The sequence below is a fragment of the Tachysurus fulvidraco genome, chromosome 26 (assembly GCF_022655615.1).
Source record: "Tachysurus fulvidraco isolate hzauxx_2018 chromosome 26, HZAU_PFXX_2.0, whole genome shotgun sequence".
NCBI lineage: Eukaryota > Metazoa > Chordata > Actinopteri > Siluriformes > Bagridae > Tachysurus > Tachysurus fulvidraco.
Window position 1 is genome coordinate 9,328,592 of NC_062543.1, and position 288,358 is coordinate 9,616,949.

The window sequence follows — 288,358 nt, forward strand, 5'->3', positions numbered from 1 at the left end:
CATGTGTATGTTGTGCAAATTTTTGATTTCGCTTGTTTTTGGGGCGGGGCTACACGTGACGTCACGTGGCGTCACCATAATATCGGTGGGGCAGTTCCCCTCATTGTGCTGAGTGTTTTAATATGTCACATGTCCATGTTGTGCAAATTTTTAATTTTCACGTGACCTCATGTGACCAGAATACCTATGGGGCAGTTCCCCTCATTGTGCTGAGTGTTTTGATATGTCACATGTCCATGTTGTGCAAATTTTTAATTTTCACGTGACCTCATGTGACCATAATACCCGTGGGGCAGTTCCCCTCATTGTGCTGAGTATTTTGATATGTCACATCTCCATGTTGTGCAGATTTTTAATTTTCACATGACCTCACGTGACATCAAGTGACGTCACGTGACGTGACCATAATACCCGTGGGGCAGTTCCCCTCATTGTGCTGAGTGTTTTCATTTGTCACATGTCTATGTTCTGCAATTTTTTTTAGTTTTCTTGTTTTGAGAGCGGGGCTACACGTGATGTCACGTGACGTGACCAGAATACCCGTGGGGCAGTTCCCCTCAATGTGCTGAGTGTTTTGATATGTCACATGTCCATGTTGTGCAAATTTTTGATTTCGCTTGTTTTGGGGACGGGCCTAAACGTGACGTCACGTGACGTGAACAGAATACCCGTGGGGCAGTTCCCCTCATTGTGCTGAGTGTTTTGATATGTCACATGTCCATGTTGTGCAAATTTTTGATTTCGCTGGTTTGGGGCGGGCCTAAACGTGACGTCACGTGACGTGAACAGAATACCTGTGGGGCAGTTCCCATCATTGTGCTGAGTGTTTTGATATGTCACATGTCCATGTTGTGCAAATCTTTGATTTCGCTTGTTTTGGGGGAGGCTACACGTGACGTCACGTGGCGTGACAGAATACCTGTGGGGCAGTTCCCCTCATTGTGCTGAGTGTTTTGATATGTCACATGTCCATGTTGTGCAAATTTGAAATTTTCACGTGACCTCACGTGACGTCACGTGAGGTCACATGACGTGACCAGAATACCTGTGGGGCAGTTCCCCTCATTGTGCTGAGTGTTTTGATATGTCACATGTCCATGTTGTGCAAATTTTTGATTTCGCTTGTTTTGGGGGCGGGGCTACACGTGACGTCACGTGACGTGACCAGAATACCCGTGGGGCAGTTCCCCTCATTGTGCTGAGTGTTTTGATATGTCACATGTCCATGTTGTGCAAATTTGAAATTTTCACGTGACCTCACGTGACCTCACGTGAGGTCACATGACGTGACCAGAATACCTGTGGGGCAGTTCCCCTCATTGGGCTGAGTGTTTTGATATGTCACATGTCCATGTTGTGCAAATATTTAATTTTCATGTGTCGTCACGTGTCGTCACGTGTCGTCACGTGACCTCACGTGACGTGACCAGAATACCCGTGGGGCAGTTCCCCTCAATGTGCTGAGTGTTTTGATATGTCACTTGTCCATGTTGTGCAATTTTTTGATTTCGCTTGTTTTGGGGGCGGGCCTAAACGTGACGTCACGTGACGTGAACAGAATACCTGTGGGGCAGTTCCCCTCATTGTGCTGAGTGTTTTGATATGTCACATGTCAATGTCGAGCAAATTTTTGATTTTGATTGTTTTGGGGGCGGGGCTACACGTGACGCCACGTGACCTGACCAGAATACCCGTGGGGCAGTTTCCCTCATTGTGCTGAGTGTTTTGATATGTCACATGTCTATGTTGTGCAAATTTTTAATTTTGCTTGTTTTGGTGGCGGGGCTAAACGTGACGTCACGTGACGTGGCCAGAATATCGTGGGGCAGTTCCGATCAATGTGCTGAGTGTTTTGATATGTCACATGTCCTTGTTGTGCAAATTTTTAATTTCGCTTGTTTTGGGGCGGGGCTACACGTGACTTCACGTGCCGTGACCAGAATACCCGTGGGGAAGTTCACCTCAATGTGCTGAGTGTTTTGATATGTCACATGTCCATGTTGTGCAAATTTTTGATTTCGCATGTTTTGAGGGTGAGGCTATACGTGACGTCACGTGACGTGACCAGAATACTGATGGGGCAGTTCCCCTCATTGGTCTGAGTGTTTTGATATGTCACATTTCATATGTCACATGTTGTGCAAATTTTTGATTTCGCTTGTTTTGAGGGCGGGGCTACACGTGACGTCATGTGGTGTCGAGTGACGTCACCAGAATACCCCGTGGGCAAAAAGTGACTACTGAGGGTTTGGACATTTCATGTCAATACTGCAGTCATTATGGGATTCTACTTATTATACTGCATAGAACAGTACATGCAATTCTTAATGTCTGATGTACTGTGTGTTTGAGAGCTTAGAGGACTTTTCGGAATTCTCAATTCAAGTATATGGGTTGTTCGATCGTCGACCATGGGAAAACAGAAAATTCTGTCGGAACTCCGAAATAAAAACTTGTTCCGGAGTAAGGTCCTAAAGAACCTGTCCGAGTTCGGTGTAAATCGCTTGAAAACTTGCCAAGTTATAAACCTCAAAAGTTTATAATGGAAGTATACGGGAAAAAAGGCCACTTTGAGTTTCCGAACCGGGAATGCCGGAATTCCGATCGCTTAGAAAAATAGAAGCAACAAACTTCAGACCAGGGTCTACGACATATCCGAATTTGGTGCATGTGGCTCGAAAGCCCTAGGCCGCATTTAAAAAATAAAAAAAATGTGTCTAATAATAATAATAATAATAATAATAATAATAATAATAATAATAATAATAATAATAATAATAAGCTAATAACGGAAATCAGAATGTTCGCTTCTACAAAGCCAACATAATAATAATAAAAAAGAATAATAATAATAATAATAATAATAATAATAATAATAATAATAATAATAATAATAATAATAATAATAATAAGCTTATAACAGAAATCAGAATGTTGGCTTCTACAAAGCCAACATAATAATAATAACTAGATTTGTAAAGTTCGTCGCGACAAACTTTGATGTTGGCTTTGACGGTGCAAGTATTCACAAAGGCCGGTGCATTTTGGAGACGAGTGTACAGAAAGATTGTGAAAGCTACTGGACCACTAGGGTGCCGATACTTTTGGAGGAGAGCGGACATGAGCATGTGTATGTGAATACCCGTGGGGCAGTTCCCTTCATTGTGCTGAGTGTTTTGATATGTCACATGTCCATGTTGTGCAAATTGTTAATTTTCACGTGATGTGACCAGAATACCCGTGGGGCAGTTCCCCTCATTGTGCTGAGTGTTTTGATATGTCACATGTCCATGTTGTGCAAATTTTTAATTTTCACGTGACCTCACGTGACGTGACCAGAATACCCGTGGGGCAGTTCCCCTCAATGTGCTGAGTGTTTTGATATGTCACATGTCCATGTTGTGCAAATTTTTGATTTCGCTTGTTTTGGGGGCGGGGCTACACGTGACATCACGTGACGTGACCAGAATACCCGTGGGGCAGTTTTCCCCCAACAGCATGGAGATGAGATTTGTGTGTTTTTGTTTTGTTTTGTTTTTTGATGGCAAGCATCTGAGCGCAGTTGGAAAGTGGTGTCAAAATAAGCATGGCTTGTTTTAAAGTGTCTTCTGAAGTTATATTCTTTACACATTGACATGCACTCATTGCAGAGTAAACATATGGCCTAACGCAGATGGATGCAAAGAAATACTTCTGTCTATTCACTGTTTTAATGACAGTTTTCTGCATCAACTTTTCTTTTCTTCAAAGAAGAAAGAGACAATTTTTGTATCGCCTAATGTTACATGAATCCTGTTCTATGCTGCAACTGTGGCTCATGCTCAATGGAACACGTGTGTCAGTTCATAACTTTAAGGTTCATTGTCTGACTGAACTAAATTCATTCTGGATATGGTTTTTTTTTTTCACTCTAGGCTACTTGAATGGCCGGAACAAATTACCTTGCAGGCATGCAAGGTTACCAATTAAAAAGCCTGGGTCTATGTGAATGTTAATTTCTTACAATCAGCAGTTTATCAAAATAAGCAAACTCTTTAAGAAAACTAAAACACATTTGGGCCCTGGGGGATTATACATCATCGCCAGAGCAAGAGATAGTAAAAAAAAATTTAGCATATCTGAGAGTGGAATATTAGGAACAAGCACTTCAAGTGATTTAAAACTGAATCATGTTCTATAAGTAATAATTAGAAAAACACTAAAAAATGGTTGTAACAGATCCAAAATGGTGCTATTCACATGTTTAGCCTGATTTTCAAAGCAAAACATGGACACCAGAGATAGCGCTCTGAGATAATGAATGTGCTTTCCTCTCTGGCAATCTATTAGCAGTACTCATGCCATTAGCGCTGTTTGCTGCAGTTTCAAAGCGAGCATAGAAGGTGTTTAGCTCATCTGCCAGAGAAGTGTCCGCATTCACACTTCTGGAGGATGATGTTCTGAAATGTGTTATAGTTTTATATTGCCCCTTCCACAGGCTCCTACAACCACAATGCTGGAACTGTGAGTCTACTTTTCTCCCATAGCACCACTTTGATTCTTTCACCACTCTGTTCATGCTGTTGGATGCAGCTTCATATTTGTCAACATAAAATCCATGAATGGTTTTATCCACCCATGTTTCTGATTGGGAAACATTCTGATGGAGGTTTTGTGGACTGTCTTATCCACTAATTTCCCAATAAATCCCATAACTGCTACCATAAAGATGTTGAAGTCATCAGAGCTATGCCTGAACATGTCCAATCTGCATCATCCAGAGCATTCTGCAGAGCAGGCACCAAATTAATCTGTTCATCACCTGACTTCCTTCGCTCTGAACTGGAGCTTCCTGCCTTTGTTTATATATAGGCATGAGGAAGTGTAGGAGGACTTGGTGGAAATGTTGGACATGATTGTGCGTGTAGCTGACATTAAACTGAGTGTCACTGTGGACCAGTGTCCTCTCACCTCTAATGGGGCAGGTGAAGTGTTGGTAATAATTTGGCACTACACATTTGAGGTTGGCACTGTTAAAGTCACCTGCACACAATGAGCACAGAATGATGGTTTTGTTTTTTAAGGGGTGAAAGCCTGAAGGATCTCCCATAAAGCAATGTCTACTGTAGGTCCACCTGAGGTGGGTTAAAAATGGCACTGACTATGACCAAGATAAATGCCTGAGGAAGGTATAAAGGGCAACAATTGATGGTCATAAGCTCCAGGTTGCATGAGCTAGAGTGTGAAAGAGGTACAATGATCAACTGTGGTTTACCATCAGACACACTCCACCATCCTTTCATTTCCCTAACTCCATTGTTCTGTCCACGCAGTAAACCAAGAACTCAGCAAGTTGCATGCCATCACCCAGTGCTGCTTGGTTCAGCCATGTCTCAGTGAAGCAGAGGAGACTTTATCCTGGCCCTGAGCCTGTTCTTTTCCATGATGCCAGTTCTTTTCCCACACACCTTTTTCTTCAAGTCGCATCCATTGTTGCTCCTCAGTATTAATTTGTGGAACGTTTTATTTGTAAATTAACATGTCAGATGTTTGCAGAAGCAGCTACCTACAGAACAGTGCCAGACCTGGAGAAATACACAGCCACTGAATTCTCCTACTTTAACTTCTGTGTAGAAAATGTAACATTGGAGAAGCCAATAAAGAGGTATGCAAATCAGAAACAGTGGATAAATAAAGAGGAAAAAACCTTCTACAAGCATGAAATGATTTTACTTTGGTGACCTTGCAGTATAGAATGTCGCCAGACATAACCTCAAGTCATTAAAAATCTTCACACTAGATTTGCTAAACCTGCGCAATTTTGCGTAAAATCCCTGGACCTCACACCTACCAGCACACCTACAGCTCCATTGTTCTCCTCCTTTTGTTGTGCAAACGCCCCCATCACCTGTGAGGCCTGGCTCATTTGCATTTGTTCACTCAGAGTAGGTCAGATCCAAGGCAGGCCAAACCCCTGTCTGTCTGTGACGTGCTAAGGTTTGTCATTGTCATTAGTACATATCATATTTATATAACCCTTGTGCACACCTGGGGTCTATTTGACTCATCTGGAAAGTTTAATGTGTCATAACTTGGGTTTCCTTCCACATATTTGCCAAATTTACCAGGATTGTTCCAAATTATGAACTTTGCAAGTAAAATTAATCTTGTCCTCCCGGGTCAATTTGACCCGGCCACATTTAGTGGGGCAATAGGTCACACTTTTGCCCCTTTCAGCACAATGAACATACATACAGACACAAAAATGCACACATAAAATGTCCACTAACACACGCACTCAAAACACACACTCACACGCACTCAAAACACACACTCACACACCGAAGAACACACACACACACACACACACACACACACACACACACACACACACACACACACACACACAAATTGGACATTGCATATCATTAGGCCTCCAGAAAAAAAAAAGTTACACATTTGTAAATATTTCACACTTTTGAAATGCCTTTGCCAAGCAGAGGGCAAAATATGATCTACCGAAACACACACACACACACACACACAGATGTTGTGTTTTCATATTCAAATCATATTTGTTTTCTCTCTTTTATTCATGAATTTAGTTGCTTCAGTCAGCTTTGACCTGGGGATGTTTGACATACACCAGCCAGTGGTTATCCAAAATAATATTTAATAATTTCTGCTTATTTTACTTAAAATCATGGCATAATATCATGAGGTTTATTGTTTATAAATTAAATATAATAAAAAGCATAAGAGGTGTAAAGGAAGTGTTATTTTATTTTTAGAATTTTTAATTTATAAGCATTCGACCTGGAAAAACAGGTTTTATTATTTACTGACATTATAAATGGTCAAAATGGTTTCAAAACAATCTCCTGGCTTTCAAAGAGACAATGCCAAGAGATAGATTCATTTCAATTATGCAACACCTTCTAACAGACAAATTTGCTGCGGCCTCCGACATCTGGACATGCTTCAACAAGAACTGTGCTGAGAGTTTCACTCCAGGAAAACACATGACCATAGATAAACAGCTGTTCCCTACCATGGTTTGTTGTCCATTCACTCGCAAGCAAGCCAAACAAATTTGGGATCAAGTTCTGGATTGCCATGGATTTGGAGACCAAATATGTCTGCAATGCATCTCCTTACTTGGGAAACTGCACTGGGAAACTGCACTCCAATGTCCTCCTCTACCCACACAGTGCCGTCTTTTGTCGTCTGGCTCAGACAGGGCTTCCCAGTACCACGGTGCATGTTCTGTGGAGGCATGTTGGGTTCTTGTTCCGTCTCAAAATTCACTTTTGGTGTTATAATTCATTGATGGCCAATGAAAATGAAATTACATCATTTTATTCTGTATGTATAAGAACATGTCAAAAGCCATGGACCACAACTTCACTCAGCTTATGACATTTGTCTACAAACATACATTGGAGACTGAAGTGTTAGCAAGTTTTCATTTTATTCATGTACTTTTCATTCTTTCCCAAGTAAGGGATGTCTCATACACACTCTTACTGTTCCAAACACACTCCTCATGTCTCATACACACTCCTCTGCTAGGCAAAGGCATATCAAAAGTGTATCAAAAGGCATAATGAGATGCAATGTCCAATTTGTGTGTGTGTGTGTGTGTGTGTGTGTGTGTGTGTGTGTGTGTGTGTGTGTGTGTGTGTGTGTGTGTGTGTGTCTGTGGTGTGTGAGTGTGTGTTTTGGGTATGTGTGTTAGTGGACATTTTATGTGTGCATTTTTGTGTCTGTATGTATGTTCATTGCACTGAAAAGGGCAAAAGTGTGACCTATTGCCCCACTAAATTTGGCCGGGTCAAATTGACCCGAGAGGACAAGATTAATTTGACTTGCAAAGTTCATAATATGGAACAATCCTGTTAAATTTCAGGCAAATATGTGGAAGGAAACCCAAGTTATGACACATTAAACTTTCCAGATGAGTCAAATAGACCCCAGGTCTGCACAAGGGTTATATAAATATGATATGTACTATGACAATGACAAACCTTAGCACACAATTTTTTTTATATAAATTAAACAGACTATTTTGTATAGATAGGCCGTGAAGGTTTCTGTCACAGACAGAGGTTTGGCCTGCCTTGGATCTGAGCTACTCTGAGTGAACAAATGCAAATGAGCCAGGCCTCACAGGTGATGGGGGGCGTTTGCACAACAAAAGCAGGGCTGAAGAACTGTGAAAATCTCAACGGGGGGAATCACACCTCTGGACCTGCACCAGAAAATTAAAAATTCAGTAAACCTAGTGTTCAACGTATCTGACACCAGATATGGTAAGGAATCAGGGCTCTAAAGATTAATAACTTCTTTGCCTTGTTTCAGAACAGAGACAATGGGACAGCAACTACAATCACTGTCACAAAGAAAGTCAGTTTCTGACACTGAGCATATATAACAACACACAATGCAAAGAGAAAATCCACAAAAGACTCGTGGTGTTCCCGGTGTTTCCACTCATGGTTTGTGCTAAACAACTTTCTGGAGTCTTCACTTATATCTTCAAACTGTCTTTGTCTCTGGTATCTGCCACCCAAGTGCCTAAAATCCACCATCATTGTGCCAGTGCCAAAAAAACAAACATTACTTCTCTGAACAACTATTGACCAATGACCCTCACTCCAATACTAAGTGTTCTGAGAGGCTTGTCCTCTCCCACATCAAATTCTCCACAGTGGGCTCTTGACCCATATCGGGATACTAGATTTCTTGACAGTTTCCCCAAGTAGTGAACCTGGCCCTTTAGTGAGGTGTGTGCTTAGTCCCATTCTGTACTCTGTCTGCACCTATGTCTGTGCTCCTGCCTCTGACAACAATATCATGGTGAAGGTTGTGGATGACACAACTATAGCAGTGCTGATCAGGAACAACGATGAATCAGCCTACATAGTGGAGGTATGAAAATGTGTTTGAGAACAACCTGTTTCTGAACACTGGAAAGAACAAGGAGCTCATCATCAAGTTTAGGAGATCCCAGAATGGACTTAGGTGTGCATATTACCTGGACCAAAACAGCACTGCACAAGTGAAAATCACAACAGCAATTATTTTTCTTGAGTACACTGAAAAAGAGAGCAACACAGGAACTACTGATAACTTTTTCTGCATTCCTATTGTAGCAGAGTGAGTGAGATTAATTGCTTGTTGGGTCACGTGATAAGTGAATAATTTATATAAAGGCAGGTTTCGGGTTACCTGGCTATGCGTCATTTTTGGCACCGCCCTCTCGTGGGACCCCATTCATGGTTTTCTCCAGGTACTGTATGCGTGTTTAACAGCGTGGTAACCTGTCCGACAAACTTTATATGCGTGCCTACTCATGTGCTTTGTTTAACACCATAGGACAATATTGTTCCACTGATGTTGGCGTGGGCTGTCTGCTATCTCGGGTACGTGCGTATTGTTGTTTTATACGAACTGGTGTACTGAAATTTACGTGTGGCACAATTTCAGTGTGGGTTGGCGTCCAGTTTGTGAACAAGAAGATTTAATCTAGTGACGATGATTGCGTTTAGTGAGAGTTACAACTGCTATTCGCTGGTACGTATTATTTCGATGCCTGTTTGCGGCGGTTTATTTATTTATTTATTTATTTTTAATAACATACTGTTATATGCTCGGCAGGTTGATCTGGTTGTCCGACCACTTTCTGAGGGATGAGAGGGTTAAGTCCATGGGTATGACTGCGCTGCTGTTTTGCCTCTGAGAATACCGTTGTGGGTCGCTCTGACGCCAACTCCGCACAACGGGGCTTCACTGTGTACCGGTATTTCAGTCGGCAGCTCTGTTTTACGTGAACTCTTCCCTCTGCTGAGTCGTTTAACGGTGAGTCACTTAGTCAATGTCTTTTTATTTATTTATTTATTTATTTATTTATTTATTTGATGTTACTTGTCTTGGTACTCCTCTCTGTGTATTTTGTTTGTTTTCTTTGATTTACGTGATTTAATATCACCGTTAGTTCTCCCTTGGTCCTGTTAGAATTGAAGTATGCACTATTCAATCTGCACGTACTAAAATCTGTATTAGTGATTGTAAATCTAGTAAATCTGCACATACCAAAATCTGTATCAATGATTGTAAGTCTAGTAAATCTGCATGTACTAACTATCGTTAATCGACACCATCTCATACTGTCAATAAGTAGGTCTTTTGCCCCCTTTGAATCTGGGCTATTTGGTTTGGTTTGGTTTGTTTTTGTTTAATTTATATTGAGTATTTAAATTGAGAGGAATTACTGTTTCAGTTTTGGAATGTTGATTTGTTTGTGGGTTTACTTTTGATATACTTGTTTGGTGGGTCGTCTTTGAGGGCGAGGAGATAATTGCTGTACCTATTGAGGGGGGCTTTTACACTGTGCTGTTTGATTAGTGTCTTCCATACAAGTGTTGTGTGTGTGTGTGTGTGTGTGAGTGGTTTGGCTTGACACTGTTTGTAGCTGGGTCATGTTATCTCCTCTTGCTCTTGAGAGGCCTGGTCATTTAAAGTATGTTGTGTTCTGTGTGTTTGATTTTGTGTTATAAGTGACTGAAGATTTTTATTTTTTTATTTTTTGAGAATCTTAATTCAGCTAAACTGTAAAAAAAAGGTTTATTGTGCTATTCTCATGCCCTCGTCTCTTGCTCATTATTAGGTAATGAACCTGTGTCCTTTTGGGACTGTTCCCCTCATAAATTCAGGGTTGGCGTAGTCAAATGTTGTGCCCTTAGGGGCTTTTTGGGCGTTTTATAAATCTTTTAATATAGAATTGTTACACTCTTTCCCCTACTGCTCTGCTACACTATGCTGTATCTAAATTGCATGGCAGCGGACAGGAGAGCATTCAACATTTTATTTCTGGTGTTCAAAGGATCATCGGTACTTATCTCCCAGCACTGGAGGACATGTATAGAAACACAGTGTCTCAGAAAAACATCCAGCATCTTCAAGGATTTTACCCTCCCAGGCCACCGTCTTGTGACAATGAGTCAATGGATCCTTGAGTAGAATCCATATGTGGAGGCTTATTAATGAGTTAAAAAGCACTGGCAGACAATCCAAAAACAGTAGCAATCTCATGGTAACAAAAACAGGCAGAAATCATAGTGGTCACTCTGCGCTCTTCTGAAATTAACAACTATCTCTTTAGACAGGTGGTGGTTGTTTCTACACCAGGTAGTGTAGCTTTTGCACGTCTTCTCTGTATGCTGACTCGTTTTTGCTGATAATCTGGATAATGGAGTAAATGGATGCCCTATTGTGCATGATTGTGATGTTATAGACAGTCAGATCAGCCTGCATGTACTTTGAGAGTGAGCAATCAGACTAGTCCAAAAGACAGAAACCAGCAACGTTATGCTTCGCCTCTGAAAGCAAATCTGGGGAGACTCCTGTGCTCAAGCAACATGCCTACATGTATATGAAAATATGCATCCTTCAGGATTATCGTCACAAACCAGTCTTTAGACCTAATCTTTGACCTAATGAATGTTGAAATCTCAAACTTGTATATTTCAGTGTATAATTCAGACCATGCAGGTCCAAAATTGGTCAGAGCTTTTTGGGAGGGGAATATGCTCTATAGTCACTTTCTCAGAGAAGTACCTAATGCAGTAATGAAGTTTGGTCTGTGCAGATTGGCAGTTGGCAGCATACCTTGAAAGAATGAGAACATGAGATGAACTGGATTCTGTAGACTTTCATTTGTATGTATAGTAGTGTATATATACATACAATTGAGGTCATAAGATTGCATTCCCCTTGCTGACTGAAATTTCTACTGAAAAATGTTAGTTTTAAAAGAAATATGAGGGCTCTCATAAATTGCAGTTGGTTTTATTAACTTTTGAAGTGAATAAACTATTTCACAAGTTATTCACAAGACAAAATAACTGAAGTAACAAAATCAGTTTACATACAATTGATTCTTAATACTGTTACTTGTGAGATCAACAACTCCTATTACAATTTGGCATAGTCCCAATTACAATTTTGTATTAGTGATGTATGTAATTGTAATGTCAAATTTTCAACAGGATGAACAGTGTAATTTGTTATCTTGTTTAAATATCTTTTTTTATTTATTTAGTATTGTCCTTCAGAACACAAAATTTACATCAAACCTCCTATTCAAAAATTTAAATACTACCATATTGCCTTCTTAAGCATCAGTAAATGTGCACCTTTTGTGATAGTTGTGTGCAAGCCCCTCAAATTGTCTTCTGTGTGGAAATATGGATCTCAATCACAGCCTCTGCTGGGAAGCGGTCAAAAAATACAGAAGATTCTGGAAAAGCAAAATGTATGCAGGATCTGATGGATTTTTCTAAAGAATTGTGGGCAGTTTAACCGTTTTAATAGTTTATTTAAGGCAAACTAACATAAAAAAACAAACTTAAATTGATACGATCCTTATTTTTTAAAATATTATTTTGTAGATTCAGTAAGTGGTTATGTAAATTTAGGATATCAACATTAAATACAAGCATAGGACAGGTGACATGAATTATATTCTCTGATTATCATGTTACAGTGGCAATTGTTGAGGGTTAGGCTGTATTAGACAGTATGTGAACAGATAGTTCTCGACACTGATGTGTTGGAAGCAGAACATTTTTGGGAAGCAACTTTGGCAGTAAAGGGCATGAACTACTAGGTGAGAGTATATCCAAAACACCTGGGGGCTCATTTATAAAACTGTGCATAGGATCCCTACTAAAAGTTTACATGCGCCCAAAAGGCAAAAATGGCGTACGCGAAAAAATATTCCGATTTATAAAACCGTGTGTACGCACACCTGTAATCAATGTTCCCGCAGATGTGCATACGTGAACCAGCCTCATATCCTGCCCTGTACATGCCCATTACACGCTCCACAACTGTGCGGGCACGAGAGTGGACCTCGTTATGAGTTTCCTCTGGGCTCTGAGGGTTTAAAAATGGGGTGGGGTGAGATGTCGCCTGCAGGTTATAATCATATTAAAAGCAACATTGTTATAATTATATTAAAGACAAAATTTACAGTTTCTACTTTTTTAATATTGTTAAACTCACCAAGAAGCCAGCCATCACGTACTGCGCCTGCATTTAGACTGTTCCCTACACTGCTATGTGTCAAGATAAAGGAATCATGTGTTGAACCAGGCCAGCGTGCCACAATGTTTGTGAGGGTCATGTTGGAGTCTTGTTGGAGTGCCACATGCTTTCTATTAATATAAGCAAATTCATTTTCAGATGGTGCCCTTATAGCAACATGAGTGCAGTCAATTGTGTGTTACATTTGCGAAACCAGACATTGCTGCAAATTGCATTTTAATTTCGGCCTGTTCTCGCACAGTGTAGGGGAACCTGATGTATCGACTACCCATATTAAGTATATCATTCAAAACGACAGATATTATGGCACTCAGGGATGGCTGTGATATACCAGACCTATAGGTGAGATGATGGATTCCAATAGAATTATTTCATATACAAAAAGGTCATAGAGACAAAGTTGAGGATTACTAATAGTTTTTTTAATATAAATAATTTACCTGTCTGCCAATTCCCACTGGAAACAGCCGGTTGCCAAGAACCCCAGAGTGGTGAGGACTTGTATTTGGACTGGGATGGCATGGTTCTGGCATGTTGCCCCCTCTAATCCTGGACCCAATTCAGCACATAGATCCAAGAGCACAGCTCTAGGGAATCTAAATCGGCTTATTAGCCAGTCATCATCATGGTCCCTGAAAACTCGTTCTCTCTTTATTCTGCCATGGCACAATCCTCCAGCAGTGCCATCATGAAGCATTACATACCCGGGTCACCGGAGGATTTATGTTTCTAGCTATTAGACTGATCGTTAACACCTTGATAAAATCACAGAATTAATTTGTGGGCAAAAATTTAAGACGAAAATGTTATAGTGAACACATGCTTCTTCATGACGGTTTTGTAATGAACACCGTAATAGTTAGGACCGATAATGAGTAGTGATTGTGCTTCATGACTGTATTTGCAGACTTTGACATTTTAAGATATTTCATTTTTACACTGTTCTGCAGTTCGCTAATAAAAGGGTATTTCATGCTATTCTGTATCACATGTAGTCGCGCCATCTCCTCCTGTGCTCCCGTTGTGGACAATGTGACTATAAGGCAGAGCTGAGTATTATTTTATTTTTTTTAATACATTTTGAATTATGTTTGGATTTTACTAGATGTATATAGCCTAAAACAATAGTCACAAATAACACTGTTGTATTTAATCTTCATGATAATGTAGATATAACGTACGGGGTGAAAATTAAATGTCATTAATTCTTATAATCTTTCTTCCCACAAGAAGAAATTATATTTATATTTATATTTATATATTTGTATTTATATTTATATTATATTTTCTATAATCTAACTTCAGTTCACGACCTCACCATCTGTCACCAATTCCCTTTGCTCCAGAATGTGCGCACACACGGCTCAAAGTTTGCGTAAAGGTGCGCACATTTTCCCGTCAAGTTTGTTTTTTATAGATCACGACCTTTGCATGGGAACTGGCGTACGTATGTTTCCAGGTCCGTTTTTGTGTGTACGCACGCCAGTTTATTTTTTCTTGGACGAACGAGCAACAGGGTGATTCATACCCAAAGCTCATTGCAGAAGCAAAGGCCTTCATGGGATTATGGTGTGATTCCACAGAAGAGCTAATTTAACACAAATTGCTTAAAAATGTTTACAGTGGTACACAAGTCAACCCAGCTTGCTTCTTAGATAGGTTGGTGCCCCCGTGCAGACCTGTCAATGGGTATGTGAGCATCAACCATGGAATATTGGAAGAAGCTAGCCTTGACTGATGAATCATATGAAACATGACATCATTTGGAAGGCCAGGTGCATGGGTACCGCTTATCTGGGGATGAGATGGAATTAGGAGGTGCTATGGGAAGAAGGTAGGCTGGCAGTCATAGCCTGTTCTGTGATGTGCTGGGTCCTAGCTTTCATTTGGATGAAGTTTTGACATGTACCACCTATCTGAGCATTGTCACATTACAACTGGACCATTTTAAGGCACCCAAATCTCTTAATTTCAGTGGTCTCTTTCGGTAGAATAACAAGCCCTTAATATATTCTGATATTCTGATGTTTGGTGTCATATACTTTACATATATGTTTGCCACATTTGCTTGCTCGGCTGTGTATTTTTATTCAATTTCGATTTATCTTGAGTTTATACTTTAACTCCTTACTTTTTGATATCTTTATTTATTTGTTTTCCCAGTGCCCGCGGCTAGCTGGTTAGCATCACTAGCCTGTTATGTGGCTAAAGGTAAGGCTCGCACTCACTGCTTACCTGGTGCTCGTGTTCTTGATGTCGCTGCACAGGTACCTAGGGTCCTGAGCAGAAAAACCTTAGCTGTGGTTCTTCATGCCGGCTTGAACAACAGCAGCCTGAGGCAGTCGGAGATCCTGAAGAGGGACTTCAACACCCTGGTGGGGACGGTTCGCAGGACAGCACCCATGGTGAGGATCGCTTTAACGCTTTAAATCCAAATTTCAATAGCCATTGTCGGAACTCAGAGCCGGTCTCCAAGTCGACACATCACAGGGTGATCTCCACACTTAGACTTTTTGGTTACTAAAGACTGTTTTAGTTAAATTTAACTGTTAACTCTATAATTACTGCAAAAATACTGAGAAAACTCCTCAGACCTGGATGAGAATGAGCAAACTTCTTTATTATGGTCAATCAGACAACAAATTATAATTTGCCAAATTCAAAGTAACAAATTGCCAAATTCAAAGTATCAAATTGCCAAATTCAAAGTAACAAATTGCCAAATTAAAAGTAACAAATTGCCAAATTCAAAGTAACAAATGAAAACCCCCAAAAAGAGCATGTCATGCAAAATCAATCAAGAAAAACAAGAACTCTCGCGACATCCTTGCGAAAATAAAAACCACCCACCTTGACCCGCGGACACGGGCACGCGCCCGCACGCGCCCCTACGCACACACACACCTTCGCCCCCAAAGAACCAAAAAAACCTCAGATATCTTCTCAATATATACCCTGGCGCTCCTAGGAGCCCAGGTGCCATATCACCTTATTTACCGGAATCATCTCCTATGTTTTCTAAATACACTGACCCAATTTCCCCTTATTTCCCATTACCTTTCACCCATATGCCCATTTATGGATTTTCCTCCCCTTATTTTTAATGACCTCAGACTAAACACCTGGGCCTTCTTCAGTCTGCACAACAAGTTTATGAGCACCACATGCCCATTTATGGATTTTCCTCCCTTTAGTTCTCAGGGCCTAGGTCTGTGGACCACTGTTTTTTTCATTCTACATAACATGTTATTGCTCTGGACCAAGGTCTGAGAACCATGGTGTTCTTCATTTTCCATAACAATTTATGAGCTAAGGTCTGGGAACAATGGTCTTTTCCCTTCTACATAACAAGTTGTTATTACAAATGTGCTCAGACTGACTAGGCCTGACAGCCCCAAATCTGGTTGCAATAAACATCTTTGGCCTACAACATCACCTACATGTCTTATGACAGCAATTGTAATATTTTGCAAGGCCTAATACTTTACTTTGGTTATAGTATTGTAAGGAATAATATTTTAATTATTTCTACTAAGATTTTTTTCCAACACCATCCTCAACACATTGACACAAATGCACACATAGCTCATCCGATAGAAATTGTGTCTGTTCCCCGAGTAGTGAGATCAAAATGTAGATGCGTGAGAACTTAAAATAATCTTACTGTAATTAGACCAGAAAAATGACAAAGAAACAAACAAACAGTTCCTAAAGTTTGGGCTTCTGAACATTAGATCACTTGCACCCAAAGCACTTATTGTAAAAGAAATAATCTCAGAAAATTGCCTTACCGCACTCTGCCTTACCAAAACTTGTATTAAACCAAATGACTACATCGGCCTAAATGAGTTTCCACCATCAGGATACATCTATAAGCATGAGCCTCATCAGACTGGTCATGGAAGTGGTGTCGCCACTATCTTTAGTAATTTCCTTACTGTTACCCAGAGAGCACAGTATAGATTTAATTCTTTTGAAGTGCTTGTCCTTAATGTTACACTACCGCACATGCACATGAAAAAATCCCTGATGTCTCTTGCTCTAGCGACCATGTACAGACCCCCAGGGCCCTACACCGATTTTCTTAGAGAATTCGGCGATTTTCTTTCAGACCTATTGGTTAACTTTGATAAAGCATTAATTGTAGGAGATTTTAACATTCATGTTGATGACACAAACGATGCGTTAAGACTCACGTTTATGGACTTACTAAACTCATTTGGGGTTAAACAAAACATCACTAGAGCAACTCATCGTCTTAACCATACACTAGATTTAATAATATCACAGAGAATAGATGTCACTGATATAGATATCCTACCTCAAAGTGATGACATCACAGACCGTTACCTCGTACTGTGCACACTACCTGTAGAACAGACTAACTGTGTCTCACCACTTTATCGACTCAGTAGAACTATTATTCCGACCACTAACGACAGATTCACAAATAACCTGCCTGACCTGTCTGGACTTCTAACTGTACCCTTAAACACAAACGATCTAGATGTAATGACTAACGGCATAGGCACTATATTCACTAGCACATTAGACACTGTTGCCCCAATCCGATTACAGATGGTTAGAGATAAAAATGCTTGCACCGTGGTATAATAGTCATACTCACACCCTCAAGAGAGAAACCCATAACCTCGAGCGAAAGTGGAGAAAAACTATTATATATTATATATTTTATAATTGCGTATAAGGAAAGTATGTCCAGCTATAGACAGGCTCTAAAAGCTGCCAGGGCGGAGCACCGGAGCAAACTTATATAAATAGAAAATAACCAGAACAATCCCAGGTTTTTATTTAGCACAGTGGCTAGATTAACAAAAAACAGAAATCTGAACAAACTATTCCATCCCAGTTCAGTAGTGAGGATTTTATGAGATTCTTCACTGATAAAATCAAAAGTATCAGGAATAAATTAGGCGACGCTCAATATATGAGAGCAACTAGTGACCCAGCCTCACACAACTACAGCACTTTACAAGTACAGGACAGGAAGAGTTAGATAAACTGATAAATCAACAACTTGTTCACTAGACCACATTCCAACTAAATTACTGAAAGAAGTGTTGCATAAAGCTCTTCTTTATATTATTAACTCCTCGTTATCTTTAGGTTACGTCCCTAAGTCTTTCAAGTTGGCAGTTATTAGGCCACTCATCAAAAAACCTCTTAGATCCTAATGAACTATCAAATTACAGACCTATCTCACACCTTCTGTTTATGTCTAAAATGCTTGAAAAGGTTGTGTCTGTTCAACTGAGCTCCTTCTTACAGGAGAACAATATCCTCGAAGAGGTTCAATCAGGTTTCAGGCCCCATCATAGCACAGAAACTGCACTTGTGAAAGTCACAAACGACTTGTTCTTAGCCTCGGACAAAGACTGCATGTCACTATTAGTTCTACTTGTCCTTAGTGCTGCATTCGACACTATAGATCACAACATTCTCCTAGATCGCTTACAAAATTACACAGGTATTCATGGACAGGCTTTAAGTTGGTTTCTCCTACCTATCTGATCGATACCATTTTGTAGAATTAAATAGTGAATCCTCCAGTTTATTACCAGTTAATTATGGGGTCTCTCAAGGATCAGTTCTAGGACCTCTGCTTTTCTCAATATACATGCTTCCATTAGGGAACATTATTAGAAGACAAGGGATTAGTTTCCATTGTTATGCTGATGAGACACAGTTATATATCTATCAAAACCAGATGAAATAGCCAAAGTGTCCAAATTAACTCAATGCCTTAGAGAGATAAAAGACTGGATGATCTGCAATTTTCTGTTGTTAAAATCTGATGACAGAAATACTTATAGGTCCAAAAACCAGTACACAGAAACTCTCACAACTTAACTTCCATTTAGAGGGATGTACTGTAACTACTAGCTCAACAGTGAAAGACCTGGGTGTTATATTAGACAGCAACCTATCTTTTGAAAATTATATCGCCGATACTACAAAAACAGCCTTCTTCCACCTTAGAAATATTGCCAAGCTGAGAAAGATCCTGTCTGTCTCTGATGCCGGGAAGCTAGTTCATGCATTCATGACCTCTAGACTGGACTATTGTAATGCGTTACTAGGTGGTTGTACCTCAGTCTTCAATAAATAGGCTATAGTTAGTCCAAAATGCAGCTGCCAGAGTTCTCACTAGGACAAGAAAGTATGATCATATAACCCCAATTTTATCATCTCTACACTGGCTACCTGTTAAGTTTAGAATTGACTACAAACTGCTGATACTTACATACAAGGCTCTTAATGGTTTAGTTCCCATGTATCTAACTAGTCTTCTAACACGTTACAGTCCTTCTCGCTCTCTCAGATCACAAAACTCAGGACTCCTGGTAGTTCCCAGAATATCTAAGTCCACTAAAGGTGGTAGAGCGTTCTTATTTAGCTCCCAAACTCTGGAATAGTCTTCCTGATAGTGATCGAGGCTCAGACACACATTACAGTGCAAATGCAGATTAAAAACTCATCTCTTTAGTCAGGCGTACACATAATACATAATATTGTGCACCATTACATTAGACTTGCACATTTTTATGAACAGCAGATATGTTAATCCCTCTACACTGCTTCTCTCTTTCTACCCATCCCGAGGCATCCAGACATTGTACCAGCTCCGATCATCTTCCGTGCGATGAAGATTTTGGACCTCCACTGAGATGAGGCCGACTCTGAGAATCCTGAGTCATCTACAGATCTACCAGCTCCAGTCTGGTTCCTCTCAAGGTTTCTTCCTTTACCCATTTAAGGGAGTTTATCCTTGCCACTGCTGCCTGAGCCACCTCAGACTTGCTCATTGGGGATAAATACTATCTTGAATTTTTTATGATATTAATTATTTATATTATTCCTTATGTTTACCTTCTGTTCTGTGTTTATGTTCTGTAAAGCCACTTTGAGACAATATCCATTGTAAAAAGCGCTATACAAATAAACTTGAATTGAACTGAGTGTGAAAAACTGCTGTAAACAAAGAATGATTTCAGAAATATAAATAATGAGTTTTATTTCTGTTAATTTACAAAATGGAAAGTGAGCAAACAAAAGAAATCTAAATGAAATCAATATTTGGTTTTATTTTTGCCTTCAAACCAGCATGAAGTGATGGCGTGGCTCACACAGAGTCCTGATCTCAACATCGAGTGTGTCTGGGATTACATGAAGAGAAAGAAGGATGTGAGAAAGCCTACATCCACAGATCATCTGTGGTTGTAGTTAGCCGAGTGCCTTCAAAAACTGTGTGCAAATGTATTTGCTGCTGTTTTGAAGGCAAAGGGTGGTCACACCAAATATTGATTTGATTTAGATTTCTCTTTTTATTATGTTGGCTTTGTAGAAGCCAACATAATGAACGTAGACACCTATTGTTATTGTCGGTTTTCTTATTATTATTAGGGGTCAAGCCCCGAAGGGGCGTAGACACCTATTGTTATTGTCGGTTTTCTTCTTCTTCTTCTTATTATTATTATTATTATTATTCTTCCTCTTCTTCCATTGAAGTCAATGGCAGCCCATAGAATCGTATGTAGGAAAGTTATATAATTTGGCACACATGTAGAGGCCAGTCTTAGAAGTTACTCTAGCAACTTTGGTGTGTTTAGCTCAGACCCTTTAGCGCCACCAACTGTCCAAAATCCAATTATGTTCATGTTCATAACTGCTGACTGGTAAGGCCTAGAGACACAGTTCGTGCATATTGTGGATCCTTTGCTCATGCCGATGCGAATGCACCATATGACATCATTTCCGTACCTTTCCGCCATTTTGAATTTTCCGTAAAACCTAATTTTTCAAACTCCTCCTAAACCGTTTGTCCGATTTGCATGTTCTTTGGTATCTAGCATCTAGAGACACCCGAGACAAAAAGTTATCAAAGGTTTTTTGATAGACCAATGCCTTCTCGTATAGCGTGGCAACATACATGGTGGCGAGCACGCCAAAACAGACGTGAAGCCGTATCTTCACAAAACTTATGCGTGTCGACACGAAACCTGGTAAATGTCATTATAGTCATGACCTGAGGGTGCATGCAACGTTTCGTGACAGCGCCACCTAGTGGCCACGAGATTTTAAAAACAGCTATTTTCGCTTATAACTACTGCACACTTTAGTCTAAAATCATGAAGGGAGTGTTGTTAAACTACTTGAGGCATGCTGAGACAAACGATACCAAACGGTTTTCGGATGGCCATTTTGTGTGGTGGCGAGCACGCCAAAAGAGACGTGAGGCTGTATCTTCGCAAAACTTATGCTTGTCGACACAAAACTTGGTATATGTCATTATAGTCATGACCTGAGACTGCATGCAATGTTTTGTAACAGCGCCACCTAGTGGCAATAAGATTTTAAAAACAATGCCATATCGCTACAAAACTTGGTATGGTTCATCAGCGACATGTTCTGAGCGCATGTGATCAGCTTGACCCCGGTATTGCTGCTTGCAGCTATATTTATTATTATTATTAGTAGTAGTAGTAGTAGTAGTAGTAGTAGTAGTAGTAGTCAAGCCCCGAAGGGGCGTAGACACCTATTGTTATTGTCAGTTTTCTTCTTCTTCTTATTATTATTATTAGGGGTCAAGCCCCGACGGGGCGTAGACACCTATTGTTGTTGTCGTTTTTTTATTATTATTATTATTATTATTATTATTATTATTATTATTATTAGGGGTCAAGCCCCGAAGGGGCGTAGACACCTATTGTTATTGTCGGTTTTCTTATTAGGGGTAAAGCCCCGAAGGGGCGTAGACTCCTATTGTTATTGTCGGTTTTCTTCTTCTTCTTCTTCTTCTTATTATTATTATTATTATTATTATTATTATTATTATTCCTCTTCTTCCATTGAAGTCAATGGCAGCCTATAGAACCGTATGTAGGAAAGTTATGTAATTTGGCACACATGTAGAGGCCAGTCTTAGAAGTTATTCTAACAACTTTGGTGTGTCTAGCTCAAACCCTTTAGCGCCACCAACAGTCCAAAATCCAATTATGTTCATGTTCATAACTGCTGACTGATAAGGCCTAGAGACACAGTTCTTGCATATTTTGGATCCTTTCCTCATGGCGATTCGAATGCACCATATGACATCATTTCTGTCATGAATACCTTTCCGCCATTTTGAATTTTCCGTAATACGTACATTTTCGAACTCCTCCTAGACCGTTTGTCCGATTTGCATGTCCTTTGGTATCTATCATCTAGAGACACCCTAGACAAAAAGTTATCAAAAGCTTTTTGATAGACCAATGCCTTCTCGTATACGGTGGCAACATACATGGTGGCGAGCACGCCAAAACAGACGTGAGGCTGTATCTTCGCAAAACTTATGCTTGTCAACACAAAACTTGGTATATGTCATTATAGTCATGACCTGAGGGTGTATGCAAAGTTTCGTGACAGCGCCACCTAGTGGCCACGAGATTTTAAAAACAGCTATTTTTGCTAATAACTACTGCAAACGTGAGTCTAAAATTATGAAGGGGGTGTTTTTAGACTCCTTGAGGCATGCCGACTCAAACGATACCAAACAGTTTTCGGACAGTGTTAGAAATTTTTGGAGAGCCACCCTCCAAGTGGACATGTGCCAGGGGTGCATTACAGCCAAATTAATAGTCCATAATAGATAATAGTCAATAATAGTCTTTCACACTTAATACTAAAATAATTATACTTAACACTAATTTTATAATACTTAATTATTAATACTTAATACTTATTAATTTATTAATACTTAATACTAATTAATTAATCACACTTTAAACTTTATACTTAATACTATTTGTATTTGAATAATAAGAAAACTTTCCAGACCTGGATGAGAATGAGCAAAACTCTTTATTGGTGCTGATCAGCCACTGCTTCCATTGAGCTCAAGGAGGAAAAACTTCTAAGTCGAAAGTATCAAAGAAAAACCCAAACAGTGCATCCCCATGCCACCCAAAAAGTTCCCCCACAAAAAAGCAAGCAAGCAGGAGCAAGAGCGCTGCCTCCAAAGGAATCTCCTCAATATATACCCTGGCACCTCTAGATGCGTAGATGTGGCCCCCCCTGCCTCATTTCCCCGAAAAACAAGTCTGCCTTTTTACCGAAAATTAAGTCTGGCCTGTTGTTGTTGTTCCCGCCGACTTTCTGAACTTCTGCATTACTAAAAATATGCTGCGTTGACAAAACTATTGTCTAGGATGAGCCCCCAAGAACATCTTGTCCTGCTCCCTGTCACGTATCACCCGTATCACAAGACGAAAGGCACGTCTTGAGGACCAATCTCACCAATCTCCCAATCAATCACCAATTCTCCAGCTGCAATGGGTGAGTTTTCCCCTATCTGTTTTTATGTATGACGATTTGATATATGATTCTTCTTGATTATACGCCTTTATATAAAATATGTAGTTAAGATGATTACCTGTATTGTGAACCTATACTATATGATTACCTGTGTTAGTACTATGATTATCTGTATTGTACGCCTAAACTATGTATGGTTATCATGACAAGCACCTATAACCTATTAATCACACTACACTAAATTAATCACGTCTCTACATATAACATAAAGATATAAAATGATCAGATCAGTGATGATACTCAATCCCTCAATCACCTACCATCACCTATGATATAGGAGTTCTGATTTAGGATATGATTATGACATATATGACGTTTTATGATCATATTTTAGGATATGATTTTCTTGATTACAGTAACAACAGGTTCCAAATCAACTGGATTATAATATATTAGCGGTATTCGACTTACAACTAGATTTTTTTATCTGGTTAGTAGAAGTACTGCATTATTACATAAGCTAAGCTTTTGCATTTTGTAATGTTGTTTTGCATATATTTGGAGATCTGTTTATGCTGACTCCTTAAATTTGCTAGACTTATGATCTCAGTCTGTCTTGTTTGTCCAGACTGGGCCTGCACATACATAGTATTTTAAGCCTAAGTTCCTCTGTTCTCGCCTAAAGGACAGGTTCCTTTTTTTCTTGTTTTTCTCGAATTGTCAGAGTTCTGAGTACTGAGCTTTATAACTTCAATAAACCACCTTATTTCTGTTAACACTTGTCTCAAGGCATCTAACACTATATATATACATATATTATATTATAATCATATAACTCATATATCTCAACACTATTACAATATCTGGCCTACCCCCATATGTCCTACAACATCAATTGTAATAGTTCATATAATAAGAGCACATATCAAGATTTTTTCCAACAACGGCCATTTTGTGTGGTGGCGAGCACGCCAAAACAGACGTGAGGCTGTATCTTCGCAAAACTTATGCGTGTTGACATGAAACTTGGTGTATGTCATTATAGTCATGACCTGAGGGTGCATGCAACGTTTCCTGACAACGCCACCTAGTGGTCACAATATTTTAAAAACAGCTATTTACGATTATAACTACTGCAAACTTTAGTCTAAAATCATGAAGGAGGTGGTGTTAGACTACTTGAGGCTTGCTGAGTCAAACAATACCAAACGTTTTTCGGACAGCCATTTTGTGTGGTGGCGAGCACACCAAAACAGACGTGAGGCTGTATCTTTGCAAAACTTATGCGTGTAGACACGAAACTTTGTATATGTCATTATAGTCATGACCTGGGGGTGCATGCAACGTTTCGTGAAAGCGCCACCTATTGGACACGAGATTTTTAAAACAGCTATTTTCGCTTATAACTACTGCAAGCGTTAGTCTAAAATCATGAAGGATGTGTTGTTAGACTCCTTGAAGCATGCTGAGTCAAACGATACCAAACCGTGACAACATACATGGCGGCGAGCACACCAAAACAGACGTGAGGCTGTATGTTCGCAAAACTTATGCGTGTCGACACGAAACTTGGTATATGCCATTATAGTCATGACCTGAGGGTGCATGCAACGTTTTGTGACAGCGCCACCTAATGGCAACGAGATTTTAAAAACAATGCCATATCGCTATGAAACTTGGTACTTTTCGAACTCCTCCTAGACCGTTTGTCCAATTTGCATGTCCTTTGGTATCTAGCATCTAGAGACACCCGAGACAAAAAGTTATCAAAAGTTTTTTGATAGACCAATGCCTTCTCGTATACCATGGCAGCATACATGGTGGTGAGCACGCCAAAATGGACGTTAGACTGTATCTTTGCAAAACTTATGCGTGTCGACACGAAACTTGCTACATGTCATTATAGTCATGACCTGAGTGTGCATGCAAAGGTTCGTGACAGCGCCACCTAGTGGCCACGAGATTTTAAAAATAGCTATTTTTGCTTATAACTACTGCAAACTTTAGTCTAAAATCATGAATGGAGTGTTGTTAGACTCCATGAGGCATGCCGAGTCAAACGATACCAAACCGTGGCAACATACATGGTGGCGAGCACGCCAAAAGGGACGTGACACTGTATCTTCGCAAAACTTATGCATGTCGACACGACACTTGGTATATGTCAGTATAGTCATGACCTGAGGGTGCATGCAACGTTTCGTGACAACGCCACCTAGTGGTCACAAGATTTTAAAACAAAAAAAACAGCTATTTTCGCTTATAACTACTGCAAACTTTAGTCTAAAATCATGAAGGAGGTGTCGTTAGACTCCTTGAGGCATGTTGAGTTAAACGATACCAAACCGTCGCAACTTACATGGCGGCGAGCACGCCAAAACAGACGTGAGGCTGTATGTTCGCAAAACTTATGCGTGTCGACATGAAACTTGGTATATGTCATTATAGTCATGACCTGAGGGTGCACGCAATGTTTTGTGACAGTGCCACCTAGTGGCGACGAGATTTTAAAAACAATGCCATATCGCTACGAAACTTGGTATGGTTCATCAGCGACATGTTCTGAGTGCATGTGATCAGCTTGACCCCAGAATGGCAGCTTGCAGCTATATTTAGGGGTCAAGTCCCGAAGGGGCGTAGACACCTATTGTTATTGTCGGTTTTCTTATTATTATTATTATTATTATTATTATTATTATTATTATTATTATTATTATTATTCCTCTTCTTCCATTGAAGTCAATGGCAGCCCATAGAACCGTATGCAGGAAAGTTATGTAATTTGGCACACATGTAGAGGCCAGTCTTAGAAGTTACTATAGCAACATTGGTGTGTCTAGCTCAAACCCTTTAGCGCCACCAACAGTCCAAACATCCATTTATGTTCATGTTCATAACTGCTGACTCGTAAGGCGTAGAGACACAGTTCTTGCATATTTTGGATCGTTTGCAAATGCCGAATCGAATGCACCACATGACATCATTTCTGTCATGAATACCTTTCCGCCATTTTGAATTTTCCGTAATACCTACTTTGTCAAACTCCTCCTAGACCGTTTGTCCGATTTGCATGTCCTTTGGTATCTAGCATCTAGAGACACCCTAGACAAAAAGTTATCAAAAGCTTTTTGATAGACCAATGCCTTCTCATATACGGTGGCAACATACATGTTGGCGAGCACGCCAAAACAGACGTGAGGCTGTATCTTCGCAAAACTTATGCTTGTCAACACAAAACTTGGTATATGTCATTATAGTCATGACCTGAGGGTGTATGCAAAGTTTCGTGACAGCGCCACCTAGTGGCCACGAGATTTTAAAAACAGCTATTTTTGCTAATAACTACTGCAAACGTGAGTCTAAAGTGGCCTTTATAAAGACTTCCATTATAAACTTTTGAGGTTTGTAATTCGGCAAGTTTTCGAGCGATTTACACCGAACTCAGACAGGTTCTTTAGGACCTTACTTCGGACCAAATTTTTATTTCGGAGTTCCGACGGAATTTTCGGTTTTCCTGTAGTCGATGGTCGAACATCCCATAAACTTGAATGGGGAATTCCGAAAAGTCCTCTAAGCTCTCACACACAATACATCCAACATTAAGAATTGCATGTACTGTTCTATGCAGTATAATAAGTAGAATCCCATAATGACTGCAGTATTGACATGAAATGTCCAAACCCTCAGTAGCCACTTTTTGCCAAAAGCATTCTGGTGATGTCACTCGACACCACATGACGTCACGTGTAGCCCCCCCCAAAACAAGCGAAATCAAAAATTTGCACAACATGGACATGTGACATATCAAAACACTCATCACAATGAGGGGAACTGCCACACGGGTATTCTGGTCACGTCACATGACGTCACGTGATGTCACATGAAAATAAAAAATTTGCACAACAGGGACACTCAAAACACTCAGCACAATAAGTGCTCATGTCCGCTCACCTCCGAAAGTATTGTCACCCTAGCGGTTCAGTAGCTTTCACAATCTTTCTGTCCACTCGCCTCCAAAATGCACTGGCCTTTGCAAATTCTTGCACCGTCAAAGCCAACATCAAAGTTTGTCGTGACGAACTTTACAAATCTAGTTGAATTTTGTTCATTTATGAAAATAAATGTTTAACACTTCCATTTTAGAAAGCATTCTTTGTTTACAGCATTTTTTCACACACGCCTAAAACGTTTGCATAGTACTGTATACAGTGTGTGTGTGTATGTGTGTGTGTGTGTGTATATATATATATATATATATATATATAAACTTCAATTTTTTTTTATTTCAACATGACTCAGCAAAAAATGTAACAAAATCAGATTTTAATACTCTTAAATAGCATTCTGAAAAACAAAAAGCTTGCATGGTTTGGTATGACATTTTTCTTGTCCTTAATAAATCCCAAATAAGTACAATCTTGCAAAAAATAAAACAACCAAAGGAACCGATTGAAACATGCTCTGTAATGTAAGAGTATTCTTGCATTTTTTTTCTTTTTAAAATCATCCTGACCCACGACAGTAGGAACTGCTACAAAAGAAAAAAACAAGCCCATACTATCCAAGCAATCCTTCAGCTTAGCCTCTACAAACAAGGCATCAATGGCCCATTTCCACCCAACTACCATGATGTATATGCACATTAACAATAATAAAGGGTTGTTAAATAGTTATCACAAACATTATGACCACATACTGTATGTCTCAGTTTTGGCAGGAACATTCCCTAAATATAACTACCCCACTTAAATATTCAGATGTAGGTTTTTCCACTTAGGGCCTGTGCTTTAGTTAGTCCCTATCCAAATTTTCTTAACTTAATGTTTCTCCTACACTAAGTGCTACAAAGTCTCTGACTTATATCTCTGGCTGGATCATGTAATGCACCATTGAATAATTGCACACAAATAAATGTAATTTAAATGAAGGTCAAGCTGATAAAAACCATGTAGACATGGAAGTAACAGACATAACCTTCATCGGGTTCCCAGTGCAATACTCTCTAAACTATTTACTTTGGTGATGTAAAGATATACTTTACAAGTACAGGTAGGCGTGTAAGTGCTGTCTGCAACAGTGGGTTCAACAAACTTGGCAGTGACAGGATCAATTAAAAGTTTTTTCCTCTACATATTGGTCTGTTTGGCAGTGATTTGTGAATATAATATGACTGAAATCAATTTAGAGATACTATAGAGACCCCAAAAGTTTTGAAACTGTAAACTGTTTTTTTTTCTTCTATACACTGAAGTCATTTGGGTTTGAGATTAAAAGCTAAATAAGGTGACATATAAGACTTCTAAATATTTCCTGTTTAATCTATGTGTTAAACAGATCAGAATATTGCACCTTTGTTTGAAGCCACATTATTTTTACGTGACTAAAAATACTGGTACTTGTAACTTACACGCATTCCTTGTTTCCCTGGTGTATTGTGATAAATTGATTGTTTACAAAATTAATATCTCAGAATGTCAAGTCTTGGTTTGGGCCCTGGGTTTTGCTTGTGAAGACTGCATTTGTTGTTAAAAACGATGTGTACCCAAGAAGAAGATCAGAGATCTGTCTATAGGAGAAAAGCAAGACATCAATTTGTGATGTTCTGAAAAAGAAATAAGCCAATGGTGTACTAACAAACAGGTCATCCTGTACAACCAAAGGGATATAACAGCAGCTGATGACAGAAATATTGAGACAATAGTGAGGAAATTAAAAAAACAATTGACAGTATCATGGCCAACAGCCTAAACGTGGCAGGGGTGAGAGTATCACAGCAGTAAGAATCGGATGGCCAGATTATGGAATTTAGCTTTTACTGCTATGGAAAGGCCAAAGCATGAAGAAAGAACACTTTTTTAAAAAGTTTTTTTAACTAGATATAAATATCAGTAAATGAAAGCCAAAAAACAGATCTGTCATATCATTTTCCTCTTTTTATGTCAAACCCAAATGTCTCTAGTGTATACAGAATGTGTTTATAGTGTAGATTCCAGAAATTCTGCCTAACTATGCTGCCAGAAAAGGCTTGCTCTGCTCAAACACAACTACTGCATCACATAAAGCACATGAAACATCAAGGGAAGTCTTGTATGTAAATGCTACATATATTATCATGGTCAAATTACTTAATTATATACAAGAGAGCATAATATTGGGGACTTGCGTTCCCTTAGGTAAAAATATGCTAGTCTATTTTGGTAACATGGCAGGTAAAACTTGTAGCTCCATCACTCAAACGGTGATCTCACATTACTAAAGAATTTGTAAACATATGGTCTATTCAGTAAAAGGAATGACAATCATCACACTCCATTCCAAGTCAGCATTGATGTGCCATGCAATATTATTTCAGACATGTCCCAACAAATGTCAACACATTGTCAGATTTCACTTTAGTAAAGTGCACTGCTTTCATCACCAGAACTGGTTTATACTTGTCAGATGGACAGGTAGATTCAAATACTCAACTACTGCTCCATTCATGAACAGTGCATACATTTTTAAATATGAAGCAGCTAACGTTTTTCACCCACATATTAAGTTCAACACATAAGTCAAATAGACAGATACACCTCTTCATCACAATTTCCTTATATACAATCAGGTACATATTTGTTAATAGACAATACTATTCATTTGAGCTGTTGGCCACATTATACTGGAGTTAAATAATAAACTACTGTATATTATTACTAAATAAATTTAATTATGGACTCAAAACACATATTTTCAGCTTTAATTTGATGAGATTCAAATCTAATGGGTGACAAGTATAGGCATTACAACATTATTTGTTATTTAAAATCCCCTCACATGAGTTGGTCAGATCATAATCACCCTCCAGTAAGTAGCGGTATCTGTGTAAAAGTAGAAACATTAAAAAGAAGTCTTCATCAAAGTAAAAACATAGAACCCTCTATTTTCATTTTTAAGATACCAGAATGATGCAAACCAATAGTAAGCCCCTAAAGATGAATATGGGACAATAGATCAAAAAAATTGTGCTTTTACTTCCTGATATTTACATTGTAAAACAAAGTAGAATAGAACATGGCATCTTTTTTTGGCAGATCATCCATTTTTTGTTAGCAACAGTACAGATAAAGCAAATGAAATAACATTTAATGTTTGGTAAAATATCACTTGCTTGTATTAGCTACATTAAGTTGGCAACCCACTGACATCACCATCAACTGCTGCATCTTTCTATGCTTATATTGAAATCTCTTTCAGTTATTTGTTTTTACTTTTTTCCTTCAGTTTCCTCTTTAGGAGGTTAAATGTATCCTTAAAATTTGGTGATTGACTTACCATGGTTTCCCCTCACAAAATCCATTGTTGTGCCTGGCAGTACGATTTGGGACACTGCTGCAGGATAAATTTCCTTCCAATTAGATGAATTTCTCTAGAAATTGTCAGGCAGAATGTAGCCGTAAATATATTCTGTTGCTAAATTTGTGAGCCTGTTAAAGAAGCAGTCATGCAAGCCCAAACTATGGCACTACCTCCACTGGGCTTGATTGAGGTTTTTTATATGTGTGTGTATATATATATATATATATATATATATATATATATATATATATATATATATATATATATATATCTATATCATGAGATCATCCTTACATTCTCCACACTTTGTTTGGCCTTTACATCCTTTTGATAGAGGTTAATCTTGGAGGTGGTGGTGTTGGTGGTTTTTTTTTTGTTTTGTTTTTTTTTTTTGTGTGTGTGTGTGTGTGTGTGTGTGTGTGTGTGTGTGTTTGGCCACACACTTACTAACAGCTATTTATTTGTCCACCTCACAGGTTTTGGAATCAGGGTGTAGGTAAAGGCTATATGGACCACACAATACTAAGACATGCAAAATTGTTAAATGTGAATTAGTTAAAATGCTACTATCAGAAAAAAAGGCATTTGGTTTTAAACCAGCTTCTGAAGGCCAGCTTTGATTTCACAGAACACATGACACCATATCACAAAGATTGTGAGCAAAATATATCAATAAACAAGTCAAGTTGATCAAAAGACATCTGAACATCAAAGGCAACAAATGGATGTGTGACCTGTGCTATTGACATAACGCATGACAATTACCATAGACAAAACAGGATATTATGGCTGTCAGTATATGATTGAGATACTCAGATAAACTACATCTTTATGGGATTTACTGGGAACTAGCAGGTATCAATAGTTTTATAACTTTGTCCAACTCCAGTGTTACATTAGCTAGTTACAATAGCATCTGTTTTGTATGTTTAATTTTTATTTTTTTTCTGTGTTAAATAATGCTTTGTTGTATTTAAAAAATGAAGCAGTTTTTAAAACATTCACTGGCAGTTTTGTTAGCAAATCTAAACATTGAGATACATATAATGTATTGTGAAAATAGCTTTGAATATTTCAGTTTAATATTTTAGTCCGGTGTCATTCAGTATTTCTTGATTGAGCTTAAGTGCTATATATTTCACTTCCTCTGCTCTCCCTTTCTAAAACTAACAGCTGCCTTTTAGGATTTTATGTCTCTGTAGCTATACAATAAGATGCAGGTATAAAACAATTCTCCAATCTTGTACTTTTGGAGCTATCTGACATGTAACTCTTGTCTTGTTTGAAAGTGGGGAAAAAAATGCTATCTGACCACAAAGATGAGACACTTCTTAAATTGTTAAAAACTATCTAATCTAAATCCATAAAGGTTAAGTTCAACTTCATTTTGGAGAAACTACAGACCCAATATGTATGTGCCCATATGAGTATGTAAGTCAGGCACAGTGCTAGAGTGCCACAATGCAGTCAGTAGTTATCCAGCATGCCATCAAAAAATAGGTTTTGCACATCCAGCATAGCTGCTAGTTCCATTATTTGCTTCTGCAGTAGGCTGCTCTCCACCATCTCCTGTTTGGGCAGCTGTGGGTACGATTCTGGAAAACTCTGTGCTTCCTGTTTTACAGAGAAAAGACAACCAAATTAAAACCAAGATTCACATTTTCATTATTTAGGTCACTCAAAACATCTTTGAAAAACAATTTTACTTAGATTTAACCTAGCGATGACTTACGGCTTAGCTAAGCATGGAGTAGGTCACATGGAGCTTCACTCCTACAGAGTTTGTTTCTCCATTATTTTTGGGCACGATTTGCTCACTTTTGGTAGCTTATAAGTTTTTCTAAACCTGTTTTGAACAAGAATTATTTTGATTTTCGGTGACTACAATGCAACCCAAGGTCAATAAAAGCGCAAACGCCTCTCAGCCTCACCTGCGGCCTGTTGCCAACGCTGCATCCCGCCTCGTGGTGAAACCTCGCCCTCGCTAGAGGCCACGTGGGCCGATGCCAGTGTCACTGCCCTCAGGACCGAACTTCTCTGCACCCTTCGTAAAGAAATTCCAGCAATATTTAAAGCTGAACTTCACGCAGCATTAGAAACCTCTCCTCGATTAAATCTGAGCTGCTAGCACTGAAAAATCTTTCCTCCAATATTGCCGCTATGCAGCAAAACTATACCGGACTCAAAGACACGCTGTAACAATGTCCGTATTGTCGGTGTGCTGAAGGAAACTCCAAATAATTTATCCACAGAGTATGTGTCAAAACTCTTGATGGAGGCATTCACACTTGAGAAGGAACCGCTTGTGGATCGTGCTCACCGGACCCTGGCTCCTAACCCAAGCCAGGTGAACGTCCGTGCACGATAGTGGCAAGGCTCCACTATTATACAGACTGTGCGAATATCCTCAAGAAAGCCAGGGAGCTACAGCAGATTAAACTACACAACATGACCATCTACATCTTCCCAGACTACACCGCTAAAACAGCACGAGCCCTCGCAGCTTTTAATGAGGTTCGACGCCAGCTATGGGATATCGAAGGAGTCCAGTTCGGCATCCTCCATCCAGCCAAGTTACGCATCACATACAAGGGAGTGCAGCGTGACTTCACTTCACCAGCTGAAGCTAAGGCGTTTATTAGCAAAATATTGTTCTGTGAAGTTCATTTCACTTTCATTTTTTGTTCACATCTATGTCTGTTTCATTTTGTCTGTGTGTCAGCATGTGTGCGTGCGCTTTTTTCCCTTTTCTTTTTATGGGGGTGGGAGGAATGACCTGTTTATGTGTAGCCTACTTCCAAACTAAAGTCTGTTAGCTATGGCCAGCACTCAAGGTCAAAAGTGTTGTGATTTGACTGGTATTCGATTTTTGAGTTGCAAGGTGAAAGGCTTGAATAGCCCCACTAATCGGTCCAAAATATTTACACACTTAAAGCGCCTGAAGAGTGATATAATATTTCTGCAGGAGACCCATTTGCGGGACAGGGACCATGTTAATCCATGGGTGGGAAACGTGTTTTACTCAACGTTTAATTCTAGAGCCAGAGGGGTAGCTATTCTGATCAATAAAAGAGTTCAGTTTACTCCTTCAAAGATACAGTAGTAGCTGACAAGAATGGGAGATACCTAATAGTTGTTGGCACTCTTTGTAATAACCCTGTATTTTTGGTCACTGTATATGCTCAGAATTTTTATAATCCGGGTTTTACAGACAAGTTGTGGAGTATCCTCCCTTTCCTAGATACCCATCTTTTAAAACTGACTGGTGATCTGAATTGTGTTATTGACCCTGCCTTAGATCGTTCAAACCCTCGAACCCTGACCCAGTCTTCTATGTCCAAATCCATGTAGGATTTTATGAGTAAGAATGGGTTTGTAGACCCTTGGACATTTTGTAACCCTAGTGCCAGGACATATTCCTTTTACCCTCAGGTGCACCAGTCTTTTTCATGTATTGATTATTTTTTTATTGACAATTCCCTAATCCATAAAGTCGCAATGTCTGATTATCATGCAATTGTTATTTCTTACCATTCACCACTTAGTGTTAATATTAAATTTGTGGGGCAGCCGCATTTTTCCTCACCCTGGAGGTTCAATTCTTTGTTGTTGTCGTACAAGGCATTTATTGTTTTTACTTTGTCTGCAATAGATGAATATATAGTCTTTAATAGGAGTGATGCGGTCTCATCTTCATTGTTGTGGGAATCTCTTAAAGCATATGTGTGGACAAATTATTTCATATTCTGTCCATTCCAATAAAGACCGCAAAGCTAAGCTTCAGGATCTGACTACAAACATTTATGATTTAGACAAGCAAATGGCTGCCAATCCAACCCCCAGCTTTCAAAAGAACGACTTAAGCTACAGACTGAATTTGACTTGCTTTCAACAACTGAAGTTGAGCGTCTCCTGTTGCGTTCCCGCGCAATTTATTATGAGCATGGTGATAAATCTAGTAGGCTTTTGGCCCACCAGTTAAAGCACCAGGCTGCTTCCCGTTTGATACCTCAAATTAAAGACAAGTATGGCAAAATGGTTTCTGAGCCTAAGGAAATAAATAATGTATTTAAAACTTTTTATTCATCTCTGTATAAGTCTGAATCTGTAGCTGATACATCTGATTTGGCTTCTTTTCTCAAAGATTTGGCAGTGCCTACCATTGAGCCCACCATGGCTGAACAAATACTGTAGATGCACCCCTAAAATTAGAAGAGGTTATGCATGCTATTAAAGCTATGCATAATAGTAAGGCACCAGGCACAGACGGGTTCCCTGTTGAATTTTTCAAGAAATGTATAGACCGTTTAGCTCCACTTCTTCTTTTAGTATACAATGAATCTTTAGAACATGGCTCTTTGCCTCCCACTTTTTCTCAGGCGGTTATCACGCCTCTCTTAAAGAACGATAAGGATCCTACATCTTGTGCCTCATATAGACCTATATCCCTTCTCAGTGTGGATGTAAAAATCTTGGCCAAGGTATTAGTGAGACGCCTTGAAAAAATTCTTCCTTCTATTATTTCAGAGGAACAGAATGGCTTCATTAAAGGACAGTAGTTATTTTTTAACGTTCGCACACTTTTGAATGTCATTCTGTCTAATCACTCTTTAACTAGTCCAGAAGTAGTCATCTCGCTTGATGCAGAGAAAGCTTTCAATCAGGTGGAGTGGGTCTATCTTTTTGCCGTCCTAAATAAGTTTAGCTTTGGGGACTGATTTATTTCATGGATTCGATTGTTGTACAATTCCCCTCAGGCTAAATGAGATTTCTTCTGACTATTTTACTTTGTCACGTGGCACTAGACAGGGCTGCCCCCTCTCTCCCTTACTTTTTGCTTTGGCCATTGAACCCTTTTCGTTAGCTTTGCAATCACTCACTTCATTTCATGGAGTATCCCCCTGTAATATTGGTCTAAAATTGTCACTGTATGCAGATGATCTCCTTCTATACAGTATGTTTCTGATCCTTTGGCAAGTGTTCCACCAATTTTATCTTTGTTGAAGAGATTTAGCTCTTTTGCAGGTTATAAAGTGAACTTACTTAAAAGTGAATGCTATAATACTAATTCTCTGGCTCTTACTCTGAAACAGTCTGACATTCCTTTCAAGTTCAGTCCTTCGGGTTTCAAATATTTAGAAGCCAACGTGACCCGGACTCTGCCTTCCTTATATTCGGCTAATTTCTCCCCATTGCTTAGCCAGATCAAGTCGGATTTTCAAAGGTGGGGTTCCCTCACTTTGTCTATAATTAGTATTAACGCCATTAAAATGAACATTTTGCCTCGGCTACTTTTTCTGTTTCAGTGTATCTCTGTATTTTTGCCCAAAATTTTGTCTGGCTTTACCTAATTTTTTGTTGTATTATTGGTCGGCTCACATTCACAAATTGACTTACTGGCTTCAATCACAAGAACTGCTATGGTGTAGGCTTGAGGACCAGTCCTGTATCTCCTCTTCCTTAAATGCTTTACTGACATCTTCCCTCCCAATTAACCCATCTTTTTTCACAAAGAATCCTGTGGTTCAGTCCAGCATTAAAATCTGGTCACAATTCAGGGATAATTACAAGTTGGCACTGTGCTTCGTCTCTCTTCCCTTCCCATCCTTCAGTGCCTAATATTCAACTTTGGGAAGAGCTTCTGTCTCTTAAGCCCAACAAGACATCTATTATATAAATAATATATAAACAGTTAATGGATTTAAACACCTATTCAACAGCTAAAATTCAGAGGTCTTGGGAACAGGAGCTAGGAATAACTTTTTCAGATCAGCGATGGGAAAAGGCATTATCATGTATTCGCTCCAGCACATCCTGTGCTCGTTTAATGGTCTCATTTATCCAAAATTTATCCACAGATAACCAATCAATGTGAGCGGTGTCATGGTACCCCATGTAATCTTGGTCACATGTTTTTCTCCTGCCTTGGACTTCACAATTCTGGAGCCAATATTCCTCAATTCTCTCCAAAGTTCTTAGAATTCAGGTTCATATGGAACCCTTCTTAGCTGTATTTGGACTCCCGGTTAACTCTGTGTTAACTGACCCTGCTCAGGCTGATATATTGACATTTACTTAACTTGTGGCTAGACGGTGCATTTAATTCTCTGGAAAGCCTCTAAAGCACCTTCAGTCTCTGTGTGGCTCCAGAATGTGATGTCATTGCTTAAGCAGTAATCCATGGTAATTCTGAAAAATTTCACCATAAATGGGGTTCTTTCATGGATTATTTTAAATCGCTACAAACTCTACCATGTGATTGATTCTGCCTCCCCCCTTTGTACCTTTTTTTAAAATTCTATCTATCTATCTATCTATCTATCTATCTATCTATCTATCTATCTATCTATCTATCTATCTATCTATCTATCTATCTATCTATCTATCTATCTATCTATCCATCTATCTATCTATCTATCTATCTATCTACCTATCTATCTATTGCGTGTGTTTTCTGTGTCCTGTATATGTGTCCTTTTTTTCCCCTCTGTTTTATTGTGTTTTAAAATAACAAAAATTTAAGGGGAATACCTGTAAACTGTTTGTACATGACTTTTGTGACTTCCTCAATAAAGAGATTGGGGAAAAAAAAAAAAGATTTAACCTAGCTGCACCGAATGATCGCAAGTCATAATTCAGAGTACAAAATCAATCCTAAATCTTTTAAACAAGCAGATATCAAACCCCTTTTTAAAAACCTGACCTCATCTGTCCAACTTTAGGCCAATATCCAACCACCACATTACTGTATTTACAAGATCCTAGAAAAGATTGTAATGCAGCAGTTATGCTCATGCCTACATAGGAATAACTTCATGAAATTTATCAGTCAGGATTTAGGCCTCATCATAGCATAGCTTAAAGCGGTAGATGACCTCCTACTGGTTCTGATCAGTGTTGGCTCTCCTTGATGGTGCTGCTTAATTTAGTGGAGCTTTTGACACCACTGTTCAAATTGTACTTGATAGGTTAGAAAGCAATGTTGGAGCTAAGAGAACAGCATTCTCAGGTCTTAATTTAATTGATTATTATCAGTTTAAATGATTTTTTTTTAAGCTTACAAAGTTTGGTATTCTGCAAGGTTCTGTTTTTGTCCTGCTTATTTCACTCCTTATGCATGCTACCTCTGGGTAAAAAAAATAAGTATGCTATGCTGTTGAGATTCACCATTTTAATAAAGTTGAGAAATGTGTAAATTAGACGCCTTAATTCAATTGATTGTTATCAGTTTAAATGATTTCTCTAAGCTTACAAAGTTTGCTCTCTCTCTCTCTCTCTCTCTCTCTCTTTCTCTCTCTCTCTCTCCCTCTCTCTGTCTCTGTCTCTGTCTCTCATAATTTGAACATGTAGATGGCTGTGGAACATTATGTTAAACATTTGATAACATCAAAATACAATAATTCTAAAACTATTAGCAATTCAGAAATTTAGCTACTGATCATATTACTAATTTACTCAGAAGCTCCTCGTTACACAACTGCATTTTTGACTATATAATTAACACTAATAGAAAGGAAATTATTCATAAACACATTATAAAGTGTCACCCAAATGAGAATGGAGTTTGTATTCTCTCAGGTTTTCTTTCTACCATTGTCTTAGCATTTTTTCTTGCCATCATTGCTTATGGCATGCTGTTAAGGATTAAGGATAAATATAAATTCAATTATTACAATTTATATTCTGAAATTCTATGTTCCTTTAAACATGCTTTGCAACAATGTAAAAATCCTTTTAGTTCTGTAAGTTATAGGGATGCTAGTCTTAGTCATAACATACACACACTGCCATCACAGATGGTCTTACTCAGACCCCATTTTTCCTGCTTCCAACACAACAATGTTGAGAATTGATTGTTCACTTGCTGCCTAATAATTCTCTTTAGCTATTCTGGTGGCACAAAATGGACCTACTAAAGGGGCTTTATAGTTAAGGTTAATCAGATTATGTATGCATATACAATTTATATTACATACATTTGGATGGACCTGAAGTAACATAGCCGCACTTGTCACTTATCACTGTCAGCTAATTTCACAACTCATGGAAGCTAATTTCACAACTCATGAAGTACACATTGTCTCACTTTATAAATAAAACAGTTGCCAAAACAGAGTAATTTGGTTTGATTCATTAGATACAGTATTTGGTTTAGTCTGGTATCTGGTGTATTTTTTTTTTTATTCATTACACACAGAAATACAGCTAAGGAAATTGTCTTTGACAAGTGCATGCAGAACCAAAATCACTAAAACCAGACTAAATAAATTATTAGATAATTAAATAACAATTTCAAAAATGTTTGCATATTAGGCAGCATTTATTTTTTGTGGTCCAAATATACCGAAAACATAGCATTTCTATGATTTTACAGCACAAGATTAAATGAAACAAAAGAACACCTTGTAGCTACAGATAAATGCTGAACACAGCCCATAAACATGCTATTTTTGTTCACTTTCTTTGAGTAAGGCCACATCGTTTAAATGCTTTCAGTTGTTTATTCTTACTTGCTGACTCTGTTTTTAATCTAGGCAAATGAATCTAACTAGTATATGAAAAAGCAGAAAGTGTGTTCACATGTATATCCAATCTGGAGTGCTGTCTTACCCGGAAAAGCTTGTGTAGTCGGAGAGTGGCACAGCAGAAAACAAACCTAATCATCAGTAGCCTCAAAAACTCATCACCGTAGAACTGCAAAAAAGCCTGATCTGGGATGAAAACAAAATAAGACATTAATTCATGCCCCCATTCTTGCATTTATCCACTTGCTTAAAGAACTTGTTCTAGGTTCTATTCCAGGTTAATACATAAAATTTGATAAGAAAATAGCAAGGTTAATGGTCTGTGGTTACCAATGGTTCGGGAGCTGGTGAGCATCTGACCGATGTCGTGAGAAACTTTGCGCACAAACTCTTGTGCCTTGTCCCATAAACCCTGCCGCATACTGGTCAGCCCACACACAGACAGAAAGCCCATTAAGGGATTGTAGAGAAAAAGAGTGAAGAGACTCCCATGCTGAGACTGGTCTACAATGAAAACAAGAACAATAGGTGCACAAGTTTCTTTTTAATTCTGTAAAAACCACAATGTCAAGATAATAATGAAGATTAAGTCCTCATCCTTATAGATACAGTCAGATAAAAAAATCTAATTTACACTATTTGAAATATATCCCAAATGACATCAATCATGTTTTATGTTTCCTTTGAATTGAATCATATAACTTACAAGTAATGTCTCAAAATCCAAATCCTTTAGCTATGGTCTAAAATGCAGACAAGAACATTAGCTGCATAAGTAGCTCTTATAAGTAGCAAGAAGAATCTGTTTTTACAAATTTAAGTTTACAGCACAACTACAGGGTCTTCGTTATTTCTGTCGCTAATGCCATCTTTACACTGCTTACTCACAAACCATTTGGTGGGTGAGTTTCATATATTTCATATTCCTTTAAATAATGGATATACTAATGCTCAATGCTCATATTCAAAGTTTGTGATATATTTGTAGAATCAAGCACTGATTTTCAGGATCACAGTTTTTGAGATCTTTATCCCAGGCCTTCTAGGCACTGTTGTATTTATATAGAGACAATTAAATATACCAGAAATAATTTCACAGCAATAAGGGTATTACTTAAGTATTACTAATGTTTAAGTAATACTGATACTATTACTAAAACTTTATTTAATTAATTGTACTTTTACAATTTTTATTTGTAAATAAAATATAGAATTTATTGTTTTATTTTCTCATATTATATGAGCTATTTAGTGTTGATTTAGTCACATAGAACAGAATCCCATTTAAGTCAGTTTCAGTTTAGTTTGTAATAGTGATGCTGTGATTTTTGTGGCTGGTGGGGCACTGACACTTTCATAGTTATATTTACAAGTATATGAATTCATTAGAGTAGCTTAAATTCACTATTCAAATGGCAGATTGCACACTGACTAATGGCTATTTATTACTTCCTGTTTTGAGTGGGAGTACAGATTTTTTTTCCATTTTTAAAATAAGCAGATTGCTGCAGCGCATTTAACTTTAGATATTTTAGCTGGCATATCTGTGGAGAAGAGCAACAGTAGAACAAGAATAAACCCATGGGCTCATGCACAACCCTTTAGTGAGGCAGAGATACTAGTTTTCTTGTGCTTTTTCAGAGCAGTTTTATGTGAGATCAGAGTCATGGATAAATGTAAGATTTTGTTTCTTTCTTTTTTTTTATTTCACTTGCCTTTCTTGACCACATGTCATATATTAGTTATATATACAGTTATATTATATATTATATCTGTATAATTAATAGTGTAATTAATTAAGAACATCAGCAAGTCTGTGAGACTACTGAAGAAACTGATTTTGAGGCATTAGTGAAACATATGGCACCAGGCATACCTTGGCTGATTACATACATGTGGGGAAATTAGATTTTAGATCTTTCACTTAAGCAGTTCTTAATGTTTATTTCAAATAAAAATTTCAAAATACATTGCTTGTTTAATATATGAAGCATACACACTATTAAAGAACAACAGAACACATGATAAATAATAATAACAAAAGCAGCAGAACCTTGCATGTTCTTTGGATACACGGTAGGGGAAAGTAGGCACACCAAAGGCTGGCCAAACAGATTACAGAAATTCTACAAACAGAGACAAAGAAAGATGACATATTAAAACCTGTTTAATAATATTAATAAATATTTTTAAAACATTTTTACATTTTTAAATGGCCACATGAAGGCCCTCTTCTGCAGCTGTTTGTATAAATATCCATAAATATAACAGTTAAAATAAAATATAACCTCCATAATCCCTAAAAATTTTTTTGAAATTATACTATTATACTAAAAATATGTAGAACATCTGTTTAAATGAACTATGTAAGCGATTGCCCTTGTGTGTGTATTAATAAAATTAAATTTACCTTGTAGGCCATGCTGTTGGATGAGTCCACAATAATAAACAAGGGCTTCCTGGTAAAGGGGTACAGGTCTCCAGGATGAAGGCTAATGTTTGTGTATATATATGTATATGAAAACAATAGCATTACGGCATAAAAAATGTTAAACATTATTGCTGTTTCCCAGCAAAAATATGTGCTAAGGATTTCATGTTGTGTAACCAGTGATTAAGTGATATACTGTTTACCAGTGCATCTCTTTCTGCGCCTGGTTTCTCTTTTGCACTGCCTCGCCATTTACTACATCACGATTTGTGTTGGTTAAAACTCCTCCAAAGTCATAGGGTCCTGAGAAGATCACAAAGAGTGCAGATATTAATACATACTTTCAGCCTAAATCTTATTCCTGTGGCTCATGAGACCTTAATTTCAGAGCAACATTTTGAGAGTTTTTTGTGTCACAAAAAGGGATTCGTCTCTGAAGAGTTTAAGACTCTGACCTCATTAATAGGCTAGAACAGCAAAATACTTCATAACATTGTCTAGTGAGGGAGGTATGGTGTGTTTGTGGTGTGGCTGACTGGCTAGCTAGACAGAGCAACTTGATGACAGTTAACACATTAAAGGCACGGTGCACAAGGTTTCAAAGATGCTTCAGAAAACTGAGTCGGGCCGACTAACAAAACAAACATGTAGCCAATTAGCAGAAAGGGGTGTGTCTTCTCAATATGCGGCGGAGAGTGTTCAGTGCACATGCGCTGACATTAACCTCCATGAGCTTTCTGCATCACTGGGTTACAGAGAAACATTACTCCATTTACTTTGTATCTTACTATTTACTTAGAATGTGTGAAACAGTGAAATTATTCCACAAGCAATAATTAAAATAAAGGGCTATTTAGAGACAGCAACAAACACAGCATAGGGGAAAAAAAGTTGAGTGAACATGCCTTCATATTCCACGCGTCCAGTGGGAAAGACCCCAGTAGCTGACAGATATACCAGGAGAACACTATTGGCAGGGAGCTCCTGTTAAATAAATAAACAATTACCACATTAGTGTCAGGACTCAGCCCGGACTTTTGGCCATGTGCATTTGTTCCGTGTCACGTGTCTGCCCCGCCTTTGGGGAGGGGAAAATGTCTAATATAAAATTTTAGACATTATTATTCAATGTATTTAAACACTAGCTCAGTTAAGTATTTCAAATTCAAATAATAAAAAAGAAATTTAGCAAAAGTTAGCACTTCCAACTGTTTCACAGTTGGTATAAGGTTCTTTGCTGTATTTGGTTTATGATAAACATGCTCATGTTATAGTGTCCAAAAAATTCAATTTTAGACTCATTTGTCTAATTCACATTATTCCAGATGTCTTTGCCTTTATCTGTTTATCTCTGATTGTAAATTCATGCACTCTGAAATCAACTGTAGCAAGAGCTTGCTTTAGATCTTGTGATGATATTTTATGGATTTTGGAGATTCTTTAAGCACCTTGCAATCTGCTCTTGGGGTAAATATGCATGGACTGCCTGACCTAGCCATATTGGCAGTTGATTTAAATGTTCTCCACATGCAAATGATTTTCTGGGCAGTGGAATGGCTGATTACAAATTCTTTTGAGATCTTTTTATATCCCTTACCAGACTCATAAGCATCAACAATCTGCTTTCTGAAGGCCTCAGAGAGCTCTTTGGATCTCACCATGGTGATAATTGACTTCAATAATTAAGAGCGGGCCAAACTAAATATCCGTGGTTTAATTAAGGCAAGCCTTCTTCAAAATGCTCTGTAACAATGTTCTAATAATTCACACCTTATGTGATACACCTAGGTAATTTTATCAATTTTAAGTACAAATAAATATGGCGGTGTCCTTACTTTCCCCCCCACAAGAAATTAGATATATTTTCTATTACATTTTACAGATTATTTAATTCATTGGTTTTATTTGTTTAGTTATCTTACTTCAATCTTCCTATATTGTTAAAATGAAGATACAATGCCCATTTGTTTTACCATTAAAAAAAAAAAAACACAGGCTTTCATGGGGTGCATGGGGTGATTTTTTCACATGACTGTAAATATGGTTGAAATGACAATAAAAGCTTCTTGATATGAGGAGAGGAAGGACTGTATTGTGTTCAAAGATATTGCATATTACTTAGGTCAGTATGAGTGTACTGCCACACCACATTACTACTTACCAACTTATCACATTTACCAACATACATACAGGAAATAATTAATCTATTATAATGACAACTCCCTGAAACAGTGATCAGTGAAATATTACATGGTCAAATTGTAATGATTTAAATTGCCCAATGTTTCCATGGCAATAAGCTGTGCTCTCTGGGTGGGAAGGATTTTATATTCTTAAATAAAATAGCAGCTGTATAAAATGGGTGGGTTTTTGGGGCGCATGTTAAAAAGCTGGTTTGGAAGTATTCAGATCAATTTCTAACGTTAACTGTGTTACAAATTTTATTTAAATGTGATTAAACTGACTGGTTGTCACAGCCTACACAAGATTTTATAATAAAAAAACCTTTCATTTATGTAAAAATTTCATTTCATTTCATTTCATTTGAACCCTTTATTCAATACTCAGGACTAACTTTGGCAGCAATTATAGCCTTGAATTTTTTTTCTTAGAAAGACCGTTGAAGCTTTACTCCCATTTCATACTCTCAAATTCAATCACACTGAATGGAGAACACCTGTAAACTGTCTCTCCAAAAATGTTCTATTCTGTTTAAGTCCAGAGTTTGACTGGGTCACTTAAGTACCCAAACCAACCCCAGACTTAAACACAATAATTCTGAGATATGTCCTAAAGTAAGTGAGCTTTAGAATAAAGAAAAAGTATGATCATGGTGACTTCAACTGTGGCATGATTGTTAGAGCTGGTTTGAGTATATCACAATGTGCTGATCTAAAATTTTCATGCATAACACTTTGCACATTAAACAGTCTGTGAGAGGAAAGTTTGCAGGCTAAAAAAATTAAAATGACTGGTTTGGGCTGACAAGAAGTTTGTAGTAACTCAAACATCATTTATAATCTTAGTCAGCAGAAACACATCTCACACAGTGCAAAGCACATCGGAACTTCAGGTGGATGGGTTACAACAGCAGAAAACAACATGAAGCTTCACTTATCACAGTCCATATTTAAACAAAGATTAGCGGTGGCATGATTAAAGTGGTGACCTATATTAGGTGATAAACAAAAAACTAATAAGGACAGCCTTTCATGTGTAAATAATACACTAGGAGACTTAAAAGGTAAAACAAGATTGCAGAGATCTACAAAGATCTACAAAGTTCCTAAGAATTAATGACTTAGATACTGGTCTGACAAGCATTCTGAAATGTAGGGCATTTCTCCCCCCTCCCTCTCATTCTCTCAGATGTATGCCTTACTATATAAATCCAGTCAACTAAATTTACCCCTATTTCACTTCAGTCAAGTTCTTGAGACATCTTATTAAAATCACAGAAACACTTTTAGCACAATGTAGAGTGCTTTTGCTTTGTTTGTGCTTCATAATTGTGGAATAGTATGTGTTGATTCATTAATTAATGACAAAGACAATTAACTGTATTGTAAAACACAAAATTTGCAAAAGCTACTGAAATTAGATTTGTAAACATTTGATTGGGATGTGTATGTATGCAGCCACTATAAGAGGCAACAACAAACAAATGTGTGCTGACCTTAAAAGAGGCTGAAAGGAAGGTGTATAATTGGCTGAATGTGGGTTTATATAGAAGATATTTGTGGGGGTTCTCCCGCTTTGCTGGCTTTTCGTTGGGCTCCTGGAAAAAGAGAGAGATGAAACCCTAAGAGAGTGAGAGAGGGTGAAATTTATGAAAGGGAGAGGAAAAAGAGACGAAAAAGAACACTCAACGGTGAGAGAGATGGGGAGAGTGCAAGAGTCTTCTCTTACAAGTGTCCCGGGTTTGGTGGTTTGGGTGGCAAGATTCACTGGTTCTCGTTCGAGGGCCTGGAGCATGCGAAACATGTCGATGGTCAACTCGCTGAACTTCACCTGAGCAAAGAGATTTTTAAGTTCATGTTGCCTGTGTTTATAAACTAAATTGCTTGTGTTTAAGCTGCTGAATGCAAGATTTAGAATTCAGTTTCAGTTATGATTTTGCAATTTGTGGAAGCCTTATTTAATCTTACAGCTGTATATGATAGATATTCATAGAAAAATAAAGGTTGCACAATGTGCACTATGTAGTAATGAAATATTTAAAAACACACACACAATAAAATTAAAATAACAACTACTACACTTAAAACTATAAAACCAAAATCCAAATATTTTTTATTGTAACCATATGTCATCAGCACCATAAAGATGAATTTAACTACTGTCCCTCAACAGTAGCTGATACAAATTTAACGTGACATTTTTCTCTGATAAGACAGACACGTGAGGCCAGCTTGCTAGCGAGTTAACATTAAGTACACATTTTCATAACAATAGCTTGTATAGTTATATAGCGCATAGGTCAGCATTAGCAGGTAAAAAATAAAAATACTTGAAAATGTCCTTTGGCATAAAAATATGAAGTACTGTGACTGACCGTAGACAAGAGTTATATCATGGTCATGTCTTTCCCACACAGGTTTTCTTAACAGAGAAATAATAATAACAATAAAGGCATGATCACAACAAATAGCAGCAATAATTCACATTACTTTTGATAGTTTACTAATTTATAAGCAATTGCTTGTAATTCAGATCAGAAGTCTCACACAAAAAGAGGAAGAACACACCATTAGTTATTTCCATGTGAATAAGGTGGATCACCACATTTTATTAAGAACATTTCTAACTAATTACTGTATAAATCACTGCAGCTGCTTCATAGAATTATAGGGCTTTGGACTATTCCTTGAACAGACTTCCACAACAGAAAAATTATTGTTCTTAATTTTCATTAAATAAGTTTCAAACTTAAGGAAGGCTCACATTTGGGTGTGATGGTCAGGCTTCCACATACTTTTGCCAATACAGTGTATAAGTGTAACCACTAATACAATAGAAAATTTTTCACAGATTGCTTGAACATCTTTTAATGTTTAAGATGTTTCAGTCCCTATAGTGTACCTGGCTGTTGCAGTTGCCGACAATGAGGGCATCAGCCAATGTCAGTTGCCCAACCACCATGCCTGGCTCAAGCTGGGGAACACCCCCTTCCTGCAATCGACTAGACTTGACCACCACTGCATTGTCGTCATTCAGAATTAGGACTGGATCTGCCTTAAGAACCAGGAAAAACCTCATTAGCCAAGAAGACAATAAAAAAAAACTTTATAACAAAAACATCAATAAAATGCTCCAAATAATAAACCTAATATCTTTCAATCAGAAAATCATAGTAACTGAATTTATTATATATTTTCCCCATACTAGGCCAAGATTTACAATTTCCATTTACAGTCTTAGGAAAAAGAAATTATACCCTCCTTTAATTCCCTGTTTTTATTTATCAGCAGCTAAATAGTAAATGTGTGGGCCTCACCAACAAACAAATAAACTTGGTTGACTACAAAAAGCAACAGATATCAAAATGTAGTAATCTTTCCAAAAAGGAAAAAAAAAACCAGGTTGGAAAAAAGACATTTCTACTTCCACATCCACTAAGAGAATAACTAGTTACCAGGTGTTACTAATAAAATACAAATTGAATGGCTGGTTCTATAAAAGCAGGACCTTTAGCAGTTTGGTGTTATGGGGCACTAAGGTGTATCAAAAGAGCATATCAGCAATGTCCTCAGATAAGCAATTGCTACTGCTTATCAATCTGGACAGATTATAAGGCCATCTCCAAATAATTTGAAATGCAAAATTCTACTATGAGAGGGACAGTTTATGACTAGAGAGACTTAAAGGCAGTTGCCAAGTAAAAAAATGGCAAGAAGTATTTGATTTGCAAAACTGCATCTGATCAAGTCACGTAAGTTATGGAACAACATCATTAAGACTGAAAAAACCAAGGTGCCTATGTTGTTGAGCTTGTTTTTTTAGCCATAGGTCCTAGAAATATTACATTTATTACTGAAACCTAAGCTTGGATAACATTGAGGCATACAACAAAACAATGATACAGTACCAAGCAATGATGTCTGAAATCCTACTTTTGAACTGTTTTTTATAGTGATCTGGTTGAACCAGTTTGTCAGGTCGAGTCTAATCATTTGAAAAATCTGCTGCCAGTCCAAACCACTTTGCCTGGCCCACAGTGACCACTACCACACTCCATACACATCTTACTATATCTAAATGTAGACACTGAATGGATTTGTTTTCAATAAAAAAAGACTTCCTTGATAGAACCCTTTCCCATTCTGATCGTAAAGCCTTACCTCCACAAAAGCAGCAACCTCCTGCAGTACCAAGTTCCACTCTAACTGGTCCTCTGTGTTGAAGCGCTGTGTGTAGTCTTCAATCTCTTCAGAAAGCTCCTGCACAAACATTGAGCACTGTCTCATCTTTTGAGCTCTACCAACACTATTGCAGATAATATGAGAAAAACAAGATGCAGATGATTAACTTAAATCCCCAACAACTTGGATTGAAACTGCACTGTACTGAAGCTGCTAGAGAAAATGGCAAAAATGTCTATACATTTAAATGAGTATTTCTGAAAAGGCACACTGTTTGGAAATTACCTTGACCAAAACTTTTACCAGATCCATTTTGTTGAGGAGCAAACACACTACAATGAAGCGGGCATAATACCTCAACTTCTTCACCACCAACTCGGGCCTATGAGGAAAAGCAAGCAATGAGGTAAAGAGAAGTTTGGAAAGTTGGTCAGGGGAAAGGGATTAAGGAAAAGTATGATAGAAATATATGGGAGACAGTGGAAGGAAATGGGAAAAGCGGTTCAGAAGAGAGAATACAAAGAGACCAGAGAGACAGAGATGAGAGAATGAGAGAAGGGAAAGATGACAGCAAAAAGAATCACAAGGATAAACAAAGGGATCAATAAATAAGAAAGTCAAAAGTGTACACCCAGTTTTCTTATACTTTTTTAGAAACAGTACTTTTTTATTAGGTGATGGAACTATTAGGAGATGGCTTAAGAATAAAGCTGGGGAACAGCTTTATTCTTAAAGCTGTCATTTTGACTATATATTACAGCCAGCATTTCTTGGTTCCCAAGAAGAATGGGCTATGATTTTGGACCTGCATGCTCTGAATTGTACACTGAAACATACAAGTTTGAAATGTTAACATTCAAGGTGTTTGGGTCACAGATCAGATTGTAGGACTGGTTTGTGGTGATTTTGCTTATTCTTACAAAGTGCATGGAGGCTGCTCTAGCATCGTTGCACCCAAGGGCATCCATCTACTCAATTACCCAGACGACTGGCTCATCTGGACATGAAAGCAGGGCACTGAGATGCCATGCTTTCCCTCATGAGGTCCTTAGACTTTAGGCTCAACCAAGGAAGTGGGTGCTTTCCACCTCTCTGAGAACCAACTTTTTGGGGATTGTTTGGGATTCAGTCATGATGTGAGCACATCTTTCTCCCATTTAGGGAGATTCCATCCTTTCTGCCATATGGGAAATCTGGCTAGACCAATGCTCGGCTCATGTAAATAGCAGCCAAAGCTATTCCAATGGGTCTTCTACACATGAGACCGTTTCAACTGACCGGATCAGAAGCATGGGTGCCTCCAGTTCCCAGGTCTTACACAAACTGCATGTTTTGCTGTAGCCATTGGACGGTCAACCTTGCCTTGTGCGTTGGATCATTAACATGTTGGAACATCCAAGTGAATCCTATACACAGCTTTTGTGCTGTAGAATGCAAATTTTCTGCCAGTATTTTCTGATAACATGCATTCATCTTGCCATAAATTTTTTCTAACTTTCCTGTTCCACTGGAGCTCACATAGCCCCGAAACATAAGAGATCCATCACTATGCCTTACAGTGGGTATGGTGTATTTTTACCATACCTTGTTGACTTCTCTCCAAACATAGTTTTTTTGGTTGTGAAAGTTGAAAGTTGAAACCTTAAAACAATACCACTTATTTCCAGAATAGCCCACATTTCTCTCAAAGTTGTTTGTAGCTTTTTCTTTGAGTCCCAAACAGTTCTTTTGGCAGTAGTGAGTGAAATCTTTCTTGGTCTACCTGATCGTAGCTTAGTATCAACAGAATCTCTTATTTTCCACTTCTTTATCAGAGTTTGAGCAGTACTGACATATTTTCAAGGGTTGATATATCTTTTCATACCCTTTCCTGCTTTATAAAGTTCAACTGCCTTATTAGTCCATTGGCAGTTCTTTGGTCTTCCCCATGGTGCAGTATCCAGCCAGTGCATCACCTCATGAGCAGAGAAACTTACTGAGAATTTATGCACAGACACCAATTCCAATTAGAGTCACAAGTGTGGAAACCTCCCTTTAATTTAAACCTCTGTTTGTCAACCTGTGTGTTTACAATGTGGCCAAACATTCAAACTTTTGATCAAGTCAAACTAAAGGTGATTTTAGTTATCATTAAAAATTCATTTTTAAAAAGGAGCCAAACAATGTGATTGTGATAATTAAGTACTTCATATGACCACTTTACTTAAATAAGAATATTTTAATGAATATAATTATTTTGACATATCATTAATATCCTTAAAAATCAGTCATATTTTCCAAATAAATGGCAATGTTCAGTAATTTATTTCAGGGTATAACAACTGTACATACAGTCATTTGAAAAAAATTATTACACCTCATGAAAGCCTGTTTTTTTTTTTAAATAAACATAAGCATTTGATATTCATTTGAACAATATTAGAAGATACAAGTGATATAAATAAACAAATAAAACCAAAGAAAACATTTTTTTAAATATCTAAATTTTAATTACAATAGTGCCAACGCCACCTCATTTAAAGCACAAAATAACTGGTTTTCACCCTGAGAGTTGTGTTAATAATTCAGCACCACGAACAGCGCCACTGAGTGCGGCTGCATGGCAGGACAGAGAAAAGCGTGCCAAACCCGGAGGAGCCAATCAGGAGTGGCCTCTAACTCCTCACGCTCCGAGAGTAGGCAAGCTAAAGAAGCCTGGCTAAACCCAGGTAAGGGTTATAACAGTGAATTTTGAACTAATGGGGGTTTTTCCCTCTGTCCCCGTTTCACCAGATTCTCCTGAATGACTGCAGCCAGATCCCTCTCCATCTGCCAGCCAAGCGCCGCTCCTGGTTTGACTGCTAACTAATCACCTTCCCTCATCCACGGGCACGGATCATGGCCCACTGACCCTTAAGCTTCTCTGCTCTCTGCACTGCTGCCTTCACTTGTGACCTCTAATAAATGAGCTGTAAATTTTCCATCTGCTTCCTGCCTTGTTCTTGTGTCCCACCTTGCAGCACGAGACATTACAGTAATTTAAAAAATCCCCCATATTTATTTGAACTTAAAATTAATAAAATTACCTACAGGTTTATCACATCAGGTGCAAATTATTAGATCATTGTTAGAGAGCATTTTGAAGAAGGCTTCCTTATTTAAAACTCAGATATTTAGTTTAGTTTGCTCTTAATTTTTGATGTGAGAGGTATCAGCATGGTGAGATCCAAACAACTCCCTGATGCCTTCAGATATATATACAGTATATATAAAGATCTAAAAAGGATTTATTCAGCTGGCTGAAAAATAATAAACAGAGAATTCTGGAATGGCAAAGCCAATTCCCGGATCTAAATCCTATTGAGACCCTGTGGGTTACTTGAAATGGACTGTGCATGGAAGAAACACGTGGTGCTATTTACGTGTTTAATGCTACTTTCCATATACTTTTCATACCAGAGACAGCAGTGTTCGTGTATACAACCACCAGATGCTGTTAAAGAACAGTACTACAAACCTGCACGATAATGTTCCTGAGAGACTTTGTGACCTCGGCTTGCTACAGAGACCAGGCCTCTTGTTTTTGGCATCGCCTGATGCCGGTGACCCAGAGAGGAGACGCCAGAAACAGCCCTCGAGGAAGTGGGTCTCTGTGCAAAGCTAAGAACAAACCCAACCAGCCAGCTCCCCCGTCCATTCTACTTTCTAACGTTTGCTCTCTGGACAATAAACTGGACTACATCTGACTTGAGAAACAACATGGCACAAGACTGCTACATCGTTTTCACCGAGATGTAGCTCAGCGGTCCAGATGCCATGATTCAGCTACATGGGTGCCAAAATAAATGCAGATTTGTGTGACAAGGCTCACATTGGTAGCATGTGTGTACATCAACACAACATACTGCTCAATGTTAGTGGAGTTTATGATGGTTAGATGAATTGCATTTAATTTACAATGGGAATTCACCATGGTTTTCATTGTCAGAGTGTACATTCCACCTATCTCTAATGCTAAATAGGCACTATGTGAGCTCTATGGATTTTAATAATGCAAATATCAAATCAGTGCTGCCTAAATTCCGTCAGATATGTGGACTTTGCAATGCTGTTTACACAAACATCCATGGCATGTATCATGCAGAGCCCCAGCCCAGTCCCATCTCGGCTACTCGGTCCACATCTCTGTTATGCAAATTTCAGCATACAGGCTACTTGTCAGACCCTCTAAACCGGTTTTGAAGCAGGCAAAATCTTGGCCAGCAGGAGCAACCTCTGCTCTTCAGGACTGTTTTGAATGCACTGAGTGGAACATGTTCATTGAAGCTGCAGCCAATGACGAGTCCATCAACTTGGAGGAGCACATGACAGCAGAGACACCCAGCCCATGTGGCAGGGCATCCAGGTGATTATGAACTACAGGACAAATTCACCCTACACTCAGTTTGAGGCACAGAGCAAGACCATCCCTCCCCCAACAATCAGGACTGGATCCTGGACTTCCTGACTAGAAGACCTTGGTTAGTACGGATTGGGAACAGCATCTGCAGCACCACCACACTGGGGCCCCTCAGGGCTGTGTGCTCAGTCCATTGCTGTTCACTTTGCTGATTCACAACTGTGTAGCAATGCACAGCTCAAACCACATCAAGCTCACAGATGACATGACCGTGGTGGGTCTCAACAGTAAGAACAATGAGTCAGCCTACAGAGAGGAGGTGAAACAGCTAACTGCCTGGTGTAGAGCCCACAACCTGTATCTGAACGTTAAAAAAAACTAAAGAAATATTTGTTGATTTCAGGAGATCACCGAGCAACCACTCTCTGCTGGATCTTCTCTGGAAATTCTTTTGTGTTCATCTGGTGGAGAACTTCTGGTTACTTAACACAATCTCCCTCAGTAAGAAAGCCCAGCAGAGCTTCCTATGAAGCCTGAGGAAAGTCCATCTCCCTCCCCACCCTGACCACGTTCTATAAAGGGACCATTGAGAGCATTCTGAGCAGCTGTACCACTATCTGGTTTAGGAGCTGACCATGAAGTTGACAGTGAGGACAGCTGAGATGATCATTGGAGTATCTCTTCTTTCCTCATGGACATAATACACACTGCATCCAATAAACCAACAGCATTGTCCATGACCCCACACACCCCTCGCACATACTCTTCACCCCAGCATTCGGGCTCTCACAACCAGACTGTGAAATAGTTTTTTGTTTATGTAAACTACACTGGACTGTACAAATCAATCACTCACTGTTTTTGCACACCACGTTTCTATACCTCATCTAACTACTGCTACTACATCAGTTTGTATATGTTTACAATTGCTCTATTTGGACAATGTACTATTTTGTATTGTCTGTTTGCACTGTCTTTTATCTCACACTGTTGAACTAGGTTGCACAAGTTGCACTTTATGTGGCTAAGCCTTAGCTCCATGTTGTTTTATGTAGCTTCATGTCATTTTATGTAGCACCATGGTCCTGGAGAAACATTGTTTCATTTCAATGCGTTCTGTGTCAGTTATATATGGTTGAAATGACAATAACGATTGTTGACTTTATGCTGTCATGTTCTTTTAGCAGAGAAGGGGCTTCTTCCTTTCCATGAAAGCCATTAGTTTTTTATGTTACTATGTGGTCATGAACATATACATTTAATGCACTTAAAGAGGCTTGCAGGTCACATTATGTGGATCTTGGGTATATATATTACATTAAACTGTCTTCTAGAAAAACTGCCTCCAATTGTAAACAATCCTTCTCACTCTTCTCATGGTTAATTTTAAATTCTTTGAAAATATCATTCTATTTATTCCAAGATTTATGAGTAACAACAGTTCCTTCTCTGAAATCATAGCAGATGTCCTTTCTTCTTGGCATTATTCTCAATTTATAGAGAAATTAATCTAAATCAGAGGGCCATCATCATGCTGCAAGACAATGAACCAAACCACCAACAAAACAAAGAACTACATTAGGGGAAAAAGAGGAAAAACTAATTAAACGGCAATCACCAAATCCAACTGAGCATGCATTTCAGCTCCTTAAGAATATACTGAAGGGCCCTAGAAAGAATTGCCCTAAAATGAAAAAAAAAAGGAATTTGCAGTACAAGTCTGGAAAAGCATCCCAAAAACGGTGGTAGTTTGGTATTATCAGAGGGTTATCGGCTTGGGTCATACAAGCAAGGGATATGCAACCAACATTAAGTGTTAAGTTTTGCTCACCTAAAACTTTGGTGGTCTGCCACCAAAGATGTTCTAATTTGTTGATACTCTATATCTTTTTTATATCAAACCTTTCTGTTCAAACACTTACAGAGTATAGAATTTGGTTTAACATAGACACACAAACACATGCAAAATTATTAATACTATACTAGAATAATTTTGTAGTTCCAAAAATTCAAATACATAGGGCAGGCTTGTTTGTCAAAGGCTTAGCTTCTGCTAGCTTCATATACTGTATTTGTTATGCATACCAATAAGGTATAAGGATATAGTGTCTTTTAGTGCAAGTAAAATATCTCTCACGATATGGATTGTTAAAGGACTGGCTCATCCTTGTAATGTGTCTGTCTGTGTTTTCCCCTTGTTTCTGTCTGCCGTCTCTCCCTGGTTATTAATTGTTTTGCTCCGCCCACTCATTGCTCACCATGGACACTAATCACATTCCATCTCTTCCCCAGGTGTCTTGTCTTTGTCTCTAATCGTCTCTGCTTTGTTATTGGCTCCTGTCCACTATATCTACTCGGTCTGTTCACTTCCCGGTTGTTGGTCGTTGTGTTTGTGTTTGTGCTTGTATTTGGTCTGTGTCGTTCTCTGTTCCTGTTCAGTGTCCCGATCTGTTTTGCCTGCCTACTGTTTGTTTGTGTTTTGTTTATTAAATCCTTAAACTGCACTTGGATCCTCAATCGCCTTTGTCTCACCGTGTCACATCGTGACAGAACGACCAACCACATGGATCCAGCAGAAATCCTGTTTTGTCTACGTCAGGAGGACGCCCCAGTTGAGGAATACACGGAGGTATTCTTGGACCTGTGCAACGAGGTCAACTTTGGGGAGAAGGCTCTCAAGGACATTTTTAAGTACGGACTAAAGGACATCCTGCGGTATCTAATGCCGTCTACTCGAGAGATAAAAACATTCTCAGAGTTCGTCAACTTGGCGTTGCTCCTGGACGGGTCCACGCTGAGCGTGAGCAGTGTAGAGACGGAAGCCGGCCGTAAGTATTTTGGGGGGGGGGGGCAGCAAGCATCGGGGTCCGTGGGCCACAGAGTGGAATCAGCCACGGACGCCCGAATGCTCCACAGTGCCTCCGCCCAGACCAGTCCCGTGCACACCCGTGATTGAGCCAGTTCCCATGGCTACCGTACCGACGAGCTCGGCTGAGGTCCGTGCTGACCGGCTGGTCTCCAAACTGGCGGATACCCCGATGAGGTCCGCTCGGGCGGCCGGCATCCCTAAGCCGCCAGCTGGACCAGCCGGGTCGCCGGAACCAGCCGGGTCGCCGGAACCGACCGGGTCGATGGAACCTGCCGAACCGACCGGGTCGACGGAACCGACCGGGTCGACGGAACCTGCCGAACCGACCGGGTCGACGGAACCGACCGGGTCGACGGAACCTGCCGAACCGACCAGGTCGACGGAACCTGCCGAACCGACCGGGTCGAAGGAACCTGCCGAACCGACCGGGTCGACGGAACCTGCCGAACCGACCGGGTCGACGGAACCGACCGGGTCGACGGAACCGACCGGGTCGACGGAACCTGCGGAACCAACCGGGTCGATGGAACCTGCCGAACCGACCGGGTCGACGGAACCGACCGGGTCGACGGAACCGACCGGGTCGATGGAACCTGCCGAACCGACAGAGTCGACGGAACCGCCCGGGTCGATGGAACCTGCCGGGTCGACGGAACCTGCCGAACCGACCGGGTCGACGGAACCGACCGGGTCGACGGAACCTGCGGAACCAACCGGGTCGATGGAACCTGCCGAACCGACAGAGTCGACGGAACCGACCGGGTCGATGGAACCTGCCGGGTCGACGGAACCTGCCGAACCGACCGGGTCGACGGAACCGACCGGGACGAAGGAACCGGCCGAGCTGACGGAACCAGCCGACTCAGCCGGGTCGACCGAAATGACTGAGTCAGAGAACGCGGTCGACATCATGACACCCAAACTACCTGAACTCTCTGCCTGGCCTGAACCTATGCATGTTTCTGTTTTCCTGTGTTTTGCTTCGCTGGACTTGCCAGCCCTTCTACCTCCTGTCCCTGTTCATAGGCCCAAAGCACCACCCTGGCTGCCAACTCCGTTCTGGTCTCTGGCTCCGCCTCCAGCACCACCCTGGTCTCCGGTCCTGCTCTGGTCTCTGGCTCCGCCTCCAGCACCACCCTGGTCTCCGGTCCTGCTCTGGTCTCTGGCTCCGCCTCCAGCACCACCCTGGTCTCCGGTCCTGCTCTGGTCTCTGGCTCCGCCTCCAGCACCACCCTGGTCTCCGGTCCTGCTCTGGTCTCTGGCTCCACCTCCAGCACCACCCTGGTCTCCGGTCCTGCTCTGGTCTCTGGCTCTGCCTCCGGCACCACCCTGGCCTCCTGCTTTGTCGGCTCCGCCCTGGCCTCCTGCTCTGCCGGCGCCGCCCTGGCCTCCGGCTCGGCTGGCGCCACCCCGGCCTCCTGCTCAGCGGGCGCCACCACTACACGAACCCGACCCGCCCTCCCACCCTGGTTGCGCCTTCGCTCCACCCGCCTGAACTGGGTTTTGTGGACTTGGGAGCGTCTGGAAGCCGCTCGTAGGGGGGGGGCTCTGTAATGTGTCTGTCTGTGTTTTCCCCTTGTTTCTGTCTGCCGTCTCTCCCTGGTATTAATTGTTTTGCTCCGCCCACTCATTGCTCACCATGGACACTAATCACATTCCATCTCTTCCCCAGGTGTATTGTCTTTGTCTCTAATCGTCTCTGCTTTGTTATTGGCTCCTGTCCACTATATCTACTCGGTCTGTTCACTTCCCGGTTGTTGGTCGTTGTGTTTGTGTTTGTATTTGGTCTGTGTCGTTCTCTGTTCCTGTTCAGTGTCCCGATCTGTTTTGCCTGCCTACTGTTTGTTTGTGTTTTGTTTATTAAATCCTTAAACTGCACTTGGATCCTCAATCGCCTTTGTCTCACCGTGTCACATCGTGACAATCCTACACCTAAAAAACCTAAAAAAAAAAGTTATGTTTAATCTTAGATATACAATTAGAATGTAGCAAAATGATTATGGCTTACATTCATAATAAGTAATTAATACTAAAAAGTACTGATATTTAAATTGTAATTGTAATGCTTTTTTCCTTCAGAATTTAATATATACAAGTAATTATTTATATTGTTTTTGGATGGAATTTTAATTTGTTAATGTATTTAGTAGTCAATCAAGTATTAGGTACACAAAAGTTAAACTTTATGTGAGGACGAATAGGCTTACAACTTTTTCAGTGGTGCATGATATATATTCCTTGAACATTCTTATTATTTAAACCATTTATTCCCCCACCCCAAATTCATTCCAGATCATGCTATGATCTGGGGCCAGTTTGATCAAATAAACAAATGTATTTAAGTAGATAGTGGTTTTATTTAATCTCTTCCAGATTCTACATTCATTTTATGTTGAACAAATCTGTCTTTATTTTCTTGAGTTCTTTCAGAAAAGGAAGCTTTTTGAAGGTTTAAGGAAAGGGTTTGAGGGTGCACATATATACACTGATGCTAATTTTATTGTATTTTTTTTACAAAGCATTAGGTCAATTTGTAAATGATAAAAGGTATAAATTACAAGCTCTTCCCTTGATCTGCTACTCTTCCCTTAATACTGCCCATTCCAGCCAAGAAGGGTATTTAGTACCATCTTCAAAGTTCAAACAAATAGTCACTCTTTAGTCACTTGTCCATCTCAGGGAATGCTCTGAAAATGAACCGTATTATGATTTTTTTTTTTGTCATATGTCCAAAGGCCTTCATTTGAAATTCCATTAAATTTGACAGAGAGGGATTTTTTGTAGTGGTCAAATCATCCAGAATGAAATGTGTGTTGTGTGTTAGAGACAGAAAGGAGGTGCATAAACTCAGTTGTGTTTATTTGGGCATATCCAAAAATCTTAACCATATTTTTAGTACTGGTCAAAAAAGGTAAGTAGCATGAAGAAATCATAATCAATAATGAATAAATAAAAAACAGTCATGGGTCAGGAAGTAACACAGAAAAAATGAGAAACAGTTAAACAAGGAAACAATGGTTCAGACAGAGACATAAAATGCATGATAAGACCAGATACTTTTAATTCAAAACACAATGCATGTGGCCAGGCACAAACATGTGATGTAAACAAAACCTAAAATATAAAAGCTCTGTTTGTGCTCAGGGCTACGACACATGCTTAGAGCTACAGCCCACACCATAGCTCTTCTTTACTATAGTGTTGAATATGCTGTTGTCTCCACTTCTGCTCCTTCAATGGCTATTTATATAAAACTAAACTATTTTTCACAATGTTTAAATAAAATCTTTTTTTTTCAACTCCAGAATGGGCAAATCAATAATCACATTCACTCCTAGTGATTTGAGCTACAGCATTATATATGATCACAGCATCAAGGCAATAGTGCTCACAACTAGCAGAGAAATTGTTTATAGAACAACACCCCTGTTATGTAAAATCATGCAATATATTTTTCCATGCTTAATATAATATAGCTTCTATGAAGTAAAAATGTTTTAGGAAACAGATGGAAGGAAAATAGTTAACAGTAAACAACTTAATTGCACTTTATTCCTTCATTTCCTTAACAAATTTATAACATTTAACATTTTCCCCACTTGCTTATGACAGGCTTTATGATGTTCCATTATACATCTACTGTTTTGGAAACTCATTTGGACCCCTCTCCTGAATGATTTCAACAATGAGATCCTTTAATGCTTAATAGGCTTGTTGCAACCCACATCTTCAGCAGAAAAACTGCTGATCATTATTTGAGATTAATACAAATGGATTGCTATATAATGTTAAAGGTGAGCAAAATGCCTTCTTGATAAAAGGTCAGAATAGCCAGGCTTGTTTAAGCGGACACGAAGGTTATGGTAAATAAACACTATACAGCTATGGTGAGAAATAAAAGAATTCCATAATGCACAACATGCCAATACTTGACTATGTTACAAGAGCAGAACAGGAGTCTGAGGCTACAGTGGACAGAGTCACCAAAAGTGGTGTTCATAATAAAGTGGACAATAGATAATTTTTTTTATTTTAATAGAAAATTTGCAAGAATATGTGTGTGCATGAACATGAACCTCGAAGGAGGTATATATATATATATATATTATATATATATATATATTGAATGTATTCCATTTTAGTCATAATTGTTCTTTTAACAAGTCCATTCTCACCTGTCTTCCTTGTTGACCTGGTAGTAATATGATCGCTGGCGGATGGCTGAGTAGAAGGAGAATGCTTCATTTAAGTAGCTGGTTTCTGAGGTACGGAGACTGAATGAGGAGAGCATGACAAATACACTCATTAGAGCAATCCGAGATCCTACAGTGAACAAACCAAAGCTTTTAGGAAGCCAGCCTTACTAGTAATGGTAGTAGAGCTGGCCGATTTTGGAGGCCACCTCACCAATCTGCCACCTCTTGAGCCCGTATCGATTGTCCAGCACCTGTCTGTTCTCCCCATTTATCACAGAACACACACCACATACCCTCTGAGAGCACATATTTTTATTTATCTTTTATTGAGAGTGCATCTTTGCTAATATAACAATAAGTGTGTCAATGAAAGAATCTGACTATCAAATAGAACTATTCTGTATAACTTTTTCTATATGAAGCCAATATGGAAAGAACTTTTTTGCAAAGCAGAACCTATGTGCGATGTGGTTCCTAGTTTGTTAATTTGCTGCTAGTTTGCTTTTTGCCAAAGACAAATATGTTATCATGAGTGTAATGTCTGGGTTTAATGATCTACACTCTGTGCAATCAGTTAGCACATGCTCCAAAACTTGGGTAAAGACACAGATGTTCAAGCTGCTTTTGTCAATTATTGAAAATCAGAAAATATTTGTTGCACATCATCAGTGTATTATTTTATTCTGTATAATTATTATTTGTAATTAATGGATGACCTGTGCTGTTGCTGAAACTTCCAAAGTTTGGTGTAGACATCAAAGGTACGGCCAAAATAGGACTGCCACTGCTTGTGTCCATACTGAGGGAGATCTCTACAAAAAAATAAATTAATTAATTAAAAAAAATATGAGAATGACTGTCTACCACATATATTTACAGTTAAATTGATAAATTTATTAATATAGCATTAAAAAAATTACCACATTTGCACACCTTTTACCGCAATGTTTGCACAGAACTTGCTTGCATCTGCACTACCTGTGCCTTATAGACAATGCTACTACATAAGTTTTCAACTTACATGGGTCAACATTTTAAACTATACAGACTTGAGAACAATGTCTTTTGCTTACAGATTAACTGCTGAGAATTAGTTTGAGTGGGTGGGTGATTGGTTTACTCTGTGATAATCTTGTTATTCTGTATGTTTCTACCGAATGCTCGAATGTCCCTCTGTATCATTAAAGTCTTGTAACGATGGTGCCACTGAGTTGTATTCGAAATGTACTTGTTTATTTTAAGTTTGGGCACCAGGCAGGGTTAGACACCTGTCAATTTTAATAAATTCCAGATAGCTCTGTAAAAGCTACCGGTCACAAAACTCAGGAAACTTTACTCACGTTCTACCTGGAATTTTAATTTTTCAAACAGAACATCCATCAAAATAGACCATACATAAATTTACAATTTTCAATATTCATCCACAACCAAACATTCAAAAAGAGGAAGGAAAAACAACAACAAACAAAACAAAAAGAAAACATTAAATTAAAGGGTCTAATGGATTGAATTGTTCCTGTGTTTATATAAACCATAAAAATGGTCCATGAATTAATTTTCCCTCTTTCATTTATTTTTTGATTTTTTGATTTTGGGAGCCAGTTTTTGGAAACACCTTCTCTGTTTCACCAGGTTTAAAGAAAACAAGGAAATAATTCAATGTTTTTTTTTGCATACCATTAGTTCTTAATATCGTGTATTACCCCTTTAGCATCAATGACCATGATTCTCTGCATTTAACCCATCCAAAGTACACACACACAGCATGAACACACACACATTGTTAACACACACCCAGAGCAGTGGGCAGCTGCGGCGCCCGGGGAGCAGTTGGGGGTTTTCGGTGCCTTACTCAAGGGCACCTCAGTCGTGAGCGGCCCGAGACTCGAACTCACAACCTTAGGGTTAGGAGTCAGACTCTCTAACCATTAGGCCAAGACATCCCCGGATATAAAAAGAATGCAGTCTTTTGTAATAATTGTGTATGAGGTCCTTAATTCTCTCAGATGGTATAGCCGCCGATTCTTCTTGGAAAAATGCCTAAAGTTCCAGTACATTGTTTGGTAGTCTTGCACAAACTGCACCTTTGACATCTCCCCAAAGTGGCTCAATGATATTGAGGTCAGGAGACTGTGATGGCCACTTCAGAACCTTCACCATTTTTTTTGCTGTAGCCATTGGAGGTCCAATCTTGCCTTGTGCTTTGGATCATTGTCATGTTGGACCATTCAAAAGCATCCTATGCGCAACTTTTGAGCTGTAGAATGCAAATTGTCTGCCAGTGTTTTCTGATAACATGCATTCATCTTGCCATCAATTTTTACTAAAATCCCTGTGCCACTGGAGCTCACACAGCCAAAACATAAGAGATCCACCACCTTGCATTACAGTGAAGATGGTGTACTTTTCACTATAGGCCTTGTTTACTACTCTCCAAACATAGCGTTTATGGCTGTGACTATAAAGTTAAATTTTGGTCTTATCACTCCAAATGACTCTGCTCCAGAAGCTATGAAGCTTGTCTAGGTGCTGTCTGGTGTACTGTAGCAGCCACCTTTTTGTGCCATGGCCATAGAAATTACTTTCTCTTGGCAACTCGACCATGCGGGTCATTTGTGTTCAAGTACCTCCTTATTGTCTCCTTGAAACAACACCACCACTTTTTTCCAGAGCAGTGTGTATTTCTCTCAAAGTTGTTTATGGGTTTTTAATTTGCATCCTGAACAATACTTCTGTAAGCAGTGGGGGAAATATTTCTTGTTCTACCTGACCGTGTCGAGTTTCAATCAGAACCTCTTATTTTCAACATCTTTATCAGAGTTTGAACAGTACTGACTGGCATTTTTCAAGTGTTGAGATATCTCTTCATACACTTTTGCTGCTTTAGGTTCAACTACATTATTATGCACTTCCATTGGCAGTTCTTTTGTCTTCCCCATGGTGCAGCATTCAGCCAAGTCAGTGCATCACTTCATGAGCTGGGAATCTCACTGACTATTTATGCACGGACACTAATTACAATGACAATGAGTCACAGGTGTGGATACTTTCATAGCCATTCTGTGCATCAGCCTGTGTGTTTATAATGTGGCCAAACATTCATGGATATGTAAACTATTGATCAGGGTTGTTTAGTTGATTTCAGTCATACGTAATTAGGTTCTAAAAAGGAGTCAAACAATGTGATAATTAATGATTTCACATAACCACTATCTGTGAATAAAAAAAAATATTTTGCACTTTCAGTCATATTTTCCAAATAAATGGCAAATAAAATTCCAAATAAATGGCATTGCTTAACAATTTCTTTCAGGGTATGCAATCTTTTGAGCACAATACATTATTACATTACATTATTCACTGTCCCCTTGCTCTTCTGCATCTACTGTACTTGCTCACTCTCACTCGGTCACTACATTTGGCATTATTGTCCTCCTCTCTTTTAAATTCTTTCTCCCTGATCCGATCTTAATTTATCCATTCTCTTTTCTTTTTCTTTTTCTTTACCTCTTTCTAAGTTGAACTCAAAGTTGGTTTTACAACACACATTGGTGGTAGATGCAGGCACACACATCAAGGTCATATGAGGGAGAACTCACTGGTCCCTTTTAAACAATCCATGCTTATATGCTTACATCCACACACATCTCTTTTTTTTTTTTATTCAAAAAAAAAGTTTCAGAACATGGTTACCATGTATACTATACATATAAATGCTCAGTTAAAAAATAGATTTTAGGCAAGACAGCATGGATGTCTAATGTTGGCTTCATTCATTACTCTCTATATGCCTTCTCTCAACAGTGCAATATAAAAGTAGTACAAACATGTGCCTGCTGGGGTAAAGGGGAGTATCATTTCATTTCAATTAATTTTTTTACTTAACCATCCAACCAACCATAAGTCTATAGTTAAAGTGCAATTCTAAACAGTATAGTCAATTTAGATTTGTTATTAAAGGAGAAAAAGCAATAGCAATCTGTTTTATTCAACTATAGAGGCAATTGAGTGAATTTACATTTGTGGTAAATTGTTGTTGTTTTTTTTTTTTTTTTGAGAGTGATAGTAACAGTAATGTATAATAATGAACAGTTGTTTTTTTTAATTGCATGCAAATATTGCATTTTCTATTAGTTTGGCAATTATTCACAAATAATTTTATGTGAATCTGTTAATGAATCTTAATGCTAGAAAGAGCTGGTTTTACTAGTTATATTAAATTAACATTAAAAAAATTAATGATCTTGAAATTGCCGTGCCCAGTAATGATTAAAAACACTTGGGATTGAATGCAAATCAGCTTAATGTGACTTGTCCAGTATGATCGCCTTTAAGCCACTGTTGTACAAAGAAAGTCTTTAAGCTATATGTAAACCAATGCAACCTGAAGTTTATTTAGTTTAGTTTGCAAGACTGATGAGATTTAGTGCTGTTTATTTTGCAGGCCAAAGTGTTCCCATATGCCATCATGCTCACAAACAGATTTGGTACCTGGTCATACTCGTTGAATCAGTGTTTTTCTAATTTCAAAGGAAGCAAAAAGGACAATCCCAGAATCTAACCGACTGCATTTTAATTGAAATTTTAGATATAGATGGCATTTAAAAACCAGCTACATACTTGTTTATATCAGTTATGGACTTTCAAGTGATCACAACCAAATCGGAGTAGTGTAATGCAATTAACAATTACACCTACATTTACAATTACCAGTACAATTAAATACAACAAACAAGTGCAGTTCAATAAACCTTAAATTTGTGGACTATAAAGTACTGTGCAAAAAAACGCTGTTAATGGCTTCAAAAATAAGAAAATTAGATGTTTCTTACAGAAAAATACTATGAAGAGCATTAAATAATAAACAAAAAGTGAACATTTGGTATGGCAAACTTTTGCTTTTAACCTTCCTATTTTCCCTGGGTCTATTTGACCCGGCTGGAAGGATTTAATGCGTCATAACTTGGGTTTTTTTTCACAGATTTGACTGAAATTTACCAGGATTGTTCCAAATTATAAACTTTGCAAGTAAAATTAATTTTGTATATTTTTGTTAAACTGTGTGTTCAGACCACTATATACTATGCGTTTTGGATCCACTTGGGTCATTTTGACCCGGCCACATTTAGTGGGGCAATAGGTCACACTTTTACACTTTTCAGCACAATGAACATACATACAGACACAAAAATGCGCACATAAAATGTTCACTAACACACGCACCCAAAACACACACTCTCACAGGCAAATTGGGCATTGCATTTCATTAGGCCTCCAGAAAAAGAGAAAAAAAAGCCAAACATTTGTAAATATTTCACACTTTTGATATGCCCTTGCCTAGCAGAGGGCAAAATATGATCTACCGAAATGATGCTACACACACACACACACACACACACACACACACACACACACACACACACACACACACACAAGCATTGCAATTCATTAGGCCTCCAGAAAAAACAAAAGCTACTCATTTGTATATATTTCATACTTATATGCATTTGTCCAGCTGGGGGCAAAATCTACCAACAAGCTTCACACACACACACACACACACACACACACACAAACACACAAACACGTTCATATTTCTATAAAGAAGTTCAAAAATAAAATACATGTGTTTTGCAAATCATATCCTCTCTCTTATTTATAAATGTAGTTGCATCAGTCAGCTTTGGCCTGGAGATTTGCTGAGTAATGTTTGACATTTATCAGTCAGTGGTTATCCAAAATAATATTTAATAATTTCTGCTTATTTTACTCAAAACATGGCATAATATCATAAGGTTTATCATTCATAAATTAAGTACAATAAAAAAACATAAGGAGGTAAACAAAGTTTTATTCACATGAAATTATGGCATGTTTTTGAGTGTGTGTGGGGGGGGTGGCCTGTTATTGGTTGATCAGATGACATCAGGTGGGCAAAATAGATATTACATGTGTAAAATAGATATTACACACAGAATGGTGATAATTGTAGATTTATTTATTTATAAGCATTCAAGTCAATTTGGCCTGGAAAAAAACAGGTTTTGTTATTTGCTGACATTACAAATGGTCAAAATAGTTTCAAAACAATCTGCCTGTAATTCTGCAACAACTTTTGTGCCTCTATAGTGAAAATAATTCAAAATTTCGTTGTTTTTAACTAAACAATGAGGCATTTTTGTATATAAATAAGGTTTATTATATCAAATATAATTTTATTTTTTTGCAAAATATATGTTAATATGTTGCAAACAAGTTAAACTAAAAAGGTGAAAAAAAAATCGCTATCATATATACTTAGGTTTGGTCTCAGTTAAATTTATGAAGATTGTATGGAAATTAGCTAGCATAGGTCCTTTTCTTTTAGACCAACTGAGACAATTTTTTGGCTTAGGACCACTAGCTAATGTACCATTGAGATGTGAGCATTTTTAGCTTTTAACCAGAGGTCTGCGAAGATTTGTTGCATAGCCTCAGAGCAAGTTTCAGCCTCACTTTCTTTTTGCTGTTTTTTGCTGGCCCATTACCGGCAAACTGTTGGAGTAAACCATTAGATGGTCATGAAATGTATTGTTAACGTGATTAAATTTGATGACAATGGTACAAAGATATGTTGGCACACTTGGCCCATATTTGGTCAGAAGGTTACTCCAGTGAGCCACAATTCACATTTTTTTACAAGCAGATCTATGGGACGCCACAGACACCCTAGCCAGAAGAAGAAGGGGTAGAATTGCCAGCACACTTCACTGCTTGGCCACCAAATTCAATGAATCAATGATGTGTGCTAACTAGACTGTGGTGCAGGCATTCATTCAGCAGGTAATTCATCTTTTTATAAAGCCTAACTTCAGTCTCTGTTAGCTGTTCAACTTTAAGCCAATATCAAACCTCCCCAAGGTCCGAGAAAAAGTTGAAGCACAGCTGTCATGCTCATAACTACAAAAAAATAACATTTATAAAATCTACCAAGATTTAGCTCTTATCATTGAGAAAGCCCTGATTAAAGTGGAAATGGTACTACTGGCCTCTAATGAGAGTTGTCATTTTAGTTGCCTACTTCATTCCAAAAATAGCAAAAGCACGTAATATACTATTTCACGGATCTTTCCCTCCTACATTTTTCTCAACATTACAACCCCATCCCCCCCCCCCCCCCGAGACTTTTAAGTCTCACATAATTAACTACTAATTTACTTTTCTCCTTCTGTCAGCAATACAACTCTATATGTTAGGTTAATCGTATAGCACCTTTCTATCGTACATTTTATTGTACAGTGTCACAGGATGCAGGTGCAGACAAAGGTTGTTGCTGCCATTGCATAATAGCAGGGTGGCATACCCTTTTCAACATTATCTAGAGCTGTGCTGAAGTATGCATTAGTACAGGAGCCCTTTCTTTCGGATATGTACAAATGGAATGGTTTGCTGTAATCTGGACTTATCAGCATTGGCCATGGTGGTTTTCAATAAGTCAAACATGGCCTGTCCCTCTGCAGTCTAGGTTAATGGAGCATTTATTTGTCTGGTCTGCATTTATTTATTTTTTTAAGTTCTCCTTTTTTATGTCATATCTCTACGTGGTTGTACTTTAAGCATGAAATCACATATCCACGCTCTACTTAATCTTGCCATGCCCAGAAATGACAGCATCTGGTGCACAGTTTGAGGTTGCATTGCTTTACGGATAGCCTAGATATTTTCCACGTTGTCCCCTCCAGAACTTGTTCCAGGTTTTCTACTTTCCTCTGGCAAAACTGCAATTTCTCTTTGCTCAACTTGTGCCCATTTAATGCCAGCTAAACATTGCATGTTTGTCTACAGATCCATAGGTTTTCGACGTATATAAGTCGTCGGCATGTAATTTGTAAGTTCTCCAAGTTGCTCACCAACACTTGACTGGAAATTAATGGGCTGTCATATGCCCCTTTTCCACCAAGGCAGTTTGAGTGCTGGTTTGGAGCCTTTTTTTTTAAAAGTCTTTTTCGACACACAAAGCAGCGGCTCTAAACCAGGAAAAGTGGCTCTTAAATAGCACCAAATTATTGCTGCTTTAGACTTAAGAGCCGCTTGCATCATGGGCTGTGGGCAGGGCTGGGGGTGGGTTACTGTTAGTACCTTTGATAATGTACCTTATGTATACCAATGTTTACTACAATTTTACTTTACGCAATTATCAATTATCAGCACACATGATAGTAGGTAGCTACATGCAAAGGCAAATTTTTTTCTGTGTTAATGATAAAATAATGTTATGTACTTTCTCGATTGCAACCTCCATTTATACAAATTACATCGAGCTGCAGGTACATGTTGGATGCCAATGTAGGTTCGCAAAGCCATGAGCATTAACTGTAAAGCAACATCTGCCATTTTTGATGATGTGTTTGTATTTTCCTCTGCTGGGCTAAAGTTACTAGGAAAGATGACACGTATACAGTGACGTAAGACTTGGCTCTGTGATGGCTCTCTAGTCCATGGAAAGGCAAACCGGTTCTTAAAAGGCTCGCCAGTGGAACCAACTTTGAACCAGCACCAGCACTAGCTCTGAACCAGTACTCGGTTCTTTCTGGTGGAAAGGGGGCAATAGTACCTCTGTGGCAAGCTAGTGTAGTTATACTGTTGTCCTCCAAAGTTGAATGCAAACAGTGGTTGGGAATCTGGATGCAGTGGTATACTGAAAAACACTGAGCGCAGATCTACCCACTGTGTACCACTTTGTTCCCTCTGGGACATTGGAGAACATTGTGTGCTTGTCAAGGACCACCAGAATTTCTGCCACACTACCTGATTGACTGGTAATAAATCATAGACCAAACACCATGTATCTAAGTTAGGCTTTCTGACTGGAATGTTTAGAGTGTTGCACTGGCTTCTGGGTGGAATCAAGACTCCCGATACCACCTACTGCCTGTTGTGATCATGGGTATTGTCTCTGATATGGCAACTGAATATCTGGCTTCATCTACATCTTCACTAGCCTTGCTGATTTTACTGGTCCTACATAATATTTGTCCACAGCTGTTCTGAGACCTTCGCTAATGCTTCCTCTATCTCTAGTTCTGTAAGCTCCTGCTCTTCTTCCCCTGTGACATTTGAACCTCTAGTCCTATCCTCACCTTTTGTCTGTTGACTCATTAGCATGCGGGTTGGTATCATCCGTTCTACTGTCACCTGGTTTATTTAAGATATTTCCCATCTTCTGATATTTTTATGTTTGAATTTCCTACTGCTGTCCACCCTCTTACCGGATTTTCTTCTTTACATTTGGCCCTACATCTTTTGTTGCAAAATCTCATCCTGATCACCAAAGTTACATGAGGAGCAGTATTATACACCTGGTACCAATTTTATTTTATATATTTATTACTTTACTGGCAATGGAGCCTTCTTTTCCTATGCTGCTAAACATTGCCCCATTCAAGGTACAGACACCATTCCTGAACGATACATTCAGGAATGTTGCCTGTACCTTGAATCTGATTACTACCACTGGTTCCTGTGCTGTGTGAAGTGAAGTAGCGCACTGCACCAACTCCCCCTCAGGCTTTTCTGGGCTCCCTCCAGGTGGTATAGGGGCTTAGCAGCCTGGTCCCATCAACTGTCCTGCACAATTTCCTTGTCCCTGTGGGCTTTGTGCAGGGGATACTGGTCCCCCTGGCCCTCCAATACAGTAAGTCCTCTTGAGCATTGTATTGTAGGTGTGGTCAGTCACACCTCACGTGTCCGGAATCACTAGAGTTCCAACAGCCTCTTTCACATACTCCTGTAATACAAGGGTTCCTTAGTGTGGGAGCTCTCTGGAATCCTCCTCTGCCTTGGCCACCACCTTGTCCACATCCATGCTGTTGCAAGGGTATTGAGGTCTGGTGAGATATCTCCCCATTCCTGGTGGGCTCTAGAACAGCACTGGAGCTTGAGAATGTGGTGGCATCATTGGTTTGCGGATTCATCATTGGTGCTGCTTCCTGTGTCCCTGTCTGCGTCACTATCACCACTGCTTATTTGGCAGCATTTTCCTGCTCCTGGCTGGGCGGCTGGGAGGAACAACTTCCAGGCCATGACTTGTCAATGACAAACACCTTGTTAGAATAGACATTTTCTCCTACCTGTACTGTAATTGCCACCAGATCACTTTGGGCCAGAGTTCAGTGATCAGATTTGTGATTGTATCATTAGACATGATATAATATGTTTTGGTAAACTGTTCTGAAATCACGGAAAGTACTTCATTAACACTGTGAGTATGCCCTCCCAATAGACCAACCTCCAATTAGAAAATAAAAGCTGAAACATCTTGTGGTTTGGCTGAGGTTACTCTGGAATTTTGAAACATTCATAGTGGCAAGTCTACAGGGGTGGAAGAGAGTCAGGAATAGACAAAGTTGGTTTTGTGTTATTAAGCCAAGCTTCAATGTAGCATGTGATATCTGAAGCAGCACTTCGGAATGGGCGAACTGAAATGCTGGTCCTTATTTTTAATAGACCTGAACGGAATGTGTTCCAGTTATAGTCAAAACTAGAATGCAAGAAAAACAGTGCAGGTTCTGCCCAGAACATGGAACATTTTACATTTGATTCTGACCAGATCATGTTCTTCACTCTGGCACACCTTGTTGTGGTCTCCTGGGACCATATTAAATTCACTCATGGAAGTTAGAGAATGTGCTTTAACATTTGTCACAAGGGGTACTGTAGGAGTATAGATCACCTGGCTAGATTCTGTATGAGTGCACTGAAAGGTGTATTGACACTCTTGGAGTTAAGCCAAAATCTTTTAGGTGTATGTTGGATGATTGTGAAAATGAGACAATGATTTATACGGCTGGCAATAGTATAACCCCAGTTATATGTTGTCTTAAGGTTATAGAAAATCAACATGCTAGAGAATTTCATGTAGTCAAACCAAGCCATTAAATAGCACATTTGGCTTTTTTTGATGAATGTGAAATTGATCTTCTGTTTTGTCACAGGTTATCGTGTTTTTTATGCATTTCTGTATAAATGTTTCAAATTTTTGAAACCTGCACATATGGTTTAATTTTGTGTTTTAAAGTCTTTCCAGTTGTAGACAGGTTAAAGAATTTTCAGATTTCTGAAAGATATATATTATGCATTAAATATGTTTCTTTAATATTTAAAGGTCACAATTATTTGGGACAAATATTTAATGACTGAATGACAAAAAAAGTAAAGTTCTATGTACCAAATTAGGTCAATTCACACTTTTTCAGGACAATGACATGAGGCATGAGAAACAAATTTCTTACCAGTGCAACCTACTGATCAAAAGGTTACAATTTCTACCCCTCCTCCAATATTCTTCACCTGATCTGGCTCACATCATATTGACACCTGTCTAAACATCAAAGAAGCAAAATACTACACTACATATTACAGCAGTATGCCACCCTGCTCACCATCATGAATCCCTATGCCTAAAGTAATCATGTGACATTACATGCACACTAACACCAAATGTATCAATCTATTTAAAAACTTAAATAGATCAAATTATCTATGCTTCAACAAATACATGCACATATGTTGCTTCCCCTACTGACCACTATGTGCAGGTGCATGTTGGTGTCTTTTGCACAAGTCGCTCAGGGTTTATTTTTCCTTTAGGATTTTTGGAATGTTCATTCAGAAAGACAAAATTACTTACACAAGATAAAGAAAGTACCCCGTCATACAGACCTCAGGCCATTGAAGAGCTGCTTTGACTTGTCCAGAAGATAGCAGAAGTCTGTCACAGTTTTCCTCTCACCAAGTGGGATGTCATCATCAGCTCCCATCCCAGTCATGACAGCTGTGATATTAAAGTAGAAAAACTCACTTTCAGGGCAGACTGTCATCAAAGCATCAACACTGGCTGTCAGAGAAGGCAAGCATGTGAGTCATTGGAGACGACAGAGGTGTTGTCAAAGCAGCAAAAAAAAAAAAAAAGAAACTAAACACTGCACAAGACATTTGGTTGTGGCCTTAATGCGTCTAATGTCCAGATGCTTAGACCTGGAAGTGATATATAATGTGCAAGCAGATAGTGTGTGTCTGCATGTGAATGATCTACATTTGGCTGACTGATACAAGCAATACAAACAGCCTTCCACAGACATAATGGCATCAGTGGAAATCATGGTGACATGATAAGATATTTTTAAATGTTTTGATTTTATTTACAGTTCATCTGTAAAGCAACCTTTCTCTCTGATGACTGATGTCCAAAATAGTTTTAATCTTCAACTTGCATAATATTGAGATATCCCTTCAGTTTAGCTACTGTAGCAATAAAATTTTGTCTCCAGTGTTGACAAAACAATTTAACATGTAAATGGCAAACGCAGTGTCTTCTAGGTTACTAAACCTTGTCTAGCTAACTAGCTAAAAAGGTGAGCTGAATAATGTGGACGGGCTTACAAAATACAGGGTGCAGTAAAAGAAGAGCATTTCTTTGGACAAACCTTACATGCTCATGAGTCCACAGTTGCCATGGCTACTGGCTACCGAAAGTGGATCATCTACGCTGTCTGTTAAAATAGGCAGAGCTTACCCACCCTGCTGCATATTAGTTGTTCAAAAAATGTAAATTTCCTCTGACATACCCTATACATGAAAAAGTTTATGGATTAATTTCTACATCTACACAGACCACAAGTTGCTTTTATTAGTAGTAAAATTATTTTCTTTTGAAAATGAAGTTATCGAGATGTTGATAAATGTAAAACGCAGAGAAAAATAAATATGTGAAGCTGGAGGAAGGCGGTTTCTCAGACATTATCAGTGCTGTTAAGATATGCACAGTTTAGTAATGTTAAGTATTTACACAGTAAGAAATAATATGTCAACTTGATTAACAAAGTGTCAGTTATTATTCAGTCCAGCAGATATATTCCATTCCAGAAAATACCGTACTGAAAATCACAGATGAGCAGGGTATAAGTAGACTTTGATGTCTTTCCAGAACTTGCAACAGTCAAAGAAGTTTGTTTTTTCATGTGTTCTGATGAAGGTAATCGAAACTTGTTTTGTTTGTTATGCTGATATATTTTGATTGATTTTTTTGTTGTGTTGGAGGGTTTATGGGCATAGAGTGTTTGGAGGACTGGGATGTCTCAATGCTGTCGCCCTACCACCCTCCCTACCACCCTCACAAATACCTCAGGTTTGTTGACTGTGGAGTGGTTGGCTTTATGTCCCTCGTGTCTGTCACTTTCTGGCTGTCCCTACCTGCACTTGGCACACAACGTACATGTCTAAAACCATTATGATTACAATCAATGAAATGTCTCTGGAGAGCTATACATGTCACTCCCGAGAGCCCAGTGTTCTGAGTTCCTAATCTGATCGCTTCTTCTTCTGGACCTGCTTCATTTACGGCATTTGGCAGGTACACTTCAGACAGCCAATATCCAGAGTGACATACAAAAGTGCTTTTAACTCTCCCTCAATTAATAGATTAATACTTGTTCACTAGGTTTTTACACATTTTTTAAACACATAAAACAATCAGGGTAAAAAGTGCTAGCTTAAGCTTTTCAGGAGCAGCTAGGTCAGCTAGCTTAACCCATTGTTTGAAGACATCCAGTAACTCAGCTTTTTGGACATCTAGTAGAAATTATTTCCACCACCTCAGTCCCAAAACAGAAAAGAGTCTTGCTGTATACCTACCTCTTACTCTGAGAGATCGTGGGACCAGTCGATCAGTGCTAGTAGCTCTGAGGGAATGAGGTGCAGTGCGAGGAGTGACAAGAGCTATGAGGTAAGAGGGAGCTGCTCCATTTATAGGCAAGCATCAGTGTTTTAATCTGAAAAGTGCAGCTACAGGAAGCCAGTGGAGGGAGAGCAGCATTGGGGTGGTATGAGAGAACTTAGATTGAAAACTTATCATGCAGCTGCATTTTGGATCATTTGCAGAAAATGAATTGCATTTATAGGTAGACCTGCCAGCAGTGGCAGCAGTACTAGCAGTGCCAGCAGTATGTTGTAGTCAGCAGTTGATGAAGAAGTACCCAAGCACCCTGTGTGAATAAAAATGGCCGAATCCTTCTGATATTCTCCAAAAGAAACTGACATGAGTGTCACATTAGCACCATGCATGGAAAAAAAAAGTCAGTTGATTCTCCATGGTTACCCCAAGGTTGTAAGCCGTGTAGAAAGGGGAGATCAGATCGTTGTGTAGGGACACTGTAAAATAGTAATAAGTGTTTAGACTTTGGTTCTTTGATCTTTTATGTGTGAAAGCATAATCATTCACAATGTATGACAAAAACTTGATATTGTAACCATCCAAATAAAGCCTGGTAGATATTTAGGAACATTTCTGACATTTAGAGCAATAAAGGCTTTCAGAAATGGCGTGTAAAGACCGCAAAAGTCCAAAACCCCCAGAGCGGTACAGAGTGGAGCTGAATGGAGGGCCCACATTGCCACTTGGTTTCACAGATGACCAGTGATCAGGAGATGCATGTATGGAGGCCATGTCTCTTCTTGACCATATCTCTGATCCTGCCATAGTCTTCCAGAAGATGAGAGTAACATTTCATTATCATCAGCAGATACTCCATGACTGACAGCAATCAGTGGATATTCTCGAAGTGTTTCCTCTTTTCGTGGATGCTAAAAAAATACTTGACTTACAATAAATGATGTAAAAGTACTTTGGATTTTTAAATTTTGTACGACTTCAATGCTGCTTTCGGGCTACTGGGAAAATTTAACTATTGTCTGTTTACACACCTAAACAGTCATTAGTGGAATGGTATTTAATTAAATCGTTGTATTTCTTGTAAAATACAGTTCCAAATATTTCTTAACACTGTCTGCAGATTGGTATAGCAATTTTGATTTAATCAGTATGCAAATTCTTTAGATTCAGAAGAGTGCATACATGAAGTTTGCTGCCTTTTACCCCCATGTGAATTATTTGTTAAAGCTGGTATCAATATGCACAAGATGTTAAAAATACTGAATGAATGAAATTCTGAAAGCCATAGTAAAGGATCTGAAAATATTAGAAGACTACTGGAGCTGCTGTTCCATTTGTTGAAGTTCCTGTATATGGCCCTCTTGCATAATTGTTTTTAGAATTTTTAGAACAAATTATTTCTGTAGATTTTACTCAAATGAATTTTCATCTCAGTCAAAGTGCTCAAAGGATGGCCTATGTTGGACTTTAAAATCAACAGTTCTGAATGACCATTATCAATATAATAGATCACTCAACATTACCCTCTCCATTTAGCATTAAATAACTCAATATATATATACTCAATATATTGCAACATTTCAGTATTGCAGAATATTTACTGTTGACATCTTGCAGGACATGTTCAAAGAGGTAGGTCAATATGAGATGAAATTGCTATTTCAATATTTAAACACTTGATTTTTAAAGAAAGGATGTTAATCAGGAAATATGCTTTTATTTATTGTTATTTAGAAAAGAAAAATGAGCCAATAAATATTAACCTTGATTGTGGAGGGCATGGAAAATGGTTAAGTGCATCGCAATCACTGTGTCTGATTACCTTTGATATTTGTTGCCCTGGTACCAGAAGATACTTTGCACTGACACTTGTCACTCACTGAATGGATGGCTGTGGATTTAAAGCACCTTACTATTGAATATCATCAACTCCTTTAAAAAATGTTTGACTGTATTCCTTGCAAGAAAACACCATTTGCCCAAAGGTTTAGCTGCTTTTACAACACGTTAAACGGGTAAATGTTTGTTGTTACACTTTAAGTAAAGAGTAGGAAGCATCCATGCAGCATACTTTTGTCAATAGGTTGTATTTTCTTTAAAAAAAAAAAAAAAAAAAAGCAAGAAATTGATCAGTATGGTGGGTTTTTTTTGGTAAATAATTTCAACTGAAATTATTTTTGTTTTGTTTTTTTAACACTATGAAATAGTTATTATTTATATAAGCTCTAGTTAATGGTGTCTGTGGAGACTTTGTGAATGTATAAGACAGGAACACTCAGCAAGTTGACCCTTTGTAGGACACCTTGTTCACAGGTCTAAGAAACATAACTAGACAGTGGAGATGATGGAAAAGAGAGAAGAACGCTGGAAAGGAAAGGTATCAGTGGTCAGAGAATAAACCCCCATAGATTCATAAAACAGTACAGAGATAGAGGAATACACTGAGCATTAGTTTGTAATGTAATGGGTCCCAGCAGCCATTGCACTATGTATTGCTAATCCATCATTTAATCTACGCATCACTATAAATTTATGTTATCGGCAGTGGACATAATACTGCAATTTTAGCTACCTTATCTGTGGACAATACTATATAAAGTACTATTTCACTGTATAGAACTTCAACAAAATGTATTCTTCCTGTTACATATGGATTTGAATTAAAGCAATCAAGGTGTGACTAAAGTCAAGCTTTGATTCAATTACAGCTATTTTCTTTTGCCCCTCCATTTTCCCAGGTTTAAAAGAAATTGGCAGATTGACTGGTAAGCAATTTCATGGCCATGTGTGGACATTTCCTCATTATTTCATAAAAATTTAAGGAGATAAAAAAAGATCTGCAGTTTGAATTCCATGTGTTGAATTTGAATTTGGTAGCTGTTCATAGGAACTTGCAATATATAGTCCAAAAGTTTATTTAGCTGCAAGTGAAGAAAGTAATTAATAGGCTATAATAATAATAATAATAATAATAATAATAATAATAATAATAATAATAATAATAATAATAACCAAAATGAACAATCTGGTTAATTCTTAAAAATAACTGAATGCACTGGCAAGCTTAACAATACTATAAGGCCCAGAAAACCATGTAAGACAACTAAAGAGGATTTATGCTCAACTCTTTCCTTAATGAAGAAAAACAGACACTTTACAACATCTAGCCAAGTCAAGAACACCCCTCGGAGGTATAGATATGATTATCTAAGTCTACAATAAAAAAAACTCAAGAAAAGAAAGGGGAAGATTACACATTGACAAAAAACATCTAAAGAAGCCAGTTCTACAAGAAGGTTTTTAGGAGAGATGAAACCAAGGGCAGGTCACTTGTGTCAACATTTATTGTTGACAGCTGATAAAAGTAGCAGGCTGATTTATGATGTGTATAGAGCTATACTGCTTGCTCAAATGAAATTCAAATTCTGCAAAACTGATGGAACTTCAGAGTAGAGATGAATAATGAGAAAAAACATACTGCTAAAGCAACCCAAGAGCGTCTTACTTACTGAATACAAAATCTTACAACCAAGACCAAAAAGCAAGCATTAAATATAATATTTACAGTTAGAATTATGTTATTTTAATGTATATTTGTCCATTTACTTTTGAGACTATGAAAATTGTAAAACTATAAAAGAAGCACTGCAATTTCAAAACATTTTGCAATATTTGTTAAATCCCTTGAATAAAAGCCTCAAAGTCTACATTTCAATCTCATGTTTAATTGCTTCACTGTAAATCTCTTTTAGTGGTCTACATTGTTGTAAAAACTGTGTGATTGTCCAAATACTTATAGACCAGACAGCATCTATGCTATTCACAAATCTTTGCACTTTGACTTGATTTTAGTTTTTACTTTTACTTGATTTTAGTGCATTCAATAGGTCAAACGTTCACTGCCACTTCTAGCCCTCAGAATCTCTCGGCAGACCCATTTGTCTTGTTTGCAAAACCACATCTTGTGTAGTATTCTTGCTGAATAAAGTTTTCCCATGATGAATCATATGAGCTATTCAGTACTAAAAGTCTCCTGAGTTCACCTTGTAACTGAGCACCATAGCCTGCCAGGTGAAAGGTGGAGACATCCTGGATGGCCTGCTCCTTGGTGAAGACCATGCTGGAAACCATCATCCAAGTATGGTCGTAAACCTATACCTTAAGCCACCTTCACACTGCACACGACAAACGGACACGACTGTCGCATTTTGCCCCTAGTGGCAGTCGCATGGAATGTGCAATATGATCGTGTAGGGAGAGAAGCTAATTCTCGTGACACCCGAAAATAACCATGAAAATCTTCTCGCCAAGACTTTTTCTCCGAGTCAGGTAGTGTTTTATCCACACTGATTTGCAATATTTTATTTTGCGTCTCCAGTAAAGGAGAGCAAAAGCAAGAGCCTGTATTCTCCCTCCATTTATCATGGTGAATGAAGGAATTAATTAATGAAGGAGTAAATACAAACAATCAATGCAACAATAAATCCAGAAAGACCGCGAATAATTTTTGAGGAAACATTGACACAACATTAAAAATAATACAATATTAATATTAATAATTTATTACTTTTTTCAATAACAATGTATTTAAATCAAAAAGATTGTTTTTGATACAGTTTAAATAAAAGTTAATATTAATACTTATCACCTCATGCACACGAACCTGATTGGACAACATTGGAATACATCACATCCGGTCGGCATATCGGATGTGGTGTAGTCGCACAAGTTAAATTTTTTTAACGGATCCAACGCTCAAAACGGATCCGAAAATTACGGATCTGCAGATGGTCGGCACCTCACGCAGCAACCTTGCGACTCTCCATAGGAAATGAATGACTTATAGTTTATCGGCGGTTGTTTATCGTGTGCAGTGTGAAGGCAGCTTTAGAGTTTTTGTCATTGATAAGCAACCTGTGAGCAATAAAAGCAGGAGAAGGACAAAAAGAAGACATCTTTACTTCTGGGATCATGAATCCTTTGTTTTGGCCCAATCACAACTGGAAAAAAACAGATCCTAACTCTCTTTCCAATTATTCCAAAGACCTCACTAAGATATTGGAATCCATATTCAGTTGTTTGGTTTTGTGTGCCTGAACAAGGTAATTCAATGGGGTCCAACCTCACTTTAGGCAACATCCATAAATTAAATTGGTCTCATGGTCAAGATATGTCTTGCCACCTTTCCTCCATATCTAACTTCCAGGAGACTTTGAGTCTTGCATATTACAATTTATTTTTATGGAAACTTACTGTGGATAGTGGGGTCTGTATCACTGCTAGGATTGCTATTCTGAGAGCAACATACTCAGCAATGCAGAAAAAAAAGTAGACAAAGGAGCATATTTATACATAAAATTTTGCATGAATTAAGCTAAATATTACTGAGATATGCTAATTATTTGATAGCCAATTGTCCAGTGTGTCTCTAAACAACAACCGATGCAGCTAAGAATTCAGTTATTTCACGAGTCATTTGTTCTCAGATACAACTGTGAAACTTGCTTGCTGTGAAACTTGCTTGCTTTACAACATTACATTAGATATGTCCGACCATAACAGTGGCTCATACATCAGAATTAGCAACTAACAAAATGCAAAAAAATCTTGTACCTGCAAAAAGTGAAGGATTTCTATTTTGTATACTTTTCCTTGCATTAGTCAAAATACTAGGAAATGTTCATACAAGTACAGAGTTATTGCAGATAATGGATAGTTTCTATTAATGAAATACAGGCACGAGTTACCTTGTCATGTCTTTTTCACAACAACAACAACAACAACAATAATAATGTCTATTTCTTTCTATTTTCTTTCTTCCTATTTATATCTATCTTTGACTTTCACAATGTTAAATGTCACTGAACGCTAAGCATACACATCAATAGCTTCACATACAAAACACAGATTTTAGATAGGATGTTTAGGTTCCTATAAACCACAGGTGTTGAAGTCTATTGTGCTTAAACCAAACATCCATAGACTCCCATCTCTTTTACTGTTGGTGCTTGCACACACGCACGCAAACACACGCGCACGCACACAAGCGCACTGCAAGCACACTGCCGCACTGCCTATGCATTGTAAAGTTTGTAAATATCTGACTTCAGAATTCAGACTATACAGCTGTTTTAGCACATACTATGGCCTAAAACGTAACCAACCTGTAGGGACAGCAACAGAAATCAGAAGTGTAGTATGTTTTTGTTCATCAAACACTTGTACTTCATTTCCTGCGTACATCGATCATGTGTACATCAATCCATGGCCTAGATCAAGTCTGAAAAATATTTTTTGTCCAGAAGATTTTTTTAAAAATAGACTGATGCATGAAGACTGGCATATTCTAATGATATAATAAGCTGTATTCTTATTATTCTAAAGATCCTAAGAGGACATGGTGGTGGAGAAAATTTAGATGGAAGAAAAATTTCCATTTTTAGGCTTTTGCGTTCAATCACAAAACTTTGTGTTCAAAGATATTGCGTTCTCTCCTAATTTTTTTTTTGTTTGTTTGTTTGTTTTCTCTTCTCCTGAGGATATTTTGTGCTCACTGGCAAAACTTTTGCATTGTGTCATGGTTTAGTTTGTACAAATTGTACTTGCTATAATGCTGTTAAGCCAATCCCTTTTGTTGGAAGCATGTTAAATGTTTTAAACTGCTTTTAGATGCTTAGCTTTAATAGTGGCAGAAAACAGAAAGCAAGAATCAAATTTTCTTTAACACAATTATTTTAAATAAATAAGTAACAAAGCAAACTTGCAATTCAGAGCATTTATGAGTATACAGACTAAATGTTTTTTTTACATTTCAAATTTTTAGGAATGGCAAAATCTATCAAGTTTAAAGAGCTGCTATATTAAAGCCAAATAACATTAATTAAAAGCAAAATTAAAAATAAAAGAAAAAACTATTATTATCATTATTAGTAGTAGTAGTATTAGTATTAGTATTATTATATAACTTTAGTCTATACACAATAGAGATATAAGGCTTTCACAAAAGAGTGGAGGATATTATTACAGCAAAAGACTAATTCTTAGATAGAATGTTCAACATGCACAGAGATACTCACATACCTTTAGCCATATACATATGGTGTACATATTGATGTGTAATGTTTAACTGACTTTAATAACTGACTTTAAGATGATAACTCTATATTTAACCAATCAGAATGGATGACGTCACTCACTCAATAACGGTGTACACAAAGTCTCTATATATATAAAGCTAAATGCCGTGCTGTATACAGTACGTAAGTATACAGTAGGTGCATTATCTGTCTGATCAGTTCCTGCGTAAAGTATAAATTACACTCCAAGAAGCACAACAGTTTCAGTTAGCATCTACTGTTATTTCAGTGCAGTGACCTTAATTAAGCCTCATTTAAAAAAGGTTAAACACGTTTCGACTCTTAATCATATCAGTATTAAAAAAAAAGAAAAGAAACAGTACAACATGTATACCCAAACTGTATATGACAAAGACGTCAAAATACACACGCTACCAATATGTAACCTATTCAATTAACCGACCCCAAACCGCTTCATAATAAAATATCAATTTAACAAAATGCCACAGCAGTTAATTACTAACCAAACTGACGTCATAGTTCGCCTACATTTATAATAGAATCCATGACCATGGTTATTAATAGTGTTACATTCAATGCCTTGTGTCTTTTTTTTTTACTACATATAGTAGAATAGTAGACTGTCTCGACTCAGTCGATTCCTGAGACTGTTTATTGTCATCAATCACAATTCATTTTCTCAAAACATCCGTCAAGTCACATGTAAGTTGAATTTACAGTCTAATCTAATAGTCAAGCAACCGTTTTAACATATAGCTCAAAATGGTACTTAGGGTACCATTTGACCTGGTACAAACCAACACACACTGAAATACATGAATGAGAATTAAATTCAAATCAAATTCACTTACCTCTATACTTTTTTATTTTTAATTCGCCTGCAACGCTATTTACAGTGGATCTGTGCAAGACGGAAAATGCAAGTTTATTTGAAGAAATGTGTAAATTAAGAATAAAGACATGGATGGGGGATTAAGGCGCTATTTGAGTCAGTAATTTAGGTAGAACGTTATCAAATCGTTGTCTTCGCGTCGTGTTATATTAGTAGGCTATTCAAGCAATACATAAATGAAATAAAAAGGAACGTATGAATACATTCCCGTTAATCGGCTCTGACAAACGCTTTAAAAAAAAAAAAAGCTCGGACAATTGAACGCGACGCTGCAGATAGCGCTAGATAACTAAACACAACGTGGGCAAACTGCATAAAGCGTAAAATGGGAATGGATGTGAGGACGATAAGCACGAATTAAACACGAGAAAACCCCCGTTTAAACATGCAGACAGAGAGATAACCGTGAACGTTACATCACCTATGTATAGTATCGCCTTCTTCGAACCCTCAATGGGGGGAAAACGTTGTTGAAGCAGCAAAACAGCGGTGTAAAACGTTACAAACACCGATGTTTACTCCTTCAGAAAGCGTCATTTAATTAACAGCCACCTAATTTAGCTTTTTTTTCTATTTATTTTTTTAATCAAATGTAGAATTACGTTTTTATTCCGTCATTGTATTTGTCACTACCATTCTGTCGGTGACTTCTGTACAATTTCCATTGAAAAACACCTCACACTAACTTGCTGCTCACCGACCTCGATGACGTCGGAAAAAGCTAAGCATTTAATTGGCTTTCCGTGTTGTCAACCAGACCGCACTATTTATTTGCAGAAATGCAATTTCAGTTTCAAGTACCGCCACCTTATGACTACTTTAGGTCACTTTATTGACAGGCACCACGACGCACGTCCTTCTAAGGAAATAAGGTAAGAACACACGCATGTACAAGCCATTTAAATTAATAAAGGGGTTTATTTTTTTCAATATTTTATTGGTATGTGGGTCACCATCTCTACAATAATAAAATACAACAAATCTGAAAGAAAAATTAATTTCTCAATACAATTTTTTAAATGTACAAAATCACAGACTCTTCTGTTTAATCACCTTGAACCTTACATCTTCAACACAACAGAGCCAGGGTAAATTATTTGAGCACAGGAAATATTCTAAAGCCTACACTCTTGGTCTGATTAAGTGGTTTACATTGTTTACCACATAGGATTAATTTCATGTATCGATAAATAAAAAAAATAAAAAGCACCCATAAAAGCACTGATCTCCATCCACCAAGCTAGCACTTCTCATGAAAAGGGCTAGAAACCTTCTCGGGGTTCTTTATTATCTAAAGTCAGGGGAAGGTGAGGGTATGCATATTTTGTATTGTAAAAAAAAATGTATGTGTGTTTAAAAAAAAAAAAAAGGAAGAAAGAAAAAAAAAAGAAAAGAAAAAAATAAGAATAGAGCGGTTGACCAAGCCAAGAAAGAGGACACAGTGGGCATCTCAGAGGAAGTAGGGCGTTGTGGTCCTGGGTGGAATGACTCGCTCTGCATCAGGCACAGCACGAAATAGTTTGGGCTCCCGTGTATTCACATCTTTGAACACCATAATTGAGGCAATGTTGCCACAGCGGTAGCAGTAGTTAGGGGCTGACCACACTGTCACAAGCTTCTCGTCAAACATAAACTTGTAGCCCTCGTGAACCAGCTGATGTGCACGGCAAATCAGTTTCAGGTTATTAATATGGACAAACTGCAAAAAAGGAAGGAAAAGAAACATAGATATTATACACAAATGAATTTTACATTGCTTGTTTGGCACATTTAATATCCATAAAAATACACCAATTGGTATAGGTTTTACTGTCTAATGTGGTGAAAACTGTGGTAAAAAAAAATGTATTGTTCCTCGATTATTGTTCTTCAGTTCGAAATAGACCTGTTTTGCTGACTTGGAAAAAAAAAAAATCAAGCAAAAAATTACATAGCTCAAATAGGATAATCAACTAATAATATTAAATTAGGTGTGTTAATTTTGATATACATACTAAATAAAATATTAAATAACAGCCCTACACTTTTATTATTGAATAACCCATGTAAATAAATAAAATAACTTATTTAAACAAACAAACAAACTAATTAATTAATTAATTAATTAATTAATTAAAATAAATGCACATTCCACATTCACACAGTTGAATTTTTTTAAAACAGGTCTAGCTAAACCTTTAGCAGCACAAACAAGTGCAGCTGTCAAGTTCGTTCGAACCACTTCAGGATGGGGTCTGGGACGCATTTCAGATGCAACTGGACAGGTGTAAATGAATGTGGTTGTTCAAGCCACATACATCTCCGCTATACTCCTCCCAAACGGAAGTGCTTCACTCGCAAGTGATCTTTCACCCAGGTGTCTCGTTCGGTCTTAAAATGCACTGCTGTCGCCAGCGAAAATGCAGCTAACAGTAAATGTTTTTGTAGCATAACCGTCGTAACAATTTTTTTTCGTAACAAATTTCAAATTCTGAAAACCGCATACACCAAAGCGTGTTCCATTTCAATTACCCCAGAAATTAGGTAAAATATATTTGCATTTTGGGCGGGAGTAGAAAGATCGGATTGATATCCGATTCGCCAAGACGCATTTATGTGGCCTAATGTAAATGGAACAGTCTTAACAAATCAGATAGCTATCGTATCAGAGAAAACACATGAAGTGACCAGGTGTAAAAAGGCCCTGAGTCACCTGGTCAGAAGCCACCCTGGATCCAACACAAGGTTTTAGTTACCTAGTACCTAGTTGCCTGTATGCATCGGTATGCAATCTGACATCAACGATGATCATCACTCATGGAATTTATGAAGGTTAAGCGTCAGCCATATTGAGTCTACATTCATAAGAATCTTAGCATGAGAGTTCTGCACATACTGCAACATGTTCAGACCCTGAACTGGAAATCCAGGGGTTCAATGTGTTTCCAGGGTCAGTGTGCATGTAAATCTTCTGTCACCTGAGCATACTGTCAAATGCAGGCAGGTTATAAACAAAATAAAATAAACAAAAGCAGGCCAAGGAATAAAATTTAGGAAAGGCCATGAGGGACCATAGTAACAAAACAATTAAAATCTGTCTAACACAACAGAGGTTAAGGTCGGATCGTCAAGTACTCTCCTGTAGAAATAGAGGGAAAAAATGCGCACACAATCTGCCATGCCAAAAGAAAAGAAATGGTTCCACACTAAAATTTCAATGGACAGCCATTTACTTTGTTTGCAGCACACATCTACTGGGCCTCGTTTAGATACGTTTACAGTATCTCTCAAGATTTATGGGTGTCCAAGTGTATATTTACATCTCGCCAAGATCTTGTATTGATGGTGGGAGCATCGGACTGCTACGTAAAGTGTTCTGGAGAAGATTTTACGTAGCAGTCCGGTGCTCCCACCATCATTCTGTGATGGCCAATCCATTATGAGAAATGGTTCTCATGCTGTCTGAAACACTCACAATTTGAGCCAGATGAATCCTGGCACTGTTATCTTAATATATATGTTTATGGCAACAGGGAAGAAAAAAAGAATCTATCGATGGAAAAATCAGGTAATTCAGTATATTCAGGTAGTCAGCTGACCTAATTCTTTCGGGCACATGACCAACTGGGTCAACTTCAAATCGTAACACTGACCCCACAGGCTTGTATTGTAGGCACTAGGCATAATTGGTGCATAAGGGTAAGAAGAGAGACAGAAGAAGTGATGCACCCATTACACTTTGGTAAATATGGACTCTTCAGACCACATGAGTATTTTCCATTGCTCCAGAGTCCATCACTCCCTAGTAAACTGAAGGCTACTATAATAATTATAGAATTAGTAGAATATAATCAAATAATTTGACCCTTCTGAAACAGAGCAAAACCTTTTTCGACGTCCACAGTATATTCCTTTCTTATGCATACAAAGCCTGAATGTATGTACACATACAGGAAAAGGAAACAGCTCAGCTATAAGACTACAAGACCAGAAAAGTTTTACCACCACCTTATATAGGAGTTGTAGACTGCACAATGAATGTTTCTGGTGTGAAAGAGTACACATTTTACTAGATACATTTAAAAATTATTTTCATTTTTTAAATTTCAAAACTCCAAGATTTATAATTAAAGTCAAAATTAGATGTGTGGTGTGTAAAATGAATAAAGTAGAACTGGACTATTATAAACCTACCTACTATTATTTAACACACACACACACACACACACACACACACACACACCCCCCCCAAATAAAAATAATAATAATTTTAAGTTCATATTGTTACCTCATTCGTGACCTTGGCACCAAAGAGCCAGCCGGCACCCCTTGGGCTGATAGCCCATGTGTCAACATCCTCTGGATCAGACCAAACAAGGTCACAAAATGCCCCCTTGTGGGGAATTTCCTGGTTCCGTTCAATGGTGCGAATCTGGTCCAGAGTTTTGATGTCAGGTGAAAGGCCACCATGCACGCAAAGGATCTGCTCATCTATCAACTGAGAAATTAAGCAGATAATCAGTACAATTCAGTGATAATATATACTGTGAAATTTCTGCCTATCCTTTACTGTATCAGTTCATATAGGAGTGATGGCATCTTAACTCACTTCAAAAGGCCATTTGTATCTGTATAGCATTAATATGCACACTGAAAATTATTTCTTCTGGGGCTCATTTTACATATTAACCAACAAGAGAATTGAGGAAAAGAAAGGCTTGGTGAGCTGAGCGATAGTAAACAAATCTGCAAAAGATGGTCAAACTACAGCATTATGAACATATCGGTGCTGACTGATTCACAAGAGCAAATATAAATTATAATCTTTGTAATTACAGCTTATTTATCAGCCAAAATAATTCTTTAGTAGACAACCAACATCAGGTGACAAATATAAAACATATTTCAGTATATAGTAATCAATAAGTTCAGCAGTTGGAGATCATTCCAACTTTCTTCTTTAGACATTCAGATATCAATTTGCTGGTGTGCTTGGGATCAGTGTCCCACTGCATCAACTAATTTTGACCCAGGGTACGCTGCCATAGAGATGGCTTCAAATTTATAGTTCATTGCTGCCTCAGTAACTGCAAGTATACAATTTTACAAATCCAAGTTGTCCTGCCATATCCTTTTTGGAGGGTCACCCATATTTGTTCTGCCTTTTCTGATTGTGCCTTTCAGGAACATTAAACATTTCATATGTTCACAGAGGCCTGTAAGTCATATGATGTTAAGCTTGGGTTTCTATTTATATATTTGAGCATTAAACAGTCTGACATTGGACTGAATTTGCTGAGATACCCAATCCAGCAAAGACTGGCAAATGTCTTCAGGGTTCTCTATTTGTAAACAACCCTTCTCCCTGTAGAATGGTGAATTTCAAATTCTTCAGAGATGGACTTATAATCCTTTATAATTCCTAGATTGATGGGCCCCAACAATTGATTCTCTGGAATCAGGGCTGATGTACTTTCTTCTTGGTGTGATACAGACACACCACAAGTCATCCAAAAAGCGTACCTGAACCATTTGCACCACATAAGCAATAACTGAAATTTGTGTCTAGCAAAATAGAAAATTTTGCAGTATGCACTGGCATGAACTCTTACTTTGTAGGAGACTCCATATATACACAATCCCTTAGAAAAGGATTAGTATTGACAGTCTTTTGCTGTACAGTGAAAATAATTGGGTTTGAGTTTAAAAGATAAATATGAGACAGTAAATCAGAATTTCAGCTTTCATTTCCTGATATTTATCTAGAGGTATTAAACAACTTAGAATATTTTGTTTAAATCCACGGGGTTCACTAATCTTTGGGAAAAACCATGATGGTAGTAGCAGAATCAATTCAGAAATATACAAAAACAAGGTCTGCCTATTTACACTGAGGAGAACTTCATCATGCAGCAAGACAATGAACCCAAAGGAGACTGCCAACACAAGGAACTACAATGAAATATTAATCATTTGATGACAACGTGAAACCAATCAAGCAAATCAGACGTTTGTGAGTTTGTGGAGGAATAAATGAGAAATTTTATTTAACTGAAAATACTGAATTAATGCATAAGAACCGAATACCTTCTGTAAAACATGGTGGTGGTAGTATCATGCTTTGGACCTGTATTGCTGCATCTGGGCCAGGACAGCTTGCCATCATTGATGAAACAATAATTTCAGAATTACAGTATACCAGTGAATTCTATAGGAAAATGGCAGGACATACCCAGAGAAAATGGGACATAAATCAAGACAACAATCACAAGTACTCAAGTCTGTCTACCAAAGAATGATTAAAGAGAAATAGAGATAATGTTTTAGAATGGCCAAGTCAATGTCCTGATCTAAAAGAAAAATTGTGGAAGGACCTGAAGCAAGCAGTTTATGTATGGAGACCAAGCAAAATCCCAGTGCTCTTCTGTACTGAGGAATGAGAGAAAATTCTTCCAAGCCGTTGCGCAGGACTGCTCAAAAGTTACCGGAAACTTCACTTGCAGTTATTGCTGCACAATGGCTCACAATAGCTATTGAAAGCAAAGGTTTGCATACTATTGTAATTCACAGATATGTAATGCTGGATCATTTTTCTTTATAATTAAATGAAGTGTACTTCTTTTGACTCTAACTTTGTTTGCATTCAATTTGTTTTTAGTCATATTCATGCAGACATCTAGGCATTTCTAAAAGGTTCACAAACTTTCAAGCAACACTGTATATATGCAATATATACAGTGTCTATAACTGCAATATGCATATTTAACATGTACAGTGTTTTGAACACTTTAGACTCTTAAAAATTTTGGACTATAGATTTGTAGATTCCAAACGCTTTAGATATGGTTTTGTAACATTTTTTACATTCACAAACATATGACTGATATATCCCTGTTCTTTAATTTCAAGGTCAAATTAGAGTCCATCTGTTATCTGAGAGTGCCCCGTTTTATTTAAATACTAATCCCAGAGTTTCACATACTTGTGTCACTCTCAGAAGTATAATACTGGGACATTTTCCTGAATACAAAAATACAAGTATAACACATATGTCTGATTGGGTTCACTTCGTCTGATTTTAAGACTTTTTGATCATATTTATGCATAAATATTAAAAATTCTAAAGGGTTCACAAACTATATTTAATTACGATATAATATGTGCCACTTTCATTATTACTGTGCCGTGAATTATCAACTGGTAAAATAAAAACATGATGGAAGCATGCCCTAATTTTACCTGTACTCCCACAAACCAGACTTCATCTTAATACATTGTCTGATACTTTGAGTCACTAAACATGGCCTACTTTTACATAAAGGGGTGGCTGACAAAAAAATGACCAGGCTTGTCAGCCTACAGCAAGTGAACATATGTTTAGAATAATGAGCTGCACCTAGATTTATGTAGTTACAAGCACATATAAGATATAAAAGAAATAGCCAGTTATAATAGCCAGTTCATAATAACAGAAAAAAAAGTTAGCATTGTACTTACAGCAGCAACAGTCAGCATGTCAAACACTTTTGTGCAGTATCGCCATGCATTGGCATTCCCATACTTAGTTTGGCACTCATCTGAGGGGGGGATTTAAATATAGAGAAATGAATGAATATAAAATTACACAGTGTGCTATTTATAATGATATTTTTCTGGCTTTTATACTCACCATAAAAGCCGTACACTTGTGTAATCTGCCTACTTTCATGATTCCCACGCAACAGTGTGATGCGATCTGGCCACTTCGCCTTAAGTGCTAGCAAGTACGTGAAAGTTTCTAAACTGTAATATCCTCTGTCCACAAAGTCACCCTGTGTAAGGAAAGACCCATAATATATCCACAAATCCAAATATGTTATAATCAATGCATGTATGTATACACACACAGTACTGTGCACATTTAAGGCAGGTGTGGAAAAAAAGCTGTAAAGTAAGAATGCTTTCAAAAATAGAGGACTAACCCTTACTAACAATTAACAAAATATAAATAAATGAACAAGAGTAAAATACAAATCAAATCAATATTTGGTGTGACCACCCTTGAAATCCTTCTGTCTCTTTATGTAATCCTAGACAGACTTAATGTTGATCAGTCATCTATGGGGGCAAAACAACCATTTCCATAACTCCTTGTTCTTCTCTACATTGAGGATCTGCCTTTATTTCTCAGCATTGAGGACACCATTAATATTGACCAAATGTCCAACTCCATTTGCAGATATGCAGCCCCAAACTTGCAAGGAACCTCCACCATGCTTCACTGTTGCCTGCAGACAATCATTATACTGCTCTCTAGCCTTTTGGCAAACAACCTGCCTCCTGCTACAAACTTTGCCTCGTCAGTTCAGAGCACCTACAGTTGCTTAGCCTTGTTTCAATATTGGAGGATCGGCTTTTTGGGTTCAATTCTTCCATGAAGTCCACTTCTGAGCAGACCAGCTTGACCAGCCTGCTTTAAAATCTTTGTCTCAGAGAGAACTTGGGGATGCAGTTTAACTACCTTAAGTCTTGTTGCTGTGCTCAGTCTTGCCATTGTATATGACACTGTGTGTCAAAGATGCTGGTTTGAAGCCAACAGGTCGTCACACCAAATACTGATTTAAAAAAAAAACAAAGTAGGCCTAAAATAAGCCTTACGCAAAACACCTCCAAAGATTTTGTTTTAAAAAAACATTAATTTGGACTATTCTCAAATGGCCCAGACAGATAGGGGAAATCATAAAGTTCACACAAATTAGCCATATGTGAAAACACCCTTAGAAGAGTCAATTGGTGGCCAAGCATCAGTACAAATCAAAACTTGTTATTAACTAAAAGCTTGATCATTTTCATATTGCTGTTTTAGTGTTTGCATTTGTTAGTAAAAAAAAAAAATCATCACAATTTTAAAAAATGTATTCTGGAAAATACAGTAACTCAATACAATTGAGTTGTAATAGCAATACATATGCAGTAGTGACTACTAAAATCATACATGCTACTATTTTCTAATCATACCATGAAAATGTAGTTCGTTTCTGGCACTTGTCCTCCAGTTCTGAAAAGTTCACACAAGTCATAAAACTAAGGGGTAGAGAGAAGAGAGAGCACACAATAAGTTTTCTTAAAATCACAAACAGATAGGCATAACAAAAATTCTCAAATATAATATTTAATTTGGTTACCTGTCCATGGATGTCACCACAAACAGTGACTGGACTGGATACTGGTTGTACATTTGATTCCTCAAGCAGCAGGTCACATACATAATCACACAATCTCTGTAAAGGCAAATAAACATTATGAGTAATTTAGAAACGTACTAAATAAACTGATGGCAAAACCTGGTGTTATGGTGTACATTACACTTGACAATAATGTAAAGTATGGTTGCTTGAAAGGTTACTTGCAAAAATTTATTTAATTCACTTATCTTCACTCATCTAACCACATTTCTAATACATTCAAGACTTTTAACACACAAATTGTGAAAAAAGTGATCATTAAATATCTTAGAGACACTTTACTATTAAAACACTTCAGGTTTTGGGCAAAAGAGGGGGCTTGCAAGCTAAGCTAAAAGCTAATTCCTATAAACCAGCTATACCAAGCTTCAGCAAAACTCAGTTAGTTAACAAAACAAATAAACTACTTGCAACTGCAGATTACTTCATACTGCTTAAATTATTGTGTGATAGAGTCTTGGCTGAAAATGAGCTTGCAGGCTGTGCCATCTTCAGAGCAGATAGGACTGTTCACTCCGATCAGAGCAGAGGAAGGGGACGTTGTATTTACATAATGGGTGGTGTATAAACACCAGATAATGACACTCACTGCTCCCTGGATATCAAATACCTGATTTTACAGTGTAGACCTTTCTACTTGGCCAGGGAGTTTACAATGGTTGTTATAACGGCTGTTTATCTACCACCACAAAACAAACCGTAAGTTAGCCATAGAGATGCTACATCATGCTATTAGTCAACATCTGTTGGCACAACCAGACAGTATTGTTATCTGGAGACCTGTAGGCCTATAAAAAAAGCACTAATAAGCCTATGAAAATAAGGCCAAACACAGGCACAAACAGCGCAGAAGAACAGATCACCAGCGACAACTCCAGAATGTGGCAAGGAATGAAGACAGTGACTAGTTAGAGACACTACAGAGCCACAAACCCCCACAGACTGCATACTAGCAGAGACCTTGAACCATTTCTTTTCTCACTTTAACCATTGAGCATTAACCACTGAATGGTAAGGTCAGCATCAATCCTGCACTACCAGAGAAAGACAAACCCCAACAGCATCATCAACATCAGGTCAGAAAGCAAGGAAAATGCTTTCTGGTCCAGGTGGAGTCGCTAGAAAAATCCTGGAGGCCTGCATAGATCAGTTAACAGAGATATTTTCCACTATTTTAACCTCTCGCTACTAGAGTATTTAATCCACAATCAAGTCAGCCATCTTTATCCTAGTCTCAGATAAATGCACAGTGAATTGCCTTAATGACTATTGCCAAGCTGCTCTTACCCCATTATCAACAAATGTTTCGAGAGACTCATCAGCTCACATTAAATCTGTCATCCCTGCTGACCTCAACCAACCTCAGCTTGCAAAACGAGCAAACAGATCAGCTCAGCTTTTAATACTTATCCCACACAAACTTGTTCAAAAACAACTGAATTGATAATTATCAAAACAATGATCACATTTGCTTGTATTTCAGGAGATCTAAGAATGCTGAGCACACTGCATACACAGGGATGAGGTAGAGAGGGTAAAGAGCTTTAAGTTTCTTGGTGTGCAAATCTCAGCTGACCTCACCTGAACGTCACAAATCTCCTATCATGTGGGGAAGGCAAAACAGAGACTACTTCCTCACTTGTTGCCTGACTTCTATCAGTCATCAAGTGAGCCTCCTGACCTCCTGCACCACCTTGTGGTTCACCAGCTGCACAAAGAACAGGAAGGACCTGCAGTGCAGCAAGTAGAGAGGGTAGAAAAGCTGGTCCTACCCCCACTCCACCCCCCTGAGATATCTGCACCAGCTAACTCCAGAGAAGCAGCTGTATTTGAAATAAAATTTGTATTATATAAAAGAGGGTGCTGCTATGTAAAAATGTGTCCTATGAACTATTCATATTAGATACATGTTTTCATCTTTAAAATAAAAGATCCCGAGATACATTTTCAGTAATTTTCGGCCTGGTAAAAAAACAGGTTTTCTGCTGGTAATATTATGCACATTTTTTACATTAAGGGAAATGTTTGGTAGTTAACTAGCTATATTTGTTTTAGACTTTAGAAATGACACCTTTATCAGTTTCATCTTGACATGCATATTGATACCAGATTGGTGGGATTCAGAATTGCATAAACTGTTGACATTTTATATTGCAAACATAAAAAAAGACAACGATGAAAAACAGTGAGTGAAGAACAGTTCAGTGGGTAGAAATGTCTTGTGAGGAAAAGTAAGAGTAAAATGGCCAGATTGAGCAAGATATGATAGCATGTTCAAAATTCTACACAATACTATATAAATACTAAACAAAACGCTTAAAGATTGGTGTATAAGCCATTACTGAATATGGTAGAAGTGTAATTGTATATGGAGTTGTGGTAGCCTAGTGGTTAAGGTGTTGGGCTCGGAAGGTTGCGAGTTCGATTCCTATGTCCACCAAGCTGCCACTGCTGGGCCCTTAACCCTTAATTGCTCAGTTGTATAAAATGAGAAACTGTAAGTTGCGCTGGATAAGGGCATCTGCTAAATGCTGTAAATATAAATGTAGGGACAGTAAAATAATTTTGTTAGCCCAGGTTGATGATAACCACTACAAGTCCATGCACAGTTAACCCAAGGAAGGCTGCTGCACCAGAAAATATTACTGGAAGAGTGCTCAGGGGATGTGCACACCAGCTAGCAAATGTCTTCACTGACATCAACACTTCCCTGAGCAGTGCCATCGTTCATGCCTCAACCACTACCATCATCCTTATTCTTCACTGTCCCGCACCAATGACTATAACACATAGTCCATAGGCTTCTCACACATACCACAGAGCTCACTCAGGCCAGGTCAGGAGCAGCATCTCAAAGCATCACCGCACTGACCACCAACACTGCTGTTCACCCTGCTGACCCACAACTGTGCAGCAAAGCACAGATCAAACCACAGTATCAGGATCCTGATGACACAACCACGGTGGGTCTCATAAGCAAGAACAAAGAAAGTCAGCATACAGAGTAGAGGTGCTAAAGCAAACAACCTTTTGTATAGCCAACAAGCTGTCTCTAATCATTGGCAAAATAAAATAGATGGCCGTTCTCTGCTGTACATCGACTGATCATCCATGGAGATCATGGAAAGCAACAAATTTGCTGGTGTGCACCTGAAAAAGTGGTAATGAAAAACAAAGTTGCTTATAGTTATATTTTGGATCATCTATGAAAATTTTTTGCCTTATTGAAAACACAAAGAAATAAGCAGGCAGAAAGAAACATTTATACTTATAAAGCTTCATTTCAGGCAAAGCTGTAAAACAGCATCAACCACCAAAGATGCCACCACAACATAGGGACGTCAAATCAAATAGCAGTTCTTTCCCTTTTATGAAGTGACATCAATTCAACATAGCCATAAACACTTTTATACTTTTAAATTATAATATAAAATAAAAAAGTATATTAATAGACATGGTACTTGGTTACATATAACATTGACCATACTAATAAAAAACTACTTCAAATTGCAGATAACTGCTGCGAAAATCGTGACAGTCTGATAAAAACTGATTTATCCTTTATCCTTGACATTAATTTATACTGACATTTAGATGAAGGTTATTGAACAGATCTTTTCTACCAGTAACATTTGCCATTTCCCAGTTCACCCATGGTGTAATTCAGCAATATTATCTGCTCTGGACGCCACATTCATTTGGGCAACAATGGCTCGGTAGTCGGATCAACTGGAATAAGACCAGCTCCAAAGTTATACAAGACACCAAGGTGGTGTTCATGTAAACGTAAACACGACATCCTGTTTTGTGCATATTAAAAAAAATACTTCAACACGTTTTTAGGGGGTTTGATTATCTGAGCGTCAGGGATGCTGTTTATGAGGAAGGTGAAAAGAAGGCTAGCTAAAAATGTAAACAGCTCAAAAATGGCTTACATGTATCTTAAACAATGGTAAAGCTACCTGAGGTGATCCAATCTAATCAAACATTTAAACTAGCCATCTAGTACTAAATTACTAGTACCATTACTAGCTAAATGCTTACTGGCTAACGTGAACTAGCTAATTAAAAAAATAGCTATATCAAAGTTAAATTAAGTTCATTTTTCAGACGCTCAACCGAATCGTCAAGATGGAATAATTTGTAAGCAACACCAGTCATTTAACAAACACATTAGAGTACAAAATTGATATTTTTGTTTTCTTCCCAACCATATTCTGAGAAGTTCCACCTCCTACTTTGGATTGGCTACAAGTGTTTTATCCCTGCGTTACGATTGGCTACTCACGAACAACATCCAATAAGATAACGAGTTCACTATATATCCAGTGTTAGAGGCGGTGTTATACGAGAATACGAGTGGGGGAAAAAATAATGCTACGAGAATAACATTCCTACCCTAGCATTTTGTTAGCTCCAGCAGCTAATAATTCTAGCTAATACTTCTAGCTTTACCAACGATCAAATGATGGTTATTTTTAATGGCTGTACGGTTAATATCATTAAACGCTCGACATATGCGAAGACTGAACTAACCTTAAGGTCGTTCTCTGGTAGATATTTACATTGTCTTGCAATTTCAACATACTTGTCCAGGTCCAACGGCGCCATTTTAAGAACAACAACTCATTCTACAGTGAAAAGGAAGTACAAATACGTCACAGCTCTTGAGTCTTATCTGATGCCCTATTGGGTATAAAGTATATTTGAGAGGACTTAAAAGGGATTATTTCATACACTATGTCTTGCACATAAAGCTATACGATTTAATGACAGTTTTTGTAATTAGTTTTATTTTTGCAATTTTTAGAATTTTTGCGAAATAGCTGTAAGAAATACAAAGATTCATTCAAAATATATTCATTCATTCATTCATCTTCAGTAACCATATATTCGAAGTAACTAGTTCTACAATCTATCAGTTACGATTCATGGCCAGGATACCAAATGTGGTATAAAAAACTAAACGAAAATTGTTTCTCTAAAATAATCCGACAACAATCACCACATTGACCCGACTAGCCCAATCTAGCTTGTATAGAAGGAAGACCGAATTAGTCACACTGGATGATGCTGGGTAAAAGCAGAGTTTATTGTAGATCAGTGCTGATCACACCTGACATCTATGCTTTCAAAAAATTATGCTCAAAGTGTCCTTGGTGCTTATCTCTCTGGATTTTTCCATTACCTGTTCCTGGTACGCAGCTTTATTTTAAACTGTTTTTCCTAGCTTAGTTTTAACTTTTAGTGCATTTAAAATATGTATCTTAACCTGAGCTCATTAGGTGCTTCCTACACCTCATTATCGACTCCAATCCTACGAGTTTTATTGAAGAACAGTTTAACTGTTAGCGAGAGGCTATGGGAGATTATGAGACATATGTGGCTGATGCTGCTGCACAAACTCACTGCTATTGAGCCTTCTGGTATGGTTGATGTTGCTACTCAAACCTACTCCAAAGGTCTCATTGCTGAGCCTACCAGTATGACTGACACTGCTACTCAAACCTTCTCAAAGTATCAGAGCAAGTGTCCGAATACCTTTAAGATAGTCCATTTTCTGTGTTAAACCTCACACAATTAGGCCAATGACACCTTCTAGCTGTGGACACACCAAGCTGCAAAAGCTGCCAGGTGGCACATGGCATTATGGAGCTTCTACTTCTACCAGTCATTAACACTCTTAATTAATTGTGTTTTATGATTTGAATTTTGACTTTCTTGTCCAATAAACAATTTGGTTATGAATTAAATTTAATACACATCAACGTATGGTGTCTGATTCAAACCCATGTTGTCTTCTTATTTGTTACATATAAGTTATTACAGCTGCAGTTATTACAAATAACTGCAGCTGACTCCATGTTTGGGCTTAGTCATATACACACGCATACACACACACAATTAAATAGTCATTCTCATTTAATGCACACCTTTCTTTTTTTTGTACTTCTTTTATATAATTGTCAACCAGTGGTTGACAACGCCTGAATATTTGTACTTTGTAACTACACTATTATTTTGTGGTATTGTTTTGTATTTCTTTTACTACTTTTTGTTATAGAACCCCCACATACAATACAGAATGTAAAACTCTATACAATTTTACTCCCCAGTGCTTTCAAAAGTCAGTGTTAATAGTTTATTTTTTATCAATCTATCTTCTAGGTACAGCTGCAAAACGTTTTTGAAGGAACTTGACAGAAGGTTGTTCCAAACATCTTGAAGAACATACCACAGATCTTCAGTCTATGTAGGCTGCCTCAAATCCTTCTGTCTCTTCATGTAAATCTAGAGAGACCCTATGATGTTGATATCAGGGCTCAATAGGCACCAAACCATAACTTCCAGGACTCCTTATTCTTCTCTTTGCTGAAGATAGTTCTTGATAATATCATATGTATGTTTGGGGTCTGTGTCCTTCTTCAGAATAAATTTGGGGACAATCAGACACCTGTATTCAAGTGTTATACCATGGTAGGTTGTCACCTGTGCAATAAGTCCATTCATGAAATTTCCTCAGTACTGTGGTATTATAGCAAAGTGGAAGCAATTGGGAACAACAACAACTTAGCCACAAAGTGGTAGGGCACATAAAATCACAGAGCAGGGTCTTTGGAGTGACAAATGAAGCTTGGCAATCCAATGGGTGAGTCTGGGATTGGCAGTTGCCAGGAGAATGGTACTGGCCTGACTGCATTGTTCCAAGTATGGTGGAGGAGAGATTATGGTGTGGGGATGTTTTTCAGGGGTTGCACATGGCCCCTTTGTTCCAGTGAAAGGAGAGTGAAACTCTTAAAGCTTTAGCATACAAAGACATTTTGGACAATTTATCTACACCTTCACCTACGTCTACACCTAGCTACGGACCTTTAAAATATTTTTTTTACAATTCCGTACATTTCATGTTAACATAGTTCCTTGTAAATTAGGGAATCCACTTTATTTCCTTTATATTCTTTTTTCATTTGAAAAAAGGCTGTGTCTTATGCTATATATCTCATCGAAATATGCAATGAAATATCTCAATTGTCTAGGTTAACTGGGTGTGTTAAAGATGTAAAATATTGGATAAATCATTTTCTATTATTAAATTCCATTAAGACAGAGATATTACTAATCGGTCCAAAAATATGATCCAAGATGGCGCTGGTGGGGTTGGCTGCCATTATGACTGCTCCACGATTTGTTTGTTTTTGTTTTCGGCAGTTGGATGACATCATCATCCACTTGGATGACATCATCCATATAACAGAAATACTGTTATTTCTATTGGTCTACAATCCATTCAGTTACTGCAGTTTTTAAACCTGGACTCAAACTGTCCTAGCAAAATTATAAGAGCAGGAACAGGCTGAGGGCACATGCACAACGTGCTCCCCTAGCTAGCATTCTGTTAGCCAATTGTCCACGTCTCTGGAGAACAAGCTTGATGACTTCAAGGCCAGGGCAACCTCCTCTGCTTCACTGAGACATGGCTGAACCCAGCAGTACCGGACCATGCCATTCATCCAGCCAAGCGCTTCTTGGTTTAATGCATGGACAGAACACTGGAGTTATGGAAGTCAAGTGGTGAAGTGTGTTATATGGAAATCAATACCTGACGTGACAGCAAAAAACTTGTATCGTTTTCAAGCTCCTGCTCACCCAACCTGAAGCTCTTGACCATCAAATGACCCCATTTCTACCTTAATCAGGAATTTAGCTCAGTCATAGTTTATATCCATTGTTTATATTCCACCTCAAGCAGACACAGACACTGCTTTATGGGAGATACATGAGGCCCTCACTCCATATCAAACACAGCATCATGAGGCTGTGCTCATTTTGTCAGATGACTAACAGTTCCAACCTCAAACAAGCAGTGCCATATATTTACCAGCACATCACCTGCCCCACCAGAGACACTCAGTTTAATGTGGTTATAAGAGCCTGTGGAAGGGGCTAAGAGCCTGTGGCAGTGGCTAAGAGCTACGATGGTTCTAAGAGCCTGTGGCAGGGACCAAGAGCTACAACAGAATACAAGAGACCATCCTCCAGATTGGTGAATGGCTGCCTCTCTGGGTGGCAAGCAAAACGCTTTCTACACTCTCCTAGAAGCTGCAGCTAACAGCACTGAAAGCATTAACAGTGCTAATAGCGGTACAAGCAGCATGCATGCGAAGAGTCCTGGAACGGAAAACACCTTCATGAGGAAGGCATTCAGAAGAGTGAATAACGGGAATTCAGCAGGAGCAGACGACTTCCTGGTACGGGTCCAGAGAGCCTGCACTGACCAGCTAGCACCGGTGTTCACTGTGATTTTCAACCTTTCCCTAGAACAGCCCACAATCAACATTGTGCTTTAAACAGTCCACCATGGTTCATTTCCTGAAAAACAATAGCCTGTCTATCACCCAGTAGCCCTAACCTTCATATTAATAAAGTGCTTCAAAAGACTGGTCTGAGACTTTTTCACTTCTACAGTACCTGGCACATTAGGCCCACCACAGTTTACGTATTATCCCAACTGTACTGCTGAGGATGCATTTGCACACCATTACACACCCCTTAGTCACCTGGACAGCAGGAAGGGGAAATATGTTAAAATATCCTGCTAAAAAAACAGCATTGCTGGCCCAGCATATGGTATGTTTCGCATGCTGGGACCAGCTTGGGATGGTGGTATGCTGGTCCAGCATTAGGTGCTGGTTGCAGGTGTGCTGGCTGACCAGCCTGGAATGCTGGTGTGCTGGCCGACCATCTTGGAATGGTGGTATGCTGGTCCAGCATTAGGTGCTGGTTGCTGGTGTGCTTGCCGACCAGCCTGGGATGCTGGTGTGCTGGTCAACATATGTTGTCTTTATTGGATGCTAGTATAATCCCAGCAAGACCACAACAAAACCCATTTGTTGCATCACATTTCTTAGTGCATATTCATAGTTAAATAAAGACCAAGACAATTCACTTTTTAATAAAGAAAAACATTCTGGATACTCTTATCATTTACATGGCTTTCTTACATATATATATATATATATATATATATATATATATATATATATATATATATATATATATATGTATATATATATGTATATATATTTACACACACACACACACACACACATATGGTATATATATATAAGTGTGTATGTGTGTGTGTGTGTGTGTGTGTGTGTGTGTGTGTATAAATATATATATATATATATATATATATATATATATATATATATATATATATATATATATATATATATATATATATATAAGAAAAATGTCAATAATGTCCTGCCGAAAATAAATATATATAAAAGGTATGTTTTATATATATACCGTATTTTCCGCACTATAAAGCGCATCGGATTATAAGGCGCAGTCTCAATTACGGGGTCTATTTCTGTACTTAACCCATGCATAAGGCGCACCATGTTATAAAGCGCATGCTAAAACATACGGTCTACAAAAAAAGGTAACAGAAGCAAAACAGTTTTCATTAGCGGACGGCAAACCAACTTAAGGTGCATTTACCGCCACCTACTGGACTGGAGTGTAAAGCGCATAATGGTTAGGAAGAAAAAAATGTTTTGCAACATACCGGTAGTACACCTACCGGGGGCGTGGTGGAGGTAAGCGTACGTACTGTACGTATTACGTAATGTTCTCTGATTGGTTTATCGCTGCCAGCGTACGTAGTGTATGTATTACGTCCCTGTGTCAGCGGGAAATGGTCCGACAGTCAATCAAATGGAGCGCTTACCAAAGTCGCACAACAACATTTTTTGCACGGCCTCCACACTGGCAAACTGTGTGCTTTTATGTTAGAAATAAGGCAGCAAAATCTGAGGGAGCGCCTAAATACGTTATTGACATTTTTCTTATTTTAGTTTTTATTTTATAAATGTAAACAACTAAAATATAATTCTAGAATGTATTGGGTTATATTCTTTTATTCATTGTTGTTTATTTTGAGCTGAAATGTCTAACATGCACTCCTGAACAAAATCTTAAGACCAGGGGAAACATTCCAAGTATTTGCATTTCACACTGGTGGATCATAACCAGCTTGTAAGAACTGCTTCAAAACGTCAAAAGAAGAAAAAGGAGCAAGAGACAAAAAACAGAGATTGCCAGTTTATTGAAAACTGAATTTAAACTCAAACAGGTTGATCAACAGCATAGCAAAAGTTTAAAAAATGCCCCCCAAAAAAACCCAAAACAGAACTAAAAGTGGCCCCACCGTTCTTGATAAGTTCAAACACTCGTTGTTCCATGTGAAACTGGCTCCACAAAGGTCATCCTCAGTCTGGAACTGATGTACGTTTTTGTAAACTTCCCTTGCCATCCATCCCCAAACATTCTTAAGGGGATTTTCAATTTCAAACTTGATTTGAATTGAATTGATTTAGGTCAGGGGCAGACTCAGGATGGTCCAGAATTGCAATGCTATTGTCCTGGAAGAAGTCCTTCTTCAGGTGGGGGTTGTGAATTGCAGTGTTGTCCTGTTGAAAGACCCAGTCATTACCACACAAATGAGGGCCCACAGTCAAGAGGGATGTCCACATAGATTGCTGCCATTTTACACCGCTGTACAACCTGAAGCTCCATTTTCCCATTCAAGGAAAAAGTACCCCAGATCATGATGGAGCCTCCTCTCCTGTGCCAGGTAGGAAACATCTCCAGAGGGATCTCTTTGTAACGCCAGTATCGTTGGAAGCCATCAGGAACATCACGGTTAAATTTTTTTCCGGGAATAAAACCCGTGTTTGGTGCTCCCTTGCAAATTCTAAACAGGCAAAATTCTAAACAGTTTGTAGTGTGGGAGGAGAAGTGGCTTTTGAAGAGGTTTTTTGTTCTTTAAGTCCTTCTCTTGCAGATGCCGTCTTATGGTTATTGGGCTGCAGGTCAGCATTAGTAATAGCCTTAATTTGGGTCGAGGATCGGCCTGTTGAAATTGTTTTGGGTCTATCACTTCATTTTTTTGTCCCATAACTCTCAGGATCATTTAAGGAATTTAAAATGACTGTCTTACTGTGTCCAACCTTGGCAGCAATGGCAAGTTGTGAGAGCCCTTGCTTCTGCAACTCGACAATCCTACCACATTAAAAAACAAATTTTTGCTTTTATTATCAGGAAATCATGACTGTGTGAAGGACAATTAAATTAAAGCCATATTTTTGCACAGATTTTAACTTTTTAAGGCCATGGTCTTAAACTTTTGATCAGCTGATGACCACCCTGTTTGAGTTTAAATGCAGTTTTCAATAAATTGACAACTCTATATTTTTTGTTTCTTGTTCACGTTTCTTCTTTTGGCATTTTGAAGTGCGAAGTGTGAATGCTTCTATTATTTTCCCTGGTCTTAAGATTTTGTTCAGGAGTGTATTTTAAAAAGTTTAAACTTGCCATAGATATGGTGCAAAGGAATAAAGCTATGTTTATATTTAAACCTTAAGGAACTCAAAACACTGTTTTTTTAATAAATGCTTTTCTAGACAACAGTGTAGCACTGCAGAGAATGAATATTTCATGCGTGTTGAAGGACTACATATCTAATATCATACAACATTAGATTTAAAAGCGCATGGCAGCATTTTAAAATATTTTCTAGTCACAGTGCATTCCAATCAATTGGTGTTTTTCCAGATGCCCTAAGTAAGATGTTAGTCTTTGAGAAGTGTCTGCATCCAAAAAAGCCCATGTGAGCAGAGTATGGTGATGGATGGCTTGTCTCAAGAACGTGGTGATCTGACTGTAAATAAGAGAAATTAGCTACAGTTAACAATTAACAGTTAAAACAATCTGAGTTTTATCATTTTTAACAAGACAAATTAGAAGATAATAATTTGCTGTGTTAATAGTGTTTATATTGTTTTAATATGTAGTCAGTCCTGAAATCTGATAGTACATTATAACTGTTTTTTTGTAAATGATAGAACTTTTAATTACTGAGCAAAATAATAAAAATAAACAAATAATTGTGCATTTCAACTTTTCTATTGTCTGAATCTTGAAAAAAGATGAGCAGTGGCTCATTTCCGCAAAGCATGTGGTGGTTTCTGTAATATATGCTGTAGCTCATTTCCTGCAAGTGAGACATGGTAAAACCCTGAATATACACACAGCACCTTATTAATATCAGCCACACTTAATTTTCCTCATTATTTTTAAGTTGTTGGTGTCTTCTCATTTTGTATAGAATTTTATTAGTGTTTGGCAGCCAAGACAAGTCTGCTTCTTCAGTCTGCATTTCCTATACATTTGTGAAACATTTGCACAATATTAATGGTGCACCAGAAAATTTACTTAACTATGTGTGATTCTTAGTTTGAGTAACTTTCCCACATATAAATATGAACTTAAATATTTGATTCAAGAGGAGTTTTAGTGAACATGAATTGTAGAAGTCATTGACACGATTTTAAAATTATAGTTATGTAAACTTACCCAATTAATGAATTTGCCTTTCCTCTGAGCATATGATCCCCACAGTAGGAAGACCAGGCCTTTTAAATTCCTACTTAGGCTCTGAACCACTGCATCAGTGAACTCCTCCCATCCCTGGCCTTGGTGGGATGCTGGCTCTCTGCTTCTCACAGTCAGAACAGAGTTCAGAAGCAGAACACCTGACAGTGGGAGAAAAATCAAGCTTTTAATCTTTTAAATGGAGGTTTAGGAAGGACTTTGAGGTTTTCAGTTTATCACTTAAAAACAGCACATTTGAATTCTTCTGAATTAATGAATTAAGAAAATCAGAACAAGAGAATGAAAAGTACAAGCTATATAATGCTTCAATTAAATAAATTAATAATTACTTATTATTTTTACTCTCATTGGTAGACTTAAATAAAAAAAATAATTATTCAAAAATGTCATTAACCTTGTTTAGCCCATCCTGTCAGGTCCCCATGGCCAGGGTGTTGAAAGTCCTTGATATCTATTGCAAGCTCGGTGAATATATTTTCCAAGCTGAAACATATAACTAGTAATCAGTGAATGCAGATTTGAGCAGTATCAAATAATCAACAATAAAAATCATATTGCTTCCATGACTGAAAGAATGTGCTCCAAATCAGTATACCTCCAAAATATTATGTATGTGTGTGTGTGTGTGTGTGTGTGTGTGTGCGTCTGTGTGTGCGCATCTGTGTGTGTATGTATGTATGTATGTATGTATGTATATATATATATATATATATATATATATATATATATATATATATATATATATATATATACACATATATATACATACACACCTTGGAGGTGGTGGCGAAGGCCTCAGTACACTGAAGCACAGACCATGAGCTTGACTTTGTCTCGGATATGGATCTTGGCCAAGGATAACCACTTTCACCTGAATACCAATGCAAAAGAATTTAACGGACTGATGAACTCATTTGAAACTTTTTTTATGCAGTTTATTTGCTATTAATTAAAAAACTTACAGCCTCAAATGCACACACATTTGTCCAAAAGAAGACATTCTCTTTACTTGGATAAACAGTGAAATGTTTCCTCTCGTCAGCAACAAAAGACATCAGCTGAGAAGAAGACGCTACATATAAGAACTTTGTCACTTTGACTCATAACAGTACAATGGGTCATGGCTTTAAATGTGAAGTGCCTGTGAGTCATTTACCTTAGTGAAGTAAGGTTTGGTGAATTCAGTCCGAATGTGGTTGTGCCAGCTCTCTCCAATGGGCATGGGATCATTGCGAGCAGCAAGTCTTCTTAAAGCTTCATGTCTCTTCTGCTCTATTTGCTTCAGCTGCTCAACAGTAAGTGGTGGGCCACTCCTATGAATTTTTTCTTTTGCTAGAGTGTTAATTAAAAAAAAAAGATCAAATATTTCAAAGATAGTAATGCCAATGTACAATGTTAAATCACCATACTGTGCAATGGCCAATACAACTTTACTTAAAATATGTCTATATTTATTTTCATACCTTGTGACATTATTTCCAAATGGAGTGTTATATACGCTGCTAAACATATGTCTGCAGTCTGAACAAGGCATGCAAATGTAAATGCTCTGCAAGTCACAGAAACAAAAGTGAAACTTCAGGCCAACCCTGAAATAGCATTGAGGCTTAAACCATAGCTGCATCTGCCAAATTCTTACCTGCTTTCTGTATATTAAAAAGTGGCATACAAATTATCAGATTTAATGTAAAAGAATTAGCCTGCTAGAGTTACTTTCCAACCTGAACATATTAGACTGTGTGCTTTCTATGTAGATATTCTGGCTGTTAATTCAGTTTCCACACTTTTTATGAAATTCTGCAGTTATGTTTCAAAAGAACACTCTCTAATCAGCATCTACAGCACTTCATGTGAGGGCTTTATGTGGTGTATTATTCATATTAAAAAATGTTCATCAGAATAACAATTTTATGGACCATTGTCTAGAAGACCATTTTTGTGCTTATTAAAAGATATTATATTTTATTTACTTTTCTATTTTCCACGAGAAACCACAAAACCTTTGAAGTGTTGCAGCTTCCTGTTTATGAAGCCCAAAGTGCATTGTGTAAACTGTAATATACAATGCACTTTCCAACAGTAATGTACTGTTTTCCAATAAAGCAGAAAACAATGTACTCTGAGAAATATTTTGCACTGCTGTTAATTTAATGACAATTTTCAACAGTAGTTTTCTGTATTTATTTAATATGTTTATTTTCTGTATTTTGCAATGCATTGTGGTCTAGTACTATTTGCTAAACTTTTAAATAACAGTACAATTCAGTATTTTTTTTAAACTGGTGTGTATCAGAGCAAAGTTGCTCAAAGTTCATTACTGTTCTATTGAAGTAATTTGTTTCGTGTTATTATCTTAAACATAACTTTTAGAATCACCAATATTAAGGATCATTTTCAGTCAAGTATGCATGAACTTGCAACATCATTTCTCATTAATAAAGCTTGTTTTCTGAAGAGGATGCATAAGGAAGTCCTTCGTCTTCAACAGTAACCCTAACCATAACCCTAACCCGACGATAATTGCACAGTAATTTAAACCTTTTTTCTTTATTTTCTTGACAGTATTTTATTCATAAAAGGTTGTATTACCAGAAGCAATGCATGAAATTCATACTTAGCAAGCTGTCCAGCTTGTGAACATGTGTTTAGATCTTACTTCAGTGCTGACGTGACTAACTCGACCGTTTATATTTTCATGGATTTTACTGACACCAAACATCATTACATTGTTTTAGATTGTCTTTTGAACGTTAGTGTTAATTGTTTCATGTTAAGTGTTAACCATTATTATTAGCTACACCTGCTAAAATCAGAGATAATTTCAGGTTTAACCGTGGCTTATGTTTCAAATGTGAGTGAGCAGATAGTTTCAGTGTATAAAATATATACATAACAACACTTTACTCTGATTTAATTTGCTTTGTTTATGATTTGAAGTTTAGATGCAAAGATTTGTACAGGTGGTATAAAAAACTGCTAATCATGTTCTTTCAGAAACATTTAACCTAATATTAATACATGTTTGATAATGCATGTTTAGTGTTAATCTAATATAATAGATTAGACCATTTTGTGTAAATGTAAGACACTTTTTTCCTCTAAATTTCCCACAAAAATGTTCCCCTCAGGTCTGCAGTGTTGTAATGTAACGAAGTACAAGTACTTCGTTACCGTACTTAAGAAGAAATTACACATATCTGTACTTTACTTCGCTGTTTAAATGTACGTCAACTTTCACTTTTACTCCACAACATTTCCTAGATAAAATGTATACTTTTACTCGCTATATTTCCACTAAGCATTTTCGTCACTCATTACTACAAAATAAAATCAGCAGAAATGTCCTCCGCACGTAGCTCCGCACGCTCTATTTCAACGTAATGTTGCCAAAAGGAGGCGGAAGCACAACTGAAACCGCCATGGAAGTACCTACTGGAGGACCTCCCATTATCATAGACCAGGGGTGGCCAACCAGTCAGAGACCAAGAGCCACATTTTTAGAGTATTACGGCAAAGAGCCACATCATACACATGGGCACACATGATCATCACCTTTTTGCAACTGCCATTTTGAGAGCAAACAAATTGTTTACTCAAATGATCTTGCTCCTACTGTGAAACTTCGAGGTATTTTCATCCCACTCACATGCGCGTTTGACTAAAATACCGTATTCAACTCAAGCGAAACGAACATTCATATTAAAAAGACACAAATACAAACTTCGATATGAATGTAAGAGCCGCATGAAACCGGGCAAAAAGCTGCATGCGGGTCGGGAGCCGCGGGTTGGCCGTCCCTGTCGTAGACGACCATCCCGATTATAGTGGTGAACAGGGTGAAGAAGATAATGTATACACCGATGGCCATATTTGCAAGAAATGTTTCTGTACATTGGAATGAAAGATTCTTCCTACCGGATGAAGTGCCTCTTATACCTACCAAAAATCACTGAAATTTTACTTTTTACTTCAAATACTTAAGTACATTACTCTCACTCACTCATTTTCTACCTCTTATCGGAACTACCTCGGGTCACGGGGAGCCTGTGCCATCGGGCATTAAGGCAGGATACACCCTGGACAGAGTGCCAACCCATCGCAGGACACACACACACTCTCATTCACTCACGCAATCACACACTACGGACAATTTTCCAGAAATGGCAATCAACCTACCATGCATGTCTTTGGACGGGGGAGGAAACCGGAGTACCCGGAGGAAACCCCCGAGGCACGGAGAGAACATGCAAACTCCGCACACACGCCTTGTGTGTCTTGGGAGGCGGGAATCGAACACCGACCCAGGAGGTGTGAGGCAAACGTGCTAGCCACCGTGCCCCCCCTTTAGTACATTAAATATCAGAAAATGACTTTTGATACTTAAGTACAGTATATATCAGATACTTTAATACTTTTACTTGAGTAATATTCTAAAAGGTGACTTTCACTTCTACCAAAGTTTTTTTCTAGTACGATACTTGTACTTTTTACTCAAGTATTGCTTTCTAGTAATTTATACAACACTGCAGGTCTGTACCGCTAACTGTTCTACAGTTTTAGCATATGAGTTTTAAGGCACATGAAAGTCATTTAAGGTACATATTGCAGTTTCAGCATTTAAGAGTCACATTTACAGACATGAAAAATCCTTCGTTAGCCCAGGGAATGTCATGACAATTGTCATGACATTTGACTGAATTAACATGTTATGTTGATTTCTGTGGTGAAATGTGCATTCCATGTGCAGGCACTGCTGATGAAGTCCTACATGCAAGAGGGGACCAGGTGACAGTTATAGATGTTCATGATTTCAGCCAGTCCTCCCTCCAGAAGAAAATGATGAAACTGTGGAGCAGAGCCACCAAAAACTGGTGGAAATTTACAGTCAGGAGTGTGCAGCTGGAGCTGAAAGAGCTGAATATACTGTGTTTTATGTTTATAGTAATAAACTGTATGAGTATTTTAAAATTACGTATGTGCTGCCAGTAATCTACTGTAAACTGTAATATAGAAATATAATGTGTTTTATGTTTATGATAATAAACTGTAAAAAGTGTCATCACCAGAGCAACAGTGACTGCTTCCCTGAATTTTATTAGGAGGTTAAAACGCTATATCTGTCATTCATGCCATTAGTTTTCCCTATCTGTGTGGACCACAATGCTGACATCTCCTGGTACAAATTGTTACAGGAATGCCTATTATAGAGCTGTTGCTGTCTCTCCTGCGCCTGGAGAAAATGTTTAGCATTTGATTAGTGGCCCAGTGTCTAAAGTATAGCTTGCTTTACTGGGCATGGGACCATCATCACAGATTTATTTATTGATATCAATCATGCTACAGGGCTTCCACAAATTTAACAATTCAAATGGAGGAAATGCTGTTGAAGTCTCGTGAACCTCGCCGACTGCAAATATTCATTTGCTTCCAACTGTTTATCCAATTCTGCCTATCATAACAAACAAATCATGTTCTTAAACATTCAAATAAAATAAGTGGAAAAAGTGCAATAAAATTCCACTAACCTAGCAGTTTTTAGATGATAAATACTGAAATGCATTACTTGAATCCCTAGTAATTCATACAGTGATGTATGTGAAATAAATGATGTTCCTTGGTCAGATAGGATCTCTTTTTTGATCCAAACTCAGGGTATTATGTAAAACCGAAAGCCTCTACTTCTCACTTTGCTGAAAAGCTCAATTGCACTGCCTCAGGATATTGCATTGAATAGAAGAACTAAGACAAAGAGATATGCCTGTGCTCACCATTGTAATGACCCAAAAAGATCCATGCCAATTCTTTCTAAGAGGGAGTAGGCAAAATTTACATTTGAGGCAGCCAACAGTTTAATTTAAATGTCTGAAATTTACCCATTTATGATTCAGACACTCCTTAATCGTTCTGTACTTCTAACCTCTCGCACTATGACCTTGCAGCTGCTGTACAGAATGGACAGTTCCTCCTTCTACTTGGCTGTTTCTGTCAACAAGAATAATGTTTGACAGCTCAATTTACTGTTGGATAAACTCTACTTAGTTAGAGACAGGGAGAGGGGATAAAGAAACAGTGACCAACACATGAGAAAATGGAGCAGGAAGACAGAAACACCACACAATGTTCACAGTTATAACTGATCACTTAACTTTACCCCAGAAAAGAATAGGGTTCTAGCACTCCTTTTTAGAGGGTGTGTACAGACTACCTCTAGGAGCACTTGCACATGTCTCACACTGTGAATGAAGCATTTGGAACTACGCTGCTCGGGCAACCTGTGTAGTTGCTTTGCCTTCTTTGTTGTAACCACTTCCGGGGGAAAGTGTATTTTGACAATACAAGAAAAACTTAATATTTTATTGCAATGAAAAACAAAAAGCCTCAAGGATCACTGACATCAGATATAGTAATAATATGACGATCATTGATTGTAGCCTTTACCTCACAGAAAGCTGTCTGTAGTCCTTCTGTAGGAAATTTTAAATAACAATTAATATAAACTAAAGTAGACACAAAAAAGAAGAAAATCATTGAAAAAAAAAAGCTATGAGCCTCTCAGACTGACAGCAAAAAGCGAGTTTTGAGGAGGTACCAGAAGCTAAGGAATAGAGAGGACACATTAGACAAAGTAATATAAATCAGAATAAACATTAATTATGGTAGATGCATGTAAGAAACTATAACATCCTTTACAAGTACAGTGCACTGTTGTAGAGTAGGGTATAGTATGATAAGCATATATATATATATATATATATATATATATATATATATATATATATATATATATATATATATATATATACAGTCATGAATACCATTATCACAAGAAGGGGGAAAAAAAAACAATGACAAAACAGTGACTAAAATGGTGAAATGCTTGAGAATGTGCAGATCATCCTGTTCACCAGAGAACGTACAAAATCAAAACATATAGCAAAACAAATAACAGACCATTGATCAAAATGTGACTAGAGATGCCTTTTTAGACCTGGTCACTTCATGTGTTTTCTCTGATTTGTTAAAACTGTTCCATTTACATTAGGCTACATAAATGTGTCTTCTTTAATGCTTTAATCTCTCATGTCTATAGTTTTAATACCATATATTTAAGACAATTTTTAGGGTTGTTTGTTATTGTGTTTGTGGGTTTTTTTTCTTCATTTGTAATATTTTTTTGTACATATTTCGGAACTATTTAGTAACTTTATATATATAAAAAGGGTTAACATGTTTATTTTTACATTCTCTCTTTTTGCATTTGTAATATTATTTTGACCCCTTAACAGAACTTGTACCAATTAAGTAAGTTTAGATTTGATAAATAGGGGCAATTCTTTTAAAATAATTATTTACATCAACTAAAACAAACTTGTTACTTGAGTGAAGCATGAACTGTAAGAATTGGGTTTATTCTTGTAATGTTTTGTTAAAAATGGACAGTTCTTTTAAAATAACTATTTACATCAACTAGAACAAACCTGTTACTTGAGTGAAGCATGAACTGTAAGAATTGGGTTTTGTTAAAGAAGTGGCAGTTCTTTTAAACCAACTATTTACATCAACTAGAACAAACCTGTCACTTGATTGAAGCATGAACTGTAAGAATTGGGTTTTGTTAAAAAATTAGCAGTTCTTTTAAACCAACTATTTACATCAACTAGAACAAACCTGTCACTTGAGTGAAGCATGAACTGTAAGAATTGGGTTTTGTTAAAAAATGGGCAGTTCTTTTATACCAACTATTTACATCAACTAGAACAAATTTGTTACAAACTAAAAATGTTAACAAAAACAAAAGCATGCATCGCGATCTACAGAATATTCAAGCCACGGCCGTGACTTATACCAAGCGGCCGAAAAACATCTCTCTCTCCCTCCAAAAAGATTTCAGGTGCATGATTTCAGAACCGGCTGGTAAGGATTGCTGCATCTTTGAGTGGGTGTTTTTGTGCTTTTGACACCATCGGAAGCTGCAGATGAACTTGACTCATCCATTTCTTCGACCTCATTGATGCCACAAACATGGTATCCTCATCCTTCAGAGTAAAATGTTCTTCCAGTTTTTGAAGGATGGGTAAGATCTGTCCACAGGCGGCATTCTTTTCACATGACTTCCCTATTGCGATTTCGTGGATGTATAAAGGATTCTCATGATCATCTTTCAGACGGTCCAGGTTGTCCTTGTACAATGCTTTTTGCAGTCGTGAGTCCAAGGCTGCTGCTTGGATTGCTGGAAACTGCTCCATAAATCTCTCTATCATTAGATATAGAGAGTTACACCTGGTTTTGACATCCAGGATGAATGAGTGTTGTGGAAGGCCTGCAACAACAACAAAAAACAACACACATTTATTTAGCACACACTTGAATATTGAATTATATTGTTTAGATGTGTGAATTTCAAAATAACACTTATAATAATAGTTGCAACTTACCAAGGAGCTGTTGCTTTTCTGTCAAAACTGTTTCAGACATGGAGGATCTCTTGAACCACACGACCACTGCTCTGATTCGGGCTGCCCATTAATCAATGGTTGTATGTATGTGCAAAACATCCTGTTTTTAGGATCTGTAGCTTCCTGATAGCAATATCCATATTGCTAGCATTATCAACAGTCACAGATACAATCTTGCTCGGATCTATCCCAAACTCTTCCAGGATGTCTGAGATCTCCTCGGCCACTACTTCACCAGTTTGTGATTTGTACATTGCCCTGGTGTGGAGGACCTTCTGTTTTACATGGCCCTGGCTTGTGCAGTGCACTGTAACTGTGAGATAGTGATCTTGCCGGAGGCTGGTCCACCCATCTGATGTGATGGCCAGCTTTGGCACATCTTTCAGCTCACTGATCACATTGGCCTTTTCAACACCATACCAGGAAGGAATTAATGTGTCACTGAGATAACTTCTGGAAGAAGGGGTATATTTAGGGTTGAGTGCCCTGCACAATACTCTACAGTAAAAACAATTATAATTTTTTATTTTATCATTATTAAATTGTGTTGTTGTTTATTGTATTGTGGCATGATGAAGCCAAAATACAACCCTTTTTATAATGCATCTATATCCTAAAAATTAATATAACTATATACTGTGTAATGTATATTGACAGACTGTTACCTAAAACCAGCCTTTCACTATGAACTTGGTCAAGGCTAAGTGGCAGTCATTCACCCTCTCCTCAGGCATCCTCCCACCAGGGTGAAGGGGCTTTGGGCTTGTCTTAGACCAGAGGTATTAGGAGGATTTGGTTGGTTCATAGTAGCTGCAGCTTTTAAATAAATAAATAAATAAATAAATAAATAAATAAATAAATAAATAAATAAATAAATAAATTAAATGACGTGAACAACGTTGATTCAAAAATGATTTTAGCATACCTAGATCTGGCAACCACCAGAGAAGAGCTAGTCAGGCAGTCGAAAACTTTGCATTTCTGTCTGCACGTAATGCACTTTTGAAAGATGCTTTGACAGATTGCTTGTGTTTCCGCACTTACATGCAAAAATCTTGTTGCATTTATGACAACGAGCGTTGTCTGCATGGTCATGGTATATTCTGGCAAACGGTTTCCCTATTGCGATTTCGCAATCGGCAGAGCAAATGTAGCACACGCCGTTTACCAATTCGCAAAGCACAACATTCCTTCCGTTTACCCAGCGCGAGATCATAGGAAGGAATTAAAAGTAAGAGGCGGGGCAACATTTACCAAATTTCAAACTTAAAGTACATGCAAACAGATACTAATAGACAGGTTTCAGTCAAATATTTATGAATTTAGGAATCAAAATAATAAAAGATTAAACTAAAAAATAAAAGATAAAAAAAAAGATAAAAAAAGATAAAAAATAAAAGATAAAACTACGCCAAGTTGTCAGAGGAAATGTAACTTAACCGAGTTTTGGAGAAAAAAACAGAAAACAATTAACCATTATTTTTTTTTTTTTTCTTTTTTTATTGAACCTTTATTTAACCAGGTTGAACTCACTGAGATTAAAATTTACAGGAGTGACCTGGGCAAGATGAGAAGTAGCACAAGTAATTCAATAACAGACTTAAACAATACAAACAAACTTTTTATAAGTTATATAGTTATTACGAGATCTATCCTTGAAAGGTTATACTATGCTTCTCAGTCTTTAATTGTGAATTGTGTCAATTTAAAAAAAAAAAAACTATTTGGAACATAGTACATACTAATCCAGTTAAGTATAAAGAATTCGACAAATAAGACAGTGGCAACAACCCCACCAAAGCATAACCTCCATTTTGTAATAAAATTATATATTATTTTATGTAATAAAAGTCCATTAATATGGATTTTAACCCAGTTGTTTCTAAACGGGTGGTCATCATGTCTCCTGCAGAGTTGCCAGATGACAAAGAGTGCAAGCACACTTTTGACTTTTTATGAACTATGCCTATAGAATTTATTGAATGTAATCATCAGAGAAAAAGACTACCAACCAACATTCATTCATTCATTCATTCATTCATTCATTTTCTACCGCTTATCTGAACTTCACGGGTCACGGGGAGCCTGTGCCTATCTCAGGCGTCATTGGGCATCAAGGCAGGATACACCCTGGACGGAGTGCCAACCCATCACAGGGCACACACACTCTCATTCTCTCTCTCTCTCTCTCTCTCTCTCTCTCTCTCTCTCTCTCTCTCTCTCTCTCTCTCTCTCTCTCTCTCACACACACACACACACACACACACACACACACACACACACACACACACACACACACACACACACACACACTACGGACAATCTTCCAGAGATGCCAATCATGATTAACTTCAATTTTGCATTATTGTCAAATCTGTAATTGTTTTCTGCAACAAAACATTGTATAGATAAATATTGTGCAATGCTGATAATATTGCTTTTATTTTATTATCTTGTGTGTGAAAAATCGGTTTGGTCATCAGTTTATTTAATATGAAAAATAACTTAACACAAAAAGGTCGCAAGGTGCAGTTTCATAACGAACTTTGCAAAGGAGACTTTGCACTCAACCAAGTCCGTTGCAACCAAGGTTGAATTATACAAACTTAACCAGTAGGCGTTGTTTTTAGCAAAAAAAAAACCTTTGCATACCCAGCTCTGATAAACGATCTGATATTTACATATCCTTGTGTCCAGACATGTTATAATGTTTTCATATAAAATCATGGTTCCGACTGAGCAGTTAAAAGTGCTTAAAAATTCAAATTGCACGGTTATTACGTTTGACCAACCATATGCGGTTTAACAGACTATCAGAGCCATTGAGAGAAATACTAATACGAAACTTAGAGGCTGACATTTTTTCGGGATTCCCGCGGGTCACGGGAATCCCACGGGAATCCTGTGGGATGGGAAACAAAATCACTATTAATCACGTGACTGGAACGGGACAGGAAAAAAATGTCAGCGGGAGTGGGCGGGACCGGGAATACACAAATATACCTTTTGATATAAATAAAAATATAATCTGTTGCTGCTTAAATGAATGACGTGCTCCACACAAAACTATAAGAGAAGGCGTCTTCCCCATACACTCTCTAGAAGCCGCGAGAATTAAAAATGGAGTCGTAAAAAAAAAAAAAAAACACGGGAGTGGGAGGGAATAGGAGTCATTCTTCTGTTATTGGGACGGGATGGGATTTTACCCAGTCTTTTTTTTTTCGGGATTGGGATGGGACGGGGATTTTTTTCTGGGAGTGGGACGAGAGAGGTTTGAAAATCCACTCCCGTGTCCCCCTCTATACGAAACGTAATTAATTATTATTCAGCATCAATTTACTTGTTTTTGTGATACCATTTTCTCACAAATGGATTTATCTAACACAAACATAGAAACATAATAAATTAAATGAGTAAATTAAAGGGCACAAAAATAAATTTAATTTCCTCTGACAGGTGTAGTAGCCTATCTTTTATTATTTTGATTCCTACGTTTATGATGCTCACTTTGATGAGAATATTAACCATAGAAGAGGATGCATGTTTATAAAATAGTTAACCAATCAATATAAAATATATAACGAATACATAAAATAAACCATAAATATTTGACTGAAACCTGTCTATTAGTATCTGTTTGCATGTACTTTAAGTTTGAAATTTGGTAAATGTTGCCCCGCCTCTTACTTTTAATTCCTTCCTATGACCTCGCGTTGGGTAAACGGAAGGAATGTTGTGCTTTGCGAATTACCCATCGCGAGTTGGTAAACGGCGTGTGCTACATTTGCTCTGCCGATTGCGAAATCGCAATAGGGAAACCGTTTGCCAGAATATACCCTGACCACGTACGTTTCCAGCCCCGTTTTGTGCGTACGCACGGTTTATAAATGAGACCCCTGGTCTTTTTACGATCGGATAGATATCGGATCACAGAAAACGCATGAAGTGACCAGGTGTAAAAACCACCTAATCTTTCTTGACGGCTCCTACATCACAGCCCAATTTTTTGTCAATCTTATAAAAATGTATCTTTTGGAGCAATGTATTAAATGACCCAATATCCTTTAAGGCTCAAATGCATAGTCAATACACCAAGCCAAATTTGTCCGGTGTGAAAAGTTCCCAAAAAAGTTAAAGTTAATTTCTTTCACAGAGCTTGAAAAGTAACTGGTGGAGAAAAAGGTTGTTCTTTTTAGTATGTTGGACTTTTGTCTATCTAGGACGAGGCAAACAAATTCTTATTCTCATATCCTTAATTGGCGTGTACTCTTATTTATATTTTGCCGCTTGTCTCCATCTAGAATAGAAATCTTTTTTTAGAAACAGTCCAGATGGAAAAATTGGTTTACCTTGGCACACTATATCTACCACGGCATACCTACGCAAAAAGTTAATCCAATTTCCCAATATTTTTGATAAATCAGTAACAGGTGGTTTAGACAATATTTGCCAATGAACTAAGTTGTATAATCAAATTAAATGTGCAATTCCTATCTGCCCCATGAAAGTCATCTTTTGATCTCAAAAGAATATTTCTGTAGTGAATAGCAAAACAAAAGAAAGGTCTTTGACAAGCCAATACTTTGAGAGGGAACTGTATATAGCTGGTCCCTCTACATAATCTCTTGAAGTTAATGAGAATTCAAAAAATATAATCAGTGGCATACTATTAGAGGAATACTCTATTAATTAGAATTCTCAGCACACCCACTGCACATGTATGTGCTTTGAGTTGTAAGTGAACTGCTAAAACATCTGCAGGCAATGCTCATCACCCTATGTCATGAGGAAGGCAAAAGATTTTATAGGATGCTGAAATAAACATGATGTTAACATGAAATGGAAGTAATCTAAACGAATATACTGCTAGCTACTATGGAGTTGTTTTCCCTGTTACGAAAAATAAAAAGTGTGTGTAACGATCGGGAGTCAGTAATCAGTAATCATGATCTCCTGCAGGCAGCTGAATCAGACCCAGATGCAGGATCAAGTAAAGAATGGCTTTAGTTACCAAAAGTAAACTACAATGAGACTTACATCAAACACAGGACAAATACACGAGTAACAAAACACAGCAAAAATACAGGAACCAGGACACACAGACAACCATACCATGCAAACACAAAACAATGACTGACAAAGACAGATACAAAACTGCTGTAATATATAGGGCAAAACATTTGGGTAAATAAGGAACAGGTACCATGACAGGAAGGCAGAACAAAATGAATGGCAAACCACAACATGTATGGGGAATAACAATGTAAGAATGTAAAATCTGGCTCTGAAAAAATATGCCTGCCAGTACCCTCTGGTGGTTTGTCAAGGAACTGTCCCAGGGACTCCTATCTGTGTGTAAACTGCTGGACAGCTTTGTTTACATTGTGTTTACAAAAGTGTCACTTCTTAAATAATTCTTGCTTTAACCAAACTATGCTTTGAAGCATTTAATTTAGAATTCCTGACTACCATTTCAATAGGAACATCTTGCACATCCAGGATACTGTTCCTCCTTAACTCTTCATATCTCTGTTGGCGGTCTGCTATGGCTGTGCAGGCAGCTATGACCTCATCACAATCAAAGTCCCCATAATCTTGTTGCAGCTCGGGAGGATCATCAATAAGTTTTCGGGCCTGATCATCTTGTGTGGCTTTCTGCTGCATAGCATGTTTCTTTTCACGTAGATGTAGCGCCCATCTCAAATCTTCCTCCCACAGGCGACGCTCTAATGGGTGTAGGTGCAGTGCTATCTGGAAGGAACGTACAGCCTGAAACAGACACAGAAATGGCTGACAGGTGTCTGAATACAAAGTAGATAATAGAAAGACACTTGTTAAGCTAAAGGTAACCTTGTCCATCAAATATTTGCAAGACAAACAACTAGTGGTTTCAGGTTACAGTGGTTAAAGCTGCTCCACTCCACTCTGTTCAGTTAACAGTACATGTACTTCTTTTGAGTCTACTTTTGGGTTGTTCTGGGGCCCATATATGGTTCTATTTTGGTTCTAGTTAATATTTGTGTGGACTTTGGGTTATTGCATTTACTGTAACAGAAATTGTCTTGTGCACTTACAAGGTCTACCTCACCAAGGTTTATCTGGGCATGCCCTAAAGTCTGCCATGCCTCCCACCACACTGGTTGAAGTTTCACTGCCATTTCTGCTGCCTGCACTGCAGCGAAGTCCTCTTGCAGTATGGTTAGCACCTAGAGGATCACAGCACAAATAAGTTATGTCTTACAAATCCTTTATGTTAAGTTTATGGTTTGAGAAAGTTGAGTTCTGCAGTTTGAAATCAGATTCTTACTGTTAAGCCTCAGAAAGTAAGAGGTGTAGAATTTACCCAAGTCTTTAGGTCTGTCAGACCTATTTCATTCATGCTGGAGCCACTAGTGTACCTGTGAGTGGTGGTATGTATGTAAAATTGAGTATCACCAGCATAGCAACTGAAACTGTAGGGTGTGTCACCTGATGATATATGCAAATGTATAAAGACATGGTGGGTATGTTCGTACTGTGTTGTGAACTGAGCTATGCAACACACAGCAGCTGGCTGCACTTCGTGTTGCGCTGGATTTGCTTAGGAATCTGTCTTTGTTTTGACTTGTCTCCATGCTTATCGTGTTATTGGTTTACATCTCCTTATTGCCTGCAGCTGTTTTGAGTTTGCCCTTTGATTGAAACAGATGTCTTACCCATGTTTATTGAAAGCATTCAGTTCTCATGGTCATGGACTGTAAATCTGAATTTTGACCATGCCTGATTTTTTTTCCTCTGTCTGCCTCGGACATCCAGAGAAAGCCAAGGAACCTGTTAACAGAGGCAAGTGTAAGGCTCTGAGGCAAGTGTAAGGCTAAGGCTTGAGTGACCAGGTGAAGTTCTCTGCTAGATGAACAAGGAATTTGGTGCTCTTGACGATCTTGGATCAATGTTCAGCGGAGAGTGGTCGCTCTGTGCTCTTCTGAAGTCAAACATCTCTTTAGTTTTATCAACATTCGAAGACAGGTTGTTGGCTCTACACCAGGCAGTTAGCTGTTGCACTCCCTCTCTGTATGCTGACTCATCGTTCTTGCTGATGAGACCCACAAAGGTCATGACATTATTGAACTTAATTCGAGCAGAACATTGCTACACAGTCAGCAAGTGTCTTTAATGTCCAGGTGGGTGAGGGGTAAATGAAGGGTCATGGCTGTGGATTGCCTGGGCATTTGCACACTTTCTTTTTCTGATGGCTCAGGACATTTTGGCCCTTGCTGTTCTTAGGACTGCCCTGTCTCCTGCTCTGAAGGCTAAGTCACGGCTTCTGGTTGGAGCATGTGGTGATGGTCTTGTCATCAATGCACTTGCTGACGTAGTTGGTCACTGTTGCCGTGTACTCCTCCAGGTTGACAGAATCGCCGTTGGTTGCAGCCTCCCTGAAGATGTTGTATTCACTGCCTTCACAGTCCTAAAGAGCAGAGGTGTCTCCTGCTCTCCTACACATCATGCTGAGATCCAAAGAAATTCAGGAACAAATGAAAAAGAAAGTAATTGAGATTTATCTTATTTATTTAGATTGAGATTTCAATTTTTTCATGAATAAATAGGATAAGAAAAAAAATCACAAACTGGTTCTTTGTATTTATTTTAAATTTAACATTTATTGTCAATATTGGGCTTGTGGATCATGTGGGTACTAGGGTACTCTTTGCTGTGTGTGAATGACCATGCCGTCCAGCCACCACCGAAGACCAATTTTGACCCAGGAAAAACCCTGCAATTGTGTCTTGCCTGCAGTCATGCATGGTGGTGGGAGTGTCATGGTCTATGGCTGACAGCACTGGGGAGCTACAGTTCACTGACGGAACCATGAATGCCAACATGTACTGTGACATACTGAAGTAGAGCATGATCCCCTCCCTTAGGAGACTGGGCCACAGGGCAGTATTCCAACATAACAACCGCAAACAGACCTCAATGATGATCACTGCCTTGCTAAAGAAGCTGAGGGTAAAGATAATAGATTGGCCAAGCATGTATTCAGACCTAAACCCTATTAAGCATCTGTGAGGCAAACTCAAATGGAAGGTGGAAGAGTGCAAGGTCTTGAACATCCACCGGCTCCGTGATGTCATCATGGAGGAGTGGAAGTGGACTCCAGTGGCAACCTGTGATGCTCTGGTGAGCTCAATGCCAAGAGGGTTAAGGCAGTGCTGGAAAATAATGGTGGCCACACAAAATATTGACACTTTGGACACAATTTGGAGATTTGTACTCAGTTTTGTGGACAGCGGTTTAGACATTAATGGTTGTGTGTTGAGTTATATTAAGGGGACAGCAAACTTTACATTGTAGCAAAGTGTAATTTCTTCAGTGTTGTCACATGAAAAGATATAATAAAATATTTACAAAAATGTGAGGGGTGTACACACTTCTGTGAGATACTGTATATGGCATAATTTTAATTGCTTTCTAACTAGTGTGGGAAGTATGTTCATGTCAGACAGACAAAGCCAAAGTAAGAGGCACACCAAAAGTGATCAGATGCAGCAATCAGTCCATAGGTCTGGAGCTATGGCACAACAGACAAGAAGAGAAAAATAAAGAAAACTCTTTGAATGAGAAGGTGTGTCCAAACCTTTGGTCTGTACTGCATATTAATTTTATTTACATTTTACAACCATTACATTTTACTATGTAACCTCATACCGTCCCAAGTTCATCTGGTTGGTAACTATATGCTTGGCTTCCTTGTTTCTCTGCCTTGTTATTTAGAAAGTATGGCATTGGCTTACAGTAGCTTTCATTTTTTTTTTTTTTTTGGATCTGATGTAGTTGGCGTTCATAATAATAACAGAAAAAAACACTTGCCATAGTTTTGTCCTTTGTGGCAGTAGCCAGTTTTGGTTTAACAAGTTTTACATTTTGCTGCCAATTATAAAAAGTAATCAGTGTTTTAAGAGGCTACATCCCATTAATCTGATCTGATGTGTGTTGGTCTGCCTGACCCCTCTTTGTTTAGAAAAATTTTAAGTTACTCTGCCTTATTTGGGAAAGATGGCCTACAGTAGATGGCCTACTTAAGTTCTCATTTTCTAAAATAAACACTTGGTGGTTCTTCAAGATCTTGACTGTAGCCTATTTCTACAGTTTTTTTTCCTCAATACAGTTAATTTAGAGTTAATTTCATTTCTAAAAATGGTGCAAACTCTGCCAGATTATAGATAAAAGATTCCCATTCCCCTGCCATTCTGTTATCGGCAGTGATCAGCAATCGGCAGATCATGATATTGGTGATTGGTAATCGACCCCAAAAATGCTGATCGGAGCATCTCTAATTACATGCATGCGTTAGGAACTCACACATACCTGTGATTTCATCTCATAAATTACAGCTTCTTCTGGAGTCAACTGAATGGCCTCATCCCATTTCCTCACCGCTTCCCAGTGTCTGAAGGAAACCACATGACATATTGACCAGACAAATGATAAGAGCTCTAAACTAGAATATGTGTAGAAATCAAGACAATTGTCAATGATTGCGTGTGCACAAAGGGTAAATACCTCACAGATAACGGTGTTGTGTACTGTAAAAACACAGATGTGTTTATATTGTTTGAATAACAATGTATTGTTAACACTGCTTATTTAACCAGTTAAAAGGTATCTACCTTCTTCTTTCTTGACCAATTAGATGAGCTTTGCTTTAATTAATAAGGAAAGCTCTGAGGCCTTTTTCACAGATGGAGAGGTCAAATTCCACCTGAGGTGCTGTGCGGTTTCATGCACTGTATATGCAAAGTATATTCAGTGTGTTTAGGAGATGCTGATTATTCTTACTGAATTACAATCAATGACAAGGACCCAGGAAAAAACGTATACCATTATAAATCATTATGACAAACAGTTTGTCCAGTGGTAAACATCCATCTAGTTGCTGGATATTTAGTCTTTCTTCCTCTGTCATTAGTAATAGTTTAACCTGTGACAAGTGTTTATTAGCTCTCTGTCAGAGAAAATTGCACCATTCGATGTGATCAAGAGTGTAGTTTCAAGGGGAAAGTGTGGTTGCCATATGATGATGATGTGAATGACAGTCTTGTATCAGCAAAGCCAGATGAGAGGCACCAGAAAAACTGGATTGAAAAATGTGCTTCCTCCTACATAATTCTGACAAGAACTTGTACTACAAGCACATGCAGCTATAAGTAATCTTTCTGATTACATAAAAATGGCTATTCAGATTTACTGTTTCATTATACATGGCAAATGATCTTGGTGTGATTACTAACTCCAGTCTTTCATTTGAAAATCAAACAGATATGATATCATGGATGGCCTTCTTTCATCACAAAAATATTGCAAAGATATCTAATGTCACTACACAGTACAAAAAAGTTCAGCCAAAGTTTAGAGATAGCTTTTTTCTATACACCATGCTGTTGGCTGTGGCACCTCCTCTATGTATGCTGACTCACTGTTCTTGCTGAGGAGACCCACCATGGTCGTGTCAACAGGGAACTTGATTATGTGGTTTGAGCTGTGCATTGCTGTACAGTCATTAGTCAGCAGAGTTAACAGCAGTGTTAGTGCTCAGTGTGGTGGGGTTTGAGGTGCTGCTCCTGACCTCGACTGACGGAGGTCTTCTAGTCTGGAATTCCAGAATCCAGTTGCAGACATGAGCCTTCAGGCCCTGCAAGCACAGTTTTGAAAGTAAAAAATACTAAACTGAAGACTATGTAACATTTCTAATATGAGTATTTTTCTTTTTGCCCAGGTGGGCATCTTGATATGCCTCATGAAGACAGGTATGAGTGTGACAGGCAGATGGTCACAACGGTGCTTATGCCTTGATGATGTCACTGCTTCCAATTAACAGACCTTTTCCCAATAAGGATTGCACCACAATTAAGAATATTTCTACAAATACTAAGATTTTATACATTTTGTGAATTCTAGCACAAACCTCATTTGAATTTAATATAAATGGGTTGGTAATATTCCCAACAGACTCCACCATGAGTAAAAAGTGTACTCAAAAGGCATATAGAAGTAAGAATGAGGCATAGGCTCATAGTTATTCAGTGCTATAGTCCAGCATTCAGTTCAATTATAGCTAAGACATTACATTGACTTTTCTAAAGTCCACATTAAAATGGACCGACCTCTTGACAACCAAAAGAATCAGGCTGCTCCAATCACTTTTAGAAGTTTCATTTACTCGCATGTTAAACATAGGCTCAAGTGTCAAATCTGTCAATCTTGGGCCTGATAAATTCTCCTCTGTTAGGTGACCTCAGGTGTGGGTTTTTGCACACAGGTACAGAAGACACGGAATCGAACACAAAAATCACACTAATGTTTGAGGGGTTTCTTGCATGCAAGTCTGTTTCAAATCACCCCACAGGCTCTCAAATAGGATTTAAATCTGGGCTTTGACTTAGCATTTACAGACTGTTTTTGTGCCAAAGCACAGATGTGTCGGCATTTATCTCTTTGTTCTTCGGCAAACTTCAGTCTTGCCCTTGTGTTTTTCGTAGGGAGCAAACTTTTCCTCCTTGCATATCTTCCATGGTTATTAAAGTTGTGTAGTCTCTTTCTGATTGTAGATACTGTACATGCACTTTGACATCAACTGTAGCAACAGCTTGCTTGCGGTGATGATATTTTGGGGTTTTTAGAGACTTCTTTAAGCATCTTCCTTAATGCTCTTGGGGAGAATTTGCTTGGATGGCCTGATTTGGCTATTTTGTTTGTTCTCCATTTTCAATTTTTTTCAGACAGTAGAATGGATGATTACAAAATCTTTTGAGATCTTGTTAAATCTCTTACCAGACTCATAAGCATCAACAAGCTTTTTTCTGAAGGCCTCAGAGAGCTCTTCAGACCTCATCATGGTGATACCTCTCTTCAACAATTTTAATTGTTAACTAATGCAGTTCTAACTAGATTTGTAAAGTTTGTAAACTTTGATGTTGGCTTTGACGGTGCAAGTATTCACAAAGGCCGGTGCATCTTGGAGGCGAGTGGACAGAAAGATTGTGAAAGCTACTGGACCGCTAGGGTGCAAATACTTTTGGAGGCGAGCGGACATGAGCATGTGACGTGATCCAAATACCCTTGAGGTAGTTCCCCTCATTGTGCTGAGTGTTTTGATATGTCACATGTCCATGTTGTGCAAATTTTTTGATTTAGCTTGTTTTGGAGGCAGGGCTACACGTGGTGTCGAGTGACTTCACCAGAATACCCGGTGGGGTGACAATACTTTTGGCAAAAAGTGGCTACTGAGGGTTTGGACATTTCATGTCAATACTGCAGTCATTATGGGATTCTGCTTATTATTATACTGCACAGAACAGTACATGCAATTCTTAATGTTGGATGTACTGCATGTGGGAGAGCTTGGAGGACTTTTCGGAATTCCCCATTTAAGTCTATGGGATGTTCGATCATCGACTACCGGAAAACCGAAAATTCAGTCGGAACTCCGAAATAAAAAGTTCGTCCAGAGTAAGGTCCTAAAGAACCTGTCCGAGTTCGGTGGAAATCGCTCGAAAACTTGCCGAGTTATAAACCTCAAAAGTTTATAATGGAAGTCTAAGGGGAAAAAGGCCAATTTGAGCTTCCATACCGGGAATGCCGGAATTCCGATCGCTTAGAAAAATAGAAGCTACAAACTTCAGACCAGGATCTACGACATATCCGAATTTGGTGCATGTGGCTCGGAAGCCGTAGGCCGCATTTTTTTAAATAAATTTTTGGCTAAGAATAATAATAACAACTAGAACAGTACATTTCCTGAAGAAAATGTGAATGGTGATTGGCAACGTGGCAACCTCCCCTCATCGTGCTGAGTGTTTTGATATATGACATGTCCATGTTGTGCAAACTTTTTGATTACGTTTATTTTGGGGGCGGGGCTACACGTGACATCGTGAATACCCGGTGGGGTGTGAATACTTTTGGACAAAAGTGACTACTAAGTGTTTTGACATTTCATGTCAAAACTGCAGTCATTATGGAATTCTACTTATTATTATACTACATAGAACAGTTTTTTGGGGGCGGGGCTACACATGATGCCAGGTGAATACCCGGTGGGGTGCCAATACTTTTGGACAAAAGTGTATTGACTGGGTGCCAATACTTGTGGAATCATTGGATTGATAGTGTGGAGTTGATAGTTACATGTATTGACAGTCTCCTTTACATCTAGAGAGAACAAAAGAATTTTAAGAATTCCCCATTAAAGTCTATGGGAAAAAAAAAACCCTTTTGAGCTTCCGTACCGGGAATTCTGGAATTCCGATCGCTTATAAAAGTCATAGCACACCTGTCCTCAATGAGCCGGTCGATTTGACACCTCATCCATGGGTCTAGGACAAAAGCTGTGGGACAAGTTCTGCGCCGAAAAAGTGTCTGGAAGAAGAATAATAACTAGAACGGTACATTTCCTAAAAAAATGTGAATGTGCTTGCACGTGGCAAGTTATATACCCAAACTTTATTATATTAAAGTCATTCTTATCATTCTTTGTGATATACATAATTATGTAATGTGAGGAGACAAAGAAAAAATGAGCTTAATTTGAATTAATGGGTGGCTCTTAAAAGAGCCGTTGCTGCTCTTAAAAGGACATTAAACTGAAATAAAAAATTATAAAAACTACACTGATAGTTGAAAACAACAAAAAGTTATACAAATGGCAGAAACAACAACATGTCAACTAATGAACCTTTATTATAAAGTGTTAGAAAAAATACTGTCCAAGAGTGGATTCGAACCGCGAAACTCTTGCATGCTAAACAAATCGCTATCCCCTACTCCATTCAGGAAGACAAGAAAGCCTTTGCGGTTTTATGTATTAATTCATTAATGTGAAGAATGGCGAGTCTAACAGTACCCAAGCTTTATCATATTAAAGTCATTCTTATCATTCTTTGTGATATGTGTCATATGTTTAAAAAATAATTATGTAATGTGAGGAGAAAAAGAAAAAATGCGCTTAATTTGAATTAATGGGTGGCTCTTAAAAGAGCCGTTGCTGTTCTTAAAAAGACATTAGTTTAAAGTGAAATAAAAAATGATAAAAACTACACTGATAGTTGAAAACAACAAAAAGTTATACAAATGGCAGAAACAATAACATATCTAACCATGTTGTGCAAATTTTTAATTTTCCTTGTTTTTGGGGCGGGGCTACATGTGACATCACGTGACGTGACCAGAATACCTGTGGGGCAGTTCCCCTCAATGTGCTGAGTGTTTTGATATGTCACATGTCCATGTTGTGCAAATTTTTGATTTCGCTTGTTTTGGGGGCGGGGCTACACGTGACCTCACGTGACGTGACCAGAATACCCGTGGGGCAGTCCCCCTCATTGTGCTGAGTGTTTTGATATGTCACATGTCCATGTTGTGCAAATTTTTAATTTAGCTTGTTTTTGGGGCGGGGCTACATGTGACATCACGTGACGTCACGTGACATGACCATAATACCCGTGGGGCAGTTCCCCTCATTGTGCTGAGTATTTTGATATGTCACATGTCCATGTTGTGCAAATTTTTGATTTCACTGGTTTTAGGGGTGGGGCTATACGTGACGTGACTATAATACCCATCGGGCAGTTTCCCTCATTGTGCTGAGTGTTTTGATATGTCACATGTCCATGTTGTGCAAGTTTTTGATTTTGCGTGTTTTGGGGGCGGGGCTACACGTGACGTCACGTGACGTGACCAAAATATCCGTGGAGCAGTTCCCCTCAATGTGCTGAGTGTTTTGATATGTCACATGTCCATGTTGTGCAAATTTTTGATTTCGCTGGTTTTGGGGGCGGGGCTACACGTGACATCACGTGGTGTCGAGTGACGTCACCAGAATACCCGGTGGGGTGCCAATACTTTTGGCAAAACGTGGCTACTGAGGGTTTGGACATTTCATGTCAATACTGCAGTCATTATGGGATTCTACTTATTATACTGCATAGAACAACAATACATGCAATTCTTAATGTTGGATGTATATTGTGTGTGTGAGAGCTTAGAGGACTTTTCGGAATTCCCTATTCAAGTCTATGGGATGTTCGATCGTCGACTACGGGAAAACCGAAAATTCCGTTGGAACTCCGGAATAAAAATTTGGTCCGGAGTAAGGTCCTAAAGAACCTGTCCGAGTTCGGTGTAAATCGCTCAAAAACTTGCCGAATTTCAAACCTCAGAAGTTTATAATGGAAGTCTATGGGAAAAAAGGCCACTTTGAGCTTCCGTACCAGGAATGCCGGAATTCCGATTGCTTAGAAAAATAGAAGCAACAAACTTCAGACCAGGGTCTACAACATATCCGAATTAGGTGCATGTGGCTCGAACGCCCTGGGCCGCATTTTTTTTAAATAAATTTTTGTCTAAGAATAATAATAATAATAATAATAATAAGCTTATAACGGAAATCAGAATGTGGGCTTCTACAAAGCCAACATAATAATAATAATAATAATAATAATAATACGCTTATAACGGAAAACAGAATGCCAACATAATTTACATAATTTTAAAGCCAACATAATTTACAACCGATGTGATTTTACATTTTACAAATTATAAGTTTTTCCGTTCTTTGGCTTTATTTGTTTAGTTCTATAAATTGAATCTTCCTATATTGTTAAAATGAAGATACAATGCCCATGTGTAACTATTTAAAAAAAAAAGCACAGGCTTTCATGGGGTCCCCTAATCAGCAATTAGAATGCTTTCCTCCCCTTCAAAAGTAAACTAATTTCAATACCTTCAAATCATCAAAACCTAAAATCATCATCCCTCCTCTGTTGTTGACCAAGTTTACTAATGACATGACAGTAGTGGGCCTCAACAGAAACCACAATGAAACACCATACAGAGCGGATTTGGGACAACTGGGAAACTGGTGTCACAAAAACAATTTGTCCCCTCTATCCAGGACATCATCCACACACACACACACACACTGCATACACAAAGACTCTACTATTGTCAATGATCCCTCGCACCCCTCACACAAACTTTTTGAGCCTCTTCCATCGAGCAGGAGATTCTGCAGCATCAGGATCCGCACTACAAAGTTCTGCAATGAGACTCGAATCCACAACCTTAGGGTTAGGTGTAATAGAGTTATGTTTTACTTTACATTTAGATTACTATTAAAAATATATTAAAGAAATTAACAGCCAAATAAGGAAGAAACAAATAAAATAATTTTAGATTCAGTTAATCAACACTATTAAAAAGGATCTATTAAGTTGGGAATTGCTGCCACTTTCATTGTTTGGCAGGATTGAGACAATTAGAATGAATATTTTACCTAGACTGCTCTTCTTATTTCAGTCCCTCCTGATATGGATTCCTGAATCAACATTTAAAAATCCAGAGAAATATATATCAAAGTTCATTTGGCAGAACAGACTACACAGATTAAAATATAAAAACATTAACTTTAGAAAAAAGATAAAGGAGGGCACATCTCTATCATTTAAGATATTATTATTGAGCTGCTTAAATCACACATCAACAGTAGAATGCATTAACAATGCTGTTGAAACGGGATAGCCTAGCCTTTATGACACACCAATATCAAAAAAATAGGAAAATTTGGGTTAATCACACTCAGAGTTTGGACAAAAAAGCTGAGAGGACTGGAAACTATATCAAGAGCCACGTCCAATAACAGATTACACTAAGTTGAGGCTACTTTTAAAAGATGGACAGAGAAGGGTTATTATAATAACTGATCTGTAATTTTAAAAAAAGTACATTGCACTCATTCTCTGATCTTAAAGAAAACTGTTACCATCAAGTGATTTTAAATAATTTAAAGATACTTTCAAATAAGAAACTATATTACAAATCATAAAAAAGAATATAATTAAGGAAGCCCCAACTAATGTGGAAAAATACTTCACTGATATAAAGAAACAATATGTGGTGAAGTAAAACCCCAAAACAAATCAGAGGTATCACAAAAACAGAAGTATCACTTTGAGAGCAGAGATGCAAACCACTTGATGCAAACCATCAGCAATAAAAAATAAATTATAATTCAGGTCAAAATTCAGAATAGAATGTCAGATTAGAAGTTTCACAAAAATACAGAAATGAGCCTCAAAAGTATTGGAATCGAGATGAACTTTTACTAAACTAATGAAAAGGCCAAAATGTGAGCTGAATCTGTTCATAATCCAAATAATGACGAGCACAGTGACTGTAATATTATTAATTGGCGTGCATAGCTGCATAGTGTGCTCAATAAACTTGACAAAGTAATTTGCGATATTAGCAGCAGAATGAATTCAGAAGTCTACAAAAGACGCGTTATCTGCCAATTTACAGAGAAATGCATCCAATCTAACTAAGAGCAACCTCATCATGCAGCCAGACAGTGGCTCAAGACACAACAAACGATTTTATCAGTGGGAAAGATGTAGAGGGTTTTTAGACTGGCTAAATCATTCACCAGACTTTTACCTAATTGAGAATACATTTAGGCCCCGAGGAAGAAACTGGAGGTATATACCCTTTGAAAGAATCACAAAAAAGAGAGAGGTGAACACAGAGCTGTATGTGTGTGTATAAAGTGTGGACGTTTAAAAGCAAACATATAAAAATAAAGGTAGAGGTGACCTGAAAGCTTGTATCCAGTCTTCTTTTCCCCAAAAACACACAACACTATCTGTTCCTATATACTTGCTTGACAATAAAATTGGGTGGTCTTCCACCAAAGGTGCCATGTTCTAACACATCTATATGGTTATCAAATATATTCAATTCATAGCAAAAACAATTACTTATTGCTTCTTGCTAAAAGTAGTGTAAAGATTTTTATTCAATAGGATTTTCAGGATGTATGGATATATATTAAATATTTTTTTACAGGTATTAACCTGTAAATATATATATATATATCCTGAAAAATGGTGGAAATTTCATTTTATATTAGGTTAACCAAATATTTTATATTAGGTTAGGGTTAGGGTTAGGGTTAGGGCTAACCCTAGGGTTTCTTCTTCTTCTTTCGACCAATTTGATATTGCTTTTTTTTTGCATCCCAACACTAACATATCTAAACCAAATATTTTATATTAGGTTAACCAAACTTTTGTTAATTAACACAACACAAGCTGTTGTACATACCTGCTTTGCTCAGCCAAGAGTGTTCCCTCATCCTTTAGTCTCTTACTTTTCGCTGCACAGTCTTCCAGCAGTACCTCACGTCTGCGCTTGATTGCATGTAGCCAATCAACTTCTTCCAGCTCCTTGTGATCTTCCACCTTTCTTGATTCAGACTCAAACTGCTGCATTGCTGCCTTAGAAACCTTATCCCCCACTTTCCTATTCCAGCTAAATGAAGCCATCCTTTTCAAGCCTGTATTTCAATCTTACAAAGAACAAAGACAACAGCTTATATGAAAAAGATGACAAAAACCAGTCATGTCAACAGATCAAGTGTTTTGGACAGAAAGGTCAAAGTCGAAACATTCAGCAGGTTGCAACAGTTATTCTGAACAATGATTCTAATACAGCTCAACACAATTTTTCATCTCATAACCAAGGAAGCAAAGCACCACAAATAAAAGCACAATGCACAGCATTCAAGAAAGCTCCTCTCTGTGTGCCATGCTTACTTATAATTCCCTTCTGTGTTGCAAACACACAACTATACATTGAGACAAACATAAATGAAGCATTACATTATGTTTTTAACATTTTAGCATTATTGTATAAGTAACATTATTTATTTATAAGCACATTGTGTCAATAATTTCACATGACCAATTTGATATTGCTTTTTTTTGCATCCCAACACTAACATATCTAAATTTATCCAACACGTTCAATATATGACAAAGAGGAACTAGGGGAACTAATGAAATTCCACATAAATATCCATGCACAAGACACCATATCATCATACACCTATTAGCATTGTTTGAGGAACATGACAATAACTTGTACACAAACTCCTGTGTATGATGGGAAATCACGTCATACCTATGGAGCCCCCACTGGAGAAGACATTAGGTAGTATTACTTTAGCTTGTTTTTTTTTTTTTTTTTTTGGTTACCTGAACCGCGTCCTTTTCCTGGTTTGTGTCGATTCGATTTATTCAATTATTATTCTAAAGTTTAAAATACTCCAGTTTGCTCATATATCATTTCTTGTGGTAAATAACTACATTCGTTAAAAAAAAAAATCCGCACGACGAAGACGGCTAGTATTCAGCTAGTATCTGACTCTACTCGGCTAACCTGCTTCTGACCAGGCTAAATCGAAGCAGTAGCAGCAGTAGCAGCTTCAGTTGCTTCTTCTTCTTCTTCTTCTTCTTCTTCTTCTTTCGAGTTTATGGCGGTTGGCAACTCAGCTTAAAGGTGCATTACCGCCACCTATTAGACTGGAGTGTGGGCACTAGAATGACATCAAAGGCTAGAGGGAGGGGAAAAATAAATAAAAACTTAAATTCTTTCACTTAACCCAGTATTTTTTAAAAACAAAATTACTAAATTGTGTATTCTCATAGACCAGAGGTATTCAACTAAACTTTAAAGAGGTCCAGTAAGAGAAAATGTCTTGAAGCAAATGTCCGGAATGTCTAGTTAGTGTGATATATACTGTATATTTAAGTAGCCTAGTAGTTGTATCAACATCTGCAAGCAAGCAATACCTGACTGTCAATTCAAATAAATTCAGTACAATTCAAAAACCTTTTGACAATATTTATTGTCACGTATCATAGAACTGAACATATGTATGATTGTAGATATGTATAATGTTCTCTCATTAAATAAATTAAAGTAGGGCTACATTTTAAAATAAGAGAAAATAAATAAAATGTGAAAATTGTGTATGTTTAAATAAAGTGCTTAACTTTCCCTTTTATATCTCAGTGAGCTGAGCTCTAGCTTGGCTTGGCAGTATTTTAAACCTGGGCTTGAATGGAATCAGGACCTCTCTCATACACATCTGGAGGTGCTCAATAGTGAGCCTGGAACAGTATTTAGTTTGGATTATGTTCATTGTAGAGAAAGCTGCCTCGCAGTTATGTAGAGCCAAACATGGTCAGGATGTATAGGGCTACTTTCCTCAGACCTGGGAAAGCTGTCTCAGGGACGCCGTCTTCAGATTTGAGTGGATATGTTTGTTGAAAACCTTTATGTTTTGTCTCATAATGGCGTTTCACATTGCCACTTTTAATAAGTGCCACGGTTTCTGAACATATGAGACACACTGGTTTAGTGTTAAGTGTGAACAGAAATGAGTCTGTCCGTTCTAGATTCAATGTTTTCGCTGTCCACTTTTCTTTTTTTGGAGAGCGCCATTTGTTCTTTATTCTCCCTTTCTCCGTCTCACTCGTCTGGTTCTCTCCCTTTGTTTTCTACATGTATCGCTATCTTTCTGTCATGTGTAACTTTACTCTAATTCTCTCTCATCTGTCTTGCAGTGTTGTTATTTTTAGGAATGCACAGACTTGATTGGCTGAATGGTTTCACGTGAGATGGCTTAACTCGTATGCAATTGGTCTGTGCGTTTCCACTACCACTACCGTAAAGATTGCAAAAGCTGCTCCAATTAAAATAGAAGCGCCCCGTCAAGTTTTATATCATAACCTTTTGTTTTGGCCGTAGGTCTGGGTCCGTATTGGACAGCTTCTGTGTCCGGACCCGGACCGCGGTCCGCAAGCGCCCGCGGCAAGCGCCCCTCATTCTCTGTTGGCAGTCGTTAACAACCATGCTACAGTCACATCGGGCAAGTTAATTCCACCCTCCCCAAAAATGGCCAAACGAAAGATGGATAATAGGAGCTTTCAAGACAGGAAGGAGGCAGATTATCTGTTCACGAATATAAAGAACAGACCTGTTTGTCTTGTGTGCTAACGTGTCTGTAACGAAAGAACATAAGAAGACACTATGAAACGAAACATTATGAGAACTATAAGGACCTGGACGTAAAGCAGAAGCTCCAGAAGGCGGGGGAGATGAAAAAAAGTCTGGTTTCCCGGCAGATTATGTTCATGAAAGCAATATCAAAAAGTGACGCTGCTGTAAAGCTTTATTGTGGCAGCAGAGACAGCAAAATCTGCCCGGCCCTTTAATGAGGGAGAGTTTGTCAAAACGTGTATGGTCAAAGTTTGCGACTTGAACACGACTGGTGTTCTGCACTTATTTAAAATTTAATTTCTTATGTGTTAGTAATATCAGGCTCTGGTTATTCCAAATCCTGTGTTTAAGCAAAACTAAAGTTTGCTTCCATATAAAAAAAGGTTGAACATTACATATCAGTTGCAGTTATTTTTTTCAATAAATATTCAGTTTGGCCCGTGACTTTTATCTCTGTTTTATATTTTGGCCCACTGTGAATTTGAGTTTGACACCCCGATGATCTCTTCTTCTCGTCGACCTTTAACACTCCAGCCCAGTAGGTGGCGGGAATGCACCCAACACTGGCCATCCAACCGCCATAAAACATGAAGGCAAAGAACAAGAAACCGGAAGCGAAAGGATCTGATATGGTTGTGGCGTAACGTTGAATAACAGAAGATTTAACACATACATTGTGTCAAGTTGTGATTTACTCGCTTTTTTTCCCGCGTGATTGTCTTCATGGCCAATATATTCAGGCAACGAATTGGTATTGCATGAAGGTAAAGTTGCTCTTTCTGAGCAGTTAAATAACATTGGGATACTTTGCCAAAGCCTTCCTGACTATCCAATGCTAGTGTAATAGATAACCTATACGACCCTATAAGGATGTTATTTTACTGTCATAGACAGAAGTGCTAGTCAGAGGGGGAAAACCTATAATCTATCCAGCTATCCTTTTTGCTATTCTCGTTAGATTCGTTATCAGTATTAAGTCTGAAATAAATATAGTTTTCATTACAGCAAGACAAGTGTAGCGTCACACCGCATACTGACGAATATTAATTTTTCTGGAGGTACCAACATTGTCTCCCACAGGATGTCAGACATCGCTAACCAGAAGATCCTAAGAGGTAGAGAGGAAAAAAAAGTTTGTCAGTAGCTCATTGCCAGCAGTGAAAATACTAAAACGTAATTGCTAAACTGATCTTTATACTGCAATCCTCACAATGTTTGGAATTATAAGCAGCAAATGGTATTCAGAGTGGTATGAAAGTAGGTGTCTTAATGTATTTTAATACATTAAATGCCATTGGCATGATGCCCTTGTAATTTGTCTTATGTGTCATGTGATCTGCTATCACCTTAAATGTACTTAAATTTACTAATAACTGTCATTTCCTCAGGCAACCACAAATGCTCGACTGCTGAGGGGAAACAACAAACGATAACTTCTGAAGAAACATCAGACCTGTTTTGAATGCCAAAATTTGATGGAACGTAAATTAAAGGAAGTGGAGTGTTGGATGATTTATGAAAGCTGTAGCAGGAGTTGCCAATAAGAATGGCTTTTCTTGACAATCCCACCATCATACTGGCCCACATCCGACAGTCCCATGTGACTAGTGATGACTCAGGAATGTGTGAGATGGTGCTGATTGACCAAGATGTTGACTTAGAAAAGTGTTATGTAGGTGCCATTTCTGCTGGTAATGGATTGAAAGGTTTGTTGGGAGATTCCATTGTTAGTGGAGATGTGCAGCCTTGTGACCTCTCTCAGTCCATGGACATCACTTCCAGTTGGGACTTTGGCATCCGTCGGCGCTCCAACACAGGTAGGTAACTTTGAATCTTCCGTAATTGTGGGTTTTAAATCTTGTTTATTAATGGGGAAGTGTCTTGCTCTTTCTTAGCCTCACTTTATTATTAGTCGCTTTTATTTTCCATTGCTTCTTTCATATTATTTCTTCTGTTATAAATAGTTAGATAGATATATAGGTACTGTATTAATAGCCACTGGGAAATTGGTTTGCATGAGCAGCTGGAAATAGATACAATAGAAAGGATAAAAACGTAGAAATACAGTGGATACAGGTAGATACAAAAATTTACTCTACAAATCTTTGCAAAATATACACAAATATATTTATTTACAAATACACAATGTACTAATATGTAAACTGATGCAGATTATGTAGGAGTTGTCCTTTAGGTTGTAATAAAAGGAATCTGTTTTACTAAAAAGGTCAAAAGTGCCTCTGCACATGAGGGATGCATTACACAGTCATACGGCAGTGGGCACAAAAGACCTCCTGTAGCGTTCACCTTTGTATCAATCTCCAGCTTAAATTGCTCCTCAATCCAACAAGCATGTTGTTTAGAGGGTGAGTGGTGTTATTCATGATGACCAGTAATTTGGACATCACTCTCTTCTCAGCAATCACCTCCAGGGGGACCAGATTAATCTCCAGTGACAGAACTTGCTTTTTTGCTGAGTTTATTTAGCAGGTTACAGGGTTTTTCCTGGTCAAAATTGGTCTTCGGTGGTGGCTGACCAACATGGTCATCCACACACAGCAAAGAGTACCCTAGTACCCACATGATCCACAAGCCCAATATTGACAATAAATGTTAAATTTACAATAAATACAAAGAAACAGTTTTTGATCATTTTTCACTAATAAATAGGATAAGAAAAAATCATTGTCATGCTAGATAGTAAAAGAAAGCGATTACAACTTATTTTACGTGTAAACATCATCGATACCAAAGTATATTTGAAATGTCAAAGGTATCACAATTTATCTATTTACAAATATCACAGCCTGCAGATGAACATTTAACTTGTCTCTTTTTATTAACACTGTAGAACCTTTTTACAAGATCTCTTTAGTCGATTTCATAGTGTTAAAAGGTGTAATAGTGTAATTTTTTACCATATAAAATGTAATAAAATTAGCAGCTAGCTGGCAACAGCTTGCTTTGTGCTTAGTTTCATCTCACTCCAGTCTAACTTTAAACTAAATGATTTTATAGGTAATTTACTACACATTGTCATAGGCTTATACATACTGTGGATTATTAAGGCTAAAGGTTACTAAACACTCTTGCTAAATGGGGTAAGCACACTTACTTTCTCATTTCAGATATGTATGTTCTTCTAAGAAGTAATGATTTGTTATACACTGATTCAGACACTGACGGGCAGACCAATTGCTTTAACCATTCATTATAATGAATCGGCTCAAAGGAGTCATTAGGTCGCGAATCAGACTTTAGCGGACGTGTTGTTTGGGAATCCTGGCTGTTAGGACATCGCGAAAGATTTGTCAACACACACACACACACACACACAAAACAATTCATAACTGGGTAGATTTATTTATTTATTTATTTTTTGCGTTTATTCAGAGCTATGTCACCTGCATGTGCGGAATGCTTGTCACAAGTTGTAAGAGAAGATAAGGCAACTTTTTTTTTTGACTGCAATTCACACCCAGCGGCAATTCAGTTGATTTACTTTGGGATCAGTTGATTTTGATGTGAGGGAGAAAGACAGAACTGAAGATGGAGAGGGGGTTGGCTGTACTCGTTCTCTCCGTCATTTCATCAGTAGCCTGCTTCACTCACAAAACCCAATTACAGATCAAATACGGCTTTGGCGGGACAAAAAAATCGTTTTGGCGGCTGGCAAAAAATTTTCAATGTAGGAAAACCCTGGGTTAGCATCACATGTTTTTGCACTCACACCACAGCATAGAAAAGGCAGCTGGCCACCACAGACTTATAGAACATGTTAATCATTTAATTGCCTAAGTCGTCTTCGCAAAAAGTGCAGTCGACTTTGGCCCTTCTTTTACATTGCCTCTGTTTTTAGTCCAGTTGAGTTTTTTGTTACTGTAGACAACCGGGTATTTGTATGAGTCCACAATCTCCACATCGCAGCCACTTAACCATACAAACAGGGGTGAGTTGTTCCATTTTCCTTTTAAAGTCAATAACTAGTTCCTTTGTTTTTATAAGATTGAGCTGTAGGTGATTAACCTTACACCACTCCACAAAGGTGCTGATGTGTGATCTGTACTCCATCCCCTGCTCCCCACCAAGTCAAGTCAAGTCACCTTTATTGTCACATCACCATGGCACATGTGCCTTGGTGAATGAAATTCTTGGGAGCGAGCTCCAGAAATTGCAGAACCATTTATATACAGTAGTAGAAACATAAATAGAACAGTTTACAGACAGGTTTAAAAAAATGTGCAAAATGCTCAGTACCATTGAAATGTGCAAATGTGGAAAATGTGGAAAGGATGCAATGTGCTCATACATAGTCAGTACACACAGTGTACTACTAGACATATATATGACCATACATATATGTATGTATAAGTATAAATATAAATAATATATATAAAGTATTATATACATGTAATATTATGTAACATGTTAAGGTGCAACGGACTGTACAGATACAGAAATGTCCTGTGGTACCGATAGCTTATTGTCAGATAGATTGTTATTTTAAATTAAATGCAGTGTGTGTGTATAGTCCCATGTGTATGATGCAGTACGAATACAGTGTGTGTGTGTGCATGTGTGTATAGTCCGGTGTTGAACTGTTGAATATGCTGTGTGCTGTGTTAGCTATGGCTGTTAATTAGTCTGATGGCCTGAGGGAAAAAGCTATCCCTCAGTCGACTAGTGTGGGATCGGATGCTGCGTAGACGTCTTCCCGAGGGGAGCAGAGAGAGCAGTCTGTGGGATGGGTGGCTGGAGTCATTAATGATCTTCCGAGCTTTCCTTATGCACCGCCTGTTGTAGATGTCCTGGAGGGAGGGAAGCTCACCTCCAACGATGTGGTAAGCCTTTCCAGAGGCTTACGGTTGCCAACGGTGCTGTTTCCAAACCATGCGGTGATGCAGCCCGTCAGGATGCTCTCTATAGTGCAGGTGTAGAATGTTCTGAGGATGCTGGGGCTCATTCCAAACTTCCTCAGCCGTCTCAGGAAGAAGAGGCGTTGGTGTGCCTTCTTCAGCACTGTGTCGGTGTGTGTGGACCAGGTGAGATCCTTACTGATGTTAACACCCAGAAACTTGAAGCTGCTCACACGCTCCGCAGGTGTCTTGGCAATGGAGATGGGTCTGTGTTCTCTGCTCTGTCTCCTGAAATCAACCACCAGCTCCTTGGTCTTGTCGATGTTTAGTGAGAGGTGGTTCTTCTGACACCATTTGGTCAGGGTGCTCACCTCTTCTCTGTAGCCCGTCTCATCATTGTCGATGATCAGGCCTATCACCGTTGTATCATCAGCAAATTTGACGATGACGTTGGAGCTGTGTGTAGCTGTACAGTCGTGTGTATACAGGGAATACAGGAGTGGGCTGAGGACACAGCCCTGAGGAGCACCGGTGTTGAGGATCAGCGGGGATGAAGTATTGCTGCCCATTCTCACCACCTGACTTCTGCCTGTCAGGAAGTCCAGAATCCAGTTGCACAGAGATCTGTTTAGTCCCAGAGTCTGGAGCTTCGCTACAAGTGTGGCAGGCACTATTGTGTTAAATGCTGAGCTGTAGTCCACAAACAGCATTCTCACATAGGTGTTCCTATTTTCCAGGTGGGAGAGAGCAGTGTGTAGGGTGAAAGCAATAGCATCGTCTGTGGAACGGTTGCTGCAGTATGCAAACTGTAGCGGATCAAGTGAGGCAGGCAGCACAGAGCAGATGTATTCTCTGATGAGTCTCTCAAAGCACTTACTGAAGATGGGTGTGAGAGCAGCTGGCCTCCAGTCATTTAGGCATGTGATTTTATTTTTTTTTCACCAATACACCTAACAACAGCAGAGTCATCAGAGAATTTTTGCAAATACCAATGCTTAATTTATATTTGTCTGATAATTGTATGTTGTCATTTTTTCTCTCAAAAGATGCAAGTGTTCATGCCAATGGCTTATTATAGTATAGCAAAGCACTGACACTGTGGTTGTGTGATCCTATCACTCAACATTAGCATTAAATGAAATCAGCATATTATAATGTAACAAAATAAAACATGTTAAATTATAAATTTTTGATAAATTTTAAGTTTGCATTCTAGGTAGTTAGGTGGCTTTCTCTAGCACTAAATTGGATAGAATGTGTGTTTGAGTATCACTAGACAGTTGTGTTTTCATCAAATTGTTGAATATACTTCTTCTGTTCTACTGTTTTTTGTTTTTAAATTAATTAATAATTTTTTTCTCAATAGTACTGAAATTCTTTATGCTGTTACTATTGGTTGCAACCACCTTTCAATGCACTGTACACACAACTTCTCTACAATTCAAATATGCAATCTCCATCTGGTAGGAATCAATGAGACAAATCATTTCTGGCACTTTGAGGGTTTGTCTCTTTTTATAATACTGAGAATTTGCGGGCTGTTTATTGAAGTTTAAAAGCATAGTTGGAAAATTCTGAAGGAAATGGCATTTAGTTATCATAGATATAGATATTTTTCATCATAGGCAATTTTTCATTATAGATATAGAATATAAAAACCATTCTAAACTCATCATTATATACCATTTTACAGATTAGTAGTTTTAGTGGTTAAAAAGGAGAATTGTGATTAGTGGAGAACAAATTGACCTAAGTTTAATTGGCTGAGCAATTAAACACAACACATATTTGGGGGATATGTCTTTTTGTATAATTTTTTATGATTTTTCATATAAAAAACAGTACAGTGAAGTTATTTACTGTTTTTATAGTATTCGCTTTTCGGGACACACCCGATATCTTGTACATTAGGCAGAATGACTGAGTCAGCAATAAACTTATTTGCTGCAATTTAAAGGAATGAAGACCTGGTTAACACGTTTAACAGTGCGTGTACGGCCCAAAGTGGTGCCGTAAACCACACTAGTGTTGGACTACAGATGAAGAAATGTATTCGCTATTTCACCGAGGAAGGTGAAGGAAGGTTTCCACTATTTACATATCTAACAGACACGGATCAAGATCACTAATTTGGATCTCTTTTTGTTTCCACTACACTACTGTCTGCCTATTTATGCTAGGTAGGTGGGTTAATATGGGTTTGTAATAGCAGATTTGGTTGTAAATTGTAATTTTATTGTTAAACTTTCAAATTACACTAGGTCACCTCACTGTATCCCAAAGACAGATATTTGCAGGTTTAAAGAAATTTAACAAAGTCACCAGTCTTGCATAACTTTTCCAATACTTCAGGCATATTGTGTCTTACACCTGTCAATTCAGCAGCAATATCTGTCTTTTGGATACAGTGAGATCACCTAGTGTAATTTGAAAGTTTATAACAATAAAATTATTTGCTATTACAAACCCATAGTTTCCCCACAGATCTTGATCCATGTCTGTTAGACATGTAAATAGGGGAAACCTTCCTTCACCTTCCTCGGTGAAATAGCAAATACATTTCTTCATCCGTAGTCCGACACTAGTGTGGTTTACAGCACCACTTTGGGCCGTACACGCACTGTTAAACGTGTTAAACATGTTAACCATCTCTTCATTTCTTAAAATTGCAGCAAATGAGTTTATCGCTGACTCCGTCATTCTGCCTAAAGTACAAGATATCGGGACTTAAGTGAAGTTGGCCACATATTCACAGATTGGAGTTTCCCGAGGGTGTTACTACACAAATAACACCTCTTAGTAATGTAGAGAGGCAGCTACAACCCAATTTTCCTCAAAATCAGCTTTCCTCCGTTGTAGACAAAATACATAAACAGATTCCAAGGGACCGTCAGCAAACTCGAAAATCAAATACTAAAAAAACAGTCAAATACTTCACTGTAATACACTGTACTGTCACCAAATTCAGCTCACACATCACTGATGTCCTGATAGTTATAATACACTTATTTGGGGGAAATGTCTTTTTGTTTAATTTTTATGATTTTTCATATAACAAGACATTTCTCCCAATTAAGTGTTGTTGTATAACTATCAGGACATCATTGATGTGTGAGATGAATTTGGTGACAGTACAATGCATTACAGTGAAGTTGTTGACTGTTTTTTATATTCGCTTTTCGGGTTTTGCACTTTGCAGATGGTCCCTTGGAATCTGGAATCTGTCGCACATAGAGACTTATGCATTTTGTCCAACGTGGAAGAAAGCTGATATTGAGGAAAATTGGGTTGTAGCTGCGTTGTAGCTGCCTCTCTACATTAATACGATAAAAAAGAGGTGTTATTTGTGTAATAACAGCGTTTAGCTCAGGAGTTATTGACTCTGGAAAATCAAATCTGTGAATATGCGGCCAACTTTACTTAAGTCGCAAAACATAACATAGAGTATAATGTTTGTTGATGCGTATAACAGGAATTCTCTGCATCCATGATCACTTTCCAACGGCCCCCTTCTTATCATACTGGATACAGTTTGTAAATGTTTCTATTGCCTCTTTTCCACCGGAAAGAACCGGGTGCTGGTTCAGAGCTAGCGCTAGTGCTGGTTCAAAGTTGGTTCCACTGGCGAACCTTCTAAGAACCACTTTGCCTTTCCACCAGTTAGAGAGCCATCACGGAGGTTGTAATCGATAAAGTACATAACATTATTTTATCATTAACACAGAAAAAAATTTTGCCTTAGCATGTAGCTACCTACTATCATGTGTGCTGATAATGTATTATATCGCGGTAAAGTAAAAGTGTATTAAACATTACTATACTTAAGGTACATTATCAAATGCGCTAACAGTAGCCCCGCCCACAGCTCCTGATGCAAGCGGTTCTTAAGTCTAGACCAGCAACGTTTTGGTGCTACTTAAGAACCACTTTTCCTGGTTCAGAGCCGGTGCTTTGGTGGTTGAAACAGAAAGAACTGGTTCTAAATTAGGCTCTGGCTCCGAACCAGCACTGGAACTGCCTAGGTGGAAAGGGGCATAAGGTTGTTTTTTGGCGGTGTGTTTGTGCTGCCGCAGGGTGTAACATCTCTCCCATTCGACAGCATGCCTCTGTTTAAGGTGCCGCAGTAAATTAGTCGTACTGCTACCTAAACACACTTTACAGCGGGGTGTTGTGTGTTCTGCGTCTGACGCCGCAGAACCGAACCAATTCCATATGACAGATGACACTGTGCCTTTCTTGGGAACGAGTTCTTCCCTCGCGGGGGGAGGGCTAAGCCCATTCGAAACTATGGGAGCCCAGAGGGGAGCGTCAGTGGATGTTAAAGGAAAAAAAACGATTTTCATTCAAACAAATCGATGTAAACTACACATTCGTGTTAATCGATAAAATCGATTTATCGCCATGATAAATAATTATATAGTGAAAATAATTCAAAAATGTGTTTTTTAACTAAAAAATTTGCCATTTTTGTATATTAATGAAGTTTATTATACCAAATATTACAAAATTTTTTGCAAAATATATGTTAATATGTTGGAAACAAGTTTGACAAAAAAGGTGAAAAAAAGGCTATCATATATACTTAATTTTTTATAAGCAGTCAAAACAGGTCAAGTTGACTCGGCGTTCCTAATTTGTATAGGAATGCAGACGAGGTTACGACGAGGGTTAATAAGCATCTCTCAGTTGCACTATTATATATTATTATATTAACTGTTTTAGAAATGACATTATTTATATCTATATTATTGACTGTCCAGTTTCACCCAAAGGAGGATTCCTCTCAAGGTTTCTTCATCATATCATCTCAGGGAGTTTTTCCTTGCCGCTGTTGCCTCCGGCTTGCTCATTAGGGACAGATGTATAGAATTTAAAATTAATATTTTTTAAATTAATTTTAAAATTTAAATGTATGTATTCATTTATTTATTTTTCTTTATTCTTTATTCTTATTATTGAAAGATGTATTTATTTCTTTTTCCCATTGTGTTTCTATACTTTTGTAAAGCTGCTTTGAGACAAATAAAAATGTAATTGTTGATATGAGGAGCATGCATCTTTTGCAGATGTCTTCTAAATCCAGAATAACTTGAGAATTTTAAACAACATCCTGTCTGTTAACATTTTAGTCTCAAATCTTTCCCAGGACACATTTTATGAATTAGTTTTAGGTGCCTGAACAAAAGTAAAGCTGAACCAAAGGATGGAACACAGAGAAAACGTGAGCATTTTAGAGAATTAAGCTATTTACAGCCTTGCTCGCAACTCTTTGAACTCTCTTTGTAGTTCTCTCTTTGGATATTTTTCTGTTATGCCTATGTCAGTATTGTACACAGTTGTGTATAAAAAATGTATACAGGCTGGACAGAGCATTATATTTCACACTAAACACAAAGTGAGACTTGAACAGCAGTGTCAGACTTCTTTCAAGGCAGATTTCAAATGTTTTTTTTCTGAAAAGAAGTCTCCCTGGGGACTTTGTCTTTAAAACAGGGGTTCCATTTTCCAGGAGCTAGGAAGCAGCATCTGTGCCAAACATCATTGTGAAATCTTGCAAAATCTAAAAAAAGAAAGTTCACCTTACCTCACTTATTTTAAGTCAGGTATTTTTCAAATTCATGTTTATTACCTACCCCATTGATTTTTGTGGGTCATGGAGCATCTGGTGACTCACATCTTCTGAAAAAGAATGGCAGGGTCAGTGGTGTGGTGAAGAAGAGACGCTTCCATACATTCATTGCTGGTCATCTGTGAAACCAAATGTCTTGGCACTGTAGGCCCTCCTTTCAGCTACAGTCTATTCTGGGACATAGTGTTCAGCTCGAGACAATTGTTTCATTCCATCAACAAACTACTTTAATGTAATAACTCTTTGACTGGTTTTGCCTCAACTCACCTTTGTAATAAGTTTCTTGAATTCTTTAGCTCCAAGATTGATTACATTCGTGAATGTAATACATTCGTGAATGTATTATTTCTTCTCTTCCTATGTCTGTTTCTCCTTCATCTGCTTCAATATTTTCTTTTATCCATCTCTCTAACTTCTCCACAATGGACTTGAATTCCCTTTGCAATGAGGTTTCAAAACTGAAAGCTGCCACTTCAATTGTTGAACCTGTACCAACCAGGTTGTTTTAATCATGTTTTATCACCTTGTATTAAGCAAATCTCAATAAATAAGATAATCTCAATAATTTCCGCCCCATATCCGTTTCTTTCCAAAATTTTAGAGCAAATTGTTGCTAATCAATTGAAATCTAACTACAAACAAGCTTTTTGAGCCCCTTCAATCTGGATTCCGTAAACTCCACAGCACTGAAACAGGTCACTAATGATTTGCTAATAGCTTCTGATTCTGGCTGTATTTCTATCTTGATTCTTCTTGATCTCAGTGCTGCATTTGACACTGTTGATCACTCAATTTTACTTACTCGGTTAGAGTCTGTGTTTGGGGTCTCTGGGACCGCACTGACCTGGTTTGAGTCTTATCTTTCAGATCGAAAGCAGTTCATTACTATGGGTGGTTTCAGGTCTGATATTGATGATGTGAAATCTGGTGTTCCTCAAGAATCAATCTTGGGACCCTTACTATTTAGCATTTACAATTATCCATTGGGTCAACTTTTAAGATCACTTGGTCTGAACTTTCACTTTTATGCAGATGACACTCGGGTTTATGTACATTCAAAACCTGATGTTAAGGTGGCTGTGTCTTCTCTCTCTCAATGTATCTCTGAGATAAAAAAAAATGGATGTCTGGAAATTTCTTGTGTCTGAACAGTGACAAGACAGAGGTAATACTCATTGGTTCACCCTACCAATTATGTAAGGCTGGGTCTTTATCTTTAAGTATGGATGGCTCTACACTAGAATTTCAAACAAAACAAAAACATTTAGGGGTGATATTTGATGCAAATTTAACATTTGTTCCCCATGTTCAGAACACTGTTAAGACATCATTCTTTCATTTAAAAAACATTGCCAAATTGCGTCCTATGCTGTCACTCCCGGTGGCTGAAAAGCTGATTAATATCTTTGTGTTTTCCTGCATTGATTATTGTAATGCTTTGCTGGTCGACTGAGCTTTTAGCCCCATACACACCAGTGCGTGCTCTCCACTCTTCGGAATCCGGCCTTTTAATCATCCCACATACCCGTTTTAAATTTATGGGTGATGGGGCATTTTCTTCTATAGCTCCAAGACTCTGGAATTCCTTGCCTGTTCGGATTAGGCAAGCAGAATCCCTTAGTGTTTTTAAATCCTCCTTTAAAGCTTATTTCTTTAGGGTAGCTTTTACTTGAATTTAATTTTCTTACTTGTTTTGTAACATGTTTTTAGTTTTGTGTGTTTTTATATCTTACTTATTTTTAACTTATTATTTGTATTACTGCATGTTTCCTTTTTGTATTCTGTGAAGCGCTTTGAGATCCACTTTTAAAGGAGCTATATAAAATAAAGTTGTTGTTTATTATTATTATTATCTCCAATCTGTTCTGGGACATTAGTGTTTGTTTTGGAGCGATGTTGGAGTCTTCACATGACACTCAAGGAAGAATTTGTTGATCTGTATATCATAAAAATCTTCCTTAAGAAAAATAAAAGAAATTAAATAAAATTTACAAGTCTTTGTTGGAATGCAGACCACAGACAATATTGAGATTTTGTTATATATATATTGAATATGCTTCTCATACACACAACACCAAAGTACTGAATTGTAACCACATTCATTACTTCACACTACAGTTACAGTGCAAACTCGCATATCCTTACCCTTCCTTTTCATGCTTTTCAAGCCAAGATCATTTAAACGAAACAGATTTGGTTCAACGAAACAGATCTGCATGTTGTTGCCACCCATCTTTAAATAATCTTCCTTCTGTCTGTGCTTTTCTTTAGTACAACAGCTATTAGTCTGTGGCACTAATACATAGAGATAAAAGTACTAGTTAAAATTCTTAGAACATGTTGTGCTAAAGTAAAAAGGAAAATGTGCTAAACAACAATTACGGATTCACCACTTTTAAGTTCATTTCAAGCACTCTATGCTCACTAGTCCACGATTACCATAGCTACTAGCTATTGAATTGCATCATCTACAGTGCCTCGCAAAAACATACCCACTGAACCTTTCCACATTTTGACATGTTACAACCACTAAGAAAAATTTATTTTATTAGGACTGTATGAAATAGACTGAAAGAAAGTGGCACATATTTGTGAAGTAAAATGAAAATTATAAATGGTTTCCAAATTATTTTTACAAATAAATATCTGAAAAGTGTGGTGTGCATTTGTATTCGGCCCCCTTCACTCTGACACCCCTAACTAAAATCTAATGAAACCAACTGCCTTCAGAAGTCACCTAATTATTAAATAGAGTGCACCTGTGTGTAATTTAATCTCAGTATAAATACAGCTGTTCTGTGAAGCCCTCAGAAGTGTGTTAGAGAACATTAGTGAACAAACAGCATCATGAAGACCAAAGAACACACCAGACAGGACAGGGATAAGGTTCTGGAGAAGTTTAAAGCAGGGTTAGGTTATAAATTAATATCCCAAGCCTTGAACATCTCACGGAGCACTGTACAATCCATTGTCTGGAAATGGAAAGAGTATGGCACAACTGCAAGCCTACCAAGACATGACCGTCTACGTAAACTGACAGGCTTTGCAAGGAGATCATTAATCAGAAAAGCAGCCAAGAGGCCCATGATAACTCTGGAGGAGCTGCAGAGATTCACAGCTCAGGTGGGAGAATCTGTTTACAGGACAACTATTAGTCGTGCACTCCACAAATCTGGTCTTTATGGAAGAGTGTCAAAAAGAAAGACATTGTTGAAAGAGAGCCATAAGAAATCCCATTTGCAGTTTGCGACAAGCCATGTGGGGACACAGCGAGCATGTGGAAGAAGGTGCTCTGGTCAGATGAGACCAAAATTGAACTTTTTGCCAAAATTCAAAATGTTGTGTGGTGGAAACCTAACACTGCACATCACCCTGAACACACCAGGGTTGTGGGGATGCTTTTCTTCAGCAGGGACAGGGAAGCTGGTCAGAGTTGATAGGAAGATGGATGGAGCCAAATACAGGGCAATCTTAGATGAAAACCTGTTAGAGTCTGCAAAAGACTTGAGTCTGGGGCGGAGGTTTGCCTTCCAGCAAGACAATGACCCTAAACATACAGCCAGAGCTACAATGGAGTGGTTTAGATCAAAGCATATTCATGTGTTAGAATGGCCCAGTCAAAGTCCAGACCTAAATCCACTTGAGAATCTGTGGCAGACTTGAAAATCGCTGTTCACAGACGCTCGTCATCCAATCTGACTGAGCTTGAGCTATTTTGCAAAGAAGAATGGGCAAAAATTTCACTCTCTAGATGTGCAAAGCTGGTAGAGACATACCCCAAAAGACTTGCAGCTGTAATTGCAGCGAACGGTGGTTCTACAAAGTATTGAGTCAGTGGGGCTGAATACAAATGCACACCACACTTTTCAGATATTTATTTGTAAAAAAAAATTTGGGCACCGTTTATCATTTTCCTTCCACTTCACAATTATGTGCCACTTTGTGTTGGTCTATCACTCAAAATTCTAATAAAATACATTTTTGTTTGTGGTCGTAACGTGTCAAAATGTAAAAAAAGTTCAGTGGGTATGAATACTTTTGCAAGGCACTGTATGCTGCCTGTCTTCTTATTGCAGCGTATTAGCTGTTTGAAATAACGTTTCTTCTGCCACAAACAGTACATGTGAAAATGGGCTACACTGTACATTAAATAACAGTCTACAAAAAAAACATGCATTTTCTGTGCCTCACACTGTATTTTGTTAGCCTGTCCACACTATTCAGCTCACCTATTTAACTAGTCAGCTAGACAATGTATAGCAATCTAGATGACAATGCGCCCACCTTTGTACTTGATAAAACATTTTTACACTGGAGTTAACGTTGCATTGCTGTCTAAACTGATGTGATATCTCAATATCATGCTGTAAAATGTACTTATGACAGTTAAATATTACCTCATTTCTTCAGTGTAGCCCAGGTGTCTTGTTAGTTACCATCCTTGCCATGAGTCTAACATTTAATCTAATGTTAAAGTAAGAAAGAGAATAATTTCAGCTACTGTGGTGCTACAAAAATAATAGATTTAATGTTGACGATAATTAATATAATAATAATACATTTTATTTAAAGGTGCCTTTCTAAACACTCAAGGTCACCGTACAAAAAACAACAAAGACAAACAGAATGGAATAGCTACATAGCGATACAAATTGTACCAGCAGTACAAATTATGATGTAGAATAAGCTAAAAACAGTTTTAAGCTGAGATTTAAATAATGAAAGAGAATCAATATTAAGGAGTTCAGATGGAAGTGAGTTCCAGAGCTGAGGTGCAGAGTAACTGAAAGCTCTATTTCCCATAGTTAAAAGATGGACAGAGGGGACAATGAAATGAGTGTAAGTAGATCTAAGAGTGCGATTTGGTTTTGGAGTATGAAGAAGATCAAGAAGATATGAAGGTGCAAGATTGTGGATAGCTTTAAATGTTAGAAGAAGAATTTTATACTTAATACGAAAATAATGGGAAGCCAGTGTAGCTGTTCCAGAACAGGTGTAATATGATTGATAGAGGTAGTACGAGTGATAATGCGGGCAGAAGAATTTTGAACGAGTTGCAGCTTATGAAGGTTTATGTGAGGAAGCTCAATAAGAAGGGAATTACAATAGTCAAGCCGGGCGGTTACTAGACTGTGAACAACAGTGGTGGTCGATTGAGTCGTGAGAAAGGAATGAAGCCTATTGATATTCCAATGGTGAAAGTATGCAGCCCGAGTAACATTATTTACATGAGAGATAAAAGAAATTGTACCGTCAAAGATGACACCAAGACTCTTAACCTGAGATAAGGGAGCTATGAGAGATCCATCAATGGAAATTTGAAAATTTGTTAAGCACAGATTTTGTACCTATAATGAGAAATTCTGTTTTATTACTTTGTAGTTTAAGAAAGTAAGACCATGATTTTATGTCAATGAGACAATCAGTAACAGCAGATGGAGGGAGTTTGGAATGTGATTTTGTGGAAAGGTAGAGCTGGGTGTCATCAGCATAGCAACGAAACTTAACCTGATGCTTATGAAAAATATGTCCAAGGGGTAAAATGTAAGTAATAAATAACAGAGCCCTGTGGTACACCAGAGGTAATGGAAACTGACGAAGAGGTGAATGATTTTAGCTGAACAAACTGTGCAGAGAGATATGAATGAAGCCATTTCAAAGGTGTGTTGGTGATGCCAATAATGGAAAGCCTGTCTAAAAGAATATCGTGGGAAATTGTATCAAAAGCTGCACTCAGATCAAGGAGTAGGAGGATGGATAGTAAACCAGAATCAGCTGCTATAAGCAAATCATTTGTAATTTTTAATCGAGTCATTTCAGTGCTATGAAATGGGCGAAAACCAGATTGGAATTGTTCATATACAGTATTTTCCGCACCATAAGGTGCACCGGATTATAAGGCTCAGTCTCAATTACGGGTTCTATTTCTGTACTTAACCCATACATAAGGCGCGTATTATAACGCACATGCTAAAACATACAGTCTACAAAAAAGGTATCAGAAGCAAAACAGTGAGTTTAGTTGAACTTTATCATAGATTCATTGATGTTGAATTATTTCGCAGCTGCTCTATGCCCATTTACAACCGTGTAACTGATAGACTGTAGTTTGTGCCTCGTAAGCATCTGATTTTTATTGGCGGATGGCAAACCAACTTAAGGTGCATTTACCGCCACCTACTGGACTGGAGTGTGGAGCGCATAATGGTTAGGAAGAAACAAATGTTTTGCAACATACCGGTAGTACACCTACCGGGGGCGTGGTGGAGGTAAGCGTACATACTGTACGTATTACGTAATGTTCTCTGATTGGTTTATCGCTGCCAGCGTACGTAGTGTATGTATTACGTCCCTGTGTCAGCGGTAAATGGTCCGACAGTCAATCAAGCGGAGTGCTTACCAAAGTCGCACAACAACATTTTTACAGATTTTTGGAACTCGGTGCACACACAAGGCGCACCGGATTATTAGGCGCACGGCCGATTTTTGAGAAAATGTAAGGTAACTAATTTAAATGTAACTGTAAATGTGTTACTGAAAATCCTTTAGAAAGTGCTCAAAGATGGATAGAATTACCAAGTTACTGCTACGAAGACAATGTTATAGACAAGTAATAAACAACAAAAAAGAAAGGCAAATAAATACCAGTTGGACATTCCACCAGCCTGACCAACACAGCCTGTTTTTGGCAGCTGGTTAAACAAAGTTTGATTCTGTATTTTAGGAAAGATTTGTTGAAAACTGACCAAATTGAAGTGGGAGTATATTGGATGTTCATGTGGCAGTGCATCATGCCCACTTCTTCAGTAACTGATTTAATTAATTGTAGTATCAATAATTTGTTTATATTTTGGCACAAATTTGTAGCTAGAAAATATTGACACATGTTAATCAGAATAATTGCTAAGGGAGTGGGATTATAAAATAAAAATGATTTCTTTTAATATCTGCAAAATCCAGTCTGAAGCTTTTTTAAAAAAAAAAAAAAAATTCTAACTATTCTCTTTGACGGGCTTTAAGCATTGTGTTGCCATGAGGCAGTGGCAAAAAGGTGATGATCCCAGGTAATACTTGTCCAGTGTGAGAAGTGCATGGGCAAAGCATTCCGTCTTGCCCTGCTAAAACATTCTTAAATTCCAGAGCACATTATATATCTAAACCATCTCTTAATCTTTAATATCCATGTTATGTAAAGATTTTGTCCATGTTTTTCTCTACTGGCTTGGCTCTGGTGTTGGGTTGGTTGATTGGTGGAAAGTGTTTTATGTTGTTGGTTTGGGTTTTTTAATTGGAGAAACATCTGAGCAGTTTGTCTACAGGAAAGGAAGAGCATTTCATGGGGCCAAAGCTTACTGGTAAGCAGTGATTGAAGGAGTAGTTGTAATATTATTCTCAGTGCTTTAGATTAATTTTGTGTGTAGTCAGAATATGCCAATATTCATACACACATTGACATCATTACCTGATAATTGCTATGGTTTGTCTTATTGCACAGTTAACATTTAAATTCAGTTATTATAATCATTGAGTATGTAATGTTTGAAATTGCTAAAGTCACAAATTCTCTTAATTGCTATTTATTTGTATAGCACAACGGCTGGAAAGGCTAAGAAAGGAACGACAGAACCAGATCAAGTGTAAAAACATTCCATGGAAGGAGAGGACATCGTCTCAGTCAGGTAATTTTCCTCATATTTGTAGGGTTATTTTGTTTCATTACTTTTATAATTTGGATTTTCTGTTGATTATGTTTGCTTTCATTTCTTTAGCAGAAGACTTGAGCTTCCTTTTTGAAAAGAAGGACTTTAAAGACAGGCCTCGAAGCACAGGGACCAAATCCACCCTCTCTCTGCGCCTAGAGCAGTGTCCTCAACAGCTCAACAACCCCTTTAATGAGTACTCCAAATTTGATGGCAAGGTCTGAACGTTTAATTTGGCTTTTTTTCTACAAAGTTTTTTTTAATTTTAATTTTTATTATTTGTATTTCTGTAAAACCAGGAAGGTCAAGTAAAGTTGATGAAAGGGTACAACGAGTACAGTATTTTCCGCACTATAAAGTGCACTGAATTATAAGGCGCAGTCTCAATTACGGGGTCTTAACCCATACATAAGGCGCACCGTATTATAAGGCGCATGCTAAAACATACGGTCCACAAAAAAAGGTAACAGAAGCAAAACAGTGAGTTTAGTTGAACTTTATTCTACTATTTAACAATACACACACTATTTTTCAATCAGTCTTCTCCCACAAATCCATCAAAGTCCTTATCTACTGTGTTTTCTTAACTTGGCGCAGTACATTTTATTGCTTTCTCCATTTCCGAACCATAGATTCATTGATGTTGAATTCTTTCGCAGCTCTATTCCCATTTACAAACTGATGGTCTGTAGTTTGAATTGTGCTCTCGTAAGCATCTGATTTTTATTGGCGGATGGCAAACTAACTTAAGGTGCATTTACCGCCACCTACTGGACTGGAGTGTGGAGCACATAATGGTTAGGAAGAAACAAATGTTGTTTTGCAACATACCGGTAGTATACCTACCGGAGGCGTGGCGGAGGTAAGTGTATGTACTGTACGTATTACGTAATGTTCTCTGATTGGTTTATCGCTGCCAGCGTACTTAGTGTATGTTTTACGTCCCTGTGTCAGCGGGAAATGGTTCGACAGTCAATCAAGCGGAGCGCTTACCATAGTCGCACAACAACATTTTTACAGATTTTTGGAACTCGGTGCACACAAAAGGTGCACCGGATTATTAGGCGCATGGCCGATTTTTGAGAAAATGTAAGGTAACTGATTTAAATGTAACTGTAAAGTTGTTACTGAAAAACTGTTTTGCAACATACCGGTAGTATACCTACCGGAGGCGTGGCGGAGGTAAACGTACGTACTGTACATATTACGTAATGTTCTCTGATTGGTTTATCGTTGCCAGCGTACTTAGTGTATGTATTACGTCCCTGTGTCAGCGGGAAATGGTCAGACAGTCAATCAAGCGGAGTGCTTACCAAAGTCGCACAACATTTTTACAGATTTTTGGAACTCTGTGCACACACAAGGCGCATGGCCGATTTTTGAGAAAATGTAAGGTAACTAATTTAAATGTAACTGTAAACGAAACTGTAACTTAGGTGCACCTTATAGTGCGGAAAATACTGTATATATAAACGGGTCTTTGTTTGGAATATCGTAGTACAATGTTATGCAACTAATTTGCTGATGCTTTTCTTGTTTTGTCAATGTGACACTTCATGTGTATCAATATTGATTTGATTTTCATATCCAAAACCCTGGAATTCTTTGTCTGGCATTACATAAATTCTGACTACAGAATTATCTGTAATAAAAGAAAGTAGTGATGCCAATAATCATGATCGGCCGATATTGGCTAAAAATAGCTTGATCGGCGAACCCCAAAAGCGCAGATCAAAAAAGCCGATCACGTGACGTAAATTACTCGCGTGACTTTTTCACGCGTGCATGCACGGCAACAGCATAAACAAAAGCAGAGCGGAGCTTACCAGTGGCAACATGAGTTCTCCCGTGTGGAAGTTTTTAAAAGTGTCTGATATAGACGTAAAGTTAGCCATTTGCAATGTATGTCGTGATGAAATCCCTCAAGGTGGAAGCAAGCAACGGTATTTTAATACCACTAACATGATTAGGCATCTTAGAACACGTCATACAAATGAATATGCCGAGTATAAGAAGCTAAACCAGCCGAAGCCAACAACATCCCCATCCCTTAACCAGCCGACTGTGAGTGATGCATTTAAACGACGTGAACCATACAGCAGGGATAGTACATGTTAAGGTGGAAAAACATCATGTTAAGAATTATGGAATTCATTTGCCTCGACAAACAACCTCTATCCGTTGTGGAGGATAAAGGGTTCCGTCGCCTGCTAAGCTGCCTTGATCCACGATACGACCCCCCAGGCAGGAAATACCTAACTGATGTGTGTCTCCCCACGCTGTACCAAACAGTGAACACAAACATTGACAGGCTTCTGAAGGATAGTGTATATATTAGCTTCACCAAAAAAATATTTAAAAATTTATAAATTTAGTAAATATGTTACAAATTTTATTTACATTTTACAAGTAGCCTGGGCCTATGTAACCTCATACCATCCCAAGTTCATCTGGTTGGTAACTATATGCTTGGCTTCCTTGTTTCTCTGCCTTGTTATTTAGAAAGGATGGCATTGGTTTACAGTAGCTTTCATTATTTTATTTTTTGGATCTGATGTAGTTGGTTCCTCAACTACATCAGACATTCATAATAATAATAACAGAAAAAAACACTTGCCATAGTTTTGTCCTTTGTGGCAGTAGCCAGTTTTTGTGTAACAAGTTTTACATTTTGCTGCCAATTATAAAAAGTAATCAGTGTATTAAGAGGCTACATCCCATTAAGCTAATCCGATGTGTGTTGGTCTGCCTGACCCCTCTTTGTTTAGAATAATTTTAAGTTACTCTGCCTTATTTGGGAAAGATGGCCTACAATAGATGGCCTAGAGCAGCCTTAAGTTCTCATTTTCTAAAAATAAACACTTGATGGTTCTTCAAGATCTTGACTGTAGCCTATTTCTACAGTTTTTTCCTCAATGCAGTTAATTTAGAGTTAATTTCATGGTGCAAACTCTGCTAGTTTATAGATAAAAGATTCCCATTCCCCTGCCATTCTGTGATCGGCAGCGATCGGCAGATCGTGATCTTGGTGATCGGTAATCGGTGATCGGCCCCAAAAATGCTGATCGGAGCATCTCTAGAGGAAAGGAAATAAATATGCAGAAAGGAATCATAACTCTAAATAAATTGCACTTGTACAGCTCCATTTCTGAATTTAGCACTGCATAGATTTTAAATAAATTTAAGTTTAAATTCTCGCTAATATTCAATAAAATTTCTGTACACAATTATTATTTATTTATTTATTTTGCTTATCAGGAGAAGCAAATACGTTGCATCCGGGAAAATATTAACAGCACTTCACTTTTTCATTTAAATCCATTTTTTAAAATGGATTAAATTCATTATTTCCATCAAAATTCTACAAACAATACCCCATAATTATAACATGAAAGTTTGTTTGAAGTCTTTGCAAATATTTTTATATAAAAAAAACCTGCACGTATTTTCAGCCTTTGCCATGACACTCAAAATTGAGCTCAGGTGCATTCTGTTTCCACTGTTCAACTTGAGATCTTTCTACAACTTGATTGGAGTCCACTGATGGTAAATTCAGTTGATTAGACATGATTTGGAAAGACACACCTATCTATATAAAGTCCCACAGTCAACAGTGCATAGCAGAAGCCAAGCCATGAAGTCCAAGGAATTGTCTGTAGACCTTCAAGACGGGATGTAGACACCTGTGATGCTAATTAGTGGAAGATGGTGCTGGTGTGTGTGGCAGGCCGTCTCTTCTCTCTAGCCGTAATCATGTTTGTGTTGTTTTTACTAACTACTTTTAACAATGTAGACTCTCTTCTGGTGTATGATCGGCAGACACTTCTGAACATTAGAGCGAATATGGAAAATATGTTAATTTATAATTCTGGTGACTCGAAAACCTCACCTCACCTGCACGATTTACCTGCATATCTCTGCCGAACGCCGCTTCCTGCTCGGAAGAAAAAGCGACATAGACGGAGGGGGAAACATGGGAGCCTGCTAGTAAAAATTAAATCCTGGCTGGCAGTTTCCCGCAATCCCCGTAGAATGTTAGCGGAGTACTATGTTTCCATGCGCTCTTTGGATCCTGTTTACACCTGGCTGGTACCGGTGGTCGATGCCAACGAGGAGTCCGGGGTTCCCCGGTCAGTGTCTCCCCGCTTGCGGAGAGGTGGAGTAAACTCATCGTGCTTACAGGTGTTGGGTCGTGAGACCAAATAAACTAGCTCCAGCCAGGATTGCTCTGGTAAATGCCAGATCTCTGATAAACAAAACGTTTATCTTAAAGGACTTTTATACCTCAAACAACTTGGATCTACTGTGCATGACTGAAACCTGGATGAGTGAGGGTGAGTTAAGCCCGTTCTTAGAGGTTTTACCGTTAAACTGTGGCTTTCTCAACTGTCCACGACTTACATGACGGGGTGGAGGAGTTGCTATTATTTTTAAGGAAAAAATTAAACTGCCGGCGTGTGATGTGCAACACGTACACAAGCTTTGAGCTGATTGCGTTTGAACTGAATCAACCTGACCCTGTGATTTATCGTCCTCCCAAATACCATATAGACTTTATAAACCACTTTTCCAATCTTCTGGCAGAAATCATGCTGAAGTATGACAGAGTTTTACTCGTTGGAGTTTTGAACATCCATATTTGTTGCCAAACCGTTGGTAAAAGACTTCCTAAATCCCAGTGAATCTTTAATTTAATGCAGTTTGTGTCCAGCGCTACACATGAGCACGGACACACATTAGATCTGGTCTTATCATGTGATCTACCTGTTAATAATATTAATGTTTGTGATGTTACTTTTTCTGACCACATGCCTGTGTTATTTGAGATTTCTTGTTTCTGTAGTCCTGCGTTACAATGGTTTAAATCTTATCTGGGTGAAAGAACTTTCTTTGTACGTCTTGGGGAATTTGTGTCTTCTTCTGCATCTCTTGTATGTGGAGTCCCTCAGGGTTCCATTCTTGGACAGATTTTATTTTCTTTATATATATTACCTTTAGTGTCCATTTTTAGGAAACATGGCATTTCATTTCACTGTTATGCAGGTGACTTGCAACTCTATCTGCCTTTGAAACGGAAGGATGCAAACTCTGTGACACCTTTGCTGAGATGTCTTGAAGATATTAAAGCCTGGATGGCCTCCAACTTCTTAAAGTTTATGAAGATAAAACTGAAATCATTTTTTGACCTGGTGGTACCATTAATACTTGTGATGTAGATCTGGGTGACTTAAAGTCATTTGTGAAGCCTGTTGTTAAAAACCTGGGGGTTTTAATGGACGGTGACTTTAAACTAGAAAAACAGATTAATTTGGTAGTTAAATCGTGTTTTTTTCGGTTAAGGCAACTATCTAAAGTCAAGTCATTTGTATCTTTTACTGATTTTGAGAGGGTCATCCATGCTTTTATATCATCCCGCCTATTGTAATATTGTAGTCTCTATGTAGGCATTGGTGAGGCATCTCTAACACGCTTGCAAAGGGTACAAAACACAGCTGCACGTTTATTAACTAGGATACCCAAACGAGAACACATTACACCTATATTGGCTTCCCTTCATTGGTTGCCCGTTCATTTTAGAATTGATTTCAAGATTTTACTTTTAGTTTTTAAATCATTAAATAATATTGGTTCTAAGTATCTTTCAGAGCTATTAAAGCCATATGCTCCATCCAGAGCTTATAGGTCTGCTGGGCAACTGCTTTTAGTCTCCCCCAATACAAGATTAAAGAGCAGAGGTGACCGTGCCTTTGCAGTAGCGGCCCCCAAACTCTGGAATAATTTGCCTTTGTACATAAGTCAGGCTCCTTCACTTGCTGTTTTTAAATCACATTTAAAAACATATTTGTATGGTGCAGAATACAACGCAGTATGAGAGTTACCTGTTAGGAGTTCTTTTTAGTGTGTGTTACTAATTATTATTGTATTTATTGCATTTTTATTACTTTTATTTAGTTTTTATTTTATTATTATTATTATTATTATTATTATTATTATTATTTTATGCTTTTTAGTTCTATTGTTTATTTTATATTGTTTGTACAGCACACCTGCTGTTTTAAAAAGGTGCTCTATAAATAAACTTTGATTTGATTTGATTGTATTGAGGATCAGACATAGGGCAGCATTGAAGGTCCCAGTGAGCACAGTGGCCTCCATCATCTGTAAATGGAAGGAGTTTAGAACCACCAGATCTCTTCTTAGAGTGGGCTGCCCGGCAACTCAAAACTGAGCGATCGGGGTGACCAAACCTTCCAGAAGATCAACCATCTCTGCAGCACTCCAGCAATCAAGCCTGCATGGTAGAGGGGCCAGACGGAAGCCACTCTTCAGTAAAAGGCACATGATGGCCCGTCTGAAGTTTGATAAAAAGGCACCTGAAGGACTTCTAGACCATAAAAAAAACATTTTGGCCTGAATATCAAGTGTCATGTATGGAGGAAACCATGCACTGCTCAACGCCTGGCCAATACCATTCCTACAGTGAAGCATAGTGATGGCAGCATAGACTAGTCAGGATTGAGGGAAAGATGAATGCAATGTACTGTAAAAAGACATCCTTGATGAAAACCTGCTCCAGAGCTCTATGGACCTCAGATTGGGGCAAAGGTTCATCTTCCAACAGGACAATGACCCTAAGCACACAGCCATAATAAAAGAAGAAGTAGCTACGGGATAACTCTGAATGTCCTTAAGTTGCCCAGATTTGAAGCCGAGGGAACATCTCTGCAGAGATCTGAAAATGGCTGTACACCAATGCTCCCCATCCAACCTGATGGAGCTTGAGAGTTGGTTTAAAGCAGAATGGGATATACTGCCCAAAAAATAGGTGTACCAAGCTTGCAGAGACATACTCAAAAAAAACTTGAGGCTGTTATTGTTGCTATAGGTGCTTCAACAAAGTATTGAGCATAGGCTGTGAAAAATTTTCTTTATTTGTAATAAATTTGCAAAGATTTTAAAGAAACTTCTTTTGCATTGTCATTATGGGGTGGTGTTTGTAGAACTTTGAGGAAAATAATGAATTTAATCAAGTTTGGAATAAATCTGAATGTGGAAAAAGTGAAGCAGTGTGAATACCTTCTGAATGCACTGTATTAACTTTGAGGATTTTTTTGGTCCTTTTTTCTGCATAGGGCCATGTGGGTACAACCGCAACTAAAAAAATAGACGTCTACCTCTCAATGCAGTCTACCCAGGAGAAGTTGCATCCTATGATGGTGGTGACAATGGCCAATGCGAGAGTCCATGATCTTATTGGCCTTATTTGCTGGCAATACACTAGTGAGGGCCGTGAACCAAAACTAAAGTAAGTATGTGATGAAGATAAAACAATACAGAAATAGTAATGTAATAACTTTATTTAGTTTGTTTTTTATATTATTTTGAATGATTTATTTTAAGATTATTTTAGTAATCAGAATCTATATATGTATAATCTGGCATAATTAGTTGGCCTGTTTTGCTTTAGTGTATTTTAAACCACCCTTGACTCAAGCTTAGAAATACCTCTGTTTATTGCTATGTTTTGTTATTGTTCATGCTTCATAAATGAGCATTGAGCATATGAGCAAAGGAAGGCTAAACAGAATTTGTTCTTTTAAATCATAAAATAAGACACGAACACATGTTATATTTACATTGTAGTTTGTTGAAAATTGTTTATTATCCAACACTTTGCATAGTATTTGTGTATTACTGGGTGCAATTGAGGAGCTCTGAAAAGATTAAGTGTGGGTGTGCATTTGCAAGAAAAAGGTCTTAGTCTTTCTTGGTGATGAGAGAGGTGATGAGCGGTCATACCATAACTACTGTATTGTAGTAGGATCCATGTGAATCTATTAACAAAAAACAGCTATAATAGTGTTAATACTATTTTGGTTAGTGTTGATTTCTCATCACAAAATTGCTGCAGATTTGTCAGCAGTACATTCATGTTGCCAGTCTCTCGTTCTACCACATCTCAAAGGAGCAATATTGAATTTTAATTTGATGAATGGAAAGGCCACTGAAGTACACTGAACTTTCTGTGATGGAAATGGAGCCAGTTTTAGATTACTTGTGATTAGTGACATGGTCTAGTAACCTAAATAAAAATATTAAATTTCAGAATAGCACATTTTCCACCAGAAAGAACTGGGTGCTGGTTCAGAGCTAGTGCTGGTGCTGGTTCAAAGTTGGTTCCACTGGCGAGCCTTCTAGGAACCGGTTTGCCTTTCCATGGGCTAGAGAGCCATCACAGAGCTAAGCCTTATGTCACTGTACACAACGTTATACAGCAACATTAGTGCAGCAGTGGCAAACACAACATCAACTATGGCGGATGTTACTTTACTGTTAATCCTCATGGCTTTGCGAACGTACATTGGCCTCCAAACATGGCAAATCCTTATTTAAAATGATTTTAAAATGGCGCTAACGATGTTCTCTTTTGTCTTGTTGGTCACCCTGACGCAAGCAGTTCTTAAGTCTAGACCAGCAATGTTTTGGTGCTCCTTGAGAACCACTTTTCCTGGTTCAGAGCCAGTGCTTTGGGTGTCGAAAAAGAAATAACTCATTTTAAATTAGGGTCTGGCTCCGAACCAGCACTCAAATTGCCTTAGTGGAAAAGGGGCACTATTTAGATTTATTTATAGTGAGCAACCCAGTGGTGACAGTCACAAAGGAAAACTCCCTAAGATGAAATTCAAATGAAAATGTGACAAAAACCAGACTCAAAAGGGACCAACCTCATCTGAGTGAGACTGGCTAGTGTGATTGTGAATAATTTACTTTCTTTACCTGTACACTATATATTCAGGTGCAGTGTGTAACGAGGAGCTTTTGAGTAACCAATAAGAATGGTCTTGTGCACAATTTCCAAATTCATTATAGTTCAAATATGAATTATTTTCTGTTGAAGTTATCAAATTTCTAATGATGGAGATTTGAATTTAAAACTGATCTTGGTTTGTTACTATGTAGTGGTGAAAAAAATATTATCAGACTGTTCATGTGGCAGACTGCAGCAGTGAATGGATAAGAAGATGGCACACTTCAATTAGAATTAGGGCAACAGATTGAATTGGGTAGGTCTGGAAAGTAGAAGCAGTCAGGAATACTGGAATCTCAGAACACTTGAGTTTATTCTAGGAAAGATAGAGAGACAACAGATTTACACCAAAGAGCTTTAGAAAGTAAGAAGTAAAGTGACGTCTGATGTCTGAGATATTGAGTGTGGGCTTTCGCTGGCTGGTTATACCCCTTGCTGTCTTGAATTTAGTTGCTACATGACAGACTGAAGCATTTATATTGGAAGTGATGAAGGATGGCAAGGTGTTCTAAGTAAAGAGAAAGGTGAGTAAAGAGAACGTTGTGTAAAACAGTATGTAAACAGTTTGATATGGGTGGTGCTGTGTACATGGGTGTACTGTATATTGGAAGATTGTGTATTTAGTGTAGTTCAGTGCAATCCATACAGTTGATTTTGCGTGTGCGTGTATTGTGCTTGGTACAGTTCAGTTCAGTTATTGAGGAGTCTGATGGCTTGTGGAAAGAAACTGATACACAGTCTGGTCGTGAAGGCCTGAATGCTTCGTACCTTTTTCCAGATGGCAGGAGGGTGAAGAGTGTGTGTGAGGGGTGTATGGTGTCAGCTACAATGCTGTTGGCTTTGCGGATGCAGCATGTGGTGTAAATCTCCGTGATATAGGGAAGAGAGACTCCAATGACCTTCTCAGATGTCCTAACTATCTGATGCTGGGTCTTCCATTCAAAATAGTACAATTCCCAAACCAGACATTGATGCAGCTACGTAACACACACTAACACAAAATATGGTAGGCATGGCCATGAGTCTATATTGTCACAGCACTACTTACTGGTTAAAAATGACAATAAAATGCTGTTTTTTTTAGAGAGAGAAAATGGGCTTTTCCCTAGCCATCCTTACAGGGATGTTTTTGAAAGCATAAACAAGATGTACAATAATATTTGACTAATTCTTTTCTTGAAACTACATAAAATTGCCTTTTGAAACTTCTAGCATCACCAACTTGAATTTGTAATAATTTGAATAATATGTGAAAACTTTTTTTTCTGAACTAGATTTTTTTTTTTTCTTTACAAAATTACTCATAAAAAAGGGGATCCTTAATAATAATCAGAAACCTTGTTGAGATTTATAATTAATATGCTAGCCAAGTGTTAATTAAATCTAAATAAGCAGAGCTGTTATTCTCGGATAGTGTAATTTATGATTGATTGCTATGTTTATTTACACCAAAATTTAAATTAGGTCTGCTGCATGAATTTGCTAATCCATAATTATTTTCAGTTATTACTGAATTACTTAATTAACCTTTCTGTCTTCAGCACAAAATTCCACAGGGGACTCTCATGAGTGCTTGACATTATTATCCAACCATAGCAGTATTCTTTTGCTATCCAACCATAGCAGTATTCAGTTGTGGCTACTGTAGGGCTTGATAAATTAACCGGATTGCTTCTGTTCTTTGTTAGCTCTCTGTTAGCATATTGAGATACTAATCATAGCTAGCCTACTTTGGTAGATGAATTGCTGAAAAGAGACCTTTAAGGAAACGTTTCTTTGCAGATTCCTTGTTTTGTCTACTGAGAAAATTCATTCAACTTTCAGATTCTCACCTCAAGCAATCTTCAATTTTGATATTTAGATATTAGTGCAGGGAAACCAATGCCCAGTTGCTAGAATTAGACTTGACTCTAACTCTAATAGACCCAACAGTAATTCCTTCCTGCTGAAGTCTTTAAATGATTACTGATGAAAACCTGACCACAAAACTACTTAAATATAAAAATGCAATTTTTTTTCAATAAGAAATTTTTGATAATAACCATGATGATGATGATGATGATGATGATGATGATGATGATGATGATTATTATTATTATTATTATTATTATTATTATTATTATTATTATTATTATTATTATTATTATTATTATGTCTAATTATTGCATCTCTATTTTGTACTGTGTCCAGTACATGTTATTTTGTGCAGCTGTTCATTTTTCAGACAATCTATGTATTTGTCTTAGTGCAAGTTATGGTGTGCTGCCCTGTTTAGAGATTACCTGGTATATTAGTATCACATATGTAACTAGCATTTAACTTGTTACAAAGCATGTAACTAGCATTTAAGTTAATTTTCCTCTTCTTTGCATTATGAAATTGCATTATATCCTGGAACAAGTAGATCCTCAATACAAATGTTTGAGCCCAAAAAATGGCTTTTCTGTTTAATTGTCTTGAGTGATGAAATAAGTGGCAAAATGTTTGCACTAAAAGCTACTTATATTGTATTATGAACAATTTTAAGCTTCAGCACATCACTGTTCTTGTAATCAGTCCATGCGTAGTTCTGCCACATTAACTATTCATAATGCATATAACCTTTATTGTAAAAAGCATATAAAAAAATTAAAAAATTTGTGGAAACCTTGGCCTGCTAGAAGGTAGATTGTGGTATGAAAACTAGTTGAAGAACTAGCCTAAGAAAGTGAGCAGATGTTTGCACCTTGATCATGAATATTATAATGCTGTGATTTGAAATTTAGCTGTAATTAATTATAGTGATACCCTATCATTGTTTAGCTGACTCTTTTTCCCCTTTCCTCTACAGTGAAAATGTCAATGCATACTGCCTCCACATAGCTGAAGATGATGGGGAGGTGGATACAGATTTCCCGCCTCTAGATTCCAATGAGCCCATCCACAAGTTTGGTTTTAGCACACTTGCTCTGGTGGAGAAGTACTCATCTCCAGGACTAGGCCCCAAGCAGTCACTTTTTGTCAGAATGTGAGTTATCTAAATTTTATTATTATCTTTAGCTGACATTTAAAGATTTTGACATTTACATTTACCTTATTTGACTGACTCTTCTCCAAACCAGCAACTGAGATGGGAATATGAGAATATATATATACTGTGGGGCTTTAAAAATACTCACACTATTAGGGAGGCACTTAAATCCAGTTAAAGGTGGGGTCTCCGATTTTTGAGAACTGAGTCGGGCCAAAAAATAAACAAAAAACAAAACAAAAATGTCTTGTCAATATGCAGCGGAGAGAGTGTTCAGTGTGCATGTGTTAGCAGAAAGCGGTTTTAACTTTGACATGGAGGATAAAAACAAAGAAAGAAAGTGAAGAAAGGCTTACGATAAAGCAAGAACTAGGACCCGTGTTAATATAGGATCAGCTTTCCAGCACTGCAGAGAATTGAAGGAGCAGGAGGATTGGAGTTTCCCGAGTTAATAACTCCTGAGATAAATGCTGTTACTACACAAATAACACCTCTTTTCTATTGTAGTAATGTAGAGAGGCAGCTACAAATGCGTTTTGCTAGTAACAGCGTTTAGCTCAGGAGTTATTGACTTGGGAAACTCGAATCTGTGAATATGCGGCCAACTTTACTTAAGACGCCAAGGTCGCTTTTTTCCTTCTCGATAGGTGAGTAACGTTGGTTGTACTTTGTTTTACAGAACTAATATATGCCGTCCTTTGCATGATTATGCTTGTGTGTCATTTTTGCTTGTTTGTTTATCTGCAATCGTATTGTTCTTCCCTTCAGCTATGATAGACACATTTCTTTCCATTAGTTGCCTGGGTTACGTATGTATGTGTGGGTGGAGCTATCAATACAGGGGTGGGACCCATTTGGGTTAGGGGTGTGTTTGTTTTGGTGGACGTTGGCTTTCAAAAATCGGAGACCCTACCTTTAAATTGCATTTTCATGGAACAAATTCCTATGTGTTTATAAACCCACAGACAAATTGCAAGTATTACAGTATTTTCTTGCACCATAAGGCATACCGGATTATAAGGCGCAGTCTCAATTACGGGGTCTTAACCCATACATAAGGCGCACCGTATTATAAGGCGCATGCTAAAACATACGGTCCACAAAAAAAGGTAACAGAAGCAAAACAGTGAGTTTAGTTGAACTTTATTCTACTATTTAACAACACACACATTATTTTTTAATCAATCTTCTTTCACAAATCCATCAAACTCCTTATCTACTGTGTTTTCTTAACTTGGCGCAGTTCATTTTCTTGCTTCCTCCACTTTCGAACCATACATTCATTGATGTTAAATTCTTTCAGCTGCTTTATTCCCATTTACAACCGCGTAACTGATAGCCTGTAGTTTGAATTGTGCTCTCGTAAGCATCTGATTTTTATTTACTGCCACCTACTGAACTGGAGTGTGGAGCGCATAATGGTTAGGAAGAAACAAATGTTGTTTTGCAACATACCGGTAGTATACCTACCGGAGGCGTGGCGGAGGTAAGCGTACTTACTGTATGTATTACGTAATGTCCTCTGATTGGTTTATCGCTGCTAGCGTACGTAGTGTATGTATTTACGTCCCTGTGTCAGTGGGAAATGGTCCGACAGTCAATCAAGAGGAGCGCTTACCAAAGTTGCATAACAACATTTTTACAGATTTTTGGAACTCGGTGCACACACAAGGCGCACCGGATTATTAGGCGCACAGCCGATTTTTGAGAAAATTTAAGGCTTTTAGGTGCGCCTTATAGTGCGGAAAATACTGTATTGTAATACTTTAAATATACATCAGATGGAACCACATGTTCTTATTATAAAAGTAATTGAAGTACTTGTAATTAAGCATTCATGGAAAAACTCAGTTGTATGTATTGTATTATGGGGAAACCTTTCCAGCAGTAGGCAAATTTTCTCTGTGGACTAGTAAAAAAAATATTTAGGTTGTCATATTAGGTTAGGTGATTTGGGTACATTATTAAATGTACAATAACATGCCACAAATGAGGCTTTGAAAAAGGAGTATTTTGATGGGATATGTACTCCTTCATATAGAAATGCAGCTCATGGTTTCTCGCTGATTCCTGTGGACAGTTTAAAGGTAACCATGAAAGAGATTCTACAGAAAGCCCTCAAGAAAAGAAAAGGCTCACAAAAGGGTTCAGGTAAGAGCTTTTACTGGCTTAGACCATTATATCATTATTTCTCTTGGTCAAACACTTGTTCTAACATATACACGAACACCGCTCTCTCTGGTGTTTTGTGTGCTAGCTACTGTTATGCCGCCATCTTGGATCAATTATTAATGTGTTTATGTGGAGTATATAAACCTTACGTCTCACAACTGGCAATTATCCATTGTTGGCCTATATAGTGTGTACCATTAATTTATATACTGCAGTGGTATTAAGTAGTTAAATCTAGTATAAAATGATATTGTTTTGTAGGCCCCATGTATCGTTTAGAAAAACAGATGGAGCCAAATGTGGCAGTGGAGCTGGACAGTACACTGGAGAGCCAGAGCACATTGGAGTTCTGTCTAGTTCGAGAGAACAGTGAGTTTGAGACAAGCTGATGATCGAAAGCTTACTTTAATAGCTATATACCAGTCTGGCAAGAGATACTTTGAAGAGATAACTTTCTAACTTATTCTTATTCTCTACTTTTCTCCCAATTTCTCCTTCTTCCTTATTCGTCTGTCCCTTTCTTGTCCTGTCTGTATCCTACCACTGTCTTCTGTAAAAGGCTCCAGAGGAGAAGAGAGCTCAGAAGAGGACCCACCTATAGACATCAATACAGTTCAAGATATGTTGAGCAGTCACCACTACAAATCCTTTAAGATAAGCATGATCCACAAGCTCCGCTTTACTACTGATGTTCAGCTAGGTATGTTGCTCTGTGGACAAATATGGACACTTTCAAATATTGATTCACTAATCAGAACCATGTAAAGTTATGGTCTATTACCAAGAGCTAAATATATTAAGAGAAATACAGTGAATGGTATTTTTAGATTAACATATAAACATGTAGAATTATTCTCCCAAACCTCAACATCTTCACAACTGTTGTGATGCATCTTGAGCCTATCCTGGGAACTGCACACTTCTACACAGTCATCCAAGCCTATTCACTACAGCCAGTCAAAGGAAACCCACACAAATACAGGCAGAATCTGATTCAGTTTACACAGATGGTAAACTGAGGGTTCTGAGGGCCTCTAGATCTGTGAGGGTGCAACAATACCCACAGCGTCAAAATACAGCCTCTATTTTTGTATATTTTTTGCTTCTTTTGTTTTTTTTGTTTTTTTTTTTTTTTGGAAACCATCATATAGCACATAGGAGAATGGTTTAAGCTAAAATGGATCAGGGTGTGGATAATAAAATATTTGCACTATTTAATAAAATGTTTCAATTCAATTTATTTGTATAGCACTTTTAACAATTCACATTGTCTCAAAGCAGCTTTACGACAATTCACATTGTCTCAGCAGCTTTACAGAAGTACAGAAACAGAATACAAAAAAGTTTAAAATTAGGTAATTATATATCTATCCTTTTCCCTACCACTATATACCTATCCCTGTCCCTACCCCCTACATACCTATCCCTAATGAGCAAGCTGATGGGACAATGGCAGGGAAAAAGATGATATGAGGAAGAAACCTTGAGAAGAACCAGACTCAGAGGGGAACCCATTTTCATTTAGGTGACACTGGACAGTAGATAATGTAAAAATAAATAATGTCCTTTCTACAACAAGAGGTCCTGAGGAACTAATGGATCAGTGCAAATTCTGAGTTCCTGGCTGAGGGCCTACTGGGCAACGAGACTCCAACCAGGACTAACTGGAGTTTGTTTATGCTCCTACTGGAACATCCAAACAGTAAAGCATTACAATAATCCAACCTAGTGGTAACAAATTCATGAACTAGTGTTTCTGCATCATGCAGTGATCATATTTCTTATCTTAGCAATATTTCTGAGATTAAAGAACTTTTTACAATACAATACAAACATAAATACAGCTGTTAGTAGTAGAATTACAACTTTCAACAACACAGTGAAATTGTGTTGCAAAATTGAGAGAATGAAGTATTTAGACACTTCTTTTTGTAATTACATAATATATATTTCTAGATCATATCTTCACTTCTGATTTGTGTAAACCTGTTGCTGCTGATCCTGTGTTTTTACTTTTCTTATGTTTTAAATTTATTAGTATGTTTTTCTTCCAGTAACATTCAATAAGCGATTTTGAAGCTGAAGCCCTCTCTAAAGATGCAGTTGAGGAGAGTTTTAATAACCTTTTTCAAAAAAAATTTCCATTGTGGTGTTACTGTATTGACTTCTTGTCGGATATGCTGCTCAGATTGTTCAGTGGGCGTAGCAACTCAACCAGCTGATTTACCTATTCAAATCCGGAGAAAAACTTACAGAGGGGAGGAACAAGACAACGTGGAAAAAGAGATGTGTCAAGATGGGAGAGACTTATTACATTTACCGCATTTTCCAGATGCCCTTATCCAGAGCAAAGTACAAAAGTGCTTTTAAGTCTCTATCATTGAATACATTAATTATGGTTCTACAGAATTAAGATACCATGAGCCTAAAACACCGTTTAAGTATTTCATGAAGAAGTCAATCGTCGTTTGAAGGTAGCCAGTTTCTCAACTGTCCGGACGCCTAAGGGAAGCTCATTCCACCACCTTGTTGCCAGAACAGAAAAGAGTCTTGTTGTATACTGTGCAGTGTGCGGAGTGATGAGGGCTTTTGGCTTTGTAGGCAAGCATCAGTGTTTTAAATCTGATGCATGCAGCCAGTGGAAGGAACACAGCAGCGGGGTGGTATCCGCCAACTTAGGCAGGTTGAAAACAAGTCTGGAATCTGCAGAATCTCCATGCAGTATTTTCATGATGACTACTGCTTCTAATCATTGTTCCTATATGTACAGTCTTCCGGTTCAGCAGGTGACAAATGCAGAGTAGCAACTCTTACATTTAAATGAATTATGCTGATACTGATTGGAATGTTATTTATTTAAATCCCTGCATATAGATTTAAATACCTTTGTTTTAAGGTTAACATTTATTGTCCATTTTTTATTAATTTGTACACCTGCTCATTTATGCAGTTATCCAATTAGCCAATTATCCATAGATTCATAAAATCATGCAGTTATAGGACAGCAGCTACAGTTCATTTTAAATAAAGGGGAAAATGTGAGTGAATATTGTACTGGAGTTACCTTTGAGTTCAAATTAAAGTGTTACAATTTCACATCAGTCTGAGTGAGTCCATTTAATTAACTTAAATTAATGGAAATTCTGATGTAATATGAGGTAAGAGTAATAATGTGGTAACCATATGTCTAGAAGGGTTAGCCATTAGTATAGCTCAGCATCGCACCACCCTATTAATTATTTTTCCCATCACCACATCCTGTTGTGTATTATTCCTTACTTAAACTGGTTTACATTCAAATAAATTGTCATGTTACTATTTAAATAAATGTAATTAGGTATGGTATATTCAGATGTTTTTGTCTAATCTTTTTATTCTGCTGTTTATTCTACAGATGAATGATATTATATTACATTAATGTAGAATGTATAAAAATAGTCAATTTTTACCCCTTTGTTTTTAGGTATATCAGGCGAGAAGGTGGAGATTGACCCTGTCACCAATCAGAAAACAAGCACAAAGTTCTGGATACGACAGAAGCCAATTTCTATTGACTCAGACCTGCTTTGTGCATGTGACCTGGTAGAGGAGAAGAGTCCAAGTTAGTATTGCATTTAATGAAGTAATTTAGATGTATAGATTCTAGGGGTGGAGCCGAACCCGAATACGGTATTCGGAAAGGCACAAATAGCGTGTTTTTTACTGATACTTATTTCCAACACATACTTAAAAAATATTTGTATTCGGGAACAAGAAAAACTGTAAAAGCTGCGTTTTCTCAAGAGACCGCAGTGCAGCCCGCATGATTGAGTGAGTGAGTGACGTTCAGGAGTCGGGGGGTAAAAGAGGTGACTGACACAGGCTGCTCACACAGCAACAGAGATGGCTCGGCTGAGCGAAAAAATACATCTCTGCATCACTATTTTTGTTGAATAGATTTTTGTACCTTAACTGGGTTCCAGAGGCAGTTCATAACTTTCGGGAAGCGGAGTTTGATCGGGAGATTATTTCATTACGCTGCATTATTGACGTCTGCAGTCGGGTGCTCTTATGTTCGCTCTGTTTACGTACAGTAGCTCTGTTAGCTCGGTAATTTAGACAATAGGCTGTTGACAGAGTAACGTTCTGTTAAAAAGGATAAACAATGCTTGTGTAGTTGTGTCGTATTGTATGCACTTGTGGGAGTTATATGGTACGTTTAAGTTACTCTGTCTTTTGCAGGCAGCAAGATGTGGGCTATAGGCTACATCTTGAAAAGATGGAAAGAGTGTGGCTGCTGCTGAGCCATCTCTTGGTCCTCTACCAGCCAAAAAAAAAACTTGCTCAAGTTCTGTTCTTCTAAGTGAAATTATGGTTATTATAAGTTATGGTTAACATAAAACATTAAAAAAATTTAAAAAATAATTAAAAACATTTAAAAAACTGTCTTTTTTTGGCAGACAGTTGACAATAGCATTGCTGTATTTTTTAGTATTATATAGAATACAACTTTTGTTCTGCCAGATCTCCCAGTCAGGGGTTCTTGGAATTCTGTGCATTAGAAAGAAGTTCTTTCAGAAGAAGAACAGTTCTTTGAAGTATTATTTGTTTTTATTCTGTCTGTTCAGCATCCTCCAACAAGGACAGGTGGTAGTGGGGTTCACAATGGTATTTTATTAGTTTAACCATGGATGAGTTAATGGCTGTTATGTTGTTTTCTTTTCAATGACGTTCCTTGTTACATATTCAAAAACATCAACCAATATTGCAATCCATAATTATTATAATGAATATAATTAAAGAATACTTACACTATAACGTAAATTAGAAGTGTAACAGAAAAAAAAAGGATTTTTATGCCTATTTCGAATTTTACTCGAATACAAATACAAATACTTTTACCCCCTCAACAAATACAAATACAGATACAAATACCGGCTGCTTTGCACACCCCTAATAGATTCCTTTGTGGTCAGTGGTGTTAGACAGCTGTAGTTTAGTTTTTGCAGTGGGCTTTAATAGATACATTGTCTTACTAAATTAGAGGATATCAAGACAATTTCTACAAGTTGGCTTATACAAAAAACTTTGTACTACCTGAGTTGGCTGTAGCTTCTTGTTCACATTAACCTTGTGAAAAAATTTTTGTTGCTTTTCACTAATTTGAGTACTTGAGGCAAATATTTATAGTCCTCTCCAAAGGTATTGGCCTATTTTTTGTACACTATAGATATATTTATATGTATTATATATACATGTGTATGTGAGCAAATGATGAATATGAAGTGATGGATCAAAATTTCAGATTTTATTTCCTGATATTTACATTTAAACACGGTAAACTTAGAACATGGCATTTTATGTCTGGCACCACCCATTTTTAAATTAATAATATTAAAAAGTAATTCCTAGGTTTTGCCTGTGATGACTGCATTTGTTGTTAAAAAGGATCAACATGAAGACACAAAGCTGATTTTTTTTTTTAAATCATTTAGAGCCATTGTACAAGCATCAGGCATAGCCAATACAACCATTTGGAACGTCATGAAAAACAAAGATTGTGAATTGTCATTCACTTTCCTTTACATGTTCTGCTACTTGTTTTATATACTTTTGCTCACCTAACAGTTGGGTTTTCTGTCACCAAAGGTGTTATTTTCTCAGTTGTTTAGCACATCTAGATGTAAGTATCAGGAAATGGAAGCCAAAATTCATATTTTCATATTCATCTTTAGATATAAAATCCAAATATCTTCAGAGTGTAGAAAAAAAAACAAAAGAATTGACCTTGCCATTCCATTGCTTTCAAAGAGCACTATATGTAAGAATATAAAAAAAAAAAAAACAGTAAATAGCTTGACTGTGAATAGAATATCTAATGGACTAACGCTTTTATGTTTTTTCCAGGCCATGCAATATTTAAGCTTACATATCTTAGCAACCATGACTACAAGGTCCTTTTCTTTGAATGTGATGCTGCTACAGTCAATGAGATCGTTCTAAAGGTGAATCATCATTCCAATCATTTTATTGTCATTAAAATGTTTGTTTTAGTTTACCCCTCACTTCTCTCAGTAGCCATGTATCTGCTTGGCAAACAGTATAAAATAATAGAACACAATTAAATGTTTTCACTGAATGCTGCATTTGCTCTTGCTTTCTATCAGGTGAACTACATCCTTGAGTCTCGAGCCAGCACTTCAAGAGCTGACTATTTTGCACAAAAGCAACGAAAACTCAGCCGACGAACCAGCTTTAGCTTTCAGAAAGACAAGAAATCAAGCCAGTAGGACAAAATAAATAATAATAATCTTTTTAAAAAGAACCTTTTAATAAAACAGAAACAGGCTGAATGCAAATGTATGTGAAAATCAAGGTTCTACAGTTAAAGTTAACCACATTAAAAATCCAAGAATTTAAAATTTAACTCTATGGGGACATATACCTACAAATAACAAGGCATTTGTTCTTTGTGACTTTTAACATTGAAACCGAAACAGGCTTATTTTAAATAATGCATTGGTCTGTTGAAAGTTCAAATTTGATTTACATTTTGTATTTCTTTTTTTCTGTGAGCTCTCTTTTATTTCATCCCTCTAAGCTACCAAGGGTGATGAAACTCGTGCTAGCTTGTGGATTGTATGCACACATGCAGAGAGCTTCCTACACGGTAACAGATTAACATGTCAGTATATACTTCTGTCATACAGTTATCATTCCTTTTTCTTCTCACCTCTTATGCTTTGGACCATGTGTACATAATAAGTACAGGATATGGCTTGGATATTTAGATAGGAGAGATAAGAGTGCAGGTCCCATACACACAAGAGCTTCTAGTACAAATATCTTGTTCAATATCCAGTTAAAAGTTGTTTCTTTAATAAGTGTCTGAAAACTGGGTGCCAACTGTGGGGTGATCTTGTAATTAATTGCTTGTTTTCCACCTAGTTTTATGAAACAATCAATTGACTGACTGATGCATCATTTCCTGAAAGTGTTAATACATTTTTTCCTTGCTGTGCTGTGTGAACTCCCTGTAGTACTATTTATATCGGTTGACAGCAGTCCAATCCACCTCCTGTTTATTTGAATTTTATCAGTAGAGGCTTCCTCACTATAGTCTATAGATGGCCTTAGATATAGATATATCTATAGATGGACTGCCAAACTTAGTTACATGGGTCTTCTCCTCATAGCCATTATATTTGTTATTTTCCTCATAAGATTGTAAGCATTTAGGTAACTCACTTTTAGGTTTGCTTAAAAAGGATGCTTGATTTTGTGAATTAAAGACAAACCAAATACTGCACCAGACATCACTGACTGACTGACTGTCATTTTGTCATGTGACTACACATCTTCTTTATTTTGCATAATATTTAACAAACCTGAGATATGTAATGTATAATCTGAATATTACTTTCTTTGCTTAGCACTTTGCTTACTTTAAAATATGGCAACATACTTGCACATTGCAGCATAACTTTTGTTGGGTTTTTTGAAATCTCATTTTTCTTTCTGAGTGCCATTTTGAGTATACTACTCAAGGCTTTCCCCATTCAATTGTTGCCTGTGCAGCTATAATTCTAATAACTGACAGAAGGCCCTCCCTTATCCTTGGAGGAAGTGCAGCATAATTGCATTTCTAATGTAAAATATTTAACAAGATATATGGCATTAACAATATTTGCAAGATTATGTAGTTACTATAATTACATTTTCCCAATAAAGACTGGTATGAAAACCGATTTCATCTGTTTTATTCTGCTTGATCAAAGATTCTGGGCTGATTTTGGACCACTGCTATTGTCCCTTCTGGTATGCCTACAAATCCTAACCACTCAGAACATTGGCAACTCTTCTGTCCTGCTCCTGGCCACTTGCAGGCAGAATCTTAAACAGGTAGCACCCAGTATCAAATGATTAGTTGCTAGATGGACCAATCAGATTCTATGCTAGAGGACTCTTTTGATCTGTTTTAAACTGTTGTGGACTGGGATGTTTACTGATATACTGTACCATAAAGTGTTTAACATTAAGAGTTCTGGTTGAAGAATACTTTATCTGAAGATGTGAAATAAACTGCTTCTATTTCTTGCAGCATAGAACATGTGAACAATGAGTCATTGTTCAAGTTCCACAATGTTGAGACTTTTTCCTGGATACAGTTATAAACAGTGGTGCTCAAGTTTGCATATTATGGGAGAATTTGCAAGATGTGTACCATTTGTAAAGAAAAAAGAGTGAATTTATTTTATTTCTTATAGGACTCAAGTTAATATGGAAGGCATAACAGAATGGCACAATCATCAAACAAAACAACAAAAATAGGAAATAATTGCTGTTCAAAAATTTGCATACCTTTAGATCTTAATATTGTATTGCCCCTTAGCATCAGTGGCATGCAGTCTTTTGTAATAATTGCGCATGAGGTCCTTAATTCTCTCGGGTGGCATAGCTTCCTATCCTTCATGGCAAAATGTCTCTAGTTCCTGTAAATATTTTGCTTGTCTTGCACAAAGTGCAGGTTTGAGATCTCCCCAAAGTGGCTCAATGATATTGAGGTCAGGAGACCATTCCAGAACCTTCACCTTTTTCTGCTGTAGCCATTGGAACCTTGGCAACCTTACCCTGTGCTTTGGATCATTGTCATGTTGGAACATCCAATTCAAATGCTACAAAGCTGATATGATGGTGCTTCACAGTAAAAATTAATATTGACCCAAATATACCACAAAATCACCCCAAGAGCTTCCAGAAAAATGAGCATGGGCTTACAAGACTAATAAAATGGTTCTGTGGTATCTAGCACCAAGATATCATACTGCATCAGAGCACCATACTGCCTCTACCAGCTTGCCTTCTTTCCATATTGCATCCTGCTACCATCTCCTCCCCAGGTAACCAATGCACTGATGTAGATGGAAAAAATTCAGTCAACTCAAACCAGTTTGGCCATTCTTCAATGACATCTCTCACCAACAACACATTTCCATTCCTATTCTGTTGACATTTTGTTTTTACTTAATTACACTAGGAGATCAGCAGTTATAGAAATACTCAAACCAGCCTATCTTGCAGTAACAATCATCTGACTAAGATCACATTTTGTCTATTCTGATGGTTTATGAGGACATTACCAAAAGCTGCTTGCACAGATCTGCATGTTTTATATAATGCTGACACGACTGGTTTACAGGTATTCTTAAGAAAGTGTTGATACAGGTTGATACACTTTAACTGTGGCATGGATTCAAACCAGAAGTGGCTGATTTAAGTATGAATGTGTATGAATATATAGTTATTTGCTTATTACTACAACTACTAATTTTATTAATAGTGAACATGTTGGATCAAAATAAAAGATAGCTGATAAATACTGAGTTGCAGCAATGTACGACATTTTAGTGCATATTTAAAAGCAAGTCACTTAACCCTCAACTGCTCAGTTGTATAAATGAAATAAAGGTAAGTCGCACCGAATAAAGGATAAATGTCTAAAATGTAAAGGAGTTTCCACCATCCAACTCCAACATTACGATACCCTCTGAAAAATATGTGAATCGGATCTTTACGTTAAAATCTGAAAGAGCCGGTTTAAAGAGTCGAATCGTTCGCTTTCGGCACACATCACTGCTTGCAACCCGATTCTACCGAGAAGGGAGGCAGAGGGAGTAATAACGCGACGTATGCAGTTCAAAGATTACTAGGCCCGAAAAAGCGAAATAACTGACTCTATTTTCTTCTAACTGACATACAGATAAAACACCCATGAAATTATGCGTCACTGTGGTGCATCTGAAAAGTGGATAATTCTACTTATGGCTGTTGGATTTCACCGGTAAGATTATCGCCGTACACCTCGGTCTGTTGTGCTGTCACTCTCATCTTTTGTAAATGATGGGCGAGTGGAAATGTTAGTTCCGAGTTTAGTTCATCCTATTGACTCTACTGTCGTGTCCGCTACCACGCTGAGTTTTCAGTTAGCCATTTAAAAACGTTACGTGCTACACGGTCAATATTTACGAAACGATGGCACCGCAAACGTATCGATACATGTTTGTGTGCATGTTGCTTTCCTGGGCGGAAGGAATATTAGTCGTGTGCCAAATACCGTGTCATCATGTTTCATCAAGACGTTGCGCAATACTAATAACACTTATCGTTTAATTGAGATCGGAATATGTATTTTGAATTACGACATGATTCAATATGATTTTATGTTAGCCAGAGGTACGCTCATCTTAAATGATGCATGATGCATTTTCACGTCACGTGGCAAGAAATGCTGTATTATAGGTATTCCTTAGTCCTTGTCCATCCATTAACTTAGCGAGTTAAACGTTGATAAGGTCATCACATTCACCTGATGTGCTGAATCAGGAGAGAAAGACTGGTACTACAGAACCAGCTGAAATTACATATATATACATTGCTGTTATTCTGAGCATGCTTTGCCAGATGACATACAACATTTTGCAGTAAGATGGTGCAGTGATGTATTTGCTACAGCCTAGAAGATTCTGTAACTCAGTGCTCTGTAAAAACCCTTTGGATTAATTTGCTCCCACAATGCTGGATTATGTTTAATACCATGTACCTTAGTTGCTTTAACCACACCAAACTAGTTTCATTATGACTCAGTTATTTTTATTATTTATGACTAAGAACAGGGATTTAAATACATTTCAATTATAAAACACAAAACTAGAATATAAAATGGAATGTTCATAATTAGATTGATAATAGGTATGTGTTAAAAAAAAAACAACATGCAGCATTACATTTAAATAATATTATTTACTAAAATGTATTGAATTAGTTATTATCTAATATACTCAATGGGCACTTTTTTTTTCCTTTTCAAGCAATTATTCACAAGAGCTTCAGATAATGTTCATATCAAACATTAAAATTGGGAAATGTGTGACCTCTGTTGACTTGGTTGACATGGTTGTTGTTACCTGACAGGGGGGTTCAACTTTCCCAAATCAGATGTATTTAGTGTCAGCATATGTACCAAAGAGACCCAAGATATCTGGATCAACTGTATGTTTTGGAATAGACTTAGAGGATGCATGAATGTTCAAATTCAAATTTTATTTGTCATACATAAGCAATGTATGACATATATACATTGCATATGTCATACATGTATGACAAATATAATTTGACAAGTGATGTGTGTTTTACAACTGTTCCTTATTTTAAGTAAGTAGAAGTATAAGGAAAAATAGTAAAATGGGTCTGTACAATGAGCAGTGAATTGAATGGGATATACATGACAGTGTGCAAAGTAAAGTAAATGTAAAGTGATCAGTGCGAGAAGGGTATAGTGAGCAAAAGGTCCTTCTGAGGTAGCTGGTGTTGTGTGTGAGGGAGTGCGTCCAGGTTCTAGGTGTCCTGCCAGTTGAGGGCCTAGATGGCCTGTGGGAAGAAGCTCCTCCTATTTCTCTCTGTGTTTGCCTTCAGGGAATGGAAATGCTTTCCTGACTGCCACAGAGAAAAGAGTCCATTGTTGGGATGGCTGGGGTCCTTGACAATCTTACTGCAGAACATTCTTTAGGTCCTGGAAGATGTGAACACTTAGTTACCAAACACTGTCCACTCTCTCCAATGGGGTCCTGTTGATTGTGAGCAATTGGTAGTTCCTCTCCTGCTTCGTGCTGAAGTCCACCATCAGCTCCTTTGTCTTGCTGACATTGAGAAGGAGATTGTGTAACTGGCACAATGTCTCCAGGCTTTTAATCTCCTGTAGGTAGGCTGTCTCATTGTTGTTGAAGATGAGGCCCAACACAACAGTGTCATCAGCTAACTTGATGTTGTTAGTGAAGCTGGAAGTGGCCACACAGTCATGAGTGTACAGGGAGTACACCAGGGGGCTCTGTACACAACCCTGTGGGGCTCCAGTGTTGAGGGTGAGAGGAGATAATGCATATTTGTCCTAGGACCTCCAACTTCAAGGTGAGTGTGGAAGGAATTATGGTGTAAAATGCTAAACTATAGTCGACAAACTGCATTTTTACATAATTCCCATTTCTGCTGTCCAGGTGGCTCAGGGCAGTGTTGGAAAGGTATGTAATGGCATCCTTGATGGAGCCGTTAGGACGTTAGGCTAGCTGTAGCTTCAAAACAAGCATAGGTGTTTAGCATATCTGCCAGAGAAGTGTCTGCATTTACTGATCATTCTCAGTCCCTGGCATAGGATCCTGGAGTCACCACGGTGAACTGTGACTAGTTGTAGGATGCAGCTTTGTAGGCAGCAGAGAGGGATCTCAGAGAGTCGTACAGAAGTTCTGTAATTTGAGGTATTATATGCATGCCCATCAAATCCCACAGAGGTTTGATTGATTTAAGGTCTGGGGAATTTGGAGGCCAAGTCAACAAGTCAAGACAACAACTATTTTTCATGTTCACAAACCACGCCTGAACAATTTTGCAGTGTGGCAGGGCATTATCCTACCAAATCACTAGCCATGAAACAAGGGCAAGCTTGTTCTTATTCTTTGTAAAAACAAATGCAAAACCAAGAATAGACATTCACAGTTATTGATGTTATCAATGAATCTAAAATGAGCACACCTGGGAAACAAGAAACTCCTGTCAGTCACATGTTCCAATATTTCTTATTTCACATACAAAGGAATTGGCTTTCTTGTTTCTATACATTTGGAGGGGAATACTCTTACCATGGAAGAGTGTAATTGGTCATGAAAAATGTTAGATATGAACATATTAAAGTACCATCCACTTGAAATCCAGGACCCAAGAATTCCCAAAAGAAAAATGGCAGGAACATCATACTTCCTCATCAACGTACTTTTTAATGGCTGTGGCATGTTTCAGCAGGATAATGCACCCCACCATGCTGTAAAAATTGTTCAAGTATGTTTTGAGGTGCATGAAAAAACTGTCAATTCGAAATCCCCAGATCTCAGACACACACCCAAATCCATGTAGGCCCCACCTTGCAATTTACAGCAAACTTTTAAAGGTCTTGTATAGACTGGAACTTGATGGGTCAAGGAGAGCTTCACAATAGTAGGCAGGTGGTTTTAATGTTATGGTTTTGCTCTTTCATATGTTCATGAATCGTATGTATTTTATGTTTAAATTTAAATGTTAAAATTTTTTACAACTATATTTTAGAAGGGGCATTGTGAATGCGCAAATATTACTTTAACACTTTGTTCCTCCTCTGTTTTTGCATGTACTTCAACACCATTGTTGATCATATAAACATACAGCATATATACAAGGAGCTGTATCTGCAACCAAAACTTCTAATTTAACAGTGGTTACTTGTAAATGTCATCAGCTGAGTGACTGTGTTGATAGATAGATGTGCTGTAATGGTAACAGGAATATTGCTGTTTATAAAGGACATAATTTTTTCCAGGCATATCATCACAATAAATCTGCAATGGAGTTATAATCATTATAACAAGAAATATCTTTGGTAGTGAAGTACAAAAGCCTGGCCCAGCACACAGGATTAGAAAACACAAGGTGAAATAACTTTTTCAGCTACCGATACACAAGAGAGAGAGAGATAGCAAACTGTGCATGCTTGAGCTTCTCTTCAGTCTAAGTTCTCATTAGTCTTGGTTTTGGACAAAAAAGTTTAACTAGCAAGGAAAAAATAATTAACCTCACTAGTGTCAAAATTATTACTATTACAGAGTAATATCTGTACCTCAATAATGATCAAAAATGTAACATTCATTTGTAATGTGATATGTGTGTTATGTGATATATTTAGATTTTGAGACTATGTCCTTAGCTTGGGGTATGGTCATCCTCAGACTATGTGGGTTAAGTTTAAGTACCCTTTTTTAAATTAGTGTTAAGTGTTAATGTGAATGTTGGTGTAATGCATCTGTTGATTGTTGTTGTCATTATTATTATTATTATTATTATTATTATTATTATTATTATTATTATTATTCTTCTTCTTCTTCTTCTTCTTCTTCTTCTTCTTCTTCTTACTGTTAGTAGTTGCAGTTAGTATACACATTTTTTGAATTGAGCATAATTTTTCCTCCCTAATTTTGCAGGGTATATTCACCTGAATATGATTTGATGAAGAAAACTAATTGACTAAGATGACAATCACAGATCCAACCAATATATTGGAGTCTGCTGTGTATCAAACTGCTAAACTGAATTCCATCTATATTCACATAAAGCTCTACTCTTGCTATAAACAATGTGATTCCAAATATATCAGTGCACTGGAGGATTTCTGGAACAACCAAAACGAGCACAGTCATATGTTTGATGCTGCATCTCTACACAATCCCAAATATAACAAAATCGATATGGAGTACCCTTGGATAAGTGATGACAGATTTATTGCCAACCCAGATGATGCCTGGAATGTGTTAGCACAACATAAAAGACACAAACTGCACCGTTTTTCATCCCCAGATCTTTATAACTTGCAAGTAACCCCTCAAGTTCTAACTGCTGAAATGGCTGGTGAGGTTGCACTTAGAAGAAGAACAAGATCAAGAAGTGCCTCACGAGTCCAGACCAACTTTATTCCTTTAATAACTGATTCTTCCCCTCCTGAATTAAGAAGGAATCCAAGATCTCCAAAACATTCTCAGTGCAGGCAAGAGTTTTCTGCCAGAGACACCTTCTATGGACCGACTTATACTGTCCTTAATGAGGTACATCCCATCAAACTGCAACCACAGAGGACTGATACCATTAGGCACTCTCCTTTTTATATGCCTGAAGGTTTGGATGAGGGAAGGACTGTTAAACTTGCTACCAGTCCTCATGTAAAATGTCGAGTGGACATTAAACCTGATGAGGCAGCTTTGCAGCAACGTGGTCAAAAGTCATCCATTACAAAGATGGACATACCATCGCATAGGTATACCAGTAATGGCAGCCAAGGTCTTACAGTACCTCCCCATGGCACCACCTTTAGAACGCCAACTCCCACTGAATATTTTAAATGTGAATACACACCTACCTATCAGTATTCCCAAAGTATGCCAACCAGTTACATGTTGCCATTAAAGACTCCACCACACAGGATACCTTCTCAATGGGAGATGAGACCATATGGAAGGGAGAGAAGAGCTAAGTCAAATCCCAATGTGCCAACTAAATTCTCCAAAGTAGACAATTTGGGGAAATATGAATCTTCACCTTCCAAAAGAACATACTATCAGGATGATTATTTTACCATTCCTAGCCAAAGCTTCTCTCCTAAATTACATTATTTCCAAGATAAAAAAACTCATGTGGTTCATACTATACCTGACAGGCCATATATCACAGAAGGAGATCTTTATAATACTGACCCAGCACAGTACATAATACAGACACCACCTGCACGAACCTTAATTGAGGATGATCCAAGGACACATCAGGTTCAAACAGTTCCTCCTAGGATTTTTTATGTTGGTGATCCCTTTGTACCTGCAATGGAAAGTTACATCCCAGCTCAGGTATACTACACAGAGGACAGGCATCATACACACATGGTTCAGCCAAAATCAAATGATTTTTATGGCTCAGATGTGTCTGGCTTTTCTACACCCTATCCTTCATACACACCTAATGTTACACTGGCAAAAGTTAGACAAGAGTCTATGTCTACCCCATGGTACAGTAACCTGTGTATGGAGACAAGATCAGTAACTGACTCAAGGACTCACTCAAGATCTTGGGACAATATCCTCAATACTCATGTAGCACAGGAACAACCTGTGTCTCATGGAAAAAGTGATGAAAATCTCCTATATCAAAGGAGACAAACTTCAATAAATGACAGACCAAAACCTGTGGTGGTAAATCTGTCAAGTTCTCCTCGACGTTATGCAGCTTTATCCTTGTCTGATAATTCCTTGATTGAGAAAAACCCAGTTGATACTAAGAGAACCTCAAGCAAACACTGGTATGTTACTCCGGAAATTACTATTACAGACAATGATATCAAACCTTGCAAGGGCTATAAGGCTGAGGTACGCTCAGCCAGTTGGGATGTGCTTGATTCTAAAATTGTTCCAGATGAAGATGCTGCTTACCTTGAGACAATTCCCCTTTCAACTAAAGATAAGACATATCATAGCACTTCACTCCAACAAAGCTTAGAACAACTTGACAAGCTTTTAGCTGACCTGGTCGTTGATTATAAACACCCCTCTAGTATACAGGCCAGTGAAGCTGTGATGGATCAATTCAAGCATATTGATGAAGAAGCAGTAGCATCAGGAAGAAAGACTTCAAAGCTAGTATATGAGAGTAGCATGTCCTGTGACAAACCATCAATATCCATAACAACAGATCCTCACACCATAAGAGACACTGAGGTGAGATGTGATGGCCTACAAAATAATAAGGACTGCTCTCCTGACCAGAGTCCAGATGAGGATGAGACAATGATGTGTTCCAACAATAAATGCCGTCGGACAGAGACATTGTTTAATGCTTGCCTCTACTTTAAATCGTGCCACAGCTGTTACACATACTACTGCTCTCGCAACTGCCGCAGAGAGGACTGGGCTATTCACAAGGAGAGCTGTCTGTATGGAAGAATCGGCAGTATATGTCGCCACATTATTAAATATTGTAGAGAAACTTCAGATGTCCACAAAGCTTTCTCACGTATAGCCAAAGTGGGATACCTGTCACGAGGAAAAGGGGTGTTGTTTTTGAGCTTTCCAAACCCAGGATCATCAACAAATTTTCTTCAGTATGGCCTAGAAAGCCTTTTAATGTCTCCAACATATCTGTCTATACGTGAACTAGATAGTTACATGGATAACCTTGGAGATTATTGTAAAGAGCTACAGGATGCAGGCAAGGACTATGATCCAAATGAATGTTTTCTCTTGAATGTATCCATTGCTGTTGGTGAAGTGCCTGAGAGATCACAACCAAGGGTAAAGGCCCCAACAGTTAGGAAGTATGCCAAGGTTGCTTTGGCCTCTTACAGCCCAGAAAGGAGTGTTCATGGGAAAGAACATGAAATGGAGACTTTGATTCTTACTCCACCACCAGGTACAGCTGATATCGACAAGGAAGGTGAAGAGGGGAGAAAAGCTAGAGAGATTTGTTTCATTAACATTCAACGGGAACTAAGAATTCGTGGGGTGTTCCTCCGCCATGAATACCCCCATGTGTATCAGAAACTGTGTGAGTTTGTTGAGAGCAACAGAAGGTTTACTCCTACCAGTATTTATCCCATTGACAAGAGAACTGGCAAACAGTTCATGTGCATGATAATGGCAGCTTCTGAGCCACGGACTTTGGATTGGGTTGCTACCCCTCATCTTCTAGATGATATTATTTAAATAAATACACCTATATATACACATTATACAGTTATTTAGTTATGTGTGACAGATGTAAATACATATACAAAACTTATATTATTTTGTTATTTAAACATGTGTTAATGCATCTAATATAGTATTACATTGTTACAAATCAGAAACTATTTATTGACATTTTTATTGATATTTTGCTACAGTGGGTATCAAAATGGTTTCATGACTCCTTGCCAATCAGTGCTACTTGCAGGAAGTCACTAAATCAGTCATAACTCACCAAGACTACCAAAAATTACATTTAAATGATGTACTGTGGCTAAATCAAGTATTTGCACACGGTTACTTCATATAAAATGAATTGAAGAATAAAAACACAAGCAACAGGTTCATACTTCGATATTTTGTAATGATAGATAGAAAGACAAACAGACGCTATGGCCAAAAATATGGGGACATCTGAACTGAAACCATGGGCAGTCATGTGGAGTTGGTCTTTCCCTTTGCAACCCAAATAACCTACACTTTTCTTGGAAGACTGGGAAGATTTTGGATTGTTTAAGCCCATTAAGTCAGAAGAGCATTTGTGAGTTCAGGCTTGCCTTTAACGTTTCAATTCATCTCAAAATGGGTACAGTGGGATTGAGGTCACTTGTCAAAATGGTTAAACCTTGCCTTTTATGATCTTTGCTTTGTTCACATAGGCATTAACATTCTGAACAGGAAAGGGTATATCCTAAACTCTTCATATATTAATATTACCCTTCACTTGAACCAGTCTATTATCTCTTCTGTACCAAATCCAATTATTGACTCTGTGCATTAGGGGAGGTGGCATCTGTCACAACCAGATCAGTCTCCCCGAAAGTGAAGCATGATTTATCACTCTAGTGATTTTCACCTCTCCACTTGATGCTTGGCATAGTGCATAGCAATCTTACTTGTGCGACTTGTGTGCAGCTGCTCAGCATAGAAAAACGTGTAATGAAACTCCTAATATGCAGCTGTATTGCAGATGTTGTTTTCAGAAGCAGTTTGACTTTTAAGTGAGTGATGCCTCAGAATATAATTTTATTTTATTAGCTAGATACTGAGTTGATCCTAAATGCAAATTACTGTTGATGGGGCAGAAATTCCATGAACTGACTTAAGGTAACTTATAAGGTGGCATCCTATAACAGTACCATGTTTAAAGTCACTGACATTTTCACGGTATGGATTATTCTACTGCTAGATTTTGTCTATTAATATTGCATGATTTTATGTACCTGTTAGCAACTGGTTGTGGCAAAGACACCTGAATGGAATGATTGAGTGTTATCCACATACTTTTGGCCATACAATGAACATAGAAGTGGTGACTTTGAAGAGTAAGGTATTTGGAGCCTGGAATAGTATGTATCAAATGTTAAAAAAGTTCTCTTATTGTTAACAATGGTGCATTTATATTTGTTTTATAGTTTATCTTGAGCCATAATTGACTTGAAAACAATTATACTGAACAAAAAAATAACCTAATTGCCTCAACAAAATAATTTGTGCTGCACATTTTTTCTATTTCTCTTCCATTTTAAAAACTGCAAAATTAATTTCTTGCATGTTATGAACATGATTCCAATAAACAATATCTAGACTTAGAAATACCTTTAAACCATTATCAGCATGCTATGTGCACTTAGAAAACTGTTTGTAAATCTATTTTTTTTATCCTGATACAATGATATATTTTTAAAATATCACGTCTGTTTGTGAAAGTTTTCAGTCACCAAGTAATTTAATGTTTCAAGGAGTAAGTATTGAGAGATGGACTTGATATTCATGATGATATTTTGCTAATCCCTGCTATTTATAATCTGTAATTAATATCTGTGAAATTATATGATGTGGAAGTCTTAACTGGTATGAAACTAATGAAGTTGCAAAGTATTATATTTGTGTGTAAAACCCATTTGTATGAAGAAGAAAATTAGTTATTTATCATGCATGTGCATACACAACTGTATGCAGTGGCCATTGATAAACCAATTATAAATTTCTTGTTCATGGTAACATTATTTGCATAAACACCCTCAAATCACCATCTATGATAAAAAAGTTCCCTCAAAATAGCACAGTAGCCTGCTAATGGTAATGCTTGTTTCAAACAACAGGGCAAAATGTCTAATAAGATGAAATAATGATATTGTTGTATAAAGTAGAACAAAAGCAAAATGGTTTATTTTATTATTGAGTAGTTCATCTGTCTGCATTTTGTGGCCACTGAAATCAGTAATTACTCATTCATGATGATATGACCAACAGCATATTTCAATTCTATTCAATTTATTTGTATAGCACTTTTAACAATTCACATTGTCTAAAATCAGATTTACAGAAATATAGAAACAGAGAAAGAAAGAAATCAATGAATTGAAACTTTAAAACTAAATTAAAAATATTTATTTAAAATTTAAAATACTATGTATCTCTAACATCTATCCCTATTGAGCAAGCTAGAGGTGACGGTGGCAAGGAAAATCTCCCTGAGATGATATGAGGAAGAAACCAGACTCAGAAGGGAACCCATCCTCATTTGTGTAACATTGGACAGTAAATAATGTAAATGTAAATAATGTCCTTTCTACAACCATTTATAATTGTGCAACCAAGAGGTCCTTAGGTACTAATGGTTCAGCTCAAATTATGAGTTCACAGACCCAGCACTAATTCCTTCCTGGCGAAGTCTTTAAATGATCGCTGATGAAGACTCGACCATAAAACTGACTGATGCAGAAGTGCTTCAAAGAAGGCATGCACAGTAAATTTACCGGTGTTGATTTTCCAGTGTTACCATAAAGTGTTAAAATAAAGTGTTGAATTAACACTAAACAGATTAAGTTTAACACCAGAAGTGTCCGCTGTAAATGAGAGTTGTAATTTTTCATTGTTTCAAGTCTTAACTCTCCTTTAGTGTTAACCAAGCGACACAGTTTTTTTGGAAAACGTCTTAATTGAACCAGACGACCTGCGGACAGATGCCATTTTACTTCTGTTGGAAAAGTGGTGGTAAGTCTGATAGTTTCACTTGATAATACAGATAAATCAGAAAAATCATGCAAATTCCAGTATTTATCATTTTTAATCTCAGTCTTATCTTGTTCATTCACAGATGAATGAGGAATCTAAACATAACATAGTTAATGCTTTTATTTATTTTAAATTCTTATGGTTTTACTTTGAAGATTTTGCTTGGATTTCTTTTTTAATTCTGTGAGATTCTTAACTATGGCAAGTTTAAATGTGAACTTTTAGAACAGTCTGATATGAGTTAAACTTTTTTGATTTAACCTTTTAGTTTCCTCTTAATTAATAGATTAATCGTTGGATTGATTTTTGTCATAAATTATGTAAATGACATATCAGTGGTGTAGTCTACGTGATACGCAGGTATACGCCGTATACCCACTAGGCAAGGCCAAGGATTTCCGTATATACCCACCAGGAAAGGCCAAGGATTTCCGTATACCTACTTAAAAAGCGTGAGGACACGTAACAATATCGTTTTGTGACAGAACTTTCATTCATAAATTCACCCCGCACTGTGTTGCGAACACAGACTGTGGTTGCGATTGCGAATCACTAACGTTTTTGGACCATTGGGGCTTCTGTGGCCTGTGACCTGATCTGACGTCACCTACCAAGGAGGAAAATCAGTTGCTTGGCGGTGTTTTTTTTTGGCGCAAATTTGAAATTAACTAACTAAAGTAAAAGATCTGAAACGAAAGCAGACTCAAACTACACTCCGAGTGTTTTCGAAAGCCTGCGCCTAAAGCTACAGCAGCTTCGGGTGACATTTCACCCACAGCCCGAGTACAAATGTATTTGGAAACGCTTAGTAAACTACCAGTTCATTCAGTTCATAATATTCTGCAATGAACGTGTGTTGGTGATAGAACTGAACAAATGTTTTTTGTTCACTCTTAAATGTACATTGAAAATTGACAGCTGATAAAACCTGTGCTCCAGGTCCCATATTCATATAACATTTAAGGCTAAATGTAGCTCTTAAAGGTATAAAGTTCTCCCAAAAATGAAAATTGTGTTATTTTTCAAAATATCATATGTTGTATTAAACAGAAGAAAGAAACTCATACAGTTTTGGAACAAATTGAGGGTGAGGAAATAACACAATTTTCATTTTTGGATGAACTATACCTTTAAGAGCTACAGTTAGCCTTAAATGTTATATGAATATGGGAGCTGGAGCATAGGATTTATCAGCTGACTGTCTTTTGTTGCTTATAATAAATTGGAATGTTGATAACACATAAGCAGTCTTTAATAATGCTCTCAATTACATGTAGATGCATTTCTTATGCGTTAGTGAGTGTGGTGGTGCCTATGGGGTGTCGCTCTATGATGGATGCACAAGAGGCTGGGGGGGGGGGGGGTTCCACAGTATACTCACTACAAAAAACTAGACTACACCACTGTGACATATGTAAGTGTCCCAATACCAGAATGACTGCTGGGTAAGTTTAATATGTTCAACATTTTAAATGTTGTAGGTAGTGTAGAAATATATTTCTAAATAGTAAGCAAATGAAAGTCATTGCAAGTACCCTTTAGCTAAAGTCCTTTATTAAAAATTCTCAAAATTTGTTTGCTAAATGCAGTGTTGAATTGACATGAACACGAGATTAACAGGAACTTCTACACCTCGATCTCCAGTCAGCTTAGATACAGACATACTCTCTCTGACTTAAAAAAGCAGTGAAAACAGTGACTGGTTTAGTCCAAAAGGATTCAGAAAGGATAATGATGCTTCAAAAAACTCACAGGGTGTAGATGTGAGTACCAGCACTTTATACAGACACAGATATTACTTATTAGTTTTTTCATTGTGATTGGGAATTATCACTTTGTTTCCCTCACTCAGAGATCCCCAAGGGAGGACTGGATATGTAAGTCATTTGTCTTAAATGTTATAATTTTCAAGGGAGGGTTACCTTTTGAGTTTGAATTTGTCATTTTGTCAGGAACATTTTTATGATGGCCCAAAAACCACCGGATTCTTGTCCTAGTGCTTCAAGACTACAAAGGGGACAAAATATTCTGCAAATAAGGATCCAAAAACAGAAGAAAATGGGAGGCCCTCTGCTTTACAGACAGCTGAGCTACCTTGAAGATCAGCTAGATCTAATGATTAAAGTCTAGATGCCATCTCTTTAATAAACTATTCAAGTGAACATGATGTCATCATGCAGAAGATGAGGGCAGACTGTTTGAATACAGACAGTGCCTTGTCCATCATCCAGAGAGGTCCACCACTGTTGGAGAGGCGGGGCTTATTGTGCACGTCAGTCACCACCCTGAAGCAGCCAACATAGAAGTTGCATCTGGAGAGAGAAGCCATGCTCCGAGCTGGGACTGTTTGCCTCTGTGTCCAGTGAAGTGATGTGCATGCATGACTAATTGTGTGTACTAGACGATTTTCTGACAGTAGTAGCTGTTCTAAGTGGAACCTGTCCTGTTAAACCGCTGTAAGGGCTTGGCCACCTTGCTGCAGCTCAGTTTCAGGGTCTTGGCAATCTTATAGCCTACGCCATCTTTATGTAGAGCAACAATTCTTTTTTTCACATCCTCAGAGAGTTCTTTGCCATGAGGTGCCATGTTGAACTTCCAGTGACCAGTATGAGAGAGTGAGAGCGATAACACCACATTTAACACACCTGCGTCCCATTCACACCTGAGACCTTGTAACACTAACGAGTCACATGACACCGGGGAGATAAAATGGCTAATTGGGCCCAATTTGGAGATTTTTACTTAGGAGTGTACTCACTTTTGTGGTTTAGACATTAATGGCTGTGTTGATTTATTTTGAGGGGACGACAACTTCACAGTTATACAAGCTGTACACTCACTATTTACATTGTAGCAAAGTGTCATTTCTTCACTGATGTCACATGAAAAGACATAAGATATTTACAAATATGTGTGGGGTGTACCCACGTCTGTCAGATACTGTATAATTTAGTTTGATTGATATATATATATATATATCAATCAGCATATGTGCAACAACAAACCTCAGTACTCCACTCTACTCTACAGGGTCCTAAAGAACAGTTTAACCTGCAGGCTGTCAACCGCTTCTACCGCTTATCTGAACTTCTCGGGTCACGGGGAGCCTGTTCCTATCGCAGGCGTCATCGGTCATCAAGGCAGGATACACCCTGGACGGAGTGCCAACCCATCGCAGGGCACACACACTGTCATTCACACACGCAATCACACACTACGGACAATTTTTCCAGAGATGCCAATTAACCTACCATGCATGTCTTTGGACCGGGCGAGGAAACCGGAGTACCCGGAGGAAACACCCAAGGCACAGGGAGAACATGCAAACTCCACACACACAAGGTAGAGGCAGGAATCGAACCCTGACCCTGGAGGTGTGAGGTGAACGTGCTAACCACTAAGCTATTTATATTTACTCATCTCAGCTTTTTTTTTTTTTTAAACTACATGGGTTGCCCATCTAAGCTGTGATTGCATCAAGATGGTGTGGTCTGGGTAGGTCAGCACAAATGAATGTTTGTGGTGATGTATATACAATAAGACTCTAAAACTCCCATATACACATGGAATTGGTTTTATCTAAAATATATGACAAACATATTTATCGTCAGCTGTCAGTAGTTTTAATTTTATGGCTAGTGTATGCTGAAAAGAGACACTAATATTATAAGTATATATGCAGTCAGGAATTTTGGCACTTGAACAAGAACTAATGTTAAATCAGATCAGTAAATCCAACATAATCCAGCAAATCATTTGAATAATGTATGGATAGCTGTCATTTCTAGTGTTGAGCAGGAAAGCATATTTTCTTTGTAGTTATCAGAACCATTAACTTTATTTGTAAATATTGTAAAGAGAAGAGTGCCCACACTTTGAAAGGTATTCATAAAACTTTAGCCAAGAAAACAAAACTGCAAATACGAAAACAACAAAAAAAACGACAAATGTGTGCCTCATGCTCAAATGTAATGTGACAAATTGTGTGAATAATGCACTTGCTGTCCAAGTGGTGTGCCAAAAACAATGTTGGCTTCATAGATAACTGGAACTTTTTTCATTTCTTGCAGCATAGCACATAGTATTAGAACAGGCCTAGTTAATCGATGACAATCCTAAGACAGGGCCCTGTCTTAGGATTGTCATCGATTAACTAGACCAGACAAGCAGGCTAATTAAAAAGGTTAAAATGCATTATTTGCAGTCTGTTATGGGTTTTACAATTTCTAGCTAGCTCCAATGACACAGGCAAGCTTAAGAGACTAACTAACCTTTGTTTATTAATTGTGCTTGCAAAGCATCATTACTGTTATTCAGCATACTTATTATTATGTTGGCTTTGTAGAAGCCAACATTCTGATTTCCATTATAAGCTTATTATTATTATTATTATTATTATTAGACAAAAATGTATTTAAAAAATGCGACCTAGGGCCACATGCACCAAATTCGGATATGTCGTAGACCCTGGGCTGAAGATTGTAGCTTCTATTTTTCTAAGCGATCGGAATTCCGGTATTCCCGGTTTGGAAGCTCAAAGTGCCTTTTTTCCCCATAGACTTCCATTATAAACTTTTGAGGTTTATAACTCGGCAAGTTTTCAAGCGATTTACACCGAACTCAGACAGGTTCTTTAGGACCTTACTCCAGACAAAGTTTTTATTCCGGAGTTCCGACGGAATTTTCGGTTTTCCCGTACTCGATGATCGAACATCCCATAGACTTAAATGGGGAATTCCGAAAAGTCCTCTAAGCTCTCACACACACAATACATCCAACATTAAGAATTGCATGTACTGTTCTATGCAGTATAATAAGTACAATCCCATAATGACTGCAGTATTGACATGAAATGTCCAAACCTTCAGTAGCCGCTTTTTGCCGAAAGTATTGGCACCCCACCGGGTATTCTGGTGACGTCACTTGACACCACGTGACGTCACGTGTAGCCCCGCCCCCAAAACAAGCAAAATCAAAAATTTGCACAACATGGACATGTGACATATCAAAACACTCAGCACAATGAGGGGAACTGCCCCAGGGGTATTCTGGTCACGTCACATGACGTCACGTGTAGCCCCGCCCCCAAAACAAGCGAAATAAAAAATTTGCACAACATGGACATGTGACATATCAAAACACTCAGCACATTGAAGGGAACTGCCCCACGGGTATTCTGGTCATGTCAGGTGACGTCACATGAAAATTAAAAATTTGCTCAACATGGACATGTGACATATCAAAACACTCAGCACAATGAGGGGAAATGCCCCACGGGTATTCTGGTCACGTCACGTGACGTCATGTGAGGTCACGTGAAAATTAACAATTTGCACAACTTGGACATGTGACATATCAAAACACTTAGCACAATGAGGGGAACTGCCCCACGGGTATTCTGGTCACGTCACGTGAAAATTAAAAATTTGCACAACATGGACATGTGACATATCAAAACACTCAGCACAATGAGGGTATCCCCCCCCCCACGGGTATTCTGGTCACGTCACATCCTCATGTCCGCTCACCTCCAAAAGTATTGGCACCCTAGCGGTTCAGTAGCTTTCACAATCTTTCTGTCCACTCCAAAATGCACCGGCCTTTGCGAATACTTGCACCGTCAAAGCCAACATCAAAGTTTGTCACAACAAACTTTACAAATCTAGTTATTAATGGTGCTTGCAAAGCATCATTATTGTTATTCTGCATACTTATTATTATTAATGGTGCTTGCAAAGCATCATTATTGTTATTCTGCATAATTATTATTATTATTATTAATGGTGCTTGCAAAGCATCATTATTGTTAGTCTGCATACTTATTATTATTAATAATCATAATCGAAATCATAAATTTTGCACAACATGGATGTGTCATATATCAAAACAATCAGCCCAATGAGGAGAATTGCCTCACGTGTCTCAGTCAGCAAATTTCCTTTGGCCCAGATTTGGGCCAGATAAACAGCTGAGCTGTGGCCCAGATTAGTTTGTGTTTGTCGGCCCAGATATGGCCCACATCTCCTTTGCCAAAACTGAACAAAATCAGTGCCGTAAGTTTACCAAGTATGAGCCAAATGTAATTTATGTGGCCCAAATATGGCACACCTCTTCTTTGCCAAAACTGAACCAAAGCAGTGCCGTAACTTTACCAAGCATGAGCCAAATGTAATTTATGTGGCCCAAATATGGCCCACATCTCCTTTGCCAAAACTGAACCAAAGCAGTGCCATAAGTCCACCAAGCATGAGCCAAATGTAATTTTATGTGGCCCAAATATGGCACACATCTTCTTTGAAAGAACTGAACCAAAGGAGTGCCATAACTCCACCAAACATGAGACAAATAATACAATTTAATGTGGCCCAAATATGAGCCTTATATGCAATTTTAGTATGGTTGAGTTCTGTTAAAATCTATTGGCCCATATGTGCCACACATGCAGCTGACAGTATGTAAAAGTCTTATTAACTTAAAGGTAAATGAAACACTCAACAACAAATGTACTCAAAACAATTTACTTCAAAACAAGTGTTTAAATAATTACAGCTTTAAGAGTAAACATAAGAATACATTTAAGAATGCAGTCAACTCAGAGTAATAAAAATCACAGAAAAAAAAACACACAAAAAAACAGATTAACTTGTACAGAGAGCTTAAATTGAGTTTTGATGTGCCTAATGAGGGTCGGCAGTGTTTTGTTGGGCCTCGCGTTTCTTCATTCGCTCCCTCCTACCCCCCTCTCAGTCTCTGCAATATTGATGAATTTAAATAATGCTAGCAGCAATACAATATGGAAGTTAGAGCTGGAGGATAATGGGGGAAAAAAATAATTTAATATAAATTTCCTCCTTTAATATTTTAATTGCAATAATTAACCACATCTGATTGACCAAAAAAAAGAATTTCCAGTATATTTTCGAAAGGAATTGCAAATTGTATTTTTCAATATGTGGGCCATAATAATACCATAATTTCTTATGACAAATTATTTAGATTTTGTTTTTAGAATACTTTTTCACCAACTGGTTAAAATTTACACTGGATGTATTCTGCTTTAAAAAAGACATGCATGACTTTCAGTGCATGAGACAGATTCCAGATTCCTCAATTAAACTAATAACTAAACGCTTAATAATATGCAATATTGACACATAATGCATTTATTATATGACTGTAAAGTGCCAATCACTTACCTGAACGTAGCTTACACAGTCGTGAGGAAAGCAGAAATGCCGCCCACTGCCCAAGTCTCAGTCACATTCGCGCCGTAGTCTCACTCCACCAATAGGAGGGAAGACGCACAGCAACCTGAGGTGTGGGACGGAGGATGTCTGCCGCACTTGATTTCAGGTGTATTGTGTTTTTCCACGTATAAGCCAAAAGTTTACCACAAGTCTGTGTTTCTCACTGTGTGCCATAGCTCAACCACATATGGTTCTCATGTGTTCGTTGTTATCTGGGCCATATACCTCAAAATGAGTTGTGAACCAAGAGAGCATTTCCAGCCGATTTTAAAGTTCTGGCAAAACAAATATGGCCACAATTTGGCCCATATCTGTATAGCCACGCCACAATTAGGCCATATGTGCCAGATAATACCCACATGTGGCCAAAACGTAATTGCTATCTGGGGTGTTTTGGTGATGTCACGTGACGTCACATGTAGCCCCGCCCCCCAAATAAGCGAAATCATAAATTTTGCACAACATGGACGTGTCATACATCAAAACACAGCCCAATGAGGGGAAGTGCGTCACGCATGTTTTGGTCACGTCACGTGTAGCCCCGCCCCCAAAGTAAGCAAAATCAAAAACTCATAAATCAAATTTTGCACAACATGGACATGTCATATATCAAAACACTGAGCACGATGAGGGGAACTGACGTCACGTGTAGCCCCGCCCACAAAATTAGCGAAATCAAAAATTTAGCACAACATGGACATGTCATATATCAAAACACTCAGCACGATGAGGGGAATTTGCCACATGCAAGCACATTCACATTTTCTTTAGGAAATGTACCGTTCTAGTTCTGCTTCTTCTTCCGGACACTTTTTTGGCGTGTAACTTGTCCTGCAGCTTTTGTCCTAGACCCATGAATGAGGTGTCAAATCGACCATTGAGGACAGGTGTGCTATGACTTTTATAAGCGATCGGAATTCCCAGTACGGAAGCGCAAATGGGTTTTTTTCCCCATAGACTTGAATAGGTAATTCTTAAAATTCTTTTGTTCTCTCTGTAGATGTAAAGCACACTCTCAATACATGTAACTATCAACTCCACACTATCAATCCAATGATTCCACAAGTATTCGCCCCCAGTCAATAGACTTTTGTCCAAAAAGTATTGGCACCCCACCGGGTAGTCACGTGTAGCCCTGTCCCCAAAATACTGTTCTATGCAGTATAATAAGTAGAACTAGAACGGTATATTTCCTAAAGAAAATGTGAATGTGCTTGCACGTGGCAAGTTCCCCTCATCGTGCTGAGTGTTTTGATATGTCACATGTCCATGTTGTGCTAAATTTTTTATTTCGCTAATTTTGGGGGTGAGGCTACACGTGATGTCAGTTCCCCTCATCGTGCTGAGTGTTTTATGTTGTGTAACTGAGATATGGCTTCTTTATAGTGCAATATGGTTCATAAGGTGCACTACATGGTTGCTAGGGTATGGCTGCTCAGTTACTATGGTTATATTTGCAGACTAGTTTCTCACCTGCAACAAAAGAGCACACCTGAAAATCCATTTATCTTTTCCTGAAACAAGCGCCATGAAGATTTTGAACTAAAGCATCAATCAGTGATTTTACTGGGAAAAAATTTAATCACGTTACAATAAGGATCATTAGTTCAAATTTAATGTATTAACTAACATTTACTAACCATGAGCAATAAATTATTGTATGTAGTAATCTTTGTTAAAATAAAGTTTATTCTTTGTTCATGTTAGTTCACAGTATATTAACTAATGTTAACACGGTGTTAATGATGTATTAGTAAATGTTGAAATTAACATGAACAAAATGAATAAATGCTGTAGAAGTGCAGTTCATTATTAGTTCATGTTAAGTAATGTGGTAAATAATGTCAACTAATGAACCTTTATTATAAAGTGTTAGAAAAAATACTGTCCAAGGGATTCGAACTGCGAAACTCTTGCATGCTAAACAAATCGCTATCCCCTAGTCCATTCAGGAACACGAAAAAGTCTTTGCGGTTTTATGTATTAATTCACTAATGTGAAGAATGGCGAGTCTAACAGTACCCAAGCTTTATTATATTAAAGTCATTCTTATCATTCTTTGTGATATACATGTGTCATATGTTTAAAAAATAGTAATGTGGGGAGACAAAGAAAAAATGCGCTTAATTTGAATTGCTGTTGCTGCTCTTAAAAGGACATTAGTTTAAAGTGTAAAAAATTATAAAAAAAAATTATAAAAACTACACTGATAGTTGAAAACAACAAAAAGTTATACAAATGGCAGAATTTTATCAAGCCCACACATAAAGCATAATATAATTTATAGCCATCATACTAATTTAATCCAAGTTGATAGTCACCTGAACTAGGCGGTGCTTACCTTCAAACGATTCCCTTTCTTCACTGGGGTAATATTTTCCAAAACAAATGCTTGTAAAAAATCCCCAAGAGTCTAAGGAACTGGAATATGTAAGCCTTTTAATCCAAAACGCGTTTCTGACCGAAACTGTAAACAGCAGTTCACTTCTGTTTCGGCTCTCACTTGTCCTAGGAGGCTTATAAAACTACACTGAGGCGTCAGATTTGTAGTCCAGGGCCTAACGAATCAAACGAAAATCATGAAAATAGGGGGCGATCCCACAATATATATATATGAAATGAAACTGAAAGCTCACCAATTCTAACAACTGTGAAATATAGCAACAAAAGTGTCAATAATAATAATAATAATAATAATAATAATAATACGTATGCAAGAGAATAAGAATGTGCTTTGCAAGCACATTAATAATAAGTATGCAAGAGAATAAGAATGTGCTTTGCAAGACATGAAATGTGAAAACACTTAGTAGTCACTTTTGTCCAAAAGTATTGGCACCCCACCGGGTATTCACGTGATGTCACGTGTAGCCCCGCCCCCAAAAGAAGCGAAATCATAAATTTTGCACAACATGGACATGTCATATATCAAAACACTCAGCCCAATGAGACGAAGTGCCTCACGTGTGTTTTGGTGACGTCACGTGTAGCCCCGCCCCCAAAATAAGTGAAATCAAAAAGTTTGCACAACATGGTCATATATCAAAACTCTCAGCACGATGAGGGGAGGTTGCCATGTGCAAGCACCATTCACATTTTCTTCAGGAAATGTACCGTTCTAGTTATTATATTTATATTCTTATATGCTGAGATCCAGGTCACTACTGTGTCAGGTTTCATATGATCTTTTACAGAGCTACCAAATTAATTTTGAGTCTGTAACCTAAGTTATAAATACGATGGCAATTTTCATATACTCCAGAATGTTATGAAGAGTCATCAGATGTATTGCAATTCATTGCAAAGTCCCTTAACATGAACATGAACTTAATTGTTGTGAAAAAGGATTCAGGGAGCCCAAGAAGGTCCAGCAAGTGGCAGGACCATTGATTCACCTGCGGTATAGGGGCACCACCAGTGTAGAGCTTGCTAAGGAATGGCAGCAGGGTGAGGTGAAGATTTTGGAGGATAGCTTGGTGTCAAGAAGGGCAGAATATAAGCCACTTTTCTCCAGAAAAAACACCAGGGACAGGCTGATATTCTGTCAGGGATTTGACTGCTGAGAACTGGAGTAAAGTCATTTTCTCTGATAAATCCTGTTTCTGATTGTTAGAGGTATCCAGAAAAATGTGTGGGGTTGTTTCTCAGCCAAGGGAGTGGGCTCACTCACAATTTTCCCTAAGAACACAGCCATGAATAAAGAAAGGTACAAAAACATACTCCGAGAGCAACTTTTCCCAACCATCCAAGAACAGTTTGGTGATGATGCCTTTTCCAACATAATGGAGCAGCTGTATAAATAAAGAGCATCTCACTTTAAAAAAAAAAAGTGGTAGAAAATTATTTGTGTGTTAATAATTAGTGATTTATCTTCCTAAACATCACTGCAGAGCTTATCTACATAAGGGCTGTAATATGTTTCTTTGAACTTCACAGGAATGCAAGTGGTCACCGCTTTTTGTTCATGTTAATTAAGTGTCGGGAATGGCATTCCATGTATCAAACAGGTTTGTTGGGTCTTCTGAAGTTTTTAATATCGCTCCATTTTTGATTCTGAGCAAAAATGGCTTTCTGACATGCAACATCTTCAAGATCCATACATATTTATCGGCTATGTTGGCCAAATTAATTTCAAGATATGGAAGGGCTGGGTCTGCAGAGCTGTGCTACTTTTTCCCTGAAGACCTCGGTTCAGCATGTTAAGGTGCGCTGTTACATCTACTATGAAGTGCATCTTTTCCAGCCAATGTGGCTGTTCCAGTTTGGGATAGGGGAGTCCTTTACTTTTCAGGAAAGTTTTCACATGTTCCAGACATGCAGCAAACTGTTTCAGTTTGGACTTTGTTATGCTGCAGATCTGAATATTTGCTTTTGACTTAAATCATTTGCTAATATTTTGTTCCTATTCCTATATGAATAATTGACATTACCCCTGTGTAAAGAAAATGTTTGCGCAGATGTGGTATATGGGATGTGGTAGCCTAGTGGTTAAGGTGTTGAGCTACCAATCGGAAGGTTGTGAGTTCGATTCCTACGTCCACTAAGCTGCCACTGCTGGGCTCCTGAGCAAGGCCATCAATTGCTCAGTTGTATAAAAATGAAATTAAATGTAAGTCACTCTGGATAAGGGCATCTGCTAAATGCTGTAAATGTAAATGAAAGAGAGAGAGTGAAAGCAAACAGTTCCATGTTTCTTCATGCTTCTTATTTTTGTACACCAGTGCTTATGCATACATAAGCACTGGTGTACTCTAATGTTAAACTGTGGAGCTACTACATAAACCAATTACAACAACTACAACTACAGCTGACCCCCCATTCCCCTACAACCTCCTCCTTAAAATAAACAAACATACACAAACATTTGTACACACAGATGAAATTACACAAGTGCATTTATTGTACAGCATATTGGGCTACATTTTTAACAGCAAAACACAGAACTCTATATATGTTCTTAGAAAAGTTAAACTTTTCTCATTAGGCAGTGAATCAGGCAACAAAAAATTTTTTATTCAGATTTAGTTCAATTTAATCTACACTTTTTCTGCTTTTTTTTTTTAAAGAAAAAAAAAAACTTTGTTAACTCAAAAGATTTTAATTGAGAGTCCATGCTAAAGCCTTTAAACACTACAGTTACAGTAACTCCAGCTGGGGTTAAGACATTTCATTGATCAAATGGTGATGCATTTTGTGTAGTGATGTGTAGTTCATACGTACAAGTTCTGACAAATTCCCACAAGCTCCCTGATTTGCCCTCCCTTTTTACTTCAATAGTAGATCTGATTAAGTCATAAATTGACATAGTGGTTTTGACTAGGTCCTGAATTTTTGCCACTTCTGTCAGCAGGGCAAATGTATACTCTCAATTTCCACAAAAAAAAATCATATTAAATACCAAAGAAATAATGCTGGGGATGTTTTGGGCCTGGCACTCTTTTCCTCCCTTGCTGCTCCTTTTTGCTTTATGCCTCAGAACCTAGAGAAGTCCTGGTAGGACTGGGGGGCAGGCGGGCAGCTGCGCTGTGTTCTGTACGAAAGCTATACTCATACTACGACATGAGAACAGGCACACACCCAGTAAAAGAGAGAAAGCGAGAGAGAGAAATGTAAAATTTCAATGTCTAAACATTGTGAAAGTGAAATTCAAACATTTTAGGACAAATAGAAAAAAGAAATCAGCAGCAATACCATGGGTGCATACCCTTTTATAATCGGGGATGTGGCTGTTTCTTATGTCATCTTCAAAAGCAATTATCATACAGCAGCTATCAGCGAAATTACTTTAATTAATTCCAAATAAAGATTATCATAGTTTGTGTAGTATTTTCTTGACATCTTGACATTTTCATTTGGCCGCTCAAGTAGTGATCTACAAAGAGCTTACAAAGCATGCATGGCATCTTACGTGTTGAAAGGTAATGAATAAGGAAATGAATATGAAATAATTTCTAACACTGATACACCATGGCACACTGTAAATGCTATCCTCAACAAATAAATTAAAAAAAATTGTGTTTTTTTTTAACAAGAAATGGACATCCCTAAAACTTACCAGGAGGCTCCCAATACACCTACAGTAAAAGAGCTGTGGGAATATGTGACTTATAACTCTCTGCATGTGATATCTCTTATTCTTCACATTTTCCTTTTTGCATATTTTTACTTTTGACATGATTTTTTATGGATTTTTCAAGCAGCTGCTTGAAAAAGGGCTGCTTGAAAAATCCATGAAAAATCATGTCAGAACCATTTCAACCATTGAATGTGAAATTACAACATATACAATTTAGTAAAAAAAAAAAAAAAAAGCAAGCATTTTCAAGGAAAAAAATATGCAAAATATGCAAAAAGGAAAATGTGAAGAATAAGAGATATCACATGCAGAGAGTTATAAGTCGCATATTCCCACAGCTCTTTTACTGTAGGTGTATTGGGAGCCTCCTGGTATGATATGCAGCAAGCTGGAAATCACGGTGTTCTAACACCTTTCTCTTATTACTTTTTCATTCATACTACAGTAAGGTTAAAGGTTCATCTGTTTGAATGAACAAGACAGGCTAGCCTCTTCTCCCTACGTATCAGTGAACCTTGGGCACTGATGACCCTGTCACCAATTCTTTTATTAAGTACTAACAACTGAAAACCCTACACCCTCCAAAATTTGGAGAATGCTATATGAGTAAGATACAATAATCTCAATAAGAGAGCAGAGAAAGAGGGCCATATTGGTTTGAGCTGCATGGTGAATGGCAGAATCAAATCCTGAAAGTCAGTGGTGCTGCAGCACCCTCAACAACCCTACTTCTTGCATTCCGGATGACAGTAGTAGTAGTAAAAGTAGTAATAGTAGTTATAGAGTGCTGCTGTATGCTTTATGTTACTGCAGTGTGTTTCCAAAATTAAAATTAATTGGTGTGGCGGTGCTTCAGAAATGTGTAGTGATAAATCACTTTTGTATCACCCATATTTTTTTTCTATAATGTTATGATTAGGTCATGTTGAAGTCTGGTCGCAGGACTATAGATACTAAAAAAAAACAAAAAAACTCACCTCTTTTTCAATCTCCGCAAGGGACTTAATCCTTATGGCCATCAAGTCTACCTGTTGTAACTGTAAAAGCGAGTTAAAGATTAGGGAAACTAGTAGGTGCCATTATTATTACTCAACAAAATGTGACTAGGGCTGGGCGATATGGCTGAAAACTGTATCACGATATCAGTGTTTCATATAGGTCGATATCGATAATTATTGATATTTTTTATGACCCCTTTAAAATAAGGACCATGAGAAAAATATAATACATTTAAACATTTTTATTTTAAACTTAACCTTCCTCTGATCATAATTCCCTCAGTTATTAAGACCATGGAAAACACAAATAATTAAAAATGTAAATATAAGTCTAAAGCCAATGTACACTTAACTATTATCTCTTAACATTCAAGGTGTAAAATGAAATAAAATGTAGGTAATGCTTAATATATATATATAAATATTTTAGTAATCGAGTATTGTCATCGATTAATCAAGTAATCGGATAAAATGCATTTTTGCTTAATTAAAGAGCAATATTAAATATACAAGAGAAACTAATTGGTTTGATTTTTTTTTTTTAGAAAGATGAACTTTTATTTTTTAAATGCAATGTATACAACAATATTTTCTATCAAAAAATAAACATTTAGATATTACCCATTGTTTCTCTGTCTGTACTTGTACTGTGAACAATGACAAAGTTGACTGAGAAGAATTGGGCTTTAAATAAACCCTTTTCTGAGATGCAAAAAAAAAAAATTAATTACCTTTTTAAAGTATCAAAACTAAGGCATACATTAAAATAAATTAAATAAAAATAAATAAATAAAACAATAACAATAATAATAATAATAATAATAATAATAATAATAATAATAATAATAATAATACAAAAATACTGCCTTTAAGTCATGCAACTTAACTTCAGAACTAAAAGATTCTAAATCTACAGCTCAGGCATAACATAAGCCTTTACTGTCTTTTTGGAATGATTTGTGGTATTTAAGAGGCAAAAATCATGGACAGGAACTTAGACCTAGAGTCCATGAGTGCTTTAAGCATATACAAGCATGGACGACGTGCTGTTGTGGTATGCCAGCTTCAATTTTCTGGCGTTTTCTCCTGTTTGTTTCTTCTCATTGCCATTGTTATCGCGCCCTTCCATTTTGCAGCCCGCACGTGCCCGCGCCCTCAAATCAAAAGACTGCTAACTCCTCGCGTCTCCTTCCACTTTGACGTAAGCGCGTTGTCACACGCTCACACACACGCACGCACGAGCTTTAAAATGAATTAAAAGAGGCTTTAAATTAAATTTAAAAGATAAATTTTTGTAATCGAGTTACTCGAGGAATCATTTGCGCCCTAACTGAGATGCATCTCAGTTATAAAACACAAACCTGAAACAGTACAGTAACATTGTTTGAAATATAAAACCTGCAGAAATATGAAAAAGTGCATGAAAAAGTTCCTCGCTCGCTTGCAGCGCTCATTTTCTGCTTATCAGTCACCGGTTACTGAAGTACGACAATATGGCGCAACCAAACATGATACTGTTACATGATTGGCTGTTAGCATGTCACTCCCTACGTTGCTAGGTTACCAGAGAGTGCTTGCCTTTGTTAATGCAACCAAACTTGCTATGCAACCTGTTTTCTTCCGATGAAGGATTAAAAAATATTGAAAGTTTTATCGAACACATTTTATATCGCTATCGTTCACGTGTCTATCGCGATTCATATCGTTATCGTTTTATCGCCCAGCCCTAAATGTGACAAAATATCACTTCGCTCCTGTTTATGCTGGCTCACGTTTCATTATCAGAAATCAATGAACAGAAATACTAAGCACCAGTGGTGTAGTCTACGTGATACGTAGTATACCCACTAGGTAAGGCCAAGGATTTCCGTATATACCAACTTAAAAAGCGTGAGGATACGTAACAATATCGTTTTGTGACAGAACTTTCATTCATAAATTCACCCCGCACTGTGTTGCGAACACAGACTGTGGTTGCGATTGCAAATCACTAACGTTTTTGGACCATTGGGGCTTCTGTGGCCTGTGACCTGATCTGACGTCACCTACCAAGGAGGAAAATGAGTGTTTGACTCTGAGTGTTTTCGGAAGCCTGCGCCTAAAGCTACAGCAGCTTCAGGTGACATTTCACCCACAGCCCGAGTACAAATGTATTTGGAAAGCTTTGTAAACTACCAGTTCATTCAGTTCATAATATTCTGCAATGAAAGAGTGTTGGTTATAGAACTGAACAAATGTTTATTGTTCAATCTTAAATGTACATTGAAAATTGACAGCCGATAAAACCTGTGCTCCAGGTCCCATATTCATATAACATTTAAGGCTAAATGTGAATATATATGAATATGGGACCTGGAGCACAGGTTTTATCAGCTGATTGCCTTTTGTTGCTTATAATAAATTGGAATGTTGATAACACATAAGCAGTCTTTAATAATGCTCTCAATTACATGTAGATGCATATTTTATGCATTAGTGAGTGTGGTGGTGCCTATGGGGTGTCGCTCTAGGATGGGTGCGTATGAGGCTGGGGGGGGGGCACAGTATACTCACTACAAAAAACTAGACTACACCACTACTAAGCACCATTCTGTAAAGCTAAAATTTAGTAAAGCTTGTTGTGTGTGCTCAATATTTGAGACCCACAGTAACAGCATATGCTGTAGCACTGATAAAAAATCAAACTGCATGGAAGTTGTAACTATTCTAGATGGAACAGATGGAATCACAATCACAAGTCTTCTTATTTTATTGTAGCAAACTGTGGTAGCTATTTTGTGAATGCTTGTGAATGGTAGATTAATTGCATTTGGAATTACCGGTTTACTGTTTACTGTTGTCTACAGTAGGAAGGTGGCAAAAAATTTAAAGGCAGACTTACATCACTGGAAGCACATGTAAACTTCTCAGAGATCACAAATGGCACTCCATCCATAGCTACAATTCAAAACAGAGAACAAAAACAAACCCTTAAACCCCAGATATATTACTGAAATAATGCTAGACAATAAGAGGTAATAAGAATCTTCCAGTGAAATTAGAAAGGGAAAAAGGGAAGGGCCCACAGAGTAATGGGGTCACATCAAAAAGTAGTGTCCCATACATTGTACATGTATACATAAAATGTCATACATTGTACACATATACATAAGATGTCAAAAGAACAGTAGCACTGAACAAAACTGAGACAACATAAAAGTTTTTACCTGAAATAGCATATAGGTTGGAGCTCTGGTGTTCATAGTCAGGTCGAGTAGTATTTCTCTTAAAACTGGCAGGTAGGGTCATAGATATGTGTCTGGGGAAAAATAGTGAAATGCTTTTTAAATCTGTCCAGTATTCAAGCATAAAAATGAATGGAATAAGGATAAAAATAAAACCAAAAGGAGGTAGATAAATAAAAAGTATAAACTATATAAAAACTTTACAAAATATGTGTATATACAAACATTTTAGTGATTGTTTGATCACTACTGATACATGATTGATGCATGTATTTCGTTATGATTAAACAATACCACTGTAAAATGAAATAACATTAAAGAAAACTTCTTATTCAACTTCAACAAAATACATTCTTCACACTGTTCTTTCGTCTTTCTTTTTATTTTATCATTGTATTTTGTGTTTCATTGTTAGTGCATTATTTATCCTTGCTGTTTACTGACTTGCACTTCATTTTGTAATTGCCTGCCTTCCTGTGGATTAATTATACCCAACATTCAGACTATATTAAAAAAAAAACTCTTGGCTAAATGATGTGTGATACACATTTTAGTGGTGATTAAATGTATCATTTAAGAATATTTAAGCTTAGAATTTAATATTTTCGTAATAGACAGTCATTAAAATTACAGAAAGGAATGTCCATCATTGTCAATCATTGAAGTGTTCATGGCCTGCACTTTCTCTCTTTTTCCCAAATCAATCCTGTCTCACCTCATCACATCCTTTATTTATTTTTTTATTCTTTGTTTACAATTTATTTTAGATATTTTCTTTTACACTTTCCTTCATGAAACTTTCTTTTATGCTCTTTTTTTTCACAATTTTATATTTTCATTTGTCCTGTCTTTGAATAACATATTTACTTACACGATAACAGACACTGCCAAGCAACCACCTAAAATACCATAACACTAGCAACTGCCTCACAAACCAATTACATGGAATACCACAGTAGCACATTAGAAACCTACTAGCATCATTCTACTAACAACCTATTGACCACCTGGGTTAATACTTTTCTTTATCTTAATTACTGATTATTCCTTTTGTATTGTTAACTCTGTCAGTCGTTTCAAAGACTATATTTTCTTAATGTAATGCAACTCTTATTGTAATACATCAACAAATTTGAGTTATTAATACAGCCCAAACAGATGAACTTACAGCCTCATTTCAAAGCTGTTTGCCATAACATAGGAACATAATGGTATATTAGTAATACCTACACACCTGCTTATTCATGAAGTTATCCAAACAGATAATCATGTAGCAGCAAATCATTGCATAAAATCATGCAGACACAGGTCAAAAGTTAATGTTAATATACATCAGAATGATAAAATATTGCTGTGTGACTTTAACTGTAGAATGCTTAACTGTGGCAACACTCCAGAGACTTGTGTGTGAAATTCCCAGGAAATCAGCAGTTCAATGATTTTAAGTGCAGAAATTCAGAGGCCATATCACATGATGCAACCCACTCGTAAGGAGTAAAAATCAGATGACCGGCTGAGCAACAAAAGTTCTGAAATCAAGAACCGTCTACCAAAGTGATAGAAGAACAAACAAAAAGACCATAATCAAATCAGAGATATTAGAACACAGAGACTGAAGCTGTCTTCGGTGAGGCTGAGGGAGACCGAGGCAAGCCATTTTATGATTTAAAGAAGTCAAAAGGCTTTAAAGATGAGAGTGTTGCATAGAAACCACTCTACAATGCATCTACATTAAGTATGGTTAGTTAGTATTAGTATTTATACTAGTATTAGTATTTATACTATTTATACTAAATTTTAGGAAAAACTCTGATTTTTTTATTCATATAAATTCAGAACATGTAAATAAAAAAGAAACAATGAGGGAACAATCTTTAAAAATATAGTAATCAAAATACTAATTGGGCAAATTTTACTTTTTACTGTGGTCTGGGCTACATTTTACTGTGTGTTGGGTAACAGTACGTCATTCAATGTGCCACCTGGAAGATATTGTGTGAAACACAATGTATGTTTTTCAGTTTTATGAAGCATGCCTGCTGGGTGCCTGAGTGCTTATAGGTGACGAATATCAATAATAAAATCACGTAAAAAACTGAATTCTTCAATGCTACCATGCTCTTCACAAGCAGAGCAGTGATGACCATTTATTGTCATTTACAAAGCAATTTTTTACAAAGCATAACATCATAATAAAACAAATCCCAAAAAAGGCCACAGAGTGTATGTAAAAGACTCATAAATGAAGACTCCACAATCTCTGAACAGACAACCTCATCAGATTTAGCAGTTGACATTCACTTTGCATGATGCATAGATCATAGATCATTTTAATTGCTGATAACCAATGCAGTGCTTCTTTCTTGCTTCTGGCTTGTTTCATGCCACATCTGGGTTATAACCAAGATTCACTTGGAAAGAACCCATACAGTAGGATTAGAAATTTAAGCATGCAATCATACCTTAAAAATGTAAGTAAGTAAGTAAGTAAGTAAGTAAGTAAATAAATAAATAAACAAACAAACAAACAAATAACTTGCATAAAATCCAATGCTGATAATCAGATACTAACCTACATTGTCTCATGCTTAACCTAGCAATATATTATGTTAATTAAACCCAAATTTAATTTGGGTATAGGGCTGGGATCATGAAAAATTACATTTTATCTATGTATATATATATATATATATGTTAATGTTAACATTAAAAATCAGGCTAATAATCTAAAAAAGTTTATAATATATTCAAACCACACTCTGATGCTCAAACAATTATTCAATTTTTGTGTATATTAACACAGTTTGGTCAGGGACACATACTTGGGCAGGACAGGAACTGAAGTAGAGTTGGTGACTGTTTGTATGCTCATTGTGGTAGCTGTGGGAGAGCAGTCTTGAGTTCTAGGCACCTTCCCCATTCGGTACCAGATCCCCATGTTGTTCAGCTCTCTGTGGGGATATGTTCAGTTAGATTAGAAATGTATAACCAACAGCCAACAATTAATGGTGCCATAAGCAATGTGTGATTTGATTTTCATTTAATTTCATTCTCCCATTATTCATCCAACACCCCTCTCCTATTTAAAAATACTGGATAGATTTGTTACTTAATAGCTATGTTCTATTTTTAAGTCAAACTAACAGGTATGGGACACTTTATTATTCAGTTTCAGTGAGGCAGGTTAACCACCACTTGCCTCATTATGGATAGTTTAAATCTAAATATAACTGTATTTGAGTGGAGCATTTCATATATTGCTGCTACTGTATTATTCTCCTTTGAACATCAAGCCCCTTTATAGATATTGTAATGAATTAATGGTTTTTGGTATACATTTGAAATAACCTCAAATAAGCATTCCTTGCAGTCATCTACCAGTTTCTGACATCGACTGGAAGAAAGTTTCTCCTACTCTTCAATGCAGAATTCTTTCAGCTGTTTGATACTTTAGGAATTTCTTGCATGCACAGTCTGTATCAAATCACCTCTCAATCAGATTTAGATCTAGGCTTTGACTTAGCCATTCCAGAATTCACAGTTTTTTAATTTTCAGTGAATTTTTTGTGGATTTACTGGTATGTTTTGAATCATTGTCATGTTGCAAGATCCAGCTCTTTTTCAGCTTCAATTTTTTGACATATGTTCTCACATGTTCCTCAAGCACCTTTTGATACAATGTAGGATTCCTAGTGGATTCTATGATAATGAGCTGGTTGGGTAATGATGCAGCAAAGCATCCCCAAAGCATAACACTTCCACCTCCATGTTTCACAGTTTATTTTGCTAAAATGCTGTACATTTTTGGCTCATCTGTCCAAAGCATCTACCATTGTGGTGTTTTGCAAGCTTCAGTCTTGTCCTGATGTTTTTCTTAGATGACAAAGATTTCCTCATTGCACACCTCCCATGATAAAGTTGTGCAGTCTATAGCACTATTCGGACTGGATTAGTTCTAGGTGGGGACGTGGAGTAATGCAATTTTACCTCAGGACGTCTGTAATATTAATTCGCACGGGACAAGACATCTCAGTAAAAATAGCAGAAGTGGGAGGGGTAACTCGCTTTACGCACCACAGTAACCTCCTTGTCATCATGTGCGTATGACGTTGCTTCCTGTTATCACGTGCGCAAACAGACAACTTGGCGCCTCCATGCTTGAAAAACGTGCTTTAAAACTGCTTTGAAACAGGAAATGACGCTATTTTACCGTACATATTTACAGCGGGTCTATTCGGACAGGATTAGTATTACCTGAGGTGATTTTTCCGGGCCTTTTTACAGAAGGTAAAAGTCGCCGTAATCTTTACTGACATTGTCAGTAATGATTAGCGAGATGGCACATTCGGACGGAACTAAAATCACAGAGAAGCTCTGGTAATAATTACTTTACCCCCATGTCCCCACGTAAAACTAGTCCCGTCCGAATAGTGCTTTAGTCTGATTGAATATTCATGCACTTTGACCTCAACTTTAGCAAACGCTTGCTATAGGTCCTGTTTTTGGAGACTTGTTTAAGCATCTTGCAGTCTGCTCTTGGGTTGAATTTGCTTGGATGGCCTGAATGGGCCATGTTGTCAGTTGTTTTAAATGATTATAAATGATTTACAGACAGTGGAATGGCTGATTCCAAATTCATTTGAGATCTTTTTATATCCCTTACCAGATTCATCTTCTTTCTGAAGGCCTCAGAGAGCTCTTCGGATCTCCCCATGCTGATACATCTCACTTCAACAAATAAGAGCAAACCAAACTAAATATCTGAGGTTTAAATAAGGCAAGCCTCCTTCAAAATGCTCTGTAACAATGTTCTAATAATTTGAACCTCATGTGATACACATGTAGGTAATTCTATCAATTTTAAGTACAAATAAATGTGAGGGTGTAGTAACTTTTTCTTTACAAGAAATTAGATTTTTTTTAAATTACATTTTACCAAACATTTAAAAATAATTTTCTTTCTATTTTACTTGAGTCTTTCAATGAAGATAGAATGAGGATCAAAAGGCCATATGTTTAACCTCAGGCTTTCACGGGGCGCAATAATTTTTTCACATGACTGTATATATGAATGTACGTGTGTGTGTGTGTGTTTATATATATATATATATATATATATATATATATATACATATATATATATATATATACATATATATATATATATATGTGTATATATATATATATATATACACATATATATATATATACACATATATATATATATATACGTATATATATATATATATACATATATATATATATATATATACACACACACACACACACACACATACAAGTTGCTGTGGAGTGATAAAGTTGAGGGTTGCATGAAAACCACTCAATATCAGCAGATTCTTGAGAATAATGTTGTGGAATCGTCACAAAGTTGAAGTTATAACGGGGCTGGATATTTCAACAAGACAATGACCCAAAACACTGCTCAAAATCTACTCGGGCATTTATGCAGAGGAACTAGTACAATGTTTTGGAATGGCCATCCCAGTCCAAAACGTTGTACTTGTTCCTCTGCATAAATGCCGAGGAACAAGTACAACGTTTTGGAATGGCCATCCCAGTCCCCACACCTGAATATCATCGGGAACCATCAAACCTAATTGAACTGGAGATGTTTTGTAAGGAGGAATGGTCCAAAATACATTCATCCAGACATTCATTACAGGCCATCGGAAGCATCTAGAGGTTGTTATCTTTCTGCTAAAGGAGGCTCTACTAAATATTGATGTGATTTTTCTGTTGGGGTGCCCAAATTTATGCACCTGCCTAATTTCGTTTTGATGCATATTGCACATTTTCTGTTAATCCAATAAACCTCATTTCACTACTGATATTACTGTGTCCTTCAGTTATTTGATAGATCAAAATGAAATTGCTGATCCAAACACCCAAATGTTTATAAATGAAAATCATGGAATTTGTCAGGGGTTCCTAAACTTTTGCCTACGACTGTATACATACATGCATACAGTGCCTTGCAAAAGTTTAGGAACCCCTGACAAATTCCATGATTCCCAAATGTTTATAAATGAAAATCATGGAATTTGTCAGGGGTTCCTAAACTTTTGCCTACGACTGTATACATACATGCATACAGTGCCTTGCAAAAGTATTCATTCCCACTGAACTTTTTTTACATTTTGACACGTTACGACCACAAACAAAAATGTATTTTATTAGAATTTTGAGTGATAGACCAACACAAAGTGGCACATAATTGTGAAGTGGAAGGAAAATGATAAATGGTGTCCAAATTTTTTTTTACAAATAAATATCTGAAAAGTGTGGTGTGCATTTGTATTCAGCCCCACTGAATCAATACTTTGTAGAACCACCGTTCGCTGCAATTACAGCTGCAAGTCTTTTGGGGTATGTCTCTACCAGCTTTGCACATCTAGAGAGTAAAAATTTTTGCCCATTCTTCTTTGCAAAATAGCTCAAGCTCAGTCAGATTGGATGGTGATCGTCTGGGAACAGCGATTTTTCAAGTCTCGCCATAGGTTCTCAATTGGATTTAGGTCTGGACTTTGACTGGGCCATTATAATACATGAATATGCTTTGATCTAAACCACTCCATTGTAGCTCTGGCTGTATGTTTAGGGTCATTGTCTTGCTGGAAGGCGAACCTCTGCCCCAGACTCAAGTCTTTTGCAGACTCTAACAGGTTTTCATCTAAGATTGCCCTGTATTTGGCTCCATCCATCTTCCCATCAACTCTGACCAGCTTCCCTGTCCCTGCTGAAGAAAAGCATCCCCACAACATGATGCTGCCACCACCATGTTTCATGGTGGGGATGGTGTGTTCAGGGTGATGTGCAGTGTTAGGTTTCCACCACACATAACGTTTTGAATTTTGGCCAAAAGTTCAATTTTGGTCTCATCTGACCAGAGCACCTTCGTCCACATGCTCGCTGTGTCCCCACATGGCTTGTCGCAAACTGCAAATGGGATTTCTTATGGCTTTCTTCTTGACACACTTCCATAAAAGACCAGATTTGTGGAGTGCATGACTAATAGTTGTCCTGTAAACAGATTCTCCCACCTGATCTGTGAATCTCTGCAGCTCCTCCAGAGTTACCAGGGGCCTCTTGGCTGCTTCTCTGACTAATGCTCTCCTAGCACTGCCTTTCAGTTTAGGTGGACGGCCATGTCTTGGTAGGCTTGCAGTTGTGCCATACTCTTTCCATTTCCAGATGATGGATTGTACAGTGCTCTGTGAGATTTTCAAGGCTTTGGATATGAATTAACCCTGCTTTAAACTTCTCCACAACTTTATCATTGACTTCTCTGGTGTGTTCTTTGGTCTTCATGTTGCTGTTTGTTCACTAATGTTCTCTAACACACTTCTAAGGGCTCCACAGAACAAAGAAGGTTAAATTACACACAGGTGCACTCTATTTACTAATTAGGTGACTTCTGAAGGCAGTTGGTTTCACTGGATTTTAGTTAGGGGTATCAGAGTAAAGGGGGCTGAATACAAATGCACACCACACTTTTCAGATATTTATTTGCAAAAAAAATTTGGACAACATTTATCATTTTCATTCCACTTCACAATTATGTGCCACTTGCTTTGTCTATTTCATAAAATCCCAATAAAATACATTTTCTTTGTGGCTGTAACATGTCAAAATGTGGAAAAGTTTGGTGGGTGTGAATACTTTTGCAAGCCACTGTACACACATACAAACCTATATATAGGCTTCTATTCTTCTTCTATTTTCCCAGTTTCACTGTGTTGTGTCTGTCCTCAGCTTAAGCAATTTCAGCCAAGGTCTGTGGAAGGTCAATCTTATGGTGGTAAATGATATTTAAGCAAGGAACGACATCTAGGGAGGGAGGTTTGAAGGCCCTTGACATCTGGGCCAGAGTTGAGACAACCCTTCCTTGAAGGTGAACCGTTGCAGCAGCATTCCTGCTCTGAGGTAGAGTAATTATGCTCAGCCCATTTTAAAGGCCTTGATGAATACACAATGACCTTCTCTCCCTCCTCAGATTGTGGGGTTAAGATGGCCCCTAGTACCAGTTCACTGGCATTAAAGTGGACCTGAAATGGCAGAAAGAGTTTGGGATGTGAACTTATTAGTGGGTCTTAATGTGGGACTTAATGTGGCCTTTGGTGCTTCAAAACTGGACTGACCATCAAATGACCATTCCTATTTAACAGCTATTTTGTTTAGAGGGTTTGGGGTGTGGCCAGGTTGGGGAAACCCATAATGAACTTGTAATACTATCCTTTAACCCTAAGAAGCACTGGAGGGACAACTGGATTGTCTGAAACCACTTGAGTTTTCTCTACATCTACTTAGACTTCTATTCTACTAATTGCCCAATTGCACAGCCTTACGACCGTGCATATCATGAATGCTGGGTCTTATTTGTTTTCTGACAATCTACTGCACCTTCTGGTAACTTGTTTGCCATGTAGCAATAAAAAATATACTAAAAACCTGAATTATTCTGGTTAGTCACATTGTACTGCTATTATTTTGAACAATACTGTAAATACTTTTTCCATATTTCACTTAAAATCGGAAAAACGGAAAAACATCCATTATTTATCTTAGATTTATATTCCTCATTACAAAACATTTTAACAGAAGTGTTTAGACTTCTTAGTGTATACACTAATGTATAGTAAACATTATGTGACTGATTGTTGTGGGTCTCCTGACATTAAAATTTGAGTTACATTTTCAATTTTGTAAAGCATGACATTATGTTAAAAAGAGTACATAGATAAGTAAATAAAGCATAACAATGGCCATAAAATATGTGTTCGGTTGGGAATTATCCATCAGACTGCAGGTCTTTATGAACACTAACCCTATGAATGTATACTGTGGTGGTGCCTGTTTGGATCGTCCCAGGATGCGAATGTCACAAATTGCAGCCTCAGTGGAGTCTCTGGGGATAAACTTAATACACAACCTTCGTTTCCTGAAAGCTGGCTCCTCTGAAGAAAATAAGAAACAAAGATAGGAACAGAAGTAACATTACGATTAAAAGCATAGGTTAAGACTAATGAACTGATTCCTTAACACTTCATTTATTTTGCATTGGGTAGATTTTGAAAAAATGGTGCAAATCTGCAAACATGGGCTTTACAAGTTACAACATGTATTTGTTAACTGAAGAAATTCTCTCTTTCAGTGGTAGTTTGTATAATAAAAATAATACTTTATGAAAAAAGTGCTACAATTCCTGTAAATCACCATTCATCCTACTTGGATATATATCCCCTTGAAATTAAAGCTACAAGTCTGCATTTTGAGTTTATAGTTTATATTAAATTATGCAGTTAAAAATAATACTGCTAAATGTATGCAAATCAATTGTTATCTTTGTTACAAAAAATATATTGCCTGCATGTAAGCAAGAACAAAAGAAGAGGAGTGCTTACGTGTGTCCACGGTCTCTTGAATCGGGATAAAGCCAACAGGCAGTGTATCTTTAATGTCAATTAGCTTCATGTCCACCAGCACATTTCCTAAATGACTCTGTGCAAAGATGCATACAACATGCACAGATCATGCACAAATCATGAGAATAGGGCTTATTGACACTCCAGCCAGATAAATTAGAAATGAAAACCTTTTTTTTCAAGGAACGTGTTCTATAGTGACTCAAAAGTTGTTGGGTAATATAGAGAGTACAGATACATGCAGGGCATGTGTTCATCGACTGCTACATCAAAGCTACAAAAATATGCTTTGTCATGTCTTGGTTAAATGTGGTGCTTATTTTAATAATCTTCTCCATTGTTATATAAATTACAAATCAATGTAATGCTCCAATGATGATTACTCACCAACCTATAATAGCCTACATTTAAACTATCCTAGAATGTCTCTACAAACATTCAAATAGTTTAAAATCACACAAACATGCATATTTGTATCTATTGTACAGTAGGTTCAGAAAGTATTTAGACAGCTTCAGATTTTGCACAATTTACTGCATGAAATATTGTATTATGAATACATCAAATCTTACTACACATTCTCATGTTTATTTATATAATCAAGAATTGTTGCTTTACATAAAGCTGAAAAGGGTTACAAAGTTATTTCAAAGACTTTAAAATTCACTAATCTACAAATGGAGACGCTTTGGGACTGTTGTTAGAGGTGGGTGCCCAGTCATGACACCAAGAGCACAATCAAGACTCATCAATGTTGTAAAGAAATAACCCCAAATGACAGCCAAAGATTTGAAGGCATCATTGGAACTTGCTAACATCTCTGCTCAAGAGTCTACAATAAGGAAAACACTGAACAAGCAGGGTATTAACGGCAGGACACCACAAAGCCACTGCTTACTAAAAAGAACATTGCAGCACACCTGAAGTTTGCAAAAGAACACATTGACACTCCACAGCGGTACTGGCAAAATGTTTTGTGGACTGATGAAACTAAGATTAAACTAAGAAAAAACACAGTCAAAACACGGTCAACCAGTTATTAATTCTAAGGGTTCACTTACTTTTTCCACTGCCATTTTGAATGTTGAATGAGTGTGTTCAATTTTTTTTTTCGATGTTTTTTGTGTAATTATTTTTACAAACACATTATGTTTGTCAATACCCTTGACTTAAATAAAGATCAGATCAATTTTTATGACAAATTTATTTAGAAAACCATGAAATTCTAAAAAGGTTCACATGCTTTTTCTTGTCACTGTATTTATCTCATGTATACACTCAATCAGTAGTCCAACATCTTAATCACTGAGTTACCTACATTAACACCCTGCTGAAGAAGGCCCACCAGCATCTTTGTTACATTAGATGCTAAAGGGGCCCTCTGAGGTGCTAAGGAACTATTAAGAGCTCCAGCAGCAGTATAGGTGGGGCTTCCAGATGGAGATGTAATCACCTCCTTTGTCACAGAAGTTCACAGAAGTTGGATTCTTACAAAAGATGGACGACCAGTTGATGTGTTAGAGGGACTTCACTGTCCTTAAATCTGCAGTGTTTTCACAATTCAAAGAGGTGCTACATAAACCAATTAAAGGGCACATACTCTGAAACTTAAAATGCATGAGATCAACAAAGAAATGCTTTACAAAAGACTTAAAGAATAAAAAACCTTCTGGCAACTCCAACTACCATTATTAAAACTACAATTCTCATCTATCGCCCCATTCACCATTTGAACATACACTCAAATGTTGTCTGTGTATTTCAAATAAATAAATCAATAAGGAGGGGACTGCATAGAGGACAATTAGCTGAAGTTATAGTTATAGCTCAAGTTATAGTTGTTGTCTTCAGTGGTTTCTGTTCTCTGTCCCTACAGGCTGTGGACAGAAGGTGCTTTGCCTCTAAAACTGAAACTGCATGTACATTTTTAATGTTTATTTTCAATTGCAATTCAAACCTAAAAGTCAAATCAAATTGCAACACATATCAAATTATAAAGGATTATAAATTAAACAGAAAAAGCACATTACTTACATTTTCCTTGGAGAAGACCCTAGTGAAGCAAAGGTAGCGTGTCACCTTTGATTTAAACAGTCCATCCTTCCATAAGTCAGCATCCATTCCATCTGTGGTTTGTGCAACCTTTGAGAAGAAAAAGAATGAATGAAAGAGACCAGTGTGCCCTTTTGTAAGACTTCCCTGCATTTATTTATTTTTTAAATCAATTTTGGTAATTGGAACAAAGTGATCAACAAAGATTTTCACTTTTTCAATATTACAGACAAAAAGTAAAATGGTTTTAAAAAAGTGATGATAAACATATAATTAAAAGTAAACAGCAAATAAATAAATAAATAAATAACGATAGAGTCTGGTTTGAGACCACATGGCTCCAGGTCACACACTAAGCAATGTCGATCATTAAAGATATTATATAACACCAAGTCAAGCCAAGTAGCTTTTATTGTCATTTCAACCATATATAGCTGTTGCAGTACACAGTGAAATGAGACAACGTTTCTCAAGGACCATGGTGCTACATAAAAGCAAAGACTTAGGACTTAGTTAAAAAGTCTTAACCACAAAGTGCAACCTGGTGCAAACAGTGCAGGACAACACAAAAAGACAGACAAGACAGTGCAGGACAAAAGACTATGCAAACAAAAAAATTACAAGACAATACAAAAAAAGACAATACATAAAGGATAATAAGCAGAAACCGTTCTGACCAGTGTAAATACTGTAAGTTCAAGCAATATTGTGTGTGCAGTAATATTAGAATGAACACAGTGTTATAGCAGCAGGTCCCTGAGATAATGGAAAGTATTGTGCAAAACAGCAAACAGCTGAAATGTGAGACAGCATGTGCAAAGGGCAAAATGTGTGCAAAAACAGCACAGAAGACAGCATTTAAAGTCCCACACGGTGATTCCAATATCTCTATCTCTAAAAACAGGTGAACAAGCACATGGAAAATGTATGCAGTCAGTGGTAAAATGTAAAGGAAAGGACTAACATTTATTCACCTGCTTTTTAATTGCATATTTCATTTTGCTGCACCTACTCTGTCACACAATCTTGTCATGACACACAACTACAGTCAGAAGAGATTTTCTGTGGTCCTGAAGATCTTCATGATGTAGGTTAAAATTCCCTGTCCATTTGTGTGCAAAGGATGGGATTAAAGGAGGGAGCACACTCCCAGTGCAAATAACACAAATTCACGTACCATAACACTATTTTATGTCTCAATATTCAATGTCATGGGACACAGTAAAGGAATTAATGAGTGCAACACAGATTCGGGTCTGAAATAAAGAAGCTGGAGGCAGAATTGGAATAACACCAAAGTTTTTCTTTTAAATTTCAGGGTTTTTATTTTAGAAATATAAACACATGAATGCACACAGGTGGCTCCATGCTGGTTCTCTCTGTCCCTATCCCTTGTTGCTCTCCTTTTCATTCATACCATGGAACACAGCAACACAGAACATTCATTAATCTAATTCCCACTCACATTCTGCAGCTTTGCTCTCTATTCATAAACCAGGGCTTTGCTCTCCATTCATAAACCAGGGCTGACCACACACCTGCTTCTGAGTCATAAATTATGGTTGGGTTAAAAAAAAAATCCAAAACTTGGATTATCCCATGAAGCACCATGAAACACCAAATTTGTTTGTGTCCCGAACAGGTTTTCTGGCAGAACTGGCTTAGTATCAACAGAAACTCTTATTTTCCACCTCTTCATCAGAGTTTGAACAATACTGACTATAGCTGGGCAATATGTCCTATAAATCAAATCTCTGATTTTAAGACAGAATTTGATTTTTGATTTTAAAACAATTATTTAAATAAAATGAATAAAAACACCAGAGACTATAGGATAGATTTTTTTTATTTGAATAAAAACAATGTAAGCAAACATAGAAATGCTTATTTGGACTAAAAGTGCAAACTTGCTTTCGCTAACAACTTGTCTTGTTAACATAACTTTTTTGGTGGATTAATAAAGTGAAAACAAGTCTTTACAAGTTCTGGTTATTCTAGCAAAATAAAGTAATATAACAACATGAGGGATTTGTAAAATGCAAACTGCAGACTTAAATCACTTTTTATAAAATAAATAGTTGTCTCCTGGTTCACATCTGTGGGGCATGGAGTCAACCAGTTCAACATGCAGCCTTCATGCTAAGTAAAATCAAACAGGTGCCAGACAGCATTTTACATGATTTTAGCAAGGAACAAAAGCCTGTCCACTGCTTCAGACTTGAGACATGCCCTTCGGCATGTTACAATGCCCTCACCTATGCTAAAGACCCTCTCTGATGGGGCACTTGTAGCAGGAATAGAGAGGTACTTCTTGGCCAGTTTACTAAACCTTTGAAAGTTTGCCTCATGTTGCTTCCACCACTCAAGTGGATCAGTGTCCTTGTCTGTATCTGGGGACAACAAGTAGGACATCATCTCCGTTTCAATTTTGTTTTGTGAAGAAGCTTCCTAGCATTCTTCTTCAGCTCAAGCTGAGCTTCTTCTTGGTGCAGCAGTACAAATGATCCAGGTGGTGATGTGCGTTTTTCAGTGGGCACCAGCTCTGTGATGGCTCTTTTCTTAATATTTTCAATCTTGTCAATCTCAATATACGCTGTGCAGAACTTAAGGTCTATGAGTGAGGCCATGTCCAAAAGATCATCAGTAACAGGATAACTGTATTTGTCACAGATACTTCAATTCAATTCAAGTTTATTTGTATAGCGCTTTTTACAATGGGCTTCGTCTCAAAGCAGCTTTACAGAACATAAACATAAAGATACGTCAGTATGGTTTTTTTTTTTGTGTGTGTGAGCTCAGTATCTTCCTCCTCTGGTTGAAGAGACTGCTTTTGAACACATGGAGCACAAGTTTGATGCACAAAACCCTCACATAATCTTCTGCAGACAGTGCATCAGTAAAAGCTTGCACTGGTTTATGGCTTTGTTCATGGATTCCAACATATCTATGTCTTGCCACGCGGGCACAAGATGTCTGCTTTTTTTCCATCTGACCCCAGGACTGTGCAATGGCTTTCTCTTGTTCCAAGACACGTTGTATCATTTTTTGCCTTAAACCCCACCATGTTGGGGTCTCTGTGATAAGCTGATGAGTGGGCTGTCCGAGCTCAGTCTGTGCATTAGCCAAATCTCTTCTTTTTTCCAACTAAAGGAAAAAGCACAAACAACCATTTTGCAAATCCTAATAACACGTTCAACATGATCCTTCACACCATTTTTTGAATGAATAAAGAATAAAAAAAATCAGTGCTTCACATGGACTATATTCACACATTGTGTGTGCTATTTTGTTTACATGTATGAAATTAATGTGAATGTATTTGATTAACAAATTATAGAAGATATATACTATATAAATATTATATTTACATTTACAGCATTTGGCAGACGCCCTTATCCAGAGCGACGTAGATAAGTGCTTAAATCTCTAACATTGACTACATTAATGCTGGCTCACTAGGTTACATACTTAAGATACCATGAGTTTAAAACATTTGTTCAAAGTTACAATGAAAAAGTGTCAAAGGTTTTTTTTTTTTTTTTTTAATAAATGCAAAAGATAAGGAAAGAAGTGCTAGTTGAAGTGTTTCCTGAGTAAGTAGGTCTTCAACCGCCACTTGAAAATAGCTGTCCGGACCTCTAGGGGAAGTATTACATTATTAAAAAAATATATTGTTATATTTTTATTAAAATAAAAATATTTTAATAAAATATATTTTTATTAAAATAAAAATATTATAAAAAATATTTAAATTAATTAATTATGTTGATTATGGCTACAGTAATCTATAAATAACTGTTCAAACAAAATAAAATTGTGCATTGTCATTTATAAATTCACAGGTGGCGTTATGCAGGTTGTGTCCAAAACACTGGAGGTTTGTCCACTCGTTTAGTTTCAGAGCTTTAATCATGTTGGTGCCACTGTCTGTTGTTATGCAGACATGCCTGTCTTCCCCAAGTTTCCATGAAGCCAGCGCATCTTTCAGACCTTGAGCATTTATGGATTACTGAGATATAAATTGTGGTCACCGGGGAAATAAGTTCTCAGGAGGCAAAATCTTTGCAGAATCCAGCCATCTATTATGTAACGAAATGTGCCGTCAAACTCAAATAGGGCTGCATATGCTTCAACTTGACCAAAGGTCTGACGTGATGGAGTAAAACGACATATTGGACACTTTATGGACAGTGTCTCCTTCTTAGCTTGGGTCTCAAATCTAGCCTTCTTTCCCCTCATGATTGCACAATTGCCCAGTAGAATACTGGTGACAGTCAAGAAACTTTCAGTTCCACCATAAGTGCTGAGAAATGTCTGTGATGTGCATTGGAGAGTGTGGACATCTTCTCTATGCCCGTGGTCTAATTGTGACATAGTAGCATTTTTTTATCGTTGCAAAAGCAAGCACAAGCTTCTCTTAATATCTTACACCAGCTACCAAAAGGCTTACTGTCTCTGCCTATTTCTTCTAGCCATGCCTAGCACCATTTATTTTTTGTGTCTTCCCCAGCCAACTCCCTATCCTGCTAACGATGTTTGCTTTGCTACTTTGCCGGACATCTCCGCTCCAGCATCTATACTTAGAAGGACTCGGTTGCAGCTGGATCTCAACCATGCCTTTTCCAAGACCTGAACCATTCTTGAGCACTTGCATGCTTATGAAGTGTGCAGTTTGCCTTCACTGCAAGTTGTGCTGCCTTCTGAATTAATTGACCTTAATACATTTGCCTTAAGAAAGGAAACCATCCACTCTGAACCTCAAGTCTGTTAGATCTAGGAGTAGTGGCCAGTAGGGGAGACCAGGGACAGTTGTAACAGGGGACGGTTGTAACACCTTGAATTCCTCCAATCAGAAATACCCTAGAGCGATGACACTTACTGTATACATGCTCAGTTAGTTTCCCTCCATTTTTGCCATAAAGGGAGCCACATTTGAATCTTCCTGACGGAGTTATCTACAAAAGATTGTTTTTGAGGTAAAAAAATTACTTTTCTTTCTGATGTACTTTTTTGGATGCTGTTATAGGATCAAATGTCTATGAATTCAAACAAGTATTATTAAAATCACTATTTTGTAAGCTAAAAATATAAATGGCTAACAAGTGTCAAACTAGCAGTCGAGCTAGCTCACATGAGATGACATTTCGTTACAACCATCCCTGTACACTGGGATGGTTGTAACAGTGGAGAGACTGTATTAAAATCATTCTTGCAACCTGTACATATTTCATAAAACCATACATTGCTTCAGCAGTTGACAGATTGAAGTTTATAATATAACAAATTGGTTATTCTAGTAAAAATGGTTTTTGATGTATTGCTAAAAATTGCAAAAAGTGTTACAACTGTCCCTGGTCTCCCCTACTTCTCACAGAAAGCCAGTTTTTTTTAAAACATATTTTCACGAGTGTTTTTTATGAATTGTCTATTTGAAAGTTGTTAACCACTATGTTAGTGGTTAGATCTTCACAAAATTCAATTGTATATCTGGCAGAAATCTGGGATCTGAGTTCTACACAGCGTTGGACACACACACTGCACATTTCTTTGAAATTTTTCAGAAATATGGAGGAAGTCAGGGAAGAATACTAGATTCAATACAGCATCAGGTTTATTCTGATGTATATTCTTTTATGATGTTGAATGTCATCTTTGAGTCATAATTTGAATGATTGTTTACCTTTGTCCCATAACATGTCTCCCTGTCTCGTTTTTTTCATGGTCATCTGATGTAACTTCTGTGCATACTGAGGGTCCTTCTGGGGGATGACCCAGAGGAGTTTTATAAGATGTGCTTTGTAAGTAATGTCGATGTTTCTGCTTTCTTTAATTGTTTTTTCAAGTCTATGAGGGTATACATCAGGATATTAAGAGTATTAAGAGTTAGGACCCATTAGAATAGTTTTTAGTCTGAATATTTTCTAAAACATGATAAACTCAGAAGAATGTAAAAGTACAATAAATTGGTCTTTGGAACTTGTATATAATATTCCAAGTCTGCAAAAGTCATGCAGTTAAAAAAAACCCACCAAATAATTCAAACTTATGCTGTGTTTTAATCATTGTTTTCTGAAATTAACATTCTCTTTAATTCTTGAAATCTCTCTCTGGTGATAATGATATGAAACTTGGTGATCAACAATAATCAAGCACAAGGACACATCTGTGACCATTATTTTATTTAGCTAAAGAGTTTCTTTAGAGCATTGTACTGTTTGAATGATGAAAAGAACTCTTTCCTTATTTTTTCCTCTTATTACGATACAGACGTAAATGCAGACTTCAGTCAGATTGATGTTGGCCTTCTTACAGTTTAAACTGTAGAAATGTCTGCCAAAAATCCATATGCCCTCAGTGAGAACTCCCCTCAAGGGCAATCATTCTGGAGGGAAAGATTGTCATAGATGATGTCCCATATTTGCCACAAGTTGTTTGTCTTCTTTTTGCTTTGATCTATGATCTAAATTTGAACTCCCCAAAGACAATGAAAAGTGTGTTTGATTTTATTCAGAGGGTATTTCTGTCTCTGGGAGGGAAGAACCTTAAAGCCAAAATTCAAACCCTTAAAAATTGGCTTTTAAAGAGATCGTTGATCTCTTATTTCTGCATGGGATGCTAATTTGTTAAATGTGGAGCTGGCATATTTTGTGGCCAGTGGTTTTATATGTTCAACAGTTTACAGTGATAGGTTCAGTTATTGATTACTGCTGACAGCAATCAGTCATTAATCAGTCATTAGTCTGAAAATGTAAATTTAATTCACATTTGTACTGTTTAATTACATGGACATGTGTACGTGCGTCATGTTATTACTGTGATGTTCTTTATGCATATTTATAATGTTTGTTACATAAAAGATTTAATGTTTGTTACATAAAAGATTTTGTTACATAAAAGATAAAAGCACGTATTTCTTTAAATCTCAACAGCTTAAAATGAAGATTAAACTCATGTTGAGAACAGTTTTCAGCAACTTCATGGAATTATTACAGTAAACTTATTATAAAATCTTAAGTAACAATACTAAACTTTCATTAGCATGTTAACAGAAATTGACAAATTAAACTAATGATATTTTTAGTTAAGTTACTCAAAGTATTAGCTTTTACTTTGCAAAAATGAGGCAATTTGTTTTCAAACTTTTTTTTTAGGTAAACTGAACTGGTTAGAATTTAGAGTGTAAATTCACATTATTACCACTTATTCTTCTGCTACCTCCTCCTTAAATATGTCTGCATTTTCTGGTATCTCTCTTTCTAACTTTGCTGTTCATGACTCTCAAACTAACAACATGAATTTTGATAATCCGAATAATTTTCATCCCCAACTCTAATCTTCCATTCCTCGCCAAAATTTTAGAACAGTGGCTTCTCAACTGCTTTCTCATCTTTCCACTAATGATCATTTTGAGCCACTTAAGTCTGGATTCCGTAAACTCCACAGCACTGAACCAGTTTTTAGTTAAGGTCACTAATGACTTGTTAATGGCTTCTGATTCTGGCCATCTATCTATTCTGATTCATCTTCATCTTAGTGCCACTTTTGACACTATAGATCACTCAATTTTAATCACCTGCTTAGAGACTATCTTTGGAGTTCTGATTCTGCATTAAAATGGTTTAAGTCCTACCTCTCTGATCATAAGCAGTTTGTTGTGATGGGTGACTGCAAGTCTGAGGTCGGTGTCGTGCAATCTGGTGTTCCTCAGGGATCAGTTTTGGGCCCATTATAATAGTATTTACATTTTTCCATTTGGCCAGCTTTTAAGATCACTTGGTCTTAACTATCACTTTTCTGCCGATGACACTCAGATCTATATACATTCAACCGCTGTGTCTTTTCTTACTCAATGTTTTACTGCGATTAAGAAATGAAAATTTTCTTTGTCTGAACAGTGACAAGACTGAAGTGATGCTTATTGGTTCACTTCATCAGTTGCGTAAAGCAGAATCCATAACCGTGTTGATGGCTACAATTCCAAACTAAACAAAAAAAAAATTGGGGGTGATATTTGACGGCAATTTAACATTTGACCATCATGTTCGTAACACTGTCAAAGCATAATTTTTTCAGAAACATTGCCAAATTACGTCCCATGTTGACGTATTGATTACTGTAATGCTTTGCTGGCTAAGTAAGTTGAAGTTGGTATAAAATTCACCTGCTAGAATTCTGACTAGGACCAGTGCAAGGGAGCACATCACACCTATCCTGGAAAAATTGCACTGGCTTCCTGTTAGTTTTCGTATTGATTTTAAAATTCTCTCTTTTTTAAAAAATTAATTTGTTATTTATTGGCTTTTTATTTTTGGTATGGTTAGATTTAGTGGCTGTAATGTTATGTGTATCTTTTAATTTCATCTTTTTTATGTCGAGTGCTTTGAGATCCTACTTTTAAAGGTGCTATACAAAATAAATTATTATTCTTATTATTCTTATTATTCTTATATCTTTCCCTATGCTGATATTAGATGAATGTAATCTGAAGCACATGAGTAGATAATTAGATAGCAGCTGGACAGAAGGATTAGATAACTAATGGATAGAAGGTTTAAAGTGGATGGTGAGTATATGTAAATTTTTTATGTGTTTTATCTTAATGGCTCATCAGGAACCACTACTATCTACCTACTACTATCTGCTCATCAGGAACCACTACTATCTACTACTACTACCACGCAATAAAATCTATTACAATTACTTTTTTCCCCCTAAGAAATCAATATTGCTGGATTACAGTATTTTCCGCACCATAAGGCGCACCGGATTATAAGGCGCAGTCTCAATTACGGGGTCTATTTCTGTACTTAACCCATACATAAGGCGCACCGTATTATAAGGCGCATGATAAAACATACGGTCTACAAAAAAAGGTATCAGAAGCAAAACAGTGAGTTTAGTTGAACTTTATTCTACTATTTAACAACACACACATTATTTTTAATCAATCTTCTCCCACAAATCCATCAAAGTCCTTATCTACTGTGTTTTCCTAACTTGGTGCAGTACATTTTCTTGCTTCCACCACTCCCGAACTATAGATTTATTGATGTTGAATACTTTCACAGCTCTATTCCCATTTACAACCGCGTAACTGATAGCATGTAGCTTGAATTGTGCCTCGTAAGCATCTGATTTTTATTGCCGGATGACAAACCAACTTAAGGTGCATTTACCGCCACCTACTGGACTGGAGTGTGGAGTGCATAATGGTTAGGAAGAAACAAATGTTGTTTTGCAACATACCGGTAGTATACCTACCGGAGGCGTGGTGGAGGTAAGCGTACGTACTGTACGTATTGCGTAATGTCCTCTGATTGGTTTATCGCTGCCAGCATACGTAGTGTTACATAGTAACATACATAGTATTATGTCCCTTTGTCAGCGGGAAATGGTCCGACAGTCAATCAAGCGGAGCACTTACCAAAGTCGCACAGTTTGGAACTTGGTGCACACAAGGCGCACGGCCGATTTTTGAGAAAATTTAAGGCTTTTAGGTGCACCTTTTAGTGCGGAAAATACTGTATTAGAAAACCGTCGCTGTCTGGAAATCAATGTATGCAGGGACACTTACCACATCATAGCCAGTGGGTGCTCGGTTTCTTGAGGCAACAACACCTACACCAGTAATGGGATCCATAAGCATTTCTGGCAGGGCATCTGACAAATCCCGTACCTCGGGCATCATGAGGCTCTAAGCACATCAAAAGGCAAAATGAATCATTAAATGTATGACCCCACCATCAAAAAAAGTTTTTTTAGTTTGTGTTTTAACAGTTGTTTTGCAACAGGTAATTTTGTGAACTTAAAAGATTAATATAAAATGAACTTTTCATTTTGTCTACCCACATGCTCCATTTGCACTGAACAATGTAGTATAGAAAGATATAGTTACTACTCTACACATAGAACTGTCTGTTCCCCGAGGACCTGTGTATAAACAATGGAGACACATTTTTCTGTTCTAAAAACAAGCAGAATTTGATGCAAACAGCATCGACAGAGATGCATCCGCTGAAAACATGGTCTTTATCATTATTAGCTTGTATGCTTCAAAAAAAACATAAAATAGAAGGGGAAAAAAGTCACCAACTATATTTAAGTAAGCAAATAGGATAGTAAGCAAATTATTTAAATAGTTATTTAACCTTAACTGATGCAAGCATTGTAAGAACTATATCGTGCAGTCATGGAAAAGAGGATTAGTCAGCTAAAAGAAATTAATCACTGTAGTAATAATCCAGTGGTAGAATCGTACCTATTTGCTTACTTAAATATAGTTGGTGACTTAAATAACTATTTAAATAGGTTAAATAACTATTTAACCTTAACTGATGCAAGCATTGTAAGAACTATATCCTGTAGTCATGGAAAAGAGGATTAGTCAAGTCAAGAAGAAGCTTTTATTGCTTTACATAAAAATCATAATGAAAACAAAGAACAATTTAAAATATGTTAAAAAAAAAAGTAAAACAGGAATAAAAGTGACTTGGATAAAAAGTGCAATCAGTATGAAGCAGCACAGCACTCATTCAGTAAATGCAGAGTTAAACAGATGTGTTTTTAATCTTGATTTAAAAGTGTCTACTGTTGAAGCACATCTGATCTCTTCTGGAAGCTGATTCCAGCTATAGGTGGCATAATGACTAAATGCTGACACACCTTGTTTTAAGTGAACCCTTGGTATCTCTATCTGACCTGATCCTAATGATCTGAGTAATCTGTTTGGTTTATATTCAATTAGCATATCGGTCATGTATTTCAGTCCTAGGCCATGAAGTGATTTATAAACGAGTAACAATACTTTAGAATCTATTCTAAATGTAACTGGAAGCCAGTGTAAGGACCTAGGACTGGAGTGATGTGCTCAGATTTTTTGGTTCTGGTCATAATTCTGGCAGCAGCGTTCTGTATGAGCTGCAGATCCATTGCAATAATCCACCCTGCTGGTGATGAAAGCATGAACAAGTTTCTCTAAGTCCTGTCTTGAGACAAAAACATCTAATTCTGGCTATATTTCTGAGATGGTAATAAGCTGATTTGCTTATTGCTTTCACATGACTACTGAAATTAAGGTCAGACTCTAAAATTACACCAAGATTTCTGACTTTATTTTGTGTCTTTAGACCCCTAGACTCAAGGTGTGTGTTAACCTTGAGAGTTTCATCTTTATTTCCGAATACAATGACTTCAGTTTTGTCTTAGTTTAACTGGAGGAAGTTTTGACGCATCCAACTGTTAATTTCATCAATGCAATTACACAGAGAGTCAATGGGGCTGTAGTCATTAGGGGACAGGGCTAAGTATATCTAGTTGTCATCTGCATAGCTGTGGTAAGCAATTTGGATCTTTTTCATTATTTGACCAATTGGGAGCATATACAACTTAAAGAGAAGCGGTGCAAGAATTGAGCCCTGTGGGACTCCACATGTCATGGATGTCCACTCAGATTTATGGTTACCTATGTTCACATAGTAACCTCTCCCTTTTAGGTATGATTTAAACCATTTGAGGACCATCCCAGAAATCCCTACCCAGTTTTCCAGTCTATGTAAGATTATGGTGTGATCTACCGTGTCAAAGGCAGCACTAAGATCTAGTAGCACCAGCACTGATATTTTACCTGAATCAGAGTTTAAGCGAATATCATTTATTATCTTCATGAGCACTGTCTCTGTGCTGGCAGAAGCCAGATTGAAAATTGTCCTGATAGCCATTTGAGTTTAAGAATTTGTTCAGCTGATTGAAAATAACCTTTTCAATGATCTTGCCTATATAAGGAAGATTTGAGATTGGTCTGAGTTGCTAAGTATGGTTTTGTCTAGGTTACTCTTTTTTAAGAGAGGCTTAACTGCCGCCATTTTTAGGGACTCTGGAAAAGTACCTGTGAGCAGAGAGGTCAGTTTCTGAACAGTTACCTTTTTGAGAAAGGATGTGGGGAGGTTGTCAAGGCTGCAAGTTGATGCTTTAAGATGTTGTACTGTTTCTTTCAAGGTTTTTATATCAATTATGTCAAATTCTGAGAAAATGACAAATTTTTGAGGTTGTTGTAATGATGACTGGCCGACCACATTACAATATGAGGCCGTATTGATTGACATTCTGATATTACTGATTGCATTTGTTGTCAGAGAGCATTTCACTAGGAACTTGATTTGGGAGGATTGTTCTCTCTCTACAGTAGCAAGAAGAGTGCGAGTGTTGTTTATGTTGTTGTTTATAATGTTTGAGAAGAAGATCTGTCTAGCTGTGCCTAGTTCTACATTGAAAGTACGAAGACTGTCCTTATAAATGCTATAATGTACTTCAAGTTTTGATTTCTGCCACATACGTTCAGCTTTTCTGCATGTTCTTTTCATGCTCTGTACAGCTGTTGTGTTTCTCCAATGTCCTTTACGTCTGCCAGTGATCATCCTGACCTTTACTGGAGCTATACCATCAAGGAGGCCTATAAATATTTGCTTGGTGTACCTTTTAGAGCAATACACAAATATCCAAAAGACTGGTAATCACCAAGTAACACTTGCTTGCATTGAAAGGCATCTTTGAATAAAGCAGCTATTCCTCCACCTCTTATAACAGCTCTACAGACACTTATAAAAGTAAAGTTGGGTGGGGCTGATTCATTGTGGACTGTAGCGCTGCAGCTGTCATCTAACCAGGTTTCATTTAGAAACATGAAGTCCAGTTTGTTTGTGGTGATAAGATCATTAACTAAAAATGATTTGTTCTTTAATGAACGGCTGTTCACAAGTGCTAATTTAACAGTAACTGGTTTTGGCCCTGTATCCATCTCAGAATGACATCTAATAGGCAGTAGATTGGATAGAATTGTCGGGCGACTGGAGAGGGCCTCCGTCTTTCTATCACATATCAGGACAGAGATAGGGAAAGCTAAGGAGACATTGGGCTCCCGCTTGTTCTGAAAACATTTCTGATTGTTACTGCTGTCATAGCATTAGCATAATTCTTTAGCATTAGCGCTAGGGGAGAATGCACACTCCAACAATGAAAACTGGTGAATTCCCTTGGAAAATAAAATGGTCTGCATCTAACAGTAAAAAGGACCACCCGTCATAAGCAATAATTGGATACAAGCACTGATTTCTTGAAATATTCCATGGTGTAAACTCCTTAAACCATACCTATACTATTTTTGTTTTGTGGTAGTGTGCATTATTCTGCTGAAAGAGGCCAAAGCCATCAGGGAATTTCCATGAAAGGGTGTATGTGGCCTGCAACAATGCTTGCATTCTTCCCATAGGGCATCCTGGTGCCATGTGTTCCCCAGGTGAGAAATGCATACACACCCAACCATCGTCGTGATCTAAAAAAAGATGTGATTCATCATACCAGGCCACCTTCTTACATTGTTCCATGGTCTAGTTCTGATGCCCCCTTGACCATTGTTGGAGCTTTCGGTGATGGACAGGCGACTATATCCTTATACAATACTACAGCATACAAACAGCAATGTAGTGTATACATTATTCTGACACCTTTCCTAGAATCAGCATTACCGTCTTCAGCAATTTGAGCTTCAGTAGCTTGTGCGTTGGATCGGTCCACTTGGGCCAGTCTTAGCACCCCATGTGCATCCATGAGCCTTGGCTGCTGAAGACGGTTGCTTACTTGGATTACTTTTGATAGATGCGAACCGCAACTGCACTAACCCAGTCATCTAGCCATCACAATTTGGCTCTTGTCAAACTTTCTCAAACCCTGATGCTTGTCCATCCTCATTTTTATGAGGACAAATTGTTCACTTGCTGCCTAATATATCCCACTCACAAATAGGTGCTGTAATAAAGGTATTATTCACTTCACCTGCCAGTGTTCATAATGTTATGCCTGAAGTGTACATATATAGTAACTTAATTTGAAGTTATACATACAAACATTCTCCACATTAACTGAAAGTGGAGAAAAACTAAATTAGAGGTTTTTAGAATAGCGTATAAGGACAGTATGTCCGGCTATAGACAGGCTCTATAAGCAGCTAGGGCGGAGCACCTGAGAATACTCATAGAAAATAACCAGAACAATCCCAGGTATTTATGTAGCACAGTGACTAGATAAAAAATAAAAACATTGATCCGAACACACTATTCCATCAGAGTTCAGTAGTGAGAACTTCATGAGATTCTTCACTGATAAAATTGAAAGCATCAGGAACAAAATACTCACAACTACAGTGCTTTACAACAGCGATTCCCGTGGACAAGTAAGCACCGGGCCTTGAAATATTCCAAGATTTATTTTTTTATAATAAGTATAATTGTCTTTTTTAAGTGCTATGACATGTCATGTTATTTAATCCAAAACATAAACAATAAATAAATTAAAATGTGATTTTTTTGAGTGCCTTGCGATTGCTTAGCAACGTGTCGTATCTGAACGGCCTGCAAAAAAAGCGCAGTGCACCTGAAGTGACCGAATGTATGTGGAGAGATGAGCGGGCCTCAGCAAACTTCAATGGCTAATTTCATTGCGGGCAGTTCTGGTAAAAGAAAAGTAGATGACCAACTCGAAAATAGCGAGAGAAAAAAAAGTCAAGCTTCAATCGTAAATACGATACCTCATACATTAGGTATGGATTTCCGACAACAGGCGATTCTGTGGCGCCAAATCCGTTGTGTGTGTGGTGAAAAACTGCAATGAAGCCGTCAAAACGTCTGCGGCACTTAACCACCAAACACCCAACTCTCAAAGACAAAACGGAGGAGTTTTTCGAAAGAAACGTGAGTTGAACGCTCAGCGGCAAGTTTTGATATCCTCAACATCAGTCCAGTATTTTTTGTTAAAGGTTAAAGCTTAATCTCTAATTTTACACTTTTAAAACTTATTGGCTGAAATCACTGTACGTTTGCTATTATATCCTAAAACTGTCTGACTGTTGAAACTGGCTCTTATTTTCATACAATTATCCTTTGTTGTCACCTGTTGGTGAGTGAAAACACTAAGTTGCTGTTGAAGCGATTGTCTTTAGTGGTTCTGGAGAGATTTGTCAGGTGAAATGGACTGGTATTTTCATACAATTTGCCATTACTGAAAACTGCTAGTGAGTGAGTGCTGCGTAAGTTGCTTTTGAAGTAGACCTAATTGTATGGGAGAAAGGGGAAACATTTTGTGAACCAGTCTAAAAGTTTGAAAAGATTGGTATATTCCTACAAGTTTGTTGCCACCTTGTTCATTATATGCAATTAAATGATAGGCTGTTACTGTTTTACACAGTGATATGTTCCAAACGATGCATCTTGAAATTGAGGCATTATAATTGACAACTGGTCCCTGGAATTTTTTTTTTTTATGAATAAGCCGGTCCCTGGCACAAAAAAGGTTGGGAACCCCTGCTTTACAAGAACAGGACAGGAAGAGTTAGATAAGCTTATTACTACAGCTAAACCAACAACTTGTTCACTAGACCCCATTCCAACTAGATTACTGAAAGAAGTGTTACATAAAGCTGGAGAGCCTCTTATTAATATTATTAACTCCTCGTTATCTTTAGGTTGCATCCCTAAATCTTTCAAGTTGGCAGTTATTAGGCCACTCATTAAGAAACTTAAATTTAGATCCCAAAGAACTATCAAATTACAGACCTATTTCATCTCCTATTTATGTCTAAAATACTAGAAAAGGATGTGTCTGTTCAACTGAGCTCCTTCTTACAGGAGAACACTATCTTTCAGTCAGGTTTCAGGCCCCATCATAGCACAGAAACTGCACTTCTTAAAGTTACAAATGACTTGTTCCTAGCTTCAGACCAAGACTGCAGGTCACTATTAGTTCTACTTGACCTTAGTGCTGCATTAGATACTGTAGATCACAACATTCTCCTAGATCGCTTACAAAATTACACAGGTATTCAGGGACAGGTTTTAAGTTGGTTTAGATCCTACCTGTCTGGTCAACACCATTTTGTAGAATTAAATGGTGAATCCTCCTGTTTATTGAAAGTTAATTATGGGGTCCCTCAATGATCAGTTCTAGGACCTCTGCTTTTCTCAATATACTTGCTTCCATTAGGGAACATTATTAGAAGACATGGGATTAGTTTCCACTGTCATGCTGAAGATACACAGTTATATATCTCATCAAAATATTGCCAAAAAACATCCTATCTGTATCTGATGCTGAGAAGCTAGTTCACGCATTCATGACCTCTAGACTGGACTATTGTAAAGCTTTACTAGGTGGTTGTCCTGTAGCTTTAATAAATAGGCTACAGTTAGTCCAGCTGCAAGAGTTCTTACCAGGACAAGAAAGTATGATCGTATAACCCCAATTTTATCATAAGTTTAGAATTGACTACAAACTGCTGCAACTTACATTCAAGGCTCTTAATAGTTTAGCTGCCATGTATTTAACTAGTCTTCTAACATGCTACAAACCTTCATGCTCGCTGAGATAAAAAAAAACTCAGGACTCCTGGTAGTTCCCAGAATATCTAAGTTCACTAAAGGCGGTAGAGCGTTTTCATATTTCGTGTTCGGGGCTCAGACACACTTTCCCAGTTTAAATGTAGATTTAAAAACTCATCTCTTTAGTCAGGCGTACACACAATACGTCCCATAATATTATGCAGTATTACATCAGACTTGCAAATATTATGAACAGCAGATACGTTAATCCCTCTCCACTGCTTCTCTCTTTCTCACAATCCCGAGGCATCCAGAAATTGTACCAGCTCCGATTGTCTTCCGTGCGACGAAGACTGAGATGAGGACGACTCTGTGAGAATCCTGAGGCATCTAGAGATCTACCAGCTCCAGTTAGACTCTGCGATACTAAAGAGGAGATGTGAACTCTGTGTGGTCTTTTACATCAATACAACATTTGTCAGACTGTATATTTATAAACACACCCTTCAGTGTCACGCATATGAGGATGAGTTCCCCTTTGAGTCTGGTTCCTCTGAAGGTTTCTTCCTTCCATTCTAGGGAGTTTTTCCTTTCTACAGTCTCCTGAGTCACCTCAGACTTGCTCATTGGGGATACATGCATACACATAAATATATCTAATAATCTTGAATTTTGTATTCTATTAATCTTTATATTATTCTTTATATTAACCTCTGTTCTATGTTTATGTTCTGTAAAGCCGCTTTGAGACAATGTCAATTGTAAAAAGCTCTATACAAATAAACTTGAATTAAAATGAATTTTAACCTGCTACTGATATGCAGTCAGGGAAAGATCTGTTCTCTACACGTCACAATGTGATGCCATGATCAAAATGGTGCTAGCTTCCTAAAAAATATATGTGGAGTCCAGATTACTCTTTAATCCTACTTTCTTCGGAGTACATGTTATTTCATTTTTTACTGTTCCTCTCTGACCAGCAATGAAAAATATTTTACTAAGCAGCATTTCTCTTCATCTTTAAAGCTTGTCTCTCATTCAAAGAGCAGTGATCAAGTTCGGTGTTATGAGGCAATAGTTGTGCATTACTTGTGCAACAGAGGAAGGCCTTAAGTATTTTTATCTGATGCATTGTGATAAAAAAAAATCACATTTGATTTGGAATACAAGTAATGATTTGATAAAATTATTTCTCGGTGCCTTAAAATTTCACTTAATTTAATCATCTTACAAAAGCTGGTTCATTTCATTTGTAGGGCAAGTACAGTGTTTGCTTATGCCTAAAGCTGAAAGGGAATTCTTTATGATAAAATTGATACTGTATTCTTTTTAATAGTGTGGATATCATGCACATGTATACAGGAGGAATTACTGTTTGGTCTGCAGGATTAATTTAATTAAATTAGTTAAAACTGAGAAGAAATACAACTTTAAGGATGTGCAATGGTCTAAGCACTCCTGACAAGAACTGGCAGATGTGAGCAAGATATACAAATAAAGAGAACATAAATGAATATACATATAAAGTTGACATTTTGTGATTATAGAGCAATGCTAGCTATGTAAAATCCATGATGAAGCTCCAAATTGCTGTGTTCTATAGTTTAAAAGAATAACTTGATTATTTTGCTTTTTTTTTGTGGACAAAAATATATAGTTCGCCCAGTGAGGACCCTGCTCCAGATAATTCAGTAATTCAAAGTAAAGTACTGCAGTAATTTTGGTCATGCTATATGTCCATTGCTGATCGTGTTATACTACCAGTAAAAAGTCTGAACACATCATCTTATACAGTAATTTTTCTTTATTTTACACTGAAAATTGAAAATAAAAAACATTCTGGATTATTTAACACATATTTTGACTATTATTCTAAGTAGCCACCTTTTGCTTTGAGGACATCTTTTCACACTCTTGGCATTTTCTCAGTCAGCCTCATGAATTAATCACCTGGAATAGTTTTCCAACAATCTTGTCCTAAACCATATCAGTTGTATTTAGTGTGATGGTGGTCATCTGATCAGACTAGACAAACAGATTTTACACAACTAGTAGACTAAAAGATTTTACACACTAGAAGTGTGTTTTGGGGTCAGTGAACTGTTGAAAAACAAATGATGGACAAGTGCAAACAAGATGGGATAGCATATTGCTGCAAATGCTATGATAGGCATGCTGGTTAAGGGTGCCCTCAATTTTGAATATTCGCCAACAGTGTCACCAGTAAAGTACACTATACTCCCCACACCATCTCACCTCCTCCTTCATGCTTCACAGTGGGAAACGCACGTTTCGGAACTATTTGTTCACACTTCCTACATCTAAGAAAGAAAAGGCAGTTATAACTAAAACATCCCAATTTGCACTCCTCAAACCAAATAGTTTGCCACTGATCTATTGTCTATCCCTTGTTTCTTGCCCCAAACAAGTCTGTTTCTTTTGAAGCATTTCAATTTGACCACAATTCGACCATGAAGGCTGCACGCAGTCTCCTCTGAACATTGGATGTTAAAATATGTCTGCCACTTGAACATTAAAAAGCATTTATGTGTGCTGTAACATGAGTTTATGTAAATCAGCAGTTTCTGCATCTGGTAATTCTAATAGACTTATCCTCTGCAGCAAAGAGGATAGTAGTCCTTTCTCTTAGTCCTTTCCTTTCCTCATGAGTTTCGTCATAGCATTTGATGATTTTGGCAAATGAACTTATATTTAAAGTTCTTGAGAAACTTTCATTTCTTCAAGTATTCACTCCAAGCAGTCATCAAAGCTAACTTTTTTTACTACACAATTCAGACAGTTTGAATGTCTTCATTATTAAAAGGTACAATGTTGAAAATTATAAAACTAAAACACACGGAAGAATAAGATGGATCTAAACTTTTGTGTTACTGTACCTAGCTAAGAAAATTACTGTCATCATAATACGATATTACTGTTAAAAGGCCAAAGGCGTAATAACTGCTCATAAACCTACTTAATGATTTTGTACAAGTAATGTGAAATATCTGCAGAAAACTGCTTGTTCTTATCTATCAATTTAAAAATAAGAACAAGCAGAAAACTGCTTGTTCTGATTTTTAAATTGATAGATGATTTACAAATCAGCTACAGATTAGTATCACCAAATGCACATCAAACATCTGCAGGACCATGCACTGAACATGCCTTTAAAATGTAATAAATTCAAATCAATATCACTAAATAAGCATAAATAACGTATTATTTAATTTCACTAATAAATTCTAGCAAAACGTCTTTTCGGAATAATATAAAATTCTCTATTGTGCCACAATGAAGGGTTATGAAGTCACCCTGAGAACAAATTCATATCAGGGCAGTAGCTATCGAATATTTTAGTAATTGAGTATTCTATCGAAAATTTCGTCGATTAATTGAGTAATCGGATAAAATGTATTTTTGCTTAGTTAAAGAGCAATGTTAAATATACAAGAGAAGATAAGACGGGTCTCTTAAAACGAACAACTTATTGATTTCCTTTTTTAGAAAAATCAACCATCGCGTTAGTTCAGGCACGCCACGTCGTCAAGCTGCATCAGCTGATAAAATTTTGGATTTAACTTTGTAATCGAGTTACTCAAATTAGTCGAGGAATTGTTTCTGCCCTAATTCATATTGATGTTTTTTGTTAAATAGCTTAATAGTAAAAAATCTATGAATAATGTGACTAAGTGTCTGTCAAATCATCCTTGGTCTCATTATTGAATACTGTGGGGGAATGGAAGGTATATGGGACGCTTTGTAAACACAAGGGTTGCAGACGTTTTAAATGAACTTTAAATGAACCACCACCACCACCCCAAGAAAAATCGAGAACTTAAAATGAAGCACTCTGACAAGAACATGAAGGGAAAAGACAACATTTGCTTTAAGTGAAAAAAGCACTTTTATTAATCCTATTTTTACCAAAATTTCTTGGAAATAATTTTTTCTCTGTACAATTTGAGTGCCTTGGAACCTGTAAGCTGCAGATGTGAATGACAGCCTCAATCCACTAAGTGCTACTTTGTCTGCAGCCAGAGCTTGGGTCAGCTTCACCATCACTGGGGCAAAGGTAAAAGGAAGTGAATGTTCTGCAAGAGTAGCAAGAACCATAGCCTAGACAAAAAAAAAGTTTATTAGATTTCATAATTAAAACTTTTATTACAACCCTGTGACTGCATGGTTTAATATTTGTAAACTGTTATTGTAAAGCTAGTTGTAGCCTCTATGTATTTTAAATATGTATTTGATATTTTGATCTCTAGATGTTTATCCCACATTGCTATCTCCTGACTATTTACTATGGCAAATTTCAAGTAGCCTATCACTTTATAATTTAGTGACCCAAAAACCTGAAAGTCTATTTAGTCAATAAACACCTCTGCATTAGCAACTCTCTGAAATGTAGGTACAGGTACCCAAACTTGCTCTCTCATAGCTTCAGGGCCCTTAGGAACAACTGCATTTTGGGTTGGGACTGGAAGGACACTGGCTGTAGTCATTATAGTGCACACTTTTTGCCGGTGCACCTCGGTTTGGCAGTGTGCCAAGAGGGCATGAGAACCTTTGTTTCTGTAATTAATTTATTTCAAGCAGAGGCTGCATTTTGCATACCCTGCCTTGTCAATTTTTTTAAAATACCGTGACAGCGGAAAGCTGTGCTGCACTCCTTTCACCTCTGTTTTGGTCTCAAACTTCAGCCAGGACCAGCTCCATCTGCACCTCAGCCCTGACTCAATCTGTGCTACATAAACAACATCATTCTCTTTGAGCTCTCTCATTCTGCAAAAGAACTGTCCAGATATCAGCTGGAGTAATGGCTCCGTTTCCATCATCATTAAACAATGTTAGGGCCAATTCCAACTATATCCAGCAAATTTAAATAATCTGCCAGAGTTTATGGTTAAATTTAAAGCAGGGATGGGCAACTTGACAGTGACGAGGGCCATTTTGTTAATCCACATTGTTTTCGTGCTGTTCTGGTCCATGTAATGACAGATATAGACATATTTAAACAATACACAATTATAGACATAAAAAGCCCATGGCACATTATCAAATTTGTTTCTCTGAAGTTTACGATTAAAAAAGGGGGTTCACTCAGTGATTGACAGCATGATGCATTCGTGTTCCCCTCCAACAGTACAAGCATAAGTTTTAGATTTATCTGTTTCTCTTAAGGTTATTAAGATAGATGAGGATTCATTTAGTGCAGGGCAGAGATGATAGCGCAGACTTCTGGCAACAGTGTGTTTTAAATATTGTATCGCTTACTTTAAATTGCTCAAAGTCACGACTGTTTAAAACACACTTGCCATCACATTCATGATTTTATTGAAAAATGTGACTTTTCGTGTCAATCCACTAGCATTTAAACCATAAACAATGCACTGTCACTTTAATTGAGCGTGAGCAGCGCAGCAAAAATAGAGCTGGTCTCATTTGAGAAAAGTAACCGTAAAGAAATAAAGAAATACATTCTGTACAGGAGCCATGCCTGTCAGTTCCTGTTGTACATCCCTGACTTAACAAGCTTAATAACAGATTGGTAAAAGTTCGATGCGGTAACGTTAGTTAAAAATGTATCACGACAAACTTATTTGACTTACTAACAGTCAACACTTGATTTGGCAAACTTTAGCAACTAGTACCCAAGTTATAAAGCATAAAATAGTTAGAAACAAACTTAGTTAACTTACCTCAGAATTGCCGATTTCCAGAAAAAATAGGTGATTGCCTAATCTTGCTTCTGAATGCTGATTGTTCAAAAGACGCGAGGATGATTGAGACATGAGGCGTCATCTGCTTACCAGTGCTTCACACTCCAGACACTAGTCGCCTAATTATTGGATGGAAGTAAGTAACCCCCCGACCCTTCACACCCTGGACACAACCTCTTTCAGCTACTCCCTTCTGGCAGGCGCTACAGAACTTTGCTTACCAAAACTGACAGGAACAGTTTCTTTCCGCAGACTATCACCCTGATTAACTACTCATCATAATAATATTCCCTGCTTCATATCTATAAGTACTGCATTATCAGAACTGTCCGTCATCACATTATCCGTGTATGTTACACACACTACTGCTGCTGTATATTGTACAAAAGCATAATATTGCACAATATTGTTATTTGCACTACCATGTACTCCTCACACTTTATGTACATAACTGATCAGTCATATATTCTGTATTCACATTTAATACTCATACTGTCTATATTGTATCACATTGTCTGCATTGTCTTGTATAGCCTGTATCGTCTTGTATAGTAATTAGGGCAGTAGCTATAATTGAGTAATTGAGTATTCTACCAAAAATTTCATCGATTAATTGAGTAATCGGATAAAATGTATTTTTGCTTAGGTAAAGAGTGTTAAATATACAAGAGAAGATAAGACGGGTCTCAAAATGAACAACTAATTGGTTTCCTTTTTTAGAAAAATCAAGCATCGTGTTAGTTCAGGCACGCCACGTCGTCAAGCTGCATCAGCTGATAATATTTTGTATTTAACTTTGTAATTGTCGTCAAGCTGCATCAGCTGATAATATTTTGTATTTAACTTTGTAATCGTCGTCAAGCTGCATCAGCTGATTATATTTTGTATTTAACTTTGTAATCGTCGTCAAACTGCATCAGCTGATAATATTTTTGTATTTAACTTTGTAATCGTCGTCAAGCTGCATCAGCTGATAATATTTTGTATTTAACTTTGTAATCGTCGTCAAGCTGCATCAGCTGATAATATTTTGTATTTAACTTTGTTTATTTTTGCCCAGAACAGAACCATACCACCAACAACTGTATGCATATCATCTAAAAAATCCTCATTTGACAAAGTGGTCCTGACTGAAATAAACTTTTATTTTTTAAATGTACAGTATGCAATGCATACAACAATATTTTCTATCAAAAATAAACATTTAGATATTACCCATTGTTTCTCTGTCTGTACTTTTACTGTGAACAATGACAAAGTTCTGAGAAGAATTGAGTACATTTAAGTGCCAAACATTCTGGGTTTAAATGAACCCTTTTCTGAGATGCAAAAACAAAAAAATAAATTACTTTCAAATTACTTTTTTTAAATTATCAAAACTAATGCATACATTAAAATATGTGGAATGCTTTGTGGTATTTAAGAGGCAAAAACATGGACAGGAACTTGGACCTAGTGTCCATGCATGGTTTCACACCGAGTGCTTTAAGAGTGTGTGTGTGTGTGTGTGTGTGTGTGTGTGTGTGTATATATATATATTATATATTTATATATTAATCAGAATATAAAAGTGTCTCTCTCTCTCTCCGTATGTGTGCTTTAAAAGTCTTTAAAGGAGCAAGTGACTGCAATGAAGAAAGGTAAACATGCTCAGACCTGAGGCTTGCCCTGCGCTTTGAAGCAATGTTTTCTTTGGAGATTTTCTGTCGTTTTCTCCTGTTTGTTTCTTCTCTTTGCACATTGTCATCGCGCCCTTCCATTTTGCAGCCCACACGAATCTGCGCCCTCAAATCAAAAGACCACTAACTCCTCGCGTCTCCTTCCGCCTTGACGTAAGTGCGTTGTCACACACGCACACAATAATTGCACAAGAAGGTGACATGAGCTTTAAAATGAATTAAACGATTCTTCGAGGCAGAGGAATTTGCCTCGATTAATTTTTGTAATCAAGTTACTCGAATTACTCGAGGAATCGTTTCAGCCCTATTAATAATGTTATGTCTGTACTTTTGAGAGTCTCAAACAGCTGGAACCAAATTCCTTGTGTGTGTAAACACACTTGGCCAATAAACCTGATTCTGATTCTGAAAAGTGAAGTGAATATTGTTTATTCATCCTGGTAAAATGGCACCCCTGAATGGGTAGGATATATTAAGTGAACAGTCAGTTCTCAAAGTTAAAGTTTTTGAAGCACGAAAAACAGCCAATTGTAAGGATCTGAGAAACTATGGGTAAAAATATCTTAAAATAGCAGGTCTTATGGGGTCTTCTCTGTATGCAGTAGATAGTACCTGCCAATTGTTGCCCACAGACGGATAATCAATGAACTGTCAGCAAGGCCACGGATGCCTAAGGCTCACTGATTCACATGGGAATCAACGGCTATCACCTCTCGACCAACAGAAGTGTGAATGCTACATTGATGAAAAAGTTCCTGCTCTCTATTATAAACAGGTGTCACAACACAGTTCTGTGTAAATATTTTGTAATTAGGGAAACAATTACTGAAACAATTACTTTGTTGATGGAGACAATTGTCTGGACTGGACCGGGTTCAAGTGGCTAAACATTGATGACAAAATGTTGGGTATGGGACTTGATATGTTCCAAAACTTTGTTTTAATTATAATCCAAAAATAATAAAAATGTTATATAAATCAGGACTAATTTAATATTTCAACACAGTACAGAAAGAAGCTGTAATATTAAAAAGTATTCTCTGAAATATACACCAATTAAAATCTCGAGATAATGTCAGGCCAGAGTTTAATAAAACTGTAATGTTAAGTGTGAACATTTAAGGAATGACCTCAACACATGGTGTTTAACTAGCTTTAAGAGTTCTGTTTGTCGAGTTAACGTTAAGCCTTAAATATTGCTGGGCATTAGCTTAACTAGCTTGCTTAAAGAGAAGAGCTTATATTTGAGATTATATTGATATTACTGAGATAATTTGATTCTACCAGCTATATAATATATTCCATAAAACATGCCCTTGCCATGAAGAACCTTTACTTGTTGTATGATATGTGGCTTAATAAGTTACTAAAGAACGATAAATGAAAGTGAAAGGTATAAAGCTCTTTCACAAGTCTTCTCGCCTCAAACTGTTACTCTCCTTTAACGTTCTTTCTTTTCTAACAGCCTTTTACTGCATTGACTATAGCTCAGAGCCTTGGTTGAGTTTGAGGCCTATGCGAAGAGAGGCAGCACAAAACACTCGCGCTTCAGATACAGTGGCAGCAAAATAACTAGCTATTAGCTTTCATGTCTTACCCAGTTATGATCAACAATCTGAATATTCCGGGTTCCGTAGCAAAATACACAAGATCCTGCTATTTTTCCTTACGACCTCCTTATTTCATGCCGTTATTATCATCAAGCTGCTTCTTCTTCTTCTACTACTACTACTTCTACTTCGTCGTCTTCTTCTTCGTCTTCAAGCATTTTGCATAACAGTTGTGCACATCGCCACCTATCAGAAAAGACTCGCCTGCTGGTATCATTTGTGAGTATAAAAAGAATAAAATGGAAAATACTGCTACTACTACTACTACTACTATTACCACTGTTACTACTAATACTACTACTACTACTACTACTACTACTACTACTACTAATAATAATAATAATAATAATAATAATAATAATAATAATAATAATAACTTAGGATCTGGTTATTATGGCACTAGGGATATCATTGATTGCATTTTTTTTATTTACAAAAGAATCATATTGTCAATGATACATATATCAATGACAAAATATGATTATTTACAAAAGAATCATATTTTGTCAATGATACATATATCAATGGTATAACCTTACAAAATCCCCAACTTTTAATGAATGGTGTTTCATTTCATTAATGTCAATCATCCATGTAAATAAAAATGGCTTAAACTGTCCTGGCCCAGATGCAGCAATGCAGACCAAAAGCATAATACTCCCACCACCATGTTTCACAAACGGTTCTTATGGTGGAATTCAGTATTTTCCTTTCTCCAAAAATAAGCCTTCTTATATTAAACCAAAAAGTTTTATTTTGGTCTCATTCCTTCACACATTTTATTTTACAATAGTCCTCTTGCTTGTCCACATGATCTTTAACAAACTTCATGGGTAGCAATGTTCTTTTTAGAGAGTAGTGGCTTTCTCCTTGCAACACTGAACACTGAACAACCTTGCACACCAAGGTTGTTCAGTGTCCACATAATGGCAAACTCACAAACATTAACATTATATTAAAATTATTAGATATACTCTGACTATAGATTTTTGTAGTCCAAACTCTTAAGAGGATTTTGTAACCTTTTCCAACCTGATGAGCAACAATAAGTTTGAATGCCTGAGAAATCTCCCTTTTTTGCCATGATGCACTTCCACAAACATGCAGCATGAGCATCTGACCTTGATATATCTTTGTTCTTTAAATAAAATAGGGAACTCAAGGAGACCTGTTTGTCATCACATTGACTGAAATCAACAGACTCGAATTCGACCTTGAAATTAAATACTAATCCTAGAGGTTCACATACTTTTGCCTCTTACAGATAATATTAGAACATTTTCCTGAATAAATAAATTACCAAGTATTATATTTGTGTCTACTGTGTTTGACTGGGTTCACCTTGTCTGCTTTTGGGACTTGTGTAAAAGTCTGATGATGTTTTCATCATGTGCAGCAGTAAAATACCTTGCTGTAATTATCCACTCCAATAACTCATTTGAAGTTTATGGCGATAATATCACTAGGGTAGCCTTCTTTCATCTCAATTTTTTTAAGATAAGAAATATGAAATCACTACATTATGGAGAAAGACTAGTTCCTGTTTTTGTTACCTCTAGGTTGGATTTAAAGTCTGGATGTTCCAGTTGGAGCATGTACAAGCTCCAGTTAGTCCAGAATGCAGCAGTTAGAGTCCCAACTATAACAAGAAGATATAAATACATCACTCCTATCTTATCCTCACAGCATTGATTATATAATACTATTACTGACCTATAAAGCACTGAATGGTCTCGAAACACAGTACTTGAGTAATCTTTTGTTGTTTATGATCCGCTATGCCTACATCAATCAAAAGGCGCAGGCTATTTGGTAGTACCTCAAGTAGTATAGACTACTGTACATCTGGGTGCAGAGCCTTTTCTTACAAAGCCCCACAGTTATGGAACAGCCTTCCTATTAGTGATTGGGACTCAGACAGTCACACTGTTTAAGTCCAGGCTGAAAAAACATTTGTTTATATGCTTTATATGAATAGTTTTTCTTAGATAAAGGAGCAGATCTGTAGGGTTCATTGGCATCGAGTATTTGGTGAATTGGAAAGTTTGGATGCTGTCGCCTTGCCATTTTATCTTCATTTTAACAATATTGGAAGTAATATAATTTGTAACTAAACAAATAAAACAAAAAAAAGTGTTTTTTAAATGATCTATAAAATGCAATTAAAAAAATATTTCTTGTGAAAAAATTGACACCTCCACATTTACTTGTACATACAGTAAAATGGATACAATTACCTACAGGTGTATCACATCAGGTGCAAATTATCAGAATATGATTATATGACATGTAGCTACAGCAAGCAGCTATTGTACTATCTTTTCAATGTCAGCTATACATAATTAGAAGTAATTAAGCTCTATAGACTATTTCTAGTGTACACTAGCTAGTACACTAGAAATGGTCAAGCTACTCTTGTAGTAATTAAAAAATAAGCAACACTGATGCTATTTAAGAGGCAGTATTAAAAATTGTGCCTTTTAATCTTAAATAATAAGCAGCATGTTTAATACAAGCTGTCAAGATAATGGAAAAAGTAGTTAAACTAACACTTTCACTACTTGTAGCTAGCTACTTCTCAACACCATTAGTAGCTTTAAATATTCCCGAAAGTTTCTTGTTATGCACAACAAAGTACATTTTATCATGTCACTGGATATTGTAACTTGTCAACCTGGAGGTCAGCTGTAGGGGGCCAGTGACATTAGTGTTTATGCTATATGTGTGCAACTGTTTCAACTCTTCACAGAATAGAGAAGTCAAAAGACCCTACTGGTCTAATTGCATGTCCCAGTTAGCAATGGGCCATTCATGGTGTGCTTATGCTATATTTGCTGAACTGAAAGTCTAAGGATTCATTGGAGGCTTTTGGCAGTACAGGGCCAGAGCACTTGCCTTGATCTTGGGTGTGAGTATAGTGTTCTAGGGTGAACTGGAAGAAATTTGAGGCATAAGCACGCCCAGAAGGAAGTCATGCCTCCTTGGTCTTCATTGTTGGTTCTTCGTTGTACAAATTATGTTATCTGGTGTAGATTAGGCATGTCTGATATTTAGTTTTTATATTTTTATTCCATATTTTAAAATCACTAAGTTCAATTACTTATTCTGATTATGGCATTTTATTCTTGTCTTAGTAGTTAATGCATGTTATGCATATATTTCTAAATTTCTTAATCTATGCTAAAATAGCTAAAATCAATTAAAAGTGGTAGCTAGGTACCAACATAATCATAACATTTTTTCATAGAATTTTATTAGACAAGCAATAAATGGCAAAAGAATGTTTATAAAAAGATATATTATTTAAGGCAAGAAAAAAGCCCAATGTATTCCTTAAACTTAATTTACTAATAATCATTTTTGAAAAAATACAATCTAAATATCTGAAGGTAAACAGGTGTCTGAAATTCAGATTCCTTAAAAAGACCCGGTCCTTGTCATCAGAATGCCTCTGATTAGCAAAACAAAAAAAAGCACAGCATCCTCAAATCAGTTGCCAGGTCAAGCAGACAATACAAGGGGCATGAAAGCATGAAATTGATACCTTAACATTATGCCTAGACTTCCATCAAATAACATCAGAGCTGCCTATAATCACCGGACTTTGAAATGGCAGGAAAAAAAAAAGAATCATAACTCTTGATGCATGGTTAATTACCAAATTAATAACGTAGGGACAAGATTTGGTTGAGGTCAATCAAAAATACAAGCACATGTGCTTTCATTTTTTTAGATTATTGAGTGTGTTACTTAATTGGGCAACTTGTTTGGTGTTTTTCTTTCCTGTCCCCGAAAGTCTGATTCTTAGATCTGTCAGAACAGATTATTTACACACAAATGTAAATCATTTTCACTATTTACAGAAAGTTTCTGACACTATGTGCAAATCTAACAAACTGCAGAAATGGCACGCAGATTTTGATGAGGTATGATACAACAACATAGCCTCATTTATTAGACTGATCATTCTGAGGATTCACAATAAAACAATATTTTGCAGTGTATTTTGCAGTGTATTTTTAAATTAGACCAATTTATTGTTAAAAAAAAAAAAAAAAACGGAACCCTGGCAAGCTGTCATTACCTGTTCTTCCCCAGTCAGCACTATTAGTGCGGTTACCATTTGTTTACAGGGGCAATGCACATTAATAAACATGGCTGTATATGTGCCAGAGTTAGCCAAAAAGGAGGCTATTTTTCATCTGCAGACCCATGACAGAATGTAAAAAAATTACCAAAAAACAAGAATAGTGCATCTTACACACACAAAAAAAAAGTGGAAATAAAAAAGTAAATACAAGGAAAATACAGATACATAATTACACATAAGAATCGAACTAAAATACAATGAAAGGAAAGACTTACTACATATACATGAGCTACATATACAGTACAGGAAAGAGAGAACGCAACATGAGGAAGTAAATAGCCAAAAGCAAATAGTACAAAAAGATATAAAATCAAGAATACATTACAATCAGGAATACATTGTGACCACTAATAATAACTCTATGGCGCAGAATGGTGTTTAGCATGCTATTCCACAGTTTTGCTAGTTATGTAAAAAGGTGAGCAAAAATAGAGTGCTGGATTATATCTGTCAATTAGCAATCTTATTTATTGCTGGCCAGTCAAAAAACTGGAACTGGAGCTTCAGTTTAACATACAAATCCATTCTAGATCATTTTTAACTTAACTTTGGGGCAATGTTCAAAGATGGTCAGGTGTCCACATACATTTGGCCATATAGTGTATACATATTTTAGAGTTAAAATAAACTATACTACTTTTAAGCAATTCATACATTTAATAAAACATTAACCCTTTGTAGAGGTACTGACAAACACAAATATACAGCTTATGATTTTATTAGTTAGTTTATTTAACATAATTTAATACCAAAACAAACAATGCATCTTCAATCTAAAAATGTATTGTGGTTGCCAACTGTCTCACCATTAGATTTATATAAATTGCAATAAAATATTTTCCTACATGGCCAAAGATACAACCAAATGTCAACATTATAAAAAGAAGTTATGAAAAGATACTCAAGCTACATAAGTCCATGAAAACAATTCAACACACAATAATAAATGGCAACACCAGTAACATGATTAAGTTACACATCACAAAAAGGTAATTCCCATATATAACATTACAACAAAACCTAAAGCTAGTTCTTGAATAATATTAATATAATTCTAGTAATAATAATCATAGTTATTAGCATTATGATTTTGTACAGCACTGTGACAACTGTCATTTCACTACAGCTGGAACATTAAGTGCAACAAGGTGAGAAAATATGCAAGGTCAGTGTAGTGAGTAAAAATATATGTAAAATACAGTGACAGTAGGAGATGAATAGTATAAAAATAGACTAGTATAAAATTCAAAGAATATCAGTTATTTGAAATAAATAAAACATTTATAATATGAATACAAACATTTAGGGGAATACAAAAGACCTTACTCAACAGTAGTTTTAATGATGCAAAAGTCACCACATCTGACAAGAAACCACTGGTAATATTTCTATCATGTGTTGGGAGAACCTGAATGAGTATATGAATGAATCAGTGCTAAGTGATATGAACTATCTCAAGCGTATGGATCAGTCAGTAGCGAACATTTACAAGTTCCAACCGTTTCAAACAAAACACTACATGTGACACCAGAATGATTTTTACATATTTTAAACTTGCAAATGTTTTATTATATGAGAACACAGTGATGACTGGCCACATAAAAACTTAAAAAGTCATTTACACTTTCAATTCATAATGATTTGCACAGACCTACAACATTATTACAGTATAGAATCTACAACAGTATTTACAAAATACAAAATGAATATGGTCAGAGTACACCTTATAAAAGTAACAATTTATTGCTGATTCATCGGAAATCATTTGTAAGGCACTGTTCAACCAAGTAGCAGAGATAAAGGATCAGAAATGACAATTAGCAAAATAAACCACAAAGGGTATTTCAGTTTTTCCCAATACATAATGGATAATTTTTAATAAAAAATACTGTTAACTGTGCTTCAAAATGCACTGTAATAAAACAATAATTACAAACTGAAAGTTCATATAAATTATTTGAGATTGGCCTTAGCTGATAATTTGCAGCCCCTTAAAGTAAAATACACACATAGTAATCTCCTATTTGCTTAGAAGCCTATGCAGAACAACAGACCATACATAAAAATGTATCTGTAAAATGACAATCCATGAATGAAGCAGAGGAGTTATTACTGCATCACAAAGAAAAAAGAATGACTCAATTTAATGTGAATGTGTGTGTTTTGTTTTTAACATATTTCATAAATTACACTTAATGTATCCTAGATTTCTTGGATCTACAATACTCTGAAGTAGGTGTGCATGAACTATGAGATAGAATAAAAGGCTCAAAGAAAAGCAAAAACATCAGGGCATGAAAAAGATTTCAGTCAAATAAGTGAATGAAACAATTGGTCAACTATGTTTTCTCTCGGGTGTCATAGATATCAAGTCAAGTGGAATGCAGCTGGACATAAACATTCTCCAATATCAAAAACCTTTTCCTATATTCAGTATCCGTCTACAGTTATAAATGTACAGTACGTTTTGTAAATAGTGACTTTTTTTTTTTTTACATGAAAGGCCAATACATAAGCTCATGACATTCACTCAAACAGATCCTGCATCAGCAAAATGTGCAAAATAGTATCTTACCTGTATGTAGCAATGAGGGGAAAATATCTAGGTATTTCTCTGTGTAAATAAGGGAGAGATCAAGAGGGAGTTCAACCTTTTGGCCATAATTTAATTTTGAATTATTTTTTCTTGACTGAAGAAAGGTCTCGACATATTTCAGAAAACCTTGGGCGATTTTCAGGTTTGTAATCCCAGCACCTCTGCATGATCTTGTAGACCTCATCTGGGCACTTTTGTGGGCACAACATTCTGTAACCTGCACTCATTAGAACAATATTGATCAGAATTTTGCTATATGTAAAATAAATATTCAAAAGAATGTTACCTAGTTAAAACAAACATAGTGGATCAATTATTTTGTATATATGTGTCTGTTAAGCATTCATACCTTTTTCAACCTGCTCACGGGCTTGCTGGTTTGTCATGCCTGGGTAAGGACATACTCCCAGACTAAAGGTCTCCCACAGCAGGATGCCATAGCTCCACACATCACTTTCTGAGCTGTATCTCCCTGTGGAAAATTCATACAAAGAAAGTTTATATATTACAATATATGGTTTAACAGGTTCATATATAAAGTTTATCAACCCCTTTAAAAATTCCATATTTCTGAATAAATTGAGGAAGTGGATCATGGCAAACGTGGAAGTGGATCAAGGAAAAAAACAATTCAGAGTACTTCAGAAAAAGAGTAATTATTGCTCAGCAGGCTCTGACTTGAATCCACAAATCTATAGTCAGACAGATTCTGTACAAATGGAGACCATTGCTACCCTCTTCAGAAGTGGTCAACAAAGATCACTCTAAAAGCAAGACATGTACTGTAATAGACTGTTGGGTCAGAAAGGAACCAAAGCTAACTTCTAAGCAACTTTAAGCAAGGTCTCTTTTACTAATGTTAATGTTTGTGAGTCTCCCATTAAGCAAACACTGCAAAAAAGCAAACAACCTTGGTGTGCATGGCTTAGTACAAGGAGAAAGCCAATACTCTCCAAAAAGAACACTGGTGTCTATCTGAGACGTTTGCTGGAGATCAATCCAGAGGACAAGCCACAGGAGTATTGAAAAAATAATTTGTGGACGAATGAGACCAAAATAAAACTTTTTGGTTTAAATGAGAAGCGTTATTTTTTGGAGAAAGGAAAATTCTGCATTCCAGCATAATAATTATATACCATCTCTGTGAAACGGGGTTGGTAGTATCATGCTTTGGGCCGGTACTGCTACATCTGAGCCAGGACATTGTACCGTCATTAATGGAACAATGAATTCAGAATTCTAGCAGATTTTTAAAGAAAAATGGCAATGGAGAACTGAATTTCAAGAGAAAATGGGTCATAAATCAAAGACAACATCCACAAGCAACCAAGCCTGTCTACCAATGATTAAAGAGAAAGGGATATAATAAGATCTCAAAAGAATTTGTAATCAGTCATTCCAATGTCTGAAAATCATTTGAAACAACTGTCTACATGGCCAGGTCAGGCCATCCAAGCAAATTAACCAAGAGCAGATTACAAGATGCTTAAAGAAGTCTCTAAAGCCTTAAAACATCATCACAGGACCTAAATTGATTTCAAAGTTCATAAATCTACAATAAGAAAGAGATTGCCCAACATTATCATGGGTGTTGCGAGGTGTGTGAGCAGGACCTGGCAAGCTCACCATAAGAATCCACTATGAATTCTACATTGTATCAAAAGCTGCTTCGAGGAACGTGAGACCATCTGTGAAAAATTTGTAGCTGTAGAGGAACTGAACCTTGCAACATGACAAAAACATACCAGTGAATCCACCAAGGACTTGCTGAAAAGAAAAAAATGGAATTCAGGAATGGCCAAGTCAAAGCCCAGATCTAAATCCTATTCAAACGGACTGTGCATGCAAGAAACATTACACAGCTGAAAGAATTCCTTCTGCATTGAGAAGTGGGGGAAGCTTTCTTCCAATCAATGTCAAAAACTGGCAGATGGCTACAAGAATTATTAAGAGTTATTTCAGCCAAACAGAGAAACACTAGATATTAGAGCATAGTGTGTCTTAACTTTTTCCTCAGATCAAGTACACATTTTGTTGATTTCTTTTGTTTAATAAGTGAAAAGGTGATTTTCTGTTGTTTACATACAATTACATCACTTTCATCAATAGGCACAATTAAAACAAGATCAGAAATTGACATGTGGCCATGAGGAACCAAAGGCAGTAGGGCTCAGTAGCGGGTCAACCCCTTGGTGAAGACTTCTTCATAGAATTCCCCTATTATTAGCTTATCCCCACCTAACTGGTCCTTAGGTGTATTAGTCAAGTCACTTTTATTGTCACATCACCACAGCACATGTGTCTTGGTGAGTGAAATTCTTAGGAGCAAACTCCAGAAATTGCAAAACAGTTATACAGATAAAGATATAGATAAAGAGTTGACATGTGAAAATGTGCAATTTGCTCATACATAGTCAGTCAATTTGCTCATATAGTCAGTACAATGTGTGTACAATATGTACAATTAACAAACAGCTAATGGAATCACCACCAATTTAAAATGCATTCCCATTTCCCTGCAGACAGCTGCTTGGGAGGAATTAGGAACCAAGTCAAATACCATTACCATAATTGAGTGCCTCTGGTGCAGTCCACTTGATAGGAATTTGTTTAAGACCAGATGAAGAATAAACCCCATCATCTTCCTGACGTGACATGCCAAAGTCACTAATTTTCAACAGGTTGCTCTCTCCCACCAGGCAGTTCCGAGCAGCTAGATCTCTGTAACAGATAACTTAAGAGTGAGGTGCTGTGCTTTATTATTCTCCCTACGCCTCCACAAATACAGACATTACCAAAACGAGCATATCCAGGCATCAATTTGCTGTATACTAACAGTGTAGGCCTATAACAACTAAATGACAAAAATCTAAATATTTGGCAATGAATTTCATAATTGTTTGAAATGTCTGTGGCATACTAACCTGTCACATTTCATGGAAATTGTGGAAGTTACCAGAGAAAGTAAGGGAACATTTATGATATGCTGCTGTATTTGTATGTGCAATATTTCAATTTATAATGTTTTATTATGATTCCAGAAACAGTGGAAGAATGACGTACCTGCTAAAATCATACTTATAAATAAGAACCCATGTATTGAGTGCATATCACACATTTATGTTCATATTTATCAGATGTTCCTGCCAGAAAACATCTTGTGCTACTTCGGCCAAAACATTGGCAGTCTGTGAAAAGGTTATCAAAGATTGAAATAGCATAAATTATTTGAAACAATGTTTTATCATTTCAAAATCTCATGTAGCATGGGCATTATGCAGCGTAGGGCAGAATAATGTAGCTAAGATAGTTAAATTTACTTGTAAGTAATTCAACAGTTATTTATTTTTAAGAAATGCTAGATTTTTTTGATAATCACAATACATAGTTTTTATACATTTTGGTGCTTAAAGTCTCCAACCTGCTTTCAGTTTACATCAATTCCACTGATTTGAATGAATCATGGTTTTAAATGAAGACAAATTACTGTATTTACAAGATATAAGCATGCATTCTAGTGGACTATGCAATGCAGTCTTGGCTCTTACTCAGGCCAGTCAATATTCTGTGGACTTCCAGTGGCTAAATTTGACACATATTCCAAATATATTACATTTATGAACTGCTCAATCAGTTACATGTGGTTCACTTTTATTCAAAACTGGACTTGCCTTAAGGGGTGTTTGCAGATTCCCTTAAATCAAAGGTCCAGGGAAAAACAGCCTTTTCCACTATGTTCGTCTTACACAAATTTATCACCCACCCATTTGATTTGTTTGGAGCTATGGCAAAGTTTCAGTGTTTCAAAAGACTGCCAGCACAATAGATATGCTGCTTGTTGAGTTGAAATGTTCACTTAAAGTATCACTTGGAGACTGTTGGCTTTGCTGTCTATCAGTTGTAGAAAGGACATTATTTTTAATCACACTGTCAAATCTGGTGTCACACAAATGAAGAATCTTTCCCTGTTGAGTCTGGTTCCTCTTAAGGTTTTTTCCTCATATGGTCCCAGAAAGATGTTTCTTGCCAATGTTGCCTCTGGCTTGCTCAACAGGGATACATATAAATTAAAATTTTGTGATTTTTATTCAACATTTTTAGATTTCTGTAAAGCTGCTTTGAAAAATGACCATTGTTAAAAATGCTACAGAAATACAATAGAAGTAATAATGACCGCAGAAAGCTGACTTCATTCTGTTGCTAGCATAAAGAGTTACATAAACAACAAAGATTAGAGAGCCCATTCCAAAAGCAGCTGGCAATTGACTGTTGCTTTTGTGAATTTCTTCACAGCTTTCACAATGTCATCATTTTCATCAGTCATCAGATGTTGCTGTTTGCCTTGGTTGGACTTTTTGATGTCTGGATTTTAGTACAACAGTGTTTTTTCTTTATCAGAACATTCCATTTTGTTGTATAGGTTATGCCCAATATTTTTGCCATATTTATCAACTTCCCCCCTTTCCCAGGATCAAAATGGCTTGCATTTCTCCCATAGAGAGCTACCTGGTCTTCATGCTCGATTATTTTAGGCAATCAGATATAATCTGAGATTATATGAAGTTCCTTATTAAACAGCCTGGGATTTAGTCAGTGGCCAGACTGATTGATACAACAAAACAGTTCAAGAGCAACTTTGATTCACTTGATCTATAGGTCTCTGTAAGTACATTAAAATACTCATGACATCACATGATAGCACATCAAAAAAAGACTGGACATCTATTACTTTCAAGGAAGGGTAGCAGGGAAAAGTAGCGTCTCTCCATAAACAATACAACAACATTGCAGGTTGGCAAAATTTCATGGGAGCCACCACAAAAGTTCTGAAAAAATATTCTTTGGACTGAGGAGAACAATGCAGAGATCATGCATAGCTTCATAATTGGCAGAAACCAAACACAGAATATCAACACAAATCAAATATTGGCTCATGTCAACTGTCAAACACGAGGGTAAAGAGATAATAATTTGGGCTAATTTTGTAGTCACAAGGGCCTAGAAAACTCCATTTTACACCAGAATAGTCTTGATATAAATGTGAGGCTATCTGTCCAGTAGTAGTTTACGTAATCTGAAATGTAATAGGACTATGTTTCCAAATATACCGGCAAATAAATACTTTAATTGTTTAAAAAAATGGTGAAATGGTTATTTCAAATTTCAGACCTCATAATAATTTATACACTATGGCGCAGAATCTTAAGAGAGCTGTGCATAAGTGAATATCAATGAACTTAAACAATGTGGTAAATAAGAGTGGACCAAAGTATCTCCAAGATTATGTAAGAAAATTATAAACTCCTACAGAAAATCTTTACTAAATTTATTGGTGTTGGGGTAGTTCTACAGTATTACAGAATTGTAAGATATATGTCTACATGTTGGTTTACATTTGTTAAAATATACATATTTAATACATACTTAAAATGTAAATCAATTTTAAAATGAAACTACAGTTATCTGAGGTTATTTGTTTGTTCATAAAATTTGCCGAGGACCAACATAGGCCCTGGATGAGCAACAGAGGCCAACAGACCACAGAGGATGAGCAACATAGGGTCATCATAATGTTTAGCTCACTGGTGAGCCATCTATTCTGTATGTGGTCACAGAAAAAGAAAGTATGCCTTCCTTCAGTTATGTTTTTATTTATAAAAATGAACTTCAACACCTGGTCAGCACAATCACCTGACTTGAATATCATCAAACTAATATGATACATTTTGGATATAAGTGTGAGAATCAGCTTCCCTGCTTCAACCTCTTTGAAGCAAACAGAATATATTCTGCTAGATGAAGATCACAAATTTCCACTCAAAGACATTCATAAGCAGTAAAAATGTGTTCCAAAAAGGTTGGAAGCTGTATTAAAAGCAAATGGTGGTCTCAAACTATCAATAAATAGATATTCTTAATTAAATTTGTTGTCATTTTGTCTAACCACTGTATATTTAAATTCTTTGTTTTGTGCAGAGTATGACCTCTGGTGTTCAAACAGTGCAATTAAATTAATTGAATAAATACATTTCCCATGATAACTTCTAGCATGTTTGCCTCACACCTCCAGGGTTGGGGGTTTGATTCCCATCTCCACCTTGTGTGTGTGTAGTTTGCATGTTCTCCCTGTGCCTCGGGGGTTTCCTCCGGGTACTCCGGTTTCCTCCCCCGGTCCAAAGACATGCATGGTAGGTTGATTGTCATCTCTGGAAAATTGTCCGTAGTGTGTGATTGCGTGAGGGAATGAGAGTGTGTGTGTGTGCCCTGCGATGGGTTGGCACTCCGTCCAGGGTGTATCCTGCCTTGATGCCCGATGACGCCTGAGATAGGCACAGGCTCACCGTGACCCGAGAAGTTCGGATAAGCGGTAGAAAATGAATGAATAAATGATAACCCCACCCCATTCTATGAATTAATCTCCCACAGCCTTCATTTTTATTTATGATGCATTTCTGAGGCAAACTATACTATATGGATCTTGTATACAATATAATTATATAATTCTATGAATAAGATATGAAAGAACAAAATCTTTTGACCATTAACAAATTACTTTTTATAACAATAAAAATTATTTTATGTCAGTTTTTGTACAAGAGCCATGTTATATGCTCATCTCTTGTAGTTAATAGCTGTGGACAGAGTTCTTTAACTCAACTGTGGTGTTTCCTACCTGTGGATACAGTTCTTAAGCTCCAGGTAGGCCATTCCTGCAGCTGCATCTAGAGCAAACTTTAGCAACTGTTTTGTCTTGAGGTCTTCCTTCTTCTTCCTCAGGAAAGACAGAAAGTCACCTCCTGTCCACCAAGGCAAATTAGAAGGCAAATCATTGGTATACTGTGCAATCAGAAAAAAATCCAGCCAGATCCATAAATATTTGGACACTTACAAAGCTATCATTAATTGTATTATTAATAAATTATTAATATATCATTAATTGTATTATTATTAAATTATTTGGCTGAAACTGAACAAATATAGTGTCTGAACTCCTGCATTTGTGCACAATTACACATTAAGTTTAGTTTTATATTATTGTCTGGCAAGAGAATTGTCTCAAAGGTTTGGTATGTCCTTCATGTGCAAGGTATCAATTATGCAATCTTCAGGCATGAAAAGGTGTTTGCCCTATTTATATGTGGATATACAGTATATATATATGGATGGGCCTAAAACAGGCAGTTTATGCTTGAACGTCTACAAATGTCATTGCATTGAAGCAGGTCTGCTAGGATGAGTATATCACAATTTCTCTGCAAGGATCGCATATAAACAGCAATTTGTCCTTACACCATATTCCTTACTTAATTACTTCCTTATATTATCTACTCCTATATACTGTAGTAGACAGAAAAAACAACAGTACTAATGTCTAAATATATACGGACCTGTCTACACACACACGTATACACACACACATACACACACACACATATATATACTGTAATGTTTTACTTAATACGTAAACTGTAGGAGCATACCTGGTACAAGTTCCATCACTATATAAATTGGCTGTCTTTGCGTACAGACTCCTATTAGCTTCACAATGTTTGGATGATCGTACTGTTTAAGAATCCTTAAGGACAAAATAAAACATTCCATTATAAGAATCAACTAAATATTCAATGGACAGCATATTACATTCGTTGATATAATGTGTAGAATGGCCAAATAATATAGAAAACAAATAAATTACATTATAAACCAGTTAGAATAACCTAATATGCATTATGCTGATAGTAAAAGTTTTTGTTAATTATTAACCTAATCTAAATTTTAATGTAACTTTTTAGTAAGCCCTTCACCTCGCCTCTGAAAGAAACTTAATCTTGAGGTCTTGTGGGAGATCCTCTTTACAAGTCTTCACAGCCACAGGTGTCTTATCCCTCAACATTCCTTTGAACACCTCACCAAAATTGCCCTAAATCACAATCCATACCATGGTGACTTAGTACTTACACCACATTAAAAATGTAATTAATTTAAAAGATATTAACTTGAAATCAAAAACTTGCCTTTCCTAGGAGTTCTCCAAGAATGACATCCTCATGATTAAGAATCCATTTTTTATCCTTAAGAACAGTGCATGCGTGGGTGCGCACACACACACACACATAAGTCACATATTGAAAAAACATCTACTCTTAACTTTTACAGAAAATATTTTTCATGTTGCAAGGACTCTATAATGCATCATCATCAGGTAACATGTCTATCATTGCTTATATCCAATTCTAATATAAAATGTAAAAAAAAAAAAAAAAAAAAAAAAAGGTGAGCTATGTAAATCTGTGAAAATGTGTACTACCTTCAAGACAGGATTCAAAAGTGTGACTCCGGATTTTTTAGTAATGACTTGTTTTGTAGAGTAATGGTGCTCAATCAACTGAGGTATGGTGGGAAAACCAGTGCCTTCAAAACGATATTGATTCTGCAAAACAAAATATTTTAAAACCATAAAACCATGTATGAGGAATATAAAATGAAAAATGTAGAAATAAACAGATGGACAACAATATATAAATCTTTATAGCTGATTTTAGAAATGTTTCTGATGCTGAGCTGTTGACAGGTACTGATGCAGTCAAACTGACATTTGAAAAATATATGAAAAAAAAATGGTAAACCTGACAAGGTATTTTACACCAATTGTTTGGCAGTACTCACGTCTGCAAACTGAATGATGAAGTGTCTGCACTGGGCATCTGAGAAGACAGAGAGTACATACTCGCCAGGCTTGCCGTGGCTTTCACGAACCAGGAAGTCTCCCTGCTGCTTAAGCAGCTCCTGGGCCTCTGTCCGTGGAATTGCCCCATGGTACCACTCCTGTTCCCCCAATGGCTTTTCGCTGATGGCAATCACATCTATCAACTTGTGTGTTGGGGTGGCAAAAAGTGGAAAGTGAGTAAATTAGTGTGTGTGGACCTACATTTTTTTAGGATACTTTTGATTATTAAAAAAAAGAAAAAAGTACTTACTGAGGATGAGCCAAGTACAGACTTTGGTGATCGAATGATGCCAGCAATAGAGTGGCGGAGGGTGTCAAACTTTGATATTCTGTCTTTACTTTTGTCCTGGTACAAAACACATTTCACCTTAATTTATACATTCATCTTTAAAACTCTAATATGTTGCCAAGAAGATTCACACGTATTTAAAGAATACAAAAAAATACAGTCATCTCCCAGACAAGGTTGCACCATTGAAGGGATAATTATTTTTTTTCATCTTCAAATTTTAAACTGACATGCATTAATGGATAGTAAAATACTTTCTTCTGTCCAGTTGAAAGACCATATTAGTTACTGTTATTGCAGTTGCTCCCAAATGTCCAACTTGTTCATAAAATTAAAGACTTTAAAACAATGTTTAGATAGACCATTGAGTTGACAGATCGTGCATCCTCCTCATAATTGACCACAGTTGGAGGTTCCTTTCCCCCATTATCCTGTATCTTGTGCTCCAGCATTTCCTTCTGGGAGCTCAGTTTGGCTTCTGAGCAGCGTAGGAGCTGCACCATCTGTTTTAATTCCTCAAGAGACTGCTTCTGACTTAGCAGCAGCACCTTACTAAAAAAGAGACAATACTTTATGTACACATATGACTTTCAATTTGCTTATTTATTTTTATGTAATGTGACTTAGAATTTAGGCTGAATTCTACAGAGTGTTGAATACTCATAACATTTAAAACACCACAGGCTTATAAACAAATACAACACAGTTTTAAAAGTAAAGTAAAGTGTACAAAGCTAAACAATTTATTCCACTGTTTGGAAATTACCTAAGAACATAGACTAGTATTATTAGATTGATTACTATGTAGTGGTGATATCACTCCAAGCCTGTAAAAATAAGGATGGAATATCAGTGCTGAAGTCAGATTTCATGCAGGTGGGTAATATTATAAAATAAAGGGTAAATCTTCACTTAAAAAGCCCTAAGCCTATTTTCCTGACTGTTTTTCAAAAATGACATGCTCTAATTTAAATGAGTATATCTCAAAAAATACAATGTGTATTTGGATAATTGTGAGATTTTAATATCTTAAGAACAAGAAGCAGAGCTTATATGCCTTCCTCATTTTTCATATTGGCTGTTCAAAAACATGTGATTCCTCTGCTGCACCCTGTAGTACAAATACCCTGTCAATATGCAATAAAAATGAAATGTTTTCTAAGAAGTCGAAGCAAAATGTGGTCGAAAATGTATGTGAGATATGGTGCACAACATACTCAGATTTTTTTTCGCAGGTTCTTGCGTACTCCTCAATTTTGCTCTGCAGGTCTACCATAAGGTCCTCTTTACTGTGTAGACTCTTTTGGGTTGAGACAAGCTCCTCTGTTGTAGACTTTAGCCTTAAAAAAGTCACAATGAAAACTCTGCATTGATACTCTATTCCAACAAGTGTTTAACACTGACCATTTAACACTGACCAAACAGACACCGATATTCATATTTTTCTGCGATTCTAGCCAAAAGCTAAGCAAACCATTTCCATTTTTTTACGATACATGCAGAAACTATCTACATTTGTCCCCTTCTCAATAACTGCTGACTAACATATACAGGCATGCATACTCTAAACATCTCCTGCACATTCCCACTGTAATTTCTTTTGTACCAACCTCAAATCAAATAAAAAAATCTAATAAAATCTAATTTTATTTGTCACATACACATACATACAGAGTATGACATGCAGTGAAATGCTTTTTACGTCTGTCCGGTATCAAGTTAAGATATTAGTTAGTCAGATCAAATTTAAGTTTTTATAGTGAAAACCAGTTTACTTTAATTTGAAATTAGGCATTATAACAAAAAAAAAAAATAAATACTTGAGTACCAGTAAATTGAGGCAAGCTGAAATAGGTGATCCTAAACTTTACAAAGTTAAAAACCTTAGTTACATTATCATTATCATTGGGAGAGGCTAGAAAATGCACTTATTAATGTTGCATCTATATCAGTTATATGAAATTTCTCCTTGCTTTTATTTCTGATTGTCTACGTAAAAGTGAAAAGGTCACACAGCCTCAAATTTTCAATAGGTCCCACAAGTTCCATGGAATTGTAAGTCCTACGGTATATTTATATAGCAATCTCCCTTTAAACAATACCTTTGAACACAACGGATTTTTAAGAAGTGAAAAATTATTTACTTGCTTAAAAAGGCAATAAATATCTCAAATTTATTTGTTAAACCTTTTCAATCTCAAAATTAGAAGACACCTGAACTCACATTGCTTGTAAACTGTCAGCTGTAAAGTTATTCCATAAAATCTCATTGGCTTGAAGATTCTCTGTTTCCTCCAATAGTGAGACATCAAATTCTATATTAGGTTCATTGGTTTCAGGTGACCTAAGTAAAACAGTTTAAACATTAAGTTCATCAGCATTTATTAGGCTTTGCATTTGTGAGTTTTTACACATACCTGTACACTTCAATAAAGTTGTCATACTCAGATGCAGGATCAATTTGATCAATAGAGGTATGTATTTCTTTGTGGACCTTTACTATTTCATCTGTTAAGAGACTAGTGATCTCACTGTACTCCTCAAGAATCCCCTTCCTAGAAGAAAAAACAATAAGCAGAACAAGAACATATATATTTCTCCTTTAAATACATACACTTTAAACACAAATTTACATAAAGTACATAGGACTAAATATAAATTCTAAAAGACTGAAAACAGAAATCAATAAACAATACATGTATGTGGGTAAATGTAATTTTTTTTATAGAAGTGAAAACTCCTTTTCTTAAAATTTGTAGAGCATGGTAATGTATGCAAGTTTGACATAGGATATGCAAGAGGAAAAAAAATGAGGAAATGTTTTTTTTTCTTGCTTATTTTATATATAAGCATTCCCATCTACTTATAGCTTATAAACTTAATTTTAACTTAGTGTGTGAGCTTTGTCCGATGTGCAAGACTCACAAGGCGCTGACCATCTCCTCTTGCATCTTTTGCAGTGAATCGAGCAGCAGGGGGAGTGTGTTTTCATGATAGTGCTCATGGTGCATCTGTGCACTACGTACTGCCAGCACATATTGGTTATGCAGATTGTGCAGCTTCATGGTGGCTTTGTCGTAACGCTCACGGGCCTTCTCTGGCTCCTTGCCTGAAGAAAGCACCATTCAGTTTAAGTCTAGTGCACAATACAAAGTTTTAGCCCCTATTTATCCATCACTGACTAACTTTGGTGCCCAGCTTAGTGACTACTTGGTGTGTTTCTGCAATGAATATTTGTGTAGTGTGAACAGATTTCAAATATTTTAAATTATGTTTGAGATTGTCTGTGATGCATCTTGTAATGTTAAATAAAAATACTTTTAAGAAATTATTTAGAATGTAATATCCAAATGGTTAATAGGAACAGCAAAACACATGATTGCTGGCAGGGCACAGTATAAAAAGAGCTATTTTACCTTTTAAATACACTGCCCGTGTTCTCAAACAATATTTGCTCCATATTTTGTAATTTACAATTTTTCCTTTTTTCCATACAAAATTTGACAAAATCATAATGTCAGAGATAAAGAGGACTTGCATTTTCATTAGAAAGCAAGATTTACAAATTAGTTCATTTAGGGATTAGCTTCAGGAGGGATTGTGTAAAAGATTGTGTAGTGTACACACAACTATGGCCATAAAAAAGTTAGAAAAGAATTTCTGCAATTTGTAAAGTTGTGTAAGGGTTACGCAGTTTTAAAGACCATCTTTTTATTTGCACAAACATGGTAAAACAGGAATTGTTTAAAGGCTCCAAACTGGTAGACTGATGTGATGTGTAAATAAGGTTGTGTCACCTTTTGTTAATTACCCAATGATAAAGAGTAACACAAATATATAATATTCTGATGTTCACTATTTCCACACATTGATAGCATTGGCATATTTATTAGAAAAGGCTTTACTCAGACAATAAATGATTAAAGAACAATATGTACAATATGGCAATAAAATACAATAAGGAGCAAATAAAATAATTTACAGTAATAAATACAAAGATTTTACCTTTTATAATTGCCTCCTTGTACTTCTCTTTGGCACTATGAGCATCTTTGGTTAATTGTCTGTATGTACCTTTCAGCTTTTCAATGTCAGTTTTTGTAACCTGAAAACAAAATAATTGTCCCTTAGTATTCCTTTATTACCTGAATCACAGGTATGGAAAATAAGAATTTGATTACAGAATAAAAAGTTCTTGTTTATTCCAACAATTAGATTAGACAGTACATATGCACTTGCCTTGTTCAGCTCAAATTCAATCTGCTGGTGTATACTCTGGTAGCTTCTCTTCACCTGCTGCTTGTCTTTTATCATCATGGTGAGGCGGTGCAGTGGGCCAGAATTCAGCTCCTCAGCATGACACTTCATGATCTTACTAAGCTGTTCAGTCTGCTGTACCATCTGAGCCCATGACTACAATGACACGAACACCGGGGTCAGTTTTAAAACATTAATTCATTCTATGCCACATGAGCAATTACATTATGTTTACAGTAGTCTGAAAAAAACAAAAACCAATGCCGTTATACCTTCTGCTTCTTCAACACATTTTACTACAATGATCAATAATGTAATATTGATTATACCATTATAATATACTATATATATACAATATTGATTATACATTATACATTATACCACTCTACCTTTAGTCCAAATAAAGACAATGTATTAAATTAGGAAGCAATAGTCACCTTAGATACAGTGCTAATGTAGTGCATCTGTGAAGAGTTGTCTTGCTTATCCACCTGCTGGCTAATGTTAAGGAGAAGTGAAGCATACTCCTTGTCACTCTTAACACGAAGAGTCATGAAGCGTTTCAATGTTTCTAGTAGCTTCAGCTCCCAATCCTGTAGTTTGATTAGGCCCTCATGGGAGTTTCTCAAGTCCTGTCCAAACCCCATCTCACCAGGAATCCAGTTATCTCTCACTCACTAGGAGGCTGCCTTCAAGTCTGCATTTCTTGTACTATAAAGTTGAGAGGAAGCAAAAAATAATATACATAATAATATACAAGTGATACATTTACGTTAAATAGCATATATGTCAAATTAGTAAGTTATATTTAATAGTTTTAGATAATTTTAATAAACAAGAGTTTTCCTCAGTTAAATGTTGATAAATTTTAAACGAAAAATGTTTGGAAGTAATGAGAAAAATAAAATAGCAGGGATATTGCTCTCCATATCTGCATACAATGGTAGATTCTAATCTGATTCTTATAATGAAGCAAGAAAGTATTCTTATCTGATTCTTATAACAATGCAAAAGAATGTCATCCAAAATAAGCCACATACCGGTACCAGAAGGACCATTCAAGCATCTGGTAATAAATATTGTGGATACAATATAGTGGGTTCAAGGCAAAAGATACATGCTAGTGACAACAGATTGATTCAGCAAATGGGCAGAATTTAGTAAACCAGCAGAAATCAGTGCTGCCAATGGCTCTGCATTCACAGTAAAGAAAGTACTCCAATAGCTAGGAATAAAACAAAGACTAGGATGTAGTTTGCTGGAAAGGGTAAATTTTATTTAAAGCCATTCAATTTAAAAAGTTGAGTGTGGTGGAACAAAAGAACTGATGCTTTACATCTTACACTAATGAGTAATCACAAGCAAAACAAAAAGAAATACAAATCTAACATGGCATAACATGCTTTTGGTGTCCCTATAAAACACCATGTCTGGAGCAGTAATAAATTGAGCTTAATGCCTATATGCAACAACAAACCATAAAAGAAATGCTATAAAAATAGGCTATCCATTTATACAAAAGGAGAAAAGAACAAAAGAATAAAGCTGAGGCACCCTGTTCAATTGCTCGTGGAGATTTAAACCAATGCACAAGAGTCCCCAGACTAAGACAAATAAGGAGATCAGACTATTGATACTTCTAAAAATAATAATAAAAATAAAATAAAAAGTCATGAAGTAGAAAAAGGACCATCAAGCCGATGCACAGGAATGTCTGAATATCTGAACAGAATAACCAAACCATTTGTAAAACGCACTGTGGACTGACTCAACTTTTTGCTGTGAGCCCAGGTGTGGCAATCAGTAACCAGTTGAACATGAAAGTGTATATGACAGAGGGGGTGTGCTGTAGTCCTTGGGGCCCACATCTGTAGGCCACAATGTGTTCTAGGTGTTGTGTTTCAATGCTAATTTCAGCATATAAAAGAGAGATCCCACTCAAAACAACAGGATTGACTACCTCAGGATGCGTAGTTTCCTTAAAACTCTTGAGATATAATTGGCTTAATGTGGGATGTGAGGTGGGCCCCTCAGACACTCATAATGTCCTATGCTATGCCAAGGCAAAAATGAATTAAAAATTAATTCTGCAGTTTCCAAAGCCAAGGAATGGTGTCAGTTGAAAAAAATAGAAAAGCAGTGAAGATTAAAGGATAATGGTTTTTTGCTTGGATGGTGGCAGGTCAGTGATGAAATTCATTGGCAAGTGTGACCATGATTGTTTGAGTAATATGGAGTGGCATGAGTTTACCTACAGGCAGCATGCTAGTTACTTTGGGTGCAGACAGAACATGAGGAGATGAACTTGTGGATGCTGAGCAGCGTGATAGGCCAACAGTATTTGCCTTGTAGTAGTTGTAGTGTTCTTTGTCAGCATGCCCTGTGGAGGGTGATGTGTGAGCCCAGGTGATGTGTGACCCCAGGTGTGCCTGGGGATTCTCACACCTGATGTGTCTTAAATTTCTCAGACAAGGTCCAAGGTTAGAACTCATTTGAAACAGAATTTGCGGAGCACAAATTCCTCTAAGGCTTCACAAGGCAGACTAAAGTACAGATGTAACAATGACTTGACATTCTTGGATACCTGACAGTAGGAGGTCATTTTAAAACAAGCAAACAGTGCTCAGCACACGTAGCAAGAGTTTTGTCTTGTAGGTTTTTATGTACTCATGGTTACTATGGTCAGTACTGACAATGTGTCAGTCATTTGTATGTGGTCAATGTGTAGACATTTCTCAATGTGGTCATCACCACATGCTAGGTCTGAGAAGACTGCCTTGGCTGTTATCTCCAGTCCTTCCCAGTCTGCCAGCATGTGTATGTAGATTGCAAATTCTGCAGCACTTTGGGTTCCATTTCTTCAGGGTGAGAAGTTGTTCCCAGAGCTCCTTACTCACAGGAGAATGAGACGTGCCCTTATAACTACCTGTAACTGCCAAATCTTTAATCACCAGTGCGGGAAGCATACGAAAAAAATGGTGAAGCAGTGGCGGAGAAACAGTACTGATTCATACAAATTTAGAATATCACATGATCAATTAGTGTACATTAGATCAAATACATCTGGCTGGATCGGAGTGCAAGGAATTGCTTTTTTGTCCATGCCAAAAGGCCTTGCAATACAATAGACTGCACAAGCAAATGAATTGTGATTTTTCTAGACTACATTACATGATATCTGGAAATTGTGGGTCTTCGCAGCATCTTTGCACACAGTGAGGCATTCTTGTATATTATCAAGTCCTTCTTTTCAATTCTTGAGTCAAGTCTCAGGGCACATCCTTTACAACATGCACTCTTTGCAACAATTACAAATTCTTAGTCATTAAATTGATTTGCACAACAAATTCATGTTTAATGATAATGTATGGAATTGGGATAAGTGACCTCATGCCCAGTTCTTTGTAGTACGGAAGGACCCACAAACCTCCATGGGGTTTTCCCCATTTACATTATTGTATGGGCAACAGCCACATGGCATCTTAGGAGTTCAACAGCAAAAACCAAACTCTCATTAACATTACACACCTACCTACACAAATATACACTTATACTGACTAAAAAATTAAATTTAAAATTGTATTTGAAATCAGCTAGCATCATATATAGAACAGGGTGAGTCCTCCTTAGCAAAAAAAGTGTACAGTTTGCGTAGTCCTATATGCAGACACCCTTCCCAGTACAAAGAAAATAAACTGTCTGGACAACAAAAAAACATTACAAATACATTTCAAATGTTGCCGGTGTTACCAAAAATGTATTTAAATTAATTGAAAACACACATAGTACATGAACTGATGTCTCAATTTTTATCTACAGATTAAAAACAACCATGTGATGGGCACCTAGTGGATGTCAAATAAACCACTAGCATTCTTTTTATTTCTGAATCAATCAAGCATTTTTTTTGTCTGTATAAACTGTGTGTGTCACAAACATACGTTTAATATAAAATTATAGTATAAATTTAACAATTTTGAAAAATAAATTCATTAAAATGTAGACAATTCTCTAATATTCTGATTGAATAAACAAAATGTCTGACCTCGGGATTTTAAAAAAATCATGGATCAGTAGTGCCCTCAAAAACTCTTAGAAGAGCATGAGCAATTTTCTTGTTTTTCCTTGACACTGAAACATTTGGTATTTAGCAGAAAAGATGAAGGCGACCATAGCCCAAAAATTTCAGCTTTCTTCATTTAATAATTTCTACATATTTACAGTATCTTACAGAAGTGAGTACACCACTCATTTTTGTACACATTTCATTATATCTTTTCATGTGAAAACACTAAAGGAATGACACTTTGCTACAATGTAAAGTAGTGAGTGTACAGCTGTAAATTTGCTGTCACCTCAAAATAACTCAACACACAGCCATTAATGTCTAAGCCGATGGGCACAAAAGTGAGTAAAAAAGCTGACAGTAAAGGTGATGGACTGGCTAAGCATGTCTCCAGACTTAAACCCTATAAAGCATCTGTGGGCCATCCTCAAAACGGAAGGTGAAGGAGCGCAAGGTCTCAAACATTCACCAGCTCCGTGATATCATCATGGAGGAGTGGAAGTGGACTCCAGTGGCAACCTGTGATGCTCTGGTGAACTCCATGCCCAAGAGGGTTAAGGCAGTGCTGGAAAAGAATGGTGGCCACACAAAATATTGACACTTTGGGCCCAATTAGGACATTTTCACTTAGGGGTATACTCACTTTTGTGGCCAGTGGTTTAGGCAATAATCAGGGTTTTTCCTACATTGAAAATTTTAAACGATTTTTTGTCCCAGCAAAGCCTTATTTGATCTGTAATTGGGTTTTGTGAGTGAAGCAAGCTAGAGACAGAGTTTTGCTGCCTTATCGTCTCTTACAACTTGTGACAAGCATTCCGCACATGCAGCTGACATAACTTTAAATAAATGGAAAAAAAATCTATCCAGTTATGAAGTGTTTTATGTGTGTTTGTGTGTGTGTGTGTGTGTGTGTGTGTGTGTGTGTGTGTGTGTGTGTGTTGACAAATCTTTCGTGTTGTCCTAACAGCCAGGATTCCCACACAAAACGTCCGCTAAAGTCCGATTCACGACCTAATGACATCCGTGAATCGGTGTATAACAAATCATTACTTCTTAGAAGAACATACATATCTGAAATGAGAAAGTAAGTGTGCTTACCCCATTTAGCAAGAGTGTTTAGTAAAATTTAGCCTTAATAATCCACAGTATGTATAAGCCTATGACAATGTGTAGTAAATTACCTATAAAATCATTTAGTTTAAAGTTAGACTGGAGTGAAATGAAACTAGAACAAAGTACAAAGCAAGCTGTCGCTAGCTAGCTGCTAATTTTATTACATTTTATATGGTAAAAAATTGCACTATTACACCTTTTAATGCTACATTTTTAATGCTACTTTTTAATTGATATGATTGTACTAAAATGAAAAAGGACCAACATTTAGACATATGCTGCAAGGTGGCGTTGGATGGGCCCCATCAGGATGAAATCGACTACAGAGATATTGTAAAAAGGTTCTACAGTGTTAATAAAAAGAGACAAGTTAAATGTTCATCTGCAGGCTGTGATATTTGTAAATAGATAAATTGTGATACCTTTGACATTTCAAATATACTTTGGTATCGATGATGTTTACATGTAAAATAAGTTGTAATCGCTTTCTTTTACTATCTAGCCTGACAGTGATCAATTTTTCATGAATAAATAGGATAAGAAAAAATCACAAACTGTTTCTTTGTATTTATTTTAAGTTTAAAATTTATTGTCAATATTAGCTTGCAGATCCTGTGGGTACTAGGGTACTCTGCTGTGTGGGGATGACCATGTCGGTCAGCCACCACCGAAGACCAATTTTGACCCAGGACATTTTAGAGTATATATAGTTTAATAAATATGATAAAACAGTATAGTATATATAAAGTATAGTCATTTTGGTTGTTTCGATGTGGATTTCCAAAACAGCATCCTAGTGAACCGGTATTGCTGTATTCATTGATGGAGATTTCAAAGCACTTTTGCATGTCACTCTGGATAGGGGCGTTTGCAAAATGCAATAAACTTTGTAAAATTTTCAGCAGTCAACAAAATCATCCCATAACAACTGTTAAAGAAAGGTGAGAATACTAGAACTAGACTTTGCTCCAGCAGAATCCTTGATTGGTTCCAGTTCCAAATGGGATGGATACCCCAGTCTTTCAGGATTGGTCCAAGACCTCCAGCACCACCACAACATTGTCACTTACCCAATTAACCAAAATTTAATTAATTGTGCTCTACATTTTATGACTACATTTGTTGTTAAATTGATAAAACCTACAAACATTGTTAATGGCAGAAATGCAAGCAATTTTGAAGCTGAGAAAACTGACCAGAGCCAACGAACAAGCATTTGACTTAGCTAATACAACAATTTGGAATGTCCTGAAAAAGAAAAAAATGGCTGGAGTACTAACAGCCTGGCACAGAAGAGAAAACAGCAGCGATTGAAGACAGAAGAAAAATCTCTGCAAGGGTATCACAATCCACTGTTTGAAGGAGACTTATAGAGCAGAAATACAGGCTGTACAATACTGAATAGCATCAATATGGATGATATGTGCATGAGTTAAAACATTCAATCTTATTATTTAAGCCCAGTGGAGGTGGTTTCATTGGTTTGTCTTGCATTCATGTTTCTGGAAAAGACTCAACCATTTTTGATTATATAGAATGAATTCAGAAGTCTACACAAACATTTTGTCTGCCAATTTACAGAGAAATGTATCCAAAATAACAAGGGAGGATTGTCACCATGAAAAAGGACATCAGCAAAGGTTTTAGACTAGCCATTTCAATCATCATACCTTAACCAACAATTAATTGAGCAAGCATTTCACCTCCTGAAGAAAATTATACATTGAGAAACCCTTCAAAACAAAACTGAAAGAAGCTGTGTTACATCCCTGGAACAAAATCACAAAAGAAAATTGTTTGGTGACAGTGAATTGCTGGATTGATGCATTTGTTGCTGAACATTAAAAATTTAAATACCTATTTCAAATACTTTGTTTACAACTTTGCCATAAAAAATGGTGGTCTGCTACCAAATGTGCCATGGTTCTGTTCCAGGAGATTAAAGCTAAAATTCTTTTCATTTTCTCATTGAGATCTAAACCCCAAATGTCTTGAATATACAGCAAAAAAAAAAATAAAAAAACAACTGACCTGGCCATTCCAATACTTTCAGAGGGAGCTCCAATTAATTTTTCTTTCTTATGCTTGTTTCACACAGATATGTTTATACATTTCATACAGTACTGTGTAAAGTTTTTGGAAGATTTGAAAAATTGTGAAAGTATAGCTGCTTTTAAAATTAGAAGTTTTAATAGTAATAGAAAAATCACTATCAAATCAATATTGAGTGTGGCCACCCTTTCCCAGCAAAAAAGCATCAATTCTTTTAAGTACTTGCACACAGTTTTTGAAAAAACTCGGTAGGTAGGCTTGGACACAAACATCTTCTGTGGATGTAGGCAGACTCCAATTCTTCTATCTCTGTCACTCGATGATGTTGAGATCATAGCTTTGTATGGGACAAATCATCACTTCCAGTTTGTATAGTAAGCGCAATGGGATGAATGTGGTAAAAATTAGAAACCACCAACATAGGGTTTTTGTGTCAAACAGTAATACCAATTTTTTTCTCAAAAGCTGCACCTGGCATTTAAAAACAAACATTGCATTCCCTGAAGGAAATACAAAGCTTGCCAAAAGCTTGAAAAAATGGAAACAATAAAGTAGAGAAGACATTAAGACCTTAAAACTATTTTTCATGTGAATAAGTTAACTTTGGTGTTTGTTTTGATATGGAAGTTTCTGGATTATTAGATGACCTTAATCTTTGATGATTGAAGTTAAAAGTTGTTCATATGTAAACCTATAATATGCTGTTATGTGCTGTGTAATGTGTGTAAGCTGTATTATGAATTTGCATTATATCTATATACGTTGCACTCCAAAAGTATTAGAAAAAAAATAAAAATCGGCAAAAAGTAATGCATATACATCCCAAATATGTTCTCATTTACATTGCACTAAATCCTCATAACGTTTCACTTTATGACGAGGATCTACAGATCGCCGAAAGATGGCGCACCATAGATGCGTCCCCTCTTTGGATTCTCACCGGACGTATTTGTTTACCCTGCTCGACAAATCAAATGTTCTTAAATCCGATTTTTTTCGGATTGATGACCGCATTTTAAATAAAAGACCAAATTCGATGCATCTGTTGTAATTGTACTCTATTTCTACTTTGTTCTGTAAGGTCACATGAGTAAGTGTGGTGAAGCAGGTGAACATTAGCAGTCACCAAGGGGTCTTTGTCGTCGAATATAGATGTCAAATCAAAGACTGCATTTGAATGACACAAAAACTAGATTGGCATTTCCTTAAGTAAATAGATAGTACTTGCAAAAGCCTAAAAAGTCGTAAAAAAAACAAAGAAAAAAAAGAAGCTTGTCATCTGTGCAACAGTAAGGACAACGACCCAGGCACAGTTTCACAACCGACCGGAAACTGTTCATTATATTGCTTATGACTATGGACTCAATAAAAAAAAATCTTTAATAAACACACTTGCCGCTATGTCTGTTTTTCTGTGACTGAATATTTACACAAACAAGACCAAAATTATCACGAGTGCTCTGACTAGGAACTATTCCAGTGACTGTCACCACGGTTATGATTCTCGGGAAAGTGAACCATCTGCCAGCGTTTTAGTTAACATTAATGTGAGAGCTATTAAAATGAAAATGTAAAGGTTTTTTTCTAGCAGTTCATGCACATTAAAATAGAGAGTGATTGTTAGGTTAATAAAAACATAGATACTACCCAGTTCAATAATACAGTAGTACATTAAAATATAGGCTAAACAACTAGCACTCCAGCTAACGTTTGGCCTTTCTCATTAAAAAAAACAGCCAATCGTTGGAAAAGATTAAGAGTGATTATGCCGTTTAGAACCTAAATATCGTTTCATGCAATATGTTTACTACAACACATTTATTCACTTACGTTTATTGCATTGTTTCTCCGTGTTTCCTGATTCCTCGGTATTCCGCTTTTTTTTCGTTCCGTTGCCGGAGTTTGGATTCGGGAGGAGTTTCCGCTCTGGATTCGGAGCATGACGTTTACAGCACTAACCCGAGCCCCAGCTCTGCCCCTTCAACCCCTGCTGCTCATGGAATGAGGGATGTGGAATGTGGTATTACAGTTTAAACAACAGATGTTTTTTTCTATGAAAATGTGATATGATAAAAATGTTGTTTTATTATGCATTAACGTATTTGATACTAGATTTGTCCCGAAAGATTGCGCACTACAGAAGCGGCGCACTCACTGGGTGTTATTGCATGGCAAACCTTATGTATTTTTAAATCACGATTTTAAAAAACAGTTCCAATGTTTTTGTGCAGAATGTAGTCTATTTGTTTAAGTAAGGGCATGATTAGTGTAGTCAGGTGAAAATTAGTAATCACCATTATAGGGATTTTTGTTGTCCCTTTTTTCTGAAATATCTGTTAAATGTCTTTCTATTTATTAAGTCTAACATATAAGATGGACTGAAAAGGTTCTGGATTTTGGAAATTGCAAATTTTCATGAAAGTAAACTATATATACCATACACTCCACTTTATTAGGAACACCTGCAAATCTACAATATTATCTAATCAAGTCGTGTAACATGCAAACATCTTGCAGATGCAGGTGAAGAACTTTGGTAATGTTCACATCAAACATTAGAACGGGTAAAAAATGTGATCTCTGTAACTTTGAGACATAAATGTTGGCAGTGGTGTAGTCTAGTTTTTTGTAGTGAGTATACTGTGATTTTTTTTCCCCCTCCCAGCCTCATACGCACCCATCCTAGAGCGACACCCCATAGGCACCACCACACTCACTAATGCATAAAATATGCATCTACATGTAATTGAGAGCATTATTATACAACTGTCTGATTACCAACATTTTTCAAAATAGCATCTTTTGTATTAAACAGAAGAAAGAAACTCATACAGTTTTGGAACAAATTGAGAGTGAGGAAATAACACAATTTTCATTTTTGGGTGAACTATACCTTTAAGAGCTACATTTAGCCTTAAATGTTATATGAATATGGGACCTGGACAACAGGTTTTATCAGCTGTCAATTTTCAATGTACATTTAAGAGTGAACAATAAACATTTGTTCAGTTCTATAACCAACACTCTTTCATTGCAGAATATTACAGTATGAACTGAATAAACGGGTAGTTTACAAAGCTTTCCAAATACATTTGTACTCGGGCTGTGGGTGAAATGTCACCCGAAGCTGCTGTAGCTTTAGGCGCAGGCTTCCGAAAACACTCAGAGTGTAGTTTGAGTCTGCTTTCGTTTCATATCTTATTTTACATTAGTTAATTAATTTCTAATTTGCACCAAAAAACACCCCCAAGCAACTAATTTTCCTCCTCGGTAGGTGACGTCAGATCAGGTCACAGGCCACGGAAGCCCCAATGGTCAAAAAATGTTAGTGATTCGCAATCGCAACCACAGTCTGTGTTCGCAACACAGTGCGGGGTGAATTTATGAATGAAAGTTCTGTCACAAAACGATATTGTTACGTATCCTCACGCTTTTTAAGTGGGTATACGGAAATCCTTGGCATTTCCTAGTGGGTATACGGCGTATACCTGCGTATCACGTAGACTACACCACTGAATGTTGGTATCAGAGGGGCCGGTTTGAGTATTTCATGAATTACTGATCTCCTGATCTAACATTGCATGAGTGAAAGTTCTGTGGTTAAATGTTTTGATAATACCCTTAATGGAAATGCCTTTATAAGGGAGGTCAGGAACAAATGGCCATATTAATTTGAACTGATATTGTAACTCAAAGAATCACTCTTTACAACCGCAGTGAGCAGAAAAGCATAAGAATTAAAGCATCTTAGAAGGCACTTAGAACGCAACAAATCTTGAGGTGAGCTAAACAGCAAAATACCACTTCAGGTTTTACTCCTAAAACCCAAGAGCCCAAACTGAACTGTGCATATCTGCACATTATTTCCAATATATTAATTCTGTTGCTGTCACCTATCTTTGATATCCCTTAGAGTTTTCTTTTTCTATCTGTATTTAAGTGAATTCAAATGCAATTTATTTGTATAGCGCTTTTAACAATTCCCATTGTCTCCAATCCCCACTAACAGCAATCTCAACAGGAGACAAAGTGAGGCAATGTAACCAACCAATTTATTGCAGATAATGATAACTACTGAATGGAATATTCACAGTAAAATTGAAATCCGGAAATCAACACCAATAGAGTTAATTTCAACACTTTAAAAGTGTATATATGGGAACCACCCGCAAAGTGTTAATTCAACACTTTTGTAGGAGCCGTATAGGATCATACCATGTTAAACCAGTAGGGGGCAATCTCTCTTAATGAATATATTGCGTGCACCTGGGATAGAGGTAGTGTTTTTTGTGTGTACGGGGGAAGCTCACAGTTTTTTGACCGTGAAATATGAGCGTGCATTGGATCTTTACAAGGATATGTGAGATGCATTGTGTTTGAGCCTATACTTTCATCGTTTTGGAAATTTGTTAGATGTTTAGCTACACATGTGATATGTTCAGGATTGGTGTGGATTATGAACTGTGGAGGAATGAACAATGGAACTATGGTGACTGTATGATATGCTTGTTCCAATAAAAGACACGTAACAGCATATAAAGAACATTTGCCTTAATTGACATGCGTCAATTAATAGCTCACTCCCCACACACACACACGATTCACCTCTGACTTTAGTGGAAAGTCAGCCACATTTAAGTCAAAAAACTTTGCTTCACTGGATTAATGGAGGCCATTTGGATTTCGCCTATCTGTTTCTGTGTGAGGACATCGCTTCATTGAGACATTTTGGATATCTTTGGATATCTGTTTGCTGGATTTATATTGCTGTTATATTTACGCTGCACATGCGTTTGGACATTAACACAAGTCAAGCCTGGTCGACTGGATCATAGGTACGTTTGTTGATGGCCATTTTAAAATTGTGTGCACACATTTGGGTTTAAAGCCTAATTCCAATGCATTGGTTGCCAAAGACAAACAGACTTTGCTCATTTTGATGAATTGTATGGTTGTAAATAATTGTTTGCAAAATGGAAAATGAAAAGTGTAAGAATGATGAAGGGTTTGAGTCAATTCAAAGTGTGCCAAATGTTGAAAATGAGTCTGTAAAAGAGAAAAGACCTGTTAAATTATCTGCTAAGGCTTTAATGGACAAAATTGATACTTTGCAAAAGTTAAGAAAGGTTAAGTTAAACAAGGCTAAGTAATTAATAGAAACCGGTAACAGGTTATTAAGCCATGGCAAAGAATATGAACCTGAGGTTCGTGTGGTTTTTGAAGACTTTGAAAAGATCTGTGTAGAGGCTAAAGAAGTCCATGGGTCATTATTGGTTATGTTACCTGTTGATGAAGTTGAAAAACATGAAATATGGTTTAAAGCAAAGATGATACCAAATAATGAGTTTGTTAAACGTGTCAATGAGTGGTTAATGGATGTAACACAGGGTTACACAGCATCTGGGGGAGGTGATGTAAATAATGACATTTGTCCTGGAGACAGCATTTCAAACGTTTCTCAAACGTCCTCCAAAAGCAGTAAACGTAGTTCACGTAGTGGCAGGAGCTCATTCATTTCCTCAGCATGTATACAAGCAGAAGCAGAAAAGGCAGCACTTTTGGCACTCTCTGAGGTATTGAAAAGCAAACATGCCATTGAAGCTCAGGAGGATGAACTGAGACGGAAAAAGGAACAGTTACAACTGGATGCTGAAATAGCAGCTTCAACAGCAAAGATTGCCGTATTACAAGCTTCTGATAAGCCACGTACAGGTGATGGGAGTTCAAGTTCAAAATCAAAGCAGAATGATCAAAGGCGGATGCATGTAAGTCATAACTTCAATTCTGATTCTACTCGACCTAAGGGTCTCAATCCTAGTGTCAATGAATATGTGCCATTGAGATTAACATCAATGAATACAGATGGTGTGGCTGGAGCAACTACATCACATCTCGTATTCAATCAGAATCAAGGAAGTAATGTTATTACTCTTCAGAATGATTCCCTGCAGGAAGTTTTGAAAAGACAACTTCTCATTCAGCAGCAAGAACATCCACATATCTTACCAAAAAGGGAGATTCCAATCTTTAATGGTGATCCATTGCAGTATATTTCATTCATTAGAGCATTTGAACATGGCATTGAGGAAAAAAACAACAATGATAAAGATCATTTGTATTTTGAGCAGTTTACTAAGGGACCTCCCAAGGACTTGATCCAAAGTTGTCAGCATTTACCCCCTGACAGAGGCTATGCATTGGCCAAAGATTTATTAAAGGAACACTTTGGTAACAAATTTAAGGTATCTAATGCCTACATGGAGAAAGTGTTGAACTGGGCTGCTTTTAAAGGCTGAAGATGTACAAGGATTACAGGCTTATGCTTTGTTTCTACGTACCTGTTGTAATACTATGAGTGAATTTTCCTACATGCAAGAGCTCAATATGCCTAGTAACATGAAAACTGTGGTAACAAAGTTACCTTATAAGCTCAGAGAGCAATGGAGATCCAAGGCATGTCAGATTATGGAATCCAGCCAAAGCAGACCAAAGTTTTCACATATTGTGGAGTTGTTGAAAAACAGGTTAAGATTGCAACTGACCTTGTGTTTGGAAACATTCAGGACAAACAAGTTATAGGTAAACTTAAGGGTCAATTGCGTAGACCATTTAAAGGGACTAGTTTTGCCACTGATGCTGCTTCAGTTCCAACAGGGAAAGCAAGCAACGTGCCATCACAGCAAGGATATCATTTTGTATCCAAATCAAGTATAAGTTGTCTGTTTTGTGCAAATCAACATTCATTGGAAAAGTGTTTTGCTTTGAAGAAAAAGCCTCAGCGAGACAAAATTGAATTCCTGAAGGCCAAAGGAGTTTGCTTCGGATGCCTGAAGTTGGGACACTTGAGTAAGGAATGTGAGAATCGTTTGATTTGTGATGTTTGTGGAGAAACACATCCAACAATCCTGTACATATATCGCATAGAAACAACTGTGAAGGAACCAGAGGAAACACAAACTAGTGTCTGCTCAAACGTTGTGTCACACAGGGGCCGGGAATGAGAGAAGTGTAATGCCAATTATACCAGTTCAAGTAAAATCTACCAAAGGTAAAACCCTAATGCAAACTTATGCCTTTCTAGATCAAGGAAGTTCGGCTACCTTTTGTTCCGATCGTTTGATGCAAAGGTTGAATTTGAGTGGAAAGAAAGTCAATATTCTTCTTCGTACCATGGACCAAGAACAGTTTGTGTCCTGTAATGTTATTGATGGTCTGGAAATTAGTGGCATTAATACTAATGATTTCTTCCCTCTTCCTTCTGTATACACCCAGCAGAAGATGCCTGTTAATTCAGAAAAAATAATTTCTCAAGAAGAATTGTATAAATGGCCATATTTGGATAGAGTTAAAGTACCATACATTCAAGCAGGTGTTGATTTATTGATTGGAAATAATGCCTCCAGTATAATGGAACCATATGAAATAATAAACAGTCATGGAAAGGACCATTTGCTGTTAGAACCCTATTAGGATGGGTTCTTAGTGGAACCACAGGTAGTGGTCACAAGAATGAAGCTGAGCATTCTGCCGTTACGGTTAACAGAATATCTATCGTCAAACTTGGAGTTGCTTCAAAATCAATTCAATCATGACTTCAGTGAAAGGGTTGTGGACAAAACTGAAATGTCAAGGGAGGATCTTCGGTTTATGGACATAATGAACAGGTCAGTTATAGTCCAAGATGGACATTACAGTCTAAAATTACCATTCAAGACTGATGACATCATGCTACCTGACAACATTTGTGTTGCTATTCAATGAAGTTGTGGCTTGAAGAGGAAATTGGAGAGAAACCAAGAGTTTCATGAGAGGTACACTCACTTTCTTACTGATGTTGTAAATAAAGGTTATGCAGAGGAGGTGCCACTTCACCAAATGGAGCGTGCTGATGGCAAAGTTTGGTATATCCCTCATCACGGGGTGTTTCATCCTAAGAAGGGATCATTGAGAGTCGTGTTCGACTGTGGATCAACCTTTAAAGGAATCTCTCCTAATAGTCGATTGTTGCAAGGCCCTAACCTTACTAATACCTTGATAGGAGTAATAATGAGATTCAGACAAGAACCAGTAGCCTTCATGTCTGACATTGAAGTAATGTTCCATCAAGTCAAAGTGGCTGAGGAAGATGTGGATTTCCTTCGCTTCTTATGGTGGCCTGATGGAGAAATAAGTAAAGAGCCCATTCCATTCAATACAGTTCACCTCTTTGGAGCTGTGTCATCGCCAAGCTGCGCTTGCTATGCCTTGAGACGAATAGCCAAGGACAATCAAGCAGACTTTTCAGAGGAAGTAACCGAAACAATCAACAATAACTTTTATATGGATGACTGCTTGAAATGTGTGCCTTCTGAGGAAGTGGCTGTTTCTATGATTAAGGATCTTGCAGCTCTCTATCAAAAAGCAGGCTTTCATTTGACAAAATGGGTCAGCAACAGCTGTAACACCGAGCTAAGGACCTAGAGCAGTTAGATTTGGATCGAGACAAGTTGCCTGTTGAAAGAGCTTTGGGTCTCCAGTGGAGTGTAGAAGCTGATACCTTTCAATTCAAGATTTCTGTGAAAAATCAACCATGTACAAGAAGAGGTATTTTGTCTGTGGTAAGCTCTATCTATGATCCTTTGGGATTTTTATCACCACTTATTCTGCTAGCTAAGATGCTTTTACAGGAGTTGTGCAGACAGAACTTGGGCTGGGACAGTGGTCATACCATCAGTCTTGCTGAGTCAATGGAAGCAATGGATTCTTGAATTAGATAAAGTTGCAGAGTTCCAGGTGAACAGATGTTTTAAACCCATGAAGATTCAATTTTCTGGACTGACTGTACGACTGTCCTCAGTTATATCAAGAATAAAGACTAAAGGTTTCATACCTTTGTTGCTAATAGAGTATCTTTTATCAGAGATGCTACACAACCTCAGCAGTGGAGATATGTTCCCTCCAAAGAAAATCCAGCCGATGATGCATCTCGTGGATTGAAGGTGGAACATTTTCTAGTAAATCAGAGATTCATTGAAGGTCCAAGATTTCTTAGTATGTCAAGTGACGCATTGTTTCCCCATAAGTAAACTGGTTTCAAGTGTTGATGACCCTGAGGTTAAGAAGGGGTTGAAGGTAAACGCTGTGACATTGCAAAATGAACAGAATGCCACCAGTCGACTTATTCATTACTTTTCGGAGTGGAAACGTCTTAGGGTGGCAGCTGCTTGGTATTTGAAGCAGAAGAAATTGCTCATGCAATTGAGTCATAAGAGAAAGAAGATTTTGACTTTGGAACAGAATAACAATGCTGCTGTAAATGCCAAGTTACAGGAATTTAAAGCATCTCTGGGAAGACAAAGTTTAACTGTAAAAGACCTGTCTGAAGCGGAGATTAGCATTGTTCATTTCAGTCAACAGGAAAGATTTCAAGAAGAGATTGTGGAGCTCAAGAATGGAAGTGTGGGAGTCAAAAGGAATAGCACTGTCTACCGTCTGGATCCTGTATTGAAGGACCAACATGTGTCTCATCTCATACTACGAGACATTCATGAACAGGTGTGTCATGGAGGTATAAACCAGATGCTTTCCAAGCTTCGTCGCAAATACTGGATAACCAATGCCAACTCTGTTGCAAGAAAGATCACTTCAAAGTGTGTTATTTGTCGACGCTATAAAGGAAAGTTGAGTGAACAAAAGATGGCAGACCTACCTTTGGAAAGAATTACCCCTGACCTACCACCTTTTACCAATGTAGGAGTGGATTTTTTTGTCCCCATTGAAGTAAAAAGAGGACGGAGTAAATTGAAGCACTATGGGGTAATTTTCACTTGTATGACAAGTATAGCAGTCCATTTGGAAATAGCATACTCTCTAGATACTGACTCATGCATTAATGCTATACGCAGATTTGTTTGTCGTCATGGACAGGTTTCCCACATGCGGGACCAATGAAATTATCGGATCGCATGTGGGACCAATTTCATTGGTGCGGAACGAGAGTTAAGGGAGGCCCTTATTGCATTAAACAATGAAAAGATTCAAAAGGCTTTATTGCAGATGGGAATTCAATGGAGCTTTAACACTAGAAGTCCCAGAGATTTGGCTTTTCTACCTATAAAACCCACAGGACAGCCGATGGGCTGGAAGGCTTTAGGCTAATATCCTTAATCAGCTGTGAACGGTTGCTTTTGTTATGTAAACAATGTGGGGCCATGCTGAGCCACTTCAAGGAAACTTGTTTCACTTTACCATCTTAGGGAGAAATCAACACAGGTTTTTTTTTTTCCTTTGTTGCTGAGATTTATTGCTAAAATAGTACAAAATAAAATAAAGAAACCAACCATTTGTACACATATTTACAAATAATATTAAAAAGTGAGTGAGTACATTCCAGCAATCACTCACAATCCTGGCACCGCCATGGTATCTCCCGTCTGCATTTACCACATGTGTATCTGTAGCAGTGAACACATCGCACAGTGGCATGATTGTTTTTGCATTGGTGTTTGACCTGACGCATGGCTCTTTTTCCAGAGCCATTAGGTTGTGTCCGAAGCAATTGTTCTTTTCTTGCCTTCTTCGCACATATGAAAGTTAGCCAACTCTCTTGCAAGCTCCACCAGTAAGTCCACCCGTCTTTCCTGCCTTCCGGTGCATGCTTGATACAGCACATGTGCATTCAGTGCTGCCATGTCAATCATGTTATAGAACACGGCAACTGGCCAGCGCCGTGTCCCTGTGCGGACAGTGTACTCCCGCACCATCTGGTCCATCACATCCACGCCGCACTTTGTGGTGTTGTAAAGGGTGACAGTGTTTGGCTTCCTTTTGGTGGTATTATCACTCTGAATCACGCTGTGCATGCTGCTAAGAATGTAGACGGTCTTCTTCCGTTTGGGCGCATACGCCATCAGCGTAGCAGCAGTGGCTGAAAACACCTAATAAATAAGATAAATTGTTATTTTCATAGCACTTTTACACACAATGACACACTTAGCAGTGTTGATTCTAAAAATTAAAAACACAAACAAACATAACAAACATAAAAATTAAAATACACATATTTTTCTTCGTTACAACTGAAGAAGAAAAATATGAACATCTTGGATGACAAGAGGGTACTCACCAGATGTTCATACATTATCTGTAAATATTTGTTCTGGAAGTGAACTTAGTTTGTTCAATAATATTTCTAATTTATATTTAAAGTATAAAATTAATCTTAAACATCTTACCAAAATTAACACCCCCCTTCTGAGTCACCAGTAGGAGATTCAGCTGCTAGAAGTAGCTCTTCCAAATTACTGGTGCTTGGAAGCTTTTTGCACTGCTGAATCACTTTTCTCTTGAATGCAGTGGTCCACTTCTCCAGTAGCTTGCCTGAGGCGGTTGAGGAGGTCGACACGTCCTGAACTGTAATACACGGAGTTGTCGCAGAGCTAGAAAAGATAAGCATTTGAGGTTAAAAGTATAAAATTGCCACCTTTTATTAAAAAAAGGTGGCAATTTTATAATTTTAACCTCAAATGCTCATCTTTTCTAGCTCTGCGACAACTCAGTGTATTACAGTTCAGGACGTGTCGAAAAACTCCCATCTCATTTTCTTCTTTGATCTTCTTTGCATGTTCCTTTTGTAAACACTGTGTCGGTACTTCTGCAGCAATGTAGGATGATTTTGAAGTTGAAGGAGAAAATGAGTTGGGAGTTTTTCGACATACCCTAACTGTCTTGAACTGGAATACACATAGTTGATTCAGAGCTAGACAAGATGAGCATTTGAGGTTAAATATAGCATATGGTGCCCCGAGTTCTAACTCAGGGCACCATAGAAGTCCACTATATGGACAGAAATCCTGAAATGTTTTTCTTAAACATTTTCTTTACGACTAAAGAAAGAAAGACATGAAGATCTTGGATGACAAGGGGGTGAGTAAATTATCAGGTGCAGTGGTGACTCAACTGGTTTAAGCTCTGGGTTGTTGAGCGGAGGATCGGGGTTCAAGGCCCAGCACAGCCAAGCTGCCACTGCTGGACCCTTGAGCAAGGCCCTCAGCCCTCCCTCCTCTAGGGGCGCTGTATCATAGCTGCCCCTGCACTCTGACCCCAACCTCCTCAGTTGGGGTATGTGAAGAAAAGAATGCAACTGTGCTGTAATGTTTATGTGGCGATAATAAAGGCTTCTTATCAGTAAAGTTTTGTTCTGGATGTGAACTTCTAATTTAAGGGTGAAATATTTAGTCCCCATACATTTTTTTTATGTTCTTTGTGTTTATACAGGTTGGGATTGTGACCTCCCTTCTTCTGTTGCATCTGATCCCACCTTCTGTCCAAGGCCAGAAAAGACCAGGAAAGGTGTCTGCCTCTCAAGTAGAAAAGCACCTTGTTGTCTTCAAGAAGGTTTGTTTGTTTGTTTGGTTGTATGTTGTTTTTTCTGTTTTACATTTAACATATCGGTGATGGTTTTCTTCAATTTGCTTGGTTTTCTCAGAGTGGAAGAAACATTGAGGAGCATTTTCAAGAAATCACAGCTATTGCTCAGCCCTATCTCCTGGCCGTGGGACCTCCGTTCACCAGTACTTCTTCATTCTTGTTCAGCATGCCATTCCATGTAAGTCAACCTCTTCTCTTGGTGCCTTTGACAAGTTGTTTAAGGCACACTTTTATGTTTATGTTCAGAATCAGAATCAGCTTTATTGCCAGGCATGTTTACACATGCGAGGAATTTGTTTTAGTGACATAATCTCCACAGTGTAACAGGATGTCATATGCAGTATAGAAGAAATTGTATGTACACATTTACAGGTGTGAAATGTGCAGTTTAAATAAACATATGAAATATACATATGCAAATAAGTATACAATATATACAATTTGTATGTACACATGTGCAATTGTGAAATGTGCAGTTGAAGTAAACAGTACAGACAATATGTATACATAGTGCAAATATTATGTGTTGTGTGTTCCATGGTGTTAATTGTTCATCAGGTGGATTGCTTGAGGGAAGAAACTGTTCCTATGTCTGGTCGTTCTGGAGCTCAGGGCTCTGTAGCGCCGACCAGATGGCAACAGTTCAAAGAGGAAGTGTGCTGGATGTGAGGGGTACAGAGTGATTTTCTTTGCGCTTTTGCTCACTCTGGAGAAGTACAGGTCTTGGAGAGTGGGGAGAGTTGTGCCAATGATTCGCTCTGCAGTCCGGACTACCCTCTGTAGTCTTCTGAGATCGAATTTGGTGGCTGAGCTGAACCAAACAGTTACTGAGGTGCAGAGGATGGATTCGATCATGGCAGTGTAAAACTCAGCAAATCCTGTGGCAGTTTGAACTTCTTCAGCTGACGAAGGAAGTACAACCTCTGCTGGGCCTTTTCCACTATGGAGTCAATGTGAATGTCCCACTTCAGGTCCTGGGAGATTGTGGTTCCCAGGAATCTGAATGACTCCACTGCTGTGACAATGCTGTCCATGATGGTTAGTGGGGGAAGAGCAGGGGGGTTTCTCCTGAAGTCCACTATCAACTCCACTGTCTTGAGCGTGTTCAGCTCCAGGTTGTTAAGGCTGCACCAGACAGCCAGCCGCTCAACCTCCAGTCTGTAAGCAGACTCGTCACCATCCTGGATGAGGCCGATCAGTGTGGTGTCGTCTGCAAACTTCAGGAGCTTGACAGATGGGTCGTTAGAGGTGCAGTCATTCGTGTAGTGGGGAGAGAATACAGCCCTGGGGGGCACCAGTGCTGACAGTGTGGGTGCTAGATTTGAGTTTACCCAGTCGCACTAGCTGCTGCCTGTCTGTCAGAAAGCTGGTGATCCACTGACAGACAGAGTAGGGCACGGAGAGCTGGGTTAATTTGGGCTGTAGGAGTGATGGGATGATGGTGTTAAAGGCCGAGCTGAAGTCCACAAACAGGATCCTCACATAAGTCCCATATTGACTGCATCATTCACAGACCTGTTTGCTCTGTAAGCAAACTGCAGGGGGTCCAGTAAGGGTCCCGTGATGTCCTTCAGATAAGCCAGGACCAGTCTTTCAAATGATTTCATGACCACAGATGTTAGAGCCACAGGTCTGTAGTCATTAAGTCCGGGTTTCTTTGGGACGGGGATGATGGTGGAGCTTTTGAAGCATGAGGGTACTTCACACAGCTCCAATAACAATGAAGATGGGGCCCAGCTGATCAGCACAGGCTTTCAGACAGGCTGGTGAAACACTGTCTGGGCCTGGAGCCTTTCTTCTCTTGGTCTTCCTGAAGACCTGACACACATCATCTTCACTGAACTGGATTGAAGGTGTGACTGATTCGGGGGTTAAGGAAGGTGAGAATTGGGCTTTTACAAACCTACAGTAGAACTCATTCAGGTCGTCTGCCAGTTGTTGATTCACCACAGTGCTGGGGGATGGTGTCATGTAGTTGGTGATGGCTTTCAGACCTTTCCACAATGAAGCTGAGTCATTGGAGGAAAATTGAATAATTCGGAATAATTCCTCTTTGCCACTCTGATCTCCTTTTCCAGTGTGTATTTGGACTGTTTGTACAAGACTCTATCCCCAGTTCTGTGAGCATCCACTTTGGCCTGACGGAGCTGGCTGAGTTTCGCAGTGAACCATGGCTTGTTATTGTTGTAGGTTAAGTGAGTTCTGGTAGGAATACACAAATCCTCACAAAAACTGATGTATGATGTTACAGTCTCTGTGAGCTCGTCCAGGTCGGAGGCAGCAGCTTCAAAAACAGTCCAATCCGTGAGAGCGAAACAGGCTTGTAGATCCTGCTCTGCTTCCATAGTCCATCTTCTTGTCCTTAATACAGGTTTAGCTGTTTTTAGCTTCTGCCTGTAGGTCGGTATCAGATGGACTAAGCAGTGATCAGAGTCCTAGAGCTGCCCATGGGACAGAGTGATATGCATCCTTTATTACAGTGTAACAGTGATCCAGTGTGTTACTGTCTCTGGTGTGACATGTAACATGCTGTCTGTATTTAGGCAATTCACGTGAGAGAATCGCTTTATTGACGTCTCCAAGTATTATTACTACAGAGTCCGGGTGTTGTTGCTCACTCTCTGTGATCAGATCAGCGAGTGTCTGTAAGGCCGAGCTCACGTGCGCTTGCGGTGGAATGTAAACACTCACCAGAATGAACGAGCAAAACTCCCGTGGCGAATAGAACGGTTTGCAGTTAATGAAGAGTGTTTCAAGCGCGCCGGCGCGCTTTCCCCGTCTGCGCGTCCTGAAACGCTCAAACAGCGCAGCCGCTCCGCCAACTACGATATTCAGCAAAACGTCCGAATACTCAAAAACCGGAAAAATATCTTGTGGTGTGTGCTGCCGAATGTTCAGCAGTTCATCTCTGGTGAAACTGATCGGGTTTTCTTTACAGAGAACAGGAAAAACTAACAAAAATAGAACAAACACTGCGGAGCTAAGCACTGAGGCTGCCATTCGCGGCGCCATCTTGGATCTATATCTATATTATGTTGACTTAAGTCAGTGGTTCCCGAACTTTTTACAGAGACGTACCCCCCTCAGGGATTTATCATTCTGCATAAACAACCCCCCCCACCCATCCCCTCATTTGATCAAACAACTTTAGTATACAAATCATTATTTTTTTTTTAAATGATTTTTTAAAATGAATCACCGTTTAATGAGATGGATGTGCTTGAAATGACTTGCATAGTTTGTCTTAAATCGTTCTCTATGCAGAGTCTGTATCAATATTTGTTCTTTATGCTGGTAAAACACTGAAAACCCACTACCACACAAGTATGTTGTCAAGAAGAGCAGTAATGTTTTCAAAGCGCGATCTGCTAAGACAGGATACTCTGCACGCAAGGCTATCCAGAAATCTGGTAGTGATTTTTGTGTAAACTCAATGTTCAAAGTGCCACTCATAGAGATTTCAATGACTCTCTCTTGCTCAGAAATGGGCAGGTGTGCTGTGGGTAGGCAGAGAATGGATGGCAAATCCAGTTGTTTGCATTGTCCGTCTCTGGAAAATACCATCATAAAAATACCGGGCCAGCAGCTGAGCAAAACCAACTTCATCAGTCGATTCGTCGATTTGTAAAGCGTAGAAATCGCTGGATTTTATGCGAAGCAATAGTTGTTTTAAAATGTCTTCTGTCATAACAGCGATGCTACGTGAAACTGTGTGTGAAGTACATGCGATACGTAAAGACGTGCACTTGCGCATGACACTTGAGTGACACAGATTTTTGGTGACTGCAGATAGGGTCATTTGAATGGATTTCATGAATTTGACCTTTTATACCTGGCTACTTTGCAGTGAGTACACTAGCGGGGGCATGTTTTTATATTTAGTCTGAGAAATACATGTCTGGTTGAATATTAGGTGCGGTATAATTACATTAACAGTACATTTCAGCAATTTGCTCACGTACCCCCTCCGACATGTGGTGTGCTCCCGGGGGTATGCGTACCCTAGTTTGGGAACCACTGACTTAAGTGATGCAGCACATTTTAAAAGTAATCCTTTATTTTACACAGAAAAAGATGCCTTACAAATTCAGTTATTTTATGACGATTTTGAGATTTTTAAGAATCCAGTATCTGGAAGTTGTGTTAGGGGTACAATTGTTCGAGGATCATGGGATAACCATGGCTTACACAGCTTAAGTCAAGTCAAGTCACCTTTATTGTGCCATTGTGAGTGAAATTCTTGGGAGCGAGCTCCAGAAATTGCAGAACCATTTACATACAGTAGTTAAGAAAAAGAAATGCTGGTGCTTGAGGATTGTGGTTAGTTGCGACTTCACTTATCCAACACATCACTTTGGCTCCTACTTCAATCAGATGGGAGGTTGGGAAGGCCCGTCCCAATCAATCGGCTAGTCAGGACTCGCCCTGGAAATAGGTTGAGTTGCAAACATCTGTATAACTCGCATCTTCCAGAAGACGCTGGCGAAGGGTCAATTGAGTATTGTGGACTTCGTGTCCATATGCTCAAGTATACCATTTCTGTATCCTTGATGTACATCCGGTGGATGTCCACGGCTCTTTACATCCCCTTGTAGGGCTCCGAGGTGGGTGAGGAGCAGAGATGATGAAAAATATACTTCTAACATGGCGAACAAACAAAACACCAAAAAACGATTATTGGACCAGGATTTGGAGGTTGAACTAAAGACTGATCTTATTTTCTCCTCTGATAACGAAAACTGGCAAAGATTTATTTTACTGGAATCATTGACTAAAGACATGCTTCTTACCAAACTGTCTCCTTTTGCAATCCAAAAAGGAATAACTGGAATTGCGGGAGCAGTCAGAGATATCAAGAAACTGCGGTCTGGACAGATCTTGGTGGATTGTGCTAGGAAAGCAAACTCGGACAATCTACTGCGAGCAACGACCTTGGCTGGTATAGATATGAAAGCCTTCGGTCATCCTTCTTTGAACAATAGCAAAGGTGTGATCCGCACCAGAGAGCTGCAGGATATGGACGAAGCTGATATAACCTCGGAACTGAAACAACTGGGAGTGATTGATGCCAAAAGAATTATCATCAAAAAGGATGGACAAATGATCATAACAGGAACATACATCCTTACTTTTAACAAACCTCAACCACCCGAAAGAATCAAACTTGGATATCTAAGTGTCATTGTGGATATATTTATACCAAATCCACTGAGATGCTTTACATGTCAGAAATTCGGTCATGGTTCTGCAGGATGTAGAAATAAGCCGGTTTGCCGGAATTGTGGTGAATGGAAATGGACTGTTCAAAGCCCTCTAAATGCAAAAACTGCTTTGGAGATCATGCAGCTTCATCAAAGAATTGTCCCATGTGGATTAAAGAAAAGGAAATACAAAGAATGAAAAACACAAGGAAGGTAAGCTATGTCGAAGCTCGCAAATTGGTTGAAGGACTCCCTGCTTTTACTTTGAAGAAGTCTTATTCTGCTGCTGTTATACTGAAGACACATACTAGTAGTTGTCAGACAGATCTAACTTGGATATCCACAGATAAGCCCAAAGATGTAAGCGGTACAAAGAATTTGAATACTCAAAAAACGAGGAACATTTACATTCAAACCAAGCAAATTCAAGATGTACAACTGGAACAAAGCGGTTCAAAAGTGAAGAAAAAATCCCAAAGCACAGTAGCCCCACATTCAAGTCAAGACATACGTCAAACTCATGAGAAAGATAATCCAAAAGACATTTAAATGACTGAGACTATGCTTAGTCACAGCTGCAGTCTCTCCCCTAAATGTAAAAACAAAGGACCTGCTCCCATCTTTCCCACTTGAGGATAAGTAACCTTATAATCCAGTGGAATTGTCGAGGGATAAAAGCCAACGCTGCGGAATTACAACAATTAACTGCGAATTTGAATCCACTTGTCTGCTGTATTCAGGAGACCCTCTTATCTCCAGAAGATGCCTGGAGGCTTAAAAATCTCAAAATGTACAGTGCGTATGGTCCGAATCTCCACCGGCCTTCTGGAGGAGCAGCGGTCTTGGTGAAAAACAATTTAATTCACAGTCATATAGCGTTGGATACCCAATTTCAAGCAGTAGCGGTTCAAATTACTCTCCACAGAGTAGTAACAGTATGCTCTATTTACATTCCCCATGTGAAAGCATTTTACCTCAGGAAATGGATAAGCTTGTTTCACAACTGCCAATGCCATATATACTCATGGGTGACTTTAACAGCCATAATACCTTATGGGGAGTAGACCGATGTGATGTTAAAGGGAAACGAATGGAAACTTTTATAGTGAATAATGATTTGTGTTTGCTCTTCTTATATAACTCTTCTTGTTTTAAATTCTCATTAAAACCCCTAAAGGTGAAATCCTAGAACCGCCCCTGCTCTTATGCCTACCGAAAATCACTGAAATTGTACTTTTTACTTTTACTTCAAATACTTAAGTACATTAAATATCAGATACTTTAAGACTTTTACTTGAGTAATATTCTAAAAGGCAACTTTCACTTCTACCGAAGTCTTTTTCTAGTACGATACTTGTACTTTTACTCAAGTATTGCTTTCTAGTACTTTATACAACACTGAATCTGCTCATCACAGTGTACTAGTGTACTACTAGACATATTACAATGCACTACACATTATATACTGTACAGTATGTACTTGTGTATACACACACACACACACACATATATATATATATATGTATATGTATGTATATATATATATATATATATATATATATATACATATGTATGTATGTATATATATATATATATATATATATATATATATATATATATATATATATATATATATATATATGTATATGTATGTATATATATGTAACATGTTAAGGTGCAACAGACTATACAGATACAGATCTGTGGTCTCGATAGCTTAATGTTAGATAGATTATTATATTAAATTAAATGCAGTGTGTGTATAGTCCAGTGTGTATAGATGCAGTATGACTGCAGTGTCTGTTTAGTCCAGTGTTGAACTGTTGAAGTTTGAGTGCAGTGTGTAGCATACCATATTGCGGAAGTATGCTGTAGGCTGTGTTAGTTACGGCTGTTAATTAGTCTGATGGCCTGAGGGAAAAAGCTATCCCTCAGTTGACTAGTGCGGGATCGGATGCTGCGGAGATGTCTTCCTGAGGGGAGCAGAGAGAGCAATCTGGGGCTCAATATTGCTGTTGTTTCTGAAAGCGTTCTTGAGAAAGATCGCTTTCAGTTTGTGTTTTCCGAAGATAACCCTGAGGTTGTACTAAGAACAACTGAGATGGGTGTGTTTGTTAAATACACTCAAATGTTTCAACACGGCAGAAAATTTTGCAAGGTGTCACTCAGCTAGAGGTAAAACATGTTCTGCAGTACATTCAGCATATTTTTTTTAGTGCTGATGATCTTGCTGGTAGAATACATGCTTTTGATCATGGTTACAATCAGCTGAGGAACCGTCCTCCATTGGTCAAATTGTTTTGGTGGAAGCAACGATTTGGGTTTAACTGCAATCCAGTCATGGTGCTTGTTGCTTAACATGCCGCTGTTATTTGGTAATTTAGTGCAGAGAGATAATAAACAGATGATAAACTGGTATCTTTTGCGTTTACTTCTGCAGATTGTTATCATATTTTCACCAGCCCTAACTGAAGGCATGACCATTTATCTTAAACATTTAATAATTGAACATCATCAGCTATTCAATAAATTATTTCCAGCAAAAAATCTGTTGCCAAAGCCTCACATAATGATACATTACCCACAGTGTATACGAAGCTAAACACAAATTCTTTAAAACACAATTAAAAAGCTTCAAAAACATCACCAAAATGCTAGCCAAAAAGCACCAGCGTTGTATGGCAATGCACTGGGAGTATTTTAGCCAGTACAGATTGACTCTTGGTCCAGGGAAGATGGTGGAAATCAGTGGGCTTGAAGGTGGCATTGACATGGCTTCCAAACTAGGAGTGTAAATAACTTGTCTATTCTGTAACATGGATCAAACATCATGGTATAGAATATCGCCCTGATTTTATTATCTGTACAGAAGTAGCATGTGAGATGACACACAGTAAATTTTGCAGTGTTAAAATAACTCTTCAAGAGTTAAATTTAACAGTGGACCCAAGTGTATTTGGTCCCACTCAGAATTGGTGATAAAATGACTCTTGATATAGTGTTAAATTTTCAGAGTAAAATTAACTGTGTGTAGTAAAAATTTAACACTGCTCAACACTGAATAGAGTTACTATCATTTAACACTAAAGGAAATTAATTCTTAATAGTGTCACCACAATTTAACACTGAGGGACATTAACTCTGATTTGTGTTAGCAAAATTTAACACTAAGGGGAAATGAACATCAATAGTTCATTTATATCAATATTTCACTTTTGTAGAGTTTATTTATATTTGTATTAGTGAAAAAATCTGGATCGGACGATTGGGAGCTTTTTTTTTTTTTCCTCTTATTGGATTTTTTTCCCCTGGACTTTGCGGTTTTGGTGACATCGGTCCACATTTTTCTGGTGAGGGACGCCGCTCCGCTTCCAGTTTCTCCACGGAGGGCACCACCTCACTTCCTGTTTGCGGGCCATGTCACCAGCACAAGTTTTGTTTTATTTTTTCGGTGTCCTGTGACATCGCCCCGCATCTGTCTGGAGGCGTCGCTTCACATTTGATTCCATGGTGGACGCCACCCCACTTCCTGTCTGCAGGGGGTGTTGCAGGCCTGTTTTTGCTCCTAGGGATTTTTTCTGTTCGGCAGAGGATTTTTAATTTTTTTCCCCCGCCTCCCTCCCTGTTCCTGTTTTCTGTGAGGTAGGACTGGCCGCGGTGTGTCAGGGGTAGCGCTTGGCCCCTTTGCTCGGCTGTGGACGTTGCTCGGCCCTTCAGCTCGGCTGTGGACGTCGCTCGGCCCTCTCTGTCTGCGCCGCCTGCTGCCATTGGATTCAGTTTAGCTGAAAAACATGCTACTGGTCTGAGTTTGCCCCCATGCTCTTGGAGCAAAACTGATGTCATGCATCCCCCATTTTTGTCAACAGTTTATGTAAATATTCTCATTGGGTCAGGGATGTCTTGTGTGGGTGTTGTCTGTAATGTCTGTTTCAGTCGTTCAATTGCAGTTTTTGCAGTCTCAGTCTACGTCACTTTGCTGTGTGCTAGTAGGCCTTGTCCGTGAGCAGTTGCGCTCAGCGATGCCTCTAAAACAGTATAATCGGGTATGAACATCCTACAGTATAAACACATGCTTAAAAAAAGACATTAACTGTTTTTTTTGTAACCAGTTTTGGAATTTTCTGAATTGCCTCTATTCTACTTGACTTGAGTCGTTTAACTTCTCCAGAAGTTATATTCTGCTTCCTTTACAGCCAACTCTGCAGCTGCATCAATCCTTTTGGCTGCGATGCTTGAGGTGTCCGTCTGCTTGCCGACACTAGACTGAAAGGCGGTACCGTTGATGGAGCGAGCGTACTGTTGTGACGGTAGCTGATGAAGGCGCTGCCTTTCTCTATCTGCATCAAAATCACCGTCTATTGCTGTTA

The 288,358-nt window shown here is 37.5% G+C and overlaps 9 protein-coding genes and 1 long non-coding RNA gene across 29 annotated transcripts; 3 read left to right on the forward strand and 7 right to left on the reverse strand.

Moving 5' to 3' along the window:
• Positions 1 to 9,233: 9,233 nt before the first annotated feature.
• On the forward strand, positions 9,234 to 15,657 carry LOC113656683. Of its 2 annotated transcripts, XR_007139607.1 has the most exons (5): positions 9,234 to 9,271; positions 9,358 to 9,404; positions 9,469 to 9,555; positions 9,640 to 9,840; positions 15,253 to 15,657. It is a non-coding gene; the product is annotated as an uncharacterized LOC113656683 (long non-coding RNA). The 2 variants fall into 2 exon arrangements; XR_003443971.2 differs by lacking the exon at positions 9,234 to 9,271 and having other exon boundaries at positions 9,283 to 9,404; positions 15,357 to 15,657.
• Positions 15,658 to 30,092: 14,435 nt separating this feature from the next.
• scai (suppressor of cancer cell invasion) lies at positions 30,093 to 81,925 on the reverse strand. 6 transcript variants are annotated; one of them, XM_027167990.2, is made up of 18 exons: positions 81,833 to 81,925; positions 81,159 to 81,208; positions 71,203 to 71,314; positions 60,219 to 60,314; positions 59,671 to 59,757; positions 59,482 to 59,580; positions 48,345 to 48,441; positions 48,039 to 48,137; positions 46,780 to 46,932; positions 45,568 to 45,708; positions 45,374 to 45,475; positions 42,603 to 42,681; positions 41,901 to 42,000; positions 41,677 to 41,758; positions 41,320 to 41,392; positions 39,597 to 39,770; positions 39,352 to 39,452; positions 30,093 to 32,355 (listed from the first exon to the last, which is right to left on the reverse strand). In XM_027167990.2, the coding sequence occupies exons 3-18, from the start codon at positions 71,307 to 71,309 to the stop codon at positions 32,209 to 32,211; spliced, it is 1,737 nt and encodes a 578-aa protein (XP_027023791.1). In that variant the 5' UTR covers positions 71,310 to 71,314; positions 81,159 to 81,208; positions 81,833 to 81,925; the 3' UTR covers positions 30,093 to 32,208. The 6 variants fall into 6 exon arrangements, with proteins under 6 accessions (XP_027023791.1, XP_027023792.1, XP_047664983.1 ...); XM_027167991.2 differs by having other exon boundaries at positions 81,802 to 81,882; XM_047809027.1 differs by having other exon boundaries at positions 45,374 to 45,499; positions 45,607 to 45,708; positions 81,621 to 81,855.
• Positions 81,926 to 82,097: 172 nt separating this feature from the next.
• On the reverse strand, positions 82,098 to 95,092 carry ppp6c (protein phosphatase 6, catalytic subunit). Of its 2 annotated transcripts, none has more exons than XM_027167994.2 (7): positions 94,939 to 95,092; positions 90,343 to 90,438; positions 90,176 to 90,241; positions 88,848 to 88,989; positions 88,676 to 88,755; positions 85,467 to 85,676; positions 82,098 to 82,898 (listed from the first exon to the last, which is right to left on the reverse strand). In XM_027167994.2, exons 1-7 carry the CDS (start codon positions 95,011 to 95,013, stop codon positions 82,650 to 82,652), a joined length of 918 nt encoding a protein of 305 aa, XP_027023795.1. In that variant the 5' UTR covers positions 95,014 to 95,092; the 3' UTR covers positions 82,098 to 82,649. The 2 variants fall into 2 exon arrangements, with proteins under 2 accessions (XP_027023795.1, XP_027023797.1); XM_027167996.2 differs by lacking the exon at positions 94,939 to 95,092 and adding an exon at positions 93,430 to 93,477.
• Positions 95,093 to 100,502: 5,410 nt separating this feature from the next.
• On the reverse strand, positions 100,503 to 105,315 carry ungb (uracil DNA glycosylase b). Of its 4 annotated transcripts, none has more exons than XM_027167999.2 (7): positions 104,331 to 105,305; positions 104,024 to 104,199; positions 103,830 to 103,925; positions 103,641 to 103,738; positions 103,262 to 103,350; positions 102,829 to 103,007; positions 100,503 to 101,475 (listed from the first exon to the last, which is right to left on the reverse strand). In XM_027167999.2, the coding sequence occupies exons 1-7, from the start codon at positions 104,338 to 104,340 to the stop codon at positions 101,410 to 101,412; spliced, it is 714 nt and encodes a 237-aa protein (XP_027023800.2). In that variant the 5' UTR covers positions 104,341 to 105,305; the 3' UTR covers positions 100,503 to 101,409. The 4 variants fall into 4 exon arrangements, with proteins under 4 accessions (XP_027023800.2, XP_027023799.1, XP_027023798.1 ...); XM_027167998.2 differs by having other exon boundaries at positions 100,503 to 102,133; positions 103,848 to 103,925; positions 104,331 to 105,220; XM_027167997.2 differs by having other exon boundaries at positions 100,503 to 102,133; positions 104,331 to 105,220.
• Positions 105,316 to 110,257: 4,942 nt separating this feature from the next.
• Positions 110,258 to 112,528, reverse strand: LOC113656671. Of its 2 annotated transcripts, XR_003443967.2 has the most exons (4): positions 112,249 to 112,528; positions 111,989 to 112,139; positions 111,303 to 111,776; positions 110,258 to 111,187 (listed from the first exon to the last, which is right to left on the reverse strand). XR_003443967.2 is itself a non-coding variant. In XM_047808992.1 (3 exons), the coding sequence occupies exons 2-3, from the start codon at positions 111,340 to 111,342 to the stop codon at positions 110,769 to 110,771; spliced, it is 459 nt and encodes a 152-aa protein (XP_047664948.1). In that variant the 5' UTR covers positions 111,343 to 112,139; positions 112,249 to 112,528; the 3' UTR covers positions 110,258 to 110,768. The 2 variants fall into 2 exon arrangements, 1 of the variants encoding a protein (XP_047664948.1); XM_047808992.1 differs by having other exon boundaries at positions 111,303 to 112,139.
• A 3,781-nt stretch (positions 112,529 to 116,309) lies between these two features.
• Positions 116,310 to 130,657, reverse strand: ttc33 (tetratricopeptide repeat domain 33). Of its 2 annotated transcripts, none has more exons than XM_027168031.2 (5): positions 130,394 to 130,657; positions 129,462 to 129,705; positions 120,672 to 120,753; positions 117,398 to 117,529; positions 116,310 to 117,092 (listed from the first exon to the last, which is right to left on the reverse strand). In XM_027168031.2, the coding sequence occupies exons 2-5, from the start codon at positions 129,680 to 129,682 to the stop codon at positions 116,730 to 116,732; spliced, it is 798 nt and encodes a 265-aa protein (XP_027023832.1). In that variant the 5' UTR covers positions 129,683 to 129,705; positions 130,394 to 130,657; the 3' UTR covers positions 116,310 to 116,729. The 2 variants fall into 2 exon arrangements, with proteins under 2 accessions (XP_027023832.1, XP_027023831.1); XM_027168030.2 differs by having other exon boundaries at positions 130,320 to 130,657.
• A 2,128-nt stretch (positions 130,658 to 132,785) lies between these two features.
• mapkap1 (MAPK associated protein 1) lies at positions 132,786 to 172,106 on the forward strand. 4 transcript variants are annotated; one of them, XM_027168024.2, is made up of 13 exons: positions 132,786 to 132,967; positions 133,209 to 133,318; positions 133,592 to 134,020; positions 150,278 to 150,367; positions 150,458 to 150,606; positions 157,522 to 157,694; positions 162,028 to 162,204; positions 164,249 to 164,358; positions 164,641 to 164,748; positions 164,939 to 165,079; positions 167,843 to 167,980; positions 170,266 to 170,363; positions 170,526 to 172,106. In XM_027168024.2, exons 3-13 carry the CDS (start codon positions 133,750 to 133,752, stop codon positions 170,646 to 170,648), a joined length of 1,578 nt encoding a protein of 525 aa, XP_027023825.1. In that variant the 5' UTR covers positions 132,786 to 132,967; positions 133,209 to 133,318; positions 133,592 to 133,749; the 3' UTR covers positions 170,649 to 172,106. The 4 variants fall into 4 exon arrangements, with proteins under 4 accessions (XP_027023825.1, XP_027023829.1, XP_027023823.1 ...); XM_027168028.2 differs by lacking the exon at positions 133,209 to 133,318 and having other exon boundaries at positions 150,461 to 150,606; XM_027168022.2 differs by lacking the exon at positions 133,209 to 133,318 and having other exon boundaries at positions 132,787 to 132,967.
• Positions 172,107 to 173,851: 1,745 nt separating this feature from the next.
• On the forward strand, positions 173,852 to 183,684 carry ajm1 (apical junction component 1 homolog). Its single transcript, XM_027167981.2, has 2 exons — positions 173,852 to 174,199; positions 178,416 to 183,684. Exon 2 carries the CDS (start codon positions 178,464 to 178,466, stop codon positions 181,671 to 181,673), a length of 3,210 nt encoding a protein of 1,069 aa, XP_027023782.2. The 5' UTR covers positions 173,852 to 174,199; positions 178,416 to 178,463; the 3' UTR covers positions 181,674 to 183,684.
• Positions 183,685 to 196,839: 13,155 nt separating this feature from the next.
• mvb12ba (multivesicular body subunit 12Ba) lies at positions 196,840 to 239,291 on the reverse strand. 3 transcript variants are annotated; one of them, XM_027168029.2, is made up of 10 exons: positions 239,119 to 239,287; positions 223,330 to 223,449; positions 213,738 to 213,845; positions 211,683 to 211,779; positions 211,106 to 211,235; positions 205,083 to 205,211; positions 202,243 to 202,334; positions 201,918 to 201,973; positions 199,016 to 199,075; positions 196,840 to 197,514 (listed from the first exon to the last, which is right to left on the reverse strand). In XM_027168029.2, exons 2-10 carry the CDS (start codon positions 223,441 to 223,443, stop codon positions 197,428 to 197,430), a joined length of 873 nt encoding a protein of 290 aa, XP_027023830.1. In that variant the 5' UTR covers positions 223,444 to 223,449; positions 239,119 to 239,287; the 3' UTR covers positions 196,840 to 197,427. The 3 variants fall into 3 exon arrangements, with proteins under 3 accessions (XP_027023830.1, XP_047665193.1, XP_047665194.1); XM_047809237.1 differs by having other exon boundaries at positions 197,388 to 197,540; positions 239,119 to 239,289; XM_047809238.1 differs by lacking the exon at positions 223,330 to 223,449 and having other exon boundaries at positions 197,388 to 197,540; positions 239,119 to 239,291.
• Positions 239,292 to 243,983: 4,692 nt separating this feature from the next.
• fer (fer (fps/fes related) tyrosine kinase) lies at positions 243,984 to 268,370 on the reverse strand. 3 transcript variants are annotated; one of them, XM_027168006.2, is made up of 19 exons: positions 268,213 to 268,370; positions 259,589 to 259,862; positions 259,134 to 259,307; positions 258,900 to 258,999; positions 257,820 to 258,003; positions 257,312 to 257,449; positions 257,119 to 257,238; positions 256,112 to 256,234; positions 255,257 to 255,446; positions 254,856 to 254,951; positions 254,545 to 254,748; positions 254,186 to 254,308; positions 253,893 to 253,949; positions 253,683 to 253,798; positions 253,359 to 253,453; positions 252,551 to 252,674; positions 248,444 to 248,598; positions 246,227 to 246,349; positions 243,984 to 246,094 (listed from the first exon to the last, which is right to left on the reverse strand). In XM_027168006.2, exons 2-19 carry the CDS (start codon positions 259,796 to 259,798, stop codon positions 245,958 to 245,960), a joined length of 2,469 nt encoding a protein of 822 aa, XP_027023807.1. In that variant the 5' UTR covers positions 259,799 to 259,862; positions 268,213 to 268,370; the 3' UTR covers positions 243,984 to 245,957. The 3 variants fall into 3 exon arrangements, with proteins under 3 accessions (XP_027023807.1, XP_027023809.1, XP_027023810.1); XM_027168008.2 differs by lacking the exons at positions 243,984 to 246,094; positions 246,227 to 246,349; positions 248,444 to 248,598; positions 252,551 to 252,674; positions 253,359 to 253,453 and having other exon boundaries at positions 253,682 to 253,798; positions 253,893 to 253,906; XM_027168009.2 differs by lacking the exons at positions 243,984 to 246,094; positions 246,227 to 246,349; positions 248,444 to 248,598; ... (2 more) ...; positions 253,683 to 253,798; positions 253,893 to 253,949 and having other exon boundaries at positions 254,185 to 254,308; positions 254,606 to 254,748.
• Positions 268,371 to 288,358: the final 19,988 nt, after the last annotated feature.

Coding starts and splice junctions, on each gene's coding strand:
- mapkap1 (XM_027168024.2), top strand. CDS start 133,750: ATGGCTTTTCTTGACAATCCCACCATCATACTGGCCCACATCCGACAG. Junction 150,607..157,521: donor ACTCCAAATTTGATGGCAAG/GTCTGAACGTTT, acceptor TTTTCTGCATAG/GGCCATGTGGGTACAACCGC. Junction 162,205..164,248: donor CAGTCACTTTTTGTCAGAAT/GTGAGTTATCTA, acceptor TCCTTCATATAG/AAATGCAGCTCATGGTTTCT.
- scai (XM_027167990.2), bottom strand. CDS start 71,309: ATGACTGGGATGGGAGCTGATGATGACATCCCACTTGGTGAGAGGAAA. Junction 45,476..45,567: donor CTCTCCCCATCTCTCTCACC/GTTGAGTGTTCT, acceptor CTCTTTTTCCAG/GAGCCCAACGAAAAGCCAGC. Junction 42,001..42,602: donor TGGACGCGTGGAATATGAAG/GCATGTTCACTC, acceptor TGATCTTCTCAG/GACCCTATGACTTTGGAGGA.
- mvb12ba (XM_047809237.1), bottom strand. CDS start 223,443: ATGATGCCCGAGGTACGGGATTTGTCAGATGCCCTGCCAGAAATGCTT. Junction 211,236..211,682: donor TCAAGAGACCGTGGACACAC/GTAAGCACTCCT, acceptor TATTTTCTTCAG/AGGAGCCAGCTTTCAGGAAA. Junction 197,541..199,015: donor TTGCGGAGATTGAAAAAGAG/GTGAGTTTTTTT, acceptor TCTCTTTTACTG/GGTGTGTGCCTGTTCTCATG.
- ungb (XM_027167997.2), bottom strand. Junction 103,926..104,023: donor CCAAACCTTACTTCACTAAG/GTAAATGACTCA, acceptor TCTTCTTCTCAG/CTGATGTCTTTTGTTGCTGA. Junction 103,739..103,829: donor ATGTGTGTGCATTTGAGGCT/GTAAGTTTTTTA, acceptor ATTGGTATTCAG/GTGAAAGTGGTTATCCTTGG.
- ttc33 (XM_027168031.2), bottom strand. CDS start 129,682: ATGGCTTCATTTAGCTGGAATAGGAAAGTGGGGGATAAGGTTTCTAAG. Junction 117,530..120,671: donor TTTATGAGATGAAATCACAG/GTATGTGTGAGT, acceptor GTGATCCTCTAG/GTGCTAACCATACTGCAAGA. Junction 117,093..117,397: donor ACCTTGGTGAGGTAGACCTT/GTAAGTGCACAA, acceptor TGTCTGTTTCAG/GCTGTACGTTCCTTCCAGAT.
- ppp6c (XM_027167994.2), bottom strand. CDS start 95,013: ATGGCGCCGTTGGACCTGGACAAGTATGTTGAAATTGCAAGACAATGT. Junction 90,439..94,938: donor TACCAGAGAACGACCTTAAG/GTTAGTTCAGTC, acceptor TTGCCTTTACAG/AGATTGTGTGATTATGTATG. Junction 85,677..88,675: donor ACATGCTGACTGTTGCTGCT/GTAAGTACAATG, acceptor TTAATTTCTCAG/TTGATAGATGAGCAGATCCT.
- LOC113656671 (XM_047808992.1), bottom strand. CDS start 111,342: ATGTCTGAAACAGTTTTGACAGAAAAGCAACAGCTCCTTG. Junction 111,188..111,302: donor AGAAAAGCAACAGCTCCTTG/GTAAGTTGCAAC, acceptor TTGTTGTTGCAG/GCCTTCCACAACACTCATTC.
- ajm1 (XM_027167981.2), top strand. CDS start 178,464: ATGACAATCACAGATCCAACCAATATATTGGAGTCTGCTGTGTATCAA.
- fer (XM_027168006.2), bottom strand. CDS start 259,798: ATGGGGTTTGGACAGGACTTGAGAAACTCCCATGAGGGCCTAATCAAA. Junction 258,004..258,899: donor CAAGGAGGCAATTATAAAAG/GTAAAATCTTTG, acceptor TGCTTTCTTCAG/GCAAGGAGCCAGAGAAGGCC. Junction 257,450..257,819: donor GAGGAGATGGTCAGCGCCTT/GTGAGTCTTGCA, acceptor TTTTTCTTCTAG/GAAGGGGATTCTTGAGGAGT.